The 257,251-nt window shown below is 43.5% G+C and overlaps 3 protein-coding genes across 4 annotated transcripts; 2 read left to right on the plus strand and 1 right to left on the minus strand.

The window, feature by feature from the left end:
* Positions 1-21,534: 21,534 nt before the first annotated feature.
* Positions 21,535-103,949, minus strand: RBM27 (RNA binding motif protein 27). 2 transcript variants are annotated; one of them, XM_049786847.1, is made up of 21 exons: positions 103,718-103,949; positions 78,990-79,108; positions 76,625-76,749; positions 72,504-72,598; positions 71,638-71,831; positions 70,464-70,724; positions 67,804-68,103; positions 65,652-65,786; positions 52,428-52,592; positions 49,127-49,276; positions 48,028-48,172; positions 45,689-45,842; positions 42,699-42,995; positions 41,548-41,688; positions 38,293-38,412; positions 34,601-34,675; positions 34,321-34,485; positions 31,937-32,041; positions 31,383-31,574; positions 26,202-26,312; positions 21,535-22,621 (listed from the first exon to the last, which is right to left on the minus strand). In XM_049786847.1, the coding sequence occupies exons 1-21, from the start codon at positions 103,774-103,776 to the stop codon at positions 22,538-22,540; spliced, it is 3,192 nt and encodes a 1,063-aa protein (XP_049642804.1). In that variant the 5' UTR covers positions 103,777-103,949; the 3' UTR covers positions 21,535-22,537. The 2 variants fall into 2 exon arrangements, with proteins under 2 accessions (XP_049642804.1, XP_049642803.1); XM_049786846.1 differs by having other exon boundaries at positions 70,464-70,727.
* A 20,054-nt stretch (positions 103,950-124,003) lies between these two features.
* Positions 124,004-194,680, plus strand: LARS1 (leucyl-tRNA synthetase 1). The gene is made up of 32 exons (XM_049786843.1): positions 124,004-124,042; positions 128,409-128,527; positions 131,368-131,455; positions 131,866-131,946; positions 133,469-133,606; positions 136,712-136,873; positions 141,964-142,076; positions 142,937-143,000; positions 147,148-147,215; positions 147,309-147,534; positions 152,251-152,338; positions 152,567-152,643; positions 155,860-155,913; positions 156,599-156,739; positions 159,924-160,001; positions 160,758-160,843; positions 161,098-161,163; positions 161,259-161,341; positions 163,184-163,322; positions 164,446-164,658; positions 166,275-166,332; positions 167,572-167,635; positions 170,221-170,404; positions 172,656-172,746; positions 174,712-174,852; positions 176,886-177,026; positions 177,446-177,556; positions 182,107-182,217; positions 184,636-184,740; positions 185,777-185,872; positions 188,714-188,846; positions 194,259-194,680. Exons 1-32 carry the CDS (start codon positions 124,037-124,039, stop codon positions 194,462-194,464), a joined length of 3,531 nt encoding a protein of 1,176 aa, XP_049642800.1. The 5' UTR covers positions 124,004-124,036; the 3' UTR covers positions 194,465-194,680.
* Positions 194,681-200,764: 6,084 nt separating this feature from the next.
* On the plus strand, positions 200,765-238,311 carry PLAC8L1 (PLAC8 like 1). The gene is given in 7 exon segments (XM_049787335.1): positions 200,765-200,891; positions 208,740-208,748; positions 209,939-210,064; positions 228,754-228,890; positions 238,159-238,173; positions 238,175-238,243; positions 238,246-238,311. Coding segments are annotated over 7 exon segments (549 nt in total).
* The last annotated feature ends 18,940 nt before the right edge of the window (positions 238,312-257,251 follow it).

Consider the following 257,251-nt stretch of genomic DNA (forward strand, 5'->3'; position numbering starts at 1 on the left):
GAGAGCTGGAGCCTTTCCATTATAAAAGATCTATCAGTCAGGGGAAGGAAAATACAAATGAAAGTTTGATGAGCAATTGGATATTAATTGGTACTAACTCTGCTTTTTATGTCACTTTGACGTGGAGTGGATCATAAACAGGATAAGCGATACTAATAATGTATCTTCACTTCAATACAACTTTATGGTGCCATTTATTAAAGAAACCAATATAGAGATTGAGTTGGGAGTGCAGAGGCAAACACTCCGAACTCCCACAGCAACAGCTCCCAGCCACAGCCTGAGGGTCGGGATGTAGAAGGTATAGAGAAGCATCAAGGTAGAATCCACCATCGTAATTTTTCTGTTTATGCACCAACAGCAAACTAGAGTTCTAGTGACCAGAGCAACAGTACAGGATGGAGGGTGTTTGCCTTTCATGTGGCTGATCTGGGTTCAATCCCCAGCATCCCATATCATCCCCCAAGCATCACCAATAATTATTGAGTGTAGAACCAGGAGTAACCCTTGAGCATCTCCAGGTGTGATGAAAAACTAAAATAACAAGCAACTGAATTTAGACATTTTGTGACCACTTATTTAAACTCTCCATTTGGTATTGTAAACTATGATACCTCAATTTAAAAAATATAATTCAGGCCAAACAGATAGCACAGCAGCAGGGCATTTGCCTTGCACTGACCAGAGTTCAATTCCTGGCATCCCATATGGTCTCCAGAGCTTTCCAGGGGCAAAAAGCCAGGAGTAACTCCTGAGCACACTGGGTATGGCCCAAAAGCCAAATATATATATATAATTAGGGAAGAAGAGAGACAGTATAGCAGATAAGTTGCTTATTTAACATGTGGATGACCCAAGTTCAATCTACAGCACTTCGTATGGTCCCTTAAGCCCCTCCAGGAATGATCCCTGAGCACAGAGCCAGGTGTAAGCCATGAACATAGCTGGGTGTGACTCAAACTTCCCCCAACCCATGCCACCAAGTAAATAAATAGTTTAAAAGATTCCTCAGGACTAGGGAGGTAGTTCAATGGGTTGAATATATCTTTGCATGCAGGAGATTCAAGTTTGATTTAATCCCCAGCATCATACAATACATTGGGCACCACAGGGAGTAGAAGTCTCTAAGACAGGGCCAGGGCCAGCCTCCAAGAACCATGAATGCAAGCCAAAGGACAGAGAGAAGAAATAAAGTAGTGTGTAGGGCCTTGTTTGTTGTCAATCCAGGTTCGATCCTACGAATCCCATATGGTTCCCAAGCACCACCAGGTGTGATTCCTGAGTGCAGAACCAGGAGCAATCTCTGAGCATCGCCAGATGTGGTCCCAAAATGAAAAACAAACAACAAAAAACTACAGTTCTAGTCTTTCTTCCAGCTTGTTCTTTTCTTTCTATAAATGGTCTGCTTGGAAGAAATGTCACTTTAATAACCTATGGATATGAAATGAATGCTGTTCTTTGTGCTTGTAAATAGCCAACACATTTACATCAGCAACAACCCAATAATTTTATCTTAAATATAAGAACCACTTTTTCAACTGCAAAAATGCCAAAGTCACTAGTAAATGACCACTAGTAAGAGAAAATAATGAAAACTAAACTTCTAAAATAAAATGGGAAATACTTGGTATTATTTCATAATGACTTTACCTCTACCTGTTAAAATGCCCCCCGAAGTACATTGTGTGTGTGTGTGTGCGTGTGTGTGTGTGTGTGTGTGTGTGTGTGTGTGTGTGTGTGCGCGTGCGTGCACACGCTATCAGCTCTTCTCTGAGTGACCTGGGCATGGTACTTAATTACTCTGTAATTCAGTTTCTCCATCTGTAAAGTAAGAATAGGGGGCTGAAGCCAGAATGATAGCACACTGGGTGGGACATTTGTCTTGCACTCAGCCAACCCAGGTTCGATACCCAGCATCCCATATAGTACCCCAAGCCTGCCAAGAGTAATTTCTGAGCACAGAGCCAGAAGTAACCCGTGAGTGCTGCTGGATGTGGCTCCCAAACCAAAAATAAATAAATAAATAAGGGGGTGGAGCAATAGTACTGTGGGTAGGGCATTTGCTTGCACATGACTGACCCTGATTGTGGCTGACCTCGACTTGATACCAGGCATCCCATAGGGTCCCCTGAGCACTTCAAGGAATAATTTCTGAGCACAGAGCCAAGAGCAACTGCCCCTCCAAAATAAATTATTATAAACATCTAGAATATTTTCTTTTTGTTTTGGGGCCACCCCAGTGGTGCCCAGGGCTTACTCTTGGCTATGCTCTTATATAGTGGAGGTGTTCAAGGTACCATATAGGGTGCCCGGTCTCACACCAGCCATGCAAGAAGTGCTCCCTCTCTCTCTCTCTCTCTCTCTCTCTCTCTCTCTCTCTCTCTCTCTCTCTCTCTCTCTCTCTCTCTCTCTCTCTCTCTCCCCTCTTCTCTCCTCTCCTCTCCTCTCCTCTCCTCCTGTATCTTGAATATTATTGTAAGATCAAAAAAAAGATTTGAAAATATCCCAGGGAGGGACATAGTAAAATAGATGATGTGAAAGGTGTTTAAAGGCCCTGACTCAGGGGTGCCAAAACCACACGGCTCCCTGGTCACACTGGATATAGTTTTGGTAGTTTCCAAGCTCCATTGGCTGTGGCCACAGTGGCCATAAGCTCTACTGGCACAAGCACAGAAGCTGAGCTCTGCGGAAAGTGTGCCTAGCTAGGTTTCAGAGCACAGCTCGACATAACCCCTGTAAAAAATAACGTTGGGGGGTTAGGGTTCTATCACTTAGTTTGCGTGCCTGATGCCCTGACCTCAATCTCCAATACCTTTTTTGTGCCACAACTGTGTTCAGTTGGGCTCTGTGTTCAGTCGGGTTCTGTGTTCAGTTGTGTTCTAGGCTCTATGCTCAGGGATCACTCCTGGTTGGGCTTGGGGAACCATGTGGAGTGCTGGGAATCAAACCTGGGTCAACAGCATGCAAGACATTTGCATACCTTAATACTCTGTATGTTCTCTCCCACCCCATCCCTAAATTGTTTTTAATACAAGGAAATTAACAATTAAATGGAAACTCTTAAGGACATATTTCTCAAGAATATTTAACTCAGAAACTATATTTTTATGTCTGCCCATGAATTTGAGGAGATTACTATAAGGGAATACTTATTAATAAGGCAAGGAAGGGAAAACACAGGTGGGTCGGGCTGACTCATTAGTAGGGCTCCGAGTGTGGGGCTCCAAGCTCCTGTGGAGTACACTATGTATGTATGTATCATATATACATAAACATAGTTAAAGGACCTCCTCCTCACCTGCCAGCAGTAGGGATGCAGCTGTTTTATAAAGCAAATGGGAGAGAATCCACCAGTCTTACCTTTTGGATTAGTTTGATTGAAAGGTGGACTGGTGTGCAAAATCAGAGAAACCCCAGACCAAAGCTTGATTATTGGTGGTTCCTGATACTCAGGCACAATGTGGGTCAACATTTGTGTATAAGCACACGAAGCACACACAAACACAAGTGCATACACACACATGCTTTCAGATACATTAGATCTTCACAAATTCTCTTTCGGTCTGGTTCACTATTTCTTTCCTATTATGTTCTCTCAGACCACCACTCTTCAATGAAAGACCATTCAGAGGCCAGGGCAATAGTGCAGTGTGGTGAGGGTGCTTGCCTTGCATGAGGCTGACCTAGGTTCCAACTCCAGTTTTCTAATTGGTCCCCTGAACACTGCCAAGAGTAGTTCCTAAACTCAGAGCCAAGAGTAAGCCTTGAGCACTGCTAAGTGTGACTCAAAAACAAAACAAAAGAAAAGAAATACAAAAGAGCAGTCAGGAAGCTGATCATACACCCCAACAGTTGACAACAGACTTCTGTGGCATCTCATTTAGAGAGGCCATCATTCTCCCTCACAAAGAAATGGACTGTTTTCAAAAGAGGTAGCATCCGCACTCCTGCTATCTGCTCTTAAGTCAAGAAATATATCTAACTGGAGTCTAGCAAGAGTCAGTTTCAGAAGAAATTAATGAGGTACATCATTAATTATTGATGCCCTGAAACAGTAGGTCTGCTAATGTTTCTGCTAATCATCAAAGCTGAAGAGATGTATCTTCAGAAAGACAAGCTTGAAGAAGAGAGTATAAAAGAGGCACCAAGAGAAAAAAAATCTGTCTACATGTATGGTGATGGCAAAACCCAGCAGCATGAGCACATCCCTGGCCCAGAAGCAATATTGGCTTTACCTGCAAAGCACCAAAATAATACACCAGAGGAAGATCTAGGGACATTTGCCAATATTTAACTAGCACATTAATAATCAGCAGTAAAAAATTGACCTGGATTATAAAGCCAAATACTAACATTCCAAAAGAAAAAGGTGATTACTACTCTCTATTTTTTAATGTTTACTTTTGTTTTAATTTGTGTTATAAAATATTTTTTTAAAAAAGCAAAAGGAGGGACCAGGGACTGAAGTGATAGCACAGCAGTAGGGCATTTGCCCTGCATGTAGCCATCTTGGGAAGGACCCAGGTTCAATTCCCAGCATCCCATATGGTTCCCCGAGCCTGCCAAGAGTGATTTCTGGGGGGCCGGGCGGTGGCGCTAAAGGTAAGGTGCCTGCCTTGCCTGCGCTAGCCTTGGATGGACCGAGGTTCGATCCCCCGTTTCCCATATGGTCCCCCAAGCCAGGAGCGACTTCTGAGCGCATAGCCAGGAGTAACCCCTGAGCGTCACCGGGTGTGGCCCAAAAACCAAAAAAAAAAAAAAAAAAAAAAAAAAAGAGTGATTTCTGAGTGCTGCCGGTGTAGCCCAAAATCCAAAAAATAAATTAATAAAAAAGAGGGACCAAAGTAATAGCATAACAGGTAGGGTGTTGGCCTTGTATGCTCCTGATCCTCAGTATCTCATATGGTCCTGTAAGCCCACCAGAAGTAATTTTTAAGTGCAGAGCCAGGTGTAATCCCTGAGCACCACAGGGTATGATCCAAAAAACCATATAAACCATATATATGCGCACATATATAAAGAAAACGAAATGTGTATATATATAAGCCAAAGTAAAGAAAAATTATGATCAATGCTACCAGCCACATTCTTGTCAATTATTAACATATCTGTGGATTTTAAAACAAACATATGAAGTCTACACATGTGCGTGCGCACACATACACACACACACACACACACACACACACACACACATACTTCCTTTACAATTTATCTTGATCTGGTTTATTTTGCTTTCATATTGAGCTCTCTGAGACTCCCTTGAAATTACCACATAGAGAGAGATCTATGACTCAAATCTTCATTTTGTCTTCACACAAATTTGGTCACAGTAAATTCTGCCAGGTCCTATATTTGAATTTTGAGTTGATCTTTAAACAGGCCCTACAGTTCTGGTGTCTGTCAAATAGGCTAAAGTTGTTCAGAGTCTGACCATTGGGGTTAAAGTCGGCTCTTTCACTCACTAGCTTGGTAGCTCAGTTTTCTCCTTGGCAAAAAGGGTGGCAAGAAACGGCACCAAAGGGGGCACAATGGATAGGGCATTTGCCTTGCATGCAACCTACCTGGGTTCAATCCCTGGCATCCCATGTGGTCCCCTGAGCCTGTGATTTCTGAGGATTGATTTCTGAACTTAGAACCAGGAGTAACCCCTGAGTGTCACTGGTTATGAGCAAACCAAAACATTACAAGACAAAAAAAACATGGTACCACAAAAAGTTATGAGGTGAGCAATTGGAACAATTCAAATATTTCTAAACTTTTAAACTTTTTTACTTTTCTACATAAATTTCTGCTCAGGTAGGTTTTGTATGGTTATTTGGTTTGGTTTTGGTTTTGTTTTAAGTTTGGGCCAGTCCTGGCTATACTCGGGGCTTATTCCTGACTCTGAAATTTTGACAGTGCTCTGGGGACCACATGGGGCCATATGTCGGAGAGCAAACTGGGTCAATTGCATGCAAGTCAAGCACCGTGCTTACTGTACTATCTCTCTGAACTGCAGCTCAGTATTTTGACTTTAGATAGAGACTATAGAGCTAAGAATATAGGACAGGTGCCAAGAATTTGTCTTATAAACAGCCAATCTCCTATTGATACTCCGCATCACATATGGTCCTCAACCAACATCAGTGTGCAACCTACCCCCTTACTCTTTCACAAAACAAAAAAGAAATCACCTGTCTTGCAAAGGTGAGGCCTTGAGTTGAATTTCTGGTGCCAATGTCAATTGCCCAGTGAGATATCAGAGATTCTGCTGTATGGACTCCCACATACCACAATACAGTCAGGGGTAGGTGAAGGGGCCTCTGGGGCACAACTAAGTCTGTGAAAGCACAACTAGAGATAAATGTGTGACATCCCACCACCACCACCACCACTAGTAAACACAGCAGTTTCCTCCTACACCTGCCATCTTCCTGACAGAAAAACAGCCCAACTCCTCTACCAAACTCCAAAGGAAAATAATGGCAACGGACACTTTCCAGGTAGTCTGGGGCCTTCTCAGAATGGGTGGGGACAGGGTCCCCTTTCTGCTTGAACTACAGCAGCACAGCACCACAACCCAACACCCTCTGACAGAAATGGCCCAGCTCCATACTTAACCTTATCAAACTGCCAAACCACCAAGTTTATTTTGTTTTCTTTTGTTTGTTTGTTTGTTTTTTGGGGTCACACCAGGCAGCGCTCAGGGGTTCCTCCTGGATCTACGCTCAGAAATCGCTCCTGACAGGCTCAGGGAACCATATGGGATGCTGGGATTCAAACCACTGTCCTTCTGCATGCAAGGCAAAGGCCCTACCTCCATGCTCTCTCTCTGGCCCCACCAAATTTGTTTTACATTTATAAATCTCAGACCTTGCAGCTACATGTGGCCATATGATAGCACAAAATTTCATAGGCGAGTCAGCCCAGTAGGATCACAGGAAATCTGGTGGGAAATTCACACAGTAATCTACCTACCTCAGGTTAAACCAGCACCTAGCTACTAGCTCAACTAACCCAGTAAATAAACACTGACTTTAGTAACATGGCTAGAATAATCATTTAGTAACATAGATAAAATAACTTCTAGATAACCCTTATTGGACCGAGTTTTAATAATTCCATTTGCCTCTGTGCAGAAATGAGCAATATGAAGTAAATTTGTGACACATTGAAGGCAGTCTATGATGATGGGTGAAAAGTTGAGGACAATGACACCAGTGGTGGGATTGGTGTTGGAATATTTAATGCCAGAAATAACTGTCTTATGAACAACTTGGTCAATCACAATAATAAAAATTGGAAACTGGAAAAATAAAATTTCAAAAACAGGTTAAAATAAAACCCAACAGCTTGATTTGTGAGCCCCACAGGAGCCTGTGTGGGCGCGTCATGACAACTCAGACTGAGAAATCAAGATGGATGAACAGCAAAGACAGCCAGTATAAGTGACAACAGCCCAGAAAAGGGGAGGGCCAAACCCCCAGTAAGCAGTCTCTGATGTCATTCCCAATGTAAAGTGACAACTGCAATGGAACTTCTACCTAAAGGTCCCAAACTCTTACGCAATGTGCTCACAAGTTGCAAAGGGCCAGAATACCATAAAGAATATCCTAACATGGTGGGAAGTGCAGTTAAGACAGAGAAGGGACCACTATGATAATGATAATTGGAAATGGTCACTCTGAACAAGAAGTAGGAATTGAAAGGAAGTAAAGTGATACGCATGATGGCCTTTTAATAACACTATTGCACCTAAAACTAGAGAGACAGACAAACAGACAGAGAAAAGCGGCTGCCATAAAGGCCAGGGGTGGGGGCAATAGACAATAGGAGGGAAACTGGGGACACTGGTAGCAGGAAATGTACACCCATTAAGGGATGGATATTGAAACACTGTATTACCAAAACTAAACTATCAACAACTTTTTAATTTTGTATCTCACGGTGATGTAATGAAAAAAAATTGTTTAAAGAACATCATAAAGGCTTGACTGTAGGTGTGCTCTCAGAAAAGACACCAGGTTACTAGCTACAATGATATACCGTAATTGCCGGTGTATAAGACGACCCCCTAATTTTATAGTTAAAACATAGGATTAGGCCTATATTCGCTGTATCAGACAGAACGTTCCTGTGCTGCAACTGTATGTACCACAGTGAGCCAATCACAACAAGCAAAGGTTCAAAGGTTATACTGTAATAGACTTCCTCTCTGACTCTGGCCAATCTGAGCAGGCTTTTGACAGTGTAGATTTGGGTCCAGAACATTGTCTAATTTGCATGCACCAAAAGCCTGCTTGGATTGGTTGAGTTAGAAAGGCAGTCCGAGCAGCCTTGCAGTAATTGGTGCAGGATTGAGTTGGAAAATTCGTTTTTGTGGCAATATTCAGGCAAATTTTGTTTAGCGGCATATTGAAACATTTTTCGGGATATACTCAGCATATAAGACGACCCCCTATTTTCGGTTGACTTTTTTGTGTTTCAAAAGTCGTCTTATACGCCAGAAAATACAGTAGTGCATTGGGTAAGCACTTGTCTTGCACACATCCGACCCAGATTCATTCAACCTTTGGTACCCCAGAGGTTTCCCTGAGCACTGTCAGGAGTGATCCTGGAGCGCATAGCCAAGTGTAAGCCCTGGGCACCCCTGACGTGGCCCAAAATGAGAAATAAAAGGGGGGACTGGCAGGTTCCATTTCTGTTCCACAGATGTTGGGCCTTTGGGGTTCACATCAATAGAAGAGAATCCACAGGCAGAATCTACACACTGATGACAGTAGAAAAAGGACCCATTCACCAGTGTTCCTGATCTGAGCAGATAAAGCCATTGTCAGAAATTTCACACCTGCTATTCTGTTTTGGTTTTAAAGTGTAAAGCAACTTAGCCTCTGGCTTCTGGTTGCATTAAGTTAATGATTCTAGCATTAAGGAAGGATGAAACTAAGAACAAAGAGGGACACCCCAAATGGAGCAGAACACCTGGCTGTTTGCAAGGGATGCTGGGTTACAGACTCATTTTTTCCTAAAGGAAAGCCCTTTGTCCAGGAAATCATTTCTTTTTCTTTTTCCTTTATATCCTATCAATGGAGGCAGTGTAAAACAGAAATAGAAAAACAGCACCGAAGAAGTCTCCTCTTGCTAGGGACTTAATCCTGGTTCGAACTCAGGATCACTCCTGGAGGCACTTGGGATCATAAGTGCTTCCCGGGGCGGAGAGATAGCACATCGGTGTTTGCCTTGCAAGCAGCCAATCCAGGACCTAAGGTGGTTGGTTCAAATTCCGATGTCCCATATGGTCCCCCGTGCCTGCCAGGAGCTATTTCTGAGCAGACAGCCAGGAGTAACCCCTGAGCACTGCTAGGTGTGGCCCAAAAACCAAAAACCAAAATAAAATAAAATAAGTGCTTCCTGGAATTTATTCCGCCCCAGCTGTATGAAAGGCAAGTGCCATTTCTGCTGTTTCAGCTCAATGATCAGAAAATCTCTTTTCCTTTTCTTTTGGAGCCACACCCAGCAGCAGTGCTCAGGGAGTAATAGGTGTTTAAGGGAACATGTAGTGCTGGGGATTAAAATTGAGTGTCCCACATACAAAGCATGCAGTCCAGCTCTTTGAGGTACCTCCCCAGTCCCAACAATAAAATAGTTTTATTGGGGGAGGTTGGTTTTGGTTTTTGTTCTTTTGGTTTATGGGCCACACCCTTCAATGCTCAGTGGTTGCTCCTGGCTCTGTACTCAGGGGTCATTCCTGGTGGTGCTTGGAGGACCATATGGGATGCCAAGGATCAAACCCAGGTAGACCACATGCAAGGAAAATCCCTTACCTGCTGTGCTATCGCTCCAGCCCTAATAAAATAGTTTTTATGACATAATACAATTTAGGGGAAAACATTTTTTTCTAGAAACATACCTGGAGATTAAAAGCTTGCTCTTTTATCTCAGCTATTTCATTTTGATCCAGTTACCATACTGGAAATATTTCCAATGACTAGGAAATTTGTAAAGAACAGAAACTTTTTCTGTGGGGCCAGAGAAATAGCACAGCTGGTAGGGCATCTGCCTTGCACTCCGTGCTGACCGATTCAATCTCGAGCATCCCATATGGTCCCCTGAGCCTGCCAGGAGTAACATCTGAGCACAGAGTCTGGAGTAACCCCTGAGCACTGCTGGGTTTGGTCCCCAAACAAAACAGAACTTTTTCTATGAGCCAGGGACAGTTCAAGGAGTTGAGTGCATGCATGTCACTGTCTCTATTGAACCATTTTGAATCTGCCTACTTTTCTCCTGGCTGTCAGAAATTAAAAAGCCCCTTCCCTCCCCCCAAGAGTTTTACATCTTCTCTTCCTTTTCTTTTTAAATTTGCAGGTGACAATTAGTTCATACCTACTCGTTAATAACCATTCCTAAGAAAATTAGAAATCCACAAATATTTATGACATGACTAAAAAAATAAGAAATCTAAAATCATAAAAAAAAATCCAGGAACTTTATAAGCAGAACAAGAACATGAACATCAATTTTATTCATGGAGAATACAGTCTTTTAAAAAATCTATGGCATATACATAACTATAAAGGAACACTGCTATTCTCAGCACTTTCTGGCTAGAAAATCCAGTAGACTAGATGAAAACATCATTAAATTAAAGCATATAAACTTATTTATGTACAACATGATTTTTTGAATGCCAAGGTTAAAAGGAGGAAAGCATGAGAAATATTGAAAAAACAGAAAGCAGCAAGGTAGAAACACTGCTAGATTATCATAATTCACTTTGCCACCAGGAAAATATTTAAGATCAAATTGAAAATAAAATAAACATAGGTTATGATATAGCCAAATTATCGTGAAATGCATTAAATTGGCTGGCTACTCTTTGTGGAGGTCACAGAAAATGATTGCTTTAAAAATGTTTCCCCACAAATTAACATATATCAACATGGCTCTCGGTGGTTTCCAATATGCTACCAAAAACGCAATGTTGTTCCCCCAGGGAGCTGGCTCCAGTACAGATGGAGATAAGATAGATGGAGTCAGGATGGCCGAGTCGGACAGACACTAATGAAAAAGACGAGTGACATTCTACAGACTTGCAATATTGCAAGTTATTAGAAGCAGCAGAGCCCAAAGGTGAAAGACAGGAGGCAGGCAGACCCGTGTTCAAATCCTGGTTCCACCAGCACAGACAGTGAGTGAGACCTGTCATGCTGCCACTCAATCTCCAAAGCAGGGCAGCAAATGCAGTTACTCGAAGGAAGGGTGGTTGCCAGCATAAAAAGCAGACAAATTCTGTGATCTGAATTCAACAATGCCCATCATTCTTCTAAAGATTAAAAAGAATTATTAGGTACTACAGCAAAATTTCATTGCTTTAAGAATCCCTTGGAGCTGGAGCAATAGCACAGAGAATAGGGCACCAGGGTTCCATCCCTGACGTCCCTACAGTCCTTAATCCTATGGTCCCCTGAGCCTGCCAGAAATGATTTCTTCGAGCAGGGCCAGAAGTAGCTCTAAACGCTGTTGCCAGGTGTGCCCCCCCACCCACCCCCCAAAAAAAAATCCCTAAAAGAGTGGACATACACCAGCTAGAAACACTGAAATGTAGATATATTTTCATAAAATTGTAGTTTCAGTCTGGAATTTTGAAAACGGCAACATTCTCGCTGATATGTCTCCAATCTCTCTTACACTTGTTTTTGGTTTGGGGCCAAGCATGGTGGTGCTCTGGGCTTACTCCTGGCTCTGCACTCAGGAATCACTCTGGCAGATTTGGGGGAACCATATGGGATGCCAGAGCTTGAATCCAGGGGTTAGCTGCATTTAAGACCAACGTCTTTCCTGCTGTTATCGCTCCGGTCCCTTTTCTTTTTATCACTTTGTGTTGCCAGAGATTAAATCCAGGACCTCACACATGCAAGGCAATTGCTCTGCTGAGCCGCACCATGGGCTCTGCACCCTTAACCATAATAAAAATGGTAGAAAGGACTGGAGTTTAACTTGCATGCAAGAGGTCTTCCCCAGTTTCCCATGCACTCCCCCCTCTTATTCAGCATCCAAAAAGAAGTGATGAGTAGGTGATTTCTTTTTTTTTTTTTTCATTTATTTCTGGTCAATTTATTTTTATTTCATCAGTCATACAATTTTTTTAATTTTTATTTTTAATTATGAGAACAAAGAAAGAGGACAAGGTAAAGTTACAATGGAAGGATAATCACCTATACACAGAATTCTCAGAAGTCTTCTTGCTGATATCTTAACTTTGGACTTTCAGCCAAAGAACATTAAGATAAATAAAACAGAACCCATGTACAATTACTTTGTACCTCAAGTCCCCAGATTGTAATACATTATAATATATATATATTTGGTTTTTGGGTCACACCTGGCAGCGCTCAGGGGTTACTCCTGGCTCTATGCTCAGAAATCGCTCCTGGCAGGCTCAGGGAACCATGTGGGATGCTGGGATTCAAACCGCCAACCTTCTGCATGAAAGGCAAACACCTTACCTCCATGCCATCTCTACGGCCCCAATACATTATAATATTTCTTAGCAGCACACAAAACATTCTAAAGCCATAAAGCTTATATAACTCCTTAAACATTAAAGGCATAGTATTTTTTTTACATTTCCATGCACATACATAGTTTAAGTTAACCTAAAAAATTTAAGTGAGTTTTTTTTAAGGATTAGAGTCAAAGGAGCACAGTAAAAACGGTGTTAGAGTGGCAATTATTGTTTGCATAGGCCCACCAAAATATGAGGGACATGGAAAGGAAAAACCTTAGCCTAAATACAAGGAGACTCTACCCCTGAAGTTTTCTGGCATAAGACCAACTCTAGGCTCCAGGCAAGCTAGTTTGTCCAATCCAAGACATTGTCTGTAGTGCCAACACACTTTTATTTTTCACACAGTTTCTGTTGTTGGTATCATGTTTCTGTATTAAAGATCCTGGAATCTGCATATCCTACATTGAAGTCAGGATGTGGAGCGTCCTCTAGTTTCACCTCACAATTAAAGGGCAAGGCAGAGAGCACTGTCATGTAAGCAGGTCGCTGTTGTTGTTAAGTCTTCTCAGTGTTAAGGGAAGTCTCTTTTGAGCAGGTCAAAGTCAGAGCAGCGGTAGGGTCTTCTCTGGTAGAGGATTGCTTCCAGGTGATGTTATATAGACAAACGTGGATGTTTCGTAGATGGCTTCTCTGGTTCAGGGGTGAATAGAGAATGCCCATTCTTCTGAGGCATGTGCCAGGTCATTATGTTCAGGGTGTAAGGACCCGTTGCACTACAAGATTTGTGTGTTCCCATCTCTATTAGATAAGATCTTATTTGTATGTATAGTTTTTCCCATTTTAATGTGCCTATGCAAACAAGGAACAATGCCACGTGATGTTATTGGTGCATATGGGCCATAAGAAAAAGTCCAACAATCCCCATGACATGGTTCAATCATAAGCATTAAACTGGGGGACTCTTTCACCAAAATTCCTTATTCAACAACTCACAAAGAAAAGATAAAAATTTGTTAGAATAGTCACTGTATAAGAGAATATTTAGTAAGACTTATAGCTTTCAGAGAAAAAAACACAAAAATATTCAAAAGACATACATGTCCATTTTATGTCTTTTGAAATAGTTGGAGGTTGTCAGTTCCAATGCATGGCTTTGGTCTGTGATTAGGATTTTGCGGTACTGAAGTTAAAAAGAGTAATGTTGGTTACTGATGGTGGGGGGGGGGTGAGAGAGTTAAGGAATAAAAATGAGCTTTGTAGGGGTGTGCAAAAGGGCAGAATACAAAATGGACTTTCTGCATACACAAAACATAACTTAAGGATAGGGAATACTCTTTATATATATATATGCACACGGGGCTATCGCCCCCGCGCGGTTTTGAACATGTAGATGGTAAGAAATTGCCAGTGACAACCTTAGTGCAACGGAGCAAATCTCAGTACACCCCAAGTTAGGGCCCACCATCCAGGAGGGACCACCCAACACCCACCTTGTCTGGCCGCCTGGGCTGGCACCCAAGGAAGGAAGGCCTGGAGGCCAGGGCAGAAGAGGGGACAGCTGGGGGCCTCAGCAACCCAAGTTAGGGAGAAGGCCTTCGACATGGGGTCTCCCCAAGCCCCATGCCGGCTAGAGCTAGCCTCCAGATCAAGAAAAACGAGTAGGTGATTTCTTAGAAGGGGGTTTATCGACATCTCTTCTTAAAAACCCATACAAGAATGTAGTGTGGTTTGGTTTGGTTTGGGTTCATTTCCAGGCCACATCCAGTGATGCTCAGAGTATACAGTCCAGGCACAGGGGACCATGTGGTGCTGGGGAATCAAACAAGGGATGGCAATATACACGGCAAGTGCTTGACCCCTAAACTATCTCACTGGCTTCTAGAAGAATGTTTAAAATTCAGTTTAAATTTAGTGCTTAAAATGATTGTTATGACTACATAATTTTCTCAGAAATACAGTGCATTTAGGTATTTTCATTCATTTGTGTGCTTGCTTTAGGGGAACCACAAATCAGCAGTGCTGGGGATAGATACCTGGGCATACTTGAGATCCTGCAGTGTCAGAAAACTTCCGAGTCTCCCACAGAGCTTATGCTCAGTCCAATGAGTTCTTTATCTTGTACCAAATTTGGTTTATTCTGAATGCTTGATACATCAACTCAAAACGCAAAATTAAATCCGGAGTCAATTAATTTGCATTGACTTACATACATTAGTTATAATTGCATGGCCCTCATAGGCCGGTTTTGAAAGAATTATTTTTGGAGGTGGGCAGACAGCGCAAAGAGCTGGAGCACATGTTTTGCACACCTAAGTCCAGGTTTGATCTGAGACTCCTGGAACTGCTCTAGTCCATCAACACCCTCAAGAATGAGCCCTGGGCCCGGAGAGATAGCACAGTGGTGTTTGCCTTGCAAGCAGCCAATCCAGCGCCAAAGGTGGTTGGTTCAAATCCCGGTGTCCCATATGGTCCCCCGTGCCTGCCAAGAGCTATTTCTGAGCAGACAGCCAGGAGTGACCCCTGAGCACCGCCGGGTGTGGCCCCCCCAAAAAAAAAAAGAAAGAAAAAGAATGAGCCCTGCCGAGAAGCAGGAGAAATAGTACAGCAGGGAGGGAGCTTGCCTTGCACTTGACTGACCTGAGTTTGATCCCTGGCATCACAGATGGTCCCCTGAACATCATCAAGAGTAATTCCTGAGTGCAGAGCCATGAGTAACCCCTGAACACTACCAGGTATAGCCCCCAAATAAATAAAACAAAAATTATCCCTAAAGGGCTAGAGGGATAGTAGGGAGGTTAGGCATCTACCTTGCACACAGCCACGCAGATCTGACCACTTTTACTCCACCTCAGTCCCTGAAGCCCACCAGGAGTGATATCTGAATGCAGAGCCAGGAGTAAGCCCTGATAAGCAGTGTGCCCCCGACTCCCAAAACCCCAAACAACTGAGCACTGCTGAGTGGAGTTCAAAAAAGTTTTTTTCTGCAAGTGCCAAAAATTTTATTTTTACAAAAACAGGATTTTTTTGTTTTGTTATTTTGTTTCGGCCACACACCGTGACTCTCAGGGGTTACTTCTGGCTATGTGCTCAGAAATCGCTCCTGGCTTGGGGTACTATATGGTATGCCAGGAGATCAAACCGCAGTCCATTCTAAGCTAGCGCTTGCAAGGCAGACGCCTTACCTCTAGCGCCACCACTCCAGACCCCGAAACAGAATGTTTTGTATATAAAAAAGAAAAAAGAAAAAAATAGAAAGCTGCAACACAAAGTCAATAGCTTTGTAGAAATTTAAACTGGAGCCAAGGAGATGGTGCAAGGACTGCTGCCTATGCTATATACAATGCATGCGGAAGCCTGGGCTCAGCTGCTAGCATTTCATGGTCCTCCAAGCTCTTCAAGGGGCAACTCCTTCTAAATACTTGGTTGGGAGTAGCCTCACAGCATTGGCAGGGAGACAATGGGCAAGAGCCCTGCTTTCTATGCAGGAGCCCTGCATGTGTGATCTGGGGCATTGCATGGCCACCCTTTAAGCATGGCAAGGAATAACACCTGAGCACAGAGCGGGAAGTATCATCTCAGCAAAGCCTGAGTTTTGACCTCAAAACTAAAAGTAATCATTTCTGGCAGCCCCAGGAGGGAAAAAAAAAAAAAGGATGTAGAATTCACCTGGCAATTCCAAATTGCAATTTCAAGACCTTTGAGGAGGGGAGGGTGAATCTTTGGAACCTTTGTTTCCTTGGGGCTTGTTTATATGTACTGGCTCAAAATACAAAAGAGGTTTTTCACTGTGAACTCGGGTAAAAAGCTTCAGTCATGGCACTATGATGGACTACACTCTGCCTTCTGGAGCCCCCTATAGGATCTAAATGATAAAGAAAAAAATAACAAAATAATCGAACTATTTAAAAAAGAACTCTTTGAGTTGAAGAAATAGTCTGGAGAAGAAGGCATGCAGCCGATCTAGTTTCAATTCCTTGCACCTCAAATGGTCTCCGTTCCTTGGCAGAAGTGTTTGGTAAATGCAGAGCCAAGAGTAAGCCATGAGCACCACAAAGTGTGGTTCCCAAACCAAACCAAATCCTTTCTGAGAGGGTCATTTAGAGGATCAAATCGTTTATGAAGAAACAGTATTCTAAGTAGCCATGTCTGGCGTAAGGACTCAAACTGAACATGTGCATAACCTTTGTCCTTAAAGTCAAATCAACAAGAAACCAAATGAATGTGAATTAGTCTTTATCTAATTGTACATGAGAAATGTGGCCTCACTGTGGCTTAAATGGTAGAGCATATGCTTAGTATGTGCAGGCTCCTGAGTTTGATCTCCATCACCATAAGTCCCTCCCCCAGCTACTTAGCAATGCCAGATGAAAGTGCCCCGTGTCCCAAATTAAATGTATCAATATCTCATAATCATAACTGTCTGGGGACAGGTGAAGGAAGAGACAGAATCCCAAAGACTTTAGAAAATTGCTAAAATGTTTACTTCTGAGGCGAGAGGCCTCAAGGGCTGGAATACCAGTCTAACATGCAAAGGTCCTTAGGTTGATCTGCGGTCACCAGGCATGACCCCCAAGTACTAAGCTGTAAACAGCCTTGACGCAATTCTAGGTGTCTCACACACATGTATACACACACACCACACACACATTCATTTTGTTTTGGGGTCATATCTGGTGGTGCCCAGGTGTTATTCCTGGCTCTGTGCTTATAAGTCGTCCCTGGCAGGCTCGGGGACCATATGGGATGCCGGGATACGAACCAGGGTCCATCCTGGATTGGCTCTTTGCAAGGCAAACGCCCTACTGCTGTGCTATCGCTCCAGCCCACACATTCACTCTTATACATTGCTGGTACCACCTAAAAAATTAAAAAGTAGGGCCCGGAGAGATAGCACAGCGGCGTTTGCCTTGCAAGCAGCCGATCCAGGACCAAAGGTGGTTGGTTCGAATCCCGGTGTCCCATATGGTCCCCCGTGCCTGCCAGGAGCTATTTCTGAGCAGACAGCCGGGAGTAACCCCTGAGCACCGCCAGGTGTGGCCCAAAAACAAAAACCAAACAAAAAATTAAAAAGTAAAAAACTTGTTTGCGTAGTCCAAAGAGTAGACTCAAACCATTAAGTCATCGAAGATGATGCTGACCTAAATTCTATTTACACCGTTGCTCTAGAATACTGGGGATTGTTTAGTTAAATTAAGTCCACAGAAGAAACAGGTAAGGGGCTAAGTAGTAGCAGATCTAGTAGAAGAGATTACTTGGCCAAAAAAAAAAAAAATCAATTTAGCATAAATGAGGATGATTTGTACCACCTTGGTCCAGAGCTTAGTTTGGATTCTGAGGCATTTAATTGGTCCAGCATTGACGGTACCTTCAAACAAATCTTGGAGATGAAAAGAGAAAAAAGTGGACAAGACTGTCATCAAAATTAATGTTCTTCCAGTTGTTTAAAGCAAATGTGAATTATTTAAAAACCATCCTAGCTGTTAACATATACACGCATATCTATGTCATTAAAATCTAATTAGATCCAGACTAGATAATTCATTGGGTTCATAATTCCAAATTACCCTTGGCATTAGACTAATGTACATCTTCAATAGGGGACTGGAGTGATTGTACAGTGGGCAGGGCACTTTCCTTGCTGCAGCTGACTTGGGTATGACCCCTAGAGCACCTTCTCTGTCTGATTCTCCAAACCCTGCCAGAAGTGATCCCTAAGGAGAGCCAGGAGTAAAATGCTGCGCATCATTGAGTATTCCCTCCCCCCTCAAAAAAAAAAAAAAACCCTTAAATCAGTAAAAATATCACACAAACCATTTTTAATAATGGAAGCTACTATTTAGTAAACATTTGACTTGATACTATTAAACAGATATAACTATGCTCAGAACTGTTACCTCCCCAAACCCCCAGAATTAATGTTTATCATAAAATACTTAAGATAATGACCTATTCAAAAAATGCCATTTATCTAATCCAGAGTGGAAAAGTATGAAAATAAAATTTGCCTTCATTCTTTAGTATTTATTTTCCTATATAAATGAAGATTTAAAAAGAATACCCCTTCTTGGACAATGAATATAGAACTACTTGAAGGGCTACTTCCTAATCATGACAGTGCTAGCCTCAGTCAGGGTCACGCACTCATTTCACCCCCTTCAAACTGCCCCATCAGTTAGAAAAGAAGCAAACTTCTCTAAAAAAGATGACTGTTTTCATGCAGCTCTTTTTGCTGTAGATCTGGAATGCCGAGAACCATTCACAAGCAAAGGAAATGCTTGTAAACAATTACTTGAAAGAATATTGTCATTACCCTCCTCTCTCACTGTCATGACTACTATGTTGAGGGAGTGACTCTACTGAACCGCCAGCAGTTTCAGGCCCCAAATGCAAACCGAGTGACGTTCTCTCGTATACACGATCTGACACAAACCACACATATCTATCACTCACCCTCACACATCAACACGCAAACACACGCATTTTCTTTCTTGCCAGAACAAGCCAGAATTACAGCTCTTTTGGTGATTGTTATAATTTTTGGAATGGTTCATTAAGATTTCCAAATTGGTTTGAATTCGTAATACTTTTTTTCTTTTTTTTCTTTTTTTTTTCTTTTCCAATTGTGAACCATTCCATATTGCATCTTTATTGCAAAAGTCAACATGCTTCTTAGAAATTCAGATTGTAATCGATAAAACAAACATTACATATATGAATTTAAATGTATAAACAGTTAGAAATTCAACAATATCTCCTATTATACTATTACACAAGTTCACAATTTTGTAAAAACTATAATACAGGCATACTATACATCAAGAGGAACCACTATTCCTTTTCACATGATTTTTTTTCCTCCTTTTTGAAATGATGATCCACCATAAACGGACCTTTTCTGACCCTAACAAGACTGTTTTCCAATTTTTTTTCATCTTCACGAGTGACGACATGTACTCATCCTTATGCCATGAAGAAATGTGAGGGGATGTCTGCATTCCCTGGGGCTGCCTGACCCAACTGGTGGGGCTTACTGCTCCCCAGCGACTTAGATGCCAAACATATTAAAAAAAGAATTTGCCTCAGCTGTTGAATATTGTTCCTGGAAACAAAAATGCCAAGAAAACAAGTGATGGTAATTATTCACTTTTTTGAGAGAAAAATTCTAAGACTTGAGGATTTTAAAAGTGGAGGAAAATAAAAACTCCAAATAGATATGGACTACAAGGATGTGGGGAATATATATATGGTCTCAATTATTCTATGTTAACCATACTTAAATTTTCTAATATTATATTTAATCCATATTCTGAATTCAGTATCAAATGTTTAAGAATTCTTATAAAGAGCATCTCAATGATATTTTAGTCCTATTTAAGATTTATTGAAAATGAAGCTTTACAAAAAAGATTTTAAAGCTTACTGAAAAGTATTTATCTATTTTCACTTAACACTCTTTCATCTCCCCTCCCTCAATAACTAAAAAGTCAAACAAGTCCTCAATTCTTTCTGTAGATAAGAGTATTGTAAGATGTCAATTTTGAGGCTAAAAATCATATGAAAAGGAATCTCATTCTGTTGAACTGTCAGTCTACTGAAAATTTTCTTACAGCTCTATTAATTTACTGTAATTTTCAGTTTCCAAATACAAAAATACAACAATTCTTATTGAAATCTATACGCTGGTAGTTTTAGTACACAAAAAAAAAAAAAAAAACCAAACAAATTATTTACAAAATTATACAATTTAAGAAAGAACTTTGTACAAAAAATATATAAATCCTTTGTTCCCTCTATCACGTTTAAACTGTCAGGACTCAAAATATTCACCACAATGAATCTTTCAAAATATATACCGACTGAGCCACAGACATCAAGAAAATTTCATTAGAGATGATGGAGGAGGAAGGAGCAAGATTGCTTAGTACCCCAGTGTAATGTTTTCCTTCTGTAAGTTTAATTTCAGCTTCAGTGTTATAAAAAATATATCTAATGACCTAGAAATAGGAAGTCCTGATAGGCCTCAAGAGTAGCAGAGGAGCCACAGGGTGAAGCGAGAATGCCATCTGGATTTTTATTGATTTTAATTGAATTTAATGCTGATTCGGACACCCTGACTCCTGGCAAAGAATAGAAATGGGATATCAATTCTACGTGGCGCTAGAGATGAAGCTGCTCAATGCCTTTATCGAGTGAAGGACAGACAAGACCATCCTCATCCGTTTTCATAAATATCTTTTGGATCAACACAAAATATTTTTTAATCCTGTTTGTACTTCTTTGTCTTTGCCAGGGTTAGCGTGAAACTTTTTATTTTACTTTTAATGAAATAAAGGGATTCTAGTTTTGCTACTTGAAAAAAAAAGAAATAGGAAGTCCTTAATATTTATGAAAAGAAAAAGTACAACAACTTATAAGTAATCCTGGTTTGATACATCATTCCAGGTAACTAGGTGCAAGAGAAAAAAAAGAATCTGAACCTGGGCTTTAACTTGAGCTATATAAATCTAGAGTCTTGATGGGTTTTAAAGTTTCTTAGTCAAGTTTCTGTTTCTTAAGTATTAACCTTAAGAACAAAAATCCTTGATATGGGGATCACAGAGAACCATCCGAAGCCAGCAGGAAGTTTCCAATTTTGCACACCACACACAAATAAAAAGATAGATGTGTATCATCCTCCCCAAAGTGACATCCTATGTCTACGAATCACTTTATTTCCCCAGGGGTCAATACAGTGTAGTGTTGTTGCTCCTCTGCTTTTCCATCTAACATTCAGAACACGAGGACAGAAATTTACATACATCTTTTACTTAACAGATACTCTATACAGTGTACAGTAAAAATGCACACAGCGAAGGGAATTGGCTGCTGAGAGATGTGAGTGTATTCATGGATAGCAACAAGCTACAAAATTATGAAAATATAAGTTCATCTGATCAAAGTCAAATATGACTCCCATTTATTACTAGCACAGGCATTGCCCCGTTCCCACCCCACCCATTCCCCAGTCACCAACAATCATGGTTTAAATGTAGGAATTTCAGACATTTTTTAAAAGCCTTTTGTGTTAGTGTAACTAAATTGAAACTTTAAAAAGAGAAGGAAAAAGAAAAACAGCTGGTGACTTTCCTCCACAAATCCTTCCATAATTCTCATCAAAGCATCACTTATTTATCAAGGTGCTGGTTCAAGCTTTTTATTAGGGACTGAGTTTTGGTGGCCTAAAAGAATCATTTGTGTAGATAATGGGTAAATCAGGCCCATTAATTTAAAACAAGTTTATAAAAGTAGGAAAAAGAAAGGGGCAGTAATAGTGGAAACCTTTGACATTCTAAGAATGTTAAGAAAAAGATCTAGTAGAACCAAGGCTCACAAGCATCCAAATGAACTAAGGATGAGAAGCAGCAGAAATCCTGGCGACTCCCGATAGGGGCACGGAGCCATCCCCAAGCTGCTGCACAGCCTAGAGAAAGCATGCTCCGATGGGCTTCCTTCCTATCCAGAAGAGCCCTACCCATCTGAGAGTGCAGGGAAACGAGACTCCTCCACAGTGAACAACTTAGGATAGATTTACTCTCCTTGCAAGACAACTTTGGAAAAGCAAAAAAGGGATTTTTTGCAATCACAAATATTTTCAACTGTCTGACGACCCATCCAGAATAGCTGAGAGTTAAGAGATTCCAAGCGGTTTTGACATTTAATGAAATTTTATCAGATTATAATCCAAAATAAAATTTCTGAACACCCTGTCATTTACATCAGAATCCGACACCAAGAGCAACAGCAGGTGGTGCAGAAATAAGGCTCTAGAGTCTCCATGCCAATGCTGTGGTTCTTCACAACTGCGTCCAAGTCACTAGGCCTTTGGTGCTTTAATATCATGAACAGTTATGAGACGTTTTTTAATAGCGAACTTGCCATCTTTAAACCTATTGTGCTGAAAAGAAAAATTAAAAAAAATTTTTTGGCTCATTGACTTCTTTAAATAATTTTAAAAAGTTGTTCTTTTAAACAATATTCCTAAAAAGTATACACAGCTCGCATCAGATTTCATCTTCGCCACGAACGAGACTCATATTCATCTTCATCTTCATCATCATCATCATGCAAAAACAAATCTGAGGTTTCTGTTTCCTGGAGGAAGAGAGTAAAATTCGGTTTAGTAGATTCAGAAACCAAGGGAAAAAAAATTTTTTTATCCCTTTTTTGTTTTTTGGGGCCACGTCAAGCTATGCTCTGGGCACTGCACTCTGGAATTACTTCCAGTGGTGCTCAGGGAACCATATGGGGAAGCCAGGTTGACTGCATCTGAAAGGCAAGGACCCCATACTATCTCTCCAGCTCCAGAAAATACCTTTTAGGTCAAAGAGCAAACAGACCAGACAAAGCTAGGCTGGATTTATAGAACATCTTTTAAGGCAAAAAAGAAAATTTTTTAGAGATGTTTATGCACAGCCATTTAAAAATAAATAATTAAGTATATATACTGGAGTAAGGTCAATAGTACAGTTGATGGGTGCTTGCCTTTCACATGGCTGGGTTTAAGCCCCAGCATCCCAGGTGGGCCTCCAAGCACCACAGGAGTGATACCTAAGTTCACTAAGAAGTCCTGAGCACAACCTGACGTGGTCCAAACACCGATTTAAATGCATGCATGCATATAAGTGTGTATATGTCTATGTAAAAAATATAATGTATCAGATATATACATGATATTATTATATGTAATGTTTGCTGGTTTTAAAGAGTTCTATGCTAATATCATCATGAAAATAACCAGGTCAGTGAATGTTTGATAGGGGAAATAAAAATTATCTGTAAAATGTCATTCTGCTAAATTTAAATTAATTTTATCCCATTAGCCTAAAATAAATAAGGAAAGCAAATAACCAAACTCTGACATTTTTCTCTACTATCCAATTATCTTTTGGTAATATACTAATTTCTACATGAATCTGATATTCTAAATATTACTGTATTTTTTTGCTCTATAAGATGCACCTGACCATAAGACGCATATAGTTTTTAGACGAGGAAAACAAACAAAAACATTCTAAAGCAAATGGTGCAACATGAGACGCCATCAGGAGATGGCAGCTGGGAACAACCAGCCTGTGAGGCCAAAGTATATTTACAATACACCGGACCAGTCCACAGCTGGTTAAATGCATTTACTTAACTTTTTTTTATACATTAAAAAAACACCAAAATTTTTTTAACTAGTTAGGCTTCAGCACCAGGATGCACAAGATGCATTCACTCTTAAGACCCACAGACATTTTCCCCCATAATTTGGAATGGGGGGGGGTGTTTGGGGAAGTGCGTCTGATGGCATAAAAAATATGGTATGCAGGCCCGGAGAGATAGCACAGCGGTGTTTGCCTTGCAAGCAGCCGATCCAGGACCAAAGGTGGTTGGTTCGAATCCCGGTAGGTATCCCATATGGTCCCCCGTGCCTGCCAGGAGCTATTTCTGAGCAGACAGCCAGGAGTAACCCCTGAACAACGCTGGGTGTGGCCCAAAAACCAAAAAAAAAAAAAAATGGTATGCAAAACTTCTAAATTAGGGGCTGGACTGATAGTAGAGGAGGTACAGTGCTTGTATATGGCTGACTCAGGCTCAATCCCCAGCACCACATTTGTCCACGGAGCAATGCCAGGAACAAACCCTGAGCACAGAGCCAGTAATAAGTCATGAGCACACTGGGTATCACCCAAAAAGAATCCTCCCCCAAAATATGAAAATTTTATACATATAGAAGTATATCAATAAACATTTTCATATTCTCAAATAAGAAGTATTTCTATTTTTGTTCTACAGAATTGCCTCTACTTATCTCTAATTAAGAGTCTTAATATGACAGAAAAGGTTTTTAAAACCAAACTTACAGGCACTGGAAAGATAGTAAAGTGCTAAGTCATACAGGTCTTGCATGAGGATGACCCCATTCTAAGTCCCACACCTCAGATGGTCCCTCAAGTGTGCTAACACACAACAAAATTGTTAAGTCCAGTATTCAATTTATTAAAATAGAACCGTGGGGGCCGGGCGGTGGCGCTAAAGGTAAGGTGCGCCTGCCTTGCCTGCGGTAGCCTTGGACAGACCGCGGTTCGATCCCCCGGTGTCCCATATGGTCCCCCAAGCCAGGAGCAACTTCTGAGCACATAGCCAGGAGTAACCCTGAGCGTTACCGGGTGTGGCCCAAAAACAAAAAATAAATAAATAAATAAATAAAATAGAACCGTAAGACTGAACAAAGGCAAAATTAGCTCATTTTAAATTCTTTCATTATTTAAATCTTGGTTTTCTATTTGTGCATGTAATACGCCCAGCTTCTTCCTTACATTCTTGTTCTAATCAACTTTACAAAGAAGAAATGCAATCCATCCATGTAAGAAACTTGAATAAGGGGCCAGAGCAATACTACAACAGTTAAGGTGCTTGTCTTGCATGTGGCTGACCTAGATTCAATCACCAGCAACATCCCGTATGGTCCCGAGAACCGCAGGCTATGACACCCTCCCAAAAAAGAAACTTGAATAAACAAAAAGTCACAGAAACCAACTATGTTTACTTTGTGTAATCCAGAGGTTCCATTCTTGTTGTGTTTTTTTTTTTCTTTTTTTGGAGGAGGGGTGGCTTTTGGGGTTACACCCAGTATGCTCAGGGTAACTTTCTACTCTGACCAGGTAACCATATATGCTGTGGAGAATGAATCGTGTAGGTGACATGCAAGGAGATTCCTGTACTGTCTCTCTCCAACCCTGTCCCTTTAACTGAGCAAACAGTTATACCCATTCTGGATCTGGGGCTGAGGGGGATTAAGTTTCCCACTTACTTTGGGAAACAAGTGCTATAATCCACACCCTCATTCATCAAAATGTCTATAGAGCCCAAATGAAGTCAAAATAAATGCAAAAAAGATTCCAGAACATATGGGCCAGAGTTATAGTAGAGTGTGGTTGCCAATCCTGACTCAATCCCAGCACCCCAGTTGGTCCCCCACGCTTGCCGTGAGCAAATCCTGAGCTCAGAGCCAGGAGTACACCCCAAGCACCACTGAGCGTGGTCCAAAATTAAACCCAGAAAATAATATCCAAAATAATTTTTATCAGTTTTATACTCATTCTCATTCTTTAATAAACTTCTAGACTAGTTCTAACTAGTGCATGCACAAAAAACTCAACACGTAATACTTGTTTTATGCACTATTAATGTGTATATAATTATTACACATATATACTATACTATTAATTTACTTCTTGCTTTTATACACTATGCTTTGTTTTTTGAGGGTTTTTTTTTTGGGGGGGGGGTTAACTCTTTGCTCTGCACTTAAAAACTGCCCCTGGCAAGCTCAGCAGACCATTATGGGATGCCCAGAGTTGAACCTGGTTCCATCCAGGTTGGCCGCATGTAAGGCAAATGCCCTACTGCCGTGCTATCTCTCTGGCCCTGCTATGATTTGTTTTGGTTTTTTGGATCACACCTGGCATCGCTCAGGGATTACTCCTGGCTCTATGCTCAGAAATCACTCCTGGCAGATTTGAGAGACCATATAGAATGCCGGATTCGAACCACAGTCCTTCTGCATCTAAAGCAAACGCCTTACCGCTGTGCTATCTCTCCGGCCCCATATGTTTTGTTTTAATGTGAAAAATATAATTGATAAATTATCCAACTCAGTCCTCATTTTTCCAATCATTAAATTTACCTCCTCCTTGACTTCCTCTTCCTCAGTCTCCGTGGAGACAGAAGGCACTTTGGCCTTGTGCCATTGTATTTGTAGCCGACGGTCTTTGAATTTTGATCCTTGGTTTGTAGCCTAAAATAGATTTTAGAAGAACACAAAAAGTTTGTATTCACATTATTAATAATTTCTTCTGTGTCTCTGAATTGTGTGATAACTTGAGTTCAGAGATTCTATAAAGGGAATCTACACTCTCCAAGGATAGCCAGAAGCCCCTTTTGACTAGAAAATTGGATGTCCTGGTTTATTCAGGACAGAATAAGATTTATATACAAATTGTCTAAATCTTAGCATTTTTCTTAGTTCATTTTTTTGATTCATCCTATGCAAGCATACACTCATCACCTTCCAAAAATCTAGTTGCTGCTAAACAGATATTAAAAGATTTTGTTTTGGCAAATGTATTTTGATCAAATGTGTCAACTATGTGATATATTTCCTTTAAATAAATTTAAAAATTGTAAAAAAAAAATGTTTGTTTTGGTTTTGATTTTAGAGCTATACCCACCCAGTGATGCTCAGAGACTATGTGATGTAAAGAACCCAGATCAGCTACACGCACGCAAATACCTTACACATAGTACGACCTCACTCACTTTCTTATATCTTTAAAAAAAAAAAAAAAAAAAAAAAAGACACTTTTAGTCCCCATACAGCAGTGCTCAGAAGCTGTTAGGCTCTGTTCAAATGAACCATATGCAATGCTAGGGAGTGATTCAGGGTCAACTGCATGCAAGGCAAATCTCATTCCCTGTACTATTTCTTTAGTATAAGTAGCAAAGTTTTTATTTATTTATTTATTTATTTATTTTTGGTTTTTGGGTCACACCTGAAGTGCTCAGGAGTTACTCCTGGCTCTATGCTCAGAAATTGCCCCTGGCAGGCACAGGGGACATATGGGATGCCAGGATTCGAACCACCATCCTTCTGCATGAAAGGCAAATGCCTTACCTCCATGCTATCTCTCCGGCCCCATGTAGCAAAATTTAAGTGCATATTATGTACAAAAATATCTATAAGTCAGGGCCAGAGATATAGCACAGCAGCAGATGCAGAACCTAAGGTGGTTGGTTCGAATCCCGGTGTCCCATATGGTCCCCCATGCCTGCCAGGAGCTATTTCTGAGCAAACAGCCAGGAGTGACCCCTGAGCACCACCAGGTGTGGCCCAAAAACCAAAAAAAAAAAAAAAAAAAAAAATATATATATATATATATATATATATATATATATATATATATATATATATATATATATATATATATATATATATAAAGTCAGTCTGAGAAAAGGTACAAAGCCTTAAGGGTCCTGTCCTATACGAAGCTGGTATCAATCTATAATACTGTGTGATCCCCTGGGCCCGGAGAGATAGCATAGTGGCGTTTGCCTTGCAAGCAGCCGATCCAGGACCTAAGGTGGTTGGTTCGAATGCCAGTGGCCCAGATGGTCCCCTGTGCCTGCCAGGAGCTATTTCTGAGCAGACAGCCTGGAGTAACCCCTGAGTACCCCTGGGTGTGGCCCAAAAACCAAAAAAAAAATAAAAATAAAAATAAAAATTAAAAAAAAAAAAAAAATATATATATATATATATACACACATACACACACACACACACACACACACACACACACACACACACACACACACTGTGTGATCCCAAAAGCACAGCTGGGAGCAACTTGCAAGTACTGTTGGGTGTGAGACTGACCCCCCCCCAATACATACAAACACTCAATGTGTGCTATTAAAAAATAAATCACAGGGCCCGGAGAGATAGCACAGCGGCGTTTGCCTTACAAGCAGCCAATCCAGGACTAAAGGTGGTTGGTTCAAATCCCGGTGTCCCATATGGTCCCCCGTGCCTGCCAGGAGCTATTTCTGAGCAGACAGCCAGGAGTAACCCCTGAGCACTGCCGGGTGTGACCCAAAAACAAACAAACAAACAAAAATAAATAAATAAATAAATCACAGTATATAGAAAACTGGACACAAGAATGCAATGTAGTAAGGGTGGAGGCGTGTCTCTAGATCAACCCTTGACCCCAGAATATAAGGAGGAGACAGAGGAAAGAAATGGGAATGGGACAGGGCTGGAGCGATAGTACAGCGGAAAGGCATTTGGCTTGCATGCAGTCAACACAGGATGGAACATGGTACGTAGGCATCCCATATGGTCCCTTGAGTGCCAGGAACGAAATCTGAGCGCAAAGCCAGGAATAACTGGAGCACCAGGTGTGACCCAAAAAAACAAAAAGGAGGAGGGGGAGGGGAGACTAAAGCAATAGTACTGTGGATAGGGCTTTTGCTTTACATGTGTCCAACCAGGGTTTATTCTCCTTATCCTGCAAGGAGTGGTCCCTGAGAACAGAGCCAGGTGTGGACACACACACACACACACACAACTCCAAGGAGGATGAGGAAGGGAAGTCACCACACACACACACACACAGAGACACACACAGAGACACACACACACACGAAGATCAGGAAGGGAAGTCATGGAGGAACAGGGGTCATAGTCCCAGAGAACAGAGCCAGGTGTGGACACACACACACACACCCAAGGAGGATGAGGAAGGGAAGTCACCACACACATACACACACACACACACAAAGATCAGGAAGGGAAGTCATGGAGGAACACACACACACACACCCAACGAGGATGAGGAAGGGAAGTCACCACACACACACACACACACACACACACACACACACACACACACACACACACACACACACACACACACACACGAAGATCAGGAAGGGAAGTCATGGAGGAACAGGGGTCATAGTCCTAGGAGATATCAGCAATGTGGGGGCACACCAGGCTTTAACATGTACCCATCGAAGTGGCAGGTGGGGGACAGGAGGGACCTTGGGAACACCGGTAAAGAGAAGATGACAATGGTGGTGGGACTGGTGCTATAACATTAGATGTCTAACACTTAATAACTCTGTAAAACATGGTTCAATAAATTTTAGAAGGCTTTTTTTAAAAAAACACAGATCAGAAAGAGGACAGGGGATAAGGACCATGGCCCACACACAGCTGACCCCAGTTCAATTCCTGGTCTATAGTCCACCAAGCCAGGAGAAAGTTCTAAAGCACAGCCTAAAAAACAAAAACAAAAGAAACCTAAGGCTGAAATTTTTCCCTCAAAATAGTTTTCTGAGGGTCAGGGAAATAGCTCTTCGGCCAAGAGCATAGACTTTTACATTCAGTTAATTCCCAGTACAACACTGGCCCTAAGAAGACTCTGGATTATGCTGGGCATAGCCCCTCCCTCTAAACATAAACAAGCTGTCTGAGTGGTTGGAAATGTGGATCAAGTGCTGGGCCCTGACTCCAATCCCAGTCAAAGTATTGCATGGCCCACCTTCCATCCAACACCAGTCAGGGCCCCAAAACAGTAAAATATTAACAATAGGATAAAAATGTATCCTTTTTTATATCTGTATCACACTCAGGAGCTACTCTCAACTCACTGCTAAAGGAAGCATGTAGTGCTGGGGATTTGAACCCAGATCTTCTGTTCCCTAGCTCCAGAAAGAAATTCTCCACCAAACAATTGTTTATGGAGTTGGAGAAATAATACAGCAGGCAGGACACTTGTATTGCATGACGGTGACCTGAGTTCGACTCCCAGCACACCAAGTGGTCCTGAGACCTCCTAGGAATGAGCACTGAGTGCAGTCAGAAGCCCAAAGCACTGCTGTGTGTGACCCCAAAATAAAATAGCTGTATGAAGAGTAAGTATCCTAATTATTAAAAGCTATTATAGGACCTGAGAACTGTAACAGTACAGGAGGTAGGTACCTGTCTTACACAGAGCATTTAACCCCAGTTTGGCAATGCATAAAGCCCACAAGCACTGCAAGAAATAACTTAATCTTTAGGTTTTGTACAGCAGGATTTCACATGCATTTTATAGCGACTTAAGATTAAACAGAAATATGAATAAAAATACTTTTGCTGTAAAAAATACTATGCCTCTAATGTTAAAGGAGTTACGTAAGTTTTATGGCTTTAGATTGCCTTGTGTGCTGTTAAGAAATCTTATAATGTGCTACAATCTGGGGACTTGAGGGACAAATTAATTGTACATGGATTCTGTTTTATTTATCTTAACGTTCTTTGGCTGAAAGTTCAAAGTTAAGATATCAGCAAGGGGACTTCTGAGAATTATGTTATGGCTGATTGTCCTTCCACTGTAACTTTACCTTGCCCTCTTTCTTTGCATCTTTTGTTCTCATAATTCAAAATAAAAAAAATACTTTTGCATGAGGTAATGTTTGGTATTCAGTCTTGGTATTCTAATTTGATCCATATATATTTTATATGATCAATACATAATGAAGTAAATATATTTTATATACTAAATATTAAAGTATTATAATATATACATATAATTTGGTAACCTAATTTGATCTCTGGTTTCACACAAAGTTCCCTCCTAAGCACAACCAGAAGTCGGCACTAAGCACTCTCAGAGTCTAACCACCCCAACTTCCCCAAACTGCAAAAACTTCAACTTCTGCAAAATAATGTTCAAAACAGAATCTACCGAAGGCATGGGAAATTTGCATATACCCGAGGCCTAGGCTCAATCCCCAGCACCACATGAGCCTCCTAAGCACCAACCTAAACAACCTGGGCAGGTGTAGATCAAAACAGCAAAATAAATACTGAGAGAGTGACTGAAAAGATGTACTATTTATACACAGAAAATTTGCCTGCCACTAATTCCTGCATATTGATCTCTCAAGTTAAAGCTACCACATATACAGATTATAAGTGACATGTCTCTATCTTCATAAATTCTTTTTTTGCCTCCATCCTAAATTTTTACTAATTGAATACAGGTACCTAGGAAACCATATAATAACCCAACAACACATATCAAATCTAACTCTGGATTATCTTGCCACTATAAATGAATTTTTATGGAATCTTACAGAATTTACAGAGCACTGAGCTGCTTCTTGACCTTCAGATATATTAGTAAGAAGTTACTAATGTCCATTCTTCTAACAACTGAATTTTCTGATCTATAAAACATTTGATACTTCTAAGGAATGCAGGGAAAAAATGCTGAATTCACTGTTTTCCAAGTTAGCATTTGCTGCTTTAAAAACTTACTGAGAAATGCTGAAGTAATTCATCTTTCTCCTCCTCAATGAACCCCCCAACCGTTAGTGCTTTGGGCCGATGGTCCACCACCATGTGATTCAATGAACCTCTTCCTCTTCCGCCACGGCCTCGGCCTCTTCCTCGGCCTTGAGAGGACATGGTCTTCCCTCGACCCACAGGTAAAATACCTAATCGTGCAGCCTGCAGCATGACAAACAGCACAAAATGTACACTCTCATGGTAATTTTGGAAAACATGTGAAATGAAAACTTTCTTTTTTAAGTAAAGGGGCTGGAGAGATAATATAGGTGCATGCAGCACACCCTAATACAATCTCTGGCATCACATGGTACCCCATAAACTGGTGCTGGTGTGGTCCTGAAGACCCCCCCTAAAAAATGCCAGGTGTAGCTGGGAGATGCCATGCATGATGAGAGTATCTCAATAACCTCCATGACCACAGGGCCTGGAGAATTCCCAGGAGTGGCTCCAGGCCTCCGGGACACTGGTCCCTAACCCTCCCAAAAAGATGTCAAATGTAGTAGGACACAAATGCCTCTTACCTCCACCTGTAACTGGTTGAGTTTTTTCCGTAATTCTGTTGTGTCTTCTCCTGAGGAGAGCCTCTTATGGAGGTCCAGTTCAGTATCTAACAGTTCTTTCTGGGCCTTTAGGATAATTCAGAGTAAAAGGTGCTTTTTAGGTAACTTCCAAAGTTTTATTCTGAGTTTTATTATACTTGCAGAATGACAAACATACCAGGGGAAACAAGAGAGAATGCAAGAGACTGGTATTTTAGGGAAAACACCTTCACTAATAAAAAACTGAAAACGGGCTGGAACAGTGCTGCAGTAATAGGGTGTTAGCCTTGTATGTGCTAACCTAGAATGTACCGCGGTTTGGTCCCCCCAAGCCAGGAGCGATTTCTGAGCGTATAGCCAAGAGTAACCCCTGAGTATCACAGGGAGTGGCCCCCCAAAATCAAAAACAAAAAAACCTGAAAACACAGAGGGCTTGAGAGAATATACAGCAGGCGGGGCACTTGGCCAGCATGCAGCCACATGGGTTGGATCCCTGGTACCCAAAAAAGTCCCAAGCCCAACAGGACTAAGCCCTGACTGAGCATTGCCCAGTGTGGGCCAAAAATTTTTTTTTAATTTTTTAATTTTTTGTTTTGTTTTGTTTTGTTTTGTTTTTCGGCCACACCCAGTGACACTCAGGGGTTACTCCTGGCTATCTGCTCAGAAATCACTCCCAACTTGAGGGAATATACCGGACACCAGAGATCAAACCGCGATCTGTCCTACGCTAGTGCTAGGCTAGTGCGCACAGGCAGATGCTTACCGCTTCTGCCACGGCTCCGACCCCAATTTTTTTTTTTTTAATTTCAAAACAAACACCACAACACCTTAATTTTGATTGTGGTAGGTCTAATTTCAAGCTAGGAACCAAATGTTTCATTGAGCACTAATGGGAGAAGGCCCTAAGCACTAACAGGTAAACAGTAGGAGTGAAAAAAACAAAACCTACATCCTAGGACCTGGATATTTGGCTCTGTGACAGAACACAGGCCTTGCAGGAGATAAAAATGCCCATAGTGGGGGCAGGAGAGATAGTATGGAAGTAGGGCATTTGCCTTGCATTCAGAAGGACGGTGGTTCGAATCCCGGCATCCCATATCCCTGAGTCTGCCAGGAGCGATTTTCCTGAGCGCTGCTGGGTGTAACCCAAAAACCAAAAAAGAAAAAAAGTTCCCATAGTGTCCCCAGATCTTCAAATGTGATCTCAACATCATGGCCTTTTGGATCTCTAATGCAATCTACTTATGATCTTTGGGCACTTCAAGTGTGTGACCCCACACATTATAATATTGATAACAACAATAAAAGGAAAGCAGAGGAAAACACACTCACTCTTCTGTTCAAATACAATGTCATGGGGCTGGATAACACAATGGGGTTCGTTCCCCCCTCACCCCCTTCTCTCTTTCTTTTCTCTCTCTCTCTCTCTCTCTCTCTCTCTCTCTCTCTCTCTCTCTCTCTCTCTCCTCCTCCTCCTCCTCCTCCTCCTCCTCCCTCCCTCCCTCCCTCCCTCCCTCCCTCCCTCCCTCCCTCCCTCCCTCCCTCCCTCCCTCTCTCTCTCTCTCTCTCTCTCTCTCTCTCCCCATCTCTCCCCCTCCCCTTCAAATACAATGTCATGGGCCCGGAGAGACAGCACAACTCTATGGCCTTGCATGAGACCAACCCAGGACAGATCCGGGTTTGAGCCCCCATGCCTGCCAGGAGCAACTTCTGAGTGCAGAGCCAGGAGTAACCCGAGTGCCACTGAGTGTGGCCTAAATATCAAAAAAATAAAATAAACCAAAAAAAAACAAAACAAAACAAAACAAAACAAAAAAACACATATAATGTCACCGCCTCTTTCAGAAATAATATATTAATACATATGAGACTGAAGAGCTAGGACAGTAGATAGAGCACTTGCCTTGTATGTGGCAGGCCAATGTTTGAGCCCTGCCAGAAATGATCTCCAGTGGCATAGTTGGAAAAGCCCAAGCACAGCCAGATATAGCCCAGAATCCAAAACAAAGCCCCAAAACATCCATAGAAATATTTAAAAAAATATTATATTATATGCTTCTTCATTAATAGTAACCTAACGATTCACTATTTCCCCGGTTTTGTTGTTTTGTTTTGTTCTTTTGCTTTTGGGGCCACACCCAGTGACACTCAGGGGTTACTCCTGGCTATGCACTCAGAAATCACTCCTGGCTTGAGATGCCGGGGGATTGAACTGTGGTCCGTCCTAGGTTAGGGCATGCAAGGCAGATGCCCTACTGCTTGCGCCACTACTACTGCTCCAGCCCCTACTTCCAGATTATTAAACATATTACACTGAGGTGGGGGGACCACATAACACTACCCAGACTGAAAATGAGAATAGCTACCTCTGTCTTTGTCTTTACTTTAGAAGGTGTGGAGACTGCAGAAGATGTTTTTAATTCATCTTTCAACTGTGAGATCTTTTCACCGAGTTCTTTCAAAGTCTTCATTATATTTGCTCTTTCTTCTGGTTTCATGTTTTTGTTTTTCTCTAGCTTAGATATTAACATCTGTAAACAGAAAACAGTCAAATTTTGCTTAGTAAATTCTAATACTCTCGCTCTTCAAAATTTCATTAAATCCCTCTACACATCAGTTCCAACAGAAAATGAGCTCCTGTATTACCTTTTGGCATTCAATTTGTTTTTCTAACATTTCTTGCCTCTTCTTTCTCATATCTTGCTGTAACTTCATAGCTTCCTATGTGAATAATAAAATATTAATAATGTTAACATTAACTGTCAATGCTACAGAAGGCTAGTCTATCATCCTCATTTAGGTTCAAATTTTTAAAAAGGGCTAACACGAGGCCGGAGCAATATCACAGCAGTCAGGCGTTTCCCTTTCATGCAACCAACCCCAGAGAGACCTGGGTTCAATTCCCGGCATCCCATATGGTCCCTGAGTCTGCCAGAAGCAATTTCTAAGTGCAGAGTCAGGAGTAACCCGAGTGCTGCCAGGTGTGACCCCCTCCCCCCAAAAAAGGCCCAAAAAAGGCTGGCACAATCATGAATATTTGCTTCCTAACACCTTCTTTTGAGGTAGGGAGATGGAGGATACACACTTGGTGGTGCTTGGGGGTTTCTCCTGGCTCTGTACTCCCAGCAGGCTTGGGAGACCATATTGTAGGGAATCAAACCCAGGTTGGCTACCCTACCCATTGTACATCTCTCTTCTACCTTTAAATGGTAATTTTAAGTCCTTAAAATATTTAGTACTAATTAGTTGTATCTATTAAGATTTATTAACTTGGCATATACCCTATTTTCTGGTATATAAGATTACTGGGCATATAAGACAACCCCCTACTTTCCCTATTAAAATATAGGGTTTGGGCTATATTCGCCATATAAGACTACCTCTCTTTTAATGAACACCAAATGGAAATTAAAAAACATAAGAGGAGGGGCTGGAGAGATAGCACAGCAGTAGGGTGTTTGCCTTGCACACAACCAATCCAGGCTAGACGGTGGTTCGAATCCCAGCATCCCATTCCGTGCCTGCCAGGAGGGATTTCTGAGCACAGAGCCAGGAGTAACCCTGAGCGGCGCCGGGTATGACACAAAACCAAAAACAACAACAACAAAGAAGTAAGAGGAAAAGAGTAGAACCCTCAAAAGTTAACAGTATATGTTTAATAAAGCTAGACTTTGGAATGCCAACAATCATTTTCCATTTGTCATTTTTAGTGAATAACTGATTTTTTTTTTTTTTTTTTTTTTTGGTTTTTGGGCCACACCCAGTCACTTTCAGGGGTTACTCCTGGCTATGCGCTCAGAAGTTGCTCCTGGCTTGGTGGACCATATGGGACGCCGGGGGATGGAACCACGGCAAGGCAGGCACCTTACCTCTAGCGCCACCGCCTGGCCCCGAATGATTGATTTTTAAATTGTGATCTACATTGAAAGCAGGGAGAAAGAACTCTTGCAAGAGCAGCTGGCTGGGGTGCAGTGATTAATAGGACAGCTAGAGGGAGACAGAGCACCTCTTCTGTGTCCCATAAAAGCTGAACAGAGGACTGAGCACTAGAAAGCTGCATACCCAAGGCTAAAAGAGATGCAGCCTCAGTAACTCAGCTCCTGTGTACACTGAAAGATTAATCAGGACAAGCAGAGGACTGAATGATAACGCCTGGCAGCTGGATGGGATGCAGTAGTAAGAGGGGAAGATCACTCGTCCCAGAAGCTGGAGTAAGTTTCAGCATGTGTATACCGGCATATAAGACAACCCCTGGCTTTTAAGAAATTTTTCATGGGTTAAAAAGTCGTCTCATGCGCTAGAAAATACAGTATTTGTGAAGAAAACAATATGTATCAAGCAAGCCTTTCTTTTTAAAGTTTAATTTTTTTTTTGTTTTTGGGTCACACCCAGCAAGCTCAGGGGTTACTCCTGGCTCTAAGCTCAGAAATCGCCCCTGGCAGACACAGGGGACCATATGGGATGCCGGGATTCAAACCATCGTCCTTCTGCATGAAAAGCAAATGCCTTATCTCCATGCTATCTCTCCGGCCCCAAGTTTAAAATTTTTAAATGTGGGGCCAGAGTGATAGCACAGCAGTAGGATGTTTGCCTTTCACGTGGCTGACCCAGGTTTGATCTCCAGAATCCCAAATGATCCCCTAAGCCTGCCAGGAGCAATTTCTGAGTGCAGAGCCAGGAATAACCCCTGAGAGCCACTGGGTATGGCCCAATAAATCAAAAAAATAAAATAAAATATAAATAAAAACTTAAATGTGTGGTACACTATGAAAGATAGTAAAATTTTTTACAAGGACAATATTTTGGGGGCCAAGAACCATTGTTCTTGTACAACAAGGGCAACCTGCCTTTGCACATGGCCAACCTGTGTTCAAACCCTGGTACTCTATGGTCCCCCAAGCCAGACAGGAGTAATTCCTAAGCAGAGCCAGGAGTAACCCCTATGTACTGCCTGGTGTGATCCAAATACAATAAATAAAACATAAAAGAAAATGCTGTTTTGGGGCCAGAGCAGTAGCGTAGCAGTAGGGCATTTGCCTTGCACATAGCAGATCCCCTGCAAGAGCAGCTGGCTGGGGTACAGTGATTAATAGGACAGCTAGAGGGAGACATATGGTCCCCCAAGACAGGAGTAACTCCTAAGCATCACTAGGTGTGGCCCAAAAACAAAAAAAAAAGCTGTTTTTCTTTTTATTTTTGGTTTTTTGGGTCACACCCAGCAGCGTTCAGGGCTTACTCCTGGCTCTATGCTCAGAAATCGCCCCTGGCAGGCTCAGGGGACCATATGGGATGCCCCGATTCGAACCACTGTCCTTCTGCATGAAAGGCAAATGCCTTACTTCCATGCTATCTCTTTGGCCCCAAAATGCTGTTTTTCATAATCTCTGGTTAAACTGAATTACATATATATACTACAGGTATCTTTTATTTGAAAAACTATAAGCTTAAGTCTAATAATAAAACTCAGAACTGAGTCATATGAATAATGACATTAAAATGTTTGAGTTGGGGGCCAGAGAGCTAGCATGGAGGTGGGGTGTGTTTGCCTTGCATAAGAAGGACGGTGGTTTGAATCCCGGCATCCCATATGTTCCCCAGTGCCTGCCAGGGGTGATTTCTGAACGCAGAGCCAAGAGTAACCCTTGAGCACTGCCAGGTGTGACTCAAAAAAAAAAAAAAAGCAAAAAACAAAAATAAATAAAATGTTTGAGTTTTGTTAGAAGCTATCTAAAGTACAAAATAGAAGAAAAGAAAATAGTAAAATAAATGTTTCTGCTTTTTTCCTTTTTGGTTTTTGGGTCCACACACGGCAGCACTCAGAGGACATATGGGATGCCGGGATTCGAACCACCATCCTTCTGCATGCCAGGCAAACGCCCTACCTCCATGAGATCTCTCCTGCCCCAATGTTTCTGCCTTTTTTTCTGAAGAAAAAAAAAAGTTCAGAGTTCTTTATTTTCCATCCAAAAAATCGAATTCCTTAAGTTGAATGAGTTGTGAAACATTTATCTGTTCATCTTTTATTAGTCTATTCTGCATTATAAAACATCTAAACATTATAATATCATTTCATATCAAATGAACCATTGTTTAAAAGTATTAGCATAATAATCCCTTATCAGCGGCGTTTGCCTTGCAAGCAGCCGATCCAGGGCCAAAGGTGGTTGGTTCGAATCCCGGTGTCCCATATGGTCCCCCGTGCCTGCCAGGAGCTATTTCTGAGCAGACAGCCAGGAGTAACCCCTGTGCACCACCAGGTATGACCCAAAAACAAAAAAAAACAAAAAAAAGGAATTTTATACCCTTCCCTCTTTAAAGAGCTGAATCAAGGCCATTACCTGCTTCTTCTTAAGAACTTCTTGAACATCATGAGATTTAGACCCTGAACAAAGTTTTGAAGATGTCTTTAAGTTTGAGGCGCTGTAAACCATTTTTGGATGACTTGGAGTTGAAAATATCTATAAAACACACAGAAGAGTAAATTAATCTGAGAGGTGTTTTCAAATCATTTTTCAGAAAATCTACTCCTAAGGGGCCAAAGCAATAGCACAGCAGTAAGGCATTTGCCTTGAACGCAGCCGACCAGGGAGGAACCCAAGTTCAATTTCCAGTATCCCATATGATCCCCTAAGTCTGCCAGGAGCGATTTCTGAGCACAGAGCCAGGAGTAACCCCTGAACGCCACTGTGTATGGCCCCAAAACCTAAAAAGTCTACTCTTCAAAATTAATTTCTCTGGGGTCTGGAGAGATAGCACAGTGGTAGGGTGTTTGCCTTGCACGCAGCTGGTGCAACAGAATCCCGGCATTCCATTTGGTCTCCCAAGCCTGCCAGGAGCAACTTCTGAGCACAGAGGCATGAGTAACTCCTGAGTACTGGTGGGTATAATACAAAAACCAAAAATAATAATAATTTCTCTGGACCCTGTACTCAACGGGAAAGGGGAGACCTTAAAGTACCTGCTGTACTATTTCTTCTAAAATCTTTTTTTTTTTTTTTTTTTTTTTTGGTTTTTGGGCCACACCCGGCGGTGCTCAGGTGTTACTCCTGGCTATCTGCTCAGAAATAGCTCCTGGCAGGCACAGGGGACCATATGGGACACCGGGATTCGAACCAACCACCTTAGGTCCTGGATCGACTGCTTGCAAGGTTAGCACCGCTGTGCTATCTCTCCGGGCCCCTATTTCTTCTAAAAATCTTTGAGAACTTCCTCACATTCTGGTCTGACAAAATAACCTGGGTATCTATAAAAACTTATCTAGAAAACTGCCAGCCCCAAGAGACAGCTATTTCTTTATATTTCCCAGGCTCCTTTGGGTGTTAGGGCCCTTATTAGTACCAGACAGGTCATTAAGTAAACAGAATTAGGAGATACCTTCAGCATATTTTTGTTGATTACCTAATTTTTATTAAAAAATACAATCTGGGGCTGGAGTGATAGTACAGCATTGATAGCTCCGCACTCAGGAATTACCCTCAGTGTTTAGAGGGACCATATCAGGAGTTCAGGGATAGCAAGCAAATGCCCTACTTGCTACCATGGGGCTTTTGGCCCCAAGCCCAAAAATAAATTTTAAAAAATAAAATAATAGGGGCTGGAAAGATAGCACAGCAGCATTTGCCTTGCAAGCAGCCGATCCAGGACCTAAGGTGGTTGGTTCAAATTCCGGCATCCCATATGGTTCCCCGTGCCTGCCAGGAGCTATTTCTGAGCAGATAGCCAGGAGTAACCCCTGAGCATGGCCAGGTGTGGCCAAAAACGAAAGGAGAACAGAGCGGAGGGGAGGGGAGGGGAGGGGGGGGGGAGGGGAGGGGAGGGGAGGGGAGGGAGGGAAGGGAAGGGATGGAGGGAGGGAGGGAGGGAGGGGAGGGAAGGGAGGGAGGGGAGGGACGGGAGGGAGGGGAAGGAAGGAAGGAAGGAAGGAAGGAAGGAAGGAAGGAAGGAAGGAAGGAAGGAAGGAAGGAAGGAAGGAAGGAAGGAAGGAAGGAAGGAAGGAAGGAAGGAAGGAAGGAGGAGGGAGGGAGGGAGGGAGGGAGGGAGGGAGGGAGGGAGGGAGGGAAGGAAGGAAGGAAGGAAGGAGGGAAGGAGGGAAGGAGGGGAGGGAAGGGAAGGAAGGAGGGAAGGAAGGAGGGAAGGAGGGAGGGAGGGAGGGAGGGAGGGAGGGAGGGAGGGAGGGAGGGGGAGGGAGAGAGAGAGAGAGAGAAAGAAAGAAAGAAAGAAAGAAAGAGAGAGAGAGAGAGAGAGAAAGAAAGAAAGAAAGAAAGAAAGAAAGAAAGAAAGAAAGAAAGAAAGAAAGAAAGAAAGAAAGAAAGAAAGAAAGAAAGAAAGAAAGAAAGAAAGAAAGAAAGAAAGAAAGAAAGAAAGAAAGAAAGAAAGAAAGAAAGAAAGAAAGAAAGAAAGAAAGAATAAAATAATAAAATAAAATAAAATAAAATACAATCTGACACCATCCCTGGTTCAGTCCTCATACCACATGGTCCTATGAGCACAGAGTAGCTCACTACCATGGGTGGGTGATCTTCAAACCACCCAAAATTTAAAATCTAAAATCTGTTGGCTGGAATGTTCACTTCAATGGGTTATATGTGCATGCTTTGCACACAGGAACAACACATAGCATTGCATTGTTCCTTGAACATCATCCAGGATGGCCTAAAAACGATGACAAAAATTTGGATTTTAACTAAATTGTTTTTGTTGACTCACACCTGGTTATGTGATTTCCTAATTCTGAGTGGTCCAAAAACAAAAAGAAAGAAAAAAGATTTTTCAGGGCTGGAGTGATAGCACAGTGGTAGGGCATTTGCCTTGCACACAGCCAAACTGGAACGAACTTGGGTTCGATTCCTGACATTCCGTAAGGTCCCCTGAGCCAGAAAGGGGCAATTTCTGAGTGCAGAGGCAGGAGTAACCCCTAAGCACCACTGGGTGTGCCTCCCCCCCAAAAAGAAAAAAAGATATTTTAAAGTCAGACTCTTAAAACAGATACCAATCACTATGTTCTCAATTAAAGAGAAAATCTGGGGGGCTGGAGCAATAGTAGAGTTGCTAGCGTAGACATAGACATAGACACAGACAAGGACAGACACACACACAGACAATCTGATCAAAGAAACTGGCTAATAAGTCAGTTACTATTAATGGCTAAAATTATCAAATTCCTCCTTAATCTGAGCTAGAAAAATTTTTTTGTAAATTCCTAATTGACTAGCTAAAAATGAGGCTCACTTCAGTGACTGAGAAAGAAGTTATGTTTGCAAATTTGGGTGATAATCAACTTGTGACTATTTCTGTGTCTCTGCACAACTGCATGTATGTGAGGCTCTCAGAAATATCTGGCATATCACACCTTTACTATATTTTTTTACTCTTATCCTTTAAGAAAAAAAAAAATACAACTTACTGAACTTAAAAACAATAGTAGTAGAATGCCTGTCTCGAATACAGACAGGGGATGGGAAGGGGGAGGAGGTAATGTTACACTGGTGAAGGGGTGTGTTCTGGTTATGACTGTAACGCAAATATGATCATGTTACTTAAGTAAAAATATATTAAAAAAATTAAAAAAAAATAAAAAGGAAAGAAAGAAATACCTGGCAATCCTCTCCAGCACCACCCGACTGATTGAGCAAGTGCGCTGCATCACTCTGATTACTACTTGCATGACCCAGTCGATGCTTAACAGGAACTTTGTTAAGGACATATGCACCCGATGCCTGTGGTTTATTCATCATCTGTAAAAAACAAACAAGCACAGTGAAAGTTTCCAAGGTCCCAGAAAATGATTTTACAATAATGGTTTCCCTGGGAAAGGGATGGGGATTTTTTTTTTTTTTACTCATATGAATTATTTTATTTGCTTGTTTCTCTTTTGGTACCAAACTTGGCAAGTGCTCATAGCCCAACAAGGAGTGTCTGAGGACCATGTGGTGCCAGGGATCAAACCCACCAGACCTAGGCCAAAGGAAGCTACTTGGCCCCCTATTGTTCTTTCTCAAACTAAATTGTAGGAAAACATTTTTTGGCTTTTGAGCCACCCCCAGCTGTGTTTAGGATTTATTCTTGACTGTGCTGGGGTGACCACATAGTGCAAGGTCAGACATGGGTCTCCTGCACTCAAAGCACATGCTTCAAACCATTGAGATATTTACTGTATGGCTCTAGTTTTGGTTTGGGGGCTTTTTTTTTTTTTCCTTTATCTTTGGTGAAGCTACACACTTCACTAAAAATAAAGCCTGAGCCTGCCGGAAGTGAGCTCTGAGCAGAGCCAGGAGTGGGCTCTGAGCATGCCAGGTATCACCCAAAACAAAATCAAGTTGTAATATGGCTAGTTTTTAAAAATATAAAGCAATCTGGGGTTGGAATAGTAGCTCAGGATCCCCTGAATCACAGATCTAAAGGTGGGCAGGGGCTATACAGGCATTAAGGTGATGCAGATGGAAGAGCAAGAAAGAGTCCAGGTCTAGAGCTAGAGAGATAGCGAGGAGTCAGGGCGTTTGCCTTGCATGCAGAAGGACGGGGGTTGGATCCTGGCATCCCATATGGTCCCCGAGTCTGCCAGGAGCGATTTCTGAGCCTAGAGCCAGGAGGAACCTCTGAGCGCTGCTGGGTATGACCCAAAAATAAAAAAAAAAAAAAAAAAAAAAAAACACAACTAAAAAAGAAAGTCCAGGTTCATCAACCAAGAAACACTGGCCTAGGGGCTAGCAGGCTAGATTCCTGCCCAGAATGGGCAAACATTTACCTTCTGGATGCCTCCATGCACTGTGGATGGCGGAGACTGAGCCACCAGCATCTGCTGCTGCTGCAAGTGCTGTGGCAGATGGTGGTGCTGCTGTGGCAGGTGGCCGAGGGTTTGCTGCTGCTGCAGGAGCAGCTGTGCTGGGGACGGGAGTGCTGGCTGCTCGTTATTTTCCCGGTGCCACAGGACTCGGATGAATCTGTTGTTGAGAACTGCCTCGGTGCTGGAAATGGCTTTCCGAGCCTCCTCGTTGGTAAGGTATTGGATGAGGGCTGCTTCTGGGTCTCCCTTAAAAGCAACCTGGGTGGGGGGACCAACACAAAAAACGAAGAAATTTAACGTTAGTGGCCAGAACAATAGGAAAGTGGGATAATAGGCCACTGGCCTTACATATGGCTGACCTGCGCTAAATCCCCAACATCCCATAGGTCCCCAGAGTACCAGTAGCAGTGACTCCTGAATGGAGAGTCAAGAGTAACCCCTTAGCATTGCCAGGTGTGTCCAAAAAGAAAAAACAAATTCATGTTAAATGCAAATTCATTTTTCATGATGATGGGCTGGAGAGAGAGCATAGAGAACTGGACACTTGCTTGACTTGTACATAACAGACCCAGGTTTAATCTCCAGCATCCCACATGATTGCCCAAACCCCACCAAGAGAGATTCCTTAAAAGAAAAGCCAGGAATAGCCCTGAGCACTGCTAGGTGTGGGGCCTTCCCTCACACACTGCCCCAACAAAAGTAAATTACTCAAAGTTCAGTTATAGAAAACAACTCGCAAAATGTTTTATAAATAAAACTCTCCATTCCCTAAATAATGACATGCATATTCCAAAATGATAAAGAAGGCAACTTATTTCTAGGAGGCCTCCCGAGCAATGTCTTCTCAGAGGGTCCCGGTTACTCTCAACAACAATCAGCCAGCTAGGCCTCAGAATTCAATACCCAGGCCCAGGAATGCAATGCTGCTCAGGTCAGCAGGCCAGGAGTCGCCAGGGCACCTCAGGTGATGCCTGAAATGGTTTCAGACACCACCTAGTGGTGCTGGGAGGGCTCTGCAATGCCAAGGGTAGAGGCCGGGGACCCATACTTACAATGAATAGGTAGAAGCCCTTTCAGCTACTGCCCTAACTCAGAAGGTGGCTCATTTAATAAATAACACTAGTGATGTCACCTAACCACAATGGTAAAGTGAAAGATCTCTCCATGGTTATCTTACAGTTAAATAAACTGCTGAGATGGGGCCGGTGAGGTGGCGTTAGAGGTAAGGTGTCTGCCTTGCAAGTGCTAGCCAAGGAAGGACCACGATTCCATTCCCCAGCATCCCATATGGTCCCAAGTCAGGGGCAATTTCTGAGCATTTAGCCAGGAGTAACCCCTGAGCATCAAATGGGTGTGGCAAAAAAACCCAAAAATAAATAAATAAATAAATAAATAAAATAAACTGCTGAGAAAGAACACATTTACAATAGCAAACAAAAATAATGGGGGGGGGGGGTTTGTTGGGCTACACCTGGAGGCACTCAGGGGTTATTCCTGGCCCTGTGTTTAGGAATCACTACTGGCAGGCTCAAGGGACCATGTGTTTAGAATGCCAGGGATCGAAACCAGGTAAGCTGCGTGCAAGGCAAACGCCCTACCGCTGAACTATCACTCCAGTCCAACAATCTATTTAACAAATATAAATACCTGGAACTGAAGCTATGGTATAGTGAGTAGAAAACTTACCTTGCACACAGCCAACGCAGGTTCTATCCCTAGCATTCCATATGGTCTACTGAGCACCAGCAGGAACGATCTCTGAGCATCATCAGATATCTCTTTCTCAAACACACACACACACACACACACACACACACAACCTGTTCTTGACTGCATATCTACTAAAATAGGCTCAATCTATCCCTAGCATTCCATATGGTCCACTGAGCACCAGCAGGAACGATCTCTGAGCATCATCAGATATCTCTTTCTCAAACACACACACACACACACACACACACACACACACACACACCTGTTCTTGACTGCATATCTACTAAAATAAGCTCAATCAAACATCAGTGGAGCTGGAGTGACAGGGCAGCCAGAAAGGCCCTTCCCTTGCACATGGTGGATGCAGGTTCAATCCCTGGCACCCCATAAGGTTCCCAAAGCACTACCAAGTGTGGCATCAAACCAAGCCAAAACACCTAGGGGAAAAATTTTCAAACAATATATCTAACAACAAAGAAACTAAAAACCTGTCAGTTCAAGTGAGCCATGAGTAAGGACAAACTTAAAACTTTTTCAATTTCAGTTTATTTTTGGACTGCAAGCAGCAGCGCTTTGAGACAAATACTCATGGAACTTTGCTTAGGGGTCACTGTATGACATTCAGGAGAATAATGCACTGCAGAGGATTAAGCCCAGAGATCCTGCATACACAGTCAGTACCTGGGATTGGGGTGTGGAAGTAGGGAATTATTTATTAGATGCTGTTTCCTCTTTTATTTGTTGGGGACTTTGTGTTTGAATCATGCTCAGCAGTGATCAGGGCTTACTCGTAAACCTCTACATCTTCTCACCCCCATTGGGAGGACAAAATGAAATGGTGGTTGAGGCCAGATGCCTTGCATGTGCCTATCTGTATTCACTCCCCAGCACAGTCACCTGACCATGGCAGAACAGCAGAAAAAGTAAATCCTGAACACTAAAGGGCATGGCCCCAAACAGAAACAAAGTCGAGACGGCAAGCCCAAGTCCTCACTAAAAACAAATGGACCCCCACCGTGACCTGGACCTTTCTACCCAAAATAATTATTGTTTGTTTTAGGGGCAACACCTGGCCATGCTCAGTGGTTAATCCTGGCTCTGCCTTCAAGAATCATTCCTGATAGTACTTGGGGGACCATTGGGCTGTTGGATATTGAACCCAAGTTGGCCCTACACAAGACAAAGACTCTACCCACTTGAACTTCCACTCCAGTGCCAGCTCTTCTTTTTTTTTTTACCTGAATGTTAACAATAGTTCCAAATTTGCTGAAGTGTTCATTGAGCTTGGTAATGTTGTTCAATTCCTGGGGGATTTTCTTTACTTCTAATTTGGTGTTTGTGTACTGATTCTTCCTCAAGAATCCTGATTTGCTCTGATTGTTATTCCCTTGCCTGAAAGAAATATTAACATATGTTGATATTAATTCTCTCACCTTATACTTAGCCAAGGCACACATCAATAAAAGGTACAAATTTATGGGGCTAAAGAGAGTACTATGGATAAGGCATTTGCCTTGCACACAAGAGCTTGGTTTGACCCCAAGACAATATATGATTCTCCAGAGCCCCAAGGGGTGATCCTGAAGCAGAGATCATGGAGTAAACCCTAAACACCCTAAAACAGAATGCAACGCCACCCCCCAAAAAAACCTTATGTTAGGGAAATGCATATATGAGAATCTTAGTATATTATTACCTCATAACAACAAAATGGGCCTATCTCAAAACACTTGGAAATGAGTGTTGGTGAAAGTGGAGTCAAGTCGAAACAACTCTGATTCAGTTAAAAGAACATGGACCGGAGAGATAGCATGGAGGTAAGGCATTTGCCTTGCATGCAGGACGGTGGTTCAAATCCTGGCATCCCATATGGTCCCCCGAGCCTGCCAGGAGCGATTTCTGAGTGTGGAGCCAGGAGGAACCCCTAAGCACTGCCTGGTGTGACAAAAAAAAATAATAATAATAATAATTTTTTTTTTTCATTTTTCACAAGGGCTAGCACAGCAAGAAGGGTGCTTGCCTTGCACGAGGCCAACTCAAGTTCAATCTCCAGCCTTTCATACAGTCCACCAAGCACGATCAGGAGTAATTCCTGAGTGCAGAGCGAGGAGCAACCCCTAAGCAGGCTGGGTATTGACCGAAATCAAAAACAAATTGCTTTTCCTCACAAAAATAGGAGTTGAATGGGGCCAGAGAGATAGCACATGATAGGATGTTTGCCTTGCACATGCCGACCCAGGATGGACAATATTTCAAATCCTAGCACCTCATATGGTCCCCCCAGCCTTAAAAGAGCGATTTCTAAGTGCAGAGACAGTAGTAATCCGAGTACTGCTAGGTGTGACCCAAAAAACAACAAACAAAAAGGAGTTGAAGATAGAGTACAGTGGATCGGGCACTTGCTTTGCAAATAGCATACCCAGGTTCAATTCCCTAGCATCCCATAAGGTCCTCCAAGCACTGCCAAGAATGACACTGAGTGGAGAACAAGTAGTAACCTTTGAGCATCGCCAGGTGTGCCCCAAGAAAAATTATTTTACACAAAAATGAAAGGCCACATTGAGATCATGCTAAATTATGCTCAAAAAAGATCGATCATAATTATCAAGGAATCTAACATTAAAATACAGATAAAATAATCATCTTTTATATTTCAACCTCTGCAAATGTAGAGGACTTTTTCTTTTCTGTTCATTTCTACTGAATAATTCTGGACCAGGGAGACACTCCAAAAAGCTGAAATTCAGCCTTAGCATGTAGGATCCCTGGGCTTGATCCCTGGCACTATCCCTCCAACAGCTCAGGAGTCAAAGTCCCAAGAAGAGAGAATCAACACCCAAACACAACAGGAAACAGCCCAAAACAAAAGTAGGACTAGGGATAAAGTTCAAGGGGCTAGAGCAAATACACTGCATGTAGGATGCCCAGGTTTAATCCCTAGCAGTGTCTGATGCCCTAGCATTGCCAGGCAGAACCCATAAGCAACAATAAAGAACTAGTCCCTGAAAAGTCAATGGCAAAAAGCAAATCACAAGCAACAAAATTTGAATATGCATTAGGCCTAAAAATGAGTGAGTTCAAAAAACTACACCTTCTATGAGTACTGCCAGTTTTCCTATTGTTTTGTTGGTTGGTTGGTTGGTTTTGTTGCATCATACCCACTGTTACTTGGGATCTCCTCCAGTGGTATGCAGCGACTGGTCTCACAATTCAAAGCATGCACACTTGCCCTAGGCCTAGCTTTAACTTACTTACATTTGTTTAGGTTTCTGTGTCATAACCAGAAGCATTCACAGTACTCCTGACTCTGCACTCAGGAGTTACTCCTGGCAGGCTTGGAAGACCATATGGGGTGCCAGGGATCAAACTCAGGTCAGCCATGTGTAAGGCAAATACCCTCCGCATTGTGGCATCACTTCGGCCCATTGCTTTTGAATGTTTAAGACATTCTAGTGTTGCCTTTTAGAATTATAAACTTGAGAAACAATTTAAATATCAGTAATAACTCTGGCTTATTTGAAGTTACCAATACAAAGGTATGTATTAATTAGAAATTACTAACAACAAAATATCTTACTTTCCAAGCCAAGGTTTCTTTGAGAGTGGCCCCTCCAAACCACTCAGCGCTCGTTTTCGGCTATCTGGTTCAAGAACTACTCTGGTTATGTTACTATTAATTGAAACTGGAACTGGTGGTTCAGTCTGGATGACAATGTTGGCAGCTGTTGGAAATAAAAATCAACATTTATTGACATGCACTGCATTGTGTTACGTTTAGGGAATTTTGAGAGATAAAATAGTTAAGTCACACAACTACACAGCTCTCTAAGTCCAATCCCGGAAAACTACTCATGGGCCACAGAGATTAAAGTATAGAGATAAGGGGCCAGAGAGATAGCATGGAGGTAAGGCGTTTGCCTTTCATGCAGAAGGACAGTGGTGGTCCTCCGTGCCTGCCAGGGGCAATTCTCTGAGCATGGAGCCAGCTGAGCGCTGCTGGGTGTGACCCAAAAACCAAACATAAAATAAAATAAAACAAAACAAACAAACAAACAAACAAAAAAAACCCTAAAGTATAGAGATAAGGTTCAGTCTCCAGCCCTGTATGGTTACCTAAACACATACAGATATCCCTATGAAAAGAGCCAAGAGTAGCCCAGAGCATTGATTGGTATGGTCCATATTTCATACCCCACTTCATAAAGCACTTTTATAGCATTAATGTTTTTTTACTTTAAAATATATTCCATGGGGATGGAATAATAGTAGAGCAGGTAGGATCTTTGATTTGCATGTGGCCAACCCAGGTTCAATCCCTGGCACTTCATATGGTCCCCTGCACACTGCCAAAAGTAATCCCTAAGCACAGAGCCAAGAGTAATCCCTGAGCACAGAGCCAAAATAAACCCTGAGCATTGTTGGCTAAGGCACAAAAATAAAAAGAAAAAAATTTATATATGTATATACTCCATAACTACAATAAATCTGGAGACTGCTATTCAAAATCATTTATTTGAGATTATATAGTATTCTTCCAAGGGATGGTATGTAGGTAATTTTAGACCTCAGCAATGTCAGAAATATTATACCCAATTATAGAAGTATATATAGAACACTTAATATCAGAAAAGTATTATAGAACACTTAATATCATAAAAAACTCAATGCATTCTCACCTCTTGGATTTGCATCCATGTCTCCAGATGTTAGGCCAATCAGGTTGGGACGCTGTGTCTGTGTTCTTGAAAAGAACTGTCTGTACTGAGATCTACCAGAACTGGTAATACTAGGAGCTTCAGGATTATAACCATCTGGTTCATATGTATCTGAAGGTGAAAAACAGCAATATCATGTAAGAAATCTGAATGTTTAAGTTTAAATCACAACACATCACTATGACATAACTACAAAAAGGGAATTTTAAAAAATAAGTTGACATGAAATTCTCTTTGAGTACACAGACAAAACCTGCTGGAAATGAAGGAAATTAAAATGTTCCTAAAGCCACAGCTATATATATCAATCATTAAGTACTGATTAATTTTTCAAGTTTCCTAGTCTTTTTTTTGGTTTTTGGGCCACACCCGGCGATGCTCAGGGGTTACTCCTGGCTGTCTGCTCAGAAATAGCTCCTGGCAGGCACAAGGGACCATATGGGACATCGGGATTCGAACCAACCACCTTAGGTCCTGGATCAGCTGCTTGCAAGGCAAACAACGCTGTGCTATCTCTCCGGGCCCTCCTATTCATTTTTTATCCTGTTCCAAGTTTTTTTTTCTTTGACTCATCCAAGTAGTGCTCACAGGGTCTGAAGGACTACTCCCAACAGTCCCAGGCCTGACTGAGATCGAATGCCTCTATGCCCGGGTCTAAATACGCAGCTCTGGTGTCAGGGAAGCACCTCAGTTGCACCAGATGCTACTCAGAAGGTCACGTGGTGCCAGGTACTGAACTCAGGGCTTGGTATAAAAGACACGTGCGGGGCCTGCGAGGTGGCGCTAGAGGTAAGGTGTCTGCCTTGCAAGCGCTAGTCAAGGAAGGACTGAAGTTCCATCCCCCAGCATCCCATATGGTCCCCCCAAGCCAGGGGCAATTTCTGAGCGCTTAGCCAGGATTAACCCCTGTGGCCCGAAAAACCAAAAAAAAAAAAAAAAAAGGCACATGCCCTCCAGCCCCTTGATCTGTCTCCCTGGAACCAAACGTGTATTATTGCAGAGATTGGGGTAGGATGGGACAGTCTGGACCATACCCAGGGGTGTTTGGGGGCTACTCCCTAGCTCCATGCTCAGGGATGTTCCATCTGTGCTCCAGGAACCATACAGTGCAGGGAATCAAATCAGAAACATGCAGAATTAGTGTCTTCACCTCTATACTAGCTCTCTACCCCCCAAAAGCCTATATTCTTAAGTAGATTAAGTTAGATTTCTATGTTAAATTTTACATATACAAACACTATATAAAAAGAACTGACTAAATTTCTTCTGTTATCATGTCTCATCAGTTCCTAGGTATTGTTTCAAAGGGGGAGTAGGGAATCAATCCCTAATTTTGTCATTTGTATGTACTTCTATTTGTAGTGGAAGAACTAGAACTCGGTGTCTCACAAATGTGAGGCATACATACTGAGCCACTGAGCCACAATTTGACCTAAGATTATCTGCACGAAGAGCTAGTAGCTGAGAAATAATCCAGAAGGCAGAGAACTGGCCTTGGTAGCGGCTGACCCAAATTTGATTTCCTGCAACCCAATATAGTCAAGCATGCTGGGACTGATCCCTGAGCACAGTTGAGAGTAAGTCCTGAATACTGTCAGGTATGGTGCCCCAAAACTGAAAAGATAAAAGCCAATTCTACATAAAACTTTTTTTTTTTTTTTTTTTTTTTGGTTTTTCGGGCCACACCTGTTTGATGCTCAGGGGTTACTCCTGGCTAAGGAGCTCAGAAATTGCCCCTGGCTTTGGGGGACCATATGGGATGCCGGGGGGATTGAACCACGGTCCTGATCCTTGGCTAGCGCTTACAAGGCAGGCACCTTACCTCTAGCACCACCTGTTAAAACATTTATTTTTTTTTTGGTTTTTGGGCCACACCCGTTTGACGCTCAGGGGTTACTTCTGGCTATGAGCTCAGAAATAGCCCCTGGCTTGGAGGGACCATATGGGACACCGGGGGATTGAACCGGGTCAGGTCAGTCCTACGCTAGCGCTTCTAAGGCAGACACCTTACCTCTAGCGGCACCTTCCCGGCCCCTTTTTTTTTTTTTTTTGTTAAAACATTTTTAACAACAAAATAAAATTTTATATATAAATGAAAACAGACATTATCTTAACACCAATTTCTCATCAAAACTACTTTTAAAATGTTTGTGTTTTCTCTATTGTATTGTCTCTAAAACTAAACTTTTATAGAATTCTAAAACAATTTTGTTAGTGCTTAAAGTCATCTTCAAATGCTAGATACTGTCTTCAACCTATGTAAAATGAGAGTTAAAAATGACTAATTTTCACAATAGTAATTTGAAAGTTCTTCAATCTTTTTTATTTCTCATTGAAAATATTCCTCATTCACATTGTTTCAGCTGCAAGATACATATATCTTCATATTTTACTTATAGGGCAATCATTTCTATAATTCTTAGTCTATATATTCCTGTGAACACATAGAACCCCCAAAACTTTAAAGTACTATAGTCAACTAGGATGAACTAAGACTTTTTGTTTGTTTGTTTTTTGGTTATTGTTTATTGTGCCACACCTGGTGACGCTCAGGGGGTACTCCTGGCTATGCACTCAAAAATCACCCCTGGCTTAAGGGCCCATATGGGATGCCAGGGATCAATCCAGGTTTGAGACAGCCACGTGCATGGCAAACGCCTTACTGCTGCGCTACCGCTCCGGCCCCAGGATGAACTAAGATTTAAAAGCAAAGTAAGAAATGTTAAAATCTCCTCAGAATCTCACAAGCACCCCAAAGATCATAAAAAATATCCCGGTCAACAGAAGGAAAGAATTGTCAAGAGTCACAGTTTCTTTACATTCTCACGTCTGCCCATACAAAGGGCAACTAGGGTTGGGAGAAGACATGTTCATAAGCAAGGAATCAGATGCTTTGTTTGGTGGCAAAGAGAAATTAATCTAGTTTTTCTTCTAGTGTATAAGTGATTAGAAAACACTCAAACAGTTCTCCTCTTCCTAGCTACCAAATTAGAAATTAGTTCAAGGGACTAGCACAACTTTTGTTACCGAGGTACTGAAAATAAATACAGAGGACACCAGAGATGACAGACACAGGAGGCCTAATCATCTAACAGTCACTAGGGACAAACCAAAGAAGAAGAGAAACAGAAAATACAAAATACCAAAGAGCTTTCATGAAACTCTGTTGGCAGGATGGTGGGATGCCAGATCTGAAGCTGGGTAAGCATATAGTACAAAAGACCAGAGAGGCCGAGGGTTGGGCATCTGTAGCAAGGCTTACCTGGGACCAGAGGGGTGGGGCTGGAGACTGAGGTATGATACCCAATGGAGGATCCCATGAGGTTTCGAGGTGGCACCAAACGAGCTGCCAACAGAGGAGGCGGTGTCCCCAACTGAAGTCGCTCAGATGCAGCAGCACCATGTTCACGAGAGTACATGGGCTGTCCTAGAGAAGAAAGAATAGGAGGGCAGCTGGGAGTGAGAGAGTCACAGTCACAGCTTCTCTTAAAGGATGACATACTTGCTGAGATTTTTGAACAGGAAAATTACACCAACAGAAATAGTCATAGAGAAAGATGTTTCTGAGTTTTTCTAACTCAAAAAACAGACACAAAATGTTTAGGTAGAAAGACAGGAAAAGAAATAATACAACTGCAAAAAATCTCCACTGCTTATGATCCTGAGAGAAAAACTGCTCCTTTTCCTAAAAACTAAATTTGAATCTTATCAGGTCATCAGACACAAGTTTCAAGCTAATAGGCAGATTTTCTTAATCCAATGACATACATAGCTTTGACTACTATCAATCCCACTTTAAAAAAATATCACTTTCCCAAATACATAATTTCAGGTTTTCACAAAATGGATCTGCAAGTTTAAAGGGGGGGTTTACAGATCACCACAAGTATGCCCTAACAAAATAAAAAGTATTACAAAGTAATGAGGTTATACAATGAAATATGTTATGCCATGAGCAGGCGGATAACAAATATAGAGAAAGGGGGACACAAACTCCAATAAGCATACCAGCAACATTAAATATGAAATGACTTTAGATATTAAGAGCCACTTTGTGAAAGCACATTTAGGGGACCAGAACATTAGTACAGCAAATAGGGGGTTTGCCTTGCACGCAGTCAACCCAGGCATCACATAGTGTCCCCAGAGTCCTCCAAAAGTGATTCTTAAGGACAGAGCCAGGAATACGAAGCACCACTGGGTTGGCTCGAAAACAAACAAAACAACGGAAATAATAATTAAAAAAAAGAAAGCACATTTAGCATTTATATATGTTAAATCAAGAATGTCAGACATAATGAAGTCAAACTGTATAGAACAAGATTAAAAATATCAAGGTCAGCGATAATATAATACAGTAGGTAGGGAACTAAAAAAAAAAGTATCAAGGAGTAAAACTCCTACTGGCTGGTCATTCATGCTATTTTTTTCTTTTTTTTTTTTTTTTTTTCCTTTTGAACTCATTCCATAGTTCTCTGCTATGTTGTTCCTTTCTTTTCAGACTATTTTTCACCTTCAGTTTTTTTTCTAGCTGTTTCTTTCTCCTCTTGGAATTCCTAGACCTTTTGCTCAGTTGCTATTATCCTGAGCTTTTGTTGAGTTTATATTTTATATCACCTACTATGCTCTTAATTTTTGTCACTTCTGTTTTAGTGGGTTTTTATTTTTTATTTTTTATCTTTATTTAAACACCGTGATTACAAACATGATTATAGTTGTATGATTACAGTCATGTAAAGAGCACCCCCCCTTCACCGGTGTAACATTCCCACCACCAATTTCCCAGATCTCCCTCCTCCCCACCCCCCTACACCTGTACTCGAGACAGGCTTTCTACTTCCCTCATTCATTCACATTTTATGATAGTTTTCAGTGTAGTCATCTCTGCAACTGCACTCATCACTCTATGTGATGAGCTGCATGTCCTGAGCTGCACCTACCAGCCCTCATCTCTCTTGTCTCTGAGATATTGTTAAAAATGTCCTTCATTTTTCTTAAAGCCCATAGATGAGTGAAACCATTCTGCGTCTTTCTCTCTCCCTCTGACTTACTTCACTCAGCATAATAGATTCCATGTACATCCATGTATTGGAAAATTTCATGACTTCATCTCTCCTGATGGCTGCATAGTATTCCATTGTGTATATGTACCACAGTTTCTTGAGCCACTCATCTGTTGAAGGGCATCTTGGTTGTTTCCAGAGTCTGGCTATTGTAAATAGCGCTGCAATGAATATAGGAGTAAGGAAGGGTTTTTTGTATTGTATTTTTGTGTTTCTTGGGTATATTCCTAGGAGTGGTATAGCTGGATCGTATGGAAGCTCAATTTCCAGTTTGTGAAGGAATCTCCATATCGCTTTCCATAAAGGTTGTACTAGACGGCATTCCCACCAGCAGTGAAAAAGAGTTCCTTTCTCTCCACATCCCCGCCAGCACTGCTTGTTTTCCTTTCTTGTGATGTGTGCCAATCTCAGTGGCGTGAGGTGGTACCTCATAGTAGTTTTGATTTGCATCTCCCTGACGATTAGTGATGTTGAACATCTTTTCATGTGCCTTTTGGCCATTTGCCTTTCTTCTTTTTCAAAGTGTCTGTTCATTTCTTCTCCCCATTTTTTGATGGGGTTAGTTGTTTTTTTCTTGTATAGTTCTGTCAGTACCTTGTAAATTTTGGATATTAGCCCTTTATCTGATGTGTATTGGGTGAATAATTTCTCCCACTCAGTGGGTGGCCTTTGTATTCTGGGCGCTATTTCCTTTGAGATGCAGAAGCTTTTCAGCTTAATATAGTCCCATCTGTTTATCTCTGCTTCCACTTGCTTGGAAAGTGCTGTCTCCTCCTTAAAGATGCCTTTAGTCTCAATGTCCTGGAGTGTTTCACCTACATGTTGTTCTATATACCTTATAGTTTCAGTTCTGATATCAAGGTCTTTAATCCATTTGGATTTTACCTTTGTATATGGTGTTAGCTGGGGGTCTGAGTTCGCTTTTTTGCAAGTGGTTAACCAGTTGTGCCAACACCACTTGTTGAATAGGCTTTCCCTGCTCCATTTAGGATTTTTTGCTCCTTTATCAAAAACAAGGTGGTTATATGTCTGAGGAACCTTCTCTGAGTACTCAAGCCTATTCCACTGATCTGAGGGTCTGTTTTTATTCCAATACCATGCTGTTTTTATAACTGTTGCTTTGTAATACAACTTAAAATTGGGGAAAGTAATGCCTCCCATATTCCTTTTCCCAAGGAGTGCTTTAGCTATTCGAGGTTGTTTGTTGTTCCAGATGAATTTCAGAAGTATTTGATCCACTTCTTTGAAAAATGTCATGGGTATCTTTAGAGGAATCGCGTTAAATCTGTACAATGCTTTTGGAAGTATTGCCATTTTAATGATGTTGATCCTGCCAATCCATGAGCATGGTATGTGTTTCCATTTCCGCGTGTCCTCTCTTATTTCTTGGAGCAGTGTTTTGTAGTTTTCTTTGTATAGATCCTTCACATCTTTAGTCAGGTTGACTCCAAGATATTTGAGTTTGTGTGGAACTAATGTGAATGGGATTGTTCTCTTAATGTCCATTTCTTCCCTATCATTATTCGTGTATAAAAAGGCCATTGATTTTTGTGTGTTAATTTTGTATCCTGCCACTTTGCTATACAAATCTATTATTTCTAGAAGCTTTTTGGTAGAGTCTTTAGGGTTTTCTAAGTAGAGTATCATGTCATCTGCAAACAGTGAGAGCTTGACTTCTTCCTTTCCTATCTGAATTCCCTTGATATCTTTTTCTTGCCTAATCGCTATAGCAAGTACTTCCAGTGCTATGTTGAATAGGAGTGGTGAGAGAGGACAGCCTTGTCTTGTACCAGAATTTAGAGGAAAGGATTTTAGTTTTTCTCCATTGAGGATAATATTTGCCACTGGCTTCTGGTAGATGGCTTTGACTATATTGAGAAAGGTTCCTTTTATTCCTATCTTGCTGAGAGTTTTAATCAAGAATGGGTGTTGAACCTTATCAAATGCTTTTTCTGCATCTATTGATATGACCATGTGATTTTTATTTTTGTTGTTGTTTATGTTGTGTATTATATTAATAGATTTACGGATGTTAAACCATCCTTGCATTCCTGGGATGAAACCTACTTGATCAAAGTGAATGATCTTCTTGATGAGGCACTGGATCCTGTTCGCCAGGATTTTGTTGAGGATCTTTGCATCTGTGTTCATCAGGGATATTGGTCTGTAATTTTCTTTTTTGGCAGCATCTCTATCAGGTTTTGGTATTAAGGTGATGTTGGCTTCATAAAAGCTATTTGGAAGTATTCCTGTTTTTTCGATTTCATAAAAGAGCCTGGCCAGAATTGGTAGTAGTTCCTCTTGAAAGGTTTGAAAGAATTCATTCGTGAATCCATCAGGGCCTGGGCTTTTGTTTTTGGGTAAATTTTTGATTACAGTTTTAATTTCCTCAATAGTGATGGGGGTGTTTAGATATGCTACCTCTTCTTTATTCAACCGTGGAAGGTTATATGAGTTCAGAAATTTATCCATTTCTTCCAGGTTCTCATATTTAGTGGCATAGAGTTTCTCAAAGTATTCTCTGAATACCCTTTGAATCTCTGCAGTATCTGTAGTGATCTCCCCCTTCTCATTTCTAATACGCGTTATCAAGTTTCTCTCTTTCTTTTGCTTTGTGAGTTTTGCCAATGGTCTATCAATCTTGTTTATTTTTTCAAAGAACCAACTTCTGCTTTCGTTGATCTTTCGGATTGTTTTTTGGGTTTCCACTTCGTTGATTTCTGCTCTCAGCTTTGTTATTTCCTTCTGTCTCCCTATTTTTGGGTCCTTTTGTTGAGCACTTTCTAGTTCTATTAGCTGTGTCATTAAGCTACTCAGGTAAGCTCCTTCTTCCTTCCTGATGTGTGCTTGCAAAGCTATAAATTTTCCTCTCAGTACTGCTTTTGCTGTGTCCCATAAGTTCTGATAGTTTGTGTCTTTATTGTCATTTGTTTCCAGGAACCTTTTGATTTCCTCCTTGATTTCATCTCGGACCCACTGGTTATTGAGTATGAGGCTGTTTAACTTCCAGGTGTTAAATTTTTTCTTCTGTGTCCCTTTGCAGTTCACATCTAACTTCAGAGCCTTGTGGTCAGCAAAGGCAGCCTGCAAAATGTCTATCTTTTTTATTTTATGGAGGTATGTTTTATGTGCCAGCACATGATCTATCCTGGAGAATGATCCATGTACATTGGAAAAGAATGTGTATCCAGGTTTCTGAGGATAGAGTGCCCTATATATATCTACTAGGCCTCTTTCATCCATTTCTTTTTGCAGGTCTAGTATATTTTTGTTGGGTTTCCATTTGGTTGACCTATCAAGTGTTGACAAGCCTGTGTTGAGGTCTCCCACAATTATTGTGTTATTATTGATATCCTTCTTCAGATTTGTCAACAATTGTATTAAATACTTTGCTGGACCCTCATTCGGTGCGTATATGTTTAGGAGAGTGATTTCTTCTTGCTGTACAAATCCCTTGATTAGTACATAATATCCATCTTTGTCCCTTACAATTTTTCTGAGTATAAAGTTTGTGTCATCTGATATTAGTATGGCCACCCCCGCTTTTTTAAGGGTGTTGTTTGCTTGAATGATTTTCCTCCAGCCTTTGATTTTGAGTCTATGTTTATTCTGACTATTCAGGTGTGTTTCTTGTAGACAGCAGAAGGTTGGCTTCAGTTTTTTGATCCATTTCGCCACTCTGTGCCTCTTAACTGGTGCATTTAGTCCATTGACATTGAGAGAAATAATTGTCATGGGATTTATTGCCATCTTTGTGTAGAAGTTTGGTGTGTTTTTTGTTCTGTCTTGTTTTTAGAGTAGATCTTTCAGTTTTTCTTTTAAGGCTGGTTTTGAGTCTGCAAAGATTTTGAGCTGTTGTTTATCTGTGAAGCCGTGTATACATCCGTCAAACCTGAAACTTAGTTTTGCTGGGTGCAATATTCTTGGCGAAGCATTTATTTCATTGAGTTTTGCCACTACGTCCCACCACTGCCTTCTGGCCTTGAGTGTTTCTGGTGACAGGTCTGCTGTAAATTTCAAGGATGCTCCGTGGAATGTAATTTCCCTTTTCGATCTTGCTGCTTGCAGTATTCTATCTCTATCGGTGGGTTTCATCATGGTGACTAGGATGTGTCTTGGGGTGTTTCTACTGGGGTCTTTTTTAGCTGGTACTCTTCGGGCATGCAGGATTTGGTCACATGTTTTCTTTAGCTCTGGTAGTTTCTCTGTGATGATGTTCTTAACCATTGATTCTTCCTGAAGATTTTCTTCTTGGGTCTCTGGAACTCCAATGATTCTGAAGTTGTTTCTGTTGAGCTTATCAAAGACTTCTATTTTCATCTTCTCATATTCTTTGAGTAAATTTTCCATTGTCTGATCATTTGATTTGAGGTTTTTTTCTAATCTCTTCTGCTGTGTAAAGTTGTTATGCATCTCATCTTCTAAAGCACTAATTCTATCCTCAGCTGCTGTTAACCTGTTGGAAAACTCATCCATTATGTTCTTCAATTCGTCTATTGAGTTTTTCAGACCTGTTATCTGATCTGATATTTCAGTTTGGAGTTTTCTGATTTCTGTCTTCATATTCTCTTGATTTTTATTAGTGCTCTGATTTATACTTTCTTTGATATCTGATAGCAACCTCCATATTTCGTCTCTAAACTCCATTTCTGAAAGACTGCTTAGGTAGTTGGTCGTTGTTGGGTCATCAGAGTTTCCATCTTCATTCTCTATGGTTGAAGTTGGTCTGCGTAGTCTCCCCATTGTCTCGCTTACGCTGTGGGTTTTTCTACGTGTTGTGGTGGTACTCATTGGCGAGGTGGAGTGCGCGGCCACGAAGCGCAGCGGAGCGGCCGCGCTCCGGCCCCCAAACACTCACCTCAGCCGAGGCAAGCCGTCAGGGGATGCCTGGGGAGGCCCCCAAGTGTCTGCCAAGCAAAGAAACCAGCACAATCCACAACTCCAACAGAAAACTCACAGCCCCAGCGAGACACGCCTTGAAGAGATTAATGCTGAATCAGGTCAAAGTTCCCAGGTTGATGCAGGCTGGGGGAGGTCCCAAAATGTCTGCCGGGCCTAGGGGTCCAGCAGTCAGCCTGATCTGCAACTCCGGCCCCCAAACACTCACCTCAGCCGAGGCAAGCCGTCAGGGGATGCCTGGGGAGGCCCCCAAGTGTCTGCCAAGCAAAGAAACCAGCACAATCCACAACTCCAACAGAAAACTCACAGCCCCAGCGAGACACGCCTTGAAGAGATTAATGCTGAATCAGGTCAAAGTTCCCAGGTTGATGCAGGCTGGGGGAGGTCCCAAAATGTCTGCCGGGCCTAGGGGTCCAGCAGTCAGCCTGATCTGCAACTCCGGCCCCCAAACACTCACCTCAGCCGAGGCAAGCCGTCAGGGGATGCCTGGGGAGGCCCCCAAGTGTCTGCCAAGCAAAGAAACCAGCACAATCCACAACTCCAACAGAAAACTCACAGCCCCAGCGAGACACGCCTTGAAGAGATTAATGCTGAATCAGGTCAAAGTTCCCAGGTTGATGCAGGCTGGGGGAGGTCCCAAAATGTCTGCCGGGCCTAGGGGTCCAGCAGTCAGCCTGATCTGCAACTCCGGCCCCCAAACACTCACCTCAGCCGAGGCAAGCCGTCAGGGGATGCCTGGGGAGGCCCCCAAGTGTCTGCCAAGCAAAGAAACCAGCACAATCCACAACTCCAACAGAAAACTCACAGCCCCAGCGAGACACGCCTTGAAGAGATTAATGCTGAATCAGGTCAAAGTTCCCAGGTTGATGCAGGCTGGGGGAGGTCCCAAAATGTCTGCCGGGCCTAGGGGTCCAGCAGTCAGCCTGATCTGCAACTCCGGCCCCCAAACACTCACCTCAGCCGAGGCAAGCCGTCAGGGGATGCCTGGGGAGGCCCCCAAGTGTCTGCCAAGCAAAGAAACCAGCACAATCCACAACTCCAACAGAAAACTCACAGCCCCAGCGAGACACGCCTCAGCCGAGGCAAGCCGTCAGGGGATGCCTGGGGAGGCCCCCAAGTGTCTGCCAAGCAAAGAAACCAGCACAATCCACAACTCCAACAGAAAACTCACAGCCCCAGCGAGACACGCCTCAGCCGAGGCAAGCCGTCAGGGGATGCCTGGGGAGGCCCCCAAGTGTCTGCCAAGCAAAGAAACCAGCACAATCCACAACTCCAACAGAAAACTCACAGCCCCAGCGAGACACGCCTCAGCCGAGGCAAGCCGTCAGGGGATGCCTGGGGAGGCCCCCAAGTGTCTGCCAAGCAAAGATTACTCCTTACCAAGCATTTGTAAGATTTACTCTGTATTTTCTAACTAAAGTGAGACATTCACAAGGTGATGCAAGTTAAAATAAATTCATATTTTTATACATGATGAAATGTCCATAAAATTTATGAAACTTCTGGGAAGTTTTATTACATTTTAATACGGCAAGTCACAACACAACTATATTTCATAATAAATGTAAAGGGAAAACAGATATGCTAAACTTTATTACACTGCTCTTCAAACATAGAAAGCAAAGGAGGAGCTAACAAATCATGACATACAGAAGACAGTAACACCAACCCTTTAAAAGTTCAAAAAGAGTGGGGCTGGGCGGTGGCGCTGGAGGTAAGGTGCCTGCCTTGCCTGCGCTAGCCTAGGACGGACCGCAGTTCGATCCCCCGGCGTCCCATGTGGTCCCCCAAGAAGCCAGGAGCAACTTCTGAGTGCATAGCCAGGAGTAACCCCTGAGCGTCACAGGGTGTGGCCCAAAAACCAAAAAAAAAAAAAAAAGTTCAAAAAGAGATTATTCATGGAGCTAAAAAGATAGCATAGCAGTTAAGGTTCTGGACTTGTAAGCAGATGGCCTAAGTTTGATCCCTGGCGCCAAATAAAGTTGCCTGACTACCATCAAAAGTGATCCTTGAGTGCAGAGCCAAGAGTAAGCCCTGAAAACTGCAGGACCATAAGATGGAGGAAAGGGAAGGATCATTCAAGCATTATATTACAGAAATATTGGGGCCTGGAATGATAGTGCAGAGTTTGCCTTACATGTGGTCAACCCAAATTTGATCCCAGGTACCCCGTATGACCCCCGAGCACTATCAGTAGTGATTCCTGAGTGTAGACCCAGGAGTAACTCTGAGCACCACCAGGTATGACCCCAAAACAAATACAAAAATATTATTCAATGAAGCCAAAGAATAATACAGTAGGTACTTGCTTTGCATGCAGTCAACCCTGATAACATATATGGTTTCCTGAGCCATGCCAGGAGTGATTCCCTCAGCACATCTGGGTATGCTCCAGAAACAGAATCTGAAAATAAAATTTGTTCTTTTTTGTTTTGTTTTGGTCTTTGGGCCACCTTCAGCAGCACTCAGGCTACCATAAATAAAGGCTCCTGGCTCTACGCCCAGGATCACTCCTGGCAGGGGCCATTATGGGGACCATATAGGATGCTGGTGGTCACATGCAAGGCAAACAACCTACCTGCTGTGCTATTGCTCCAGCCCTTGAAAATAGTTTTTTAAATGGTGAACTGCAGAAAATGTTTCTGTACAATGAAATGTAAGGTACTATCTCAGTCCATATCATGACTAGTTAAATTCATAATACTCAATGTACTAAGTACATTTAATTAATAACTTAAAGTAAACTGGAAATCTAGACTTAAGCTAGTTTGCACAACTTTTTTTTTTTCCTTTCTGAGCCACACCGAACAATGCTGAGAATTACTTCTGACTGCACCCAGGATTCACTCCTGGAGGGCTCCAGGGACCATATGGGGTACCAGGGACCAAAACTGGATCGGCTTCATTAAGGCTAGCAAGCAACCTGCTATACTATCAAACCAATCCCTGCACAATTTCTTTTTAAAATAAGTGACAAAGAATACATTCAAACATTTCAGAAACATGGCAGTTATTTAAATCAAGCCTGATTTTCTTAAACACATATTAAGGCTTTTAAACACTATTTCAAAAAGAAATGGTTGCAATTTAGAAGGCCTGGGGACTAGAGAGAGCACTGCAGTCAAGGGGCTTGTAATATAGCCAAGGTGTTGTGTTGTGTTGTATTGTATTATTGTGTAACTGGAGCACCACAGAGATCCCTGATCAGAGCCAGGAATAAGCCCTGAGCAATGCTGGGTGTGGCCCCCAAAACAAAACAAAACAAAACCATCTGGGACAAAACAGATGGAACTTGAGCTGAATATGCTAAATGAAATCATTAAAAGACAATTACCAGATGCTTTCACTCATCGGAAGATTATAAATCTCTGAACTGGCAAAACAACAAAACTTCTAAAGGAGCTAAAGTACAGGAATTAAAGCTCTTGCACTGCATGAACTGCATATAGCCAAATCCAGCTTGATCCCTGCAACACATACAGTCCCTGAGTATCACTAGCAGTAACTCCTGAGCAAAGAATCTGGAGTAAGCCCTGAGCACTACTGGATATGGTCCAAACCCAAAAAAAATCTCTGTAGGATACTGCAGATCTCAGAGATGCTTCCAATTCCGGAGAAAAAGAACAAAGACAAAAAATAAACAAATGGGACTATAAAAGTAAAAAGGTTAGACATGGTGAAAGAAAGAGGGCAGGGGCCGGGCGGTGGCGCTGGAGGTAAGGTGCCTGCCTTGCCTGCGCTAGCCTAGGACAGACCGCGGTTCAATCCCCCGGCGTCCCATATGGTCCCCCAAGAAGCCAGGAGCAACTTCTGAGTGCATAGCCAGGAGTAACCCCTGAGCGTCACAGGGTGTGGCCCAAAAACCAAAAAAAAAAAAAAGAAAAGAAAGAAAGAGGGCTAAGATGGAAGAAAATATTTTCATACAATACATCAGATAACAGATTAATTTCCAAGATACATAAAACTCTCATAAAACTCAACAGGGACCAGAGTGATAGCACAGCAATAAGGTATTTGCCTTGCTGTGGCCAACACAGAACGAACCCAGTTCGAATCCTAGCATCCCTTATGGTCCCCCATGCCTGCCAGGAGCGGTTTCTGAGCCCAGAGCCAAGGAAGACAATTAATCCTATCAAAAATGTGGAAAGGTGGGGCCAAAGCGATAGCACAGCAGTAGGGTGTTTGCCTTGCACAAGGCCGACTGGGACAGACCTAGGTTCAATTCCCAGCATCCCATACAGTCCCCCGAGCCTGTCAGGAGCCATTTCTAAGCATGGTAGAAATATAATCTTTTTTTGGGGGGGAGGGTCACACCCGGCAGCACTCAAGGGTTACTCCTGGCTCTATGCTCAGAAATCACTCCTGGCAGGCTCGGGGGACCATATGGGATGCTGGGATTCGAACCAATGACCTTCTGCATGAAAGGTAAACACCTTACCTCCATGCTATCTCTCCGGCCCCTAAGAAGAAATATAATTTCTTTTTGGTTTTTGGGCCACACCTGGCGATGCTCAGCGGTTACTTCTGGCTGTCTGCTCAGAAATAGCTCCTGGCAGACACACGGGGACCATATGGGACACCGAAATTCGAACCAACCACCTTAGGTCCTGGATCAGCTGCTTGCAAGGCAAACACCGCTGTGCTATTTCTCCAGGTCCAAGAAATATAATTTTAACATGAGCTTAATCACTTGCTGAATTACTTCTCTGTGACATGATAAGAGATGAAGAATTGTTTAGAAAGTAAAATATACTGTGACAGGGGCCCGGAGAGATAGCACAGCGGCGTTTGCCTTGCAAGCAGCCGATCCAGGACCAAAGGTGGTTGGTTTGAATCCTGGTGTCCCATATGGTCCCCTGTGCCTGCCAGGAGCTATTTCTGAGCAGACAGCCAGGAGTAACCCCTGAGCATTGCCGGGTGTGGCCCAAAAAAAAAAAAAAAAAAATATATATATATATATATATATATATATATATATATATATACTGTGACAAATATAATTACAATTACATACAGATGAATATATCCATGTCACCTGGATCTTCATAATGAAGCAAAGCTTGCAACATGACTTTTTCTTTTCTTTGCTTTTTTGGGCCACACCCTGTGATGCTCAGGGGTTACTCCTAGTTATGCACTCAGAAATCGCTCCTGGCTTGAGGGACCATCTGGGACGCCGGGGATCAAACCAACGTCCATCCTGGATCAGCCACGTGCAAGGCAAATGCCCTACCGCTGTGCTATCACACCAGCCCAACAACATGACAATTTTTAACAACTGATTACTTTTATGTTTCTGGGGAAAAAAACTTCAAAACGCCTTAGTAAAGGGCCAGAGTGGTACCACAGTGGTAGGACATTTGCTTTGCACATGGCTGACCTGGGATGGACCTGGGTTCGAGCCTGCCAGGAGCAATAACTGAGCGCAGAGCCAGGAGTAACCATTTAGCACTGCTGGGTGTGGCCCAACCCCCTCCCCCCAAAAAAAGCCTTAGTAGACTAAAAACCTCTACTAGAAAGTGGCCAAAGAAGTATACCTCAATAAACTGAGTCAATGCTCTGCATGAAAAAAGCCTAGTTTCAACCCCCAACTCCATATGGCACCACGAATACCATCAGAAGCAGCGACTCTCAAGTACCAATGGGTGTAGCAACCAAAAATCAAAACTAAACAAAACATAAAATCACTACCACCCAAAAAAAAGGCAATTAAAAGAATGGGAATTAGGGGCCTGGAGAGATAGCACAGCGGTGTTTGCCTTGCAAGCAGCCGATCCAGAACCAAAGGTGGTTGGTTCGAATCCCAGTGTCCCATATGGTCCCCCGTGCCTACTAGGAGCTATTTCTGAGCAGAGAGCCAGGAGCGACCCTTGAGCACAGCCGGGTGTGGCCCAAAAACCAAAAAAAAAGAAAGGGAATTAGAATGCAAGGAAAACATATGACTACAATAAGACAAAGATTACACTAAATATTCCCAAAATGATGCTTTCTATCCTCACTTCAGCATGCAAGTTAGTGATAATACACATATTTTATCTAGCCTTTTGTATATACCTTACTCTACGTCTTATGTTTCAGAAAATTCAGATAAAACAATTATTAGGTAAAAATCTCTATAGTTGGGCCCGGAGAGATAGCACAGCGGTGTTTGCCTTGCAAGCAGCCGATCCAGGACCAAAGGTGGTTGGTTCGAATCCCGGTGTCCCATATGGTCCCCTGTGCCTGCCAGGAGCTATTTCTGAGCAGACAGCCAGGAGTGACCCGTGAGCACTGCTGGGTATGGCCCCCCCCAAAAAAAAAAAAATCTCTATAGTTGAAACTTCCCGAAACAAAAGGCCTTACATATTATCACATAAAATATCAAATAAAATCCAGAAAGAATAATCATTACAAAATGCTTTGTGAATATAAATGTAATTTTTAAGCGACATATTCATAAGAATCGAAATTAACTTGTTTTTTCTAAAGTAGGATATTTGAAAATATGGTTTTTCTCTAATCTAGCAATTATGAACCAAACTTACGTTCTGATACTGTATAAAGGAGGTTCTGGGGTATAGGAGGAGGTAGTCTTGCTCCCACTGGTGCAAGATTGGGCACTGCACTTGTCCCAGGCTGCTCACGGTTGTTTATCAAGCTTGCCTGTGTTATGGGTGGTCCTATAGACAAAAGGGAAAGGCAGAGCATAAATGTCTGATGTCAAAGTCTTGGTAACCAGACCAATCTAGATATTCATATTCATACCCAAACTACCTATCATGACCAAGAACAGAAATAAGAAATGTGATGAATGTTAAGCCTACCAACTGTATAATTAATCATACTATTTTTAGTTCTAGAATAGAATTAATCTAATCTAAGGTAAAGACTAAGGACTGAAGTTCATCCGTAGGACACTTGTTTGTGTGTGTGAGGCCCTAGACACAATTCTTACCACTGTAAAAACAATGAATAGCAACTAATCCACAACAACAACAACAAAAAAAGAGCAGAATTGCAGGGTTAGAGTGCTAATTTAGTGGTAAAGGTGCTTGCCATGCACACGGCCAATTTGGGCTTAATCCCTTGCACTCTATATTCCCCCAACCCCATCAGAAGTGATCTATGGGTACAGAGCTAGGAGTAAGATCTATGCACAACTGGATAAATGTGGATCAAAACAGAAACAACATGTGAGGGCGGAGTGGTGGCGCAAACAATAGAAGGTTTGCCTTGCACACACTGACCTAACGGACCGCAGTTCGATCCCCTGGTGTCCATATGGTCTCCCAAGCCAGGAGTGATTTCTAAGTGCAGAGCCAGGAGTAACCTCTGAGTATGATCCCCCCAAAACAACAACAACAACAACAAAAATAGAAACAGCAACAAAAAAAGCAGAACTGCTCACTTGCCTCTGAAAACTGGGGCTGGAAAATGACTGGGGACTTGAACAAACTTCTAAGGTGGTTAAGAGGTTTTTTGGGGGTTTTTTGTTTTGGTTTTAGTTTTGGTTTTTGATTTTTGGGTCACACCCAGCAACGTTCAGGGGTTACTCCTGTCTCTATGCTCAGAAATTGCTGTCAGGCTCAGGGGACCATATGGGATGCTAGGATTCAAACCACCATCCTTCTGCATGCAAGGCAAATGCCCTATCTCCATGCTATCTCTCTGGCCCCAGAGAGTTTTTTTTTAAGTTCTATAAATATGTTTTGGTAGGCTAAAAAGAGTACAGGGGTTAAAACTCAATCCCCAGCACTATTTCTGGTCTCTCAAGCACAATAAGGAGCAGTGATGCCTGAGTTAATAACCTGATGAAAGCCCTAAGCACAGCCTAGTGGGCCCAAAGAGTTGAAGACTGAAATGCAGAGAGGGGAGGAAAGACACGTTACTGGACACAAGCCTTGAGTTCAGACTCCAAGGGCACCCACGTGTACCAAGAGCAGCTCCAACAACTGTGCTCTGTGTAGCCAGAAGGGCCATAGCAGAATATGCATAAACCACACCCTGGGTTATGCAAACTTAACTAAAAATGGGTAAACACCTTGACCAGGTGAGCTGCCCCTAGCAAACATGTTTGAGCATAATTAATGTCTTTAATATCTAGCCAATAAATGTCCAAATGTGGCAACTTAGAGCATTTGATCTCTGGCAAGTACCACAGCCAACTGTGCAGAAACTGACAAAATGTGTACAAACATGTACACCATAGTGATCAAAATAACCAGAGAAGGGGGGGAACAAAGCACTGATGTAAAGTTTCTATGTGACAACAAATATGTTAACTATATAAACCTATATAAACTAAAGATGGCGGAATCAGAGTTCAACAGGCCAAGCACAAGAATTCCAGCACCCAAATTTCTTTTAACATTTCGGCTTTCCCATGCCAGAGAAATAGTACAGGGGGGTAAGGCACTTGCCTTGCATCCTACCAACCCCAGGACAAATCCCCAGCATCACACATGGTCCCTACTCCATTGCCAGCTCAGAGACCATTACAATACCTAAACAGCATTGGATATGGCCGCCCACAACCCCAAAATACACAATAAAACATTGGCTTTTTTAACATACAACCAAATAGCCAGATTGTCCCCAGCACCACATGGTTCCCCCAGGACTGAAGGCTAGCCCCCAAACGCCATCATATATGGTCCAAAAATCAAAGAACAAAATCTTCATTGAACATATACTTACTTGGTATGGGAAGCACAACAGAAGGTGGAGGCTGGCCATGTCCTTGGGGAACTGGAAGTCTCATGCCGTGGCCAGGACCTGGGCCGGGACCTGGACCGGGACCTGGGCCGGGACCTGGTCCAGGGCCAGGGCCTGGGCCTGGCATGGGAGGCATTAACATTCCAGGAGGTGGTGGAGGAGGAAGTCCAGGTGGAGGTGGAGGGAAGGGAATCATGCTTGGCAGAGCCACTTCATCCACAACCAGGGGGTCATTCCCATGGTCAAACTGACAAAGGTCACCAAGTACACAAAATCCTCTTTCTGTAAGAATAAAAAAAAAAAATCTAAGGGGGTTACCAGAAGGGGTTGAGGAAAATTACAGTAATAGAAGGATCAGTTACTTGGCAGTGGATGGTAACAACTTTGGTGGCGAGCATAATGTGGCATAAAGATGTTGAGTAAGAAGTTATGCACCAAGATTTATGAGTTTAAGATCAATTTTCTCATTTTTATTCATTTTGGTTTTGGGGCCATACCCAGTGGTACTCAGGGCTTACTTGTGGCTCTAAACTGAAAGATCACTCCCAGAGCTCAGGGGACTGACTATATGTGGTGCTGGGGATCAAACCCAGGCAGACCCCACAAAAGGCAAGTATTCTGCCTGCTGTACTATCTCTACAGACCCTTAAATTTTTTTTAATTAAAAAAAATATCGACCAACTTTTTTAAAGAAAAAAAACTAATTATGACCTAAGTGAAGTTCAAAACACCAACAAAAAGGGTTCTTGAAAAACATCAGTTTTACAGTGTTTTCCCCCACCAAGGAGGCAGAAAGAAGTCTTCGTGTTAATTTTGTTAATCATAACAAGTTCCTGATGTAGAGGCAGCTAGTATATGTCCTGCCAGCTATAGTATATATTACTCACTTGTCCAGATATAAAAAAAAGGGTCAAGAACAACTGGTCTAAATGGGTATTAGATCAGCCTATTTGCTATGAAGTTCTCATAATTCAGATATTTTTAAGCTATCAATTTAGGGCCAAACAAACATTACTGAGTTAAGGCACTAGCTTTGCACACAGCCAACCATAGTTCACTTCCTGGCATCCCATATGGTTCCTGGAGCACCACCAGGATTAATTCCTAAGGGCAGAACCAGCAGTAATCCCTGAGCATAACCAGGTGTGGCCCAAACAAATCCACCCTCCCCCCCAAAAAGAACAAGACTTCAGGGCTGGGGACAGCTCAGTGGGCTGGCACACATGTTCTGCACGAAGGAGCCCTGGCTTCAGTCCCTAACATACATGGTCCTGTGAGCACCACACCAGGAGTAGCCCCTAAGTAGGGCAAGTGTGGCCCTGAAACAAAATAGAAGTGCAGGAGATAATAAAAGGGCCAGAGAGCTCAATGTGCTGAAGTGTGTGCTTTACATATGGGAGGCCCAGGTCAATCCCTGGTCACGAACCAATCAACACTGCTAGGAACAACCTCTGGAGCTAGAAGTAGCCTGAACACCACTGGGTATGGCTCAAATATTTAAAAAAAAAAAAAAAAAAGAGGGTTGAGAGATAGTACAAAGATAAAGGAACTTGTCTAGCATGTGGCCATGGCCATAACCACTAGACTGCATATGACTCCCTGAGTTCTACTGGGTGTAGCTCCCTCCTCCTCTTTCCCTCCCCTCTCCCTCTCCCCCCAAAAGAAAACACATACATGATCATTGAGTTCCAGGGCCACAAAGATCGTGCAGAGGTTAAGGCCTATTTATAGGCAGCCAACCCTGGTTCAAACCCAGGCACCACATGGTCCCCTGAGCATTGCGAAGTACAGTCCCAAATTCTCTCAAGACCCCTAGGTATGGCCCTGGAGGCAGGATGCCTTGGGTAATCCCTAGCACTTGGCCCTGGAGGAACCACATCCTCTGGCCTCACACTGAACCACCAACACAGGAGGTAGAATCATGTGGAGGCGGGAGGTGCCTGTGGGCCTCCAGAGCACTGCTTGGAAGCGCCTCCCTCCCCAAATTTCTTGAGTTGATTGAGTTAATAATCATTGAAATCAGAATATACTAGGATATTCTTTTGTCAACTTTAAAAAATTTATAAAACGATAAAATAGTTAGATTTCCATAATTAAAAACAAATATATATACAAAGATTCATTCATTCAAATACAAAGTCAGGAAATAAAAATTGGTAGTTTGCACATTGCACCACCAAACACCACACAAAGAAATCACAATTCCTACTGCCTACCAAATACTATGGAATACTTAAGAGTAAATGTTCAGTCACAGAAACAACAAAAACAAAAGGGTCAAACCTTTTATTCCCTACAACTATTAAACCAAACAAGTTAAACAGCAAACGTTGAAAAATTCTCCTGCACATTCATTCCTTTTTATTTTTTTTTTTGTTTTTTTTTTGTTTTTTTTGGTAGTTTTTGGGTCACACCCGGCAGTGCTCAGGGGTTACTCCTGGCTTCATGCTCAGAAATTGCTCCTGGCAGGCACGGGGGACCATATGGGACGCTGGGATTCGAACCGATGACCTCCTGCATGAAAGGCAAACGCCTTTCCTCCATGCTATCTCTCCAGCCCCACATTCATTCCTTTTTAACACAATCTGGACTGTAAGCTCGATACTATTTGGAGGTCAACTATAAGAGAAAAGAATTTGTACCATCATAATCTCGGCATCGCCTCTTCGGGGGTGGGTTCCGACCAAAAGAGTTGGAAGAGCTGTGATTGTTATAGTAATTAGACCAGCTCTCTGTGGTGTTTTCTGAGTGGTGCGCAGGTGCGATCACAGTCACGGTGCTGGGAATAGACTGAGCCCCCGAGGAATATGGCTCGGAAGAGTTGGGAGGTGGCGCGGACGCAGGCACATAGGAACTCTCCAAATCATTCCTCTCGCTCTTGAACTTCGATCTTTCCCTGTGCTCTGCTTTAAAACCAGAGAGACACACGGGGAGCAGACATTTAGGTTCTTATGCCATTTTATTTTCTCAGAAAACAGGCAAGGTGAAACTATCAAGAGTAAATGTACTAAGCTATTTTTATTTCAAAGGTCTCTCATTATTAATATGACCTAAAACAGGAAGATCCACAATGTGACATATCTTCATCACTTCTATAAGATCATGTCATACAAGATCAACATCCATACATATAAGCATTAAAGGCCAGTGTCTCCACTATAACACTGTTCTCCAAGACCTAACTTCCAAATTGCAATCCCTGGACATCAGTGGCTGATGTAAAAATATACATTATTGCATGATAAAAAAAAATTTTCCTTCTAATTTTATAAGCTATAGGCAACCTTATAGCAAATCAATATTTTGTCTGAGACAGGTTGAAGGGTAAATAAAGAGAGGAATTAAGACATTTCCTGTATAGTTCTGTTGATTAAGAGGCTTCTTAATCAAGAATGCCTTATATCTAGACAACACCTGATGTCTAGACAAGAACCATGAATTTTATACACAGCTTCTTTTCAGTCCAATTTTCTTGAATATGCCCCAAGAACAGAGTAATGGCTCTTTGTAACAAAGTTTTATTTAGAAAACTGCTCCAGGGCCCGGAGAGATAGCACAGCAGGGTTTGCCTTGCAAGCAGCCGATCCAGGACCAAAGGTGGTTGGTTCGAATCCCTGTGTCCCATATGGTCCCCCATGCCTGCCAGGAGCTATTTCTGAGCAGACAGCCAGGAGTGACCCCTGAGCACCACCGGGTGTGGCCCAAAAACAACAACAACAACAAAAAAACATGCTCCAGTTTCCACACTGCTCAAACACATTAAAGGCACAAATTACCTTTAAAGAAATGTCCTGTAACCACAACTCATTAACTCACCAGCATTCCTATTTGGATCCCGGTCCTTGCTACGACCCCGGCTTCGGCTCCGGCTCCGACTCAGGCCTCGGCTCTTACTCCGGCTCTTACTCCTACCTCTTCTCCAGTCATATTTCTCACGGTACAATTCATTCCTCTCATAGTACCGGTCGTAGTCCCTCCACTTGCCATCTTCTCTTTTTTTCTCACGTGTTCTATAATACACCGATATAAAAGCCATATGTACACTAGAGAAACCAAGTCCGCAAACAAGTCAGCAATCAAAAAATACTCTGCCAGATTGCTTAAAATGCGTAAGTTTTATGTGTGTTTAGAAGGTGGTTAAGATTGCCACATAATTTCTCTAAACCAGCATATGAAAAGAAAAGCATATTCCCTCAACTACACTGGGTAGGGAGGGGGAAAAAAAAGTGTATCCGAAGTATGGGGAAGTAGAACAGGGAAAACACAAATTTAAAACTAGAAAGGGAGAAAAGACTCCAAAGAAAGTTTTTCTCCACAAAGACAAGTTTTTTCAGGGTAGGCTAATGAGTCAGCATATAAGCTGTACTCTTTGTAAAATAAAACACTATGGAAGCTTTTCTGCAATCACCCCTAACCAAATGGAACATTTCATTAATATTCTCTAAGGAGACTGCTCCCACCCCTGAGCTCTTGGGGAAAGAGCATTATGATTATTGTTTATAAAAGGGAGAGAAAGTATGACAAAGACAAAAAACCAAAGAGGAGAGAAGGGAGAAAGGAAACTCTTAAAATCAGTGGAGAGAGAGAAAGAAAGCAGTTGGCACATAATGTTAAAAGTCCCTTTCCTGATCTTTTAAGAAAACTAAAAAGTGATTTAATCCTAATTAAAAATAAACACAAACCTTCGTTCACTAGATTCTGAACTTATCTTCTGGGGACTAGGATATTTCTTTTTCTTACTACCATCTCGTTCTTCCTCTGCTGGTTCCTGAAATACCTGTAAGAAAACAATCATTAGAAGCCATAAGAGTCCCATGGGCCAAAAAGATACTACAGCACCAGTAAGATACTTGTCTTGCACTAGGTCAACCCAGGTTCAAACCCTGGCATTACATATGGTCCCCAGCACCACCAAGTGAGTCCTGAGTGCAAAGTCAGAAGTAACCCCTGAACATTGCCAGGTGTTCCCTGGCATAAAAGGAAATAAAAATAAATTTATAGGGCCAGAGAGATAGCATAGTAGTAGGGCATTTGCCTTGCACGTGGCTGACCCAGGATGAATCTGGGTTTGATTCCTGGCATCCTATATGGCCTCCCAAGCCTGCCAAGAGCGATTTCTGAGTGCAGCGCCAGGACTAACCCCTGAGTGCGACTTTTAAACCAAGAAAACCAAAAACCTGGGGCCAGCGAGGTGGCGCTAGAGGTAAGGTATCTGCCTTGCAAGCGCTAGCCAAGGATCAGGACCGCGGTTCGATCCCCCGGCGTCCCATATGGTCCCCCCAAGCCAGGGGCAATTTCTGAGCACTTAGCCAGGAGTAACCCCTGAGCACCAAACGGGTGTGGCCCGAAAAACCAAAAAAAAAAAAAAAAAAAAAAACCACCAAAAACCCTATACAGGTCAAAAGGATAAAAGGTTTACCTTGTAAGTGGCCAACCCAAATTTATTTGTTTGTTTTTTTTTTTTGGTTTTTGGGCCACACCCAGCGATGCTCAGGGGTTACTCCTGGCTGTGTGCTCAGAAATAGCTCCTGGCAGGCACGGGGGCCATATGGGACACCGGGACTCGAACCAACCACCTTTGGTCCTGGATCGGCTGCTTGCAAGGCAAACACCGCTGTGCTATCTCTCCGGGCCCAGCCAACCCAAATTTAATCCCTGGCATCCCATATGTGCTCCAGGAGTGATCCCTGAGCACAGAGCAGGAGTCAGATGTGAAGAAGATAAATAAAATAAAATAAAAACTAGCCACAGCAGACTGGAGAAGTATAGTAGGTAAGGCCCTGCACAAGGCCAACCCAGGTTTGATCCCCAGCATTCCATATGGTTCCCTGAGCACAGCCACAAATGACCCCTGAGAACAAAGTCAGAAGTAACCCTGAGCTTCGCATAGTGTGGCCAAAAAAAACAAAACAAAACTATACAAACTGAAGCAGATCAGAGGACTAGTGCACATGCTTTACAACTAGGTTGGACTTTTATCCCTAAGCACTAACTACCAGAAGAAACCCCGCAGCCCACCCCAGCACCAAATCATGGTAGCCATAGAGCATCACTGGCTGTGATCCAAAAACAAAAAATATATATGAAACGCAAGAATGCAGCCTTTCAGTGCTGAAATCCTTTCCCAGTTTGATCTCGGGGACCACATGGTCCCTAGGAAATCACTGTGGGAACAACCTCTGAGCAGTCAGGAATGGTCCATGGCTCCCAAGCACAAGAGTCAGGAGTGTTCCATGATTCCTGAGCACTTCTAAAGGTAACCATTCCCCCAAAACGGAGTACTAACAAATGCTACCAGTGGACAAAGCCTGAAAGCATTAGACTAAGTGAAAAAGAAGACAGACCACATGCAATTTCTTTCAAGTGACATGGCCAGAGTAGACAGGTCTAGCTAAGTAGAAAAGACTCAGTGAATGGTGGCCCTAAGGCCTGAGAGGAAAGGATGGCAAATGGGGACAGGGTTTCTTTACTGAATGATAAAAACATTCAAAAATGAACCAAGAAGGGGCCAGAGAGATAGCATGGAGGTAAGGCGTTTGCCTTTCATGCAGGAGGTCATCGGTTCGAATCCCGGCGCCCCATATGGTCCCCTGTGCCTGCCAGGAGCAATTTCTGAGCCTGGAGCCAGAAAAAACCCCTGAGCACAGCCAGGTGTGACCCAAAAAAAAAAGAACCAAGAAACTTTGACTAGTCTAATAAAAGCCACCACACTTCTATTATGCTATTTTTTAGACTATTGAGGAAATAACTTCAAAAGCTGAAGCAAAGTTTTGCTTTTATAGAACCAGGTTTGATCCCTGCATAGTATGGGTTAGCACCAAGCAGCACCAGGAGTTGTAACCCCCATAGCAAAGCAAAAGGAGTAACTGCAGAGCACTGCCATGTATAGCCCCAAATCGAAACAAATATCAAACACAGAAGGGAACAGGAGCTTGTTAATATTACTCTCATTTCTTTAATTTTCATTGTAAAACATTTGACCATTAAATAATCTGTGTTTTTCTATGTTGATTTTGGGTTTGGAGACCACACCCAGCATTGTTGGGAGGGAGGGGTTAATCTTGGCAGAGTGCTCAAGGGTCAGTCCCTATGATGCTTTGGGAATCATATGGCTTGAGAACTACACAAATCCCCACCCAATCCCCCATATGCAAAACACATACTTCTTTAGAGCTATCAGCTGCCCCCTACACTTTTGATTTTAAATTAATTTCCTAGAATTTACAGTATTAAAGATATGGGGATCTGATTACCTAGATTTGTTTTGTATTGTTTTTTTCTGTTTTGTTTTTACTACACCTATAGGCGCTCAGAAGTTACTTCTGGCTCTGTACTCAGAAATCACTCCTGGTGGTGCTCGAGGGACAATGTGGGATGCCAGAGATGGAACCCAGATTGGCCTCATGCAAGGCAAGAACTTACCTAACTGCGAAACTATCTCTCTAGTCCACTAAAGATATTTTTCAATTATTTAAACTTTTTTTGGGGAAATTATTATATGGCATTCAATATTAAATACTGGCTAATATTTCTTGAATTAGGTATATGTATATATGTACACACACATAATCATCTATTTTGGTCCTTGTATCTATCAAACAAAAATATGGAAACTTAGAGTAGAAATAACAACTCAAAGGGTCAGGAGACACACATAAGACCCAGTTTTGGAGGTTTTTTTGTTTTGATTTGTTTTGGGGCCATACCTAGTAGTGCTCAAGAGTTACTCCTGGCTCTGAGCCTTGCATGCAGCCAATCTGGGTTCGATACCCAGCATCCCATATGGTCAACTGAGCACTGCAAGGAGTGATTCCTGAGTGCAGACCCAGGAGTGAGCCCTGAGCATTGACTGATATGGCCAAAAACAAAACAAAACAAAACATGACTGACAGGAAAAAGAAATCATTCTACCATCCACAAAAGAATGACCAAGAGGGGCATGGCGGTAAGGCATTTGCCTTGGACGGATCCCAGTTCGAAACCCAGCATCCCATATGGTCCCCCGAGCCTGCCAGGAGTGACATCTGAGTGCAGAGCCAGGGGTAATCTCTGAGCACCGCCAGGTATGAACATCCCCCCCCCCCCCAAATAATAATAAAGAATGACCAAGAATACACAACATTCCCTAGAGCCTCCATGGACAAGCTTCAGTACTTCAGACATTCAGATTTGGAGATTCGCCATGAAGGAGCACACCAGATGTACTCACTGACACCAGGTTTTACAGTTTTCTCTGCCAAAAGAATATGGTATTGGAGACCAAAGAGATAATACAGAGAGCAGGCATTTGCCTTGTACATAGATAACTGAGGTTCAATTTTTAGCACCCCATATGGTCCCCCAAGTTTGCCAGGAGTGATTCCTGGGTACAGAGCCAGGAGTAAACCCTGTGCACAGTAAATGTGTCCCTATCCCCACCAAAAAAAAATAAGGTCTGTCCATCCTGCACCCATGTGGTTGTCCAGAAAACAGTAAGGACAAAGCAGTAAAGACAAAAAAGCTTAATCAAACAAGCTTCATAGACTGGCCACCTATGTACATGTCGTCACCTTCAAAAATCTACAGGCATGGGCCAGAGAAGTAATACAGCAAGTTGGGTGCTTGCCTTGCAAGTGGTTGACCCAGGTTCTATCTCCGGCATCTCATAAGATCCCCTGAGCACAGCAAGAAGTGTTTCCTGACTGCAGAGACAGGAGTGATCCCTGAGCCTGTTTTGGAACAGTTGTGGCCCAACAATCAAAAGATAAAAAAGAAAAAGAAAGAAAGAAGTCTCCCAAAGCAAAGAAAGCTTGTATTACATTACCTCTTCTTTAATTTCTTCCTTCTCTTGGACTGGTGGCTTTGGTTCAGGCTTAACTGGCTCCAAAGGTGGAAGGTAATTCTTAGTGTAGAGACTGTCAAATAGTTTATCCACAAAACCTGAAGTTTCTAAGGAGAAGAAATCATATTTAAGTGTTAGATAAAAATACAAAAGCTAGGCAAAATATTCCTTCAGCAAAGCTGAGCAAAGCACAATATCTCATGTACTACAGGTGGACTAAAAATATGGCTATAGAGCAGGGGTCTCAAACTCAATTTACCTGGGGGCCGCAAGAGGCAAAGTCGGGGTAATCCTTGAGTGCAAAGTCATGAACATTGGAGGTGTGACCCAAACAACTAAAACAAAACAAAACAAAACAAAAAAAGATTCTTCTAGAGCAGGGCCACAATATGTTGTACGGAGGGCCGCAAACGGCTCGCAGGCCACGAGTTTGAGACCCCTGCATAGAAAATGGCTATAGAGAACTGTTATAGAGAATCCAAAATCTGAATTTTTTTGGCTTTTGGTTTGTTGTGTTGCTTAGCCCCTACAGAAGCATGCATACATACATATATACAAACCACACACACACACATACACACAAAGAATGGGCTCTAGGAGTAACCCCTGAGCACTGCCAGGTGTGACCCAAAAACAAAAACAATACAAACACTGCAATACAAACACTGCAATCCGCTGAGCTATCTCTCTGGTCCCAAATTCTGGCTTTTTGGGGGGCCAGAGAGATAGTATACCAAGGACGGCACTTGCCACACTCAGCACAGGATTAGATTCCCAACTTCTCCTTTAGTCCTTAGTCACACCAGGAGTGATTCCTGGGCTGAAATCCAGAAATAGTGTGGCCCAAAAGCAACCAAGTAAGAACAACAACAACAAAAGAAAAAAAAAAAGACACTGGGTAGGGCATTTGCCTTGCATTGGCTGACCTAGATTTAATCACCAGCAACCCCTATGGTCCCCTGAGTACTGTCAGGAGTGATTCCCAAGCACAGAGCCAGGAGTAAGCCCCAAACACTGTTGGGTGTGGCCTAAAACTAAAAACCAAAATTCTGACTTCTTAAAACTCTTCAATATAGATGTATACAAAATGATTAACACATTTAAGATTATTTGCCAGTAAAAGATTCCAACAGTGAAAGACTGGAAACGGGCCAGAGAGAATTACAGGTTCAATCCCAAGCACCACATATGGCCCCCTAAGACCTGCAAGGAGTACAAAGTTACCCCTGAGCACAGAGACAAACTATACACCCAGAGCTCCACAGTATATGGTCCAAAACCAAAAATAAACAATACAATCCACAAATTAAATACCTAGTTAACTCATGGGACAAGCACACAATGATCTACATGGTGATTATAATAATGAGTAGTGGGGCGCTAGAAGTAAGGTGTCTGCCTTGCAAGCGCTAGCCAAGGAAAGGACCACGGTTCGATCCCCCGGCATCCCATATGGTCCCCCCAACCCAGGGGCAATTTCTGAGCTCGTAGCCAGGAGTAACCCCTGGGAGTAACCCCTGAGCACCACTGGGTGTGACCCAAAAAAAAAAAAAAAAGAACCTGCCGAGAGGCAGGACGCTGGCGCTGACAGACAGATGCTTTGGGCCCGGAGAGATAGCATAGCGGTGTTTGCCTTGCAAGCAGCCGATCCAGGACCAAAGGTGGTTGGTTCAAGTCCCGGTGTCTCATATGGTCCCCCGTGCCTGCCAGGAGCTATTTCAGAGCAGACAGCCAGGAGTAACCCCTGAGCACCACCGGGTGTGGCCCAAAAACCAAAAAAAAAGGAAGGGGCCAGAACGATAGCACAGCGGTAGGGCATTTCCCTTGTGCACAGCTGACTCAGGGCGGACCAAGGTTCGATCCCCTGAAGTAACCCCTGAGTGTCACTGGGCGTGCCCCAAAACAAACAAACAAACAAACAAACAAAAAAAAAAAAAAGAAAACTTTACTCCGGACTCTGCATTCAGGAAAAGCCTGGTGGTGCTCAGGAAATCACCTAAAATGCTGGGGATCAAACCCAGTCAACCACTTGTCGGGTAAGTGCCTTACCCTTTTGTACCATCTCTCCTGCCTGATGTTGCTTATTCTTTTTTAAATTTTCTTACTTTTTGTGTGCTGGCCCTATCAGGAAGTTTTACACTGTGGGTGTGGAGAAGCTGGGCAGGCCAGGACAAGTTGGATTCAGTGGCTACTTGTTTTGTATTCTGGGATCATTCCTAATGGCCCTGAGGGGAACATATGCAATGCTGGGAATCAAACTGGGGTTTAATCATGTACTAACTCCCTAAGCCCCAAAATCTGAAGTTTAAATATTTATCCAAATATTTGGATGAGGGCCCATAATTACCTTTTTGTAAAAAGACATCAAGTTGATCTGCACAAAAGGCTTTCAATTCTTTCTCAGGTTTGTCCTTCTTCACCAGTGCTACAACATAGTTGGCTAAGGCTGAAGGATCAGCATCACATCTAAAGTTGAGAGAAAAAAAACATTTCTAAACAATCTTTTTCAGTCAGTCATTAGCAAAATTATCTTGTAAAGCTAAAGGTCAAACTCTAGAGGTCAGAGACATAGTACAGGTATTAAGGTATTTGCCTTGCATACAGCCAACCCCAAGTCAACCCACCACCATACAGTCCCCCAAGTACCAAGTACCATCAGAAGTGACCCTAAACTCAAAACAAAAATCAAAACCAAAAGTGATGATGGAGCCAGTAGGACATTTGCCTTGCATACACCAGGTCAATCCCCAGAATCCCGTATGTCCCCAACAAGCCCTCGAAGAGTGATTTCTTTTTTTTTGGTTTTTGGGCCACACCTGGCAGTGCTCAAGGGTCACTCCTGGCTGTCTGCTCAGAAATAGCTCCTGGCAGGCACGGGGGACCATATGGGACACCGGGATTCGAACCAACCACCTTAGGTCCTGGATGGCTGCTTGCAAGGCAAACACCGCTGTGCTATCTCTCCGGCCCCGAAGAGTGATTTCTAAGCTCAGAGCCAGATGTCGCTTATAGTCCCAAATCCAAACAAAGCAAAAAAGTGATGGAGCCAGAACAAGAGCATACATAGCTTGTAGGTTATTTGCCTTGCAAGAAGTCAACTCAGGTTCAATCCCCACCATCAGATATGAGCCTACCAGAAGTAATTCTTTTTTATTTTTTGTTTTTTTTTGTTGTTGTTGTTGCTGTTTGTTTTGGGGTCACACCTGGCAGCACTCAGGGGTTACTCCTGGCACTACACTCAGAAATTGCTTCTGGCAGGCTTGGGGAACCAGATGGGATGCTGGGATTCGAACCACCATCCTTCTGCATCAAGGCAAACGCCTTACCTCCATGCTATCTCTCCGGCCCCTATTTTTTTCTTTTTTGGGCCATACCAGGTGACGCTCAGAGGTTACTCCTGGCTATGCACTCAGAAATCACTCCTGGCTTGAGGGACATATGGGACACCCGGGGATGGAACCGCGGTCCGTCTTAGGTCAGCTGTGTGCAAGGCAAATGCTCTACTGCTTGTGCCACTGCTCTGGCCCCCAGGAGTAATTCTTGAGCTCTGCTGGATTTGGCCCAAAAATTTAAAAAAAAAAAAGGTACCACGGTCACAACAATGACTTGCTGGAAGTTCTGCCACCAAATAAAAACTACAGTCCTGGCAGCACAACCATCTGTGATTCCTTGTGAAGTCTTTGCAAGTATGAACTTGGCTGCAAAAAACACACTAAAATGTGATTAATCTAAAATGTATAAGCACCGCACTCTGAGAGCATCACAACCAAGTGTGCAAGCACAACAACCAAGTACCGTATATACTCGAATATAAGCGAGTCCCCATCCCCTCCCCACCCCCGTAAAAAATTGTGCCAAAAACCAGAACTTGGCTTATACTCGGGTCATACAGGTACGCTGAATCAAATGCACAGTCTCCAGTCATCTTCTACTGTCTGCTGGAGGGGGCGGTGCTTCAGCTCAGTCCACAAGTGGAGGCTGAGCTGAACTGAACTGTATGCCACTGAACTATTTAACCCACAATATTCTGCGCTTTGTATGAGACCAACAGCAGTGATATCTGCGAACTCAGTGATGACAATGTCTATGCTGATACCCTCACATCACATACAGCTGAAGCTCTGTTTGGACATACAGATGAGGAGGAGGAAGAATCCAGTAATGAACAATTTTTAACCTTTGTGATTTAGCTTGATTACCAGTTAATCTACGGTTTCTTGCACTTAAAGGTTTTTCGTGTTTGTGTGTGTGTTTTGGTTTTGGGGTCAAACCCGGCATTGCTCAGGGGTTACTCCTGGCTCTACGCTCAGAAATTGCTCCTGGCAGGCTCAGGGGACCATATGGGATGCCGAGACTCGAATCACTGTCCTTCTGCATGCAAGGCAAAAGCCCTACTCCATGCTATCTCTCTGGCCCCTTTATTTAAAGTTTTAAAGTTATTGTTACTAGTTTAGTTTTTCTTTAGCAATAAATATTGAAAAACATTTAACCTACTGATTCCTCAATTATTGCAATTGTTTTGGGTATGTATTTTTTATTTTTGAAATTTACCAGTGGCTGCTGCATTTTCCACCTCGGCTTACACTCGAGTCACTAAGTTTTCCGAGTTTTTAGGATAAAATTATGAAGTCGGCTTATACTCAAGTATATATTGTATATGTATGTGTACCTAGTTGACTACAAGAACAAAAAGATGGGGCCTGAGAGATAGCACAACAGTAGGGCATTTGCCTTGCTTGCAGCAGATTCAGGACAAACAGTGGTTCGAATCCCAGCATCCCATATGGTTCCCCGTGACTGCCAGAAGTGATTCCTGAGCGCCAAGCCAGGAGTAACCCCTGACCTTTGGGTGTGACCCAAAAACAAAAAAAATTAAATTAAATTAAAAAAAAATAACAGGGCCAAAACAATAGCACTGAGTAGGGCATTTGCCTTACACATGGCCAACCTAGGTTTAATGCCTGGCATTCACATGGTCTCTCTAGCCTGCCAAGAGTGGTTTCTTTTTTGTTGTTTTGGTTTTTTTGGGCCACATCCGGCAGTGCTCAGGGGTTACTCCTGGCTCTGCGCTCAGAAATCACTCCTAGCAGGCTCGAGGACCATGTGGGATGCTGGAAATCAAACCCAAGTTATTCTTAGGCCCTCAGGAGTAATTTCTGAGTGAGAGCCAGGAGTTGCACGAGTGCTGCCAAGCGTGGCCAAAAAAAAAAAAAATGAAATGAAAAGAAAATTCAAATAAAATTTTACACAAATAAGGCCTTACAGTTCAACACCAATTTCAAAGAAACTAAGAATACGGGGAGCAGAGAATACAGCAGACTTGAGGTTCAATCCCTGGACTCTACAGGATACTATGATTCCCATCAGGAGTGAGTCAAGTACAGCATGAGTGTACAGCATGAGTGTGACCCAAAGGCAAAAAATAAGTACCAATAACTAAAAATCTAAAGAGCTAGAGAGACAGTACAGGAGGTAAGGGCTTGCCTTGCAAGTGGCTGACCTGGATGGTCGGACCATATGGTCCCCCAAACATCAAGAGTAATTCCTGAGTTCAGAGCCAGGAGTAATCCCATTTCTTTTGTGCCCCCACATAAAACAAAAAAATGTGTTAACCATGGCTATGCCATAATTACTCTCTTTCAAGTAGTTCTTGTAGGTAGGATGACTTTTACTTTGAGGAAAAGGCACCTACAGTTCTCAGTCAACATTCAAATTGATAAGATGGGACAGAAAATCACATTTTAGTCTTTTCTGAGAGCAGTGCTCAGGAAGTCCAGGAGCCCCTCACAGAACTTCTCAATGAAAGGCTCTGAGGATGTGGTGCTACTCAGCCCTACATGACAGTAGTGCTAACTAAGAGGCTTCTCAGTGTTCAAGGAACCAATAACCGGGAATCAAATACAGCACATTCAGCCCATCCTCCAACCCTATATTTCTAACTGTACCAAAATACAGATCCTGGGTACAAAAGATCTTTGTTTCTTTTTGTATCTTTGTTGCCAGGGATCGAACCCAGGGTGTCATTCATGCTAAGAATCTGCTCAATCACAGAACAAGAATCCAAAGATAATTGTTTGGTTTTGTTTGGTTTTGGGGTCACACCCAGCAGTGCTCAGTGGTTACTCCTGGCTCTACGCTCAGAAATCGCTCCTGGCAGGGTAGGGGTACCATAGGGGATGCCGGGATTCCAACCACCAACCTTCTGCATGCAAGGCAAATGCCCTACCTCCATGCTCTCTCCGGCCCCCAAAGAAGATATTTTAAATATAGAAATTAAAATTACTGGGGCTGGAGCAGGTAGGGTGTTTGCCTTGCTGTGCTGATCCAGGTTCCATCTCCATCATTCCATGTGGTCCCTGAACACTGCCCAGGAGTAATTCTTGAGTACAGAGCTAGGAGTAATCCCTGAGAACCTCTGAGTGTGGCCCAAAAACAAAAACAAAAAAATTACTTTTGTCTCTTGTGCCACATTGACCTGCTGGGAGTTATCGCTGGCTAATGGCTTAAGAGACCACCACCACCACCCCCACAGTGTTCAATCAACCAAACAATACTGGGATCAAAGTAGTAATTGCTGCATGCAAACCATGTGGTTCCAGTGCTTTAAAGCAACTCTTGGATACTACAATTGTTTTCATTTTAATTAAGAATGGCAGAGGGGGGCCCGGAGAGATAGCACAGCGGCGTTTGCCTTGCAAGCAGCCAATCCAGGACCAAAGGTGGTTGGTTCGAATTCCAGTGGCCCATATGGTCCCCGTGCCTGCCAGGAGCTATTTCTGAGCAGACAGCCAGGAGTAACCCCTGAGCAACGCTGGGTGTGGCCCAAAAACCAAAAAATAAAAATAAAAAGAATGGTGGGGGGGGGGCAGAGAGATAGCATGGAGGCAGTGTTCGCCTTGCATGCAGAAGGATGGTGGTTGGGATCTGCCAGGAGTGATTTCTGAGCATAGAGCCAGGAGTAACTCCTGAGCGCTATCAGGTGTGACCCAAAAACAAACAAACAAAAAAAAGAATGGCAGAGGGGCCAGAGAGATAGCAAAGAAGTAGGGTGTTTGCCTTGCATCCAACCAACCCAGGACCAACAGTGATTAGAATCCTGGCATCCCATATGGTCCCCCATGCCGGCCAGGAACAATTACTGAGCACAGAGTCAGGAGTAACCCCTTAGTGCCGCTGGGTGTGCCACCCCCCCCAAAAAAAAAGGAAAAAAAAGAATGGCACAGCCAGAGAGAGAGAGAGAGAGCCTTGCAGGGGCCAACTCAGGACCAATGGTGGTTCAAAACCTAGAAACACATATGGTCCCCGGAGCCTGCCAGGAGTAACCCCTGAGCGCTGCCAAGTGTGGCCCCAAAACCAAAAAGATAGAATAAAATTAATTTAGGGGCCAGAGCAGTGGCGCAAGCAAGCAATAGGGCGTTTGCCTTGCATGTGCTAACCTAGGACAGTCCACAGTTCCAATTCCCCAGGGTCCCATAGGTCCAGGCCAGGAGCGATTTCTGAGCGCATAGCCAGGAGTAACCCCAGGGTGTCAATGGGTGTGGCCCAAAAATAAATAAATATGAATGAATAAATAAATGAATGAATGAATGAATGAATGGCAGAAAGAGGTAATGGTACTTCCTCCAAAGTTACCAGAACTTTCAAGACATTTCATGACTTGAAAAATATAATGCTAGGCAAAAAATATGAGGTTTTTAAAGAGAAACAGGGAAATATTCATATTATTGAATAAATGGGCTATATTAAACAATGGCAGATATCTTACATAATCTATTTAGTAATGAGGGCCAGAGATAATACAGATAGGTGAGGTAAGTGCCTTGAATGTAATTGACCCAGATGAAACCCCCCAAGTGATGCCAGAAGCCAAGAACTGAGAATAGAGAAGACCTGAGACCACTGAGTGTGACACACACCTAATTGTTTTGTTTTGGGTGACAGTTGTGCTCGGGGCTTACTCTTGGCTCAGCACTAGAGATCACTCCTGAGAGGGCTCAAAGTCATATGCAATGTTGGTGTCCGCTGTATATAAGAGAACTGCCGTAACCACTGTTTAGTTGGGGGTATTTTGGTTGCTTGTTTTTAGGCCACAACACGAAATGCTCAGAGGTTACTCCTGTTGCTGCACTCAGGAATTATTCCTGATGAGTTCAGAGAACCACAGAGGATGGTGGGTGGGATAAAACTAGGTCAGATATGTGCAAGGCAAACCCCCTACATGCTGTGCTTTAGCTCCAGCCCTGTTATGTTTTTGTTTGTTTGTTTTTTGTTTTGTTTTTGGTTTGGGGGCCACACCTGGCATTGCTCAGGGTTTACTCCTGGCTCTGCACTCAAAAGTCACTCCTGGAGGCCGAAGAGATAGCACAGCAGTAAGGTGTTTGCCTTGCACGTAGGACGACTTTGGTTCGAATCCCAGCATCCCATAAGGTCCCACAAGCCTGCCGGGGGCGATTTCTGAGAGTAGAGTCAGGAGTAACCCCTGAGCGCTGCCAGGTGTGACACAGAAACAAAAACAAAAACCAAAAAAACAATCACTCCTGGCAAGCTCAAAGGATAAAATGGGATGCCAGGATTGGAACAGGGTCCATCCCATGTTGCCGTGCAAGGCAAACGCCTTACCGATGTGCTATTGCTCTGGCCCCTCCAGTCCTGTTTTATTTGGTTTTATTTTAGGTTTTTGGGTTGTGGTTGTTTTTGGTTTTTTTAGGTTGTAGGGGTTTTTTTTTGGGGGGGGGGGTTCTGGCCATGATCAGGGAACTAAATGTGCTGGAGATTGAGCCTGGGTCAGCTAATCGCCCATTTCATTGATTTACTTATTGGAGGCCAACCTAGCCAGTGCTCAGGACCTTACTCTATTCAGAGGTCACTCTTGGTGGGGCTCAAGAGATCATACAGGTTGTCTGGGATTGAACTGGTAACAGCAGTCTGTAAGGCAAGCACCCTAACCACCATAGTATGTGACTCCTGTTTAACCATAGGTCCATGCTTACAAGAGAGGGTGGGAGCCGGAGCAATAGCACAGTGGGTAGGGCATTTGCCTTGTCTTGTACACGGCCAATTTGGGACTGACAAAGGATCTGAGCACTGGCAGGTGAGGCCCCAAAACAAAAACAAGGACAAGACAACAACAAAAAAAGAAACAAGAGGTGCTGGCTTACAAGAAAGTGGAACGAACACCACTGGTTTATCACCTTGGTTCTAACTACTGTTCCATGGACATTACGCAGGACACTGCAAACGAAAGTGTAAACGGCTAAAAAAAATATTTTGCATGTGTGTCCAGTCTCTTTTTACTTTGGTTCTTAGCATACAGGTGCTCAAGATCTTACTCCTGGCTCTGTGCCCACAGGTCACTCTTTCCAGTGCTCTGGGGTCCATATATAGTACTGTAAGTCAGTAGGGCAAGCATTATAAGTCCTGTCAATCCAGCCCACTTGTCCTCTTTGTTTGTTTTTTGCTCTTTCTCCTCACTTAACTACCTTGAGTTATAATATCATCACATCAAAATGTATTTTATTAGAAACAGCCTAGAGGGAGGATACAGATACGGAACCTATGTTTAGAGAGAGTACTGTGGGTAGGGTGCTTGCCTTACAGGCAGTTGACACTGGTTTAATCCCAACAGCATAAATGGCCCCCTGAGCCCCACTAGAAGTTATCCCTGTATAAAGAACCAGGAATAAGTTTGAGCACAGCTAGGTTTGCCCCAAATCTAATAAATAAAATGAGAGAACAGCTGATTGTAAACATTGATGATTAGAATCAGCATCAAACATAAAGTCATATTTATAGCAAAAGAAAGGTAACTATTTATACTTAACAGCTCTTAATGGTTACCCAGAGCAAACCATATGGAAAATTGCCAATGTGAAGTAAGTCACATAAATTGAATGGTTGAATAATATACTAGGAAATCTATTTTGCAATTTTCTGCACCTTTATCATTCTGCATATTCTTCAATACACTTACCCTTTACTAAATCTTTTTTTTTTGGGGGGGGGGTTTACACAAAGTGATGCTCAGGGGTTACTCCTGTATATATGCTCAGAAATCGCTCCTGGCTTGGGGGACCATATGGGATGCCGGGGATCGAACCGCAGCCCATCCAAGGCTAGCGCAGCCAAGGCAAACGCCCAACCACTTGTGCCAGTGCCCAACCACTTGCGCCACCCCCTCCAGCCCCCAAAATAAATCTTTTATCATGGAAAGTCAACAGAAACGTAAAAAGGTTGGGCCAGAATGAGAGCAGAGTGGATATGCCTTGCAGGTGGCCCACCAGAGTTCAATCTCCGGCATCCCATAGGGTCCCCAAAGCCTGCCAGGAATGATGTCTGAGTGCAGAGAGCCAGGAGTAACCAAGTGCTGCTGGGTATGGCAAAAAAAAAAAAAAGGAAGAAAAGAAAAAATGTAAAAATTGGCGGGAGAGATTTAGAATGTTCATAATCTTGGGTCTGTAGAGCACCTCCCTCCCTTGCATGTATAAAGCTTGCTCTTGTTTGTGTTCATTCTCTCTCCTGCCTCACTCTCTTTTCATATTTGGCCACACCTGTTGGTGCTTGGAGGTGCTCAAGGCTTACTCCTCCCTCAGTACTCAGGAATCATTCTTGACAAAATTTGGGGACCATATGGAGTGCAGGGATACAGTACTAACTCTCCAACCCCAGAATTTGTATTCTTACATTAGTAGTTGTGTTTTCAGAAAACTGCCTCAGAAATCCATCTAGGGATCAGGGCAAAAGAACAGTCATGACCTTGTAGGTTGCCGACAGGACCCCCAAGCACTGCCAGGAGTAATTCCTGAGTGCAAAGCCAGAGTAAACCCTGGCACAATCGAGTATGGCCCCAAAACAAAAACTCAAATGAACAATAAACAGAAATCAATCAATCCAGGCCAGAGAGATAATACAAGTGGTAAGGCACGCTGCCCACTCTGGCATGCCCCCCAGTACCTACATGGTTCCCCAAGTACTGTGGAGATAAATCCTGGACACAGGCCTTGAACACAAGCAGGTGTAGACCCCAAAACCAATAAATTAAATAATTTAACTGAATATGTTAACTAAATGTCAAACATCTTACTGTGTAATGAACTTAACTCTGAACAAGGCAACTATTTCTTTTTTTTTTTTTTGGTTTAGGTTTTGGGTTTTGGGTCACACCCGGCATTGCTCAGGGGTTACTCCTGGCTCTATGCTCAGAAATCGCTCCTGGCAGGCCCGGGGGACCATATGGGATACCAGGATTCAAACCAACGCTTTACCTCCATGCTATCTCTCCAGCCCCAGCTATTTCTTATTTTATCTCAGGAATAACCTCTGGCCCAAAACCACTCTCCAGGGGCTAAAGCAATACCATAGTGATAGGGCGCTTGCCTAGTACACAGCTGACCCAGGTTCAATCCCCAGCATCCCATATGGTCCCCCAAGCCTGCCAGGAGCAATTTCTGAGTGCAGAAACAGGAGTAAACCCCTGACCGCGGCTGGGTGTGGCCCAAAATTAAAAACAAAAACAAAAAAAATAAACCACCATTCACCAGCACTATCACTCCCCCAAAAGTGATCTGAAAATAGAGCAGACAATAGGTAAGGCTTCTTGCACTGCATATAGCCAACCCCAAGCCAATGCTTGGCTTGGCAATACATTAACCCCAGAATTCACTCAGAGAATCATTCAGAGGCACTGAGCTATTCAAGAATAGCCCCTGAACACCATCAGGTGTGGCCCAAAGTAAGTAAATAAAGGCCTGAGTATAGAAAGCGGGCAGGGTATTTGCCTTCCACATAGCCAACAAGGATTCAGTCAACCTGGGTTCAATCCTTGGCATCATATATAGTCCCCCCGGCACTGCCAGGCGTGATTCCTGAGTGCAGAACCAGGGCATCGTGATTCCTGAGTGCAGAACCAGGGCATCGTAGGGTGTGGCCCCAAACCAAAAATAACAAAGTTAACTTCTGGCTTTCAGCCAAGAGCTACTGGGGTAGGAAGAGTGAAGTCAAGTATTTCAGAGGCGGACCCGGAGAGATAGCACAGTGGCGTTTGCCTTGCAAGCAGCCAATCCAGGACCAAAGGTGGTTGGTTCGAATCCCGGTGTCCCATATGGTCCTCCGTGCCTGCCAGGAGCTATTTTTGAGCAGACAGCCAGGAGTAACCCCTGAGCACCGCCGGGTGTGGCCCAAAAAAAACAAAAAAAAAAAAAAAACAAAAAAAAAATATTTCAGAGGCAGACAAAAATGAGATAAGAACAAGTAGGTTCTTGAGTCTGGATACTAAAACATGCTAAGAAATCTGGGCAATATAAGTTCTTTTTTTTAGGAACTAGTAAATGGTCTCTTTAAAACAGTCCTATGACAGTTTAGAGAGTTTAGAGGCACACTAATTCTTTGGAGCTACTAAACTTTAGAAAAATGATCTGTACTTCTCCATCTTTTTTTTTTTTTTTTTTTTTTTTTTGGTTTTTGGGCCACACCCTGTGTGACACCTGGGTTACTCCTGGCTATTTGCTCAGAAATCGCTCCTGGCTTGAGGGACCGTATGGGACACCGAGGGATCAAACCGTGGTCCATTCTAGGCTAGCGTGCACAAGGCAGATGCCTTACCACTTGTGCCACTGCTCTGGGCCCCTTCTCCATCTTTTATTTTTTGTGGTGCTACAGATCAAACCCAGGTCCTCTATATACAAGGCATGTGCTCTAACACTGAGTCACATCTAAGAATTTCTCAATCTTAACATATCCCCTGGAGTTGGGCAATAGTACAACAGGGAGGGCACTGGCTTTGCACACGGCAGACCAGGGTTCAATCCCTGGCATCCTATATATCCCTCGAGCATTGCCAGGAGTGATTCCTACCTAAGTGCAGGTCCAGGAGTAACTCCTGAGCATCACAAGGAGTGGCCAAAACCAGGAAAAGAAAAATAAGAAGGACATAGCCCGATGTAATACTTAACACTAGCCCAGTGGTTCCAGTTGGGTGGGCGTAGCACACTGGAACAAATCTAGCCAGGGCAGTAAATACCCTGGGATATACACATAAGGGAGGCTTTCTGTTTGTTAGTGTAAAGACAGACAGATTCCAGGCCAGAAAGTACAGAGGTTAAGGTACTTGCCTAGCTGTAGCTAGTCTATACCTCAACTCCCAACAGCACAAATGCCCCCACCTACTCACCCACCCAACCAGTAACACCCGGTGTGACTCCAGAGCAAAGAGGTAAGGAAAGATCCCTGTGAACTGCCAAGTGTTTTTTTACCCAAAAAAGAAGATAGATTTCCAGAGGAGTTTTGAGTGATATTTTCTGTTCTCTGAAAGGGGGTTGCAGGCCAAATGAGTTTGGGAACCTCTGCCCTAGTAGTTCATCACAAAGACAGGTCTCACAGCTACTGACTAGGACTCTTCCTTCCATTGGAACAACTGCAGAGATTCCTAGTCAAAATTTAACTTAATAAGGATTACTAGCATATAGCAGAGTTCAACCAAGTAGTCCAGGATATAACTCAGCAATAGAGCACTTGCCTGGCTCTGTATGGAGCCCATGCAAGGCACTCCACAGCAATGGAAAAGGGCAAAACAGAGGGGCCAGATATATAGTACAATGGGTAGACTGCAGACCTGGATTCAGTCCCTAGCACTGCATATGGTTACAAGACCTGCCTGGAGTGATCCCTGAGTACAGAGCTAGAACACTGTGGTCCAAACACCCCTCTTTTCCAAAAAAAAAAAAAATTGAGAGAAGTTGGGACTAAGATAATCCAGAGGAATTTACCCTGCATGCAACACACTCTTGGTTCAATCCCTGGCACCACATATGGTTTCCTGAGTACCTCCAGGAGAGACCACAGAGCAATTCTGGGTGTGGCCCCATCAAAAGAAAGGTCAGGAAGATAGCTCAGGGCCAGAGATAATTCACCAGATAAGGGAAAAGATACTTTAACAGGTAAGACACCCCCGTGTGCCATATGGTCCCGAGCTCACCACAAATGACTCTTCAGTGCAGAGCCAAGAGTAGCCCCCTGAGCATCACCAGGTGTGGTCCAAAACAAAAACAAACAAACAAAAAGCTAGCTCCCAGGGCTGAGTGTCTGAGCACGCAGAAGGCTGGGCTGGATCCAAGCACTGGAAGGCTTTACCTCAGCACTCCCAGGAGTGGCCTTCAAGTACCCTAAAGGAAATAGTCCCTGAGCATCACCAACTTTGACCACCTCCAAACCTAGAGAAAAAGACCCTGAAAGAAGAGAGAGGTCAAAGAACGTGAGCACTTATTTTGCATGGGAGCAAAAGTACAACCCCTTGGGGCTGGAGCAATGGAGCGGAGCTGTAAGGTGTCTGCCTTGCTGGCACTAGCCTAGGGCAGAATGCGGTTCAATCCTCCCCTCCCCCATCCCATATGGTCCCCCAATCCAGGAGTGATTTCTGAGCGCATAGCCAGGAATAACCCCTAAGCGTCACTGGGTGTGGCCAAAAAAAAAAAAAAAAAAAGTACGTACAACCCCTGGCATCACATTGTTTTTCAAACACGGCCAGGTATTGGTCTACCTCAATAAATACATCAGTAAGTAAATAGTGTAGAGGGATTAAGGCACATGCCTGGCATGTGGCTGACCCTAATTAGATCCCCTATCATCTCCCAAGCACTGCTAGAAGCCCTGAGTAGCACCAAGTGTGGCCTCAACTCCCAATAAATAAATTAAAAATGTAAAGACCTTGATAGGGTAAAAATAAAGATATTATTTTAAAAGGGGGAGCGGAGAGATAGCATGGAGGTAAGGCATTTGGTTTGCATGCAGAAGGTCGGTGGTTCGAATCCCAGCATCCCATATGGTCCCAAGTCTGCCAGGCGCGATTTTTGAGCCTAGAGCCAGGAGTAACTCCTGAGCACTGCCAGGTGTGACACAGAAACCAAAAACCAAAAACCATAAACCAAAAAAAAAGACATTGGGCCAGAGTGGTGGCACAAGCAGTAAGGTGTCTGCCTTGCCCACAGTAGCCTAGGATGAACCACTGTTCGATCCCCCAGGCGTCCCAAATGGTCCCCCAAGCCAGGAGCGATTTCTGAGTGCATAGCCAGGAGTAACCCGTGAGTGTCACTGAGTGTGGCAAAAAACAAAAAAACAAAAAAACAAACAGACATTGATAGGGGCCAGAGCTATGTAAAACAGCAGGTAGGGTGCTTGCCTTCCATGTATGCAGCCTACGTGAATTCAATTCCCAGTACCTCATATGGGCTCCTGAGAATCACCCAGTGTGCAGCCTCCAGGCCCCCAAAAAGGCCTTGATAGATTAAATTCAGAAATTGTCTATCAGGGTGTAGCTATCATTAACAATGTCTAGCTTGTCTTTTAAGGCCTGCAGTAAGACTTTAGCTCTACTATGCCCAAGTCCTAGTCTAATTATTTGAAGCAGAAGTAGCAGTGGTATTTAACATTAATAAGGGCCAGAAACAATAGGGGTTAAGGCCTGATAGGTGCCCATTTTGATCCCTGACACATTACTTCCCTTCACCATGCACTGCCAAAAGCAGGCTCTAATCACTACTGGGTGTGACCCAATGTACCCCCACCCAAAATTAATGTTTCTGCAACATCAGGCAAAAACTGATTTGGATAACACCAAGTGATGCTGAGAATCAAAACTGACAACTCAAACATGCAACTCTACATCTCCAGCACCAATTTTTGTTTTGTTCTGTTGTTTTTATTTTGTTTCATTTAAAAAAAAAAAAAAGACACTGAAAGGGGCCGGAGAGATAGCACAGCAGTAGGGCATTTGCCTTGCACTCGGCCAACCCAGGAGATGGTGGTTCGAATTCTGGCATCCCATAATGGTCCCCCAGAGCGTGCCAGGAGTGGTTTCTGAGCGCAGAGCCAAGAGTAACCACTGAGTATTTCCGGGTGTGGGTAAAAAACTTAAAAAAAAAAAAAAAGCAACCACTGAAGGAGCCAGAGAATAGCACAGCAGAGTAAATTGCTTACATTACACAGTCAATCTGGGTTCAATCCCCAGCATCCCATATGGTCCCTGAGAACCACCATCTGGCCCAAAAACAAAACAAAACACCAACAATAAAACCCCAGTGAATTGTTTATAATTGATGAACAAAAAGGCAATTTTTTTTTCAGTGACACCAGCAGAGCTGAGGGGCGCACCTGACAATTCTGGGGGAACATAAAAGGTGGGATTTGAACCATTGCCACACCAGAGTCAAGTACATCTCTCTCTGATTGAGGTTTGGATAAAAAAGCCCCGTTTATAGTTTACATCATTAACCTAACATTAAGTAGGTAAAAGGCTAATATAATTAATCTTATAATCAAGGTTAGGCAATTCAGAACTAGAAAATAGGGCCAAAGCAATAGTATAGGGGGTAGGGCGCTTGTCTTAAATAAGGCCAAATTGGGTTCAATTCCCTACACCCAAAACGGTCCTGAGTACTTCGAGAAATGATCCCTGAACAAGATACCAGGTGTAAGCCCTGAGCAATGTGAGGTGTGGGTCACACACACACACCAAAAAACAGAAACTAAATGTTCTACTTTATAGGATACAATAAAATGGATATTTGATATAGATGCAACTGCAGAAATTAGTGAATCCCTAGATTCAATCCCTACATGGTCAAAAGAAAATTATAAATATATATTACAAATTTTGCCATTCATTTTAACTCTATACAAATTTTTACAATAAGCCAAGCATCAGTAAATTCATGTTTATACATAGTTTATATATTATAAATAACATAAGACATAAAAACTTTTTCGGGGGGGGGGCCAGTTACATGCCTCAGAAAGCTGGAGAACATTCTTTGCTTTAAGGACAACGGCGTTCAAACCTCAACATCATACTGAGCATACACTGAGCAGCTGAGTTCTGCCAAGTATGACCCCCCCACCTCCCACAAAGAGAAACATTTTTGGTAGAATGCTTAAACTCTATAGACTTCTAGATATGTTCTCAATGATGATTTTATCCTCCAATTTACTTAGAGAAACGGTCATGAGGTTCAAATATTTAACTTGAATGTGATTTGGTTTTGGGTTTGGGTTCTTTTTTTTTTGGGGGGGGGGGGGCTATACCCAGTGGTTTTGTACTCAGGAATTACTCCTGGTGGACTCAGGAAACCATATAGGGTGCCAGAAATAGAATCCCATCCTCATCACATGCAAGATGCCCTCTTTGCTGTACTATCTCTTCAATGACACTGTTTTGTTTCTAGATCACACACCTGTTTGTGCTCAGGGCTTACTCATGGCTCTATACTCAGGAATTATTCCTGACAATGCTCAGGCCCATATGAAATGCTGAGTATTGGACCCAGGGCAGCTGCATGTAAGGCAAGCAAGTACCTATCTGCTGAGCCTCTCAGGGCCAGTGTTATTTTACTTTTACTCTCATTTTATTGAAGCTCCATATTTTACAGTCATACTTGGGTTCTACAACCTTCCAGCTCAAATTCTGACACCCTGTCAACTTCCCTTTACCAATGTTCCTAGGTTCCCTCTCTCCCCTACACCCCACCCTGCCATCATGGGGCTGGGGAGTTTGTGGGCTACACCCAGCAATTCTCAGATTACTCCTGGCTATACACTCAGGAATTACTTCTGGCGGTGCTCAGGGGACCCTATGGGATGCCAGGGATCAAACCCAGGTTAGCCTGGTGTAAGACAAATGCACTCCCCCCCATACTTATCAACCAGGCCCCCTTGCCACGCAACCTTATATTCTTTTTTTTTTTTTTTGGCCACACCCAGTAACGCTCAGGGGTTACTCCTGGCTATGTGCTCAGAAGTTGCTCCTGGCTTGGGGGACCATATGGGACACCGGGGGATCGAACCGCGGTCCGTCCAAGGCTAGCGCAGGCAAGGCAGGCACCTTACCTTTAGCGCCACCGCCCGGCCCCCGCAACCTTATATTCTTAAAGTCTGGGTCTCCTGATCAGTGGTGTTGACTCTGTAGCTTGGATATTTAGCTTTATCACTTTTTTTTTTTTCTTTTGGTGTTTGGGCCATACCGGAGGCTCTGGGGTTACTCCTGGCTATCTGCTCAGAAATGGTTCCTGGCAGGCACGGGGGACCATATGGGACACCGGAATTCGAACCAACCACCTTAGGTACTGGGTCGGCTACTTGCAAGGCAAAGGCCACTGTGCTCTCTCTCCAGCCCCAGCTTTATCACTTCTTAACAAACCAGATGTACTGAAATCTTCATTCCCTTCTCTCCCCATAACTCAATTTCTTTCCTTCTTTCCTTCTCCCTATACTCTGAAGCCAAGGGTAATCTAGGCATCCCCCTTTAAATCATAACATTCTCCATTCAATTAGTCTAATATCACATAAGTAAAAAAAAATTTCTTTTTGGTTTTTCTGGGTCACACCCAGCAGTGCTCAGGAGTTACTACTGGCTCTATGTTCAGAAATCGCTCCTAGCAGGCTCTAGCAGGCTCGGGGGACCATGTGAGTGCCGGGATTTGAACCACCGTCTGTTCGAATCAACTGCATGCAAGGCAAACACCCTTCCGCTGTGCTAACTCTCCGGCCCTCTTGAAGGATTTTAACCTTTGTGATTTAGCTTGATTAACTGTTAAGCTATGGTTTTCTGTACTTTATTTAAAGTTTTAAAGTTATTGTTGCTAGTTTACAGTTTTTCTTTAACAATAAATATTGAAAAACATTTAACCTACTGACTCCTCAACTACTGTAATTGTTTTGGGTATATATTTTCATTTTTGAAATTTACCAGTGGCTGCTGCATTTTCCACCTAAGCTTATACTCAAGTCACTAAATTTTCCCAGTTTTTAGGGTAAAATTAATGGAGTTGACTAATACTCGGGTGGCTTGTACTTGAGTATATAGGTACTCTTGATAGTTCTTGGAGAACCATATGGTATGCAGGGGATCAAACCCAGGTCAGCTGCAAGACAAATGCCCTAACCACTTTACTCAGGCCCCTCAGTTGTAAACTTTGATAAATTCAATTGGCTGTCAATTAAGTTAGATAACTAAGTGCTAGTAATTGAAAACTTCATCAATTTTGATAACTGGAAGTTAAGTTAAATAAGAAAGTGCAAGAATAGGGCCAGGTTCAATCTCCAATATGATCCCTGAGTCCAGTCAAGAGTGCTTGAGTATAAAGCCACAGAAAACCACAAGCGGGCTGGAGAGATAGCATGGAGGTAAGGCATTTGTTTGCCTTGCATGCAGAAGGACGGTAGTTCGAATCCCGGCATCCCATATGGCCCCCCAAGCCTGCCAGGAGTAACCCCTGGGCACTGCCAGGTGTGACCCAAAACCCCCCCCCAAAAAAAAAAAGCACAAGCACAGAACTTTTTATTTAAGTGCAATAGTAAATCATGTACACACAATGATTCTAACATATCCACTACAGATACATTATATGAAAGCCTAACAACTGCTCATGTTGTTGCAACATGCCAATCTGCCATGAAAATTTTCTTAGGGTCCGGAGAGATAGCACAGTGGCGTTTGCCTTGCAAGCAGCCGATCCAGGACCAAAGGTGGTTGGTTGAATCCCGGTGGCCCATATGGTCCCCGTGCCTGCCAGAAGCTATTTCTGAGCAGACAGCCAGGAGCTGAGCACCGCCGGGTGTGACCCAAAAACCAAAAAAAAAAAAATCTAGACTATGCAAAGTAAATTTACAAACACAATCCACTTTAGCATATTTATTTAATACATGTAGGTTGTCTATAACAAAATAAAATATTTTCCTAAGACAGAATACTAAGAATAAAAATATACACATGATAATGGTTTTTTACCATTTTGTCTACCAATTCCATGCAAAACATGGTTAAGTGAAGTTAAAAATAAGCCAGGGCCAGATAGCACAGCAGTAGGGCTTTTGCCTTGCAAGCAGCCTTGGTTCAATCCCTGGTGTGCCATATGGTCCCCCGAGCCAGGAACAATTTCTGAGCGCAGAGCCAGGAGTTAACCCTGAGTGACCCAAACACACATACACACACACAAAAAAAGTAAAACTTTCAGATAAAAATAAATTAGGTTTTATTTGTTTTTGGTTTTAGTTTAGTTTATGTGCCACAACCAGGCTGTGCTCAGGGCTTCCTGACATTAGGCTTAGGGATCACTCCTGGGGTCCGGAGAGATAGCATGGAGGTAAGGCGTTTGCCTTTCATGCAAAAGGTCATCGGATTCTGAATCCCGGCATCCCATATGGTCCCCGGTGCCTGCCAGGAGCAATTTCTGAGCACGGAACCAGGAATAGCCCCTGAGCACTGCCGGGTGTGACCCAAAAACCACAAAAAAAAAGGGGGGATCACTCCTGGTGGGGAGACCACAGCTTTGGGCAAGACTAGTGCCATAACCACTATACACTCAGACCCCAAGTTGAATTTTTTTTATGGGGTTGGTTTTCAAGGATGGGGGGGGGGGGGGAGGGGGGAATGGGGATATTCAATCCTGGTGGGTTCAGGGGATCATATAGGATACTGGCGACCCATATCAGCCATGTGCAAAGCAAGTTCCCTACCCACTATCTAGCCCCTGAGATTTTATTCGAAGGAGTTTGTTTTGGGGCCACAACAGGCAGTAATTATTAGCTACTCCTGGTTCTAATGCTGGAAGGAGAGGGATCCTCTCGCATGTGATACAGGGAATCAACTAGTACCTACATGAACAGCACATGGCCTACCCAGAACCAAACTAAATGTGGGTCTTTTGGGGGAAGGTCTAGGTACTTATCTTTACACTGTGAAAGTCAAAGTTATGATTTTATTTTAGATTTAGGGGGTGGCTTTGAACACAGCTCTTCACACATATCAGGCAAGTGGTTCTATCTCTTGAGATACATGCCTAGTCCCTAATTTTAGGTCTTTCTTAATCAAGTAACAAAAATTTTTATTTCTTGGAGTCGGAGAGATAGTGTGGAGGTAAGGCGTTTGCCTTTCATACAGAAGGTCACTGGTTCAAATCCCGGCATCCCATATGGTCCCCCGTGCCTGCCAGGAGTGATTTCTGAGCGTGGAGACAGGAGTAACCTCTGAGCGCTGCCAGGTGTGACCCAAAAGCCAAATAAAAAATTTTTATTTCTTTATTTTCTCTTGGGACATTAAATCCAGGGCCTCATGCCCTCAAGACAGACACCATACCAAGTCACATCTTTGACTAATATATATATATATAAATATATATATACATATACATATATATTACATGTATATTTATTTCATATATTATCTTACATACATATTTATTTTTGGGTCACATCCAGTGATACTCAGATGTTACTCCTGGCTTTGCATTCAGTTACTCCTGGCTTTGCATTCAGAAATCACTTCTGAAGGACCCATATTCCCTGTCGGAGATCAAACCCAGGTTGGCCACATGCAAGACAAATGCTCAAACAGACCTGCTGTGCTATTGCTCCAGCCCCTGACCCTATTTAAAAATTCAAAAAACAGGGGGGCCAGAGAGACAGCACGGAGGTAGGGCATTTGCCTTGATGCAGAAGCAGGGTGGTTTGAATCCCAGCATCTCATATGGTCCCCCAAGCCTGCCAGGAGGGATTTCTGAGCGTAGAGCCAGGAACAACCCCTGAGTGCTGCGGGATGTAACCCAAAAACAAACAAACAAAAAAATTTCAAAAAACAAACCTAAGAGGGACTGAGACCAAGTAAAGGGGCTAAGGTGCTTGCTTTGCATGTAGCTAACGCCAGTCTGATCCACATTACTGCATACATCCCTCTGAGATAGAGACTTGAACACGGCTAGGCATGGGCCTACCAACCCCCAACCAGGTTCTCCAAAATTAAGAAGAGCTACAGATTATATGGTTGAGACAATTTGGTTCAAATCACTGAGCACCAACAGGGGTCCAAAGCCAGAAAGAGCCCAGTACTTTTGACATTCTGACCAAAACGGCACCCCCTCTTAAGAATTTTGATGTGTATTTTAAATTAATAATATAATTCAAGGGTCAGAATTATAGCACAGCAGTAGGGCATTTGCCTTGCATGCGGCAGACTCAGGACAGACCCGGGTTCAATCCCTGGTATCCCATATGGTGCCAAGAGTGATTTCTGAGCTCAGAGCCAGGAATAACCCATGAGCACTACCAGGTATGGCCCAAAAACTGAAGGAAAAAAAGGGGGGGCAGAGAGATACCATAGTGGTAGGGCATTTGCCTTGCACGCAGCCGATTCAGGTGAGATGCTGAGATGGTGGTTCGAATCCCAGCAACCCATATGGTCTGCTGGTTCCTTCCAGGAGCGATTTCTGAGCATAAAGCCAACACTGGGTATGACCCAAAAGCGAAAAGAAAATGTAGTCCAAAACAAATGTGGGTGAAGGTGGAGGGTGTGCTTTGCAAGATTCAATCCCCAGAAGCAGCCCCTGAGCACTACCAGATGTGGACCCTAAACAAACTTCCCAAATAGTAGAAGGTGCCGCTGAACACAATCCTTTTGTAGGTAATCTTTACTCCTAAAAAAAAAAAAAAAAAAAAAGCGGGCCCGGAGAGATAGCACAGTGGCATTTGCCTTGCAAGCAGCCGATCCAGGACCAAAGGTGGTTGGTTCGAATCCCGGTGGCCCATATGGTCCCCTGTGCCTGCCAGGAGCTATTTCTGAGCAGACATCCAGGTGTAACCCCTGAGCACCACCGGGTGTGGCCCAAAAACCAAAAAAAAAAAAAGCATGGGGCGGAGAGATAGCATGGAGGTAAGGCGTTTGCCTTTCATGCAGGAGGTCATCGGTTCAAATCCCTGCGTCCCATATGGTCCTCCGTGCCTGCCAGGAGCAATTTCTGAGCCTGGAGCCAGGAATAACCCCTGAGCACTGCCAGGTGTGACCCAAAAACCAAAAAAAAAAAAAAAAAATCATACCGGGCTGGAGAGATAGCACAGCAGTAGAACGTTTGCCTTGCAAGCAACCAACCCATGAAAGGACCTGGGTTCGATCCCCGGCTTCCCATATGGTGCCCCGAGCCTGACAGGAGAAATTTCTGAGTGCAAAGCCAGCAGTAACCCATGAACATTGCTGGGTATGACCCAAAAACAAACAAACAAAAATATGAGTACTATTACCTCTGTAGTCAAAATTAGCCACCTTAATTTTGATATTAAAAATAAATAAAATTCCGGGGCCAGTGAGGTGGCACTAGAGGTAAGGTGTCTGCCTTGCAAGCGCTAGCCAAGGAAGAACCGCGGTTTGATCCCCCTCAGTGTCCCATATGGTCCCCCAAGCCAAGGGCAATTTCTGAGCACTTAGCCAGGAGTAACCCCTGAGATCAAACAGGTGTGGCCCAAAAAACCAATAAATAAATAAATAAATAAATAAATAAATAAATAAATAAATAAATAAAATAAATAAATAAAATTCCAGGAGTAAAGCATTTTAGGAAGCTTTAAAAAACTTAAGTCCCGGGCCCAGAGAGATAGCACAGCGGTGTTTGCCTTGCAAGCAGCCAATCCAGGACCAAAGGTGGTTGGTTCGAATCCCGGTGGCCCATATGGTCCCCCGTGCCTGCCAGGAGCTATTTCTGAGCAGATAGCCAGGAATAACCCCTGAGCGCCGCCGGGTGTGGCCAAAAAACAAAAAACAAAAACAAAAAAAACAAGTCCCACACCCCCCAGAAGCTGCATTCTCCTTTGAACATGTCTATCTTTCTCTCCCCCTCTCCTCTCACACATCTTTAAATTTCAATAAAAATTATTTTGGGGGGACCAGAGGGATAGCAAAGCAAGTAGGTTCTTGCCTTACAAGTGACAACCTGGGTTCAATCCCTGAAATCCTATATGGAGCCAACCAAAAAAAATGTTTTTTGGTTTGGGGGCCATACCCAGCAGTGCTCAGGGGTTACTCCTGGCACTGCGCTCAGAAATTGCTCCTGGCAGACTTGGGAGACTATATGGGATGCCAAGGCTCAGCCCAAGTCCATACTGGGTCAGCAACATGCAAGGCGAATGCCCTACCGCTGTGCTATCACTCTGGACCCCCAGGATAATTCCTGAATGCTGAACGAGGAGTGATCCCTGAGCATTGCCAGGTGTGACCCAAAAACAAAAAAAATTAATTGGGCCAGAGCAGTGGCACAAGCGGTAGGGTGATTGACTTGCACGTGCTAACCTAGGACAGACCAAGGTTCGATCCCAGTGTCCCATATGGCCCCCCAAGCCAGGAGCGATTTCTGAGCACATAGCCAGGAATAATCCCTGAGCATCACCAGGTGTGGCTCAAAAACAAAACAAACAAAAACATTAATTAATTAATTAATTAATTAATTAATTAATTTTGAGGTCAGAGAGATAGTAAGGTGCTTGCTTTGCATGAGCCTAACCACCTGGGTTCAATCCTGAGGATGCCATATGATCCCAAGACCTGGTAAAAGTAAAACCTGAGTACAGGCAGGTTTGATCCCAAAAAAAAAAACAAAAAACAAAAAAAACAAGGGGCTGAAGAGATGGCACAGTGGTGGGGCAATTGATTTACATGCAGCCAACCCGGGAGGAGGGACTTGGTTTGATTCCCGGCATCCCATATGGTCCCCCAATCCTGCCAGGAGCGATTTCTGAGAGTAGAGCCAGGAGTAACCCCTGAGAGCTGCTGGGTGTGACCCAAACACCAAGAAAAAAAAATTTAGGGGCCAGAGCAATAGCACAGTAGGCAGGGTATTTGCCTTGCACATGGCTGACCCGGGGTTCAATCCCCAGCATCCCAAATGGTTGCTGAGTCTGTCAGGAGTGATTCCTGAGCACAGATGAGGTAGCCAAAAAAATTAAATTATTAAAAAAATAAATATAATTTTATATATATCTAATTTTCTGTATATCTATCAACAAACAAAAACAGAGGTCATGTGGAAAAAAGTCACCATTCCAAATAAAATAAAACAAGCAGCAGGAATAGCAAGTGCACAAAAATCAATGGGGGCGTGGCCTAGGGCTCAAATCTAAGCATACATAGATGCTAGACAAGCATGTTTTGGAATCATAGATAGACCTTTTCCTTATTTGTCTTTTTTTCCATGTGTGGCTAAGTCAATTTCAGTATATCCATTTCATTACTTCTCACCTTCATCATAATCTATCTTCATCCTAAAGTTCCAAAATCTTTTAGGTTTTGGAGATTATACCCAGTGATGCTAAGGGCTCACTCTTGGCAGGGCTCAAGAGACCATATGTGATGCCAGGGATAGAACTATGATCAACTGCATACAAAGCAAGCGCCCTACCTGCTTTACTATTGCTCCAGTCCCTCCAAAACTTTTTATTTCAGGTAGTTAGGCTGCATTCTCAAGAGGCCCTTATTCTACCAAACTTTCCAATGTATCCAGAAGTCATTTGCACTCCAACTATACCATCACTAATGTCAAATTCTTCAGAAGACCTTACTGAAGAATTATTCATGATTGTGATTTACCTCCTCAGAATGCAAACACGGCTTTAGACATCCAAATGCCCCTAATGCAGCTGCCTTCCCTCACTCATCCAACTTACACATGGCTGACACACTGATCCAGAGACGCCTCTTTCCACCCAAGAAACGAAAACAAGTTTGCAGGACTTCTCAGGACGAACAGGAAATAGATCAACAGGGAAGTAGCTGTCTCTTAACAGCCCCAACTTTATATCCTGTCCCCAACACCTCCCAATTCATCCCTTACTTCCACCTCTGTAAAAGCACTCAAATTTTCCACTAAAGCAAGCTGAAATAATGAATCAAAACCTGTCCTCTCTTCTCTCCTTTGCCCCCTTCTTTCCTTTCGTCCAGAAACCCCTAAACTCTCACAGGACCATGGAAGCAGCAGGAATGAGGATGGGGCAGGAAATGACCCCTGGCCTTGCCCACAGAGGTCAAGATCTCTTGATCCAAGTCCCCAAATCATCTAGGTTTGCCTCCAGAAGCTCGGTTCCACGGTCAGCCAAATCCTGCTCCCAATGAAGTGCTTTCCAATCCTGCTCCTTTACAAGGATTAGAATGCAAATTTAAAAAAACCTGACATTTCTGCTAAACCTTTCCAAGCCCTGCCCCCCAAAAAATATTTTTTCAAGGAGGCATCTCTCAATCTTTCAACCAAGGATGCTAAGTCCCAAACCCTTCCATTATCTCCTTACTCTTTTCAACAGTCCTTAACAAAACCCAATCTTTATTTTTACTCTCCCCTTTTACTCCACCAAGACCGGCATCTTTCAAAAAGCCTTGGGACTACCGAGAATTCTGTTTATGGGTGATTGGGCTTCCACTGTAACTTTACCCTGTCCTCTTTCTTTGCATTTTTGTTGTCATAATTAAAAAAATAAAAAAAAAAAAGCCTCGAGCTGCCCTACTACATCCACGAACGTGCATGCACGAGACATTGCATGAGACAGACAGCAAGGTGGTCCTTCTGGGACCCCCGCCACCACCCCCACCAAAATCAAACTTTAAAAACTGGCAATTTATTTTTCACTCCCAACCTGCAAAGATTGCATCGCTCTCCACGTCTCTGACTAGCCCTATTTTTTTATTTTCCCTTCTTAGCCTCCCAAGAACCCAAACAAGCACTCCACAAGCACCCTACCAGCACCACCGTCCTACATAAGAGCCCCCTTCCTTCCCTGCCCAAACCCGCCTTGTCTTTGGAACCCTCAACTCACAGCTCAGGGAAATCAACCCTACGGGAAGAAAAAAAAAAGCCCTCCCGGGTCCCCCCCCAGCAACGCCCCTTTTCTGCCCTCCTGTGGGTAGACTAGAAGGCCCCCCCACTCGAGAGAGCGCCCCAAATGCACGCTCCAAAACCACACACCATCACCCCTCCAGAGTCCGGCTCTGCACCCCTCGGCTTTGCAGCCCGGCTGCTCCGTGGCCTCCTGCACCCCCAAAGCGGCTCTTTAAAGCCCCTGGCCGGCGGGGGCTCCCTCCCGCTCCCCGCCCCCGGCACCCACCTCTCGCGCCCCCACCCCCACAATGCTGAGTACTACGGGACGTCGCGGCCCCCTCCCACCCCACGCTGCCTCCCTGCCCTCCCCTCCCCTCCCCCGCGCCCCGGCCGGCCCCAACGCCCACGCTCAGCCGCCGCCCCCCCCCCCGGCCCCCGACCCCCGACCCCCAGCCCCCGGCCCGCTCACATCGGCTCCAGCAACTTGGCCAGCCAGGACTTGAGGGCATCCACATCCTCTATGAGCATGGTGCAGGCGAGGCGGGCTCGGCCCCCGCTCTTCCCTAGGCCGGCCGCGGGGCTCCCCTCGCCGCCTCCGCGCACCCCCTCTTCTCTTCACAGCGCCCGGGGCCCCCCCAAGCCACCGGGCATCTTAGGAGACTTCAACCTACTTACTCCCCCCTGGCCGGGGCCTAACAGGAACTAACCCGAGAGCCCTCCTCGACTCAACCTAGCCCACGGCTCCGGTGGGCGGGAGATAACGCGGAGTGGCCGGCGAGGGAGCCTATCACGAGGAGAGTGCTGTGCGCGCCCAGCCAATGGTAGAGCCCGCTCGCCCCGCGGCCGCCGCCACCGCCGCCGCCGCCGCCGGCCGGTCGTACCCGGGGAGGGCGGGAGGGAGGGAGGAGGGATGTAGCAAGGTAGGTAGAGAGCTGACGTGAACTCCTGGTGCAAGATGGTATCTGGGAGAAGGTGCTGTGGCTCTTAAAGGGGCCGCGGCGCTTTTTTTTTTTTTGCTTTTTTTTTTTTTTTTGGACCATGCCGGCGTCTGCTGCTGCGGGGAGTGACGGGGAACCCGGTGAGCCCCTCAGCCTGGTTGCTTTCTCGCGTTTTTTCCTGGAAACACACACCTCGTGTCCCGAAATGACTCAGCTGTAGTAAATCTTCACAAGCTGCAGACCGTTCCCATGAAACGACGTACGCTGGATGCAAAATCTTTCACTTGGCTTTGCACACTTTTTTGCTCGCCCGTCGTGCACGCTTCTCTTTTTTTTTTTTTTTTTTTCCGGCCGCTGTGCTTAACTTACGCGCAGTGTTTCTGACAGCCATTCCTTGGATTCCAATAATCGTCATTTTTTGTTAAAATCGTCATTTTTAAAACGTAGTACAGGGATATCAAAGGCTTGGCCATTTAATGTGACGAGTATTTTTAATATAGGGGAATTTATATTGGAGAAGAAAAAAGCCTCTTTCCAAAAAAAAATATTTTTTTAATTCTTGTTTCCCTTTTTGCTTTTTTTTTTTTTTCAGGGAACATTCTGCTTAGCAAAGAAGGTTTTTTTTTTTTTTTTGAGTTTTTTTTTAAATGAAAATACACAATTTCGTTTATACTACATTTGATTTCCCCCCCCCCCTTGGAGTGTTTTAGCTTGGCACTTGGTGTTAGGATGTTTATTCAACAACAAATATTGAACACATGCTCTATGCCAGCACTGTAAGACTGATTCTATGGTGAACAAATACACGCAGTCTTTCTTAGAAAGAAGAATAGCTCATAGGTTTATGCATTATTATAATAATAATGGGGGGAGGGAACCAATGAGCTCCCACTTCACATTTAAAAAAAAAAAAGATTAAGAGAATCTGGAGAAACGGTACAATTCCTTACATTCTTGACAGGTTCAAGCCCTTCACCACTTGCCTGATGTGGCCCAACTCACCCCTTGGCAAAAAAAAAAAAAAAAAAAAAGAATCCTCCTGCTTTGCACATTTCTAATTCTGGTTCAATCCTTAGCATTACATAAGGTCCCCAATTTCTCTCTCTCTCTCTCTCTCTCTCTCTCTCTCTCTCTCTCTCTCTCTCTCTCTCTCTCTCTCTCACTCTCTCTCTCTCTCCCCTCCTACCTCCCCTTTCCTATCTCCCCCCTCACACACACTTGAATCCAAAGTGAATAGCAGACTATGACTATGTGTACATATAGCAAAGAAGCATAAATAAACCTTTTCAAGACAAGTATGTAGAATACTTGCCTTGCACATGGAGACCTGGATTCCATCCTCAACATCCCTGTTGGTTCCCAGCACCCCACCAGGAGTAAGCCCTGAGCACCAGGGCGTTAGCACCTAAACCAAAAACCAGAAGAAAATTGAACACATTATTTGCAGAGGATTAATAAGTACTTTTGATTTTGTGATCTCTTAGTTCCCTGGTAACTACTCATCTCTGCTGTCTTGGTACGAAACAGTCCATAATAGCAATGTAAATGTTGAAAAGGTATATGAAAATTTCTTTTAAATTTTATTTTAGTCACCGGCATTTACAATGTACATGAAATTTTCAGTTTTAGCTAATTTCACATAACAAGAAGCATAATCCTTTTGTTGTCTTCTTCTTGGGTGACTATTTTGTTTTTGTTTGGGGGCCACACTAGGCAGTGCTCAAGGGACTATATACCAAGAATTGTAACCAGACTCATGGTAAGACAAGTGTCTTCCCTTCTGGCACTCTATTCCTTTTTTTTTTTTTTCCAAAATGTAAAAGTCATAGTTACCTGGAAATTATACTTAAAAAAAATAATAACAGATCTAGCTTATTGGCCACAATGTGTGGACCCCATACACACATGTACTTAGAAATCATCTAATGAACTCCCATCCCAGCTTTCCAAATGAGAAAGAAAACCATGTGCGTGTATATTTATGCAGAATCACCCCATTCTCATGGAGTTGACTGAGCATCCCTTCCTGACAGCAAACCAAAGCTTTGTCATATCCTCCAGTTGCCTCTTCTCTTTCTCCTCCCAATTTTACTTCCTGCTTATCCACACTGTTCCTTTGCTTCTTCCCCTTATGTAATGAGTGTTACCCAAAATGATAAAGATCAAAAAAGGAAAAAGAGGGGCCGAAGCAATAGTACTGCAGGTAGGGCATTTGCTTTGCACACAGTTGACCCAAGTTCCTTCCCCAGCATCCCTTATGGTCCCCCAAGCCTGCCAGAAATAATTCCTGAGAGCAAAACCAGGGGTAATCCCTTAGTACTACAGGGTGTGTCCCCCCAAAAGGAATAAATATAACAGTGCTTTGATTAGGCTGGAAGCCATACAAGTATTTGATAGTATGATCAAAATGGAACAGGTATTGCTTTTTGCACAATAAATCACTCATCGGCAAGAATTTTGAAGTGCTTTACAAATGTATTTATAGAAAACAATTTGCAAGACTTATTATTTCAAAGGTGAGGTTCTGAAACCCCAGTTTTTGAGAAATGATATGCGTTGCTCAAGTCATCACAGATTCATGTACACTGTAGAGAGGGTTACATACATGAGTATAATTATAAAATGTAAGTTTCGGGGCTGGAGAGATAGCACAGCGGTAGGGCGTTTGCCTTGCATGCAGCTGATTCAAACAGATGGTGGTTCGAATCCCGGCATCTCATATGGTCCCCCGTCTGCCAGGAGCAACTTCTGAACACAGAGCCAGGAGTTACCCCTGAGCACAGCCAGATGTAACCCCTGAGCACAGCCAGGTGTGACCCAAAAACTGAAAAAATAAATAAATAAAAAATGTGGGTTTGAAGAACCTGGTTGATTTAATTTATTTTGTTTCAGGGCCACACTCAGCTATGCTTAGGATTTACTACTAGTTTTTGATCCAGAATCACTTGTGGGGCCGGAGAAAGCACAGCGGCGTTTGCCTTGCAAGCAGCCGATCTAGGACCTAAGGTGGTTGGTTCGAATCCCGGTGTCCCATAGGGTCCCCTATGCCTGCCAGGGGCTATTTCTGAGCAGATAGCCAGGAGTAACCTCTGAGTACCGCTGGGTGTGGCCCAAAAAACAAAAATAAAAAATAAAAAAAAGGGGGCCGGAGAGATAGCATGGAGGTAAGGCGTTTGCCTCTCATGCAGGAGGTCATCGGTTCGAATCCCGGCGTCCCATATATGGTCCTCCCGTGCCTGCCAGGAGCAATTTCTGAGCCTGGAGCCAGGAATAACCCCTGAGCACTGCCGGGTGTGACCCAAAAACCACAAAAAAAAAAAAATAAAAAAATAAAAAAAAAATAAAAAAAAGAATCACGTGTGACAATGCTGGGGTACTATATGGGATGCCAGGGATCAAAACCTGGTGGGCTGTGTGCAAGGCCGATGCCCTCACCCTGTGCTCTATCACTCTGGCTCATTTTTTCCTTTTTCTTTCTCAATTTACAGTTTCCATATTGTTGTTCCTCTTTTTTTCTTTTCTGTTTGTTTGTATTTAGCCACACCTGCAGCACTGGTTATTCCTGGCTCTGGGCTCTGGAAACACTCCTGGTGGGCACAGGAGATCGTATGGAATGCCAGGAATTGGGGCTTGTATCTGGGTTGGCCGCATGCAAGGCAAATGCCATACCCACTGGACTATCGCTACAGTTTTTGTTTTGTTTTGTTTTGTTTTGAGACCTCACCTGGTGGTGTTCAGGGGTTGTTCCTGACCTGTGTCAGGGATCTCTCTTGGTGAGCTCAGGGGACCAAATGGAATTTTAGGAAACTAATCCCAATCTGCTTCATAGAAAGCAAGCGTTCTATCCAGTGCTCTCTCTCTCTCTCTCTCTCTCTCTCTCTCTCTTTCTCTCTCTCTCACTCTCTCTTTCTTTCTCTCTCTCTCACTCTCTCTCTTTCTTTCTCTCTCTCTCACTCTCTCTTTCTTTCTCTCTCTCTCTCTCACTCTCTCTCTCTCACTCTCTGGTCCCTATTATATTCCTTTTTAAATTGAATTCTATATCTAGCTATGTGGACTACTGCTTTGGAAATATTACCCTGGACTATATCTTAAAAAGAAAAGCTTTTCTAGAAATGATTCCCATCCCATGCTTCACTCACTCACTCCATTAGCTTAATAGCTGTTTCAAATTTAGTCAGTAGAGCTGGATAGCATGAATTTTTACATGAGGAGGCACAGATTCTGTCCTCCACCACTGCATGATCTCCCAAGCACTCCTAGGGAGCAACTTTAAGGGCCAAATAAGGAGTAGCTTTTAATTATAGCCATGTATGGTTCCAAAAATAAAAAAAATAGGGGCCGGAGAGATAGCATGGAGGTAAGGTGTTTGCCTTTCATGCAGGAGGTCATCAGTTTGAATCCCGGCGTCCCATATGGTCCCCCGTGCCTGCCAGGAGCAATTTCTGAGCGTGAAGCCAGGAATAACCCCTGAGCACTGCCGGGTGTGACCCAAAAACCACAAAAATAAATAAATAAATAAATAAATAAATAAATAAAAACATCTATATTTGGGGCTTGAGATATAATACAACAGGTAAAGTGTTGCCTTGCACACAGCCAAAAAATGGTTTATTTCCCAGCATTCCTTTATGGTTCTCTGGGACTGCCAGGAGTGATCCCTAAGCACAGAGCCAGGAATAAGCCCTGAACAACACTGGGTTGACCCAGAAGAAAAAATAAATTTAAAAACTTACCCAGATTTGAGGACATAGAGATAGTACAACAGGTAAGATGCTTGCCTAGTACCCGGCTGACCCTGGTTTTAGTCCCAGCATCCTATATGATTTACCAACCTTCTTGGAGGTGATCCTAAGCACAGATCCAGGAGCAAGTCCTGAACACCTAAGCAAATAAACAGAAACAAAAACAAACAAGTAAACAAAAATCCAGATTTGGTCATTAGTCAAGGCCCAGATTTTGCATATAATTTATCAATAACCTCTGACATGTATACAGATCTGATTCATCTGCAGTTCATGAATGAGAACCACAGTTTCAACCATGGAGTTATTAAACTATCCAGAATGCAATACAGGTGCTCAAGTGATAGTTCATTGAGTAGAGCAATACATATAAATATGTAAATATGTATTAGGTGCTGGAGCCAGAGTATAGGGGGTATGGTGCTTGCCTTGCACATGGCTGACTAAGATTCCATCCCCAGCATTCCATATGGTCCCCCAAGTACTGCCAGGATTGATTCCTAAATGCAGATTCAGGAGTAACCCCTGAACACCATTGTGTGTAGCTCAGAAAAACAATGCATTAATTTTATATACATACACCAGTACTGATTACCAGTACTGATTACCCAGATTCTGCACTCTGGGTTGAGGTAAAGTCTGTTTAAAAAGCCTTAATTTTTGTTTCTGGGAGCTCAGATTCTGGTGGTTTTATAGTCAAGCATTGGAAATAGTTGGCAAAAAAAAGTTGTTGAATATGTACTCTGATAATCTATTCTGGTTCTGAGCTAAATAATATTCCAGTCTGTTGTTTTGGTTTTGGTTTTGTTTTTTTGCAGGGAGGGTGAAGGCGTGTTTGGGACACACAAGACTGTGTTCAGGATTTATTCCTGGCTCTGTGCCTATAGATCACTTTTGGTGGGCTCAGGGGGCTATCTGGGATGCAAAGGACAGAACCAAGTTCAGGCGCCTGTGCTGCCTGAGCATATATATTATCCAAGCTCATGTGTTGTTGCTGCACATATGGTACCTAAGCACGTTGCCTGCATCTCCCTTCTAGAGATGTAGACTTTCATACCTTAATGCTGTCCCAGCACCCTCCACTATGGTGAAGCCCCATTCTCTCTTGAGCACATATCGTTTATTACATCTCTCCTTACTTCCCTTCCCTTTCCAATAAACTTGATATACTTAAAAAAAAAATAATAATAACCTGGCAGGCCAGAGAAATAGCACAGCAGTAGGGCATTTGCCTTGCAAGCTGCCGACTCAGGACCAATGGTTGTTCGAATCCCGGCATTTCCCATGCCTGCACCCCCGTGCCTGCCAGATCCAGGAGTAACCCCGAGTACCACTGAATGTGACCCAAAAATTAAAAAAAAAAAACAACACACACACAAAAACCTGGGGCCAGAGTGATAGCACTTGCACATGGCCGATCTAGGACAGAACCGGGTTCAATTCCAGGCATCCCATATGGTCCCCTGAGCCTGCCAGGAGTGATTTCTGAGCACAGAGCCAGGGATAACCCCTGGGTGCTGCCAGATGTGGCCCCAAAACAAAAAACAAAAACAAAAACAAACCTGAGTAAGCTATGTGCAAGGCTCCCTATTGTTGTTTCTATTTGTGTGTGTGTGTGTGTGTGTGTGTGTGTGTGTGTGTGTGTGGTTTTTGGGTCACACCCGGCAATGCTCAGGGGAAACTCCTGGGTCCATGCTCAGAAATTGCTCCTGGCAGGCATGGGGACCATATGGGATGCCGGGATTCGAACTGATGACCTTCTGCATGAAAGGCAAAGGTCTTACCCTGTTGTTTCTTATTCTTACACTAACCCTGGTTAATAGTAGACTAAAACTTGAGTTGAATTTCTTTTTTCTTTCTTTTTTTTTGGGAAGGGAGGGCACACCTGGTGGTACTCAGAGTTACTCCTGGCTTTGTGCTCAGAAATTACTTCTGACAGGCTCGGAGGATAATATGGGATGCCAAGAGTAGAACCAGGTCTGTCCCAGGTCAGCTGTGTGCAAAGCAAACACCCTACTGCTGCCTATCGCTCCAGCCCCAAACTTGGATTGAATTTCAAGTGAAGAAGTTCCAACCTTGCACAGCCCCACCCTTTTCTGGACATTTATTCTTCGTGTGTGTGTGTGTGTGTGTGTGTGTGTGTGTGTGTGTGTGTGTGTGTGTAATGTATTTTGAATCACACCTGGCAGCTCAGAATTTACTCTGGCTCTGCACTCAGGAATCATCACTCCTGGCAATGCTTGGGGAACCATATGGGGTGCCAGGGATCGAATTGTGTTGGCAGTGTACAAGGCAAGCACTCTGCCCTCTATGCTATCCATACACCCAGCTTCCTTTTCTGGACTTTTAGATGGTCATCTATCTTTTTTCTCAGGGGTTACTCCAGGAGAGTTACTCCTGACTCTACACTCAGAAATCGTTTCTGGCAGGCTCGGGGGACCAAATGGGATGCCGGGATTCAAACCACCATCCTTCTGCATGCAAGGCAAATGCCCTACCTCCATGCTATTTCTCCGGCCCCAAGATGGTCATCTGATCTTTTGTTTGTTTGTTTTTTGAGGTCACACCCAGCAATGCTCAGGAGTTATTTCTGGCTCCATGCTCAGAAATTGGTCCTGGCAGGCACAGGGACCATATGGAATGCTGGGATTCGAACCACCATCCTTCTGCATGAAAGGCGAACGCCTTACCTCCATGCTATCTCTCCGGCCCCAAGATGGTCATCTGATTTAACAAAATTCTTACCTAAATATAACTTGGCCTGGCCTGGAGCAGTGCAGCCAAATCAGAGCGAGTCTGCTTCCAGAAAGTCACTTGAGGGGCTGGGGAGATGATACAGTTGGTTCAGGCACCACATATGGTCTCCTAAACCCCTCCAGGAAAAATCCTGAGCACAGAGTCAGAAAAAATCTTGAGTATAACCCAGGTGGGCAAGATAAAAAGTCACTTGAATGTTAGTTATGCAAAGGCTAGAGAGTCAGACTAGTGTCTCTTTGTTATGTAAATGCAGGTTTCTTTTATTTGCACTTTGTGCTTTTGTGTGTTTTTAAGTTGTTTCTCACTACATATCTGTAATACTAACAAATATTTTTTTATGAAGTGAAACAGACAGGGGCCAGAGCTCTAGTACAGAGGGTACTTGCCTGGTGTATGACTGACCCTGGATCAATCTCTGGCACCACATGTGGTTTCCCAAGCCTACCAGGAATGATTCCCTAAGGCCTAAGCCTAGAGTCAGAAGGTCAGGAGTAAACCCTGAGTAAAGCCCAATGCGCCCCCCAAAAAAAAGTGAAACTGATGTTATTGAATGTTGATAAGGATGTAGATAGAGAAAGTAAATCACTCACACTTTACTAAAATGGCACACTCTGTAAATTTGATGTTTCTTTTTTTTTTTTTTTTTTTAAAGGATCTCAATAAAGAAACTGGAAAGATAGTATTCATTGTAAGGTGCCTGTCTTGCGTACTGTAGACCCAGGTTCTATCCCAAGCATCCCATGGGGTCCCCTGAGCACTGTCAGCAGTGATTCTAGAGTGTGGTAAGCCCTGAGCAATTGGAAGAGGTAGGCTATAGCTATTGAGGAACCACAGCTGTGTTTGATGACTCAACTGTCACATTTCTCCTAGGAGCCCATGACATGGCCCACAATCCCCTATGGAATGCTGATATGGAATGCAGATTGAAGCTTGCCTCCAGATCCTGACTCTGCAATGGCCTAGTTTTTTAGAGAATTAGTAAACTTGGTAACTGGGGGTACTTAAAATGTTGTTCTCTGAGAACTGGCATTTTTCTAATCTAATTCCATTTGTCTACATATAACAGTCTTTCGAATTTACACCTCTATTTGTTCCTATAATGTCAAAGTTACTATTTTTACTTTGTTTTATTTATTTTGGGGGGCACACCCCAAGATGCACGGTGGTTATTCCTGACTCTTCAGGCAGGAATCAGTCCTAGCAGTGCTCTTGAGGCCACATGGGATGCTGAGAATTGAACCCAGGTTGGCCGCACACAAGGCAAGTATCATACCTGCTGTGCTATCACTTTAGTCCCATACAACTTTTTGTTTTGTTTTGTTTTGTTTTGTTTTGGACCACAACCGGCGGTGCTCAGGGGTTACTCCTGGCTGTCCGCTCAGAAATAGTTCCTGGCAGGCACGGGGGACCATATGGGACACCGGGATTCAAACCAACCACTGTAGGTCCTGGATCGGCTGCTTGCAAGGCAAACACCACTGTGCTATCTCTCCGGGCCCAGTCCCATACAACTTTTATTAAATGGCAGTTAGTTCTACTTGGGATGCTACAATAAGATTGATAGTCAGAGACTATCAACCACAAAAATTTGTCCCAGTCTGGAAATCTGAAATGAATATTCTAGAGGCAGTGCTGACTGAAAATACTTTCCCAGGTGCCAGATGTTGGATTTTCTAAGGCAGAATGTCGGGGGATTCTTTTATACTTGAATAAATACTATTCACAAAAGCTCCACCGCAGGCCTAAACACTTCCTCAAGGCCCTTTAAAAGATGGTACATTTGCCTTTAAGATTTCAATAGATGAAGTGGGGGTTGGGGAGTGGGCCATGAACATTCAGACCACCACAACACTGATCAATAGTCTGGCTTTCAGTTCTGTCTTTCCCTATTTTTTAAACATTTATTATAAACTTGGGCTAAAGACTGGAACTATGTAGTACAGTGGGTAGAGTTCTTGCCTTGTTGTGGCCAACTTGCATTTGATCCCCAGAATACTATATGGTCTCCAGAGTCCATCAGAATTGATTTCTGAGCAGAGCCAAGAGTAAGCCCTGATGATCTGCGATGTATCCTCTGTTTTGGGATCACACCTGGTGGTGCTCAGGGGTTACTCCTGGCTCTGCGCTCAGAAATCACTCCTGGCAGGCACGGGGACCATGTGGGATGCTGGAAATCGAACCGCCACCCCTCCTGAATCTGCTGCTTGCAAGGCAAAATCTCTCTTGTCCCCAAAATAAAATAAATTTAAACTGCATGGAATGAGCAACTTCTTGGTATAGCTCATCAAATTCTTCCAATGAGTCCAAGAGGTGTTTTATTTTGTTTTGTTTTGTTTTGTTTTTCTGTTTTGGACTCAAACTCCTGGCTTTGTACTCAGGGATCACTCCTGGCACTACTGGGGGACTATATGGGGTTCTGGACATTGAACCCCAATCAAACACATGCAAGTCAAGTGCCATCCTCACTGTACCATTTCTCCAGCCCCTAAAGATGTCCCCCTCAAAAGAAAAAATGGCTGGAGCAATCAGTAGGGCATTTTGCCTTGCATGCAGCCGACCTAGGAAGAACCCAGGTTTAATCCCCAGCATCCCATATGGTCCTGAGCCTGCCAGGAGTGATTTCTGAGTGCACAATCTGGAGTAACCCCTGAGTGCCTCTGGGTATGGCCCCCAAAACAAACAAACAAGAAAATGTTTTGCCTTTAAAAAAAAATCACATTTTATATACAAAGATCCAGAGTAACAAGATAGATGGAATAGAGCTGGCAGAGAGGAACAAAACATTAGTTCAGCATAGGGGAACAGAATATTAGATCAGTCCAAATCTTACTCCAAAACCATGAGGACAATGATAACACACACAACCTCTGCCTTCCCGTTAACTGTACATAGAGCAGTCCTGGGGTCAGCTTGGCTTATGAACCTTAGGAGAAGAAACTAAAGTGCCCAGTTCCATCCTTTGAGGACCATGCTATCTAAAGTTTTGCCAATATGCATGGAAAACAAATACAAAGGGCCCCAGAGACAAGCCAAAGTTAATTGCAGCTTTATGGATCTAATTTTAGAAATGCTGACTCAATTATATTGACAGAGTGACTGGTCGACTGGTCGGGTGGGTTTGAAAAACAAAACAAAAGAAAACAAACAAAAAACAAACAAGGAGAAGAGAGTTCTTTTGTTCTGTTGAGCATTTTTGAAGAACAAGTATGATTTGGTGTGAGAGATGAAGGAGAAGGGAGATTGGACAATTTTATGGTAAAAGCTTGCTCAGGCTAGAGGTGAGATCATTATGGGTTACAGATTAGTTTTTTTCCATTTTAATCACACTCATGTTTGTAGGCCAGTTTCCCTAAAATGATCATACAAATAGCTGGCATTTTAAAGTGCTTACAGCATGTTAGGCACATACATACATATATGGTTCATACGCATATTATTTCTTTAATCCTCATAGCAAGCCTATGAGTTACTTATTATTACTCTTGTGTGGCTGCGTGGTTAAATAAAATGTCTGAGGTCACTACCTAGTAAGTGATAAACAATCTGATTAAGAACCTCAGATGGTTTAAAAAAATTCATTATTTTATTTAAGCACTGTGATTTACAAAGTGTTCATAGTTGAGGTTCAGTTATACAGTTTTTCTGCACTGATCCCGTTTCCAGTGTTACCTTCCCTCTAGCAATGTTTCCATTTTTTTAGACAAGCACATTTCAAGTCTGATTATTGTAGTTTGAAGCACCTGTGTTCCGTTTTACTGGCTCTATATAGATATATAGGTTTTAGAAATCTCTGTTTTAGGGGCCGGGCGGTGGCGCAAGAGGTAAGGTGCCTGCCTTGCCTGCGCTAGCCTTGGACGGACCGCGGTTCGATCCCCCGGTGTCCCATATGGTCCCCCAAGCCAGGAGCGGACTTCTGAGCACATAGCCAGGAGTAACCCCTGAGCGTTACCGGGTGTGGCCCAAAAACCAAAAAAAAAAAAAAAAAAAAAGAAATCTCTGTTTTAGGGGCCAAAGTGATAACTCAGCGGTAGGGAGTTTGCCTTGCATGCAGCTGACCCAGGATGGACCTCGGTTCAATCCCCGGCATCTCATATGGTTCCCCAAGCCAGGAGCGATTTCTGAGCGCATAGCCAGGAGTAACCCCTGAACATCACCGGGTGTGGCCCAAACCTCCCCTCCCACCAAAAAAAGAAATCTCTGTTTCGGGTAGATAGGTAGACAACACTATCAGTGTCTCTGAGGGCCCCAGCCCCTAGCAACCTGTTAATGGTCATTGTGTTCTTCGTTTATTTCTGCTTATTTTGTTGGGCCACACCAGCATTCTACAGGGGTAACTTCTAGCTCTTGTCCTTCTGCAGTGCTCAGAGGACCATCTGAGAGACGATATGAAGACTGATGAGCTGTGTGCTGGAAAAGCGCCCTGCCATCAGTGCTATCTTTTCCTGGCCCCTGTATTTTTCTTACTGTCTATCCTTCATTTTCGTCCCCTTCCCTATGCTTCAGGTCTGTAGTTTAGGTTCCAGGGGTAATTTAGGTCTCTCTTCCTTCGATGCCTTGAGGTCCCTTTCCTCTTATTCCTTCTATTTTCTAGGCTTCCTGTTAATTGTGTGTGTGTGTGTGTGTGTTGTGTGTGTGTGTGTTGTGTGTGAGTGTGTGTGTGTGTGTGTGTGTGTTACTAGAGGGGGTAGAGGGCAGCTTCTCTGCAAGCATAAGTACGTTCATTTTTATATGAACTCTTTGGCCTTTACCTTTCCTTCCTTCCTTCCTTCCTTCCTTCCTTCCTTCCTTCCCTTCCTTCCTTCCTTCCTTCCTTCCTCCCTCCCTCCCTCCCCCTTCCTTCCTCCCTCCCTCCCTCCCTCCCTCCCTCCCTCCCTCCCTCCCTCCCTCCCTCCCTCCCTCCCTCCCCCCTTCCTTCCTTCCTTCCTTCTTCCTTCCTTCCTTCCTTCCTTCCTTCCTTCCTTCCTTCCTTCCTTCCTTCCTTCCTTCCTTCCTTCCTTCCGTGTTTTGGGTCACACCCAGCAGTTCTCAGGGCAGGCAGTTCTCCTGGCTTTGTGATCAGAAATCGCTTCTGGCAGGCTGGGGGTACCATATGAGATGCCGGGATTCAAACTACCCACCATCTGTCCTGAATCAGCTGTGTGCAAGTCAAACACCATACCACTGTGCTATCTCTTCGGCCCCATGGCCTTTAACTTTCTTTCTGATTTTTTTTTTTTTTTGGTTTTTGGGCCATACCCGGCAGTGCTCAGGGGTTACTCCTGGCTGTCTGCTCAGAAATAGCTCCTGGCAGGCACGGGGGACCATATGGGACACCGGGATTCGAACCAACCACCTTTGGTCCTGGATTGGCTGCTTGCAAGGCAAACACCGCTGTGCTATCTCTCCGAACCTTAGTAGTTTTAAACTTAGAATTGTCCATTCTTTTCCTTGGTCATGTGAAACAACCTCTCTAGATGGTGATTTTAGAAAGTTAAAGGCCGGGCCCGGAGAGATAGCACAGCGGCGTTTGCCTTGCAAGCAGCCGATCCAGGACCAAAGGTGGTTGGTTCGAATCCCGGTGTCCCATATGGTCCCCCCGTGCCTGCCAGGAGCTATTTCTGAGCAGACAGCCAGGAGTAACCCCTGAGCACTGCCGGGTGTGGCCCAAAAACCAAAAAAAAAAAAACAAACTACTAAGGTGTAATCCATCTTATTTTCGACTTTTGGGGAGCATCTAAGCAGTGCTCAGGGTCTGAAAGTGAGGCCTTAAGCATGTACTCTAGACCTTCAAGATATCCTCTTGGGGCCCGGAGAGATAGCACAGTGGCGTTTGCCTTGCAAGCAGCCAATCCAGGACCAAAGGTGGTTGGTTCGAATCCCGGTGTCCCATATGGTCCCCCGTGCCTGCCAGGAGCTATTTCTGAGCAGACAGCCAGGAGTAACCCCTGAGCACCGCTGGGTGTGACCCAAAAACCAAAAAAAAAAAAAAAAAAAAAAAAAAAAGATATCCTCTTGGCTCCTAAATATTATTTGGAGGGCATTTTTAGGAGACCACACTTAGCAGTGTTCAGAGGTTACTCCTGCCTTGCACTAAGAAATCACTCTTAGCAGTACTTGGGGGACCATATGGAATGCCAAGGATTAAACCTGGGTGAGCTACATACATAAAAATAAAATATCTGGAGCCAAAGAGATAGCATGGAGGTAGGGCATTTGCCGTGTATGCAGAAGGATGGTGGTTTGAATCTTGGCATCCCATATGGTCCCTGAGCATGCCAGGAGCAAGTTTATTCTTTTCTTTTCTTTTCTTTTCTTTTCTTTTCTTTTCTTTTCTTTTCTTTTCTTTTCTTTTCTTTTCTTTTCTTTCTTTCTTCTTTCTTTTTCTTTCTTGCTTTCTTTGTCTTTCTTGCTTTCTTCCTTTCTTCTTTCTCCTTTCTCCTTCCTTCCTTCTTTCTCTTTCTTTCTTTCTTTCTTTCTTTCTTTCTTTCTTTCTTTCTTTCTTTCTTTCTTTCTTTCTTTCTTTCTTTCTTTTCTTTCTTGGTTTTTGGTTTTGATTTTTGGGTCACATGCAGCACTCAGGGGTTACTCCTGGCTCTATGCTCAGAAATCGCTCCTGAAGGCTCAGGGGACCATACAGGATGCTGAGATTTGAACCACTGCCCTTCTGCATGCAAAGCAAATGTCCTACCTCCATGCTATCTCTCCGGCCCGCAGGAGTTTTTTCTCAGCATAGAACCAGGAGTAACCCTGAGCATTGCTGGGTGTGACCCAAAAATCAACCTCCCCTTCAAAAATCAAATACCTTACCACTTTATCTCCTGTACTATCATGATGGCCCCTAAATGTTGTTTTCAGGGCCCGGAGAGATAGCCCAGTGGCGTTTGCCTTGCAAGCAGCCAATCCAGGACCAAAGGTGGTTGGTTCGAATCCCGGTGTCCCATATGGTCCCCCGTGCCTGCCAGGAGCTATTTCTGAGCAGACAGCCAGGAGTAACCCCTGAGCACCGCCGGGTGTGACCCAAAAACCAAAAAAAAAAAAAATGTTGTTTTCAAATGATCTCATATGTTACCTCTCTCCAGGTTGGATGCTACTGCCACAGTTTAAGCCACTATTATGTATTATGTGTGATTAGTGGTACAGGGCTCAGGAGTTACTCCTGGTGGTGCTTGGGAGATCATACTAAAGAATTAAACTAGGGGTCCTGCCTGCCAAGTAGTGACTCCAGCCTCTGAGTTATCTTTTGAGCTCTATAATAATAGCCTCTTGCTGCTGGGGAGAGAGGGTGAGAGAGTGGAGAAGGTTTTGCCTTGTTTGTAACTGACTCAGGCTTCATTCCTAGTCCCATTTCTCTGAGCCCCACCATATATGCACACACCTTTAAAACAAAAACAAAACCCCACACTATTGGCATTGGAGAGATAATACTGTGGGAACTGCACTTAACTTGCACATGGCTGACCTGGGTTTCCATCCCTGGCACCCTGTATGGTCCCCCAAGCCTCACCAGAATAATTCCTATGTGCAGAGCCAGGAGTAATCCTTAAGTATTGCTAGGTGTTGCCACCCCAGAAACAAACCAAAAAACCACACATATGAGGGTCAGAGTGATAGTACAACAGAGAAGACACTTGCCTTGTACTCAGCAAACTGAGGTTCATTCTCTGGCATCCCATATTGTCCCCTGAACACTGCCTGGAGTAATTCCTGAGTGCAGAGCCAGGAAAAAAACTTGAGGACAGGCAGGTGTAGCCCCACTCTCCCCTCCCTTAACACACACACACACACACACACACACGCACACACAAAAAATCAAAACTAACCAACCAAACAAATACATATGTGACCATGTCTTCTTTTTTTCCCCTCAAGACCTTTGAATGGTTGGGATTCTCTCAGTATTGCTGAGGATTAAGCTCAGGCCCTGGCGATTGTCCTGGGTTCTCTGGGAGTCACCGAGTCCTCTTCTAGGTTTTTTGTTTTGTTTTGTTTTTGTTTTTGGGTCACACCCGGCAGTGCTCAGGGGTTACTCCTGGCTGTCTGCTCAGAAATAGCTCCTGGCAGGCACAGGGGACCATATGGGACACCGGGATTCGAACCAACCACCTTTGGTCCTGGATCGGCTGCTTGCAAGGCAAACACCGCTGTGCTATCTCTCCAGGCCCTCTTCTAGGTTTTTATCACTCAGGATCCCAAACAGCAGGACTATTCTGGTCACTTCAGGACCTGTGCTCCCACCACCAGAGTTTCAAACTCACAATCTTGCTTTTGCCAAATTAATGCCGTAAGCCATTAAGCCATCTGCTGGGAAGCCTGCTCCCTCTTTCTTTCTTGCTTAAAACCCTTTCATGTGTCTCACTGTTACTGATGCTTCAATGTCTGCTTCTTTCAAAAGACTGGAAGTTCTGTGAATCAAGCCTGTCTGTCCAAGTGCTGTAGCATTTAGGTTAGTGTCTTTTTGTTTTGGGGCCACATATAAAGATACTCAGGGCTTATTCCTAGTTCCCAGCTCAGTGTCACTGTTTGCAGTGCTGGAAGAATCACAGGAGGTGCTGAGGCTCTACCAGATTTAGCTGTGTGCAAGGCAAGCACCTAACACCTGTATTATCTCTCTGGTCCTAGGACTGTATCCCATTAAAATCCATATTCAGTGGTCAGAGCTGAAGTACTGTGGATAGTGTGCTTGCCTTGCACACAGCCAACCTGTGTTCTAGCCCTAGTATCTTCTAAGGGTGATCCCTGAGTGTAGAGCAAAGAGTAATACTTGAACACCATGGGTGTGGCCTCCCAAAATACACCCAACACAAATGAACAACAACAATAAAAGAACCCAAAAATTATTAGTGACTTTGGGGCCGGAGAGATAGTATGAAGGTAGGGCATTTGCCTTGCATGCAGAAGGACGGCATCCTATATGGTCCCCTGAGCCTCCGGAACGATTTCTGAGTATAGAGCCAGGAGTAACCCCTGAGCGCTGCTGGGTGTGACCCACCCCCCAGCAAATTTAGTGACTTTGGAATGATGAAGTTGGAAGTTGCGGTAATAGTACAGTGGCTAGGGCATTTGCCTTGCAAGCACCTACCCACTGTACTATCTCTCTCTGGACCTTATCCATTTATATCAACTAATTAATTTATTCAGTTATTGGTATTTGAGTCATACTTGGTGGTGCTCAGGGCTTACTCCTGTTTCTGAGGTCCCTCGGGTGATGCTTAGGGGACTTTATGTGGTTCCATGTTTACATGCAAACCCATCCCTTTAATCCCTTTACTATCTCTCTGGAGCCTTAACCCAGGGATCTAACTCATGCAGCAAAGTCCATTCTCTACCACTGAGTTACCTTGACCTAGTCTCATATCCTACAGACCAGGGATGGAGACTATTCAGTTTATCTGAAAAGACAGACATATGTGCTTCTCACAACCTGTCTGGTTATATTTATGGCCAGAGAATGATATTATAAATATCCAAATGGGACCAGAGCAATAGTTCAGCTGGTAAGATACTTGCCTTGTGCAAAGACAGCCTGGGTTCAATATCTGGCACTCCATACCTGACTCCAGCCAGGAGTGATTCCTGAGTGCAGAGCCAGGACTAAGCCCTGAGTATCTCAGAGTGTGGTTTAAACACACACACACACACACACACAATACAGGGAGCCAGAGCAATATCACAATGGCATTTACCTTGCATGCAGATGACCCTGGATGGACCCTGAGCCTGCCAGGACCTATGTCTGAGTACAGAGCTAGGAGTAACCCCTGAGCACAGCTGGGTGTGGCCCTCCCAAAAAACAATATAAAAACAAAACAACAAAGACATAAATACCTATAGCACTCAGCAGAAAATATTTTCCCATCCCTTGTAGAACATAAGTTTCATGAGTACAGGGATCAGTTCTTTTAAAATTTTCTTTATCTTTTTTGTTGTTCCTAACTATACTCCAACCCTGTGTTGGGCTTCTAGGAGACACTTAATAAATATGCATTGTATGAATAATAATTTCAATTACCATTGTGGATTGAAAAACTGCTGAATCAAGTACTGGTTAGGTCAGAATTGGAACAGGCCAGTATAGTTCTATTTTGTTTTGTTTATTTTTTGGGTCACACCCGGCAGTGCTCAGGGGTTCCTACTGGTTCTATGCTCAGAAATAGCTTCTGGCAGGCTCAGGGGACCATATAGGATGCCAGGATTTTAACCACTGTCCTTCCACATGCAAGGCAAATACCCTACCTCCACGCTATCTCTTGGCCTGTAGTCCATTTTTTTTTTTTTTGTGGTTTTTGGGTCACACCCGGCAGTGCTCAGGGGTTACTCCTGGCTCCATGCTCAGAAATTGCTCCTGGCAGGCACAGGGGACCATATGGGACGCCGGGATTCGAACCGATGACCTTCTGCATGAAAGGCAAACACCTTACCTCCATGCTATCTCTCCGGCCCCTTTTTTTTTTTTTTTTTTTTTTTTTTTTGGTTTTTGGGCCACACCCTGTGACGCTCAGGGGTTACTCCTGGCTATGCGCTCAGAAGTTGCTCCTGGCTTCTTGGGGGACCATATGGGACGCCGGGGGATCGAACCGCGGTCCGTCCTAGGCTAGCGCAGGCAAGGCAGGCACCTTACCTCCAGCGCCACCGCCCGGCCCCTGTAGTCCATTTTTTTGGGGTGTCACTCCCGGCAGTGCTCAGGGGTTACTCCTCCCTCTACGCTCAGAAATCGCTCCTGGCAAGCTCAGGGGACCATATGGGATGCCGGGATTCGAACCACTGTCTTTCTGCATGAAAGGCAAACGCCTTACCTCCATGCTATCTCTTCGATCCCAAGTCCTATTTTTTTTGGGGGGGTCACACCCGTCAGTGCTCAGGGGTTACTCCTGGCTCTATGCTCAGAAATCGCTCCTGGCAGGCTCGGGGGACCAAATGGGACACCGGGATTCGAACCACCATCCTTCTGTGCCTAAGGCAAACAAACGCCTTACCGCTGTGCTGTCTCTCTGGCCCTCCAAGTCCTATTTTTTAAAAATTCTCTCTATTCTCTCTCTCTCTCTCTCTCTCTCTCTCTCTCTCTCTCTCTCTCTCTCTCTCTCTCTCTCTCTCTCTCTCTCTCTCGTCATTTGGTCTCACCCAGTGATGCTTAGGGTTTTACTCCTGTCTCTGCACTCAGGAATCACTCCTGATGGTGGTGTTCCAGGGAACATTTGGGTTGCCAAGATCTGAACCCAGATTGCCTGCATGCAAAGCAAACACCTTACTCACTGTACTATTTCTCAGCCACCTCTCCCCACCTTTTTAGCTGGCACCCAGTAGTGCTTTTAGGCTGCTCCCAGTTCTGTGCTTAGAGACTTCTACTTGCTGTGCTCAGCAGGTGGTATGGTGCTGGAGATTAAATCCAACTTGAACCTCCTGCATGCAAAGATATAGTCAACTCATTGAGCTACCCTCATCCTGCCACTACAGTCCTGACGACTCTTTTTATACTTATTAATTTGGGATGGAGCTTTGTTCTGGATTTACCCAGAAGCACCTGGCTTGGTGCTCAGGGATCACTTCTGGAGGGGCTCAGAGGACTGTGTGAAGTGCTGGGATCGAATTTGGGTCAGTCTATTGGCTGACCAGCTATAATTTTTTCCCCAAAACCCACCCCATTTTATTGATTAGGTTATTTATTTATTTTTTGGGCCACAACCAGCAGTGCTGAGGAGTTACTCCTGGCTCTGAGCCCTGATTAGCTTTTTTTTTTTTTTCAAAGTTAAGGTATTATAATTTATAATACCAATGGAGAATTTAAATAAATGGCCACAAGCTGTCTACATTCTGTAATCGTGAATGTCATCTTGTGCATACTGGAAAGCCTTAATCAGCACCGTGGATACTGGAGACTAATACATTTGGCATCCTGACACTCAAGCCAGTTCCAGGGGGCCAAAAGGTCAAGAAGGACCAGGAAACCCGCTCCTACCAGAGTCGGCTGAGAATTCGAACTGCATCATGGTTTGTGTAGTTCAACTTGACCGTGCACTGCAGTCGCTCTCTGGGAGCCCGCCCTGAGTGGTAGTTTCCGGTCGCCTGTTGATTTCTGGGAATTGTAGTCACTCGATGCCTGCCTGTTGCGGGCTCTAGCGTCAGGGGAACTACAACTCCCGGCGTGCAAGGCGCCGACGCCCCCGGCGTAGTTCGTAGTGAGCCGGAGATTGCCTCAGCTGCTGTGGCGTGTGCGTGCGGGTGTGTGTGTGTGTGTGTGTGTGTGTGTGTGTGTGTGTGCTTTAGCTTCGGTGGAGGCGCCCCTTTGCCTCTGGAGGAGGGGAAAGGTGGTAACCACTCCTCGAGGGGGTTCACCGAGGTCACCGTAGTGGGTTTGCTGAACGGCTGGGCGGCGCCATGGCGGTGAGTTTTGGCGGGAAGAGAGCCGGGCTGCTCGGTCGGCGCCGGAACCGGGCTGGGCGGCTTCGAGGACCCCGGGCGCTCTGATCTCTGCCGTCGCGGCTGTGCTGAAGGGGAGCCAGCGGAGGGGACACCTTGGCCCCAGACTGCGGCCGACGAGCCGGGAACTGATGGCATTAATTGCACGTCCCGGCGCACGCCATGTGCGTGGTCGCATCAGTTCCTGAAACTCGGGAGAGGGACGCTTGGGACGTCGTCTCCTTGCAGAGGGATCGGGGACGAAACTTCACGCCCTTTTCACCGTGCGGCCTCTCGTGTGTGTGTGTGTGTGTGTGTGAGACAGATGTCAGGGAGACAGGCTCAGCTCAGTGGTGGAGCACGCGCTCTCCTAGTGTAAGCCCTGGACTTGATGTCTGACTCTTCTCTGTCTCTCGCTGTCTGTCTGTCTGTCTGTCTGTCTGTCTGTCTGTCTGTCTGTCTGTCTGTCTCTCTCTCACACACACACACACACACACACACTGACAGATGTCAGGGAGACAGGCTCAGCTCAGTGGTGGAGCACGCGCTCTCCTAGTGTAAGCCCTGGACTTGATGTCTGACTCTCTTCTCTGTCTCGCTGTCTGTCACACACACACACACACACACACACACACACACACACACACCACCCCTAGTCCCTGGACTTGATGTCTGACTCTCTTCTCTGTCTCTCGCTGTCTGTCTGTCTGTCTGTCTGTCTGTCTGTCTGTCTGTCTCTCTCTCACACACACACACACACACACACACTGACAGATGTCAGGGAGACAGGCTCAGCTCAGTGGTGGAGCACGCGCTCTCCTAGTGTAAGCCCTGGACTTGATGTCTGACTCTCTTCTCTGTCTCGCTGTCTGTCACACACACACACACACACACACACACACACACACACACCACCCCTAGTCCCTGGACTTGATGTCTGACTCTCTTCTCTGTCTCTCGTTGTCTGTCACACACACACACACACACACACCACCACCCCTAGTCCCTGGACTTGATGTCTGACTCTCTTCTCTGTCTCTCGTTGTCTGTCACACACACACACACACACACACACACATATATACACACACACACCACCCCTAGTCCCACTCACACCTAGGCTTAATCCCTGGCTGGCTGGCTGTCACACACACACACACACACACACACACACACACACCACCCCTAGTCCCACTCACACCTAGGCTTAATCCCTGGTCTGCACTCACTCACTCACATCTCACATCGTGGTTAGGCTTGAACCCTGGTCTATACACATCTGGCTTTATGTCTTGTCTATATCCCCTCCTCCCAACCCACTTAGTCTTCATCCCTCATACACACACATTCACACATACACATTAGCTAAGCTTGAGCCCTAGTCTGCACAGACACACATCTGGGCCTAATGTCTTTTCTCTACATACAAACATGCACAGACACAAACATACAGACTGGGCCTGGGCCTGATCACTGGGCCTGCACGCACTGATGGAAACACACACAACACACTCCCCTACACCTGGGCTTGATCTCTGGTCTACCATCCCCCCCCCTCTTGATCCCTGTTCTCTCTTTCTCCCCTCCCCCTCTTCCCTTCCGTCCCCTTCTTCTTCCCACCCCCCCCTCTCTTCCTCTTTCTCCTCCTCCCCACCCCCTTACATCCGGGAGTAGTGGTAATGAAAGGACTTACCTCATAGACTTGAGTATAAGCCGGCCCCCCAAGTTTACCCTGAAAACTGAGAAAACTTAATGACTTTAGTATAAGCCGAGGTGGAAAATGCAGCAGCCACTGGTAAATTTCAAAAATGAAAATATATACCCATGGGCCCGGAGAGATAGCATAGCGGCGGTTGCCTTGAAGCAGCCGATCCAGGACCAAAGGTGGTTGGTTCAAATCCCGGTGTCCCATATGGTCCCCTGTGCCTGCCAGGAGCTATTTCTGAGCAGATAGCCAGGAGTAACCCCTGAGCAACGCCGGGAGTGGCCCAAAAACCAAAAAAAAAAAAAAAAGAAAAAAAAAAAAAAGAAAATATATACCCAGCCAAAACAATTACAGTAATTGAGGAATCAGTAGGTTAAATGTTTTCAATATTTGGGGCCCGAGAGATAGCATGGAGGTAAGGCGTTTGCCTTTCATGCAGAAGGTCATCGGTTAGAATCCTGGCGCCCCATATGATCCCCGTGCCTGCCAGGAGCAATTTCTGAGCATGGAGCTAGGAATAACCCCTGAGCACTGCCGGGTGTGACCCAAAAACCACACACACACACACACAAAAAAATGTTTTCAATATTTATTGCTAAAGAAAGACTGTAAACTAGCAATAATAACTTTAAAACTTTGAAGTGCAGAAAACCACAGCTTGACAGATAATCAAGCTAAGTCACAAAGGTTAAAATCCTTTAAAACTGGATTTATCATCATCATCTGTACGCCCAAACAGAACTTCACCTGTTTCTGATGTGAGGGTATCAACATATACATGGTCATCATCACTGAGTTCACAGATACTATCACTGCAGTCGGTCTCAGATAAAGCGCAGAATATTGTGGGTTAAATAGTTCAGGGGCATCCAGTTCAGCTCAGCCAGTTACCTCTTCAGCTCAGCTGCGACTTGTGGACTGAGCTGGAGCACTGCCCCCTCCAGCAGATGGCCGGGCAGACGTTGACAGGAGACTGCGTGCATTTGATTTGGTGTGCGCACACTGAATCAGATAACCCGTATGACCTGACTATAAGCTGAACTATAAGCACAAATTTTGTGCCGAAAAACTAGGCTTATACTCAAGTATATAGCTAATTATTTTTTTGCTGTACTTTGTGGAGTTCATGAGTTACTCCTCACTTGGTGCTTCAGAGTTGTTCCTGAAGATGCTTGGGTGACGATGTGAAACCAGGGATCCAATTGGGTAAAGCGTGTATGTAAGATCCTTGGTGGTGTCAGGGATTTAAACTAGGTTCACAGTCATTGCTGCCACATGCACGGCAAGTGCCTTCTCTCCTGTGCTATCTGTTCAGCTTCTTTTACTTATTTGTATATTTGGGCCACACCCAGCAATCCTCAAGGGCTTTCCTGGTTCTGCTCTCAGGAGTTATTCCTGGCAATGCTTGGGGAACCATATGGGATGCTGTGGCTCAAACCTGGGTTGGGTGCATGCTAGGCAAATGCCCTGCTCACTGTCCTGTTTCTCTAGCTTCTCAGATTATTTGCTTATTTATTAATTTGGCTCACATCTGGCGGTGCTCAGAGATTACTCCTTGCTCTGCACTCTGGGATCTCTTGTGGTGGGGCTCGATAAACCATATGGGGTGCCAGGGATTGAATTTGTTTCACTGTGTACAAACAGGTGCCCTACCCCACTGTATTGTCTCTCCAGCCCCTCTGCTTTCTTTTTGCATGATATCTGGCACTGTTCTCATCTATTTTTCTACTTTTTTTTTTTTTTTTTTTTTTTTTGTGGTTTGTGGGTCACACCCGGCAGTGCTCAGGGGTTATTCCTGGCTCCAGGCTCAGCAATTGCTCCTGGCAGGCATGGGGGACCATATGGGACGCCGGGATTTGAACCGATGACCTCCTGCATGAAAGGCAAACACCTTACCTCCATGCTATCTCTCCGGCCCCTCTCATCTATTTTTCTAAGCTACACCTTACCTCTAGTGCCACCTCTCCGGCCCCTAAGCTTTTATATATTTAAACTAAATGAAAGTATCTGACAACAATGTTATGTAATTTAAAAAAGTACTTCAAAGCTTTTTATATATTCAAGGAGCTATCCCTTTGAAGTTTGAAGTGAACAGATCACAATAACTAATTTTTAACTTCGTTAGCTTAAATTTCAGGATGACAGACAGTGTCCAATTTTTTGTTTGTTTTTGGGCTCTCCTCAATGATGTTGAGGAATTATTCATGATTCTGCAGTTAGTAATTAGTTTTGTGATATTTGGGAGACCATATGGGTTGCTGGGGATCGAAGCCAAGTTGGCTGTGTGCAAGGCAAAAGCCCTACCTGCTGTATTATCTCTCTAGCTTCCAACAATGACAAATTGATTTCACGATATTGCTCCGTTGTGTAAACTCAGATTCTTTTTTTGGGGGGCGGGGTTTGGGTCATACCTGGTCACGCTCAGGAGTTACTCCTGGCTCTGCACTCAGAAGTCACTCCTGGCAGGCTCAGGGGACCATATGGGATGCTGGGATTCGAACTGGGGTCCTTCCTGTGTTGACCACGTGCAAGGCAAACGCCTTACCGCTGTACTGTCACTCCGGCCCCCTGAACCCAAATTTTTTTTTAAAGTAAGTCTGCCAAGGAATACAAGTAATTTCTTTTTGTTTCTTTTGTGTTCAATAGGAAAGAAAAGGAACAGCTAAAGTGGACTTTTTGAAGAAAATTGAGGAAGAAATCCAAAAGAAATGGGATACAGAGAAAGTGTTTGAGGTCAATGCATCAAAATTAGAGAAACAAGCTAGGTGAGTAATAGTTTTTTAAAGTTCTACACACTCTGTTTCTAAAACTATTGATTTTGAAATATGGCACTGCTCTATGGATAGGATAAGGCAGTTTGGTACTTAATTTTTTTTTTTTTTTTGTCATTTGGTAATATCAATGGGCTCCTTCCAGCTCTCCTTGCTCAAACTGGGTTGATTACAATGCGAAGCGAGCGGTTTTTATTATTATTATTATTATTTTTTTTGGTTTTTGGGTCACACCTGGCGGTGCTCAGGGGTTACTCCTGGCTGTCTGCTCAGAAATAGCTCCTGGCAGGCACGGGGGACCATATGGGACACCGGGATTCGAACCAACCACCTTTGGTCCTGGATTGGCTGCTTGCAAGGCAAATGCCGCTGTGCTATCTCTCCGGGCCTGTGAAGCCAGCGGTTTAACCCCTGCACTATCTTTCCTCAGTCTCTATCTCAATATCAATAGCCTTTTGTCTTTTCTTCTTTTTGGAAGGGATTATGCCATTTTTTTAAAATTAATTTTGTTTGTGTTTGGGCCATAGCCGGTGGTGCTTAGGCTCTATGTTTGGGGATCACTCTTGGCAGGGTTCAGAGGACCCTGTGGGGATCTGGGGATTGAATCTGGATCAGCTGTGTGTAAAGAAAATACCTTTTCAGCTGTGCTATCACTTTAGCCCATACCTTTTTTTTTTTTTTTGGGTCACACCCGGCAGTGCTCAGGGGTTACTCCTGGCTCTACGCTCAGAAATTGCTCCTGGCAGGCTCAGGGGACCATATGGGATTCTGGGATTCGAGCCATGGAAGGCAAACACCCTACCTCCATGCTATCTTTCTGGCCCCAATATACCTTTTTTTTTTTTTTTTTTTTTTTTTAAATTTTGTTTTTAGTTTTTGTATTACACATGGCTGTATTCAGGGGTTACTCCTGGCTCTGCACTCAGGAATCACCTCTAGTGGGTTTGAGAGACTGACTATATGGGATGCCAGAGATCGAACTTAGGTTTGTTGTGCAAGACAAGCACCCTACCTGCTGTACTATTGCTCTGGTTTCTGGACATTTTCTTTCTTTTTTTGAAGGAGGATGGGGGTGGGGGGAGGATCATATATAGTTGTGCTCAGGGATATTCTTGGCTCATACTCAGGAATTACTCCTGGCAGTGCTTGATGTCCTATGGGACCCTGGGGATTGAATCTAGATTGGCTTCTTGTACAGTAAATGCCCTATCCGCTATACTAGTATTCTAATTCTGTACATTTATTTCTTTATAATTACTTAAAAATGTCTTATTTTTCCTTATTCAAAAGTAAACTTCAATTTTAGGGTATTTTTTTTTGTTTTGTTTTATTTTGGACTACACCTGCGATGCTCAGGGATTACTCCTGGCTCTTGGCAGTGCTTGGGGACCATATGGGATGCCAGGGATCAAATCTAGGTCTGCTGTGTTCAAGACAAACACTCTACCTTTTGTATTTTAGTTCTGGTACCTAGAGAACTTTTATTTATTTATTTTTGGGGGAGTTTGGGCCACACCTGTCAGTGCTCAGTGGTTACTCCTGGCTCTGTACGCTGAAAACTCTCTTGGCATGCTCAGGGGACCATATTGGATGTCTGGGATTGAACCCAGGTTGGTCCCAGATTGGCTGCATGCAAGGCAAGTGCCCTACCTCCTGTGCTATATTACTCCAGCTTAACTTATTTTTTTACCTAAAAACTTTTTTTTTGTTTTTTTTTTTGGATCATACCCACTGGCTCTCAGGGGCTGTACTTCTGGCTCTGTGCTCAGAAATTACTCCTGGCAGGCACGGGGGGCCATATAGGATGCCAGGTTCTGAACCGCCATCTGTCCTGGATTGGCTGCATGCAAGACAAACACCCTACCGCTGTGCTATCTCTCTAGTCCCATGCCTAGAGAACTTTTAATACTTTTTTATTTTTATTCTTTTTTTGGTTTTTCGGGCCACACCTGTTTGATGCTCAGGGTTTACTCCTGGTTAAGCGCTCAGAAATTGCCCCTGGCTTGGGGGGAACATATGGGATGCCAGGGGATCAAACCGCGGTCCTTCCTTGGCTAGTGCTTGCAAGGCAGACACCTTACCTCTAGCGCCATCTTGCTGGCCCCCTTCTAATACTTTTTTACATTTTTTCTTTTTCTCTTGGCCCTGCCCTCAGAATTCACTCTTTGCAGGCTTGGTTGACCATATAGTGTGCCAGGGATCAAACCGGGCTTGGCTGTGTGCAAGGCAAACTCCCTACAATCTCTCTGACTCCTGAATTTGTTTAAATTTTAGTTAAGACATTTGAAATTCAAAAAACAAACAAACAAACAAAAAAAACACAGGGCCCGGAGAGATAGCACAGCGGCATTTGCCTTGCAAGCAGCTGATCCAGGACCAAAGGTGGTTGGTTCAAATCCCGGTGTCCCATATGGTCCCCCGTGCCTGCCAGGAGCTATTTCTGAGCAGACAGCCAGGAGTAACCTCTGAGCAACGCAGGGTGTGGCCCAAAAAAAAAAAAAAAAAAGACATTTGAAATTAAGCTTTTAAACCTAGTGATTTATATCAAACATCCCCTCTTTTCTGTCCCCTCATTGTTTTTTTTTTTTTTTTTTTTTTTGTGGTTTTTGGGTCACACCCGGCAGTGCTCAGAGATTATTCCTGGCTCCAGGCTCAGAAATTGTTCCTGGCAGGCACGGGGGACCATATGGGACGCCGGGATTCGAACCGATGACCTCCTGCATGAAAGGCAAATGCCTTACCTCCATGCTATCTCTCCGGCCCCTGTCCCCTCATTGTTAATGAAAGAACTTAACATAGTCTTTTCTGTATGTTTTTACATGTTTATTTTGCAGCAAGGACAAGTACTTTGTAACCTTCCCATATCCATATATGAATGGGCGGCTTCATTTGGGACACACATTTTCCTTATCCAAATGTGAGGTAAATGTTCTCTATGTTTAATATGCTGGGATAGGAAGTCTTTAACAAGTATTATTTTGAGATAAATCTGTAGAGTTTAATTCCTGTTAATTTTAAGGTAATGCAATTAATTATAATTCTAGGGGAACTTAGAATTATAATTAGCAATTTTTACATACCATTGTATTGTGTATTGTGCAGAAGGCTAATCAGATATACATCTGTTTTTGAGTGATTTCTGGATTTGTGAAAAGACAGGAAAAAAGATAGTAGACTAGATTTTTGGAATGATTATAAATAAAATATAATGTGTACTAAAGGAAGATGCATGGAAACGAAAACTAAATGTATGTTCTTTGTTAAAACTAAGCATTTTTGTACTTACTCACTTGCTTTCAAATTTGCAATTTACATTTAATTTTATTCTGTAGTTTGCAGTGGGGTACCAGAGATTGAAAGGAAAAAGTTGTCTATTTCCCTTTGGTTTGCACTGTACTGGCATGCCTATTAAGGTAAGATTGATTTGGGGATTGCTTTCTACTTCTTTTAGTTTAGAGAAAACCTTGATATCCAGTTCAAGAGTTTGAAATAGGATTTAGTGCCTTTGAAATGAAGTGAATTTATTAGTAGTTTTTTTTATTCTGGGTGAAACATAACTGGTGCTGGTGGGAACCTGCCTCTTCCTTGCTCATTGTTCATGAATTGCTCTCAGTAATGCACAGAGACCAGTGCAATGTTGGGTTCTCATATAGAGACGGTGTGTTCAATCTCTTCAAACAATTTCCCTAGTCCTAATTTTGCCTTTTTTTCCCTGATCACATTTGCCAGTACTCAGGGTTCAATCCTGGCTCTGTACTTAGGGATCACTACTGGCTGACCTCAGGGAATCATATATATTTCTGGGAATTGAATCCTGGGCAGCTGCATGCAAGGCAAACACCTTACCCACTTTCTTTTTTTTTTTTTTTTTCTTGGTTTTTGGGCCACACCCGGTAACGCTCAGGGGTCACTCCTGGCTATGTGCTCAGAAGTTGCTCCTGGTTTGGGGGACCATATGGGACGCCGGGGGATCGAACCACGGTCCGTCCAAGGTTAGCACAGGCAAGGCAGGCACCTTACCTTTAGCGCCACCGCCCGGCCCCGAAAGGTAGATTCTTTTTTTTTTTTTTTTTGGTTTTTGGGCCATATCTGGTGGTGCTCAGGGGTTACTCCTGGCTGTCTGCTCAGAAATAGCTCCTGGCAGGCATGGGGGACCATATGGGACACCGGGATTCGAACCAACCACCTTTGGTCCTGGATCGGCTCCTGGCAAGGCAAACGCCGCTGTGCTATCTCTCCGGGCCCTTACCCACTTTCTTATCTCTACCCTTCCCTGGGTTTGGAGATGGTATTGCCAGGCCTGAGTTTGAGCCTCAACACCAACTCTCTGGTGCCTGGCTAGAGCCAGCTCGAGAAGTCTTTGATTAATATCGTTTGAACTTATAAAGTGACTCCATTTATGTATTGAAATATCAGAATTGAAAAATCTGACTGAAAAGTCAATTTTAATTGACCACAAGAAAAAACCAGAAAACTCAATGTACATTGATTTGACCATCCATTCTTTTCTTTTCTTTCTTTCTTTCTTTCCTTTTTTTTTTTTTTTTTTTGGTTTTTGGGTCACACCCAGCAGTGCTCAGGGTTACTCTGTTTTTATTTATTGGTTTTTGGGCCACACCCGGCATAGCTCAGGGGTTACTCCTGGCTGTCTGCTCAGAAATAGCTCCTGGCAGGCACGGGGGACCATATGGGACACTGGGATTTGAACCAACCACCTTTGGTCCTGTATTGGCTGCTTGCAAGGCAAACGCCGCTGTGCTATTTCTCCGGGCCCGCTCAGGGTTACTCTGGCTCTACACTCCTGGTATGCTCAGGGGACCATATGGGACGCTGGGATTCGAACCACTGTCCTTCTGCATGCAAGGCAAATGCCTCATCTCCATGCTATCTCTCCGGCCCTGACCTTCATTATTTTCAATGTTGCATTTGTTTTAGGCCTGTGCTGACAAATTGAAAAGAGAAATAGAACTCTATGGTTGCCCCCCTGACTTTCCAGAGGAAGAGGAGGAAGAGGAAGACATCAGTGTGAAAACAGAAGATACAATAATTAAGGATAAAGCTAAAGGGAAAAAGGTTGGTGGTTGGTGATACTCTCTTGGTTGAAATCAAAGTCATGTTTTTGACTAATGTCAAAATTAATGTATATTATCAGTACTAGCACATAAAATGGGTATGTTAAATGTTATTTTTCTTTTTTAGCATGTGTGGTGGTGCTGAGGAATTGAACCTAGGTCAGTCTGGTGCAAGACAAAATGCCTTACTTTCTATATTGTCGTTCTGGCCCTTCTTAACTCTTTTTTTTTTTTTTTTGTTTTTGGGTCACACCTGGTGGTGCTCAGGGGTTACTCCTGGCTGTCTGCTCAGAAATAGCTCCTGGCAGGCACGGGGGACCATATGGGACACCAGGATTCGAACCAACCACCTTTGGTCCTGGATCAGCTGCTTGCAAGGCAAACACCACTGTGCTATCTCTCCCGGCCCCCTTCTTAACTCTTTTAAAACTAAAAGAGGGATTGGGGCTGGAGAGAGAGTACAGTGGTAGGGCGGCTGACCCAAGACCGACGTTGGTTCGAATCCCAGCATCTCATATGGTCCCCTTGTGCCTGCCAGGACCCGTTTCTGAGTACAGAGCCAAAAGTAACCCCTGAGTGCTGCCGGGTGTGGCCTAAAAACCAAAAAACAAAAAAGTAAAAGAGGGAGGTACCAGAGCGATAATATAATGAGTAGGGCACTTGCCTTGCACACTGCTGACCCTGCACCCCATATGGTCTATTGAACCTGCCAGAAGGGATAATCCGGGCAGCTTTGGTGTGACCCCAAAACAAAAACAAAAAAGTAAGAGATAATATTTTTTTTGTTTGGGCCACACTGGATGATATTACTCTTGGTTCTGCATGCAGGAATCATTCCTGGTGATATTCAGGGGACTATATGATGTGCTACGTACTGAGTCCAGGCCAGTCTCATGCAAGGCAAATGCCCTACTTGCTGTACAGTCTCTTGAGCCTCTGCAAAGAGATCATTTTATTCATTTTTTGGGGGGGGGCGCACATCTGGCAGTGCTCAGAGGTTACTCCTGACTTTGTACTACTTGCAGGCTTATTGGACCATATGAGGTACTAGGGATTGAACCTGGGTCACCTCCGTGCCAGGCAAATGCCCTATCCACTGTATTGTTGCTCCGGCTCTTATATGTTTTCTTCCTTATTTTATTTTTCAATTATATTTATTTACTTGGTAGTGCTGGGGGCTCCTACCAGTTCTGGCATGGGAGTGGTGTAGGACTGCTCTCGACCATGGTGGGTGACCATGTGGTGGTGTGGTGGTACTGGGAATCAAACCTGACCTTGGGCCTCCTATATGTAAAGCATGAACTCCAGCCTTTGCAGCTGTCTCCAGAGCCCCAATCATGGCTGGGTAAGAAAAAAATAATTCCAAGTGGTAGAATTTATTACTCTTTGTAAAATAGTTGTATTGCTCTGTGAAATGTGTGATGTCTTATCATGGAGTCATATGGCCACCACTTGTCAGATAGAGCATTTCCATCTCCTCTAATATTCCTTTTCCTGCCTTCTTACAGTTTTTTTGTTCTGTCATTTTGTCTGTCTCTAAATCTTGGGATATGGTTGCCTTTTTGATATTGTTAAATTGTGGAAAAGAAAGACCCCCCAGTTGTTAATTAACTCCCCAGTAGTTAATTAACAGGAAAGAAAGAGGCATATGATACTAGAGAAAGGAAATAGGAAAGATGCTGAAATCTTAGTGATTCAAGTTCTTTGTTGGCTCATTCTTTTAAGTTATTCTTGTTTTTGTTTTATTTAGATTTACTTGAAATTTTTTTTGTTTGTTTTTTGTTTTTTGGGTCACACCCGGCAGTGCTCAGTGATTACTCCTGGCTCTATGCTCAGAAATTGCTCCTGGCAGGCTCAGGGGACCATATGGGATGTTGGGATTTGAACCACCGACCTTCTGCATGCAAGGCAAATGCTTTACCTTCATGCTATCTCTCTGGCCCTTATTTGGATTTTTTGTTTGTTTGTTTTTAGCTACACCCAGCAGTGCTCAGGTTACTCCTGACTCTGTGCTCAGAAATTACTCCTGGCAGGCTTAATGGACCATATCGGATGCCGGAGATTGAACCTAGGTCTAGGGTCGGCTGCATACAAATGTGAATTGACTGCATACAAATGCCCTACCCCAACCACCCCCCCCCCCCAAAAAAAAAAACCCAAAGAACATAAAGGGCCGGAGAGCTAGCATGGAGATAAGGCGTTTGCCCTGCATGCAGAAGGGCGATGGTTCGAATCCCAGCATCCCATATGATCCCCTGTGCCTGCCAGGAGCGATTTCTGAGCATAAAGCTAGGAGTAACCCCTGAGCACCACCAAGTGTGACCCAAAAACCAAGCAAAATAAAACAAAAACAAATGCCCTACCAACTGTGCTATTGCTCTAGTTTCTTATTTGGATTTTGGGGGCCCTATTTAAGGGACTAGCTCATTAATCTGGGATTGAATTGGGTTTCCTGCATGCAAAGCCCATTAGATCTACACGTTTTTTAATTATTATAACTGACGGTTCTGTTGAATATCAGACTGTAGTTTGGCAAACAAAATAATACATTAAACTCCTGCAGTGTTCTGACATACCAGTCATATACTGTTTTGGAATGAGATGTTATCAAATGGTTGTTAAAAAAGGCATTGTAGGGGCTGGAGTGGTAGCACAGCAGTAGGGTATTTGCCTTGCATGCAGCTGAGCCAGAATGGATACAGGTTCGATCCCCAGCATCCCTTGTGGTCCCATGAGCAAGGAGCAATTTCTGAGCGCAGAGCCAGGAGTAACCCCTGAGCGCTGCCAGGAGTGGCCCAAAATCCAAAGACACCCCCCACAAAAAAAGGCATTATAGTTTTCAGTTTTAATTTATTTTTGGTTGTTCTATGTTGAAAAATTTTTTGTTTGTTTGTTTTTTTGGTTTTTGGGTCACACCTGGCAGTGCTCAGGAGTTACTCCTGGTTCTGCACTCAGAAATCGCTCCTGACAGGCACAGGGCACCATGTGGGATGCCGGGATTCTAACCACCGACCTTCTGCATGAAAGGCCAATGCCTTAACCTTCATGCCATCTCTCCGTCCCCGAAAAAATTTTTTTTAACTTTGTTCTTTCTGATTCTTTTTAGAGTAAGGCTGTGGCTAAAGCTGGATCGTCCAAATACCAGTGGTGCATTATGAAATCCTTGGGCCTGTCTGATGAAGAGATAATAAAATTTTCTGAAGCAGAACATTGGCTTGATTATTTTCCACCACTGGCTATTCAGGATTTGAAGAGAATGGGTTTGAAGGTATGTATACCATGATAATAAATAGTTTTAAGAAAATAGCAAGAATTGGGGCCAGAAAGATAGCACAGCAGTAGAGTGTTTACCTTGCACATAGCCGGCCCTTGACAGATGGTGGTTCGAATCCCAGCATCCCATATGGTCTCTCAAGCCTGCTAGGAGCGATTTCTGAGCACAGAGCCAGGAGTAACCCCTGAGTGCCACTGGGTGTGACCCAAAAACCAAAAAACAAAGAAAGAAAATAGGGGCCGGGCGGTGGCGCTAGAGGTAAGGTGCCTGCCTTGCCTGCGTTAGCCTTGGATGGACCGCGGTTCGATTCCCCGGTGTCCCATATGGTCCCCCAAGCCAGGAGCGACTTCTGAGCGCATAGCCAGGAGTAACCCCTGAGCATCATTGGGTGTGGCCCAAAAAAAAAAAAATGAAAGCTCCTTAGGGAGGGTCTGGGTGGGGCTCTGAACTTCTGGCCTCCCAGCTTCTTGAAGTCACTGGTAATCTCTGTCCAGTCTATATTTTCAGAATCGCAAAGAAACATTAATAGTACTCACACAAGAAACATTAATAGTACTCACTATCATTGAATTATGTTTTTATATATGCAGAATGTCCATTTTGTACTCTGCCCTTTTGCATACCCCTTCATAAGTTCATATTTCTCTTTAACTTCTTTTTTTTTTTTTTTTTTTTTTTTTTTTTTTGGGCCACACCCAGTAATGCTCAGAGGTTACTCCTGGCTATGTGCTCAGAAGTCGCTCCTGGCTTGGGGGACCATATGGGACACCGGGGGATCGAACCGCGGTCCGTCCAAGGTTAGCGCAGGCAAGGCAGGCACCTTACCTTTAGCGCCACCGCCCGGCCCTCTCTTTAACTTCTTTAATTCCTATCATCATTACTCCTCATTTACCCTTTCTAACTTAAGTATGGTGCCCTGGAGTTAACACCCACCCAACTATTTTAAAAGGCATAAAAAAGACACTTTTATGTTTTCAACATTTTATGGGTGTTTTCTTTGACGTCTATAAACTTTTGCTGAATATTTTCTTATACAGTGACGATCCCCCCCCCATGTTTTTTATCTTCTCTTTGTGAACTGCTCAATATGGAATTTGGTGTGAAAGAATCCCTCAGTTTAATACTTATGTTTGAACCAAGTCATGGGTCTTGTTGGAAATATTCTTACGCCCCCATATATCTGATAGCACCACGTGGCTTTATTTCTTGTTTGCTTAGGCACACTAAAATGGGAAAATACTATACATACCAATAGGTTCTTATCTAATAGAGATGGGAACACACAAATCTTGTAGTGCAATGAGACCTTACACCCTGAACATTGACATAAAGACCAGGCACAGGCCTCAGAAGAATGGGCATTCTCCATTCACCCCTTGATCTACAGAAGACATTTACAAAACATCCAAGGTTGTATATAACATCACCTGGTGGCATTCCTGTACCAGGGAAGACCCTACAGCTGCTCTGACATCTATCTACTCAAAAGAAACACCCCTTAACACTGAGAAGACAACAAGAACAATGACCTGCTTACTGGACAGGGCTTGCTGTAATGCCCCTTAATTGTGAGGTTTATCTATAACATCACCTGGAAGCAATCCTCTACCACGGAAGACCCTACCACTGCTCAGACATCGTCCTGCTCAAAAGAGACTTCCCTTAACACTGAGAAGACTTAACAACAACAACCTGCTTACAGGAAAGGGCTTCCTGCATTGCCCTTTCATGGTGAGGTGAAACGAGAAGACACTCCACATCATGACTTCAATGTAGGACATGCAGATTCCAGAATCTTTAATACAGAAACATGATACCAACAACAGAGACTGTGTGAAAAGTGTGTTGCCACTACGGACAATGTCTTGGATCGGACGATAACTTGCCTGAGGCCTAGAGCTGGTCTTATGCCAGGAAACTTCAGGGGTAGGATCTCTTTGTATTTAGGCCAAGGTTATTCCTTTCCATGCCTCTCATATTTTGGTGGGCCTATGCAAACAACAATTGCCACTCTAACAACGTTTTTACTGTGCTCCTTTGACTCTAATCCTTAAAACGCACCCACTTAAAATTTGAGGTTAACTTAAGCTAATATGAATGTACATGGAAATGTAAAAAATACTATGCCTCTAATGTTAAAGGAGTTACGTAAGTTTGATGGCTTTAGATTGCCTTGTGTGCTGTTAAGAAATATTCTAATGTGCTACAATCTGGGGACTCGAGGGACAAAATAATTGCACATGGATTCTGTTTTATTTTATCTTAATGTTCTTTGGCTGAAAGTTCAAAGTTAAGATATCAGCAAGGGGACTTCTTCTGAGAATTATGTTATGGGTGATTGTCCTTCCACTATAACTTTACCTTGTCCTCTTTCTTTGCATCTTTTGTTCTCACAATTCAAAATAAAAAAATTAAAAAAAAAAAAAAAGAACACATTTGGGTTTTTGTGATTGTTGAAATTTAGAATACCTGGGGCCGGAGAGAAAGCATGGAGGTAGGGTGTTTGCCTTGCACGCAGAAGGACGGTGGTTTGAATCCTGGTATTCCATATGGTCCCCTGAACCTGCCAGGAGCGATTTCTCAGCGTAGAGCCAGGAGTAACCTCTGAGCATCGCTGGGTGTGACCCAAAAACCAAAAAAAAAAAAAAAAAAAAAAAAAAGAGGAAATTTAGAATACCTCTTAATTAGTTTGTTTGTTTTTGGGACACACTAGTAGTCCTTAGGGTTTATACCTGGCTCTTTGCTCAGGAATCATTCCTGGAGGACTTGGGAACCACATGAGATGCTAGAGGTTGAACCTGGATTAACTGTGTGCAAGGCAAATGCCCTCCCTGTTGTATTATCTCTCAGGCCCCTTAGTTAATTTTTTTTTTTTTTTGGGTTTTTGGGCCACAACCATTTGACACTCAGGGATTACTCCTGGCTCTACACTCAGAAATTGCCCCTGGGCCCGGAGAGATAGCACAGAGGCATTTGCCTTGCAAGCAGCCGATCCAGGACCTGAGGTGGTTGGTTCGAATCCCAGTGTCCCATATGGTCCCCTGTGCCTGCCAGGAGCTATTTCTGAGCAGACAGCCAGGTCTGAGCACAACGCCGGGTGTGGCCCAAAAACCAAAAAAAAAAAAAAAAAGAAATCGCCCCTGGCTTGGGGGGACCATATGGGACGCCAGGGGATCCAACCGCTGTCCGTCCTATGCTAGTGCTTGCAAGGCACACACCTTACCCCTTACCTCTAGCGCCACCTCCCCGGCCCCAGTTAATTTTTTATATTTTTTTTTTTTTTTTTTTTTTTTTTTTTTTTTTTTTTTTTGTGGTTTTTGGGTCACACCCGGCAGTGCTCAGGGGTTATTCCTGGCTCCAGGCTCAGAAATTGCTCCTGGCAGGCACGGGGGACCATATGGGACGCCGGGATTCGAACCGATGACCTCCTGCATGAAAGGCAAACGCCTTACCTCCATGCTATCTCTCCGGCCCCAATTTTTTATATTTTAAGATTTTTTGTTTGTTTGTTTTGGGGCAACTGTGCAGGCCAATGCCTTATCCACTGAACTATCACTCTGGCCTCACACCTTTAATTTAGAACAATAATATATTCTGCCTCTCGTTCACAAATGAATTGGGATTGTTATCAGCTTAGAACCTAATGGGCCTCAAATCAATGAAACACTTTATTGTATCAGAAAATATGCTTATGTGTTTATAGAATTTTTGTTAAAAAATGTGAAAAAGGGGGGCTGGAGAGATAGCATGGAGGTAAGGTATTTGCATTTCATGCAGAAGGATGGTGGTTCGCATCCCAGCATCCCATATGGTCCCCCGAGCTGGCCAGGAGTGATTTCTGAGTGTAGAGCCAGGAGTAACCCCTGAGCGCTGCCAGGTGTGACCAAAAACCAAAAAAAAAGTGAAAAAGGGGCTGGCGAGGTGGCACTAGAGGTAAGGTGGCTGCCTTGCAAGCGCTAGCCAAGGAAGGAGCTAGCCAAGGAAGGAAGCAGTTCGATCCCCCGGCGTCCCATATGGTCCTCCCAAGCCAGGGGCGATTTCTGAGCACTTAGTCAGGAGTAACCCCTGAGAATCAAAACGGGTGTGGCCCATAAAACAAAAAAAAAATGAGAAAAAGTCAAACATTAACTTGGATATTTCTGAATGTATAGTGGAATTTTATTTTGGGCTACACGTGGCAGTACGCAAGGCTAACTCTTCTTGGCTCTGTGCTCAGGGCTCATTCCAAGTGAGATGCAGGAGGACTGAATGTGGGTCAGTCTTATGCAAGGCAAACATCTTGTTGAGCTACTATCTTCTTGGCTCCCTTAGAGACATTATTTTAAGTATTCCGTGTGTGTGTGTGTGTGTGTGTGTGTGTGTGTGCACGTGTGCGCATTTTCACTTGTACTCGGACTACTTAAAGCTTAGTTTTCAGGGGTTGATCCCAGGGGTGTTTGGGAGTTTGGGAGACCATGTTGTGGTGGGGATTGAACTGAGAGCACAAAGCATGTGCTGCAGCCCATTGAGTTATCTTCTGGACCCCTAACTATTCTTTCTTAACCTGTTACTTTTTTTTTTGGTTTTTGGGTCACACTTGGCAGCACTCAGGGGTTACCCCTGGCTCTACACTCAGAAATCGCTCCTGGTAGGCACGAGGGACCATATGGGATGCTGGGATTTGAACCTCTGTCCTTCTGCATGCAAGGCAAATGCCTTACCTCCATGCTATCTCTCTGGCCCCCTAACCTGTTACTCTTCATAGATGTTAAAACTTGGGACCTGGAGTTATAGTACAGTGATCAGGGCATTTGCTTTGCTCAAGGCTGTTCTGGTTTCTATTTCCAGCATCCCTTAAGGTCCCACAGCACTGCCAGGAGTAATCAACTCCTGTATATCGCTGGGTGTGGCTTCCCTCAAAAATGTTTATAATTGAAATTAAGGTTATTGTGATATGTGGTTTTAATAGGTATATTTTGAAATTTGTTTCCTTTTTATTATTGCTATAATTATTAGTTGGAAAATAAAGTATAATGAGTGAATCATTGCTGTGTGGGAATTGTTATACTGACTAGATTTTCAAGACCTTTTTCTTTCTTCTTTAGGTTGATTGGCGTCGCTCCTTCATCACCACTGATGTTAATCCTTACTATGATTCATTTGTCAGGTGGCAGTTTTTAACATTAAGAGAAAGAAACAAAATTAAATTTGGGAAGAGGTGAGTGAATTGTTTTTCAGTATACTAAAGTAAAAGTTATGTAATTCCTGCATTGTAATTCAGTGTGTTATCACCAGATTTTCTTATTATCATTTCTCCTTTTGGTCTTTTCATTTTTATTCTCTTGTGTTTGTTTTTCTTGTCTTCCAGTATGTTTCTTTTTTATTTGTTTGTTTTTGGGTTACACCGGCAGCACTCAGGGGTTACTCCTGGCTCTATGCTCAGAAATGGCTCTTGGCAGGTTCGGGGGACCATATGGGATGCTGGGATTCGAACCACCATCCTTCTGCATGCAAGGCAAATGCCTTACCTCCATGCTATCTCTCCGGCCCCTCCAGTATGCTTTTTTTTTTTTGTGGTTTTTGGGCCACACCCGGCTTTGCTCAGGGGTTACTCCTGGCTGTCTGCTCAGAAATAGCTCCTGGCAGGCACAGGGGACCATATGGGACACCGGGATTCGAACCAACCACCTTTGGTCCTGGATCGGCTGCTTGCAAGGCAAACGCCGCTGTGCTATCTCTCCGGGCCCACCAGTATGTTTCTTTGAGCTGTTTCTTGTTGGTGGCAGAGAGAACCAGGGAGAATGGGAGTGCTAGCTTTTATGCTCTTATTAAAAATTCTTGTCAGTATTTCTAGCCCAGGAGAAATATTTATATTTTAATTTTTCTTTTTGTTCTGAATTATTTTAAGGTTTTTGGTTATATAAATTAATTAAAAAGCTATTTGAAGAGGCTGGAGAGATAGTATAGGAGTTGGGGTGCTTGCCTTGTATGTGAGCAACACTGTATTTATGTCTGGAAGAAATTTTGATATCATTTTATGAATATTATGCATAAATGAATATGTAATTCATTTTTCAGGTATACCATTTATTCTCCAAAAGATGGACAGCCTTGTATGGATCATGACAGACAAACAGGAGAGGTTTGTTTTTGTTTTCTTGGGAAGGAGGAATTTTAAGTCACACCTGACAGTGCTCAAGTTCTACTCCGAACTGTGTGCTCAGGGAACTTTGTGGTCCTTCGGATTGAACCAGGGTCAGCTGCTTGGAAGTCTAGTCTTTTGTGATTGGGGCAGGGGGTTAGGTAGATGGGAGCACACCTGGTGATGTTCTCAGGAGTCACTCCTTGCTCTGCACTCAAGAATCACTCCTGGTGATGCTTGTGGGACCAGATAGGATGCTGGAGATCGAATCCAGATTGGCTGTATGCAAGGCAAATACCCTATGCACTGTATTCTCGCTCTAGTTCTTGAAGTTCAGTGTCAGTATCTATACAATCTCTTTGGCCGGCTTTTAGACTTTTTTGTTGTTTTGTTTAATGGACCACAGGTAGCTGTGCTCAGGGCTTACTCCTGGCTTTGTGCTCAGGTATCACTTCTGGTGGGGCTTGGGGACAGTATGGGGTGCCATGTAAATGACGTTGGTAAAGTTAGATCCCAAGATGTAAATATCTTGGTGAGGTTGGATCCTGGGTGAGTAGAGTACTCACAAAGAAGCGTCCACCAGCTACTTTGGGAGAGTAATTCTGTAGGTGGGAAATGGATATTTATATTAGGGGTGTGCTCTCTGTGCCAGCCAATCAGGTAGAATGTGAGAAGGATTTAAAACAGGGTGTGTGCTTCTGTGTTTTGGGAAGACAGGGTAAGGGGATTAGGGAAAACAAGATGTGAGCTTAAGGTGATTAGTTGTAGTGCCAGAGTTTTTTTATTTGTTTGTTTTTATTTTTTGGAGGCCACACCTAGTAGTGCTCAGGGGTTACTCCTGGCTCTGCACTCAGCCTTCTGCTGACAGGCTCAGGGGACCATATTGGATGTTGAGAATTGAACCCGGGTCAATTGAACCCAGGTCAGCCTCATGCAAGGCAAACGCCCTACCACTGTGTTATCTCTCCAGCCTCTCCTCCCCAAAGTGGCAGGGTTTAAAGTTCTTTTGTTTGTTTTGTTTTAGTACCACACTTGGCAGTGCTCTGGTTACTCCTGGCTCTGCACTCGGAAATTATTCCTGGTAGACCATGGGGACCATAAATGTCGGGGAACAATTGAACCTAGTCAACCCCATGCAAGGTAGATGTCTTACTTGCTGTGCTATTGCTCCAGCCCCTCCTGTTTAATTAATTTGTAATATGGCGGTTTAATTTAAAAAAATAGATCATAATCAGGGGAGTGGTTATCATGTCTAGCATGCCTTTGACCTGGTTTCTATTCCTGGTACTGCACGGTCCCCCTTGGCACTGGCAGACACACCTGGAGGCCCCAACACCATAGGACCCCAGCAACATCGCATCTATGGGCTTTGCACTGAACCTGTGTGTGCCCATTGACTGAAAATTGCAGATGGCCCCCCTCGGTTTCGTGAGGCTAATAAAAGAAGAAATAAATCAGAAGCTTAAAAATAATTTTATTCCAATTCTGAGACAGGTAGTTATGATAATGTGGTGACTGAAGAGAGAGGCAACAGATTATAGGTACAAGTATATGGCATTCGAAGGGCTTTTACGCTATACAGAGTGGAGCTTTGATAGTACTTGTTATTTACTTATTTATTTTTACTTATGTACTTGGGTTTTGTTGTTCTTGTAGGCCGGCCATACCTGGCAGTGCTCAGGGCTTACTTCTGGTTTTGTGCTCAAGAATCACTCTTGGTGGGGCTCATGGGCACTGTGTCAGGGATCGAACCTGAGTTGGTCTTGGTCTTGTGTAAGCTGACACCTTCAACTAAAGCTTTTTTGTTTTGTTTCGTTTTGGGGCCACACCTGGTGGTGCTTAGCAATTGCTCTTGGCTCTGTGCTCAGAAATCATTCCTGGCAGGCTTGGAGGACCATATGGGATTCAGGAATCGAACCCAGGTCCATGTTGGTTGGCCGAGTACAAGGCAATTGCCCTACCACTATGCTATCTCTCCAGCCCTCAAAAGCTTTTATTTCTATGTGTTTTTCTGTATAGTTATGAGAAATGCATAGCACATCATTTTATACTTTAAGTGTAGCAGATTAATCTAGGGTCTCAGACATCTGAAGCTAGTACTCTACCACTGAACTCAGCCTGTACTCAGCTCTTCTTGTGTGTGTGTGTGTGTGTGTGTGTGTGTGTGTGATCCCTAGCAGTCCTTGGGGACCATATGAGATGCTGGGGTTTGAACCCAGATCGGACATGTGCAAGACAAGCATCCTATGTGCTGTATTATTGCTCTGGCCTGTGTACTTTATTTTTTGTTTTACTTTATTTTATTTTTGGTTTTTGGGCCAAACCTGGTGGTGCTCAGGGGTTGCTTCTTTTTTTTATTTCTCCTGGCCACACCCAGTAACACTCAGGGGTTACTCCTGACTATGCGCTCAGAAATTGCTCCTGGACCATTGGACCATATGGCACACCGGGGGATTCAAACCATGGTTTGTCTTAGGCCAGTGCGTACAAAGCAGATGTCTTACCTCTTGTGCCACCTTTCCAGCCCCCATGTTAAGTTTACTGTATCTGTGTTTTGTTTTTTTGTTTTTTTTTGGCCACACCCAGTGACACTTGGAATTCTCTTGGTTATGCACTCAGAAATAGCTTCAGGGGTTACTTCTAGCTTTGTGCTCAGAAATCACTCCTGGTAAGCTCAGGGACCATATGGGATTCTGGGGGATTGAATTTGGATTCGTCCCGGGTTGGCAGTGTGCAAGGCAAATGCCCTACTGCTGTGCTATCAATTCAGCCCTCCCTGTGTACTTTATAGGAGCCAGGCTTAGTGGTGTTGCATAGCATTGGACCAGGCAGTATTTGGCTATCATGTGGTGCTGGGGATTCAGCATTGGGCCTTGTACATGCTCAGCATGTCTATTGCCAGCAGACCCATAGGTCTCTCAACAGTTATTTTATAAATGAGGAACCAAGGGGCTAGAGACAGTACAGCTAGTAGGGCATTTGCCTTGCACATGACCTGGGTTTGATCCCCGGCATTCTATCCATAGGATTCCCTGAACCCAGCCCTGAGTGATCTCTGTGGATAGTCAAGTTATCCATGAGCATCACTGGGCATGACCCAAAACAAAACAAAATTTAAAAATGCACCAAATAGTCAATCAAATGCTGACTCCCTTATGTTAAGCCATTATTAAGGACCTAAGTATTTCCATCATCTGTCCCTGATGAGTTAATGTATGTGATGATAGCTTTGTGGCATTGGTATTTTTTAAAATTTTAATATATTTTTTAAATTTTTTTAATTTTAATATTTTTTAAATTTAAACACTATGATCACAAGGTTGTTCATACTACAGTTCTTTTTTCACAGATAAAGTTGTTAATGATTGAGTACAGTCATACAATGTATAAATGTATAACAACCTTCACCTTCTTTGATGTGTGGCATTGGTATTGATTATATCTTAGAACTTCTTTTTTTTTTGTTTGTTTGTTTTTTGGGCCACACCCAGTGATGCTCGGGGGTTACTCCTGGCAATACACTTACTCAGAAATCGCTCCTGGATTGGGTGACCATATGGGACGCTGGGGGCTCGAACCTTGGCCCATCCTAGGTTAGCGCTGGCAAGACAGATGCCTTACCGCTTCATGCCACCACTCTGGCCCCATCTTAGAACTTCTTGACAAGAACCACGTTTAGCTCTTTGTTCTGTTTTGTTTTATTACCTTTGGTTTTGAGGGCCATATCTAGTATTGCTTAGGGGTTATTCCTGGCTCTGGGTTCAGCAGTATTCCTGGTAGGCTCAGAGGACCATATGGGATGCTAGGGATCAAATCCAGGTTGGCTTTAGGCTAGGCAAATGCCCTCGCTGTTGTGCTATCGCAGTGGTCCTTACCTGATTTATTATTTGAAGTCAGTATCTCTTCTGCTTGCTCAGCAAACTGACTTTGACCAACATCTATTTCTCCTTCAGTAATTCCCCTAATGGTGTGGCTGGGAGCTGGTTTCCCAAGTGCCTTCCTAGACTTCTGTCTGGACATGGTTAGTACAAGTGTCTTCACCAGCAGGATCATGATAGCAACAGAATTGCCCATCTTAGAGATGTCACATATGAAAGGAGATTGACTATAAAACCTTTTCTTTCAAAAATTTTTTTTCTTTGTGTAGGGTGTTGGACCGCAGGAATATTCTTTAATCAAACTGAAGGTGCTGGAGCCATATCCACCTAAATTGAGGTAGGTTGTTACTGCTGGATCATCTTTTTGGAGGCCAGAGAAGCATGATAGAATACACAGCATCCTTTTGCGTGAAACTTTTTTTTTCCTTAGTGGTATAAAAGGGAAAAATATCTTCCTGGTAGCTGCGACTCTCCGACCTGAGACCATGTTTGGCCAGACAAACTGTTGGGTTCACCCTGATATAAAATATATTGGATTTGAAACTATGAGTGGTGAGATATTCATCTGCACCCAGAGAGCTGCCAGGAACATGGCGTACCAGGGCTTTACCAGAGTCAATGGAGCGGTGCCTGTGGTTAAAGAATTAATGGGAGAGGTGAGCTGTGTTGCACACTTGCTTTTATTTGTCTACATTGATTTAGCAGAGAAATACTGTTTTTGGGCCATACCCATTGTGCTCAGGATGATTTGGGGATCTAACATACCCTTTGGATATGGTGCTGGGTTGGCTGCATGCTACTCTGTATCATCACTTTGGCTCCCTGTTTTTTGGGACTTAAATACTTACACTGGTTTGTTTGCTTCCTTCCTTCCACTGGTTGGTTTCCTCCCTCCCTCCCTCCCTCCCTCCCTCCCTCCCTCCCTCCCCCCTCCCTCCCTCCCTCCTCCCCCTCCCTCTCCCTTCCTCCCTTCCTTTCCTACCTTCCTCCCTCCCTTCCTCCCTCCCTCCCTCCCTCCCTCCCTTTCTCCTTCCTTCTTTCTTCCCTCCCTCCCTCCCTCCCTCCCTCCTTCCTTCCCTCCCTCCCTCCCTCCCTCCCTCCCTCCTTCCTTCCTTCCTTCCTTCCTTCCTTCCTTCCTTCCTTCCTTCCTTCCTTCCTTCCTTCCTTCCTCCCTCCCTCCCTCCCTTCCTCTCTCCTTCCCTCCCTCCCTCCCTTCCTCTCTCCCTTCCTCCCTTCCTTCTTTCCTACCTTCCTCCCTCCCTCCCTCCCTTTCTCCTTCCTTCCTTCCCTCCCTCCCTCCCTCCTTCCTTCCTTCCCTCCTTCCCTCCTTCCTTCCTTCCTTCCTTCCTTCCTTCCTTCCTTCCTTCCTTCCTTCCTTCCTTCCTTCCTTCCTTCCTTCCTTCCTTCCTTCCTTCCTTCCTTCCTTCCTTCCTTCCTCCCTCCCTCACTCTCTCCCTTCCTCCCTCCCTCCATTCCTCTCTCCTTCCCTCCCTCCCTCCCTCTCTCCCTTCCTCCCTTCCTTCTTTCCTACCTTCCTTCCTCCCTTCCTCCCTCCCTCCCTCCCTCCCTCCCTCCCTCCCTTTCTCCTTCCTTCTTTCTTCCTCCCTCCCTCCTTCTTTCCTTCCTTCCTTCTTCCCTCCCTCCTTCCCTCCTTCCTTCCTTCCTTCCTTCCTTCCTTCCTTCCTTCCTTCCTTCCTTCCTTCCTTCCTTCCTTCCTTCCTTCCTTCCTTCCTTCCTTCCTTCCTTCCTTCCTCCCTCCCTCTCTCCCTTCCTCCCACCCACCCTTCATCCCTTGTGTTAAGACATTAAGAACCCAAGTATTTCCATCATCTGTCCCTGATGAGTTAATATATGTGATGATTGTTTTGTGGCATTGGTATTTTTTAAAATTTTAATTTTTTTTTTTTTGGGCCCGGAGAGATAGCACAGCGGCGTTTGCCTTGCAAGCAGCTGATCCAGGACCAAAGGTGGTTGGTTCGAATCCCGGTGTCCCATATGGTCCCCCGTGCCTGCCAGGAGCTATTTCTGAGCAGACAGCCAGGAGTAACCCCTGAGTATCGCCAGGTGTGACCCAAAAAACCAAAAAAAAAAAAAAAAAAAAAAAAAATTTTTAAAATTTAAACACTATGATTACAAGGTTGTTCATACTACAATTCTTTTTTCACAGATAAAGTTGTTTATGATTGAGTAGTCATACAATGTATAAATGTATAACAACCTCCCTCCCTCCCTCCCTCCCTCCCTCCCTCCCTCCCTCCCTCCCTCCCTTCCTTTTTTATCTGCTGTATTGAGTGCAAATTTTTTTTTCCGTTAGCTATCATTTAGTTTTTTTTTTGTTTGTTTGTTTTTTGTTTTTTTGGGCCACACCCGGCTGTGCTCAGGGGTTACTCCTGGCTGTCTGCTCAGAAATAGCTCCTGGCAGGCACGGGGGACCATATGGGACACCAGGATTCGAACCAACCACCTTTGGTCCTGGATTGGCTGTTTGCAAGGCAAACGCCGCTGTGCTATCTCTCCGGGTCCTAGTTGTTTTTTTTGTTTTTTGGGTCACACCCGACAGTGCTCACGGGTTACTCCTGGCTCTATGCTCAGATATCGCCCCTGGCAGGCACAGGGGACCGTATGGGATACCGGGATTCGAACTACCGTCCTTCTGAATGAAAGGCAAACGCCTTACATCCATGCTATATCTCTGGCCCCCAGCTATCATTTAGTTTAAACTCTTGTTTCTTTCGTCACTCAGAAACTCTTTGATGTTGTACCATTTATTTGTTTAATATAACTTTTTTGTTTTTATTTTATTTTATTTTATTTTATTTTATTTTTTTTTGGTTTTCGGGCCACACCCGTTAGATGCTCAGGGGTTACTCCTGGCTACGCGCTCAGAAATTGCCCCTGGCTTGGGGGGACCATATGGGATGCCGGGGGATCGAACTGTGGTCCTTTCCTTGGCTAGCGCTTGCAAGGCAGACACCTTACCTCTAGCGCCACCTCGCCGGCCCCGTATTTTATTTTATTTTTGTTTTTGGGCCATACCCAGTGATGCTCAGGTGTTACTCCTGGCTCTGGGATCAGAAATTGCTCCTTCGATTTTTTTTTTTTTTTGGGCCACATCCGGTGGTGCTCAGGGGTTACTCCTGGCAGGCACGGGAGACCATATGGGACGCTGGGATTTGAACCAACCACCTTAGGTCCTGGATCGGCTGCTTGCAAGGCAAACACCGCTGTGCTATCTCTCCGGCCCCGCTCCTGCAATTTCTGAGCATAAAAACCAGAAGTAACCCCTGAGTGCTACCGGGTATGACTCAAAAACCAGAAACCAAAAAAAAAAATTTCTCCCGACTCGGGGATCATAGGAGATGCCAGGTGATTGAACTGTGGTCTGTCCTAGGTCAGTCGCGTGCAAGGGAAACACCCAACCACTATACCACCTCTCTGGCCCTTATTTAATATAATTTATTAATTTTTATTAATTTTTTTGTTTTTTTAATTTATTAATTTTTTTTTTGAGAGAGGGCACATCCAGCAATACTCAGAGATTACTCCTAATTCTGCACTCAGGAGTTACTCCTGGTGGGATTAGGGAGCCATATGGGATGCTGGCGATTGAACCTGGGTTGTCCGCACGCAAGGCAAGTGCCATAACTGCTATGCTATATCACTTTGGCTCCCTTTTTTTTTTTTTCCCATGAGCAAGAATTTTTTTTTTTTGGCCACATCTGGTGGTGCTCAGGGGTTACTTCTAGTTCTGCCCTCAGAAATCACTCCTAGAGGGGCCTGAGAGATAGTACAGTGGTAGGGTGTTTTCCTTGCACACAGATGATTTAGGATGGATGGTGGCTTGAATCCCAGCATTCCATATGGTCCCCTATGCTTGCCAGGAGCTATTTCTGAGCACAGAACCAAGAGTAACCCTGAGCGCTGCTGGGTGTGATCAAAAACCAAAAAAAAAAGAAAAAAAAGAAATCACTTCTGGCAAACTCAGGGACCATATGGGACCCTGGAGGATTGAACCGAGGTTCGTCCTAGGCTAGCGCTGGCAAGGCAGACACCTTACCTCTAGTGCCACTGCGCTGGCCCTTATTTTTAAAATTTTAATTGCCTTTTTAAGCACAAAATTGTTCATTGTTGGGTTTCAATCATACAATGTACATCATCCTTCACAAATGTCCCCTTCTTACCACTGATGACCCTTGTTTCCTTTCCATCTCCCTGCCTGTCTATAGGGCAGGCAATTAATTTGTTTCTCTCTCTCTCTCTCTCTCTCTCTCTCTCTCTCTCTCTCTCTCTCTCTCTCTCTCTCTCTCTCTCTCTCTCTCTCTCTCTCTCTCTCTCTCTCTCTCTCTCTCTCATATATTTTGACACTGTGATCTGCTCTTTTGTTAATGGAGGGGTGCCTTGCGTGTCACTTTCTCCCAGTGAGTTCTTGTCCAGAGCAATCAGTTTCAGCTATCATAGTCCTAGTAGGCCCTTCTGTATTCTTTTTTTTTTTTTTTTTGGAGGGGGGCCGTTTCGGCCACACCCGTTTGATGCTCAGGGGTTACTCCTGGCTAAGTGCTCAGAAATTGTCCCTGGCTTGGGGGGACCATATGGGACGCCGGGGTATCGAACCGCGGTCTTGATCCTTGGGTAGCGCTTGCAAGGCAGACACCTTACCTGTAGCGCCACCTTGCTGGCCCCATCCTTCTGTATTCTTTTTTTTTTTTTTTTTTTTTTTGGATTTTGGGCCACACCCGGCTTCTCAGGGGTTACTCCTGGCTGTCTGCTCAGAAATAGCTCCTGTCAGGCACCGGGGACCATATGGGACACCGGGATTTGAACCAACCACCTTTGGTCCTTGCAAGGCAAGGCAAACGCCGCTGTGCTATCTCTCCGGCCCATCCTTCTGTATTCTTTTTTTTTTGTGTGTGTGTGTTTTTTTGGGTCACACCCGGCAGTGCTCGGGTTATTCCTGGCTTCAGGCTCAGAAGTTGCTCCTGGCAGGCACGGGGGACCATATGGGGCGCCGGGATTCGAACCAATGACCTCCTGCATGAAAGGCAAACGCCTTACCTCCATGCTATCTCTCCGGCCCCCTCTCCTTCTATATTCTTAACTGCACGCACCACTTTTTATGGTGAGCTTCCTACACTGGACTGGACTCTTAATTCTATTGTCTCTGGATATTGTTACTTGTACTGACTTATTTTTCTTATATCCCACAAATGAGTTAGATTATTTTATGTCTATCACTTTTCCTCTGGCTAATTTCACTCAGCATAATCCCATATGTTCTTTTTACTTGCTTTTTGAACTTAAGTACTTACATTGTTTTAAATTTTAATGTTTAAAATAAGTTGTTCATCTTTTGCATGGATCCTTCCCTTACACAGGACATAATTGGTGCATCACTTTCTGCACCTTTGACATCTTACAAGGTCATCTACGTTCTTCCAATGCTCACCATTAAAGAGGATAAAGGTAAAAAGTTTCTTTTTTTCTCACAATGCTTTGGTGGTCACATCTTGGCTGTTTGTTAATCTCATGCTTTGTGCGTGTGTGTGCTCACGCACTGTGTCTCTGTTTTATTCCCATGCTTTGTGTGTGTGTGTGTGTGTGTGTGTGTGTGTGTGTGTCTGTGTGTCTGTGTGTGCGCGCGCGCGTGCGCGTTGTGTCTGTGTTTTTTATTTCCATGCATTTTTTCCTTAGGCACTGGTGTGGTCACAAGTGTTCCTTCAGACTCTCCTGATGATTTTGCTGCTCTCAGAGACCTGAAGAAAAAGCAGGCGAGTACTCGAATTTCAGGCTCTCATTTCCTCTCCATCATTATATTGCTTAGGCACTACTGACCTAGCTCTGGAATTAGGCTAAAAATTATGCATGCGTTTTTCAGTTGCTGTCTTGAAATGGTTTCTTTATTTTCCAGATTTTCTATGGTTTCATATTTTAGTATTAACTTTTAAAATATTTGTTTTTTTGTTTTTGTTTTTGGATCACACCCGGTGGTGCTCAGGGGCTACTCCTGGCTATCTGCTCAGAAATAGCTCTTGGGGGCCGGGAAGGTGGCGCTAGAGGTAAGGTGTCTGCCTTACAAGCGCTAGCCAAGGAACGGACCGCGGTTCGATCCCCCGGCGTCCCATATGGTCCCCCCAAGCCAGGGGCGATTTCTGAGCACATAGCCAGGAGTAACCCCTGAGCGTCAAACGGGTGTGGCCCAAAAACCAAAAAAAAAAAAAAAAATATTTGGGCCGGGCGGTGGCGCTGGAGGTAAGGTACCTGCCTTGCCTGCGCTAGCCTAGGACGGACCGCGGTTCGATCCCCCGGTGTCCCATATGGTCCCCCAAGAAGCCAGGAGCAACTTCTGAGCGCATAGCCAGGAGTAACCCCTGAGCGTCACAGGGTGTGGCCCAAAAAACAAAAACAAAAAAAACCAAAAAAAAAAAAAAAAAAAAGAAATAGCTCTTGGTAGGTACAGGGGACCATATGGGATGCCAGGATTCGAACCAACCACCTTAGGTCCTGGATCAGCTGCTTGCAAGGCCAACGCTGCTGTGCTATCTCTCCGGCCCCATATTTGTTTTTTTGTTGTTCTGTGCACAAGGATCACTTCTTATAGTGCTTGGGGGACTATGTCTGGAACTGGAAGTTGAATTCAGTTTAAGTGCATTTAAGGCAAAACACTTCACATGTTGTACTGTCCCTCGAGCCCTTGAATATTATATTTTGTAGATTTTTTTTTCCTAATATTTTTTTGGTCTCACACTGAGTGGTGCTCAGACTCAACTCTGGTATGGTGTTGAGGTTACTTCTCAAGGTACTTGGGGAGACATGTGGTACTAGGAATTAAGCCCAGGGATGGGGCCGGTGAGGTGGCGCTAGAGGTAAGTTGTCTGCCTTGCAAGCGCTAGCCAAGGAAGGACCGAGGTTCGGTCCCCCGGCATTCCATATGGTCCCCCCAAGCCAAGGGCGATTTCTGAGCACTTAGCTAGGAGTAACCCCTGAGCATCAAACGGGTGTAGCCCAAAAACAAAAACAACAACAACAACAACAACAACAAAAAAGCCCAGGGCTCCCACATAGAAAGCATGTACGGTAAAACTTTGTGATCTCTTCCTGACACCTAGAATGATTTATATACTCATGCTTCAATGTATGTATACATTTTCCTTTATTTATGTTATTCACAAAATGGCAACAATTTTTTTGTCAAGAATGAACACACATTTTTTTCCTTTGGTTTATGGGCCACACCTGGCTGCGCTCCAGGGCTTGAACCCAGGTTGGCTGTTTGCAAGACAAATGCCTTATCTGATGAATACATTATTTTTTGGTTTTTGGTTTTTTTTTTTTTTTTTTTTTTTGGTTTTTTGGGCCACACCCGGCGGTGCTCAGGGTTACTCCTGGCTGTCTGCTCAGAAATAGCTCCTGGCAGGCACGGGGGACCATATGGGACACCGGGATTCAAACCAACCACCTTTGGTCCTGGATTGGCTGCTTGCAAGGCAAACGCCGCTGTGCTATCTCTCCGGGCCCGGTTTTTGGTTTTATTGGGCCACACCAAGCAGGGTTACTCCTGGTTCTGTGCTCAGAAATCTCTCCTGGCAGGCTCGGGGGACCATATGGGATGCCACGATTCGAACCACCATCCTTCTGCATGTAAAATAAATGCCCTACCTTCATGCTATTCCTCTGCCCCCCCCCCCCTTTTTTTTTTTTTTTTTTGGTTTCTGGGCCATACCCAGCAGCGCTTCGGGGTTACTCCTGGTTTTTCACTCAGAAATCTCTCCTAGCAGGCTTAGGGATTGTTGGGAATGAAACCCAGGTCTATCCTGGGTTGACCACATGCAAGGCAAATGCCATACTAGCCACCTTTAGGATTTTTTAAAATGTCTTTTTTTTTTTTTGGTTTTTGGTTTTTGGGCCACACCTGGTGACGCTGAGGGGTTACTCCTGGCTATGCGCTCAGAAGTCGCTCCTGGCTTGGGGGACCATATGGGATACCGGGGGATCGAACTGCAGTCCGTCCAAGGCTAGCGCAGGCAAGGCAGGCACCTTACCTCTAGTGCCACCGCCCGGCCCCTAAAATGTCTTTTTCTAACTTTATTATTACTCATTGTTTTCTGAGATGTGATGGATTTCATACAACACTTTGAAAAACTATTTTTGGTACTCACATTTTTATTGCAATGTAAAACATGGCAAAAATGATTTGTGTGTTCAATATTTGCTTTTGCTTCTGTAGTTTTATACTTGAAGCCACTAACACCAATTCAAATGCTAAATTTTATTTTATTTATTTATTTTTTTTTGGCTTTTGGGTCACACTCGGCAGTGCTCAGGGGTTACTCCTGGCTCTAAGCTCAGAAGTAGCTACTGGCAGGCTCAGGGGACCATATGGGATGCCGGGATTCGAACCATTGACCTTCTGCCTGCAAGGCAAATGCCCTACCTCTATGCTATCTCTCTGGCCCCTCAAATGCTAAATATTTATTTATTAATTTAATTTATTTATTTATCTTTGGGCCCCACCTGCCCATGGCCAGGGTTACTCCTATCTCTGTGCTCCGAAGTTACTCTTGGCAGGCTTGGGGGCCATATAGGATGCTGGGGATCGAACCCATGTCAGCTACGTGCAAGCCAAATGCCCTACCAACTGTGCTATTGCTCTGGCCCCATCAAATGCTGAATTTTTTAATCATAAATTTCTTTTTTTTTTTTTTTTTTGGTTTTTGGGCCACACCCTGTGACGCTCAGGGGTTACTCCTGGCTATGCGCTCAGAAATTGCTCCTGGCTTCTTGGGGGACCATATGGGACACCGGGGGATCGAACCGCGGTCCGTCCTAGGCTAGCGCAGGCAAGGCAGGCACCTTACCTCCAGTGCCACCGCCCGGCCCCATAAATTTCTTTTTAGATGGTACAATTTTTTAAAAAGTTTTTTTTCAATGATTATGCTTACAGTGAAGTTTTGATTATTATTGTGTATTTGCAAACTTTTTTGTAGGCCCTACGAGCAAAATACGGAATTAGAGATGACATGGTCTTGCCATTTGAACCGGTGAGTATGTGGATGATTCAGAATGTGCATTTTAACTCATTTATTTGGCGGGGGGAGGTCATACCTGGTGGTGCTCAGGGCTTAGAAGATCATATGTGATCTGAACTTAGAAGATCATATGTGATGTGGAACTAAACTGAAGTTGGAAAGCAAACATCTATACCCTGTACAATCTCTCTAATTCTGAGAATCAGGACTAGCTCCTGAGCACTAATGGATGTGGCTCATTCTCACCCTCTAAAAGACATTCACATGAGTTCTGATCATTGGGTGACCAACTAACATGTAACATTGCCATATGATGCGTAAAATATAAAATAATTCACTGGATGGCAGAAAAAAAGGACTCTGTGCCGTCCAGACAGATTTTGTATTTGCTTATTGCGATCACGTTTCAACCATTACTGTTCTGTTTTTTTTCTTTTGGGGGGCGGGGTTGGTTGGACCACACCCAGCGGCACTCAAGGGTTACTCCTGGCTCTGTGCTCAGAAATCGCTCCTGGCAGGCGGGGGGGGGGGGGGGGGGGGGGGGGGGGGGGGGGGGGGGGGGGGGGGGGGGGGGGGGGGGGGTAGGCGCGCATATGGGATGCGGGGATTTGAACCACTGTCAGTCTGCCGCTTGCAAGGCAAATGTCCAACTGCTGTGCTATCTCTCCAGCCCCCAGTCATTGCTATTCTTTTGCAGGTGCCAATCATTGAAATCCCAGGTTTGGGAAACCTTTCTGCTGTGACCATTTGTGATGAGTTGAAAGTTCAGAGCCAGAATGATCGAGAAAAACTTGCTGAAGCGAAGGAGAAATTATATCTGAAAGGATTTTATGATGGTGTAAGTAATACTTATATTAAAAATATAAATTGAAGGGGGATTTGGGCCATACCCAGCAATGCTCAGAATTTACTCCTGGCTCTGATCAGGGATCACCACATATGGGTTTGGGGGTCCTTGTGTGGTGCTAGTTTGGTTGCATGCAGTGCAAGTACCTTACCTACTATATAATCTCTGCTGCATTATCTTTTAGGTTGTTTAGTTTAATTTACTCTGTAGTTATCATTTTACGGAGTTAGAAGGAATATAAAAAATATAAAATAGTTTCAGCTCTATACTAAAAGATTAATGTAATTGTGTCTTCTGATTCTTTTTTTTTTTTTTTTTTTTTTTTTTGGTTTTTGGGTCACACCTGGCAGCACTCAGGGGTTACTCCTTGCTCCATGCTCAGAAATCACCCTTGGCAGGCTTGGGGAATCATATGGGATGCCGGGATTTGATTTTTTTTTTTTTTTTTGGGTCACACCCTGCATTGCTTAGGGGTTACTCCTGGCTGTCTGCTCAGAAATAGTTCCTGGCAGGCACAGGGGACCATATGGGACACCGGGATTCGAACCAACCACCTTTGGTCCTGGATCAGCCACTTGCAAGGCACACGCCACTATGCTATTTCTCCGGGCCCCAGGATGCCGGGATTTGAACCACTGACCTTCTGCATGCAAGGCAAATGCCTTACCTCCATGCTTCTCTCCAGCCCCGATCTTCTAATTCATAATTTTTATTTTTCTTTTTGGACCACACCTGGTGATGCTCAGTCAGGGTTACTCCTGGCTATGCACTCAGAAATCACTCCTGTCTTGGAGGACCATATGGGATGCCAGGGGATTGAAACATGGTCCATCCTAGATTAGTGTGCCCTACCACTTGCGCCACCGCTCTGGCCCCTTATTTATTTATTTATTTATTTATTTATTTATTTATTTATTTATTTATGTTTTTTTTGGGTCACACCTGGCGATGCTCAGGGGTTACTCCTGGCTATCTGCTCAGAAATAGCTCCTGGCAGGCTTGGGGGACCATATGGGACGCCGGGATTCGAACCAACCACCTTAGATCCTGGATCGACTGCTTGCAAGGCAAATAACTCTGTGCTATCTCTCCGGCCCCTATATATAGGGGCCGGAGAGATAGCACAGAGTTATTTTTATATATATATATATATGGTTTTTTTTTTAATTTATACTTGTATCTAGTGGAAATTACAGAAATCATATTTGTATGTTCTCTGGGAATTTATAAAGAATGATTTTTTTTTTTTGGTCCTACACTTAGTGGTGATCAGAACTATTCCTGGTTCTGCTCAGGAGTGAACCCTGACAGTGTTTGAAGGACCATATGCTGTGCCAGGGATTGAACCAGGAGCAGCTTTTTGCAGGGCAAGCTGTTTACCTCCCTGTACTAATATTCAGTCCTCATCCACCCCTGAATTTACAGGGAAAAAAAAGTATTCTTTTTTTTGGGGGGTGGGGCACACCTGACAGTGCTCTCAAAGTTACTCCCGGCTCTACACTCAGGCATTACTTCTGGCACTGCTTGAGGGACTATGGACTATGGGATGATGGGAGGTTGAACCTGGGTCAACTATTTGCGAGGCAAGTGACCTGCATACTGTACTCTCACTTTGGCTCCAGTTAGTATTTTGCAGGAGTTCTAGTTTTTTAAGTACGGATAGTACCTGGAACTTACTTTCTTAGCAGTGCCCAGGAATTACTTTTTCTCATACTTGGGAGGTTGATGTTAGCAGTACTGGGGGCTATACAGTGCTGGGGATTGAACCCAGTCCTCCCAACAGCAAAACATGCATGACAGGCATTTGAAATTTTTCAAGGTTATGGATGAGAATGTTCTTTATTTTTATAAAACTCATTTTTCTGTATTATGAAAAATTACTAAAATATAATTTAAGTGGCTTATATATTTATGGTGAAGTCAACATTTATGTAGCACTTATGTATTAAATTATTTAAATCTAAAATTAGTCTCATGGGACCCAGTGATGATATGGCTCACATGTGGGAAGTGCATACTTTGCATGGGGGAGGATGGTGGCCCTGGTTCATTCTTGGTGTGGCATCTCCCAAACTCTACTGGGTATGGCTAAAATAATAATAACTGACCATTATAACCTTGCAAGGTAGGTACTATTTGATTTTATATGTGAGAAAATTGGAATATTAAGACACTAAGTCATTTGGGTCTAGAGAGATTTTACAGTGGTTAGAGCATTTGTTTTGTATGCGGCCAACCCAGGTTTGATCCCCCAACATCTCATGGTCTCCTGAGCACCACCTGGAATGATTCCTGAGCACAGAGACAGGAGTAGGCCCTGAGCATTGCCAGATGTGACCCCCAAACAGGTGATGCTCAGGACTTAATTCTCAGTAGTGCTGGGGGCACCATGTGGGATGATGGGGATTGAACCAGGTAGGCTGAGTACAAGACAAGTGCTATCCATCTCTCTGCCTCATGAGCTGTGCTCTTCACCACTGTACCTAGGACCACTAAGCATGATTTCATAGTGATGAGTAAAGTAGAAATGAAGCAATGTTACTATGTGAAAGAATTTGAAGCAAGTAGCAGAACACTGTGTCTTTCCCCTTAAGATTGAAGCCATTTGAAGGAGACACAGTCCAGTAGATGGAGCTCAAATATCAGCTGGAGGAAGATTATGGATTAGCCAACTTCGGCCAGAAATGACATTTTCTGAAAGTGAAAAGCAAAGTTGCAAAAGAGTAGGCCATGGTGTGTTGTATGAGCCAAGCTCTTCACATAACCTCATGAAGGAGAATGTTTACTGGCAACGGCTTTGGGGGCTTGAAAAGAGAAGTCTAACTGAGGTTGGGCTTAGTTGTGCTCAATTCTTTGTCCGAAGCCTTCAGGAAGGATGTGAGATAGTGAGTGGAATTCGGTTCACAGAAAAGTGGGAGAAAAGAGTGTTTTTTTCCCCCCGCTTGTTTTCATGATGCCTGTTTTATATTTAATCCCCAGCCCTGTCCCCCAATGGTGCTATACATATTAGTTGTCTACACTATGCCATATTAAGCAATTGTGGTTATGGTATGATGAATTTCACTCTTGGTGGGTAGAAAGTACACTTATTATGGATAAAACTTAAGTTGAAAACCCAAAGCAAATTTTAATTTTCTTACATAGATTTTGGTTCTTCATATCTTTATCCTTTTAGGTAATGTTGGTGGATGGATTTAAAGGACAGAAAGTTCAAGATGTGAAGAAGACTATTCAGAAAAGGATGATCGACACTGTATGTGATACGCTAGAGCCTATAGAGTGTTTTAGGAGAAAAGCTGTTAGTAGGAACAAGTTTCAGTGTTAATTAGCAGTAGATTCTGTAGTAGAACCTTAACGGTAATATGTAGTTTTGTGGTAGAAAATAGGAGACATATTTAGCTACTCATTTAATTTAAATACTGTTGAATTCCTATTCTAGACCTCCCCTTCTTGTGTCAACTTGGATTATGTAATTGCTTTCTTTTTATGGGATCTCTTTCTTGTTTTTTCTTTTCTCTCTTTCTGTCCCTGTACTCAGGAATTATGCTTGGTATTATACTTGGTATATGCTAGGGGGTTCATAGCTGCTGAGTATTGAATCTGGGTTTCCTCTTTGCCTTTCAACTTTTTTTCTTGCCTTTTTTCTGGAAAATCACAATAGCTTTATTTTTTTTTTTTCAATTTGGGCCACATCAAATGGTGCTCAGAGCTTACTCCTGGCTCTTTGCTGAGGGATGACTCCTGGTGGGCTTGGGGAACCAAATGGGAGTCTAGAGCTTGAATTTGGGCCGGTCCTATAACAACCTTACTCTCTCTTTATCATTCTGACTTTGAAGCAAGATGGTCTTTATTGGAACTTATTTAGAAAGGCACCTGGGAAATAGGAGGTTGAGCAATGTGAGGTCTCAGTTATTGCTGATAAGACATTTTCTTAAAAGTTGTTTTATTTACTGTTGAAGAATAATTACTGACATATGAATCTGACATGTTCTTATTTATATTTATTTAGAAAGATGCATTTATTTACATGGAACCAGAGAAACAAGTTATGTCCAGGTCTTCAGATGAATGCGTTGTGGCTTTATGTGACCAATGGTTAGTCTTTTATAGCAAGAAGAAATTTTCTTCTGTCGCTAAGCTTTACTTTTGGATTTTCGTTTGTTTGTTTGTTTTGTTTTTGGGTCACAACTGGCGGCATTCAGAGGTTCCTCCTGGCTCTATGCTCAGAAATTGCTCCTGGCGGGCTCAGGGGACCATATGGGATTCTGGGGATTGAACCACCATCAGTCTTGCGTGCAAGGCCCTTACTTTTGGATTTTATTAATTTAAAACAATTCATCTCCTGTCAGGTACTTGGATTATGGAGAAGAGAACTGGAAAAAACAGACATCTCAGTGCCTGAAGAATTTGGAAACGTAAGATGAGGGAAAACAATGAGGAAGAGGAGAGAAAGATTAAATACTAAGGCCACTACAGGTCAAGAGAGACATTGTGTCTTTTTTCTCTCTAGATTCTGTGATGAGACCCGGAGAAATTTTGAAGCTACCTTAGATTGGCTTCAAGAGCATGCTTGCTCCAGAACATATGGCTTAGGTAAGCACGACTTCCAGTTATGTGGCAAATTAGTGCTTTTAACTTTTCTTTTTGGTAGTAGGGGGTGGGTGGCTCCCAAGGATTGGGGGCCTCAGCAGGCCTGGAGCAGTGCTTCCTGCAAGAATTGGCTTACAGGGGCCAGAGAGATAGCACAGTGGTAGGGCGTTTGCCTTGCACGCGGCTGACCCAAGATGGACTGTAGTTCGATCCCCTGGCATCCTATGTGGTCCCCCATGCCTGCCAGGAGCAATTTCTGAGTGCAGAGTCAGGAGTAACTCCTGAGTATCACCAGGTGTGCCCCCCCCCCCCCAAAAAAAAAAAAAAAAAAAAAGAATTAGCTACGGAGCTGGAGGTTTCAGTGGTCAGGTCCGAGGATCGAGGATGCTGTGCAGGTAGGAATTGTCTGGGCCATTTCAGGGGTGCTCAGGGTACCAGGGCCATGCCTGGTGGTGCTTGGGCAGTGGGGGAAGAGGAGGTGCATGGATTCGAACTTAGGTTCTTGTGCCCCTCACCTCTGAACTAATTTACCTGACCTGCTTTCACTGATTCAGCAGTTTTATGTTTTGTTTAAAGAGTGAAGCACATAGGATATTACTCTGGTTGCTTATCATCATCTATCTGGAAGTAGAGGAAGCATGTCCTATCACCAGCAGAGCGTTTGTTCTATTTTTTTTTTTTTTTTTTTTGGTTTTTGGGCCACACCCGGTAACGCTCAGGGGTTACTCCTGGCTATGCGCTCAGAAGTTGCTCCTGGCTTGGGGGACCATATGGGACACCGGGGGATCGAACCGAGGTCCGTCCAAGGCTAGCGCTGGCAAGGCAGGCACCTTACCTTTAGCGCCACCGCCTGGCCCCTATTTTTTTTTTTTTTTTATTTATGGGGGGATTCTAGTCCTTCGGCTCTTCTTCTCCCCACAGTCCCCCAAAGAACTAAAGTAAATTTAGGAATTTTCTAAATGTGTTTATTTTTTGTTCCATACTCAGCGCTGCTGAGGGCTTATTTCTGGCTCTGCACACAGGGATTACTCCTAGTGTGGATTCAGGGGACTATAGTGATGGGGATTGAACCCAGGTCAGTTGCCTGCAAGGCAAGTACTTTACTTGATGTGCTATATATATATATGATCCCCTAAAGATTTTTTTTCCCTAAAGGAGTAGATTTATAAATGCTACAGTGCCTGTCCTAGAAATGTGGATTTAATAAATGAAATGGCTCAACAGGTTTCTCCTGATTGTAATTTTTTTTTTTTATTGTTGTTTGTTTGTTTGGGGCCATACTGGACGGTACTCAGGGGTTATGTGACAAATTAGTGCTTTTAATTTTTTTTTTTGGTAGTGGAGGGGGCTGGCTCTCAAGGCTTGGGGGCTCAGCAGGTCTGGAGGGCTGCTCCCTGCAAGAATTGGCCCATAGGGCCCGGAGAAATAGCACAATGGCGTTTGCCTTGCAAGCAGCCGATTCAGGACCAAAGGTGGTTGGTTCGAATCCCGGTGTCCCATATGGTTCCCCGTGCCTGCCAGGAGCTATTTCTGAGCAGACAGCCAGGAGTAACCCCTGAGCACCACCGGGTGTGACCCAAAAAACCAAAAAAAAAAAAAAAAAAAAAAAAGAATTGGCCCATAGAGCTGGAGGCTTCAGTGGTCGGGTCCAAGGATGCTGTGCAGGCAGGGATTGTCAGGGCCACTTCAGGGATGCGTAGGGCACCAGAGCCATACCTGTTGGTGCTCGGGGGACCATCTGGGATGCTGGGGAGTGAAGCCAGGTTGGCCATGTACAAGGCAAGCGCCCTCCCCGCTGTGCTGTGGCTCCAGCCCCCCCTGTGTTCATTTTCTTTGCTCTTATAGGTACTCGTCTGCCTTGGGATGAGCAGTGGCTGATTGAGTCTCTCTCTGATTCCACAATCTATATGGCCTTTTACACAGTCGCACACTTGTTGCAGGGGGGTCACTTGCGAGGACAGGCTGACTCACCTTTGGGCATCAGGTTGGTGAATGGATAAGGAACCAAGCATCATTTATTATCATTAGATGTGATGATTTTTGGGGGAGGGTATGTGTATATTTTGTATTGGGCCATACCTGTCAGTGCTCCTGGCTCTGTACTTAGGGATCACTTCTTGTGTGGCTCTGGGGAGACTATATTGGGTGGTTGTAGGGATTTGTGTAAGGTAAACACCTTATCCTCTATATATCCCTCCAGTTCTGAGATGTGATCTTTTTATTGATTTGTTAAAAATTCTCTTGCCCCTTCTGCATCTTTATTTATGTATGGGTCTTGATTTTTGTATGGAAAGTTCTTTTTATGAATACCTAGTTTTTATAAGAATTCATTTTGCAGGGCCTGGAGAGATAGAACAATGGGTAGGGTGGGTGCTTGCCTTTCTTGCACACACTATCCTGGGTTTGATCCCCCACATTCCATAGGATTTCCTGAGCATTGATTGAATAATTTCTGATCGTATAGCCAGGGGTAACTCCTGATCATTGACAGGTGTGGCCCCCTCAAAACAAAACAAAAATTGGGGCTGGAGTAGTGGCGCAAGTGGTAGGGTGTTTGCCTTGCTCGTGGCTAACCTAGGATGGACCATGGTTTGATCCCCCGTCATCCCATATGGTCCCCCAAACCAGGAACAATTTCTGATCGCATAGCCAGGAGTAACCCCTGAGCGTCACCGGTGTGGGCCCCCCCCAAAAAAAAACGAACAAAAATTTAAAAATAGAATTAATTTTGTAGAATGTTATTATAATGATTTTTTGCCTTTCTTGCTACAGAACAGAAAAAAAAAATACCATATAGCCTGTTTTTATTATTATTCGCTCTTTTTTTGTGTGGAAGAAGTTTGGGCTTCACCGGATAGTGCTCAGGTCTTATGCTTGCTCTGTGTTCAGGGGTCACTCCTGGCAGTGCTCAAGGGATGATATATAGTGCCTTTCAGGTGCAGTTAAGGCAAATGCCTTAATTCCTTTACTCTCTCTGATCTGTCATTCTTTGGCATTCGTTTTCATATGTTACTGTAACAACACTTATGGTTAGAATAAAATACTAATTTATTTTAAAAATAATGTCAGTACTTTTTGTTATTATACTTCTTTTATTTTTAATACAGACCACAACAAATGACCAAGGAAGTTTGGGATTATATATTTTTTAAGAAGGCGCCATATCCTAAGACACAGATCTCAAAGGAAAAATTAGATCAGTTACGGCAGGAGTTTGAATTCTGGTATCCTGTGGATCTTCGAGTTTCTGGCAAGGATCTTGTGCCAAATCATCTTTCATATTATCTTTATAATCATGTGGCTATGTGGCCAGAACAAAGGTGAGTGAAAAACGATGTGGAATGGCTTTGTTGATTTTTTTTTTTTTTTTTTTTGGTTTTTGGGCCACACCCAGCAGTGCTCAGGGGTTACTCCTGGCTGTTTGCTCAGAAATAGCTCCTGGCAGGCACGGGGGACCATATGGGACACCAGGATTCAAACCAACCACCTTTGGTCCTGGATCGGCTGCTTGCAAGGCAAACGCCGCTGTGCTATCTCTCCGGGCCCGGCTTTGTTGATTATTAATGTGTATTAATGTGGGTGTCCTATGGGCTTGTAAGAAGTTACTGTAAAAGGTTCAGACTGTATTGCCTGTTATATCCTTTTATTTCTGTGTGTGTGTGTGTGTGTGTGTGTGTGTGTGTGTGTGTGTGTGTGTGTGTATGTGTATGTGTATGTGCGCGCATGCACGCATGCGTTAAATGCTCAGGGTCTAGTTTGTTTCTGGCTCTTTGCTTAGGAATGACCACTCATGCTAAATGTATTCTGAAGCAAAAACTGTATCTCTGTTAATCCAGAAATTCTTTTCTTGGGACTAAGGGATTGAGTCCACACCCAGTGGTGCTCAGGGATTATTTCTGGCTCTGCATAAGAGTGACCTCTGGCAGTGTACAGGAGTAACCTTTGGCAGTGCTCAAGGGATCATGTAATGTGGGGGATCAAACCTAGGTTGGCTGCATGGAAGACAAGGGACTTAACACCTGTGTTATCTATCTAGCCTCTCAAAAGCATTTCTGAAAAAATGGAAAAAAAAATGGAGAACTTTACCTGGAGGTGGGGGGAAGAAGAGGGGGGGAAGAGGAGGGAAGGGGGAGAGAGGAGAGAGAGAAGAGAAGAGAGAGAGAATATTCAGAGTTGAAAGAGCTTAGGGTACACATCTTAGGTTGAAATTCATGTCAAATCTTCAGGGTAGAGATGAAACCAAGGCATTATCTTTGTTTTTGGACCATCTCTGGAGATGCTCAGAGCTTGCTCCTGTTTCTGTTCTTAGGGCTTAGGAAATCATGTAGTGACCTGGAAGTCAGTGTGTCCTTCTCATTATACTATCTCTCAAAAAAAAAAAAAAAAATGACAGTGCATTTTTGGGTTTTGTTTTGCTTGGTTTTTGGGCCACATTCAGTAATGCTCAAGGTTTATTTCAGGCTTTGCACTCAGGGATCATTTTAAATGTTTTTTTTTTTTTTTTGTGCATAAGTTTCCTTCCTCTTTGTTCTTGATCCAGAGATCAGGTACCACAGGCAGTGTCAGGTGCTGTTTGCCTCCTCTATCCTTGCTCTCTGCCTCTGGGCTTCCCTGATCTAACTGCCAAGGCAAACAAAGTGTACAGAATTTGAAAAGTCAAAAATTTTCAGAAACATTAAATGTTTGAAACCCGGGGAGAGAGATAGACCAATGGGTTGAGCACATATATTGCATAGTCCCCCCCCACCATTGTGAATGAATTGGATGCAGTCCCCAAGCACCAAACAACCTTAAAAGCTACTTTTAGTCTTGCTCTCATGTGCCCAAAGCTCATCACTACTATCATTTTCTTGTGATTTTTGTAAACAATATAACGCCTACCAATGTCAGATGTCTAGATTTCATTATTTCTGTTGTTATATATCTACTTGCACAGTGACAAGTGGCCATCAGCGGTAAGAGCAAATGGGCATCTCCTCCTCAATTCCGAGAAGGTAAGATTCTCTCACAAATTCTGGAACACTCCAAACTTAGTCAAAAGCAAATTTCTCATATAGAGCTTCTCAGACTTAAGTGTGTTTAAAAAAAAAAAAAGAAAGGGGTGCTGGTGCAATGGCAATGAGAACATGCCTTGCATGCAGTGGACTTGGGTTCAATCCCTGGCATTTCATATGGTCTCTCAAGTCTGCCAGGAGTAAATTCTGCATGCAGAGCAAGAGTTATCTTTTGTTTTTGTTTTTGTTTTTTTTTGGCCAAACCTGGTGGTGCTTAGGGGTTACTCCTGGCAGGCTTGGGGGACCTTATGGGATCTTATGTGGGGGATCGAATCTTTGTCCTGGGTCAGCAGTGTGCAAAACAATGTCCTACCGCTGTGCTATCTCTTGGCCCCAGGAGTTACCTCTTAACACTGCCAGCTGTGACTTTAACAGCAGAAAAAAGAAAGATAGATACAAAAATCTGAGTTTTAAAAAGTCTTTCATTTAAAATATTTAGGAGTGGCTGCAGCGATAGCAGAGAAGAGAGGGCATTTGCCTTGTACACAACCGATCCAAATTTGATCCCCAGCACACATATGGTTCTCTGAGCACTGCCAGTAGTTCCCGAGTGCTGAGCCAGGAATAAACCCTAAGCATCGCTGGATGTGGCATAAACCTCCCCCCCCCCCATTTTTATTTTAGGAGTAGGGTCAGATAGTACAGCAAGGAGGCCCTAGTACATTGCCAACCTAGGTTCAATGCCTAGCATCCCATATGGTCCCCATAGCCTATCAGGAACCTGTGTTGGCTATGTTCAAGACAAGTGCCTTATCTGCTTTTTAGCCTCTAGACTTCATTTTTATTTTGTTTCTTTTTTTGGCTCACACCGGGCTGTTGCTCAGAGGTTACTTCTGACTCTGTTATCAGAAATCGCTCCTAGAAGGCTCAGGGGACCATATGGGATGTCGGAAATTGAACCACTGTCAGTCCTTAGACTTCAATTTTAACCTGTGCTAAACTTCATTTTATTTTAGATTTTGGTCTACCCCTGAGTGCTCAAGGCTTACTCCTGGCTGGGTTTGGGGGAGCCATATGCAAGGCCTCTTGTATTATCTCTCGATCCCTCAATTTTGTTTTAGATAAATTTTGTTTTTTATAATCCTTTATATTCATGGCCTACCAGTTAATTTGATTCAGCCCATTTGGTTTATTTTGTTTATATATATTATAATGCCTATCTTCTGCTTTCTGTTTTAGATGTCAAAATCTACAGGGAACTTTCTCACTTTGACCCAAGCTATTGACAAGTTTTCAGCTGATGGTATGTACTTTTATATTAGTGACATGGCATGATGCTTCTCATATATACTTAAAAACTGTTATTTTAGGGGCTGGAGAGATAGCATGGAGCTAGGGCATTTGCTTTGATTGCAGAGGGACGGTGGTTCAAATCCCGGCATCCCATATGGTCCCTCGTGCCTGCCAGGGGTGATTTCTGAGCACAGAGCCAGGAGTAATCCTTGAGTGCTACTGGATGTAACCCCCCCCCCCCCCAATTGTTATTTTAGAGGCCAGAGCAATAGTACAGCAGGTAGGGCACTCATTTTGCATGTGGCTAACTCTGCTTCAGTCTCCAGCACCCTGAGCAACACAAGGAGTAGTTCCTGGTTTAAAATAAAATCTTTTTGTTCAGGAGCTGGAGCAATAGTATAGTGAGCACTGTCAGGAGTGATTGCTGAGTGCAGAGCCAGGAGTAACCTCTGAGGATGGTTGGGTGTGGCCCAAAAACTAAAAAAGAAAAAGAGTCTTTTTGTTCTTTTGGTGGAGCTTGAGGAAGATTTTAAGTCATGTTCATTGGGTTGAGTGTAGATTCACATTAATTATCGAGTCCTGGATGGTGATGGATGATGGTGAGATGGATGGAGGGGCCTTTCTCCTCCAGCCCGGGGCCGCACGCCTGCAACTCCCTTCAGCCGGAGGAAAAGACTCATACCAGTCAGGTTTCAGAAGACATCAGCTTTATTCAGGGCCCTAGCCAACAGTTGTGGCTTCTATCATAATCTTTACACTGGATCCATAATCAGCCCAGCATTCAACCTGTCTCTTCTTCCTCCATCTTGCTTCTCCCTGAATATCTCATGCTGAATCTCCCTGAATCCCCCTAATCAATCCTCTACTTGCCCCTGTGGCAATCCTTTTGTTACCTTCCAAAGACCCCTCCCAGAAATGGGCAGATCTTACCATCAATAAGATGGGGGTGGGGTGACAGTTGAGGGTCTCAGGACCCACTCTGAGTCAGCCATGCTGGACTGTTCAGAGAGAGATAGAGATAGAACTGTATCTCCATGGTATTACCCAGTCAGTGTCTGAGGATTTACTGGGCTGTGGTTGGCTAGTTGAGCCTTCTGTGTAACATTTCAGGCTCACTGAGTTTGGTAACTTCTGTGTAACTTTCCCAGCAGATTTCCTGGGGCACACAATCCCTGAGCCTGAGAAGGAAAATTTTATTGCTAGAAACTTAGGAGGAGAATAATACCTTTAGGACTAAAAATGATTGTTTTTGTTATGTTTTAGATGACAGTATATGTTTTCATGCAGTATTTTGCTACTTCTAATTGAGACTCAGATGTTGATAGAGCTTTCTTTCTCCAGTTTATCATTTTCTTCCTCTGCCTAGTTAAGGACCACTTTATCTCATTAACTCAACATACCTGGGATGAAACACATACGGATGCTAAGCATAGACAAATCAAAACAGATGGTACAAATATCTTTTTTAGGGGCTGGAGAGATAGCATGGAGGTAGGGCGTTTGCCTGTGTGCCTTTCTTTCTTTTTCTTTTTCTTTCTTTCTTTCTTTCTTTCTTTCTTTCTTTCTTTCTTTCTTTCTTTCTTTCTTTCTTTCTTTCTTTCTTTCTTTCTTTCTTTCTTTCTTTCTTTCTTTCTTTCTTTCTTTCTTTCTTTCTTTCTTTCTTTCTTTCTTTCTTTCTTTCTTTCTTTCTTTCTTTCTTTCTTTCTTTCTTCTCTCTCTCTCTTTCTTCCCTTTCCTTTCCCTTCCCTTCCTTCCTTCCTTCCTTCCTTTCTCTTTCTTTTCTTTTCTTTCTCTCTCTCTTTCTTTCTTCTTCCTTCCTTCCTTCCTCTCTCCCTCCCTCCCTCCCTCCCTCCCTTTCTCTCTTTCTTTCTTTCTTCTTCTTCTTTTTTTTTTTTTTTGGTTTTTGGGTCACACCTGGCGGTGCTCAGAGGTTACTCCTGGCTGTCTGCTCAGAAATAGCTCCTGGCAGGCACGGGGGACCATATGGGACACCGGGATTCAAACCAACCACCTTTGGTCCTGGATTGGCTGCTTGCAAGGCAAATGCCGCTAAGCTATCTCTCCGGGCCCAGGGCGTTTGCCTTTCATGCAGAAGGATGGTGGTTCGAATCCATTCCCTGAGCCTGCCAGGAACAATTTCTGAGCATAGAGCCAGGAGGAACCCCTGAGCACTGCCGGGTGTGACCCAAAAACCAAAAACCAAAAAAAAAAAAAAATCCAAAAACAAAACAAACAAACAAAAAACAAGTATCTTTTTTATTTGTCTTTGATCACAGCCAGTGAGGTTCAGTGGCTATTCCAGGATCATTCCTGGTGGTACTCAGGAGACCGTATGGAGCTGGTACTCTGACCTGGGCCTCTAGCAAGTAAAGCATGTATGTGCTCAGCCCATTGAGCTGTCTCTGCTATCCTTGGTTCAAATATAGGAACAGTGTATTACCAAACGTTTAGTGTTTGTTATTTTTACCTTGGAGTTGTGCAGTTCTTTAAAGCCTTGGCTCTCTTCAGTTCTCTGTAGGCTCCACAGTCATCTAAGTGGGCGTGTAGTTGGTATTTAGTTTGAAAATCATTGCTTGCTTTTCTCCTTTCTTCGAGGAATGCGCCTGGCTCTGGCGGATGCTGGTGACACTGTGGAAGATGCTAATTTTGTGGAAACCATGGCAGATGCGGGCATTCTCCGACTGTATACATGGGTAGAGTGGGTCAAAGAGATGGTCGCCAACTGGGACAGCCTGAGAAGTGGCCCTGCCAATACCTTCAATGATAGAGTTTTTGCTAGGTAACCTCTAGAACACTGAAACACTTTGTACTTTGTTTTTTTGGGGCCACACCTGGTGATGCTCAGGAGTTACTCCTGGCTAAGTGCTCAGAAACTTCTGGCTAGCAGGACCATATGGGACGCTGGAGATTGAACCAGGTCTGTCCTGGATCTGCCGCGTGCAAGGCAAATGCCCTACTGCTGTGCTATCGCTCTGGCCCCAGCACTTTATACTTTGGAGTTACTTAGTACTGGTGCATTTTCAAGTCCCCTGTTTTCCCCCTTTGAAAATAGATGACAATAATAGATACTGTTCTTTGAAAGTTTATTCCAGGTACTCTGCTAGGTACTTTTTCCCATCTTTGATCTAATTTTAATCTTATGGCAGCTTTATAATGGTGAAGATAATCTTGACTATATTATCGTTAACAAAGTTGAGTATTAGGAAAATTAAGTATTTATAAAATGGGGCTGGAGAGATAGCATGGAGGTAGGGTATTTACCTTGCATGCAGAAGGTCAGTGGTTCAAATCCCAGCATCCCATATGGTCCCTGCCAGGAGCGATTTCTGAGCGTAGAGCCAGGAGTAACCCCTGAGTGCTGCTGGGTGTGACCAAAACAAACAAACAAAAAAAAAAAGTAAAAATTTTCAGAGCTAGAACTTGCAAATAGAAATTTGAATCTGGTACTATTTGTCTTCAAAGCCCATTCTCATAAACCATTTTTACCACTTTGTCTTGTGTTAGAGTAGGGCAAAATGGTAAAAGGAGAAATGTAGATTAAAAGATGTGGAAAATTGGGGCCGGAGAGATAGCATGGAGGTAGAGTGTTTGCCTTTCATGCAGAAGGACTGTGGTTTGAATCCCAGCATCCCATATGGTCCCTCGAGCCTGCCAAGAGTAACCCCTGAGTGCTGCCAGTGTGACCCAAAAACAAAACAAAAAAATGTGGAAAATTGCTCTCCCCATCAAGATATTTATTATTCTGGATCTTTCACAATCTACCCAAAACTAAGATAAGGGGACTGGAGTGATAGTATAGTAGGTAAGGCCCTTGCCTTGTATATGCTAATGTTTAGTCCCCAGCATCCTATCTGGTCTTCCAAGCTCGCCAGAAGTGACCCCTTAGCACTGTGCCAGGTATCAATCCTGAGCATCTTAAGTGTGGCCCAAAAGACAAAGCAAACAAAAGACGAGTAAGACTTGATTCTTATTGTCAACTATCAGGAGAGAAAACCATTTTCCCAATTAACTAAAAGTATAATTGGAATAAAGGGAATTCAGAGGTGGTATGAGTTCTGGGCTCTTTAAAAAATAAGTAATGTGGGGCCGGTGAGGTGGCGCTTGAGGTAAGGTGTCTGCCTTGCAAGCGCTAGCCAAGGAAGGACCGTGGTTCGATCCCCTGAGTCCCATATGGTCCCCCCAAGCCAGGGGCAATTTCTGAGTGCTTAACCAGGAGTAACCCCTGAGCATCAAACAGGTGTGGCCCAAAAAACCAAAAAAAAAAAAAAGTAATGTTTTGCAGTGAGAGGAGAAAGCCATGAGGCGGGTATGACATGTGGAGTCTGATGAGGGAGACTAGGAAGGGAATAAGTTGGGCTGTATTGTGAAAGGTCTGGAGTAGTATGAGAGAACTTTAGACTATCAGGTGTCAGTTCTTTGATTACTATTTTTTGGGGGTGTGTGTGGTAGTGCTCATGTCTGGTCCTGGTTCTTGGCTTAGAGGTCATTCCTGGTTCAGGACAGTTCAGGACACTGTGTTGTTCTTAGGATTGAACTGGGGTGCTTGTCTGGCATGCTAGCACCTTAAACCCTGTACTATCTATCCCTGTCGGTTGTTTAAAATACAACTAAACCTGATCATTAATTTATATTGTGTTGTGGCCTAGAAAGTTTCCATTGAAGCATTTAAAAACAAACACGTTCTAACTGCTGAAGTCTTTATAAGTAATAAAGTAGGACAGAACTTAAGTGTAAAGAGGTAGCAAGGAAACTGCAGCAGGCAGACTTTTGGGTTGCATGAGAGTATTGGGGCAACACTCAGTGATGCTGGGTAGCTCGCTGAAGGACTAGGGACTGTGTGATGCTGGGGTCGGCCACATATAAGGCAGGTGTCTTAACCCCTCTACCATCTTGCTAGCCCCACAGTAACCAGGTAGGTCTCAGTAAAGATGGTTTTGTGGTTGAGAAGTTTTAAAGACTTCAGCAATTGTTCCCATTTTACCATCTTCTAATACATCTTAACATTGTCTTTTTTTACACCCATTTAATAGTGAAATGAATGCAGGAATTATCAAAACTGATCAAAACTATGAAAAGATGATGTTTAAAGAAGCTTTGAAAACAGGGTTTTTTGAATTTCAGGTAGGTCATTTTAGTAGCTGTAAAATGTCATGTGAATTTGATGTATTTTTGACTCCCCTATTTCTGCTATAACATAACAATATGTAATGGACAAATGCATTCTTATTTTTTCTTGGTGGTGCTGAGGATTAAATCTAGCTCTCAGACATGCAAGGCAACTGCTCTACTCCTGAGCTATGCATTCCTGTCTCCAGTAGCTCATTAAAGTTGATACTAAAGGTTGAGTGAGGAATTAGCAGAAAGGACTGGAGCGCATTCTTACAACTCTCGAGGCCCTGGGGTTGATCTCTAGCTCCACAGGGCCCCTCAAACACCACCAGGCACAACCCTGGTGGGCTCCTTGCACTGCTGCAAATAAGCATAAACAAAAAAGTGGAGACTGGAAGTCTTAGCCAAGACAGTTTTAAATTCTCCAATCTATAGTTTTCTTTGCTATTTTCTCCAGGATACCCTTTTACTGTAAGTAATTTTGTTACTGGCTGACCTGTAATTATTAATAGAGAGATGGGATCTAAAAATCAGATGTGCCTTCTAGGAAAATCGATACATTTCTAGGAGAATTTCTAAGTTGGTGAGAAAAATGGAATTATCAGTGACTGCCATTAATTTAAAAATGAATGAGACATTTTCTGGCTTCCCACAAGGTGTCAGTATTTTCTCAATTATGGCAGTTCAACATTTGTGAAAAAAATGTAGCTTTACTCAGTTTTATAAAATCACGTTGGGATTTATGTAACATGCTTTTCAGAGACAATTTAAATAAAGATAAGTACTTAGCATACCAATGTGTAATATTTATATTCTTTTTTGGAAAGTGTCTCTTCGATGTGCTGCTCAGAGCATTTGCCTTCATTATATAACTTATATTTGTTATTTTAATTTTTTGGCTTGTTTTTGTTTTTGAGTCCATGCCTGGTGGTGCTCAGGGATTACTTTTGATTCTGTGTTCAGAAATTCCTTCTGGCTGACTTGTGGGACCATATGGGATGCTAGGGATTGAACCTGGGTCAGCCATGTGCAAGGCAAGCGCCCTACCTGCTGTACTATCACTCGGGCCCCACATTTATCATCGTTCATGTTATAACAAAAAATATCCTTATAGAATTTGGTTTTTCTGGGAATAATTAGTATAAAAATGATGCAGTATAGACAGTGATCTATACTTACTTGACAGTTACTAAAAGTAAAAATGAAACAAAAATCTAACTTTTGGGGCCGGAATGATAGCGAAACAGTAGGGCATTTGCCTTGACTGACCCAGGACAGATCTGGGTTCTATAGCCGGCATCCCATATGGTCCCCTAAGCCAGGAGCAATTTCTGAGCGTATAGCCAGGTGTGTCACCAGGTGTGTCCTCAAACCAATGTATATGTGTGTGTGTATATATATATATGTATATATATGTATGTATGTATATATATAATGTATGTATCTATACATATATATGTAATTTTTAAAATGTGAAATTTTAAGGCTAAAACCTTAAAAATTTTGGGACCACAGTGATGTAGGGCACTAACCTTGCATGCTGCCAACTTGGGTTCGATCACCAGCATCCTATATAGTCCCCCGAGTACTGCCAGAAGTGATCCCTGAGCATAGAGCCGGGAGTGACCCTTGAGCAATGCCAGGTGTGGGCCCCTCCCCCCCAAAAAAACAAAAGAAATCCAAAAACTTAAAATATGCATTAGGGGGGCCGGAGAGATAGCATGGAGGTAAGGTGTTTGCCTTTCATGCAGAAGGTACGTGGTTCAAATCCCGGCATCCCATATGGTCCCCCGTGCCTGCCAGGAGTGATTTCTGAGCATAGAGCCAGGAGTAACCCCTGAGCACTGCCGGGTGTGACCCAAAAACAAAAAACAAACAAAAAATTATGCATTAGGGAGCAATAACCTCACTTCTTCCTTTATTTGTACTTTAAAGAAATATGGTGAGAGAAATGGTAAATTGTTTCAAATCTTCTAGGCTTCCAAAGATAAGTACCGGGAACTGGCCATTGAAGGGATGCACAGAGACCTTGTGTTCCGGTTTATTGAAGTTCAGACTCTTCTCTTGGCTCCATTCTGTCCGCATTTGTGTGAGCACATCTGGACACTCCTGGGAAAGGTACCTTCTAGCATTTAAGGTGTTGTTGGCAGGGCCCAAGAGACAGTTCAGGAGGCTGGATCTGTGCTGTACATGCAGGAGACCTGGCTTGTTCCTCACACTGTAGCATGATCCCCTAACCAGGGGTCTCAAACTCGTGGCCCGCAGGCCGTGTGCGGCCCTCCATACAACATTTTGTAGCCCTGCCCTAGAGGAATCTTTTTTTATTTTATTTTGTTTTAGTTGTTTGGGTCACTCCCCCCAATGTTCAAGGCTTACTACTGACTTTGCACTCAAGGATCACCCCGACTTTGTCTCCTGCGGCCCCCAGGTAAATTGAGTTTGAGACCCCTGCAAGCCATCTCCAAACACTGAGCTGGGAGCAGCTTCTGAGCACCACTAGTGTGGTCCTCTTTTTTTTTTTTTCAGTGTGGTCCTCTTTACCCCTGAAAAAACCCAAAACCAAAACAACAAAAAGATGACTTTGGTGGTTTTGATTTTGGCCTCATTAAGGAAATGGTATAATTGTGTTGGTATTGGAAAGATAAACTAAAAATGAGTGTTTTAAGAATAATGCTTAGGAGCCGGAGCAATAGCACAGCGGTAGGGCATTTGCCTTGCACGTGCCCTATCTAGGATGGACCGTGGTTCAATCCCTTGGGGTCCTATTTGGTTCCCCAAGCCAGGAGCGATTTCTGAGAGCATAGCCAGCAGTAATCCCTGAGCGTCCCGGGTGTGGTCAACAAAGCAAAAAAAAAAAAAAAAAAAAAAAAAAAAGAATAATGCTGAGGGGTTGGAGAGATAGTACAGCAAATAAAGTGCTTGCCTTGTGTTTGGACAACCTGGGTTTGATTCCTGGCCTCCTATTAGGTCTCCAGAACACAGCTTAGATTGAGCCCTTAAGATAGAGCCAGGAGTAACCCCTGAACATCATTGAGTGTGACCCCCCAAATCCAACACCCCCCAAATATGCTGGATCATCATTTAATTATTACAGTGGATTAAATGGACAGGTTCCTATTTGTACAGATGCATCATGTTTGTGCTTTCATGCACAATGTATTTCTTTGAAGATCATATAATGCGGACAGAGAGATAACACATCAGGCATTTGCCTTGCACATGGCCAATCTGAGTTCTAGCCATGGTATCCCATATAGTTCCTGGAGTCTTTAAGGAGTAATTTCTGAGCGCAGAGCCAAGAATAAACCCTGAGTGCCTCTGTGTGTGTCGCCAAGACCAAAAACTAAACCCCCTTCCAAAAAAAAAAGATCCTATGATCTGTAGATTGTATATCATCTAAGTCTTGTTAGGAAATGTAATTTATTTGCATATATTCAGATACATGTTTGAACACATGTATGAATAGTATTGTTTTTCCAGCAACTTGTTAAAAAGGTGAAAATATTGGAAGAGGTATAAATAACTCAGAGCTGCTTAAAAACAAAGATAAAAGCATATATTTGCATAAATGTCCTGGTTTTATACAAAATTCTTAGAATATATAGGGCTATTCAGGGATATTATATTAGCATTCTTACTGTGAAGATAAATTCAATTATTTCTCCTAGGCTTGCAGATAAGCAGATTCACTCGTTTAATAACTCCTTTCCAGCCTTATTAGACAGTCTCTTGTATTTTTAGTGCATGAACAATGCAAAAATGTGCTCTTGATGTATAGACTGAAGAGCCATACTTTCAATACTGGTGGTATTAATAGAATAAAAACTGAGAGTGTGCATAATTTATATAATAATGATTCAATTTAGGCAAATTAGCATTACATAATTTTCTTTGAAAGTGAGCATATGTGTGTGGGTATTAATACTCTGTTCAAATGGATGCTAATTAAGAATGTAGAGTCAGACTTCACAGCTTGAATTCTAGGGAACATTAGATCAGGGACTGGGGAAGTGTGTTATGTGTAGTCAGGTTCAAACTTTCAGCACACACTTACAGATGGTAGCCATGGTGTGGAACTGTAATTCAGAGTCATAAAATAGATGTGTTGTCTAATCTCATTGGATCTTTATTTTTTTTTGTGTGTGTGTCAGCCTGACTCAGTTATGAATGCTTCATGGCCTGTGGCGGGTCCCGTGGATGAAGTCTTGATCCGCTCCTCACAGTATCTCATGGAAGTGGCTCATGACCTTAGGCTGAGACTCAAGAACTATATGATGCCAGCTAAAGGGAAGGTAAAGTCATTTTTCTTCTTAACCAAGGTCATTCCTGGGGTTCAAGAGATAGTTGGGCAGGTAACATGCTTGCCTTGCATGTGGCTGACTCTGGTTTGATTCCTGGCACCACTGGGATTCCCTGAACTCAGCCAGGAGTGATCCCTGAACACAGAGCCAAGAGCAAGCCTTAGTTAAGTGTGACCTCAAACCCACATTCCCTTATCAAAAAAGTCCATTCCTTAAAAGTTATTGTTCATATAACATTGAATAGTAATGAAAATGAAGGTGGCTTTTAGTAATATGTGTTGGACTATGTTCTGAAGCACGTTTGTATTTTAATGTTACTGGCAGAAGTGATGTATATTGAAGCTGAGTTCTGTGCATTTGTGGTTTCTAGAAAGTGATCACATGTCTTTACCTTGCCTTTTGCGTTATAGAAGACGGACAAACAGCTTCCCCAGAAACCTTCTCATTGCACCATCTATGTGGCAAAGAATTACCCATCTTGGCAACATGTGACTCTGTCAACTCTCCGAAACCACTTTGAGGTGATGCTATCAGGGGCCTCTTCGCCTTCCATTTTTGTGTTTTGTCTTATTTTGAGGATGTTGGCAGTATCTGGGAAGAGGAAGGCAGGCAGCTTTGTTTAAGTTACTTCTGGGCTTGGGACGTACTTTGTTTCCTTGGTGCCTGCTAAGCAGACATTGAGGGAAGATCTGGTTTTCCATCATTTCTGAAATTTTTATACAAAAATAGTCTGAGTCTACTTGTAGGCAATTACAAGATGTGTGTGGAGCTTTGTGATATGCATGGTTAAATTATACAGCAGATCTGTGTTTGCCTTATAAATTTGTTGTGACTCAATTACATGAGAAAAATTTAATTTTTGTTTTGTTTTGTTTTTAGTTTTTTGGGCCACACCTGGCTTTTCCACAGGGTGATTCCTGGCTCTGCACTCAGCAATCACTCCTGGCAGGCTGGGGTGACCATATGGGATGCTAGGGATTGAATATAGATTTGCCTTGTGCAAGGTAAATGCCTTTCCCACTGTTATATTGCTCCCAGCCCCAAAGGGAAGCAAAGTACAGACCTGTGATCATGAAAAGTTATCAATTTGTTTGAGAAAATTTGAAGCAAACGAAAAAGATTTTTAAATTCTTCATAGATAATGAAAGCTCAGTTTTTCTTTTTTTTTGTTTTTTTTTGTTTTTTTTGGGCCACACCCGTTTGATGCTCAGGGGTTATTCCTGGCTAAGCGCTCAGAAATTGCCCCTGGCTTGGGGGGACCATATGGGACGCCGGGGGATCGAACTGTGGTCCTTTCCTTGGCTAGCGCTTGCAAGGCAGACACCTTGCCTCTAGCGCCACCTCGCCGGCCCCAGAAAGCTCAGTTTTTCTTGTTTTATTTTTTGACAGTCTGATATTATTATAGTAATTATATTTAAAGGAAACTCAATAGTTCTAGGTTTTCTTTCTTTCTTTCTTTCTTTTTCTTTCTTTCTTTCTTTCTTTCTTTCTTTCTTTCTTTCTTTCTTTCTTTCTTTCTTTCTTTCTTTCTTTCTTTCTTTCTTTCTTTCTTTCTTTCTTTCTTTCTTTCTTTCTTTCTTTCTTTCTTTCTTTCTTTCTTTCTTTCTCTTCCTCTCTCTTTCTTTCTTTCTTTCTTTCTTTCTCTTTCTTTTCCTTCCTTCCTTCCTTCCTTCCTTCCTTCCTTCCTTCCTTCCTTCCTTCCTTCCTTCCTTCCTTCCTTCCTTCCTTCCTTCCTTCCTTCCTTCCTTCCTTCCTTCCTTCCTTCCTTCCTTCCTTCCTTCCTTCCTTCCTTCCTTCCTTCCTTCCTTCCTTCCTTCCTTCCTTCCTCTCTCTCTCTCTCTCTCTCTCTCTCTCTTCTTTCTTCTTTTTCTGAGCGCTGCCTGGTGTGACTGAAAATAAACAAACAAAAAAACCCAAAAACGTTTTTATGACACTTAAAATATAGAAACAAAGTATGTTGTATAAAATCTTTTGTTCAAGTTATTTTGAACGTTTATTACTAGATCCCATTTATTAATCTGCCCTTAAAAAATGAACAGTTAAGAATTATGTCAAAGCATAAGGTGTTAGCATGGAGAATTTCAAACGGGAGCTACTACTAAGGAAAGGAGTCATTGGGTATGGCCTATATTCCATTTGGCAATTTTAAATATATAAAATTTGGTGGAAGGAGAAAAGTAGTAGTTTATGTATTTCTTATGAGCAATCTCCTCTTTGGATTGTGTGTAGTAGAAATAGAAACAAATCTTTCAAATTTGGAGAAAACCTATTTTGGTAGGCAAGCAAATGAATTTGTGCCTCAGTGGGTCATATATTCAGATCCACACCTATCTACTTACCTGCTACCCTCCCTCCCTCCCTCCCTCCCTCCCTCCCTCCCTCCCTCCCTCCCTCCCTCCCTCCCTTCCTTCCTTCCTTCCTTCCTTCCTTCCTTCCTTCCTTCCTTCCTTCCATTTTTCCTTCCTCCCTCCCTCCCTCCCTCCCTCCCTCCCTCCCTCCCTCCCTCCCTCCCTCCCTCCCTCCCACCTTCCTTTACCTCATTTCTCTCATTTCCCTCCTTTCCCTCCCTTCCCTTCCCGTTTTTATTGAGGTACCAAGACAGAATACCATTAATGGAAGTTTAATGTATGCAGCATTCTAACACCACTCCTCCACCAGCATTCCCCATTTCCTCTCTTAGGGCTCCCCCAAACTCCTCTCATTCATTTATCCTCCTTACCCCCAGGTGACCTCAGTTTTGTAAACCAGCTTTCCATGTATCAACCTTTTTAGGGAATTAGTGGAATTACTAAATATCGTATGTGCACACCAGATATTAAAAAAAGTACATCACCGCTGTTCTTTCAGAAGTTACATATATATATATATTTTTTTTTGTTTGTTTGTTTGTTTGTTTGTTTCTGGGTCACACCCGGCAGTGCTCAGGGTTTACTCCTAGCTCCATGCTCAGAAATTGCTCCTGGCAGGCTCGGGGGACCATACGGGATGCCGGGACTCGAACCAACGACCTTCTGCATGAAAGGCAAATGCCTTACCTCCATGCTATCTCTCTAGCCTCAGAAGTTATAGGTTTTTGTTTTTTGTTTTTGGGCTACACCCAGCAGTGATTAGGGGTTATCCTGGCTATCTGTTCAGAAATAGCTTCTGGCAGGTACGGGGGACCATATGGGACGCCGGGATTCGAACCAACTACCTTAGGTCCTGGATCGGCTGCTTGCAAGGCAAACACTGCTGTGCTATCTCTCCGGTGACTTAGTGGTCACTTGACTAGATATTATGTAGTTTCCAAATAACATCATCTGGCATTATTTGGAAGGATAATTTCCTTTCAAGTTCTGTCTTTATTTTATAAAAAAAAATTATTAGTTTAGGGACTTCAGTGGGTAGGACACTTAGCTTTGCACTCCTAGCAGGCTCATGTGGGGTGCTGGAGATAAGCTGTGTGCAAGGCAGATTGCCTACTTGCTGAGCTGTCTCTCTTTTCCTGGATTCTTTTTCACACTTCTAGTAACCATAAGGAAGAATATTCAAAAGTAGACATAATTGGGGCCAAAGTGGTGGCGCAAGCTATAAGATGTCTGCCTTTTCTGTGCTAGCCTAGGTTAGAACATGGTTTGATTTTCTGGCATTCCATATGGTCCCCCAAATCAGGAGTGATTTCTGAGCGTATAGCCAGGAATAAACCCCTGAGTGTCACCTGGTATGCCCAAAAAACAAAACAAAACAAAAAAGTAGACATAATTAAACGCTTGTGTCATAGTTTATAGGTATTTAAAAATTGATTTGTGCCTCCCTAGCTGTGTTCCAGGGCCTGAGCTCGAGTGGTACTTGGTGCATCCTGTACCCTCAGCACATGCTACAGCTCTTTAAGCTTCTTTCTGGTTCTTATTTTTTTTTTTTCCTTTTAGGGGGTGAGGCATTACGACTAATGAAATAATTTTTAATTTTTACATTTTTGGTTTTTGGGCCACACTCCATGACGCTCAGGGGTTACTCCTGGCTATGTGCTCAGAAATCACTCCAGGGGCCGGAGCGGTGGCACAGCACTAGGGTGTTTGCCTTGCACGCAGCTGATCTAGGATGGACCTCGGTTCAATCCCCGGGCGCCCCATATGGTCTCCCAAGCCAAGTGTGACCCCCCCAAAAAATCAAATATCACTCCTGGCTTGGGAGACCAAATAGGACGCTGGGGATCGAATCAAGGTCCATCCTGGGTCAGCTGTGTGCAAGGCAAACACCCTACCACTGCTCTATTGCTCCGGCCCCGAAATTTAAAAAATTTTAAAGTATTATTATTTTTTGTAGTGTTAAGGATTAAACCCAGGGCCTCACACATGCAAGGCTTGACTGCTGAGCTACATCCTCAGTCCCACAAAATGTTTTTATTTACTAATTTTTTGCATGATGCTGGCGATTGAACTCAGGTCTTCACTCTTATGAGATACCTCTTGTATCACCAGTCACATCTCAGTCTTGAAATGCTTGTAGATGTCTGAAGAGAAATAAAATCTGGGCAAGAGAGATAGCACAGCGGTAGGGCGTTGGCCTTGCACACAGCCAACCGGGACGGACCCGGGTTTGATTCCCGGCATCCCATACAGTCCCCTGAGCCAGCAGCGATTGCTGAATGCAGAGCTAGTACTAACCATGAGCATCACTGGATGTGGCCCTAAAACAAACAAACAAAAATTAAAAAAAAATAGAAAAGAAAATAAATAAAATCTTTAGTAAGAGCATTTTGTGTCTTACTGGATAAGGTCTGATGTGAAAATTCCAGAGGTGCTTTTACTGTATGAAAAATTATAATAGCTCTTTTCTCCTGTATTCGATAAATATACATCTTTTTTGCTTGTTTATTTGGTTTTGAGCCACTCATGGTGAGCTCAAAAGTTACTCTTGTCAGGTTTGGGGGGGTGCATATGGATGCTGGGAATCTGGTTGGCTGCATGCAAGACTCACTTTGCAATGGCTCCAGTCCCCCAAAATGTACATCCTTTGAACCGGATTGTTTGTTAACCTTCCATGTGTCGTGGTGCTTGGAAAGCCACATTCTCTTCTCTCTGTTCTTAAGACCAATAATGGAAAATTGCCTGATAACAAAGTCATTGCTAGTGAACTAAGCAATTTGCCAGAATTGAAGAAATACATGAAGAAAGTGATGCCATTTGTTGCCATGATAAAGGTAAGCTGGGAGCCTTGCTTAGTAATAGTACAGGGGAGAAGAGATAGCACAGGACTGGGGAGCTTGACTCACAGGCAGCCAACCCGATTCAGTTCGTAGCATTACCTACCTTGAGTGCAGGGACCCAAGTTGGATAGGTTGTGCCTGAGGCAAAGACCTTGGCTACTTTATTTTACTCTGGCCCTAGTTGTTTCTAGAGTATAAGTAATTTGCCATGGAAAATGAAATGTTGAAAGAGTTTAGTAAATCTGGGAATAAGAAAATGTCTTTCTAGCATTTTTTTTCCCTATGGAAAAGAAGCAACTCTAATGGGAAATTAAAGCAATGACTACTGTGATTATGTTGGGCCATCTTCATAGAAGTACTGCCTAAACATTTTAGGCAGTTGTCCTAAGTATAGTGTATATGAACTTGAGTTTTGAGGGATGCATTTCTTAATTTGGTGCGTTATTTGGGGGGATGGGGGTTGTTTGTTTCCACCATATCTGGGTATGGTAGCTTATTCCTGGCTCTGCTCAGAGATTTTTTCTGATGGTACTTGGAGGAACATAGGTTGTGCTGGGTATTGAGCCTGGTTGGTTGTATACAAGGCAAGCACCCTACCCATTGTCTTACCTCCCTGCTTCCATTAAAGTACACTTTTTTGTTTGTTTGTTTTTGGGTCACACCCAGCAGCACTCAGGGATTATTTCTGGCTCTACACTCAGAAATTGCTCCTGGCAAGCTCGAGGAATCATATGGGATACTGGATTCCAACCACTGTCCTTCTGCATGCAAGGCATCACACTGCTTCCATGCTATCTTTCCGGCCCCAGGGCTATGCTACTCTTTTTCTGTTCTCAAGATGACTTCAGGTCAACTCAGGGGACCATATTGGAATGGGGAAATCAAACCTAGGTTGTGGGGCTGGAGCGATAGTGCAACAGTAGGGCGTTTGCTTTGCACGCTTCTGACCAAGGACGGACTGTGGTTTGATCCCCTGGTGTCCCATATGGTCCCCCAAGCCAGGAGTGATTTCTGAGTGCATAGCCAGGCGTAACCCCTGAGTGTCACCGGTGTGGCCCAAAAATAAACCAAAAACTAAAAACAAAAACTTGTATATGGTTGGCCATCTACAAGGCAGATGCTCTACCCACTGTATTATTTCTCTGACTTATTGTGCATTTTGAACAGTGAATTTTTTTTTTTTCAGGCCACACCTGTTTGATGCTCAGGGGTTACTTCTGGCTAAGCGCTCAGAAATTGCCCCTGGCTTGGGGGGACCATATGGAACGCCGGGGGATCAAACCGTGGTCCTTCCTTGGCTAGCGCTTGCAAGGCAGACACCTTACCTCTAGCGCCACCTCGCTGGCCCCCAGTGAATATTTTTTAATTTCAACAAAATAAAGATTAAGAAATTGTTTTTGTTTTGGGGTCCACATCTGACAGTGCTTAGGCTTTACTCAGGGTTATACTTTCTGGTACTCTGGGAACCATGAGATGCTATGGGTCAAACCTGTCCCTCTTGGTTTGCAAACATTTACATTGCATTCAGTTTATATGCCTTTATATGTTTCTTCAGGCCCTCAGCAATTCTTTTTTGTAAATTATTGTATAATCTGAGTACTGATACACTATGACATTAAAACCTGTCGTCCCATATGGTCCCCCAAGCCAAGAACGATTTCTGAGCACATAGACAGGAGTAACTCCTGAGCATCACCGGGTGTGGCCCAAAAACCAAAAAAAAAAAAATTTTTTTTTTTTGTGGTGCTGGGGAATTGAATCCAGGAAGGGGCTCTATCACTGAGCCATAATTCTCACAGTGTAGTCAGTCACCACTGTGTCTGGACCCCTATATTTTTGGGGGCCCTGAGGGAATCTCAGGGCTGGATCATGTACTTAGCATGTTGAAGGTTCAATCTCTGTCACCACAAGGCCTCCTGAGCAACAACAGTAGGGAGCTCTCAATTTTTTTTAATTTGCAGAAATATGTTTAGAAAGTATTTGTTTTGTTATAATTAATTCACTATTCTTTGAAATATTTCTGAAGTTGCAGTACACTGGAAAGTTAAAACTTGTTTTGTTATCTGAACAAACCACACATTTGTTTGATTCTTTGTCAAAAGCAAATAGTTTGAGTTTGCATATTAAGTCAGTTTAAATAAAAAAATGATAAAACTCTGTTTATTTTATAAGTCTGAAATCCTTGTTTTTTCAGCCTTTTCAGTGCTGCTTTAATATTACTGTGATTTAAATGATAATTACTCTGTACTAGTAATTTCATTAACAAGCAGAGGTAAAACCATGTATTTAATACTGTTCAAACTGGAGGATTTTATCAATTGAGAGAAGAATGATTTGCTTGGAGAAAATATATTTTGTCATCATATTCTTAATGTGATTTTTTGTTTTTACCAAAACGACTTGGGCTATTAGGAAAATCTGGAGAAGATGGGGCCTCGGGTTCTGGATTTACAGTTAGAATTTGATGAACAAGCAGTTCTTATGGAGAACATTGTCTACCTGACCAATTCCCTTGAGGTAAGAGGGACCAGGGTTATGTTTAAAGTTAAGTATCCAGCATATGCTCAACATAGGTAGTACATGTAATCATTTTTTGGGGGTGTGTTTGTGGGGGAGTTTGAGCCACACCTGATAGTGCTCAGGGGCTACTCCTGGCTCTGTGCTCAGAATTACTCCTGGTGGTGCTTGGGGAAACATATGGGATGCTGGGGATCGAATCCTGGTCAGCCTCATGCAAGGCAAACACCCTTCCCACTGTTTTATCACTTGGTTCCTAATCCAGTTTTATTTAAAAAATAATTTTTTACTTAATTAAAGAACCGTGATTTACAATGTTGTTGATAGTTGAATTTTAGGTTTGTAAGAGCTCTTTTGTTTTATAATAGAACTTTTTATATATTTCTGTGTTTAGTACCTTTCCAAAATATATCAGCCAAAACAATTTTTTTGAGTAAAGGGCTGGGTGAGTGTAGAAGAAATTGCAGGCAGAAAAAATAATCAGTTAATTCATCCCATATACAAAATAGTAACCATATCTGTCCGATTTCTTTCCCCACATCTTCGAGACATGTGACTGAGTTTTTTTTTTTTTTTTTTTTTTTTTTTTTGTGAATGAGCTTTTAATCAAATGCTTTTAGAATATCTCATTCTATTTGGGGGGTACTGGGCCCCCTTTTAATTGATTTTGTTAGAATTTGATTATTATATTACATTTATGTCATCTTATTTTGGAGATATGTAATAGGCCTATTTCTGAGTCTTTTTATGTATTCCAATGAAAAGATTCAAATAATAAATTTCTGGCTTTTATACTAATTTTCATTTTCTCCTATGACCAACGTGATTAGAGATATATATTTTATCACTGAGATATCTGTGTGTTACATATTAGATGGCAGATTTAATTTAGTGTTTATGTGGAAATAATAAAAATGGCTCAGACTATTTCATGTTAAGTGGAGAAGCTAGTTTATGCTTTGATCAGATGAGACAATGATTAATTTTCATTATATTAAGTGATACTGATAACTTCTATTTTTTCCTTTCTCTATAGCTAGAACACATAGAGGTCAAGTTTGCCTCCGAAGCAGATGATAAAGTCAGGGAAGATTGCTGCCCTGGAAAACCACTTAATGTCTTTAGAACGGAAGTAGGTTGAAAGATACTCAATGGGTTTTAGATCTAGAAGAAATTTTAGTGTTCATTATATGAAAAACCCATCATCAATCCATTCATCCTTCCTTCCTTCTTCCCTCCTTCCCTTCTTCCCCTCTTCCTTTCTTCCCCCCTCCTTTCTTCCTCCTTCCGTCTCCCCTCTTCCTTTATTCCTCCGCCCTCCCTCCCTCCCTCCCGCCCTCCCTCCCTCCCTCCCTCCCTCCCTCCCTCCCTCCCTCCCTCCCTCCCTCCCTCCCTCCCTCCCTCCCTCCCTCCCTCCCTCCCTCCTTCCTTCCTTCCTTCCTTCCTTCCTTCCTTCCTTCCTTCCTTCCTTCCTTCCCTCCCTTTCTTCCTCCCTCCTCCCCTCCCTCCCTTCTTCCTTGCATGCAATAGAAGTGCCTTACCTCACATTATCTCTCTTGCTTCAAAACCCATCGTTTTAAAGATCGAAGGAAGAAAGAAAGGTTCCTATAAATGATTTAATTTTATTTTTCTTTCGGGTTTTAGATCATGTCCATACTTCTGACTCCTAGTGGCCCAGAGTGGTTTAGCTCACACTACACATTGTTTGAAAAAATGATACTGTTCAACTTTTTTTGTGTTTTTTGTTTTGTTTTGTTTTGGGGCCATACCCAGTGATGCTCAGGGGTTACTCCTGGCTATGCACTCAGAAATTGCCCCTGGCTTAGGGGACCATATGGGATGCTGGGGGATTGAACGGTGGTCTGTCTTAAGTTAGTGCGTGCAAGGCAGACACCCTACCGCTTGCGCCACCGCTCTGGTCCCAATACTGTTCTACTTTGAGTGGTATCATATGTTATTTGTGAGACAAAAATGGAAATAGGGGGGACTGAGGCTATAGCACAGCAGGAAAGCCTTTGCCTTGCAAGCAACCAACACAGGGCAGACATCCCATATGGTCCCCTGTGCCTGCCAGGAGTGATTTCTGAGCGCAGAGCCTGGAGTAACCCTTGAGCGCCGCCAGGTGTGACCCAAAAACAAACAAACAAACAAAAAACAACAAAAAAATAGGGGCTGGAGAGATAGTACAGGGATTAAGGCACTTGCCGTGCATGCAGCTGACCCTGGTTCGATGCCAGCACTGCATACTATTCCCCAAAACTACCAGGAGTGATTTCCCGAACACAGAGCCAGGAATATACCGTGAGAATCGCCAGGTATGATTTAAAAACAACAACAAACACAAGGTGGAGTGCAAGAATTGAAATTAGAATCCCTGTCAGCAGGGCTGAGGCAGGTCCAGCTCTGCTGCTGACCTGCTGTGCAGCTTCTCTGGGCCTCACTCTTCCATTTGCTCCTGCCCAGTCAACCTCACAGGCCAATGGGAGGTCTGATAAGATGTTGTATGGGAAATACCATGTAACCTGTTTTGAAAACAAAAAAAAAAAAGGTCGGGGGAGACTGGGGCTCAAATGATGCCCAGCCCCATGCTCAGATGCCTGGTATATGTGGGTCCCTGAGTTTCATCCTGTTAGTGTGGATTCTCGGAGCATTACAGGATTTACATACCCTTGTGGACATCCACTTTCCTCAAGAAGCTATCCCGAGATTCCTGAGCACCAGTGGTCGTGATCCCTTTAAAAAAAATAGAAAATAGGGGCCGGGTAGGTGGCGCTAGAGGTAAGGTGTCTGTCTTGCAAGCACTAGCCAAGGAAGGACCGCAGTTCGATCCCCTGGCGTCCCATATGGTCCTCTCAAGCCAGGAGTAACGCCTGAACATCAAACGGGTGTGGCCCGAAAAACCAAAAAAAAAAAAAAAAAAAAGAAAAGAAAAGGAAAGAAAAACATTTCAAATTTTGATTTTTATTAAAATTAAAATGGAAATAGAAATTGAAGGTTTTTTTTCTCTTTTTTCCCTTTGGTGTTTGGGTCACACCCAGTGGTGCTTAGGGGTTACTCTTGGCTCCTGACAGTGCTTAGGGAACAATATGGGATGCCAGGTATTGAACATGCACCCCACCTTCTGTGCTATTGCTCTGGCTCCAGAAAAAAAATCTAATAAACTTATCTTTCATGTCCTAAATTAAATAAAAATAAACTTTTGGAAAAGAGGAAAGAGAGGTGATACAGGGACAAAAGCGTGGAGGGTTGAATTTGTCCTGCTGAGTTTAATATACTATATACTCATGAGTTTAGTATATACATGGTTCCCCTGAGCAGTGTTGAACGCTCAGGAATTGCACTGGGCCTCCAGTTTTACTTGGAGGAGACCTATTGAAACAAAGAACTGCCTTTCAAGATGTGAGAATAATGCCTGCTATATTCTCAGTGAGGTGCCTGGTACACAAAATTACAGTCATAAGGCTTCGGAGCCATAGTACAGCGGGTAAGGTGGTTTGCCTTGCACACAGCTGACCCAGGTTTGAGTCCTAGGTCTACATATGGTTCCCCCCGAGCCCAGAGCCAGGAATAATCCCTGTAAACCCCCAGGTATGTCCCCAATACCCAAAACTAAAATAAATTAATTTAGTAACTTTTGGTAGTTGTAGGAAAGTATAATTATTGTTCTTGTCTATCATCAGTGCTGACACTTCCAGTCAGTCATTTTTTACTTAGGCATTTGGTTGTAAATATAAGCTTTGTTTTCTTTTTTTCACTGAATTTGAGTATCATTGCTTTGAATGAAATTGAACAAAATTAAATCCGGTTTTCTTTGGGTATGACGCTTAGAGCAGAGGGGAGAGAGACATGGTTTACTGGGAGAGCGTGTGCTTCACAGTGTATCTGTCCCAGGGGTTGATCCCTCTCCCCAATCAAAACAGTCAGAGATCCATGCTCCCTGGAGTGTACAGCAATCTTTTCTGTCTCTCCTCAGCCTGCTGTGTCAGTGTCCCTAGTGAATCCCCAGCCATCCAACGGTCACTTCTCAACCAAAATTGACATCAGGCAAGGAGATAACTGTGACTCAATCATCAGGCGCTTAATGAAAATGGACCGAGGAATCAAAGGTAAACAAATGGGCCCTGGCCACGCACACTGGCAGTCGCGTGTGGGCTTGACAAGTTCAGAGCTTGACTCACCCAGCCATGAGGTGTAGGATCCAGACTCTGGGCCCTGTACTTTCTGTGGGGACTTGAGCGTGGCTAGCTCGGTGACTTGGTTGCCTGTCACTTAGACTCAAAACTGTTTTTTCTTTACACAGCGAGGACATCAGTTGTCTATACCCTCCTCACCCCCCCATCTCATTTTATTCCATCTCTATCTAGCTTACAATTCAACAGTTTCTGTCTTTGATATATTCAGAGTTAAGGAACGCATACTTTTGTTTTGGTTTTGGTCATACCGAGTGGTGCTCAGGAGTTACTCCTGGCTCTACTCTGAGAAGTCACTCCTGGCGGGCTCAGGGTATCATAAGGGATGCTAAGGATCGAACCCAGTTGGCTGCATGCAAAGCAAATACTCTTCCCACTGTGCTATCTCTCTAGCCCGGAACACTTACTTCTTTTTGTTTGCCTCTCGTTTCTGGGCTACACCTGGCAGTGCTCTGGGTTTATTCTTGGCTCTGTGCTCAGGAGTCATCCTGGCTGTGTTCAGGGAGCCATTCTGTTCCAAGGATTGAATCTGGGCTTCCTACATGTCCTACATGCAAAACATGAACCCAACTATCCAGCAAAGGGACTATTTGAAGTTGTCTGTGTTAATAAAACATTATTGCCTTGAATATCAGTTTCATAAATTAGATCATGTCAGAGCTTTATAGATCTTTTCTGAAAAATGTTACACCAAAGAAATGTGGCCCAATCAATTCTTGATTGCCATCAAGAAGTGAGAGAGAATGCAAACTAGGGAATCTTAATATTAATTTGGTTTTTTTCCCCATAATTTGAAAAAATAAAATAGATAGCTCTAACTTCCTTCGTACTCTTCTCAACTTACAACCTGGCTGAATGTTTTGTTTTGTTTTATTTTTAAAGCTACAAATGATTAATAATTAAAAAAAGCCTGTGTTTACTCTTGACAAGAAATTAAGATTATTTGCATATTTTGCTGAAGGCACATTATTTGGAAGAAATTAGTTTGGGAGTGAAAAAAATCTCCTCAAAGCATTAAGTTGGGGGCCCGGAGAGATAGCACAGTGGTGTTTGCCTTGCAAGCAGCCGATCCAAGACCAAAGGTGTTTGGTTCGAATCCTGGTGTCCCATATGGTCCCCCGTGCCTGCCAGGAGTTATTTCTGAGCAGACAGCCAGGAGTAACCCCTGAGCAACGCCGAGTGTGGCCCAAAAACCAAAAAAAAAAAAAAGCATTAAGTTGGCCCTCCAGCATTGCCAGGTGCAATCCCCAAAACAAAACAAAACAAAACAGGACTGGAAAGATAGCACAGCGGTAGGCTATGTGGTCCCCTGTGCCTGCCAAGGGGCAATTTCTGAGCGCAGAGTCAGGAGTAACCCTTGAGCATCACCGGTGTGACCCCAAAACAGAACAAAACAAAAAAACAAAACAAAAAAAAAGCACAAACAAATAACACCCAAACAAAAAAAATATTAGCCCCTTTCTACCTTGTCTTTTTCACCACGAAAAATGGTGAATAAAAAATGGCATTTTTATTCTGCCATTAATTTTGTTCTCTTGAACTCCTTTATCCACCTTCTGTGGCCATTTGTTGAGACTGCCATGTATAATATATGGAGAGGTGACTGTGCTTGTCCTGTATGTTCAGGGGGGCTTGGGAAGTCTATTACGAGTCCAGAGGTAGTGAAGGAATTGGGAACTCTGCTATGAAAGTGAATAATATATTCTGCTAAGTATAGTAGAGAGATGCAGAGAACATTTACAGAAAGAGAAAGGTGAGTTCTTTTTCTATCTGTTCATGATCAGGGATCACAAAATTTGCATTAGACCAGAAATTATACTTGTGTGGCTGAGGGGAAGGTGCATATTATAGCTGTCAAACACTAATACTCATTTTGTTATATACCATCAACAGAGTAGGACTATGGATTTGATTGTATATAAGCATTTTAAAAAATTGTGTTGAAATGGAGGCTGAATTAAATTCTCTGAAAGTGGCTATAGAATATTAAAAAAAAAAAATAAAATGGAGGGCTGGAGCTGTGGAGCTAGCTGCGCTAGCCTAGTACAGACCGTGGTTCAATCCCCTGGTGTCCCATATGGTCTCCCAAGCCAGGAGCAATTTCTGAGAGCACAGCCAGGAGTAACCCCTGAGCATCACCGGGTGTGGCCCAAAAAGCCAAAAACCAAAAATATAAAAAAATATAAAAAAAAATGAGGCCAGGAGAAGTAGTATAGCAGGTAGGAGGTTGCCAAGCTAGTTTGTTCCCTGGCATCCCAGCCAGCCCTCCAAGCCTACTAGGAATGACCCCCAAGTACAAAGCCAGGAGGGAGTGTGTGACCCCTAAAACCAAAACAAAATATAATCAGAAAACTGAAACTTATAGGCCACAGAGAGCAGAGAATTTCCAATTATGAACATAAAGCAAGTCATTTTGCAGCCCTCCATTGGCAGAATCTATTTGATATACTCAGTTATAAGAAGCTTTTACTGTAGGAAGAACTCAACCTTAAAGAATTCATCTGATTGAGACCAGAATGATAGCACAGCAGGGAGGGCACTTGCCTTGCATGCAGCCCTGGGATTGATCCCTGACATCCCATAGAGTTCCCCTGAGCTATCCAGGAGAGATTTCTGAGCTCAGAGCCAGGAGTAACTCCTGTACACTGCCAGGCGTGGCTGCCAAATAAAAAACAAACAAAAAAGGAGTAAAACTGATTGCTTTTCAAGAAAATAGGTATATGTGTGGACCTGCCAATAGGGTTATTCTGAGGTCATGGCTTACGGGACCATACATTCCTATAGTGAAAAGCTCATTTTGTTTTTAAGTTTTATCTTTTTTTTTTCCTCGGGGTGGGGGTGGGGAGCACCCCTGAGATGCTCATGGCTTCCTCCTGGTGGTGCAAGGACTACATGTGCTACTGGAGATCAAACCCAGGTTGGCCTTGTACAGGCAAGCACCTTACCAACTGTACAATCTCTCCACCCCCCTGCCCCCTCCCTGTGCATTAAACCTTCTCCCTTTTACGTGTACTAAGAAACAGCATTAAGTTCTTTAGTACTGTCCTGAAATATGTTTCCCATCTCTTGTCTTTTCTTTCTGAGCCTCTGGCATAATTCTTACATCCTTTTGGCATACCGACTGTGAATAATATTACTGTAAAAGTGCTTTAAGTTTGGCATTAGTGGCTGCTGTGAATTTTAGAAAATAGAAATGTTGTGGGGGGGGGGGTTGAATTGCTATTCCTCCAAGTGTCTGCTGATGAGCTCTAACCTTGAGACTTTTCTAAAAGCCTTCAGGATGCTTTGATCTCCAAGGGGCTTAGAATATTGAGTATATGAGATGGGAAAGGAGTGAAATTCAATCACATATTTCTCAGTCTGTTTGCGGCAGTAGCTGGCAAGTTGGCCAATTAGTGCCAATTGTGTTGAGGTTGATTATGATCAAGGTGCAGGGCACTGGGCAAAAACCATCATTTCCCTCTAGAAAGGCCACCGAGCAACTATTTGATGATAATGAATTTAAATCCCTCACCACCCTTGCCACAGAGGAACTAATAACTTAAAGGTGAGAAGCTCCATTTCACATTATAAGTCCCAAGGGACTTTCAGTCACTAAATGCTGTAAATCTTGTATTGTTGTAGACTTAATTTTTGATATTTGCAATGATAAGAGAGGCCTGGGATAAGGAAAGATAGAAAAACCACAGAGAAAGCTCCAAGGATATACTGGCAGTAATGAATGACATGGTGAAACATCGAAGCAGATGTGTTGTGCTACATAGAAGTTTGATTGTTAAGGATTCTTTGAAATAATTGGATTCAGAATTGCTTGGGATGACGAAGGAGGTCTGCAAGGGTAGAGATGAGAGGAAAGAGGGAGTGAGGGATGGGGGGAGAGGAGAGAGAGATTGAGGCATGTCTGTAGTAAAATATCTTGAACGTAAAATCTATTGGCAGGATTGGTCACTGCTAAATGTTTTGTTTCACCCAAGGTTGTATACATTTTACTAAAATGAATTTCCTTCCTCCAGATACCATCAGGGTTCTCCTGATTGTTGTTTTGCATGTGTCTGCTCCTTCCTCTCCTACTCCCCATTTTTTTCCCCCTCTGTCTGGGAATAGATTGCATGGTCTCTGCAGAATCTCCCCACAGTCTCTCAGGCAGGTCATTTAAGGAATTGCTCTCTAAAGCTTTGAGATAGCTTCACTCTAAACTGCAAAACCTTTGCTCTTTGTTTCCCAGGGAGAGCAGGGCACTTGTCTCTGCCTTGCACTCCTTGTCCGGCCGCCTGCTGCATTAATGTCTCCTTTCATCCCTTCCTTATTCTTCTTTTGCTAAGTCTCATACTCTTGAGGTAACATCAGGAGAGTAGCTCACAGACTATCCAGTTATGTGCTTAGAAGGGGATAGCAAATAATTCAGAAAATATCTTCTATACTTGTGAATCCGGGTCAGTAAATAGCCACACTGTGTGGAGCTTGTTGATACCGGCAGTGGTGATGTGTACCAGGGTCAGCGTGTTAAGAGATTGAAACCCAGAATCAACATATGTTGCCATTTATGGTGTTTTACTCTTAGATAAAATAAAGCCATTTGATGTTAGGAAGTTTGAGAATTACTGAAATTAATGATGATGATGATGATGATGATGATGATGACTGATGATAATGGTGGTGGTGGTGGTGGTGGTGGTAATAGAGCACACCTAATGGCACTTGGAATTTATGGTGGTGCTCAGAAAATCTGGTGCCAGGAATTGAACTTGGCTGTGTTTTGGGCCACAGGGATTTAACAGGTGTATTTGGCGCACAGCTGTTGATACTCGGATGTATAGCGGTGCTTAGGAAATCTGATGCCAGAGATTGAACGTGGGACAGCTGCATGCAAGCCAAGTGCTTTAATTGCTACCCTTTGTCTCTGGCCTCTTGCTGATATATTCCCTTGTTCGGTACCAGGAGTGGTCCTTGAACACAGAACCAAGAGTAAAGCAGGGAGTGATACCCAGTTACCCTCCCTTCCCCCCAAAAGAAACAACAAAACTAAACAACAAAAAATGGTGATTTGAGAGACCATATAGCATAGTCCTTAAAAGTTAAAGTCATTCCTCTTGGCTTATAACTTCAGGAGCTGATTATACAAAAGCTGGTCAGCATCTTTGATCTGGAGACTAGCTGAGAAGATAAAGATTTGTGAGATTTGAGCTTTACTTTTGGAAACTTGGTTCTATTTCATATCCAAATGAATATAGGCTAACTAATGTGTCTAACACAAATGATCAGACTTAGTCACGGGTCTGAGTAGTTGCTGGAATGAACTGCTCACTGATCATCTTTTTCGTTTTGCAGACCTTTCCAAAGTAAAGCTGATGCGATTTGACGATCCTCTGTTGGGGCCCCGGCGAGTCCCGGTCCTGGGAAATGAGCTCAGTGGGAAGACGCTCATCACTGAGCACGCAGTATTCCATGTAGACCTCCTGGGCAAGAAAATCCATCTCACTGAAAATGGCCTGCGGGCAGATGTCGGGGATACGATCATCTACCTGCTTCATTAAACTGACGCACAGTGGAGGTTTTGCCTGGTTTCCGATCATACAGCTACTCTGATTGTGCCTACAGTTTGGATAGAAGGGCCTTAGTACGTGGACTTAAATGGGTTCCCTTTCGAAGGACTGGTTTCTGCATGTAATCAGAATAATACAAAGTCACTTATGATTCCAGACCTAATAAATATTTTTCCTTCTTGGAATCTCTAAGAGAAGTATACCATGCCTTTTGTGTGTTTGTTGACATATCATTGCTATTTTTTCAGAAGCTTTTGTTCTTTTGGCTCAACACAAGAATATCAGTAATGCTGCTTTTATGAAGGGTACTTTATACCAGAAATTCTCAGTCAGGGGCCATTTAGCCCCCATTGGGCCTCCCAGGTTATTCTAATCACATAAATGGGGCCCACTGTACAAATTAAAGAGTCAATTGATTGGACAGGCTGAGGAGGCACAGAAACAAACAGAGTTGGAAGGGGCCAAGATTGGAAAAAGGTTGAGAAGAAAAAAATTTTTTTTTGGTTTTTGGGCCACATTTGGGGGTGCTCAGAAATCACTGTAGTATAAAATCTGGTACAAGACAAGGCTGCCCTCTCTCACCACTCCTGTTCAACATAGTGCTGGAAGTTCTTGCCATAATAATTAGGCAAGACAAAGATATCAAGGCCATCCAGATAGGAAAGGAAGTCAAACTCTCATTGTTTACAGATGATATGGTACTATATTCAGAAAATCCTAAGGACTCTACTAAAAAATTTCTAGAAACAAGATTCATATAGCAAAGTGGCAGGCTACAAAATTAACATTTAAACATTAATGGCCTTATACACAAATAATGATAGAGAAGAAATGGACATTAAAAAAAAACCAATCCCATTCATATTAGTGTCACACAAACTCAAATATCTTAGAGTCAACTTAACTAAAGATGTGAAGGACCTATACAAGGAATACTACAAAACCCTGCTTCAAGAAATAAAAGAGGACACAAGGAACTGGAGATACATTCCCTGATCATGAATTGGGAGGATTACGGTAACATCATTAAAATGTCAATACTCCCCAAAGTCTTGCACAGATTTTTTTGTTTTGTTTTGTTTTGTTTTTGGGCCACACCCGGCAGTGCTCAGGGGTCACTCCTGGCTGTATGCTCAGAAATAGCTCCTGGCAGGGCCAGAGAGTTAGCATGGAGGTAAAGCCTTTACTTTGCATGCAAAAGTTAGGTGGTTCAAATCCCTGCATCCTATATGGTTCCCTGAGCCTGAGCATGGCCGGGTGTGACTTGAAAACCAAAAAAAAAAAAAAAAAAAAAAAAACTTCTGGCAGGCACGGGGACCATATGGGACAAATGCCGCTGTGCTATCTCTTCGGGCTCAGCCTTGCATAGATTTAATGCAATCCCTGTAAGGATACCCATGACATTCTTTAAAGAAGTGGATTAAACAATCCTGAGATTTATTTGGAACAATAGCTAGAGCAATAAATGTTCACGAATAGCTAGAGCAACCCTTAGGATATGGGAGCATCACTTTCCCCAACTTTAAATTGCATTACAAAGCTGTAGTCATTAAAACAGCATGGTATTGGAATAAAGAGACCCTCAGATCAGTGGAACAGACTATATTTCAGACTTCGGTGGCACATGAAGGCCTTGCAACCGCGATTAATAAATTTATAAGATTTATAGTTTAGGGCCTGGAGAGATAGCACAGCAGCGTTTGCAAGCAGCTGATCCAGGACCTAAGTGGTTGGTTCTAATCCCGGTGTCCCATATGGTCCCCTGTGCCTGCCAGGAGCTATTTCTGAGCATACAGCCAGGAGTAAACCCTGAGCACCGCCAGGTGTAGTCCAAAAACCAAAACCAAAACAAAACAAAACAAAAAACCCCCCAAAAAACAGATTTATAGTTTATAGATACTAAAATCTTGTTATTAAGGTTTAATTGACGTGCTGGCGTTTTTGAGGAAATTCTTTAGTTTTGTGCTGCAGTTGGGCTCAAAAAAGGTTAGCCATCACTGAACTAAGTATTCAGAGAATGTTTCCCAGACATATAGTCAATTAATCTTTGATAAAGACATGCAAAATGGAGCAAAGAAAGTCTCTTCAACAAGTGTTGTTGAGACAACTGGTCAGGCACTTGCAAAAAAGCGAACTCAGACCTCCATCTAACACCATGCACGGAAGTCAAATGCAAATGGATTAGAGACCTTGATATATGACCCAAAACCACACACAAAACAAAACAAAAAACAAAAAGCAACAGTGCTGGCAGGGATGTGGGGAGAAAGGAAATCTCACTCATTGTGGGTGGGAATGCCGTCCAGTCCAACCTTTATGGAAAACAATATGGAGATTCCTTTAAAAAATTGAAAATTGGGGCTGGAGAGATAGCATGCCTTCCATGCAGAAGGTCATTGGTTCAAATCCCAGCATCCCATATGGTCCCCTGTGCCTGCCAGGGGCTATTTCTGAGCAGATAGCCAGGAGTAACCCCTGAGCACCACTGGGTGTGGCCCAAAAGCCAAAACCAAACCAAAACAAACAAACAAAAAAAAGAAACACAAAACTGAAAATTGAGCTCACATATGATCCAGCTATACCACTTCTAGGGATATACCCTAGGAACACAAAAAACGCAATACAAAAATACCTTCCTCACACCTATATTCATTGCAGCGTAATTTACAATAGCTAGGCTCTGGAAATAACTAAGATCCCCTTCAGCAGATGAATGGTTAAAGATATTGTGGCATATATATACAATGGAATATTATGCAGCTGTCAGGAGAGATGAAATCATGACATTTTCCTATACATGGATGTACATGGAAACTGTTATGCTGAGTGAAATAAGCCAGAGGGAGAGAGACAGAATAATCTCACTGATCTATGTTTTTTTTTTTGGGGGGGGAGGGTTGGGTCCACCCAGTCACACTTGGGTTACTCCTGGCTATGCACTCAGAAATTGCTCCTGGCATGTAAGGTATGTGCCTTAACTCCTATATTATCCCTTTGTCTTTCAAGTTTTTTTTTTTTTATTTTTTTATTTTTCAGTTTTAGCCCACACCAGCAGCACTCTGCACTGAGAATTACTCCAGTCAGGCTGGGGAATCGAACTCATGTTGGTCATGTGCAAGGCAAATGTTCTACCCGCTGTGTATCATTCTGGCCCCAGCCCCAATTTTTAATAAAAAATTTTTTAATTATAAAAATATTTTGTTTTAACACACTGATTTACCAAGTTGTTTATGGATGGAACAGTTGTTTTAGGCATTAAGTGTTCTAGTACCAATCCCACAATCAGTGAGACCTTCCATCCACCAGTGTCCCTAGTGTGCCCTCTTAGTAGGCACAAACAATTTACTTCATATTGTTTTTTACAACACAAAGGCAAATGGAATTAATAAAAAATTTTAGATCTAGGGCCGGCGAGGTGGCGCTAAAGGTAAGGTATCTGCCTTGCAAGCACTAGCCAAGGAAGAACCGCGGTTCCATCGCCCGCCCAGCGTTCCATATGGTCCCCCAAGCCAGGGGCAATTTCTGAGCGCTTAGCCAGGAGTAGCCCCTGAGCATCAAACGGGTGTGGCCAAAAAACAAACAAAAAAAATTTAGATCTAAATGAGGCTGGAGAGTGGTGGCAGCAGTAGGGCATTTGCCTTGCATGTGGCTGACTTAGGATGGACCTCGATTCGATCCCCCAGCGTCCCATATGGTCCCCCAAGCTAAGAGCGATTTCTGAGTGCAGAGTCAGGAGTAACCCCTGAGTCACCGGGTGTGGCCCTGAAAACAAAACAACAAAAATTTTAGATCAGGGGCTGAAGCGGTTGTGTAAGCGGTAGGGCGTTTGCCTTACACGCGCTAACCTAGGATGGACTGCGGTTCGATCCCCCAGTGTTCCATATGGTCCCCTAAGCCAGGAGTGATTTCTGAGCTCATAGCCAGGAATTACCCTTGAGCACCACCAGTGTAGCCCAAAAAGGAAAAAAAAATTTCGATCAATAGAAGTCAATTATAATAATAGTTGTATCTCACAATGGTGTTACAGAAGTCATCTGAGAATTTACTGTGTCCAGTCCACTTGTTAGGTTAATATTCAATGAATCACCAGCAATGCTTTTTTTTCCTTTTAATTTCTTTTGGGGCCACACTTGGTGGCGCTCACGGATTACTCCTGGCTCTGCACTCAGAAATCGCTCCTGGCAGGCTTAAGGAACCATATGGGATGTTGGGAATCAAACCGTCAGTCCTGGGTCTGCCGTGTTCAAGGCAAATGCCCTACCATTGTGCTATTGCTCTGGCCCCACAGCAATGCTTTTTCAAGATACTCAGTAGTTTATTTTATCTGCACTAAAATTAGAAAAGATCTTTTCCCCAGAAGTCAGTATTTGTCACATTTGTCTTGAGTTTCATTATGTTTAAAGATCATGCTGGCTATTACACATTATTACTGTTTGATTCTTGCTGAATGTCTTTTGATATGTTTGTGTTACTTGTCTTTATATGAGAAAAAAATTAAGTATTTTCTGTCAGCAAAAAAAAAAAATAGCAAAAAAACTGCTATTTCTGTGGGGACAGATCCAACTAATTTTTGCCAACCTGAATTTCAATTTTCCAGTCATTATTGAGCTTCTTTATTTGTTCTCTGCAAGTTGAGTTCTTTAGGCCAGGGTGAATTTTTATCAGAGATTTCTTTTAAAACAAAGACTATTGGAACCAAAACTTTCTAAAGATGTTTTAAGAGCATGAGGCTAAAGCAATAGTATAGGGGTGAGGCACTTGCTTTGTTTGCAGCTAACCTGGATTGGATTCTCAGCATTCCATATGGTCCCTTGAGTTCAGAATGATTTTTGAGTGCAGAGTTGGGAGTAACCCCTGAGCACTGCCGGTATGACTGAAAAACAAACAAACAAACAAACAAACAAACAAACTCATAAAAAAACCTTAAGTGCACATCAGCTCACTTAAAAATATCTTTTTTTTTTTTTTTTTTTTGTGGTTTTTGGGTCACACTCGGCAGTGCTCAGGGGTTACTCCTGGCTCCAAGCTCAGAAATTGCTCCTGGCAGGCACAGGGGACCATATAGGATGCCGGGATTCGAACCAATGATCTTCTGCATGAAAGGCAAACACTTTACCTCCATGCTATCTCTCCGGCCCCTTAAAAATATCTTTTTTTTTTTTTTTTTTTGTGGTTTTTGGGTCACACCCGGCAGTGCTCAGGGGTTATTCCTGGCTCCAGGCTCAGAAATTGCTCCTGGCAGGCACGGGGGACCATATGGGGCGCCGGGATTCGAACCGATGACCTCCTGCATGAAAGGCAAATGCCTTACCTCCATGCTATCTCTCCGGCCCCCCTTAAAAATATCTTAAGTGCATATTATCTCAGGAATTACTCCTGACAGGTCTTGGAACCATATGGAATACTGGAGGTCAAATTCAGATCTGTTGCATGCAAGGCAAGTGTTTTGTCACTCTGGCTCCGAGAGATCATATTGAGATGGATTCCAATGGGCCCCTGGCTGGGAGGCATTTTGGTCTCTGCTTTCAGAACAGTCTGGCTTCACATCCTCTCATGAACTGGTGCTGTGTCTAGATGCTTGCCCAGTGTATGGCTGGACAGACATCAGTCCCCCCTCCACAATTATTTTGTGGTGCCAAGGATTAAATCTAGGGCATCACAAGGCAAGGTCAGTGCTGTTTTGCTGACCTGAACATCCCTGGACACTTGTTTCTGTTTGGTTTTGGGGATACACTGGGTTCTGTACTCAGGGATCGCCTCAAATGATGTTCAGGGGGACTGAACATCGGTGGTACTGGGGATTGAACCCAGCCTCCTGCATGCAAAGTGCACATCACTGAGTTATCTCTTGGCTCCTTTTCTCCCTTTACAAAGTCAAAGTTCACTGGATCTTCAATTTCTCCTTCCTCATCAGTTTGGTGGACGTGTCTAGTTAGACTTATATTTTGGGGGATGGAATATTTGGATCACACCTGGCTGTGCGCCAGGCTAATTTTTGTTCTGAGCTCAAGGATTAGTTCTGGCAGGGCTCAAGGATCATATGGGGTGCCAGTGATTGAACATGAATCAGCTACATGCAAAGCAAATGCCTTCTCCCACTGTACTAATCTCACCTGCCCTGTTGGTGTAGAACTTTGAAGAAATCAGATGTGGTTCCACTGCTATGACCTAAGTTCCAGAACATCAAGGCAACATTCTTTGATAAAGAGGTTTCATACTGAACTTACCATAGAACCAGCTTCTTGTAAAAGGGAAAAGGAAAACCCAGGAGTAGGAAAACCCCTCTCAGCTATGAACTGGTTTGAAAATTATTTCTCTCGATTTCCTGAGGATGTTTCCTGGCTCAACACTCATGCACCTCTGCTGCTTTCACTCACGTCATCTGAAGATGAGCAACATTTTGGTTCTAACTGGAGATGTGGAGTAGGGTGAGTCTCCTGCATCTTTATCTTGTGTCTCCACATTTTTAGCTTCTTGTTTTTTGTTCGTTTATTTATTTTTTGTTTGTTTGTTTTTGGGTCACACCCAGCATCGCTCAGGGGTTCCTCCTGGCTCTACGCTCAGGGATTCCTCCTGGCTCTACGCTCAGAAATCGTTCCTGACAGGCTCGGGGGACCATATGGGATGCCAGGATTCCAACCACCATCGTCCTGCATGCAAGGCAAACGCCTTACCTCCATACTATCTCTCTGGCCCCTTAGCTTCTTATTAAACTAGCAAATCACTATTATAAAGAGTTAGTCTAAAGAATAGTGTGTGGGACTGGACCCTTAGTACAGGGGGTAGGGACCTTGCCTTGCAATCAACCAGTCTGGGGTTTTATTCCCGGAATTCCCTATGGACACTGAGCACTACAAGGAATAGTGCAGAGTGCAGAGCCAGGAGTAACCCCTGAGCATTGCTGGGTGTGGTGCCCCAAATGTGCCAAAAGAATCAGGTTGGGAATGTGAGCTTGGGGGCAGTGTGGGAAGGAATTTGAAGAAACTGGTGGTGGGATTGGTGCTGGAGCTAAGTTTTATTTAAACTCAACTATGATTGGTCAGAACACTTGCACTCAACTGACCTGGGTTTGATCTCTGATATCTCAGATGGTCCCCTGACCCTGGCAAGACTAATTCCTAAGCTCCAAGCCAGGAGTAACCCCTGAACATTACTTAGCACAGAAAACAGAACCCTCTCAGCCTGAATAAGTTTGTAAATGGCAATGCCTCAATAAAGAAATACAATTTTTAAAAATAAAAATAACGAAAAAAGAAATAAAGAAAAAGAAACTACTCACCGATTTTCCTCCTCTACTCTTGGGTCCTCAGAGGAGAACATAGCAGACTTTTTTTTTTTTTTTGGTTTTTGGGCCACACCCTGTGACGCTCAGGGGTTACTCCTGGCTATGACGCTCAGGGGTTACTCCTGGCTATGTGCTCAGAAGTTGCTCCTGGCTTCTTGGGGGACCATATGGGACTCCGGGGGATTGAACCGCGGTCCGTCCTAGGCTAGCGCAGGCAAGGCAGGCACCTTACCTCCAGCGCCACCGTCCAGCCCCGAACATAGCAGACTTGAAGCTGTAATAACATTAGTTCCCAGGCACGGCTGTGCCTACTTGGGGCCAAGTACTGGTTCTCATTTCTTCTGGGAAGCTGCTGAGAAGATGCTCAATCCAGCTTTATGGGAAAACCAGAGCTGGGGCAGGGGTGGAGGTGTACAAATTGTTTTTCCTAGGTCAAGCCACAGTAGAATTTTGGTGTTCTAAGTCTCAATGGCCTCTTTAGGTCTGGGGAGATGGTACAAAAGTTTTGTCATCAGGAGCTCAGAGTTGGATCCCCAGCACTGTAGGGTCCATAAGAGCATGGCCACCTCTGAGCCAGGACTACTCCCCGAGCATTTATAGGTCTGATTCCAAAACCTAATCAAGCAAATAGAATAAAGTCTGTCTTTGTCCCACTAAATGAGGTATGTGCTGAAATCACTGGCAAAGGGATGGTTTCTGAGGAATAAACCTTTGTTTGTTTGTTTTTGGTTTGTTGGTTGGTTTTTTGTTTGTTTTGGGGCCATACCCGGTGATACTCAGGGATTACTCCTGACTATGCGCTTATAAATCGCTCCTGGCTTGGGGGACAATATGGGACGTGGGGGGATCGAACCATAGTCCGTCCTAGGCTAGCAAGCCCAAGGCAGACACCTTACTGCTTGTGCCGTTTTTTGTGTTCTTTTTTTTTTTTTTTATAAGTAAACCTTTGTGATCAGCACTTTCACTCTATTTCAAACTCCTACCTTTGCTTTTGATAGTGTTTGTTGGTTTGTTTGTTTCTGGACCACACCTGGTGGTACTCAGGCATTACTTCTAGTTTGCATTTAGAAATCACTCCTGGCAGGCTCGGGGGACCATATGGGAATGCTGAAATTGAACCTGGGTCAGTTGCATGCATGGCAAATGCCCTACTTGCTGTGCTATCACTCTGACCCAAACTGTTTTGTTTGTAGTATTTAATTTTATTTTTAGATCACACCCAGATGCTTGGGATGAGACACTCTGCTGTATATTTGCTTTCCCAGGTGCCTAGTTAAGCTTGTGTTTACCTCTGCAGGTGCTCCTTCAACTCTTCTCTTAAAAGTTTTAAATCTGGGGCCGGAGAGATAGTATGGAGGTAAGGCGTTTGCCTTTCATGCAGGAGGTCATCGGTTCGAATCCCGGCGTCCCATATGGTCCCCCTTGCCTGCCAGGAGCAATTTCTGAGCATGGAGCCAGGAATAACCCCTGAGCACCACCGGGTGTGACCCAAAAACCACCAAAAAAAAAAAAAAGTTTTAAATCTGAGGGCCGGAGAGATAGCATGGAGGTAAGGCAGTGGTTCGAATCCCGGCATCCCATATGGTCCCCTGAGCCTGCAAGGAGCGATTTCTGAGCATAGAGCCAGGAGTAATCCCTGAGTGCTGCGGGGTATGGACCCCCCCCCCACCAAATGTTTTAAATCTGGACAAGGCAGAAGGTAAGTTTCTTTGTTTTTTTTTTTTTTTTTGGTTTTTGAGCCACACCCGGCGGTGCTCAGGGGTTACTCCTGGCTGTCTGCTCAGAAATAGCTCCTGGCAGGCACGGGGGACCATATGGGACGCCGGGATTTGAACCAACCACCTTTGGTCCTGGATCGGCTGCTTGCAAGGCAAACTCCGCTGTGTTATCTCTCCGGGCCCAGAAGGTAAGTTTTTATCATCATAATTAGATGTGCTTGCCCACATAACATCCAGAGAAGAGCAGAAGATTTTTTTTTCTTGGGCTGCAAACGGAAAATAGTTCATTCCAGGAGAAGTCAAGTTCAGACACTTAAACTTAAGACACTGAAACTAGAGCTGATGGGAGGCTGTTGGTGTTAGGATGGATGGGCCAGAGTTGGGCAGCAAAGGCCTCTGGTTCTGTGCAGGGGCAGATTGATTTTTGGCAGCTCTCTGCTTGGATTCCAACAGTTCACGTCCCAGAATTGTACCTTTTTTTTTTTTTTTGGTTTTTGGGCCATACCCGGTAAAGCTCAGGGGTTACCCCTGGCTATGTGCTCAGAAATCGCTCCTGGCTTGAGGGACCATATGGGACACCGGGGGATCGAACCGCTGTCCATCCTAGGCTAGCGCAGGCAAAGCAGGCACCTTACCTCTAGTGCCACCACACTGGCCCCAAGAGAATTGTACCTTTTAAGAGAGCAAAACAATTCAGGTCACAGAATATCTAGTAGGATCTGAGGAGTAGTAAGAATAGAAGAGACTTTAATTTAATGTAATTTGATCTGCTCCAACAAATACCAGAGTCCCACTAGATTTCCATGTAATAGTTGGATTTTGGTGATCAAGAGAATGTACAAAGTCCCTTAGCCTCCAGGAGCTCATAGGAAGTAGAAGAAATAAGAGAGTATAAAAGGAGTTTTGTTCGAACCTATCTGAAATCTCTATGGAAACTCCTAGTTTGCTTCATTTTCCATAACAACATGCTATTGACTCAGGGCTTCCTCTAGGCTCTGTGCTCAGGGATCACTCCTGGTAGTGCTTGGGGGACTTTAGGCAGTGCCTTGGATTAAACCCAGGTCGGGAGAGGGTGTAGGAAGGCCGAATTCAGAATAAGTTAAAGATCTGGAATAGAGGGCCTGGAGAGATAGCACAGCGGCGTTTGCCTTGCAAGCAGCTGATCCAGGACCAAAGGTGGTTGGTTCGAATCCCGGTGTCCCATATGGTCCCCTGTGCCTGCCAGGAGCTATTTCTGAGCAGACAGCCAGGAGTAACCCCTGAGCACCGCCAGGTGTGACACTCCCCCCCCCCCAAAAAAAAAAAAAACCAAAAAAAAAAAAAAAGATCTGGAATAGAAATCCAGAGTTACATTAGTAATAACTTTTTTTTTTTAGTAATAACTTTTATTACTAGCTGCAAAGGCTTTACAACAAAACTAATACCAGTCCAAATACTTGTCTTTCTTTGCATCTCATTTTAATAGGATGGCTTTAAATGATATAACCACTGAGAATCCATTCAAATTAAAATTTAGAGGACTTGAAAAAAGTTCACACACACACACACACACACACACACACACACACACACACACACACACACACACACACCCCAAAATCAGATTGGCAATGTGCAAGACAGATGCCTTTTAACCCATGTACGGTCTCTGGGTCTGGAGCCAATTACTACCTTTGCGTTTTCTTCTCAAACACTTATAGCCTCTTGACAAGTTTGCTAGATCCTGGGCTGTTTCTCCATGATGCTGGATGGATGGAAGGGCATGGATATTCCACCTCACACTTTATTTGGGGTGGGGGAACTACACCTGGTGATGCTCAGGGGTTACTCCTGGCAATGTGCTCAGAAATCACTCCTGGCTTGGGGGACCATACGGGACACCGGGGGATTGAACCACAGTCCATCCTAGGTCAGCTGCATGCAAGGTAAACATCTTACTGCTGCACCACTGCTCTGGCCCCTCCACCTCACACTTTTGCACAGGGAGCTCTTGCCATTGTCCCTCTTTTAGGCTCTAGTTCAATGGTTCTAGTTGTTTGCTGGAACCTTCAAAGTCTCACAACTCTTTCCTCCACCTATGGAACATCCAGATGGCCTCTTCATTCCAGATGCCTGTAACCCTCTAGATCAAGGCTCCCCAAACTTTTTAAAAGGGAACATTTACTGTCCCTGAGACCATTGGAGGGCTGGACTATAGTTAAAAAATATATGAACAAATTCGTATGCACACTGCATATATCTAATTTTGAAGTAAAAAACCAAAATGGGGGGCCGGGCGGTGGCACTAGAGGTAAGGTGACTGCCTTACCTGCGCTAGCCTTGGATGAACAGCGGTTCCATCCCCTGGTTTCCCATATGGTCCCCCAAGCCAGGAGCGACTTCTGAGCGCATAGTCAGGAGTAACCCCTGAGCGTCACCGGGTGTGGCCCAAAAACCAAAAAAAAAAAAAAAAAAAAAAACCCAAAATGGAACAAATACAATATTTAAAATGAAGAACAAGTAAAGTTAAATCAACAAATTTACCAATATTTCAGTGAGAAATATGGGACTGCTTTTGGCTAATGAGATGGCCAATTTCCAGTTTTATATTTGTTACTGCTAGTTGTAATAAGTGATGCAAGTATGCATCAGCTATTAGTAAAATAGCACTATACATATATATATATATATATCTACAAAAATAATATACCAGTAATAACTTTGCTCACACAGAGACATATAGACTGCACTTCCCATTAATGCAGTCTGATTAGTGTCAGATTAATGCAGCCTCACCAGTCCACATCATTTCAGCCTCAACAGTGCCCATATTGGTAGAACTCCACTTTTGCCTCAGGCTCACACTGTTGCACTGTGGGAACTGGTATGATTACAGAGCTGATTCTTTCACTCCCTTACCAGTTCACACCGAGATCTGTGAAATCACACAGGAATCTGATCGCCTGGGTGAGAAGACCCAGGCAATCAGATTCTACTGCAGGAAAATGTAAAGACATGTATGCCCTTTTTTTGTTTGTTTGTTTGTTTGTTTGTTTGTTTGTTTTGTTTTTGGGTCATACCCGGCAGCGCTAAGGGGTTACTCCTGGCTCTGCACTCAGAAATCACTCCTGGCAGGCATGGGGGACCATGTGGGATGCCGGGATTCGAACCACTGTCCATCCTGGATTGGCTGCTTGCAAGGTAAACGCCCTACCTCAGTGCTATCTCTGGGGCCCCAATGTTTGCCTTTTTCTAATGCAGGTTCAACCATACAAGCATATGGCTGAATTTATAACTGTTCAGAGATCACAACAGTGTGAACTGGGGCTTACACGGCACACAGCAAACAACATCACTCACAACTGAATAGCAATTAGAATATAAATGCATTGTTAATTAAATTGGTTTCCTGCCCCTCTCTTGTCTGCAGAGCTGGATTAAGTTCCCAGGGGCTCTAGGAGGTTTACCAGTTTGGTCCTCCCCAAGGGATAACACTGAGCACGGACCATTTGCATTAACACTGAGCATTTACAATTATCATTACCACCGAGCACTGACCAGTTGCTTACCTCTGAGTACTGACAACTTGTGCTATCACTTGTACCTTAAAAAAAAAAAAAAGACAGTAGGGTAGTAATATCTAGAGATAATAGAAATGAGGGCTGGAAGGACCCGTGATATGAAGCTTACCACGAAGAGCAGTGCGTACAGTTAGAGAACTAATTGCACTGACAACTACCATGACGATGACAGTAGAGAGAGAAGCCTGTTCTAGAAACAGCAGGGTGTGTGTGTTTGTAAACGGGGAACATCGGTAGTGGGAAAGTTACGCTGGTGAAGGGTGATGTACATTTGATGACTGAAACCCAGCTATGAACATTTCTGTAACCATGGTGCTTAAATAAATTATTAAAAAATAATAAAAAATTTAGGGGCCGGAGAGATAGCATGGAGGTAAGGCGTTTGCCTTTCATGCAGGAGGTCATCGGTTTGAATCCCGGCGCCCCATATGGTCCCCCGTGCCTGCCAGGAGCAATTTCTGAGCCTGGAGCCAGGAATAACCTCTGAGCACTGCCGGGTGTGACCCAAAAACCACAAAAAAAAAAAAAAAAATTAAAAGGCTTTTCTAACTTCAAAAAAAGGTGCCCCCATTTGCAACAAAACAAAACAAAACAAAGAACCTAACATCAGAAAAAAGCCCCCCTTTAACTACAAAAAAAGGTCCTACTAACTGAAAAAAAAATAGACCTTGTAACTTAAAAAAAAAATCTTAACTTGTTTTTTGGGTTTTGGGCCAAACTTGGAAGCACACAGGGATTTCTCCTGGCTCTGCGCTCAGAAATCACTCCTGGCAGGCTCAAGACCATATGGGATGCTGGGATCAAACCTGGGTCAGTTGGTGCAAACTCGCTGTGCTATAAGTAAGCACTGAGCATAGCAAGTTGTGTGGTCCCCCTCCCTCCCCTCAAAAAAGACCCCTCTTCTTTAATTTAAAAATATCTTCACCTGAGTGATAGCATAGCAGCAGGGCATTTGCCTTGCATGTGGCCAACAAAGGATGGGCACTGTTCGAATCTTGGAATCTCTTATGGTCTTTCTCTCTTTCTGAGCGCCACTGGGTGTGGCCCAAAAAACAAAAACAAAAACAATTTTCAGAACACCTTTCAGGGACTGGAGAGATAGCATGTAGGTTTGCGTTGCATGCAGAAGGTTGATGGTTCGAATCCCGGCATCCCATATGGTCCCCCGAGCCTGCCAGGAGCAATTTCTGAGCATAGAGCCAGGAGTGACCCCTGAGCGCTGCCTGGTGTGACCCAAAAAGCAAAAACCAAAAAACAAACAAACAAAAAAAAACACAAACTAAAAATTCCTTTTATCTTGTTAAAGGTTATTCTGTAACATGATTTTTTTTTTTTTTTTTTTGTGGCTGACTCTTTTTCTGGCTTGCTGTCACAAAGGAGTTTTGGGTATGTTGGTTCTCCTTAGCCCTAGGACGGTATGAAGGTGGCTGCAGAGGAGCCTGCTTATAATACTGCTTTCTACCCCTCAGCCCCAGAAGCCTGGGTATTGGTTTGAGGTGATGCCGGGGAACTCTTTTCCCTAACAAGTGAAGATGCTGCTAGGATCACGAAAGTGTGTACTTTGGCAATTTGGGCAAAGTGAAAAATAGACATAAATCTGAATAACAAGAAAATGTGTCCAAGTAAAAACCTTAAAATCCCATTGGATTTATGGGCCCAGAGCAGAGTTTGTCAGAGGGTCTTCAGGCTGTTTCTCTCAGGAGCCCACCTGAGTGTTGCCATAAGGGCCCACAGGAAACGCTAGCTCCCTTCCATTTGTCCACAAAATTCTTGTGACTATCACTGCAACAATTTCTTGGGGAAGAAATTCTCTTTGTTATCTCAGTTTGAGGCAGGCCTTTAATTCATCCTAGCACACAGGAGTCCAGGTGTGAGTTCTTTGTGGGATGGTGTGGCTCCATGGTGAGACTCCAGCAGGAACAAACTCTCAATATGGCATCTGAAGGAGGGAAGCATGTGGCAGGACACTGAGCACCATAGGATAGGCTCACAACTTACTCTTTTAATTTCCGGGACTCAAGAACTCTCACATGAGGCCTGTACTTTTCTCATCGAGTTCCCTACATGGCCACCAGACTCAGGTCTGTCTGTCTCCTTCCTTCCTTCCTTCCTTCCTTCCTTCCTTCCTTCCTTCCTTCCTTCCTTCCTTCCTTCCTTCCTTCCTTCCTTCCTTCCTTCCTTCCTTCCTTCCTTCCTTCCTTCCTTCCTTCCTCCCTCCCTCCCTCCCTCCCTCCCTCCTTCCTCTCTCTTTCTTTTCTTTCCCTCTTTTTTTCTTTCTTTTTTTTCTTTCTCTCTCTCTTTTCCTTCCTTCCTTCCTTCCTTCCTTCCTTCCTTCCTTCCTTCCTTCCTTCCTTCCTTCCTTCCTTCCTTCCTTCCTTCCTTCCTTCCCTCCCTCCCTCCCTCCCTCCCTCCCTCCCTCCCTCCCTCCCTCCCTTCCTTTCTCTCTCTCTCTCTCTCTCTTTTTTTTTTTTTTTTTTGGTTTTTGGGTCACACCCAGAAGTGCTCAGGGGTTCTTCCTGGCTCAACGCTCAGAAATCACTCCTGGCAGGCTCGGGGGGGGGGGCACATGGGATGCCGAGATTCGAACCACCATCCTTCTGCATGCAAGGCAAATACGCTGCCTCCATGGTATCTCTCCGGCCTGCCTGCCTGCCTTCCTCCCTCACTCCCTTCCTCCCTCCTCTCTTCCTCCTTCCCTCCCTCCCTCCTTCCCTCCCTCCTCCGTCCTTTTCTCCATCCTCCCTTCCTCCCTCCTCCCTCCGTCCCCTCCTTCCCTCCCTCCCTCCTTCCCTTACTTCCTTTTTTCCCTCCCTCCCTCTGTCCCTGATGGAAGGTGGTTCTTTGACACCATCTCCTTGGTTCCTGAGTTAACAGTGTCCTTGATTCTTTAGGGCCGGTGAAGCAGCCCCAGCTGTGGTGACACAGCCTGTCCGTGGTTTCGGCGGCAGGAGCACATTCGCGACTATTGTCCAGACTGGCGGTGACTGGAGCACCGGCCTCTTCAGTGTCTGCAGAGACAGGAAAATTTGTATGTTCTTTCGCTTTATGTTGTCCATGACTTTCTCCCCCAAACAGCAGTGGGTTGGAAAATTACATCACAGGCTTGAGAGATAGCACAGCGGAAGGGTGTTCGCCTTCACAAGGTCTACCTGCATTCCGTGTGGTCCCATAAGGTCCCCAGGAGTAATTCAGTAGTAATTCTGAGTGCAGAGTCAGGAGAAAGCCCTGAGCACTGCTGGGTGTACCTCTAATATGAAAAAAACCCAATATATTAAAAATAGAAAGAAATATATAAAAATATAAGTACTGTAAGTGATCATGTTAAACATTTGGGGAGAACTTCCCCAGTAAGAGATGTGCCCCAACCCCTTTGTTCATGCCCAGTGGTGGTGGGAGTCAGCAGGGCTACACCTGGCAGTACTGGGGGACATGGAGATAGATTTGGGGTCTCAAATTTGAAAGACTTGTTCTTTAGTACTTTGAGACAACCATCTCCTCTAATTCCAAATCTTTTGATAATGACACAATTTCTATTGGCAAAGACACAAGAAATGGAGACACTTCAGCACTGCTGTTGGTAGAAAGAGAAATTTATTCTTAACAGTCCAATGATGAATCAGCCTATAACAGAAAGTCAAGGCCTGGGAATATGGCTCAGGGATAGAACACTTTCTTTGTGTGATTCTGGGTTTCTTCCTGACATTGTAAAAAACAAAACAAAACAAAAACAGGGGCTGGAGCAATAGTACAGCTGGCAGGGCGTTTGCCTTGCACTTGGCTCTGGGTTTGATACCTGACACCCCATGTTGCCCCTCAATTTTTTTTTTTTTTGTGGTTTTTGGGTCACACCCGGCAGTGCTCAGGGGTTTTTCCTGGCTCTGTGCTCAGAAACTGCTCCTGGCAGGCACGGGGGACCATATGGGACGCCGGGATTCGAACCGATGACCTTCTGCATGAAAGGTAAACGCCTTACCTCCATGCCATCTCTCCGGCCCCTCAATTTTTTTTTTTTTTTTTGGGCCACACCCGGTGGTGCTCAGGGGTTACTCCTGGCTGTCTGCTCAGAAATAGCTCCTGGCAGGCACGGGGGACCATATGGGACACCAGGATTCGAACCAATCACCTTTGGTCCTGGATCGGCTGTTTGCAAGGCAAACGCCTCAGTGCTATCTCTCCGGGCCCTGCCCCTCAAATTTACCAAGAGTAATTTCTGATTGCAGAGCCAAGAATAATTCCTGAGTGCCACTGGGTATGACACAAAAACCAAAACAGTCTAAGACACACAAACACACACATAGACACACACACCCTGAGCTAAAGAGATAGTACAGAATGTAAGGCCTTTGCCATCCAACTGACAAACCCAGGTTTGCTCCACCACAGCACCCTATATGAACTCCCCAGTATCTCTAGGAGTGATCTATGGGCACAGAGTCAGGAGTAAGTACTGAGCATAGCTGGATGTGGCCCCAATCTAAAAAAAAGGCGATGAATCTTTTGAAGGCTGTCATAGTTGCTAGGCTCAGGGTTACTCCTGGTTCTGCACTTAGAAATAACTCCTTGGGCCAGAGAGATAGCATAGTGGTGGGGCATTTGCCTGGCTTACAGTCGACCTGGGAGGGACCCAGTTCGATTCCCAGCATCCCATGTGGTCCCCTAGCCTGCCAAGGATGATTTCTGAGTGCAGAGTTAGGAGTAAATCCTGAGCACCACTGGGTGTGCCCAATAACCAACCAGCCAATCAATCAATCAATCAATCAATAGAGTAAAAAAAAAAGCAATAACTCCTTGTGGTGCTTGAGGGACTATACGGGGCTTTGGGGATAAAAACCTGTGTTTGCCACATGCAAGGCAAGTGCCTGCCTGCTGTACTATGGCTCTGGCCTAGCAATTACATTTTTAAAGGCATTTAAACTAAGGAAGCAATGTGCCAAGATCTAGCAGCAACATTAAATTTTGCAGCACTGGCTATTACAGCAAAAACGTGGAACAACTTAGATGTTCAGTGATGAATTATTATATAGCCATGAAAAGTCATGCTGCAAAGAAACATTTAATGGCATGAAAAGATGTTTTAAGTTAAACAGACCATAAAACAATGCATATGAGCTATTATTGGGGGGCATATTTAGAAAGTGTCTAAAGGATACAAATTCAGAGGTTTATTGCTCCAGAGGGTGGGAAGTGAATGTATAAGCTTTCCTTTCTTTTTTTGTGGGGGAGTCCTCCTAAGCCATGCTCAGGAGATGGGGGAAGGAGCTATTCTTGGAGATACTTGGCTGACCAGGCTACTCACATGGATTAGTGCTGCAGAATACTGGGCTACCCTGAACTACTCAGGAGCCAGGAAGTGCACAGGGGATTAAACTGAGAGCCTCACCTCTGAGGTTTGCACTCCAACTCACTGAGGTGTCCCTCCAGCACCAATGATTTATTTGTACTTTCTTCTGTGCATCTCTTTGTCATGCTCCTGTGAGAAATGTGCAGTAACTCTCATACTAAGAAGAGCAAGAACAGAGGGATAGTACAGCAGGTAGGGTGCTTGCACTGCATGCAACTGGCCTGGGTTTGATCCCCAGCATCCCATATGGTCCCCCATGGCCATCAGTAATTTCTGAATGCAGAGTGAATGCTAGAAGTGAGCCTTGAATTCCGTTGGGTGTGGCCCCGAAACAGAAATAATCAAACAAATCAAAAGGCTAATACTGCAAAGAAGCCCCCTTCACGCATTGAAATCTTTTTTGCACAGGTTCAACTGTATGCTGGTGGTCTCAAGCACTGCCTTAAACTGCATGCTTTGCCCGTGTTTGCAGCTCCAAGCTGCCCTCATTTACAGTCTTCTAAACCATCTCTGCATATTTATACTTTTTTTTTTTCTGTTGGGAGCACACCTGGTGTTCTCAGAGTTTACTCCTGGCTCTGCACTCAGGTATCACTTCTGGTGAGGTTCAGAAGCCATCTGGGGTGCTGGGGATCAACCTTGGTCAGACATCTACAAAAGGCAAGCACCTTACCATCTATACTATCTCTCAGGTCACGGGCCTAATATTTTTTGTTTGTTTTATGTTTTGGGGCCACACTCGATAACGCTCAGGAGATATTCCAGGTTTTGAACTCAGGAATCATTCCTGGTGACCCTAAGCATCCATATGGGATGCTGGGGATTGAATCTAGGTCAGCTGCATGCAAGGCAAGTGCTTTTCTCCCATACTATTGCTCTAGACCTGGGACTAATATTTTTTTGTTGTTGTTGTATGTTTTTGGGTAACACCCAGCGATGCTCAGAAATTACCCCTGGCTCTGCACTCAGGAACACCTAGAGGTGTTTAGGAGACCATATATGATACTGAGGATTAAACCCTGGGCTGTTGCATGTAAGGCAAATGCCCTCCCCACTGTGCTTTCACTCAGGCCCTGGGCCTATTATTTTCAAGACTGTCGTTTGTAGGTTTGAGGAATGAAGTGAATCTGTGCGAAAGCTCAGGATAGATCAACCAGAATGCCTGGAGCTGTCAGATGATCTAAATCCACAGGCAGCTGAGAGACTTGCTGAGATCAAAGCCCTAACAACATTACTTTGTTGTTGGGTGTTTGATCATTCAGACTGGAGCCTCGGTTGTCTGCCTGAACTTCACAGAGAAGATATTTTCAGCACCAAATTCCACCTTTCAATTCTGTCCCTTGGCCCCTTTGACCCAAATCTCAGCAGATTTCTTCCTGCTCCTGCTGCCCAGGTGAATACAGCAGCTGGACACAACAGTAGAACAAACTCACAGGAGGCAGTAAGGCCCTAGTAGGAGCCTGAAATAAAATGATGGTGGTTCCCAGTAATAGTAGTACAGTGGGTAGGGTGCTTGCCTTGCAAGTGGCTGACCTGGGTTCAATTCCTGGCATCCCATATGGTCACCAGAGCCCACCAGGAGTGACTCGTGAGTAAGCCTTAAGTGTCGCTGGGTGTGGCTCAAAAACCAAAACAAAAAATTATGGTGGAGTTGGGTAGATAGTATAATGGGTAAGGGGCATGTAGGCAAGGCAAGTTTCCATCCTGGTTCACTGTGGGGTCTTGCTGAGCTGGCTTGAATAATCTCTGGCACTGCAGACCCTGAGCAGCTTCATAGGCTTAGACCCTGACTCTGAACTGCCTGCCAGGGTGATTGGGACTCTCAGGACCAGGTCCTGGTGCCCTTAGCAAAGCTAGAGTGTCCCCACCTCCCTCACTACTGCAAAAAACAAAAAAACAAAAAAACAAAATTACAGAGAGAAAGTATAGCAGGTAGGTTGCTTGCCTTGCATGCGGTTGACCTATGGGTTTAGGCATCCCATATGACCCCCTGAGCCTGCCAGGAGTAATTCCTGAGTCCAGAGCCAGGAGTAACCTCTGAGCATTGGGTATGGCTCAAAATAAAAAAATAGGGCCCGAGAGATAGCACAGCGGTGTTTGCCTTGCAAGCGGCTGATCCAGGACCAAAGGTGGTTGGTTCAAATCCCAGTTTCCCAGTCCCCCATGCCTGCCAGGAGCTATTTCTGAGTAGACAGCCAGGAGTAACCCCTGAGCAACGCCGGGTGTGGCCCAAAAACTAAAAAAAAAATAAAAAAAATTAAAAAATAGGGAAGGTAAGTGCATTGCCTTTCTGTCCTATCCAGCCCCTCTTTATGAGTTTTAGTCTCTTAATAAAGAGAATAAATATTATCTTCATATCATATGAGAAATAATATTCTCGGGCCCGGAGAGATAGCACAGTGGTGTTTGCCTTGCAAGCAGCCGATCCAGGACTTAAGGTGGTTGGTTTGAATCCCAGTGTCCCATATGGTCCCCCCCCACCCCCCCACCCCCCCCCTGTGCCTGCCAGGAGCTATTTCTGAGCAGACAGCCAGGAGTAACCCCTGAGCACCGCTGGGTGTGGCCCAAAAACCAAAAAAAAAAAAGAGAAATAATATTCTCATTCTTAATTCCTGCATTTATTATTATTATTATTATTGTTATTGTTATTATGATTATTATTTGGTGTTTGGGTCACACCTGGTGGCGCTTGGGAGTTACTCCTGGCTCTGCACTCAGAAGTCGCTCCTGGCAGGCTTGGGGGACCAGTTGGGATGCTAGGATTTAAACTAGGGTTTGTCCTGTGTTGGCTGCTTGCAAGCCTTACCACTGTGCTATTGCTCCGTCCCTCATGGTATTATTTTTATTGTTATATTTTAGTTATACTCTTATCTGTTTTGCACTTATAGTTCTTGTGTGGCTGTGCTCAGGTGCTTCTCCTTGCTCAGTGCTCAGGGTTGCTCCTGGAGGTGTTCAAGGACCATAAGGTGCCAGGGATTGAACCCAGGCCACCTACATGCATGCAAAGCATGTGCTCAAACCATTGAGTGTTCTCTGACACCATGTTTTGTTGTTTTCGTCTTTCAAGTTATAAATCTTTTTTGATTTTGTTTTTGTTTTTCGGCCACACCCGGTGACACTCAGGGATTACTCCTGGCTATGCACTCAGAAATTGACCCTGGCTTGGGGGACCATAAGGGACGTCAAGGGATCGAACCTTGGTCCATCCTAAGCTAGTGCGCATCTGCCTTATCGCTTGCGCCACTGCTCCGGCCCCTCAAGTTACAAATCTTCATGTGTATCCTTGTGCTTATCCCATGTAGATATTGGAAACCAGGTAGATACTTGGTAGATTCTGAAAACTGGAATTGTTGAGTTGGAGGGTTTTCAGCATTTTATTAGATTCAGTTAAGTTGTTTCTAACATATTGTAGTAATTTCTTCTTCTATCCATGTTTGGGAGATTCATTCTTCTCTCTATTGCTGGATCCTCACATTAGGTGCTTAAAAAACTTAGAAAAATTTGGCATGCCTGTGGGTACAAAATTATTTCTGATGGTATGAATATGCACACCCCAGAATACTTCAACATGAAGGAAAATTTTGTGTTTTCTTTGGGTCATTTGCATTTCTTCTTTGTTAGTGTTAGGTGCAGAACAGTAGGAGAGAAGGCAAAAGGCAGCAGGAGCCAGAATTCTGGCACACAGTTTCTCCAACAGTTAGGCAGCAACCATCCAGCAGGTGCAGTCTGGCAGAGGGCCTCTGTGGCAGTCTCCTCGACCGAAGCACTTCAACATGGGGCTTTATATTAATCCCCCTCTCCACTGTCATCCTGCATCAGTTATAATGGTCAGGCTCTAATAACTGATGTCTTTGTCTTTAAAGGGACAGTCTCATGGCTGAACTGGGGCCATAAGAGTCCATTTTCTTTTCTTTTCTTTTTTTTTAATAGTCTATTTTCTTATATCTCCTCCTTTTTCCATATGAAAAAATTGGGGGGAATAGGAATAAATAACAGATCTAGTATTTTTTTTTTTTGTGGTTTTTGGGTCACACCTGGCAGTGCTCAGGGGTTATTCCTGGCTCCAGGCTCAGAAATTGCTCCTGGCAGGCACGGGGGACCATATGGGACGCCGGGATTCGAACCGATGACCTCCTGCATGAAAGGCAAACGCTTACCTCCATGCTATCTCTCCGGCCCCAGATCTAGTATTTTTATACACTGCCAATCAAGTTTTATTCAGGTAAGTCAGATCCAAAGGACTTCAGCTGATGATGCACAGGCAGTCAGGAAGTCAATGGTCCTGTCTGGATCACAAAATCCAGATCCTCGATCCTAGTTGAAGAAGATGATTCAACTAAATGGTGGACTGATTGGAAACAGCAGTTCTTTTACTCCTAATAGGGGTATTTGGTGCTTTATTGCCAAGGGACCAGGAAAGAAAAGGAAACTTTGTTTTGGAACTGTAAAAATAGCAACATGCTGTAAGAGGCATAGAATAAAAAGAAGAGCTATTTAAAAAAATTTTTTTTTTTTTTGCCACACTTGACGGTGCTCAGGAATTACTTCTGGTTCTACACTCAGAAATTACTTCTGGCAGGCTCACGGGACCTTATGGGATGCTGGGGAAAAACAGGGTCTGTCCTGGGTCGGCCATATGCAAGGTAAACATCCTACTGCCAAGCTATTGCTCTGGCCCTAATATCTTTTAAAACTGGGTCTCCAGGAAGATGGCTTCAGACTACAGGACATTGGAGTTGGGGCACTTCTGCAGCACCTTGACCATGAGATTGTTGGTGGTTCTTCAAGCTGGCTCAGTACGCCAGCCACATGGACTACAGCCAGAGACTATGTTCTTGGGATTTTTCAGATGAGACTTTTCTAGAATGGCATAAGCATGAGTCATCTGCCCTTTCTTATCTTCCAGCTGGGAGAGCAGAAGCCACAGTAGCAAGGTCTGAGGGCATTTTTTCAACCTGTTTGTAGGCTTTCTGGGTGCTGCACCACTGTGGCCTCGATTAAGCAAATTGCATGTCCTCTGAATTATGGGCTAGAAAAGTGGCTAGTGGGGGGATCGTGAACACATGTGTCATTGTGTAAATATCAATCCCATAAATTCAGGGGCAAGGGAGATACTTAAGGCTGAAACGTGGTTATATTTTCTTCAGGACAGAGGAAGAAGGCAGAGTGCCTACTCCTAGCAAGCAATAAGAATATCTCTTGCAGGGCCTGACAGCACCTGTGTCAATCATTTCTTTAAGTTCTTTTCCATGTACCTCTGAAGTTATTAGTGGGTGCATGCTTTTTTTTTTTTAAATAAGATTATAGGTAAAGGCCTTTAGGGGATCCACAGAGGCTGCTATGGGGTTAATGCTGCCAACACCTCCAATTCTTGGGCAATTGGACTGGCCAGGCATAACAAATGGAAGAAGCAAGAATTGGGCAATGTACTCTCCTTTCTTAAATGTCCACACTGTTGGTACTGTGATAACAATTATTATCTCTCCCATGTAATCGGGATATATTATTCCCACATGCACATTGATTCTTTTAATCGTTAGGCTGCTTCTTCCTAAGAGTAGGCCTACAGTATCTATTACAGATTTCAATTATAGGGATACTGAGCTGGTATTATTGTGATGGTGTCAGGGCAGGGGATATCCAAGGCAGCACTACTGGCCTGGTGGATTGCTGCGAATTATTAACTTTAGACCTGCCTGAGTTGGGACCCCTGATTTTGTAAGGCCTAGGGCCCCTTGCCCAGTTTCCTGATACTTGTTGGTTGTTGGAGCAATCTCTTGCCCAGTGATCTCCATTGCATTCTGGGCAAGGTCCAGGTGGTGGTCTCCAGAGGGCAGAACCAGGTAGGGTTCTTCAATCTCTGTGATCGTACCTGAATTTTTTATAACTATAGCATCTAACCCTAGTTTGTGTGGTTTGGGGTTGTCCTCTGGTTTCTCCAAAATCTAATGGAGCAACAATCTCATGCCAAATGGTTTTCCTTGCCACTTGGTGGCAGAGCTCTATAATCTTTGCTTGGATAACCTGTTTCTCTAGCCTGTCTCTGTACTGTGTAGGCCTCTAGGACATTTACACGTCCTGGGTGGGAGATGGATCCTATGTTTTAACATGCCTTCATATAGCCATCACATCCTCCCTCTCTCTGATTGGCTGTAGAATTGATTGGCAGTTTTTATTTGCATTTTCGTAGTCCAGCTGCTTTATTAAGTGTTCCTGGATTTCCTTTCCATTTACCTGCCTCTGGATTGTATCAGCTTTTTTGTTTGTTTGCTTTTTTTGTTTTGTTTTGTTTTGGTTTTTGGGTCACACTTGGCAGCGCTCAGGGGCTACTCCTGGCTCTATGCTCAGAAATTACCCCTCGAAGGCTCGGGGGACCATATGGGATGCCGGGATTCGAACTACCGTCCTTCTGCATTCAAGGCAAACGCCTTACCGCTGTGCTATCTCTCCGGCCCCAACTGTATCAGTTTTTAAATAAACTGGGAAAAAGGCTCTGTAACCTCCTGGAAGATATTTGTAAAGCTGCCTTTGAATTCCATGTCTGCATAGATTTTTTTTTCCAAGTGCCCAATGCTAATTCTCACATGTAGGTTAAAACAGTATGAGGTAGGATAGCTTGCTTTCTAGTTTTTTTTTTGTTTTGTTTTTTTGTTTTGTTTTGTTTTTTGTTTTTGGGCCACACCTGGTGACGCTCAGGAGTTATTCCTGGCTATGTACTCAGAAATCGCTCCTGGCTTAGGGGACCATATGGGACGGTGGGGGATCCAACCGCAGTCTGTACTAGGTTAGCGCATCAAGGCAAATGCTTGTGCCACCACTCTGGCCCTGGTTTCTAGTTTTTATAAATTTACCTTCCCCTAGCAATATATTCAAAGTAATTTGAATCCTGGACAGTCTTTTGTCAGATAAGCCTAGGTTATTTATGCTGTTTGGCCTTGGCCTCAACACTGTACCACATTCTCCATTGTAGATATTGTGAAGGGCTTAGGCATATTTTGGCCATAGTCAGGAAATCTTGTGGGGTTCAAAGTACATTTTTACTCCAACCAGTTAAATATTTTTTACAATATGGAGAGGTGGCTCTATAAGCAGCTCAAGCCTTTTTGAGATGGCCAAGAAAATTTGTTAGACCTTGGTAAGATAGAAGTTTAAGAGCCTAAATTTTCTGGGTTCTGACATTATTTAATATGGCAGGAGAGAATTTTCAGATTCTGAGTCTGAAGGGATGGTAATTGGCTCATCATCTGAGGTGCTGGAGTTTGAGTCATGTTTGGGAGAAGCAGGTGTCTCTAGGCTGTCACCAGTAGTTAGAATATTATCAACTGTAGGTTGGGCTTGAGATCGAGCCCAAGTTTCTACTGGAAAGACACCTCTCCCTTCTGATGGCATTTGTTAAGTGGAATTCTCCTATATTGGGGAGAGGTTGGAGTAACACTCTCCATTGGATTTTATCTAGGTCATTTTGGAGGAGCTCTCTTTTTAAGAGGCATAAGCACAGGAGGGGCTGAAAGGGCAATATTTGCCCTTCTCTTACTGGGCCTGAGAGGGGCAGAAGGGATGGTATTTTTAAGGAATTTGGTGAGTACAGTATTATTTCTTTTTATCACTATCTGTAGATATATATTCCAGTATGTCATCACCCCTAATAACATGAATAGCAGTGAATAGGGTAAAAGACTTTCATTAAATATCCAGGAGTCCAGCATAGATTTAATCCACTATGGTATTAGAGCCTTGATCCACAAAAAGAACATGGCTTTGATGCACAAGATCATAATTTGGATTACCCAGAGGATCATTACTCACCTTGTACTGCTTGCCAAATGTTAGTGTTAGGCCTGGAGCAGTAGGAGAGATGGCAAAAGGCGGCAGGAGTTGGGAGTTGACAAACAGATTCACTAGCAATCAGGCAGTGATCATCCAGCATGAGCACCAGAGTCTCCTATCCCCAGGAGACTAACTCCTAACCCTAACTCTAACCTTCAGCCAGGGGCTTTATATCCTCCCTGCACCCCCCCAGCTGACATCTTGCAGTAGTTCCAAGAGGTAGGCTTCTGGTAACCGACATCTTCGCCCTTAAAGGGACAGTAACTTATGGCTAACCTGGGGCCATAAGCTACTGTCCCTTTAAGGGTGAAGATGTCATGGTTTATCTGCTCTTCTTCTATGTCCCTTTCCTCTTTTGTTCAATCTTTTTGTTTGAGGAGGGAAGAATTGGGCCACATCTGGTGATGATCAAGCGTTACTCTTGGCTCTGCACTCAGGAATTACTCCTGGCAGAGTAATTCAGAGGGGACATTACAACATGCTGGAGATGGAACCCTGTTTGACAACATGCTACACAAAGGCCCTACCTGCTATCCTATGGCTCTGGTCCCTCTCTTAGAAACTTTAAAAATTATTTATTTATTTATTTATTCATGTGTTTGTTTCTGGGCCACACCTGAGGTGCTCGGGGACTACTCCTGGCTCCGCAATCAGAAATCACTCCTGGCAGACTCAGGGGACCATCTGTGATGCTGGGGATTATACCTGGGTCTGCCCTGTGCAAGACAAACACGCTAAACATTATGCTATTGCTCTGGTCCCTTAGAGATTCATTAAGACAAAGTTTTCTACTCTCCTTTTCTTGCATATCTCTATTTTATTTCTCTTTGTTAGGTGTTGCATAAAAGCCCTTGGATGAGGCAGGATGGTGATGGATGGTGATGGAGAGATGGGCCTTTTTCTGCCAGCCCAGGCCACGTGTCTGCAACCCTCTCCAGCCAGTGGGGTCTGAGAGTTCAGAATAGCGGCAGGTTCCAGGAGATATCAGCTTTATTCAAGGCCCTAGCAACCTTGTGTGGCCTATCATAACCTTTCAAGCCAGATTCATTATTGGCCCGGCATTCTACTCCTTTCAGCCATCTCTCCTCCTGCAGCTTCTCTCTCAATCCATCCTCAAAAATCCTCTCTGCCCCTTAGGCTAAACCTTCTGTTACCTCCCAAAGACCCCTCCCAGAAATAGGCAAGTCAGGCCCGGAGAGATAGCACAGCGGTGTTTGCCTTGCAAGCAGTCGATCCAGGACCAAAGGTGGTTGGTTCGAATCCCGGTGTCCCATATGGTCCCCCGTGCCTGCCAGGAGCTATTTCTGAGCATAGAGCCAGGAGTAGCCCCTGAGTACCGCTGGGTGTGACCCCCCCCAAAAAAACAAAAAAAAAAACAACAAAAAAAAAAGAAAAGAAAAGAAATAGGCAAGTCTTACTATCAGGTAGGTTACACAGGAAGAACGGGGGATGGGCTAACATTCTGCCCTTTCTTAAAACAAATAAAAACAAAGAGCATAGGTTATCCTTTGTTTTCCTGGCTTCCACCCAAAGGCGGGTAATATTCCCATAGTAACAAAGTTTAAAGTGAAAATTAACATATAAGCCTTTTTCCATAAACAACTTTTCTGCAAAATATATCTGTAACTTAAAATTTTCTTAATGCTTATTTAACCAAGCATTATCCTGGAACTTCCTTGTTCCTATTCTTCTTAATGCTATTTAACCAAGCATTTTTTCCTGAACTTTTTGTTCCTATACTTTTTTAATGCTATTTAACCAAGCATTTTTTCTGGAACTTTGTTCCTATTAACCTTTTTCTAAATACAAGTACAAGAACATTTATACAGAACATACATTATGAAGACAGGCTACTACATCAAAATACACAGTAAAACATTATGCAATTGGCAACATGAACTATGGAAAACTATAAAGCACATTTAAATCAGCAAGAAAAGGACTTAGATCAAGAGATACACCTGAAGCAAAGTTAGATGCAGGCGGTTTTAAATCAGATCCTTCAGTTGGACTTCACTGTTATCTCCCTTTTTTTTTTTTTGGAATGTTAGCCCATCCCCCATTCGTTCTTTGTAACCTTACCTGCTGGTAAGACCTGCTCATTTCTGGAAGGGGCCTTTGGGAGGTATGAATAGGATGACCTGAGGGGCAGGAGAGGATTGAGGGAGAGATGGAGATTCAGCAAGAGAGATGGAGGAAGAAGCAGGGCAAGCTGAAGAGAGCATGCTTAAATAGGTTTAAGATTGTAGGCCACACATGTGGTGGCTAGGGCCTTGAATAAAGCTGATATCTTCTGGAACCTGCCTGTGAGTTTTCTCCTAGCCGCCATCCTGAACCTGTAGACCCAGGTCTACAGCTGGAGGGGGTTGCAGACATGTGGCCTGAGCCGGCATAGAAAGGCCTCATTCCTTTATCCATTACCATCCACCTCCATCCAGCCCCATCCTAGGGCTGTTATGCAACAAACAGTTAGGTACCCCAGACCATGAGGCAATCAGAATTATTTAGTGCCTAGGCAGTACTAGGATTCAAACTCTGAACCTTACACCTGCTCTAGGCCTTGTGCTTTTCCAAACATTATGTTTTAAGTCATGTTCTGGTCCCTGCTCATTTCTTGAATCTGAGCCAATGAGCCAATGGCATTTACCCACTGCACTGTATCCTCTAACCAATCGAAGGATCATTCCTAGAGAAGTTTTGTGATTTAAAACTCCTTTGGGAATGAAGAGATAATAGTAGTCACATTGCTAGTCTTTTGTTTTGTTTTGTTTTTGGGCCACACCCATTGACAATCAGTGGTTACTCCTGGCTATGTGCTCAGAAATCACTCCTGGCTCAGGGGACCATATAAGATGCCGGGGATCAAACCCAGGTCTCTCCTGGGTCAGCCACATGCAAGGCAAATGCCCTACCACTGTGCTATTGCTCTGGCCCCACATTGCTAGTCTTAATAAATAAATAAACTTATTCACCATAAAATCTTGATGCATACAAATCCCCAGATGTTGTGACTGCTGGATTAATATACCATACAGAAGAATGCATGAACAGGTGTGTTAGGTGAATTCCTTTAGATTTTGAAGGCCAGGCGACCTTCATTCAAAGGTGTTCTCTGTTCCTTCCTAGTGACGTGATGACCTGGGCTCTTAAATTCTTTGGGAAGTTTAATAACCATAATTGTTTTATAGGATTATTGTGAGATATGAATGAGTTAATCAATGTAAAGTGTTTTTAGCAGGGTTATTTTTGGCACAGGGTAAACTCATTATAAATATTAGCTGTTATGTAATCAAACCTTGGTTTTCATAGTGTGTTTGTAAAAATTATATCTGACTGCTGTCCCATCAAGATAATTGCATTTATGTCTAGTGCCATTTCCCAGTGAACACTTAGCCTGGTTATATGAACCAAAGATTTAAAAATGAAAGACAATGGAGCGATAGCACAGTGGTAGGACATTTACTTAGCATGTGGCTGATCCAGGTCAAACCTCTGCTCCATTCCTGGGCTTTCCATATGGTCCTCCAAGCCAGGAGCGATTTCTGAGTGCATATCAAGGAGTAACCCCTGAGCATCACCGGGAGTGGTCAACCCCCCCCCAAAAGAAAAAAAAAACAATGGTATGTGCTTTAAAAAATGTCTAGGACTCAATAAAGCAAAGTTCAATCGTTCCAACTTTTTCACAAAGTAATATCAAGGATCATGTGCTCCCGATAGTGGCAGCTCAGGCAATTGTGTAAACATAATTGAGTTGTCACTTAACTTGCCAGCTTTGTAAGTTAATTTGCATATTTTGCAAATTATGCAATTTGCAATTCTGAGGGTGAATTTTATCTTGTGCTTTCTTCTATACATTTCTCCCTCCCTCTTCCTTTGTTTTGTTTGTTGCCATGGCTACGAAGCCAGGTTTGATTGTAGTGGTCTCCAGGGGTGTTGCTTTTTATTTTTAATCTTTAAAATTATGCTTCAATAGCATTTATTGGATTCATTCTTTTAAAAATATTTTAAGATGAATTTTTAAAAAGATGGTTTTATTTAAGAGTAGGGAAAATAAAGGAAATAACTCATAGTGATGGGGCATTTATTAAGCAGGAACCCCTGAATACATTTCTTGTCTTCTTCTTCTAATTTTTTTTTTTTAAGTTTTTGGGCCACCCTTGTGGTCTCCAGGAATGACTCCTGGCTCTGTACTCCTGGTGATTTTTGGGGACCATATGTGATGCTGGAGATCAAACTTCAGGTTGACAGCACGCAAGGCAAATGCCCTTCTGGCTGTACTATCAATCTGGCACCATGAATTCATTTCTTTTTCTGGTGAAAGTGGTTATCTTTAGCTGTGTTATATGACATAAACATTTTTGTGGGGGAATTGGGCTGCTCAACTACTATTGCTGGTTCTTTGCTCAGGAGTGAACCCTAGCTGTTAATGTGCTTCAGAAACCATTTGTGGTGCTGGGATTCAACGGCCTTAAACTCTGTACTGTTTTCTCAGTCCAAAGACATAATATCTCTGCAAATCAGGGCTCAGTAGCCTGCAGCCCATGCCTGTGAAACTATTCAGTTCTGCACATCCATGTGCATATCATTTCCTTCTCCCTTGAGGAGCTGATTCATAGCTATGCTCATAATCTGCAGCACTATGATCCAAACCCTATTTCCTCTGTAATAGATGGTTTGTGCAGAATGAGTGTGGAGATGAGAGCAGCAGTTAAAGCAGCCTGTTTCTCATTCACATTCAGGAAACTACACCTGGAACTAAATTAAAGTTTATTGATTAAAATTGGCAGATGCTCCATGAAGTTAGCAAAACTGTGGTGGGACAGGAGGAGTGATAGTGCAGTGAGGAGGGCATTTGCCTTTTATGTGGCCAACCTGGCTTCTATACCTGGTATCCCATGTGGTCTCTTGAGCACTGCTAGGAGTGATTCCTGAGTGCAGAGCCAGAAGTAAACCTTCAGCTTTGCAAAGTGTGGCCCTCAAATAAACGAACCAACACACAAAAATAAATCCCCCAGCCCCCACAAATATTTCTAATATTTCAATATTTCTAATATTATATATATTTATACATAAAAGGAATTTTGAGTGGCCTGAGAACTAGTATTAATCCTGAAAAGCAAAGCAGCAGGGTGAGTTGCTGTGAGAGGACTTTGATCACATTTAGAAAAAGTGTGATCTTTTATCCAAAAATATTTTTAAAATGTGCTTGTTATTGTATACCATGTCTATTTTCTTCTTCCCTAAAGTCCAGGGGTCCTTTTGTTATTACGCTTTTTAAATTGTTTTTGTTTTTGGGTCACACCCAGCAGTACTCAGGAGGTACTCCTAGCTCTGCACTCTGAAATGATTCCTGGAAGTGCTAAGAGGACCATATGGGATGTGAGAAATTGAACTCAGGTTAGCCAGGTGCAAGGCTGTGCTTACACGCTGTGCTATAGATCTGCCCTTGATGTATTTATTTATTTATTTATTTATTTATTTATTTATTGCTTTGGGGGCCACACCCAATGACACTCAGGGGTTACTCCTGGCTATGTGCTCAGAAATTGCTCCTGGCTTGAGGGACCATATGGGACTCCAGGGGAGCAAACCAAGGTCAGTCCTAGGTCAGCTGCCTGCAAGGCAAACACCCTACCGCTTGAACACCACTCCAGCTCCATTATCCTTTTTATTTTTTTTTAATGATATTTTTTCATACTATCATTATGAAAGTAACTTTTCCACCCCTTTACATTTTTTTAAATTTTTATTTTTTATTATGAGAACAAAGATGTAAAGAAAGAGGACAAGGTAAAGTTACAGTGGGAAGACAATCACCCAAAAACAGAATTCTCAGAAGAAATCCCCTTGCTGACACCTTAATTTTGAACTTTCAGCTAAAGAACATTAAGAAAAATAAAACAGAACCCATGCACAATTACTTTGTCCCTTAAGCCCCCAGATTGTAGTACATATAACATTTCCTAGCAGTACACAAAGCAATCTAAAGCCACAAAATTTATGTAACTCCTTTAACATTGAAGGCATAGTATTTTTTTTTTTACAGTTTCATGCACATGCATATTAGTTCAAGTTAACCTCAAAAGTTTAAGTGGTTTAAGGATTAGAGTCAAAGGAGTACAGCAAAAACGGTGTTGGAGTGGCATTTGTTATTTGCATAGGCCCAGCAAAATATGGGGGACCCTTTTATTGTTTCTTAAGAAACCCCTTTGTGAGATATTTCTGAACGCATAGCCAGAGTAACCCCTGAGCGTCACCAGATGTGGCCCAAAAAGAAGAAAAAAAGAAACTCTTCTGTGCCTTGAATCCTAGGAGCTGACCTTCCCATTGGTTCCTCCAATGTTGCTAGTCCTGGTGGAGCTGACAGCTGGCCCTTCAGCTGCACCCAAACCCCCTTCTCCTTGGCTTGCTTCCTCCTTTTTCCGACCATTTTTCTTCACCAGGTTCAGGAAGCTGTCTCAAATTCTTAGTGATTAAAATGCTCAAGATTGTTTATGCTCAGTATGGACATGCATCCTCTTGGCAACAATCTTGCCCTTTCCTATTTTTTTGGTGTGTGTGTGTGTGTGTGTGTGTGTGTGTGTGTGTGTGTTTGGGTCATACCTGCCAGCGCTCAGGGGTTCCTACTGGCTCTATGCTCAGAAGTCTCCCCTGGCAGGCTCGGGGGACCATATGGGATGCCGGGATTAGAACCACCATCCTTCTGCATGCAAGGCAAACACCTTAACTCCATGCTATCTCTCCTGCCTTGCCCTTTCCTATTTTGTTCCTAGTTTTCTCACTTGCCAGCAGCACCCTGGGGACATGGGACTCTTCCAGTTTGCTGGGGATCGTTTGTGGGGCCCTCCTTTGTGAATAGCGCCCATTCCCTTTGTGCTCACGATATCAGATGTCATGGAGATCTGCTTGTGTGTGGCCAAAGGGACAAGTACATGTTTTCAAAAAGGTCCCGGGAACAGAGAATGGACGCCTTTCCGCCCTTCTCTGTGTGTTGGTCATTTTGGAGATTTACTGGAAGATGGCAGGCAGTCAATAAAGGCTTTCTTTTCCTTCCTTTCCTCCCTCCCAACCTCCCCCCTTCCCTCCCACTTTTCCTCCCTCCCTCCTTCTCTCCCTTCTCCTTTCCTCCCTCCCTTTCTCCTTTCCTCCCTTCCTTCCTTCCTTTTTTCCTTACTCCCTTTCTCCCTTCCTTCCTTCCTTTTTTCCTTACTCCCTTTCTCCCTCCCTTCCTTACTCCCTTTCTCCCTCTCTCCCTCCCTCCCTCCCTCCCTCCCTCCCTCCCTCCCTCCTTCCCTCCCTCCCTCCCTCCCTCCCTCCTTCCTCCCTCCCTCCCTCCCTCCCTCCCTTCCTTCCTTCCTTCCTTCCTTCCTTCCTTCCTTCCTTCCTTCCTTCCTTCCTTCCTTCCTTCCTTCCTTCCTTCCTTCCTTCCTTCCTTCCTTCCTTCCTTCCTTCCTTCCTTCCTTCCTTCCTTCCTTCTTCCCTTTTTCTTCTGTCTTTTGGACCACACTTCCAGGGGGCCATGTGGGATGCCAGAGACCCAACCCAGGTTGGCTGCATGCAAGACAAGTACCTAACCCACAGTGCTGTTTCTCTGGTCCCACTGTCTATTTTAAATATTGAAACCAGATCAGATGAGTGTAATAGAAACAACAGTTATGATTGAATGATAAAAATAATTTTATTTTCTGGGGCTGGAGCAATGGCGCAAGCCCTAAGACATCTGCCTGGTGTGCTCTAGCCTAGGATGAACCACTGTTTGATCTTCCATATGGTCCCCCAAGCCAGGAGAGATTTCTGAGTGCATATCCAGGAGTAACCTCTTTTTTTTTTTTTTTTTTTGGTTTTTGGGCCACACCCGGTGGTGCTCAGGGGTTACTCCTGGCTGTCTTCTCAGAAATAGCTCCTGGCAGGCACGGGGGACCATATGGGACACCGGGATTTGAACCAACCACCTCTGGTCCTGGATCAGCTGCTTGCAAGGCAAATGCCGTTGTGCTATCTCTCAGGGCCCCAGGAGTAACCTCTGAGCATCACCGGGTGTGGCCCAAAAACCAAAAAAGTTTTTATTCTCTTAACAGGAAAAAACAATGACTATAGTGAATGCTGACAGAAATATCTTAGCATCAGCTTTACAGGAATTAAAAAAAAAAAAGACTTTTTTTTTGGCTTTTGGGTCACACCGGTAGTGCTCAAAGTTACTCTTGGCTCTGTGCTCAGGGATTATTCCTGGCGGTACTTGGGGAGACCATCTGGGATGTAGAGGATTGAATCCAGGTAGGCCTCCGCAAGGCAAACTCTGGGGCTTGAACCTGGGTTGGCCATATGCAAGGCACATGCCTTACCCCACTATACTATCTCTCTGGCCCCATTCTGGCCATTTTCATACTCAGAGTTTCACAGATCAGCTCTGTCAGTCCCTCTCAGTCCCCTGTTCTAGGGAGCCAAGATAGTATTAACTGGAGGGGGTAGGGTTGTAGAGGCTCTTTGATAGACTAAGCCATCCTGATAATATCTAAGCATTGGGCTTTCTTTCATGTGCTTCTTGACAGGCTTCTGTGGGCTGTTGTGCCCCATGTGTCTAGAATGTGACATGGTTAGGCACTACGGAGAGTGTTTCTGTTTGCCAATGCTGCCTGGATCCACTTTCGCACTGAGAACTGGCATGAGAGAGAGACACAAAATACGGGTATGTTTCAAAGTACCTGAGAACATGTCATGGTCTCACTTTCCTATACTTACATGCAAGAGAACATGGCATGGTATTTTTCTTTTATATATACATATATGCATATATGCACACACATGGAAAAGGAATCCTAAAAACACTCTTAGTTCTTAGTGGGAACCTTGGAAAACTTAAACCACTTTGCTTGTTTTTGTTTTGGGGCTGTATCCAGCAGTGTTCAGATACTGAGTACTGACTGTTATGAGAGTTCACTCTTGGCAGGCACTCTGGAGATCACATGGGATTCTGGGGATTGTACTTGGGTCGACTGTGTGCAAGACAAGTGTTCACCTGCTGCACTATCACTCCAGTGTCTAAGACAGTCATGTTTGATTTATTTATTGCTAGGATATATGTTCATCAAAACGCTACTCTGTGGAGGGCTTTTTTTTTCCTCCAAAAATTGAATCACTATGGGATGCAGACTTCAAACATTGTGGACTGTTAACTTTCAGCCATACAGTGTTCCAACAGCCATCCCTTCATCAGTGTACACCACCAATGGTCTGCCATTTTCTGCCACCAATAGTCCCAGTTTTTCTCCTGTCACCTCCTCCAGCCTGCCTCTGTGGCAAATTCTCTTCTTCTTCTTCTTCTTCTTCTTCTTCTTCTTCTTCTTCTTCTTCTTCTTCTTCTTCTTCTTCTTCTTCTTCTTCTTCTTTTTTTTTTTTGGTTTTTGGTTTTTGGGCCACACCCAGTAACGCTCAGGGGTTACTCCTGGCTATGTGCTCAGAAGTTGCTCCTGGCTTGGGGGACCATATGGGACACCGGGGGATCGAACCGCGGTCCGTCCAAGGCTAGCGCAGGCAAGGCAGGCACCTTACCTTTAGCGCCACCGCCTGGCCCCTTCTTCTTCTTCTTCTTCTTCTTCTTCTTCTTCTTCTTCTTCTTCTTCTTCTTCTTCTTCTTTCTCTTCTTCTTTCTTCTTCTTCTTCTTCTTCTTCTTCTTCTTCTTCTTCTTCTTCTTCTTCTTCTTCTTCTTCTTTCTTCTTCTTCCTTCTTCTTCTTCTTCTTCTTCTTCGTCTTCTTCTTCTTCTTCTTCTTCTTCTTCTTCTTCTTCCTCCTCCTCTTTTTCTTCCTCTTCTTCATCTTCTTTTTCTTCCTTTTCCTCCTCTTTTTCCTCTTCTTCCTTTTCTTCCTCTTCTTCCTCCTCCTCTTCTTCCTCTTCTTCTCCTCCTTCTCTTCTTCTCCTCCTCCTCCTTCTCTTCTCCTCCTCCTCTTCTTGTTCTTCTCTGTCGTCTCTTCTTCGACTCTTCCTCCTCCTCTTCTTTTTCTTCTCCTCCTCTTCCTCTTCTTCATCACCATCATCTTCTTTTCCTTTTCTTCTTCTTCTCCTTCCTTTTCTTCTTTCTTCTTTTCCTCTTTTTTCTTTTCTTCTTTCCTTCTTTTTTCTTTTCTTCTATTTCTTTCTTTTCTTGTGCTTCTTCCCCTTCCTTTTCTTCTTTTTATTCCTCCTCTTCTCCTTTTCCTTCTCTTCTTTTTCCTTTCTTCTTTTCTTCTACTTTCTTTTCTTCTTCCTCCCCTTTCTTTTATTTCTCTTCTCCTTTTTCTTCTTCCTCTTCCTTCTCCTTCTATTCTTCTTTTTCTTCTTTCTCCTCCCGTCTTTCCCCTCCTTTTCTTTTCTTCTTTATCCTCTTCTTCTTCCTCTTCTTTTTTATTCTTCTCTTTCTCCTCCTCTTCCTCCTCTTTGTTTCAGTTTTTGTGGAGTATATTTTAAAGGGGACCATTAATTTTAGAGGAATCTCTTATCCCATCCAGAGTAAATGAAAGAACTTATACTTGTATGTAAAATGGAGTATATGTGACATATCCAAAATTCAATTTGAGTCTCTGGGAACCTTTAAAGATATAGTCAATTCCTAGTATGGAAGAATCTGAGTTGCAAGGTGAGATTAAGTACAGAAAAGTGATATTTGAGACACTGTGGACAGCATAAAAAGGCATCTCTTGGGCCCGGAGAGATAGCACAATGGTGTTTGCCTTGCAAGCAGCCGATCCAGGACCAAAGGTGGTTGGTTCGAATCCCGGTGTCCCATATGGTCCCCCATGCCTGCCAGGAGCTATTTCTGAGCAGACAGCCAGAAGTAACCCCTGAGCACCGCTGGGTGTGGCCCAAAAACCAAAAAAAAAAAAAAAAGGCATCTCTTTCAGGATTCATATGGAATAACCCATTTTATATTATATACATATATAATATCATATACAGATATACAATATGTATTATATATACACCTTCTTAACAGTGTTTAGAGATTCCTTTTCTTGTGATACACAATATGTTTATGCAGCCATGCTTGGGCCCAGTAATGCACTACCAGGATTAGAAGCTACCTCTGGTGGTATGGGGGTGGAACATGTGGAGTGTGGTACTAGAATTGCATCCCGAGCCTTGTGTATAACAGCCACGCACTCCATTGCCTTTGGACTATCTCCCTCACCCATATTTTATTTTCTTGATATATTTTTTGAGGGGGGCATCATATATAAATGTGCTCTAGACTTAATCTTTGACTCTGCAGAGAGATCACTCTTGGGCTCAGGGACCATATTGCTTGCCAGGAATCAAACCTGGGTCAACCATTTGCAAGGCAAGTGCTTCCTTACCTGTTATACTCTCTGTTATCTCTCTGATGTCCACCAGACACATTTGCAAAATGATTAAATAAGAAAAAGGCATAGATGTATACAACTATTTATACAAAAAGACTAAATAGACAGGTGGAACCTGGAGGTAAAAGGAATCACTGACAGTGATTGACCCATGGCAGGTACTGGAGTAACTGGAGAAAAACTACTACAAGCTTCCTTTCCCTTTGACTATATATAAAAATTTGTCAATTATTTTTATTCTTGGGCTACACCTAGCCATGCTCAAAGGTGAATCACTCCTGGTGAGCTTGGGATCATATGGTATCCCGGAGATTGAACCCAGGTTGGCCATGTGCAAGGCAAATGCCATACTATTGTATTCTTGCTCTGCCCTCTAAATTTATTTTTAATCGAAACACTGTGAAATAGATTTAAAAAGTTGTTGATGGATAGCACTGGAAGTACTTGCTATAGCAATTAGGCAAGAAAAAGATATCAAGGGAATCCAGATAGGAAAGGAAGAAGTCAAGCTCTCACTGTTTGCAGATGACATGATACTCTACTTAGAAAACCCTAAAGACTCTACTAAAAAGCTTCTAGAAACAATAGATTCATATAGCAAGGTGGCAGGCTACAAAATTAACACACAAAAATCAATGGCCTTTCTATACACCAATAGTAATAAGGAAGAAATGGACATTAAGAAAACAACCCCGGGCCCAGAGAGATAGCACAGCAGTGTTTGCCTTGCAAGCAGCCGATCCAGGACCAAAGGTGGTTGGTTCGAATCCCGGTGTCCCATATGGTCCCCTGTGCCTGCCAGGAGCTATTTCTGAGCAGACAGCCAGGAGTAACCCCTGAGCAATGCCGGGTGTGGCCCAAAAACCAAAAAAATAAAAAAATAAAAAAAAATAAAAAAGAAAACAACCCCATTCACAATAGTGCCACACAAACTCAAATTTCTTGGAATCAACTTGATTAAAAATGTGAAGGACCGGGGCCGGGCGGTGGCGCTGGAGGTAAGGTGCCTGCCTTACCTGCGCTAGCCTAGGAGACGGACCGCGGTTCGATCCCCCGGCGTCCCATATGGTCCCCCAAGCCAGGAGCGACTTCTGAGCACATAGCCAGGAGTAACCCCTGAGCGTTACCGGGTGTGGCCCAAAAACCAAAAAAAAAAAAATGTGAAGGACCTATACAAAGAAAACTATAAAACTCTGCTCCAAGAAATAAGAGAGGACATGCGAAAATGGAAACGCATACCCTGCTCATGGATTGGCAGGATTAACATCATCAAAATGGCAATACTCCCCAAAGCATTGTACAGATATAATGCGATCCCTCTAAAGATACCAATGACATTCTTCAAAGAAGTGGATCAGGCACTTTTGAAATTCATTTGGAACAATAAACACCCTAGAATAGCTAAAGCAATCATTGGGAAAAAGAATATGGGAGGAATAACTTTCCCCAACTTTAAACTTTACTACAAAGCAATAGTTATCAAAACAGCATGGTATTGGAATAAGGACAGGCCCTCAGATCAGTGGAATAGGCTTGAATACTCAGAAAATGTTCCCCAGACATACAATCACCTAATTTTTAATAAAGGAGCAGGAAATCCTAAATGGAGCAGGGAAAGCCTCTTCAACAAGTGGTGTTGGCACAACTGGATAGCCACTTGCAAAAAGTTGAACTTAGACCCCCAGCTAACATCTTGTACGAAGGTAATATCCAAATGGATTAAAGACCTCGATATCAGACCCCAAACCATAAGATATATTGAACAACACATAGGTAAAACACTCCAGGACATTGAGACTACAGGCATCTTCAAGGTGGAAACTGCACTCTCCAAGCAAGTAAAAGCAGAGATTAACAGATGGGAATATATTAAGCTGAGAAGCTTCTGCACCTCAAAGGAAATGGTGCCCAGGATACAAGAGCCACCCACTGAGTGGGAGAAATTATTCACCCAATACCCATCAGATAAGGGGCTAATCTCCAAAATATACAAGACACTGACAGAACTTTACAAGAAAAAACCATCTAATACCATCAAAAAATGGGGAGAAGAAATGAACAGACACTTTGACAAAGAAAGAAATACGCATGGCCAAAAGACACATGAAAAAATGCTCCACATCACTAATCATCAGGGAGATGCAAATCAAAACAACGATGAGATACCACCTCACACCACAGAGAATGGCACACATCACAAATAATGAGAATAAACAGTGTTGGCGGGGATGTGGAGAGAAAGGAACTCTTATCCACTGCTGGTGGGAATGCTGTCTAGTTCAACCTTTATGGAAAGCAATATGGAGATTCCTCCAAAAACTGGAAATTGAGCTCCCATATGATCCAGTTATACCACTCCTAGGAATATACCCTAGGAACATAAAAATACAATACAAAAACCCCTTCCTTACACCTATATTCATTGCAGCACTATTTACCATAGCAAGACTATGGAAACAAACAAGATGCCCTTCAACAGACGAATGGCTAAAGAAACTGTGGTATATATACACAATGGAATATTATGCAGCTGTCAGGAGAGATGAAGTCATGAAATTTCCTATACATGGATGTACATGGAATCTATTATGCTGAGTGAAATAAGTCAGAGAGAGAGAGAAAAATGCAGAATGGTCTCACTCATCTATGTGTTTTAAGAAAAATAAAAGACATTCTTGCAATAATAATTTTCAGACTCAAAAGAGAAAAGAGCTGGAAGTTCCAGCTCACCTCAGGAAGTTCACCACAAATAGTAATGAGTTTAATTAGAGAAATAACTACATTTTAAACTGTCTTAATAATGAGAATGTATGAGGGAAATGGAGAGCCTGTTTAGAGTACAGGCGGGGGTTGGGTGGGGAGGAGGGAGACTTGGGACATTGGTGATGGGAATGTTGCACTGGTGATGGGGGGTGTTCTTTACATGACTGAAACCCAAACACAATCATGTATGTAATCAAGGTGTTTAAATAAAATAAATAAAAAAAAGAAGGGGAGTCTAGCAGGAGGAGGTTTGGCAGGCCCCCGCCATGCCGGAGGCCTGCTTGGCCAGGCCTAGTGGGGGTGCGGGACTTGGGTAACCCCAGCACCCCTCTACCGCCTTGCTCCAGATCTCCAGGGCTTCCCTGGGCCACACGCCTGGGCAAGCCGGTGAGTTGGGTCCCTTGGTGGAGCTTGAAGGTACCCTAGGCCTTCTCCCACCATCCATGCAGCTCCTTAGGGAGGGTCTGGGTGGGGCTCTGAACTTCTGGTCTCCCAGCTTCTTGAAGGATCTCTCCTTCCTGGGAGCCGGGAGTCTAGCAGGAGGAGGTTTGGCTGGCACTGGTAATCTCTGTCCAGTCTATATTTTCAAAATAAATTTTCAAAACATTAATAGTACTCTCACAAGAAACATTAATAGTACTCTCACAAGAAACATTAATAGTACTCTCACAAGAAACATTAATAGTACTCACTATCATTGAATTATGTTTTATGCATGCAGAATGTCCATTTTGTACTCTGCCCTTTTGCATACCCCTTCATAAGTTCATATTTCTCTTTAACTTCTTTAACTCCTATCATCATTACTCCTTTTTTACCCTTTCTAACTTAAGTACTGTTGAGTACTAAGTCACAGACCTAAGTGGTGCCCTAGAGTTAACACCCACCCAACTATTTTAAAAGGCATAAAAAGGACACATATCTTTTCAACATTTTATGGGTGTTTTCTTTGACGGCTTTAACTTTTGCTAAATACTTTCTTATACAGTGATGATCCCCCTCCCCATGTTTTTTATCTTCTCTTTGTGAACTGCTCAATATGAAATTTGGTGTGAAAGAATCCCTCAGTTTAATACTTATGTTTGAACCAAGTCATGGGTCTTGTTGGAAATGTTCTTACGCCCCCATATATCTGATAGCACCACGTGGCTTTATATCTTGTTTGCGTAAGCACACTAACATGGGAAAATACTATACATACCAATAAGTTCTTATCTAATAGAAATGGGAACACACAAATCTTGTAGTGCAATGAGACCTTACACCCTGAACATTGACATAAAGACCTGTCACAGGCCTCAGAAGAATGGGCATTCTCCATTTACCCCTTGATCTACAGAAGACATTTACAAAACATCCAAGGTTGTATATAACATCACCCGGAGGCATTCCTGTACCAGGGACGACCCTACAGCTGCTCTGACATCGATCTACTCAAAAGAGACACCCCTTAACACTGAGAAGACAACAAGAACAATGACCTGCTTACTGGACAGGGCTTGCTGTATTGCCCCTTAATGGTGAGGTTTGTCTATAACATCACCTGGAAGCAATCCTCTACCACGGTAGACCCTACCACTGCTCAGACATCGTCCTGCTCAAAAGAGACTTCCCTTAACACCGAGAAGACTTAACAACAACAACAACAACAACCTGCTTACAGGACAGGGCTTCCTGCATTGCCCTTTCATGGTGAGGTGAAATGAGAAGGCACTCCACATCATGACTTCAATGTAGGACATGCAGATTCCAGAATCTTTAATACAGAAACATGAGACCAACAACAGAGACTGTGTGATAAGTGTGTTGGCACTACGGACAATGTCTTGGATCGAACGATAACTTGCCTGGGGCCTAGAGCTGGTCTAATGCCAGGAAACTTCAGGGGTAGGATCTCTTTGTATTTAGGCCAAGGTTATTCCTTTCCATGCCTCTCATATTTTGGTGGGCCTATGCAAACAACAATTGCCACTCTAACACCGTTTTTACTGTGCTCCTTTGACTCTAATCCTTAAAACGCACCCACTTAAAATTTGAGGTTAACTTAAGCTAATATGAATGTACATGGAAATGTAAAAAATACTATGCCTCTAATGTTTAAGGAGTTACGAAAGTTTGATGGCTTTAGATTGCCTTCTGTGCTGTTAAGAAATATTATAATGTGCTACAGTCTGGGAACTTGAGGGACAAAGTAATTGCACATGGATTCTGTTTTATTTATCTTAACTTTCTTTGGTGAAAGTTCAAAGTTAAGATATCAGCAAGGGGACTTCTTCAGATAATTATGTTATGGGTGATTGTCCTTCCACTGTAACTTTACCTTATCCTCTTTCTTTGCATCTTTTGTTCTCATAATTCAAAATAAAAAAATTATAAAAAATAAAAGAAGTTAAACAAACAAACAAAAAAAGAATCTTGGGGCAATGTAACACATGTAGCTCTAGTCCTTTGAACTATATCCTCAATCTCAAAATATAAAATATTATTGCACTACAACACAAACACCTGTATTTGCTTGTATGTGAGTGGTGGTAGAAAATAGTTGAGAGCTGTAAAATACAATATCACCTCAACAGGGACCTCATCTGAACAATTCCCCAGCCAAACTAAAAAATTATCCAAGAAATTTGATTGCTTTTGAAAATTTGATGAACTTTCATAAATTACCTATTGAAATGAGTTTTATTCATTTCTATTCATATTATTTGCAAGCAAGAGGAGCACCTGTTGAACATTGAAAGTTTAACTTATGGATCTATTTTTTCCCATATTGACCAAGACTAGGTATTAATAAATCATCTAACAAACCTGAAAAGAAAAACAAACAAAAAATATGAACACATGTGTTATTCCTGAGTTTAGAAATTGTACTTTGTATCTATCCGTACTGTGATCATCATTGATGTATATATCTCATATTTTAGCATATTTTATTAATTAATTAATAACTCTCTTTACAGTGAAATTAGTACACACTTGATTACACATGTCTCTGGAAAGAGAGGGGTTTTTGTTATAAAGATACATATAATAAAAATTGCGCATCTTTTCAAAAGAAAAAGTTGTTGATGGGGCCCGGAGAGATAGCATGGATGGTCCAGGCTTTTGCCCTTTCATGCAGAAGGATGGTGGTTCAAATCCTGGCATTCCATATGGTCCCCCTGTGCCTGCCAGGGGCGATTTGTGTGTGTGTGTGTGTGTGTGTGTGTGTGGTGTGTGTGTGTGTTTTGGGCCCACACCCGTTTGAATGCTCATGTGCTTTACTTCTGGCTAAGCACTCAGAAATTGCCCCTGGCTTGGGGGGACCATATGGGATGTCTGGGGATCGAACCTCGATCCATTCCTTGGCTAGTGCTTGCAAGGCAAACACCTTACCTCTAGCGTCACCATCACCGGCCCCCAGGGGGCGATTTCTGAGCATAGAGCCAGGTGTAACACCCTGAGCACTGCCGGGTGTGACCCAAAAACCAAAAAAAAAAAAAGTTGTTGAAATAGTTGAGTTTCAGTCATACAGTGTTCTTACACCCATTCCTTCCTTCATCACTGTTCATCACCCTGCCACTAATAGACTGTGTGAGATAAAATATTGAATAAAAATACTTTAGAGAAAACCCAAAAGATATTTATGGAGAACTTGGTGGCTTTCCCAGTATGGAGCTTGTCTCAGAAGCCCTTTAAGGGCAAATTGCAAGAATTGCAATTGCAGAATTGCAAGAATCCATCAATTCTTGAGATGCCTGTCGCTGTACTTGGGCAGGGTCTGGGGGGTGGGGGGGTGCTCTAGTGAATACTGCACAGGGGTGAGCAGAGGTGGGACTGTGACACAGAAGTGAAACTGAGTCCTGGGTTCTCCTAGGGTACACTGTGTGAGGGACTGGCTGGCCGTGCACTGCTGTTGGCCTTTCTCCATCTGCCAGGTGGCCCGAGAACTCAAGATGAGGCCTCCTCCATGCTCTATGAGATCAACGCAGCCCCACCGACCATAGGACACCTTGCTCTGATGCAGTGAGAAAGCTCACTTTCCTTACTCTTCCTGGTTCCCTCCTTTTCTCCCTCCCCTCCCCTTCCTCCTCCCTCATTCCCTGTCCCCTCCTTCCTAAGCCCTCCTGATAGATGGTTCTCCCTAAGTGGTCACTGAAATAATCTGTGATGAAATATTCCTTTAACCATCTTGGACTGTGGATCTTCTTTTTAGATTATTTCCCAGCTTTGCTCTTAGCCTTGTCACTTCAAGCAGGTTTATTATTATTATTATTATTATTAATTTTTGGTTTTTGGGTCACACCCACAGCACTCAGAGTGTTACTCCCTGGCTGTATGCTCAGAAATCGCTCCTGGCACAGCTCGGGGAACCATTATGGGATTGCTGGAATTTGGACCACCGTCCTTCTGCATGGAAAGGCAAATGCCTTACCTCCATGCTATCTCTCTGGCCTTCCCCTGTTTTGTTTTGTGTGTGTGTGTGTGTGGTGTGTGTTTTTGGGTCACACCCGGCAGTGCTCAGAGGTTTTTCCTGGCCTCCATGCTCAGAAATTGCTCCTGGCAGGCACGGGCGGACCATTATGGGATGTCGGGATTCGAAACCGATGACCTTCTGTAATGAAAGGTAAACACCTTACCTCCATGCCTATCTCTTCGGCCCCTCCTGGGTTTTTTTTTTTTTTTAATAATATCTTTATTTAAACACCGTGATTACAAACATGATTGTAGTTGGGTTTCAGTCATAAATAGAATATCCCCCTTCACTAGTGCCATATTCCCATCACCAATGCTTCCCATCTCCTCCTCCTCTCCAACCTGACTGTATTCAAGACAGGATTTCTACCTTCCTTCACTCATTGAAATTGCTATAATGATAGTTCTCAGTGTAGCCTATTTCTCTAACTGCACTCACCACTCTTTTTTTTTTTTTGGCTTTTGGGCCACACCCAGTGATGCTCAGGGGTTACTCCTGGCTATGCACTCAGAAATCACTCCTGGCTTGGGGGACCATATGAGATGCCGGGGATTGAACCGTTGGTCCCTTCCTAGGTTAGAGCATGCAAGGCAAATGCCCCTAATCGCTTGTGCCACCGCTCCAGCCCCCTATTTTCCAGATTATTAAACATATAACACTGAGGGGGGGGACCCACATGTACATCCATGTACAGGAGAAAATTTTATGACTTCATCTCTCTTGATGACTGTGCATAAGATTCTATTGTATATATGTATCATAGAATCTTTAGCCATTCATTTGCGTGAAGGACATCTTGGTTGTTTCCAGACGTCCTGAATATTGTTAAATAGTGCTGCGATGAATATAAGTATGAGGAAGGGATTTTTGTATTGTATTTTTTGTGTTTCTAGGGTAAGTCCCTAGGGAGTGGTATAGCTGGATCATATAGGAAGCTCAATTTACACTTTTATGAGGAATCTTCATATAATTTTCCATAAGGGCTGGACTAGATAGCATTCCTACCCAGCAGTGAATGAGAGTTCCTTTCTCCCCACATCCCTGCCAGCCACTGATTGTTCTTGTTCTTTGTGATGTGTGCAGTCTCTGTGGCCATGAGATGATAACTCATTAGTTGTTTTGATATTGCATCTCCCTGATGATTAGTGATGTAGAGCATTTTTTTTTTTTTGCATTTCCTTAATGTGGCTTTTGGCCATTTGTATTTCTTTTTTGAGGAAGTGTCTGTTCATTTCTTCTACCTCATTTTTTGATGGGGTTTAGATGCTTTTTTTTTCTTTCTGGCCACACCCGTTAGGATGCTCAGGAATTACTCCTGGCTAAGCACTCAGGAATTGCCCGCTGGCTTGGGGGGGACCATATGGGACCGCTGGGGGATCGAACCGAAGTCCTTCCTTGGCTAGTGCTTGCAAGGCAAACACCTTACCTCTAGTGCCACCTTGCTAGAGGTAAAGATCTTTTCATACCCTTGTTTATCTTAGATATTAAGCCCCTTATCTGAATGGGTATTGAGAATAGCTTCTCTCCATTCTGTGGGTGTCTTTTGTATCCTAGGCATTATTTCTTTTGAGGTGCAGAAGCCTTCTCAGCTTAATATAGTCCCATCTGTTTATCTCTGCTTCCACTTGTTTGGAGAGTGCTATTTCCTCCTTAAAGATAGCCTTTTAATCTCAATGTCTTGGAGTGTTTTACATATGTGTTATTATATATACCTTTATGGTTTTGGGTTATGATATCAATGTCCTTTAATTCCATTTGCATTTTGACCCTTGGTGCATGGTGTTAGATGGAAGTCTGAGTTTGCTTTTTTGCAAGTGGGGCTGACCAGTTGTCCCCAATACCACTTGTTGAAGGGCTTTCCTTGCTCCATTTTGCCATTTCTTGTCCTCTTTATCAAAGATTAATTGACTGTATGCATGGTGGACATTCTCTGAACACTCTAGTCTATTTCACTGATCTGAGGATCTGTCTTTATTCTAATACCCTGCTATTCTAATGACCATAGCTTTGTAATATGGTTTAAAGTTGGGGAAAGTAATTGCCTCCCCTATTCTTTTTCCCAAGGTTAGCATGTAGCTATTTGCTGGTGTTTATTGTTACAGATGAAATTTAAGGAGTGTTTGATCTACTTCCTTTTAAATAATGTATGGTTATCTTTAGACGGAATTGCATTAAATCTGTACAATGCTTTGGGGGAGTATTGATATTTTCCATGATTTTAATTTAATTTTCCCAATTCATGAACAGGGTATGTGTCCTCCATTTCCTTGTGACCTCTGTGCTAATATAGAGAACTCAACTTCTTTCTTTTTTATCTGGATGCCATTGATATCTTTTTCTGCCCTTAATCGCTATGATAAGAACTTCCATCACTATGTTGAATAGGAGTGGAGAGGGCAGCTTGTCTTGTACAATATTTTAGAGGACAGGCTTTTAGTTATCTCCATGAGAACAATATTTGCTATTGGCTTGTAGTAGATGGCCTTGATTGTACTGAGAAAAGTTCCTTCCATTCTCAACTTGATGAGAGTTTTTTTTAAATCAAGAATTGGGGTGTTGTACCTTGGTTGAATGCTTTTTCCTGCCATCTATTGATATGATCATATGGTTTTTCTTTTTCCTTTTTTGTTGGTGTATTATGTTGATTGATTTAATGTATGTTAAAGCATTCTTGCATGCCTGGAATGAAACCTACTTGGTTGTGGTATATGACCCTCTTGATTCGGTGTTGGATCCTAGTTTACCAGAATTTTGTTGAGGATCTTTGCATCTTTGTTCATCAGGGATTTGGTTCTGTAGTTTTCTTTTCCTTGCAGCATCTCTGTCTGATTTTGGTATCAGGGTGATGTTAGCTTCATAAAAAAGTATTTGGGAGTGTTTCTGATTCCTTCAATTTTATGAAAGAGCCCAGAAAAGAATTGGTGGTAGTTTGAAGGAATTTGTTAGTGAATCCATCTGGACCTGGGCTATTGTTTTGGTTATTGTTTTTGATTACTCTTTTAATTTCCTCAGTAGTGATGGGTCTGTTTAGATATGCTAGGTCATCCTGGTTTAAACTGTGGATGATGATAAGAGCCAAGAATTTATTCATTTCTTCAAGGTTCCTATGTTTTGTGGCATAGAGTTCTCAAAATAGTCTCTGACTACCCTTTGAATCCTCTGCAGTATCTGTAGTTATCATCCCCCCTTTTCATTTTTCTTTTCTTTTCTTTTTTGGTTCTGGGCCCCACCTGGTGATTTCAGGGGTACCTCCTGGCTCTCTGATTAGAAATCACTCCTGAAGGCTAGGGACCAATTTGTCCTGGGTTGGCTGCTTGCAAGGCAAACACCCTACCACATCGCTATCTCTCTGGCCCCAAAAATATTTTCTTTGATTTTTTTTTGTTTAGTTTTTGAATCACACCCAGTGATGCTCAGGGGTTATCCTGGCTATGCCACTCAAAGATTGCTCCCTGGCTATGGGGGACCATATGGGACGCCAGGGGGATCATACCATGGTCGGTTCTACGTTAGAGCATGCAAGGTAACCAACACCCTACCAATTGTACCACAGCTCTGGCCCCCCCTTTTCATTTTTAATCCTGTTTATTAGCCTCTCCTCCTCCTTTTCTTTATGAGTTTTGCTAGTGGTTTATCAATCTTGTTTATTTATTCAAAGAACCAACTTTTGCTTTTGTTGATCTTTCAAATTGTTTCTTTTGATTTCCAATTCATTAATTTCTGCTCTAAGCTTTGTTATTTCCTTCTGCCTACCTATTTTTGGTTTCCTTTGGTTGATCACTTTCTAATTTGTAAGCGTGTGTCATGAAGCTTTTTTATGTGGACCCCTTCTTCCTTTCTGATACGTGCTTGCAAAGATACAAATTTTTCTCTCAGTACTGCTTTTGCTGTATCCCCTAAATTATGATAATTTGTGTCTTCATTGTCATTTGTTCTCAGGAATGCGTTCTTTTTTTTTTTTTTTTTTTTTTTTTTTGGGTCATACCTGGCAGCGCTCAGAGGTTACTCCTGATTCTACACTCAGAAATCACCCCTGGCAGGCATGGGGGACCATATGAGATGCTGGGATTTGAACCACCATTTTTCTGCATGCAAGGCAAACATCTTACCTCCATGCTATCTCTCCGGACCCTCAGGAATATTTTGATTTCCTCTTTGAACCACTGGTTGTTCATTAGTAAGTTGTTTAATTTTCAGGTGTTCAAGTTTTTCTTCTGAGTCCCTTTGTAGTTCACTTCTAATTTCAGTGCCTTGTGATCTGAGAAGGTAGTCTGCACAATTTTTATCCTCTTGACTTTATGGAGGTATGTTGTGTTGGCCAGCATGTGGTCTATCTGGAGAATGACCTATGTGCATTGGAGAAGAATGTGTATCCAGTTTTCTGGGGATGGAGTGTCATATATCTATATCTATATATATCCATATCTATATATATCTACTAGGTCACTTTCTTCCATTTTTTTTAAGAGTTAGTATATTCTTGTTGGGTTTCAACCTGGTTGATCTATCAAGGGGTGACAGGGTAGTGGTGAGGTCTTCCACTATTATTGTGTTGCTATTGATATCTTCTTTCAGATTTGTCAACAATTGTTTTTAAATATTTTGCTGGTCCCTCATTGGGTGCATATATGTTTAGGAGTGTGATTTCTTCTTGTTGTATATATCCATCCTTTGATTAGTATGTAATGTCTATCTTTGTCACTTATAACTTTTGAGTCTACAGTTTGTGTCATCTGATGTTAATATGGCCACTCCAGCCTGTTTGTTTGTTTGTTTGTTTTTTTGGGTCACATCCAGCAGCACTCAGGGGCTACTCCTGGCTCTATGCTCAGAAATCGTTCCTGGCGGGCTCGGGGAGACCATATGGGACCCTGGGATTTGAACCACCGTCCTTCTGCATACAAGGCAAATGCCCTACCGCTGTGCTATCTCTCCGCCCCCCACTCCAGCTTTTTTAAGGGAGTTTTTTTGCTTGGATGATTTTCTTCCAGCCTTTTATTTTGAGCCTATGTTTGTTCTTACTATTTAGATGTATTTTTTTGTAGGCAGTATAATGTTGGCTTCAGCTTTTTGATCAATTTAGCCACTCTGTGTCTCTTAACTAGTGCATTTAATTTATTGACATTGAGAGAGTTAATTGTCATGGGCTATAGTGTCATCTTTGTGTAGAAGTTTGGTGTGTCTGTTGGTCTGTCTTTCCTTAAACTAGACCTTTCATTTTTTTTTTGTTTGTTTTTGGGCCACACCCGGTGGTGCTCAGGGGTTACTCCTGGCTGTCTGCTCAGAAATAGCTCCTGGCAAGCACGGGGGACCATATGGGACACCGGAATTCGAACCAACCACCTTTGGTCCTGGATTGGCTGCTTGCAAGGCAAACACCGCTTCATTTTTTCTTTTAAGGCTGGTTTCGAGTCTGTAAAATTTTTGAGCTTCTGTTTATCTGTGAAGCTATGTATACTTTCTTCAAACATAAAAGTGAGTCTGGGGGACTGGGAAAAAAAAAAAGAAAAAAAGTGAGTCTGACTGGGTGCAGTATTCTAGGTAAACAGTTTGGTGAGTTTTGTCACTATATCTCACCACTGCCTTCTGGCCTTGAGGGTTTCTTGTGACAGTTCTGCTGTAAATCTTAAGGATGCTCCTTGACTGCATTTTTCCTTTTTGATCTTGCTGCTTTCAGTATTGTATTCCTATCTGTGGGATTTATCGTTGTGACTAAATTGTGTCTTGGGTGCTTTTCTTTGGGTCTCTTTTGGCTGGTACTCTTAGGGCATGCAGGATTTGTTTGCATTATTTAGCTCTGGAATTTCTCTGTAATGATGTTCTTGACTGTTGATCCTTCTTGGGGGTTTTCTTCCTGGGTCTCTGGGACTCCAATGATTCTTATGTTGTTTCTGTTGAATTTGTCAAAGACTTCTATTTTCATCTGTTCACATTCTTTGAGTATTTTTTCCATTGTCTGATCATTTGCTTTAAGGTTCTTTTCCTATTTCTTTTGCTGTATGGAGTTCTGCATCTCATCTTCCAGCTCACTAATTCTGTCCTCAGCTTCTGTTACTCTGTTGGAGAGGATTTCCATTGAGTTTTTCATTTCATCAACTGAGTTTTTCAGTCCTATTATTTCAGTTTGGAGTTTTATGATTTCTATCTTCATGGTCTATGCTTTCTTTGAGTTCTATGAGCATCCTCCATATTTCTATTCTAACCTCCTTATCTGAGAAGTTAATTTGGTGGTTGGCACTTTTTGGGTCATCAGAGCAGCCATCTTCATTCTCTATGCATGCTGTTGTCCTGCGTTGTTTTTCCATAGACCTGCCTGTAGTGTGGTTTTTACTACATGTTGTGGATTTTATACTAGAAGGTGTGCATGGCTACAGAGTAAACCAGAGCAGACTTTCTCTTCTGACTTCACCCTTTGTGGGCAGAGAAAGCCTACCTTTGTGATGAACCCTGGGGAGATTATGTTTCCCGGGGTCGTCTTTGGCTGCCACACTCAGGAGAGTAGGAAACCAGGTCTCAGGTAGGTTTTATAGGTGAGTTCTTGTCTCTCTACCACTCTGCACAGAGTTTTGAAGGCTAAATTTTTTTTAATTACTGGAGAGAAAATGTAGGTCTTATGCATGTGCAGTATCTGTGTTAATGTTTTGTTTGTTTTATGTTTCTTGGACTACACCCAGCAGTGCACAGGGGTTACTCCTGGCTCTGTGCTTAGAAATCTTGCCTGGTGGGCTCAGGGAACCATATGGATGGTGGGGATCAAATCTAGGTTGGCCACATGTAAGGTATATACCTTCCCCATTGTGCTATTTCTCCAACTCCTCTGCATTCCTGTTGAACTTCATCCTAGGGGATGCTTTTTTGTTTATTTGTTTGTTTTTTGTTTTTTTGGGGTCACTCCCGGGAGCGTTCAGAGTTACTCTTGGCTCCATGCTCAGAAATTGCTCCTGGCAGGCTCAGGGGACCTTATGGGATGCCAGGATTAGAACCACAAACCTTCTGCATGCAAGGCAAACGCCTTACCTCTATGCTATTTCTCTGGCCCCAGGGGATGCTTTTTTTTTTTTTTGGTCACATCCAGCAATACTCAGAGCTTACTCCTAGCTCTGTGCTCAGGACCACTTCTGGTGGTGGTCTGAGGATTGTATGGGATTCTGGGAATTGATCCTGTGTCAGCTGCATGTGAGGTGAGTGCCTTGCTCACTATACCATTGCTCTGGTCCAAGATATATATATATATATATATATATATATATATATATATACATATACATATATATATTCATACCCAGCAGTTGAAGAGGTACCCCTGGCTTTGCATTAAAGGAAGAACTCCTGGTTATGTTCAGGGGACCATATGGAATACTGAGGATCCCAGTATATGCTGCATGTAACCCACCCGAGGTCACTTCTTTTTTTTTTTTTTTTTTTTTTTTTTTTTTGTTTTTTTTGGGCCACACCCGGTAACGCTCAGGGGTTCCTCCTGGCTATGTGCTCAGAAGTTGCTCCTGGCTTGGGGGACCATATGGGACACCGGGGGATCGAACCGCGGTCCGTCCAAGGCTAGCGCAGGTAAGGCAGGCACCTTACCTTTAGTGCCACCGCCCGGCCCCAAAGTTTTTTTTTTTTTTTTTTTTTTTTTGGTTTTTGGGCCACACCCTGTGATGCTCAGGGGTTACTCCTGGCTATGCGCTCAGAAGTTGCTCCTGGCTTCTTGGGGGACCATATGGGACGCCGGGGGATCGAACCGCGGTCCGTCCTAGGCTAGCGCAGGCAAGGCAGGCACCTTACCTCCAGCGCCACCGCCCGGCCCCTCCGAGGTCACTTCTTATGTCGTCCTTTTATGAGGCACATTTGAAAAGCTGGGAGAATTGTTTTGTTCTTTTTGAAGTCCCAGTGACAGGGGGTGGTTAATGCTAGTTAGTACTTTGACTGGACACAGAGGGTCAATAGAGCAAAGTAGATGTCCTTCCCTAAACCCCAACCTGCCCTCCTTCTGAGCTAATGCAGAGCATCTTTTCTTTTTATTGGGAAGGGGGTGTGGCACACCAGCAGTTACTCCTGGCAGCTTGGGAGGATGCTGGGGATCAAACCCGGGTTGCCTGTGTACAACTATGCACTGTGGCTGTAGCCCCTAAAGTCCCTCTTAACCACCTGCAAAGCTTCAGCCCCCAAAGTCCTGGGTAGGCAACAGTTCTTGGGGGGTATTGCATAGGTATTAAATAGCTTTCATCTCCCAGAAGAGATATATTGCAATGCTAATACCCGATGTCTGTGTAGGGGATGGATTCTTGAGCATGTAATACAAGTGATTAACATCAATGAACTCGCCAGAGTTGAGCCCCCATCTATCATGGCCTTCTGAGATATGGAAGGTTCCAGGGAAGCCTGCTAGATGGATGCACAGAACTGGGACTGGGTTGCCACCAACCCAGGAATTCCTGGGATTACCAGAAGTTGCTAATGGAGAGGACAAATGAATCAACCCTGCGGGCATCCCTTTACTCCCAGTGAGGCAGTTCCAGCCTGACAGTGATTTTGCTCCCCTCAGCGCCACCTTCTGCATGTCTGGAGCAGTTGCCAGAGAACAGAACTGGAATAAAGTTAGGTTCTCACTGTGGACGTGTGTGTGTGTGTGTGTGTGTGTGTGTGTGTGTGTGTGTGTGTGTGTGTGTGTGTGTGTGTGTGTGTGTGTAAAGTTAGGTTCTCACTGTGGACGTGTGTGTGTGTGTGTGTGTGTGTGTGTGTGTGTGTGTGTGCGTGCTTTTCTTCCCCTTAACCAGCGGTGCTCAAGGTTTACTCTCTGTGCTCAGGGATCAGCCCTGGCAAAACTAGGAGGATTATATAGAATGCTGGGAATCGAACCCAGGTTGGTGGCAATCAGAGCAAATGCAAATGGTCCGGCGTCATCACTGTGGACATTTAACCTGTAGTCGAGCGCTCTCCTCTTCAAGCGAGCTTGTGAAAACAAACAAACAAACAAAACAGACCTGAGGGACAAGTGCATTAAGCGAAAATAAACCTGCTTTATTGTTTCATGCAAAAACACGAGTGGATCTCACAAGCTTGCAGCTGCGAACAGTGGGCATTTTTTGTTGGTTTTTTTTTTTTTTGTTTTTGGGCTTTACCTGGTGGTGCTCAGAGGTTACTCCTAGCTCTACACTTAGAAATCACTCCTGATGGGCTTGGGGGATCATATGGGATGCCGGGGACCAAAGCCGGGTTGGCTGCATGCAAGACAAATGCTCTACCCACTATGCTATTGCTTGGGCCCCAAGAGTGGGCAAATTTTTTTTGTTTTGTTTTTGGGTCACACCCAGCAGTGCTCAGGGATTATTCCTGGCTCTACGCTCAGAAATCGCTCCTGGCAGGCTCAGGGGCCCATATGTGATGCCGGAATTTGAACCACCGTCCTATTGTATGCAAGGCAAACACCCTACCTCCATACTATCTCAGGCCCCAAGAGTGGGCATTTTTGGTAAAGGCATTCCCCCACTTCCTGGGGGAAGTACAAAGGGCATTTTTTGAAGTGCTTACATGTACAGTTCTTCTTAGAAGATAGGAAAGGAGAAAATGGACTTCCCCAGGAAAGGTCCCCCTTTCTTTTGCTGCTTTGGGGCCATAAAAACCCTTCATTGGAGTTGAACCCGACACATAAAACTGGGCTCCAAAGCCATGAGCCTCACATGGAATACCAGAATTAAAAAAAAACTGTTAATACATAGCTATTCTTTGAAAATTGGTAGATTTCTTGAGTACAGTTCAGGCAGTCCAAGAAAAGGGGCTTAACAAACATCAACTCCTCTTTCTCAGGTTTAAAATCAATCCCACACCAAGGATCTGAGTGAGAGACAAAGCCTTGATATCAGGCGCCATTTCTGTAGACATTCCAACAGCAACTGGTGAATCCAGTCCAATTGCTATGCAGTCATGAAGGCGTATTCTGTGTGCATTTCTTCTTTCTGTAAAATTCCACTGATTCTCCACACTGCAAAGTGTTAAAAGGATAACCAGTAGCTCCTTTGGGGTGAACAGCAGCACTTGCAACAGACATTTTAAAGACTTCTCCACAGATGGCCTGAGATCATGAGACTCATCCTCAGTGGAATCACTGAGGAACTAAGTCTAGTTCTAAGGAACTAAGCTGCAAGCCTTAGACTCAATATTCTTGCAACAAAAATTCATAAAAGCTTGGAAACCTTTAAATATTCACTGCCCTTTAAAATATTTCTATATGCTTATATATCTTATATATCTGTTTATGTATCTAGTAGTCCACAATGACTTACATATTAATATATACCCTCTTCAGAAACATTTGCATCCATATCAATCCATAATGATTTTCTTTTGGTCTATTAGAAGCACTGTACATGGGGTCTATTAAAAACAATGTACAAAAAGCAAGCAGGCATATGAGTCTATAGTTTTTCTGCTTGGATTTATCTGGAGTGAATTTTTCTCTCCTTCCATTTCATCATTTTGTATTCCTTTAAACATTCCCAACCCTGGCCCAAGAAGAAACCGTAATTCTAGGAGCTGTGACTGAGACTTTATTCACTCTAGAGTTAAATCTCTGTCCTCATTCTGACCCTTCTTATCCATTCCAGACTACCTCCTGCTACACCCTTCCTTTCACCATAACTGCTAGACTGTCAACTGGAACTGAGAACCAAGTATTGAAACATTAGGGAGCTTTAGCTAAGTTGCCTTGCTTTACTGAAAACAGATGAGATTCTTGGATTCTTGATTTATTTTTGGCTTTGGAATCAAATGTGGTGGTGCTTAAAGCTTCCTTCTTTCTCTCTCTGCTCGGGGATCACCCTGGCAGGGCTTCTGAAGCCATACGGAGTGCCAGGGATTGAACCTGGGTGTGTTGCATGCAAGGTAAATACCTTACCTCCATGCTATCTCTCCGGCCCCTCTTTTGTATTTTAGATATTATTTGTCATATTGGTCAATCAGGTTCATGGGAAAGACTTGGTGTATCTTAAGCCATGAAAATTTTCAAGGACATAAATATAGTTAGAGTAAAAAGGATGGGAGGTGGGACTGGAGAGACAGTACAGTGGATGGGGTGTATGTCTTGCATGTGGCTGACTGGGTTTGATCCCTTGCTTCTTATATAATACCCTGAAGCTTACCAGGAGTACAGAACCAGAAGGATGCCCTGAGCACTGCTAGGTATGAACCAAAAGCAAAAATTTCAATTTCTCAAAATGTAAGAGGAAAAAAACAAGCATCTAAGAAAATCTGAACTTGCCTCTCTATACAGCTCTCTAACTTCCTCCAACTCTATAGTTTGTGGCTTTCTTTAGGAAAATGAAGCCAGGAACACAATTTGTAGCTGGGCTATAAGGCCTCAGGGTGGCAACAACTGGTGACAACTAGATTCCAGAATCTAAAGGCAACATTAATATTGGCTGGTTTTGAGGCTAAAGAAAAGCCAAGAAGGTCCTGAGTTGATCCCTGGGCAAAGGGAGCAACTGTGTCACAGTGGACTCAATATAGGGGCAAAAGACTGAGCATGGTCAGCTCCATCTCTGGCCACAGAGACGTAGCCAGGTGATATCATTGCCAAGTCATACTTTCTGGGGTAAACTGGGAGGAGGGCATGGTAAAAAAAATTGTCCAAGGTATTCAGTCCATTGAGAGATGGGTCCCAATTTGAAGCTGCAAATGGAGTCTTGAGAGACAAAAAATTTTCACGAGCACAAAGTCAGTCAGTCCCTTTTCCTGTCAGTCACTGGGCCAAAGCTTGTGCTGGGTGAGAGGTTGAGGATGCTTCCAGGCACAGTCATGAACCTGGAGCTTACACCAACAAACTACCACCATACAGCTGCCCTTTGCTGCTGTGAATGTCTCTGATAATCAAGGTAATGTGATCTTCTCAATGGAAGTCTCATGGGGAGAAGCATCTCAGGGAACTTGGAGCTACTACAGATCATTGTGAATCATAATTTTTTTTTTTTTTTTGGTTTTTGGGTCACACCCGGCAGCATTCAGGGGTTACTCCTGGCTCTACACTCAGAAAGCTCCTGGCAGGCTCAGGGGACCATATGGGATGCCGGGATTCAAACCATAGTCCTGGGGCCGGCGAGGTGGCGCTAGAGGTAAGGTGTCTGCCTTGCAAGTGCTAGCTAAGGAAGGACCAAGGTTCGAACCCCCGGCGTCCCATATGGTCCCCCCAAGCCAGGGGCAATTTCTGAGCACTTAGCCAGGAGTAACCCCTGAGCATCAAACGGGTGTGGCCCAAAAACAAAACAAAAAAAACCCAAACAAACCATAGTCCTTCTGCATGCAAGGCAAATGCCTTGCTTCGATGCTATCTCTCCGGCCCCTTGAATCATAATTTTTATAAACTGGCCTAGAATCTTTTCTAAGGACTGAACAACAACAAAAACTACAATGAAAGAATACATGCTTACTGCTAATTTTTAAACATTTAGATCTGCAATAGCTTCTTTCTAAACATTGCTGTCTGTGACAGCGCTTAAAACATCCTGGTTTTATTTGGTTTTTGATGTGAAGTCACTCACAGATGTGCTCAGGGATCACTTTTGGTGGTGTTCATGGGACCTTATGGAGCACTGGGGATTGAGCCTCAATCAGCCACATAGAAGGCAAACACCTTATATCATATACTACCGTCTTTCTCCCTCCATGGATTCAAAACAAAACAAAACAAAACAAAACCAGGACTTTTTATGTAGCAAGTCTTGATTTCCTTGATCAATATGTTGTCATGGGAACCCTCAGAATCTCAAGGAGCCACTGGGAAAAGAGGATGTAACTGGAATGGAACAGAATTGAGGGTGTGATGGGGTGCAGGTTGCCTGAGTTGAGTCTGAGGAGGGAAAGAAGGCAGGGAGGCATCAAGCAAGCAGCTTTGCCTCTGTGGTTGAGACATTTGTCAGAAGATCACTCCTCCTTAGTGAGAGAAGAGGCTGGGAAGGAAGGTATCTGATGGCCAATCCTTTCATTCACCACTGAAGTGCAAGAAACAGGCAACATTAGGGTTGGTTTTGACAGTAGCCGAGAGTAGCTGGAGAGATGGAGCCTGGCAGGACACGACTCATTTGCTGTCCCTGTCTTGGCACATGGGTAAGTGGTGGGCGAAGATGGATTTCCTCTTTTTTCCTATTGGTTTTCAGTCTTGGCAGCCAGACTGCTAGTATTTCCACACCCTCCTGATGGCCATAGAAAGTCTCTGTCAGGCAGTTTTCATCCACATCTTTTCAGTTCCCAACGTGGCCAATCCTCTTGTGGTCTGTGAGGAAGACAGTTCGGGATCAACTGAATGCAGATGTAGCTGGGAAGAAAGAGAATTTGTAAAAATTGGAAAGCTTTTGGAAAAATTGCAGCAATAGCACAGCAGGTAGGGAGCTTGTCTTGCATGCAGCCAACCTGAGTTTAATCAGTGGCTTTATATATATGGTCTCCTGAGGATAGATACAGGAGTAAGTAAGCCCTGAGAGCTACTTGAGTGTGGCACCCTCCAAATTTTTTTTCAGGGCAGGGATTTGTCTTTTCACTTCATAGAAGAAATGCTAGAATCTATGGGGGGATATGTAGTGTTTATTGACCTTTTTTTTTTTTTTGGTGGGGGAGGGCCATACCTGGCAGTGCTCAGGATTACTCTTGGCTCTGTGCTCAGGAATTATTCCTAGTGGTGCCCATGAGAATGATATGGGATGCCGAGGATCGAACCCAGCTCAGCTGCATGCAAGATAAATACCCTCTCTATTGTACTATTTTTTTTATCACAGGGGATGGTAATTTTGGTTAAGCAGATTTCTTCTAGGTCCCAATTTTCCCTTTTGTAATAAATAGGTACCTTGTGAGAAAATACTCTGAACCTGTTGAGATTTTTTTCCACTGGTTTTCTCATCTATTGGCAGACTGAGATTTTATCTCAGTGGTAGAGGGCTTGCTTTACATGAGCCCTGGGCTCAGTCCCTGGCACCACACACACACACACACACACACACACACACACACAAACACACACAAACACACACACCAATGGAATCAGAGAGCTAGAATAGGGGTTAAGGTACTTGGACTGTGTGTAGCTAAGCCATATGTGGTTCCCTGAGCATTACTGGGTGAAGCCTTGGAGAACCCTGAAGCACTGCTGTGTAGAGGGGCCCTGGTGACTCTTAGCTCATCATAGCAAGGTATAATTAGCATGGGGACCCTTAGGATCGTAAGAGGCCAGTGGGAAAAAGACAATGAAATTAGAATGGAGTAGAATGAGGGTGTTAACCAGACACTACTACTTACCTACTTATCCACACACACACACACACACACACACACACACACACACACACACAAACAGTATGGATACATTAAACTGTCACTGGTGTTTCTGTTACCTAAAACCATAACTCTTCATTTTCCAAGTTGTAGTCTTAAGTCTCACCATAGCTCAATGTCTACCTTTTGTGGTTTTCAAAAGATGTGTTAGGGTCAGTTTATATGCAAAGACACAGACACTTAGAGAGGTGAAATGACCTCACAACCTCAAGGACCCCAATGTCTCTCTCAGGTGGGGTCCAGCACTAGGTCAGATCCCTAAAACGTTGAACCAGAGATGAAGATAAAGAGAGGGACAATGAGAGTAAGGGGGAGAGAGAGAGAGAGAGAGAAAGTCAAAGTACAAAGTACAGTGGGTAAGGTGCCTGCCTTGCATTCTGATTTACCCCAGCATTTCCCATATGGTTCCCTGAGCCCTCCAGAAGTTATCCTTGAGTGCAGAACCAGAAGTAAGACTTGAACACCACCAGGTATAGCCTCCCCAAAACCAAAAAACAAATTAAAAATACACTAGTATTTTCTGAAAGACAAAGCTGGTGGGGGAAACTCAGTAGGGAATCTCTGGAAGTTCAATTCCAAATGAGCCTCTTCAACAAAAGATGGCATTTTGCTTGTTACATAGTCTTTGCTTTCAGAGCCAGGGGGAGCTGAGGACTCTATGGTGTTGGGTCACAGTGGCCATGTACAAGGCAAGTTCCTTATCCCCTGTGCTCTCTCTCTGTCTCTAGGAAAGTGAGTTCTAAAGGTCCCATAGACCTGAAAAGCTAGTGCCTGTTTATGCCCCTTGCATAAAAGTGGGGAGCTGTACTTTGACTGTCAACTTGTATGTGGCCTCTCTCACAGGAGAAAAGATGGTTCATTGCATTAACTCTTCATTCAGCACATCCTGCCCTGGCAAAACTGCTTAAGTGTTGGGCTAGAGAGATAGCACAGTGGTAGGGCGTTTGCCTTGCATGCTGCCAACCCTGGATGGATGGTGGTTTGATTCCCAGCATACCATATGGTCCCCTGAGCCTGCCAGGAGCGATTTCTGAAAACAGAGTCAGGAGTAACCCCTGAGCATCAGTGGATGCGACCCTACCCCCCCCCCCCCCCCGGCAAAACCCCAAATTGCTTAAGTGCAATTAAGGTACTTCCTCGACACCCCAAGGTATCCATCCTGTTCTGCATTGTGCCCTGGTCTCAGTTTAAACATCACCCCCATACAGGCATTCAGTTGATGTTTGCTAGGTGTAAGGAAAGTGCCCTATCTACTAGTTTATCTCTCTAGCCCCAGTGCTTGCTGGATGAAAATGAGTAATTGTGACTGGGTGACAGAGGAAGTTTATTTTATTTTATTTTTTTATTTTGCCCCCCCCCTCCCCAGTGGGCCCTGCACACATGGAACACTCCTAGCAGAATCAAGGGATCATATGAGGTGCCAAAGATCTACTCCAGGTCTGACACAGTGTGCAAGGCAAGTGCTCAACCTGCTGTATCCCTTTTATTGTGGGAGGTGGGGTGCAGGCAGACCTGGTTACTCCTGGCTCTGCACTCAGAAAACTCTCCTGTCAGGCTCAGGAGACCATATGGGATGCTGGAGAGATTGAACCTGGGTTGGCCTTATGCAAGGCTAATGCTCTACGCACTGAACTATCACTCTCCAGCTATTTCTTTAGTCCTTTGCTCTGGATATTTAAACGCAAAAAGAATGAGAACAAAGACATTGGCCCCAAGTTCTGAGGGTGTCTATTAGGACCTTAACTAATCAGCACCAGCATGTTCTAATGACTGTGTGTGCCAGAGACATTTAATTTTTGTTCATTGGCACCAGGAGGGGGGTGATTGTGATCAGAGTCAGCAGCCAGCTGGACCAGGCAGTCCATGTCTAATTTACTTGCAAATCAGAATGGACATTTTTAAAAACCTTGTCATTTGCATGGAGTGGCCAAGCCGGAGAATCACAGTGCTGGGAGTTTCTGGCTGCAGATGGGGTGGCAGTCAATCTTACACCCTACTACTGCAAAAAGGAGGTGAGGTGATGATAGCAAGAAATGGATGACTGTGAGGGAAAAGATGCTAAATGGGTTGGAGCATGTGCTGTGCATGCCAGGAGCAACCCCTGTTTTGTTTCTTGGGGGTTCTAAATAGTACTGGAGTTTATACCTGGTCCTCCTGCAGGCAAAGTTTGCACCCTAGTTCCTGAGCACCTCTGGGTATGGCAGTGAAACCAAAGCTTGGGAATTGTAGCAAATGATGGAACTGAAAAATTTGTCATCTGGCCTTAATCTAACAACATTTGACGGCTTATCAGAAAGGCCAGAAAAGCAAAGAAACTAAATTTCTAGTTCCCCAGAGGTGGCCAGCCACGACCTTAGCCATGGGATAGATCGTCAAGGCGGATAATGCAGGAAGATAGCCTCTTTCCCCAGGGATGGTCTTGAGGACTCAGGAGGAAGCCCGAACACATCGGCCAGGTTAGAATTTTTTGCTCTGCTGAGCACTGTGAAGATGAGTTCATCGGCAGTTTCTCCTTGAAATCCCACAAAGCTTTTAGGGTAAGCCCAGCTCAGCTCTGCTTTATACAAGCTAAGGATCTCATGTCAGGGGAGATTGTGGAGCTGCAGGGGTGGAGCAGTGAGGGAGCCTGGGTTTCAATCTCACCTCCTGACTCCTGGTGCTTGCACTCATCTTAGAAGATAACCCTTTTTCTCACTGTGGGGGAAATTGGCTCCTGCTTGAGAGCTATTGGCCCCCACAAACTCATCCAACAGCCCAACAGTTCCTACTGCTAGGCCCTTTCTGTTCTCTAACCCCTGGTCTTCCTGATTCCCAGGAAAAGCTAGTTACCATTTCCACTTCTATTTATTTATTTTGGGTCACACCAGGCTGTGTTTCAGGCTTATTCCTGCCTCTGCACTCAGGGATCCCTCCAAATGGGCTCAGGGGAACATATATGGTACAGGGATCAAACCCAGGTTGCTGTGTGCAAGGCAAATATCCTCCCCGCTGTCCCTCTTCTGTTTCTTTAAGCCTTTGCTAAAGGAAACACAATATGTGACAAAGCTGTTCCCAAATTCCAAGTGATCTGGCTCTTAAATCTATTCTCCTACCTATTGTTTTGCTTCTCTGCAAAACTCCGTAAATTGGAAATGCTGCTGGTAAAACTATTATCCTAAATCCTGAAGGCTGATTTGCTATAATCCTTTAGTGAAAATTTAAAAAAAAGTTGTCATTTGTTTTCACTTTTTGTTTTGGACATATTCGGAGGTGTTCAGGGCTTACTCCTAGCTCAGGAATCACTCACAGTGAGCTCAGGTGACCATATGAGATGCCTGGGATTGAACCTGGGTCAGCAACATCCTTCCTCGCTGTACTATCACTCCAGCTCCAATGTGCAGTCACTTTACCAACAAACCAAAGTGCCAGAGTCCCTCCACCATCAATAATGTTATCACTACTAGTCTATATCTATCTTTCTCACCCCCAAATTTCCTCCCCCAACACATGGTGACCTCAGCTTGTCATCAGAGTCCAAGGGATTGTTTTCATTGGACACTGCTCACTCCCCGGCTTTGATTCTATTGCCACTGCAAACATAAGCAATGATGCTGTTGTCACTTTGTGACTGCTCATGGGAGAAAAACAAATAAAAAAAGTGATTTTATTTTTTTTGCTGCAGGCAATTCATCTCCCTAGTAAAGAATGCCTAAGCTCTCACATTTGCCAACACCTATAAACAACTCAAGCTTAAACCAGAAATCAGTGTATAAATAGAGTGTGCAGGATGGAATACTTGGAAATGTGGCTGTGATATCTAAAATTAGCTTCCATTTTGAAAAGACTCAGTTCTCCTGTCTGACTGCTCCGTTACTTGTTGAGGAAGCTGGTGCTAGATATTTACTTCCTGGGTGATGCTTCCATTTTCCCATCATGCCAAGCAGTTTTCTGGCTTGGCCCCTAGCAGAGCTGTTCCAGGATCTGTGGACTCTGGGCACAGTTCTCAACAAGATATTCAGAGAATTTTTCTTTACTCCTCCAGGCCTGTGTTAGCTCTTTGGTTCACGTTATCTTTTTGCTAATTTGTGAAGCTTTCCTAAATACAAAGGGCTCTTACAGTCCCTGGGATGTGTCGTGCGCCTTTGTTTTTTTTTTTTTTTTTGGTTTTTGGGCCACACCCGGCAGTGCTCAGGGGTTA

This window comes from Suncus etruscus, chromosome 14, assembly GCF_024139225.1.
Source record: "Suncus etruscus isolate mSunEtr1 chromosome 14, mSunEtr1.pri.cur, whole genome shotgun sequence".
Taxonomy (NCBI): Eukaryota; Metazoa; Chordata; class Mammalia; order Eulipotyphla; family Soricidae; genus Suncus; species Suncus etruscus.

Bases quoted from the DNA above. Each gene is read 5' to 3' on its own strand.
- RBM27 (XM_049786846.1), bottom strand. From the start codon at position 103,776: ATGCTCATAGAGGATGTGGATGCCCTCAAGTCCTGGCTGGCCAAGTTG. The intron at 70,728-71,637 runs GTGAGTTAATGA...CTGGTTTTAAAG, and splicing joins GGATCCAAATAGGAATGCTG to CAGAGCACAGGGAAAGATCG. The intron at 68,104-70,463 runs GTACAAATTCTT...TTATTCTTACAG, and splicing joins GCGATGCCGAGATTATGATG to AAAGAGGATTTTGTGTACTT.
- LARS1 (XM_049786843.1), top strand. The intron at 133,607-136,711 runs GTTGGTGGTTGG...GATTCTTTTTAG, and splicing joins ATAAAGCTAAAGGGAAAAAG to AGTAAGGCTGTGGCTAAAGC. The intron at 167,636-170,220 runs GTATGTACTTTT...CCTTTCTTCGAG, and splicing joins TGACAAGTTTTCAGCTGATG to GAATGCGCCTGGCTCTGGCG.